This window comes from Gambusia affinis, linkage group LG01 (genome assembly GCF_019740435.1).
Source record: "Gambusia affinis linkage group LG01, SWU_Gaff_1.0, whole genome shotgun sequence".
NCBI lineage: Eukaryota > Metazoa > Chordata > Actinopteri > Cyprinodontiformes > Poeciliidae > Gambusia > Gambusia affinis.
Window position 1 is genome coordinate 8,155,390 of NC_057868.1, and position 248,817 is coordinate 8,404,206.

At 41.5% G+C, this 248,817-nt stretch overlaps 5 protein-coding genes across 14 annotated transcripts; 3 read left to right on the forward strand and 2 right to left on the reverse strand.

Moving 5' to 3' along the window:
• The first annotated feature begins 788 nt into the window (after positions 1-788).
• On the forward strand, positions 789-12,428 carry slc2a1a (solute carrier family 2 member 1a). Of its 3 annotated transcripts, none has more exons than XM_044122412.1 (14): positions 789-891; positions 4,893-4,991; positions 5,099-5,197; positions 5,289-5,449; positions 5,532-5,656; positions 7,096-7,248; positions 7,335-7,460; positions 7,550-7,737; positions 7,856-7,966; positions 8,077-8,178; positions 10,048-10,123; positions 10,357-10,484; positions 12,028-12,189; positions 12,356-12,428. In XM_044122412.1, exons 2-14 carry the CDS (start codon positions 4,935-4,937, stop codon positions 12,410-12,412), a joined length of 1,545 nt encoding a protein of 514 aa, XP_043978347.1. In that variant the 5' UTR covers positions 789-891; positions 4,893-4,934; the 3' UTR covers positions 12,413-12,428. The 3 variants fall into 3 exon arrangements, with proteins under 3 accessions (XP_043978347.1, XP_043978365.1, XP_043978356.1); XM_044122430.1 differs by lacking the exon at positions 789-891 and adding an exon at positions 1,183-1,249; XM_044122421.1 differs by lacking the exon at positions 789-891 and adding an exon at positions 1,407-1,503.
• A 271-nt stretch (positions 12,429-12,699) lies between these two features.
• ca6 (carbonic anhydrase VI) lies at positions 12,700-18,484 on the reverse strand. Its single transcript, XM_044122400.1, has 10 exons — positions 18,327-18,484; positions 17,516-17,695; positions 17,103-17,251; positions 16,908-17,003; positions 15,563-15,629; positions 15,337-15,494; positions 15,097-15,223; positions 14,892-14,975; positions 14,780-14,809; positions 12,700-13,787 (listed from the first exon to the last, which is right to left on the reverse strand). The coding sequence occupies exons 1-10, from the start codon at positions 18,412-18,414 to the stop codon at positions 13,156-13,158; spliced, it is 1,611 nt and encodes a 536-aa protein (XP_043978335.1). The 5' UTR covers positions 18,415-18,484; the 3' UTR covers positions 12,700-13,155.
• Positions 18,485-28,581: 10,097 nt separating this feature from the next.
• Positions 28,582-38,247, forward strand: eno1a (enolase 1a, (alpha)). 2 transcript variants are annotated; one of them, XM_044122450.1, is made up of 12 exons: positions 28,582-28,724; positions 31,047-31,141; positions 34,078-34,173; positions 34,676-34,734; positions 35,009-35,078; positions 35,175-35,308; positions 35,399-35,621; positions 36,307-36,504; positions 36,618-36,819; positions 36,910-37,018; positions 37,618-37,676; positions 37,760-38,247. In XM_044122450.1, the coding sequence occupies exons 2-12, from the start codon at positions 31,057-31,059 to the stop codon at positions 37,821-37,823; spliced, it is 1,299 nt and encodes a 432-aa protein (XP_043978385.1). In that variant the 5' UTR covers positions 28,582-28,724; positions 31,047-31,056; the 3' UTR covers positions 37,824-38,247. The 2 variants fall into 2 exon arrangements, with proteins under 2 accessions (XP_043978385.1, XP_043978377.1); XM_044122442.1 differs by lacking the exon at positions 34,676-34,734 and adding an exon at positions 34,324-34,382 and having other exon boundaries at positions 28,592-28,724.
• A 3,811-nt stretch (positions 38,248-42,058) lies between these two features.
• rerea (arginine-glutamic acid dipeptide (RE) repeats a) lies at positions 42,059-237,838 on the forward strand. Of its 7 annotated transcripts, none has more exons than XM_044122336.1 (22): positions 42,059-42,370; positions 135,732-136,236; positions 148,243-148,313; positions 179,946-180,051; positions 181,275-181,371; positions 182,816-182,920; positions 191,873-191,921; positions 200,047-200,171; positions 200,708-200,807; positions 202,331-202,429; positions 212,251-212,331; positions 223,925-224,087; positions 225,475-225,567; positions 226,056-226,255; positions 227,255-227,416; positions 227,502-227,609; positions 228,007-229,376; positions 231,069-231,291; positions 232,288-233,008; positions 235,121-235,294; positions 235,395-235,587; positions 235,659-237,838. In XM_044122336.1, the coding sequence occupies exons 2-22, from the start codon at positions 135,876-135,878 to the stop codon at positions 235,690-235,692; spliced, it is 4,635 nt and encodes a 1,544-aa protein (XP_043978271.1). In that variant the 5' UTR covers positions 42,059-42,370; positions 135,732-135,875; the 3' UTR covers positions 235,693-237,838. The 7 variants fall into 7 exon arrangements, with proteins under 7 accessions (XP_043978271.1, XP_043978263.1, XP_043978278.1 ...); XM_044122328.1 differs by lacking the exon at positions 42,059-42,370 and adding an exon at positions 108,998-109,541; XM_044122343.1 differs by lacking the exon at positions 42,059-42,370 and adding an exon at positions 109,003-109,541 and having other exon boundaries at positions 235,151-235,294.
• Positions 81,382-88,190, reverse strand: LOC122834196. Its single transcript, XM_044122388.1, has 15 exons — positions 88,154-88,190; positions 87,103-87,206; positions 86,959-87,006; positions 86,347-86,563; positions 85,752-85,827; positions 84,885-85,190; positions 84,715-84,796; positions 84,557-84,636; positions 84,094-84,291; positions 83,926-84,012; positions 83,416-83,669; positions 83,185-83,313; positions 82,503-82,640; positions 82,259-82,376; positions 81,382-81,962 (listed from the first exon to the last, which is right to left on the reverse strand). Exons 1-15 carry the CDS (start codon positions 88,175-88,177, stop codon positions 81,745-81,747), a joined length of 2,079 nt encoding a protein of 692 aa, XP_043978323.1. The 5' UTR covers positions 88,178-88,190; the 3' UTR covers positions 81,382-81,744.
• Positions 237,839-248,817: the final 10,979 nt, after the last annotated feature.

Genomic DNA, 248,817 nt, shown 5'->3' on the forward strand with positions numbered 1-248,817 from the left:
AAGTCGGGTTAAAATAGGGTGACCAAACGTCCGTATTTCACGTCCCGTCCCGGGCGTCCCGGGATATTTTCAGAAAGTGAGGAAATGTCCTGTTTTTTGCAGGACCCGGTCCAACGTGTCGTGGTGTCGCCTCCCCACCCCCCGCTCAAAGGTGTCCCGGTTTTCCCAAATGAAAATATGGTCACCCTAGTTAAAATTCCCACAGCAACATTGGTACTCGATAGATAAATCTAAAGCATGAGTGGGATAAGCAAGAGAAGAAGCCGGAAAAACTATGAAAAGCAAGACAGAACCGAAAAGCTGCCCGTAACGGAAGAAATCTCCGAACACGAAGCTAGCGAACACGAAAAAGCCCCAGCAGAGAGCATGGAAGAACACGATAACACGGAGACGCTGCAAAATGAGCTCGCAGCTATTAACACGGTGTAGCAAAAGCATTATATTTGATATTAAAAATATACAAAACTCACTCCAAGCATGAATATACTTGGTTACATTTTTTAATTTCTCCACAATAGCTAAACTGGCTCCCCTCGATTTTAAGAAGCAGCGGTTCTAGTCTGAGTTTCTCACCCTATCTCTAATGGAGACCACCATGTTCGGCTCAATATAGATTTCATATCGGAGTTAGACCAAAGATAAAGTGTTAACAAAATAAACACCTCTGAAGAAAAGAAGAAAGGCATATAAACTTAAGAATCATTTGCAAGATGATTCATGTTCGGCTCCTCCACATATCATCGTAACAAGATAGTTCGTCCACGGAGACGTCACTTAGCAACAGCCGCCACCTCGGCAACAAGAATTCTGATTTTCAGCGCTGCTTCGTAGCTCCGTGCTAGCAGCTGGAGGATCGGGTACATACAATAGAAGATCTTCATTGATGTAAAGGCAAGTAACTGTATTTTATTCTTTAGCAAAGGAAAACAGAAAGATAGCCATGTACCTTGCTAATTCTTCAAATTACGCCGCTCAAAGTGGCAGCAAGTTGGAGTTGCTCTGTTGCTTTTTCTTCCCCTTTTTTTGTTAAACTTTCATTCCTGCGTTTCTGGCGGGAAAATTGTTTTTTTTTTTAGGACAGTCTTTCTGGTTTAGGATGCTGTTCTCCTGGATTGATTTCTACTAATTTTTGACCATTTGTTATTATGCGTAACCATAGCAACGATGCAAAAGCTTAAATAATACAGCTGGAACCAGAAAACCCTGGAGGAGAGAAAAAGCCTGAAAAAAGGAGAGAGAGAAACAGAGAGAGTGAGAGACAGAGATTCAAATGAAGAATGTATTTGTTCGTTTTCATAAAACCTATTAAATAATAATAAATAATTGGAAGTCTTAAACTTCGATAGGCGCTGTAAAGCAAACTTAAGAGTGAATTAACATGAACCGGAAGTGTTCTGGCTTGATCGAAGTGGCGGATGTTGATGCAAAAACGGATTCTATGAAGGCATAAGTAAACGTCTCTCCAGCCATTAAAACGACATGTCCTACGCTTTCAACAAACAGGTTGGACATGAGAATTTATTGCATTGTTTCTCTATGACTGACTACATTGCTGAGAACACGTCACCCCAATGCATTTGTGACTAAATCTGGTGATTTTAATAACACCTCTTTCATTCTCTGGTACACTGCCAGCGCTTCAACAGTTTATAAACTCTTCTACCAGATATAACAAGAGATTGGATTTGTTTTATACAAATGTCACGGACTCATAGTTATTAAATCCTCAGTAAACCTAGTTTTTTGTTCTGTTACAAAGACAATCTTCAACAGATTTTATTAGCATCTTATTTGATAGACCAATTCAAAGTACCACAAACAGACCATGTTTGCCTGTCTCTTATAGGGTTTAGGAGGTTTGTGAGCCTTCCTATATAAGCAAGGAGTAATCTATTAAACCAACAATAAAACTTGTCTTTGGGCTGCTGTGATATCTTTAAACCTTTTTACAGTGACAGATTGTAAATGATAGTTAAAGTTTCACTCTTTCAATGCCACAGTTGAAATAGTGCTGCTCAAAATGTTATGTGGGTAGCCTCATGTTTCTGTCCATTTTAAACTGGGCTTCCAGTGAAACACCTTGCCAGATTTAATCAGGAAACTATTTATTAAATTTTTGATAAGATTCCTAACACACAATCCCCCATGTTGGTTTATCATTTTAAAGTCTCACCCGACTCATCTTGCAAATGATTCTTAAGATTCTATGCCTTTCTTCTTTCCTTCACAGGTGTTTGTGTTAACAAAACAAACGTGATTGTATCACGTTTTTGTTTGAAACATGAAATTATTTAGTTAAAAGTACATGATATTCTTTTGTTAATCTGATAACCCCCTAAATTCATTTTTTACAGTGCAAAAGCAATCATCCCAAATCTAGATTTCATATCGGAGTTATCTTTGGTTTAACTTTTAATCATGTTGAGATAACACGATTCATTATAGTCAGACTGATATAGTGCTGAAGCCGAGTGAGATCACGGGATGTCACGTGAGTTCACGCGAGACAATTGTTTTTGTCTCAAGTTGAGATAACGTGATTCAATTTAGTCAGATTCAGTTCCCTCCGAAGAGGGTCTAGCGAGGTCAGGGGATCACGAGAGATTATGCGACATAACTGTTTTGCGCCTGGGAAGACTTCAGAGTGGTTTTAGTTACACATTAAACTATAGATATTTGTTTTTCTCTGCAGGGCACTATTGGATTAACATTTAAGAACTGCACTGTAACAGTTCTTAAATTTCTTTCAGCATTTAAGAACTGTAAAAAAAGTCTTTTTCTAAAAAAAGACTTTTTTTAAGAAAAGTCTTTGAATTAACGTAATCAAATCATGAAAAGGATTTCCACACCATTAGATAGCTTTCTTTCAGCATGAAGCATGTTTGTTGAGCCAACTTAATTTCCATGAGTCGGATCAACTTAATAAGTAGTGTGAAGGTATCACTGTAACATAAGATGGTTTCTCCAGCGCAGGGGTTTAGCACACTGCACATTTGGAGGACTTGGTCCTCGACGCAGATGTTGCTGGTTCGACTCCCGGTCCTGGCAACCTTTGCCACATGTCCTCACCCTGTCTGCCTACTGTCTCAAAAAAAAAATACGAGCCACTAGAGCTGCAAAAACTCTTCGGAGGAAAAAAAGTTGGTTTCAACTAAATTGCCATTAATCTTAGTCAACTAAGTTATTTGGTCCAAAGCGTTGCAAATTAGTTGGGCTGGCTCTTTTAAATTACATTGGGTCCAACTATAGTAAATGAGTTGAATCAACCTTAATAAATTAAATTGAGCCAAAACATTTGATTTAAATTGGAATAACCATAATAACACAAGTTGAGCCAACACAACTGCTTTACATTGGAATAACCTTAATACATTAAGTTGACCTAACACATTTGCTTTAAATAGGAGTAACAGAATTACATGGTGCTGAAATAAAGCAAAGTAATCAGGTGGAAAACCTTTCCATGATTTTTTTAATGTTCATCCAAAGAGGTATTTTTTTCAGTGTGCACCGAGACGTCCTGGACCTGGACTTGTGTTGTCCTGAGCAAACAACACAAGCAATCTTCTATAGGCAAATGGACTTAACTTTGGAGATAAGAACCATATAACATATTGTAAATAGCGCAAGCACAAGAAGAAACATACAACTGTATTGATCCTGCAGAAGTTTCTTCTTTCATGTAGCTTTAGTGTGCCATAAAAGCAGACAGATCCAATAAACTGTAGAGGGATGAAGAGTGACAGTTTTGGCAGCTGTTTGTCACTTTAGTGTCCGGTTGTAATTCTTTTAAAAGCAGTAAAGGTGCCTTATCATTGTTTATCTTTTAGTGGCAGTAATTGCCCTAATATAATAGCTGTTTATATCAATTTTTCTAGATTGATAAAAATAGCTATCATGTCACAAAGCTGTGGGGTGATACAAACGCAATGCCTTTGTCACACTTCAGCAACAATATTTTGTATATTTCATTAGAATGTAATTGGATAATGCAAACACTGCGGATGGGTTTCAGGTTTTTATGGCTAAAAGTCAGGTGATTCCTGAATGAAATTGAATGAAATTGCATACTTTAATAACAATTCTGACTGAAATTGCAAACTTTAATCTCAGTATAAATGCAGCTGTTCTCTAAAGGCCTCAAATGTTCCTTTGGCTCCATGATGACCAGAGAGCACAGCAGACAAGTCAGGAAGGAAACTGTAGAGAGATTTGATTGGTTAAAAAAAAGAAAAGAGAAACCTACAACCTCAAACATGCAAGCAGAGCTTTAGTAGGAGGGTTTAGATCAGGGGTCTCAAACTCCAGTCCTCAAGGGCCACAGTCCTGCAACTTTTAGATGTGCCTCTGCTGCACCACACCTGAATAGAATAATTAGGTCATTAAGGCTCTGGAGAACTGATCTACACAAGGAGGAGGTAATTAAGCCATTTCATTCCAGTGTTTTTTACCTAAGGCACATTTAAAAACTGCCGGACAGCGGCCCTCGAGGACTGGAGTTTGAGACCCCTGGTTTAGATCAATGTATATTCCCATGCAAAGTCCAAACTGAGACTGTGGAAAGTCGTAAAAAAAAAGTTGTTCACAGTGATCCATTTCTAACCCATGCATCTTTTTCCTATCACTTCACATTTATGGACTATTTAATCACGTTAAAAAGTCAAACATTACAACGTTTTTAGTTGTAATGCTACATAATGTGAGATGGTCACTTTTGCAAGGCACTGCATGTGTATCTGCGCTAATTTCGGCCTGTCATTTAATATATCTCAAGTTCATTACATGAAGGTAAATTAACTTTCTAGACCTGAAAGCAAAGTCAGCAGCATGAGAATAATAATCGCAGGTTGAATCATAAACCTTTAACACGTTCTCTAATCTTATGTCCAAAGGGCACGCCAGCGGGAGCGCTGCGATAAAAACAAACCGCAGCTATGTTTGGAGATATTCTCGCCATGGCCATGGAAACGGAATCGCAGATGCTGCAGGGGGTGAGTACCAGCGTTTGTTTTGTCTGATCTGTCCTTGTGTCTAAATAATCATTATGGATGACATTTGTGTTTGTGAAAGATTTTCCTCATGTCCCCCCTCCCATTAGGAGCTATCAATAGTTTTGGTACTAGCCAGTCTTGTCGCCTCGTTTGGTTCATCCTTCCAGTATGGATACAACGTTGCTTCAGTCAACTCTCCAGCACCAGTAACTATTTTCTTGTTTTGTTTTTTTTAAACAATCATTCATAGTAAGATTTGGATCAGAGACGCTTTCAGCCTTGTTCTGTTCTCTGCAGTTCATGCGAGACTTTTACAACAAAACCTACATTGAACGTTATAATGAGCCCATACCAGAGAGCTTCCTGACTATGTTGTGGTCAGTGACCGTATCCATGTTCCCACTCGGAGGCTTCCTTGGAGCTCTGATGGTGGCGCCTCTGGTTAACAATCTCGGCAGGTAAAAAGCCTCTCACAGCCAGCTTTGCAGTTCTGCATCTAGAAGCAGGTTGTGTCTTTAATTGGTTTCAATCCTGCAACAGGAAGGGCACCCTCCTCTTCAACAACATCTTCTCCATCGTCCCGGCAATCATGATGGGATGCAGTGAGATGGCCAAGTCCTATGAGCTCATAATTGTGGCCAGGATTATAGTGGGAATATGTGCAGGTTGGACATTTCATTTGAAAACATTTGTTGAGCAAAAGTATTCAACTCAATCGTTTTTTTATGGTCTGTCACCTGGATGCGGTTGCCCCCCCCCCACCCCCCCGAATTCCTTCAACTCTTAAAAAAGAATCGTCAAATGTTTGTGCTGCCATCCTCTTTACGATATTAAAAAATGTTTCTAAAGGCAGTCAAAGATCAACCAGCACCCCAACATCACAGAAATCAAAATTGCTACCTTTGTTCTGTGTCGTGCAGCAAAAAACGTTTTGTTTCTGCTTGGCGGCTTCAGTTTAAAGGTTTATGTAGGCGAAAGGTCCACTAGCACTCACAGTTGTACCAGAATCAAACAAAACGGGTGACAAACGTTTGTGCTGCTCAAGATTTTGTTTGTGTTGTTTGAGTAGTTAGTTCTTAAAAGAAACATCTTATTGTTTAAAATAATTTGGACGTTCCCAATTATTATATAATAATTTGAGAAAAATAATATATATTTTTTTACTTCTGTGTGGATGCTTGGGAGCCGAAGCAACCCACTGTTCATTTTACGCAAAGTTAGTCAGCTAATTATAACAGAAGAGCTGAAACTTGCTGTAAAGACTGTGATGAAATATTCCACAATTATGATTGGTCAGTTTAATTAACTGACTCTACATTTGGCCAAATTTGCACAAAATATAAAGAAACATAATTTTTTATCGTTTATCACTTTGAAGATAAATGTTTTTGACCATTTCCTTAAGTTTTTTTTCTTTGCGTTCCCTCCATTGACCTCTTTTGGTTCGCACCTTAACAACGCTCACCGCCAGTCAGTTTAGGATCAAGTAAAATTCACTGACTGAAAAATTGACAAAGTTATTAGGTTTAAAAGTTGTTGATGACCGCTTTGTTATATGGTACGAGTTATATAATAACCTCTTGTGGATGATAAAGAACATGTCACTATATTTGTTCAACATCGGTTCATCTTCAACAAGAACTAGTTTCAAATTCAGTCTTTTTGTTCACACAAGTTGTACTTTAAAGTCACTGACTTAATAAAAGAATTTAAAAAAAACTCCTCTCATTCACACATTTCAATGCTTTTATCACTTGGATGTAATAATGAAACCTGGCACATCAATCCATGAAGATTAGTTTTTAATTGCAGTCGCATTTAACCAGATAGGATTTGCCGGGAGTTTGTTGCTTTGCCCTTTGAACTTCCACAGTTAGAAGCACAGATTAATTCTGAATAACTGTCAAGATAATAATCGTTTCCCATCTTGAATCAAACATCTTGAAGCTGTTTGAGCACATTATGTTACAAAATCAGTCAGAAAAATGTTCTTGGTTGTAGCATGGTGAAATGGGAAAATGTTACAGAGGTTGAAATACTTTTGCAAAGCATTATAGTTCAGGCTGGTGTATATATTTTCATTTTTCCCCATCCATGTTTGCAGGTCTGTCGTCCAACGTAGTGCCAATGTATCTGGGCGAAATCACACCCAGAAACTTGCGAGGAGCCATTGGAATCATCCCACAGGTCTTCATCACTTTTGGCATCCTCGCTGCACAAGTGTTTGGCATCAGGAGCTGCCTCGGCAACAAAACAGGTGCCCATAAATCCAAGTTGATGTTCGCTGCTGCTTTATTCCTCACGCTCAGCCTTCAAATGAAACCTGACCGTGTTCCGATCCAGGCTGGACCCTCCTGCTCGGCTTGACAGCCGTTCCCGCTGTGTTCCAGTTGATTTTCCTGCCGTTCTTCCCAGAGAGTCCCAGGTACCTCATCTTCCAGAAGGACGACGAGAAGGCCGGCATAAAAGGTAAGAAGCCAGGACAGAAAACAAACCACTTCACATGGCCGCGTCTAAACTAAACGCAATTGAGTTTTGGTGTCTCTTGCCCCTCTCAGCGTTGCAGTTTCTGCGTGGCCGTCGCGATGTGGAGGCCGAGGTAGAGGACCTTGTTGTCGAGGTGATAGTGGAGCAACTACAATGTCGCATGTCGGTGTTGTCCCTGCTGGCCCAGAGCTTTCTCCGCTGGCAGATCGTCATCATCGTCGTTTTGAACCTGGGCCAGCAGCTGTCCGGGGTCAATGCGGTGAGGCACCATTCGTTCTGACCTTCAACACACTCATATCTGTTTTACTTTAAACATTTTCTTTTACAAAGCGCCACCATTTATCCTCATCTCTTTCAACAATGCATTTCTTTTACAGATCTACTACTACGCGGATAGTATTTATAGATCTGCCGGAGTGAATGAGGAGGACGTCCAGTACGTTACAGTGGGAACAGGTGCAGTGAATGTCTTCATGACCATAGCAGCTGTACGTATCTTGAAACAATAAATACAAAAATAAAGTAGAAGAGCTAAAATCTGCAGTCTTATTGTGGCAGCTGGAAGCTTCAGCTCTGAACAGGAAGCTTCTTCTCACAGGTCTGCATCGTGGAGTTCTCAGGTCGAAGGCTTCTTCTTCTTCTGGGATTCGGGATCTGCTGCGGGTCTTGTGTGGTGCTGACTGTGGCACTCATCTTCCAGGTAAACTGTGAAAGCTGCAGCGTGACTCAGATTTAACGCGACCCTCTGGTGCCCTCTACTGGCCTTTTTTTTATAGCGTTCTCTGGTTTTATGTTTTTTTTGTTAGTTTTTTGGCCACTCTTTGACATTTTAAAGCATCAGACATTTTTATTTATGGACAATGGATCTCATTCTTGTTCCCTGGAGTCTCAAACCTGAAGTGACCTTGTAACCATTTCCAGACTGATACATGTCAATCACATTAGGGAAATGAATCTGGCATAGCAGACTGGGGAACAACAAGTTAAAGTCACACCCTGTGATAAAGCAGCTTTAGGGAAATGAGGATGTGTAAAAACATCTTTACACACCCAAGGAAACAGAAAGTAATCAATTACTATTACAAGTCCATAGTCACTCTGATCAATTGACAAAAGTGTAGCAGAAATATTTTAGCTGTATTGTCTTACTATAATTTATAGTGTTGTAGAACATTGTGTTACAGTTGTTCAATTCTTGAAAAGAAGTGTTTCTGATCGTTCTGTCTCTTTTGTTTTTGGTATGGAAACATAAGGCTTTGTAAATGTGTGAAGATCCCACATAAATAATAAAAAAAAAAAGTGCATTACACTCTGAAGACTATAAAAATGTTTTAAGCAATAAAGTTTAACCTTTACTTTCTGTAGTTCAATAAGAGAATGCCCAGACCTTGCAGCGATGCGTATATTTAATGCACACACACTCTCCCTGCTTGGCTGTTTTCACTGCCTCTATTTCAATAAAGGTTATGAAAACATCCTGCTGTTATTATGAGAAATATCAACTGTCTGGATAAAGCAGTTTGAAATGCTCCGAAACAGTCTGAAGAAGCACAGACGATCGCAAAAAGTGAAGAAAAATAACAAAGCATTACGTTTTTACGATGCATAATGTCAGAGAATGTCAGGTTGCAATTATAACAACCCGCTAAGTAACATGGACAAGATTCAGTACTGCAGAAAAAAGTAAATGGAAGAAATAAATCTTCCAGCAATGGGACAATCGCGCAAATAATCCATTTAATTTAGACGTTTTAATCAGGCAAACAACTGAAGTACGAGGCCCAAATAGCAAAAACTGCTCTGTGGTGTTTGATAGTTTACACCTGCGGTTTGCACCTGCTCCAAGGAATAAAACGATGATCCCGCATCTCTGTTTGCTGAGGTTGTTAAAAATCCGAGACACTAAAAACCAAAATGCCAGCAAGAACCTCTCAGTAATAGAGAGACGTAGCCCAGAGCACAGTCTGTCCTTGAAAGCGTTGGATTCAGACTGATAGCGGTGACATCGCACAATGATGATGAATGAACGTACACGCAGTGGGCTACTGTGAAAAAAAAAAAATGCTAATTCATATTGTATGTATTTATTGCTTTGCTTCCTGATAGACTTTATGGCATTTACGCTGTGTGGGCAGAGTTATCAGGCAAGTCTTATCTTTGAGGATCATTTTTGTTAATCACCAACTGCAGTGCCCTCTTCGATCAAGCCCTAATATCTTTTTAATCTCAAGAGTTCTGCATCTCTCTGAGAGACATGACTTTTTGCTTTTCAGAGTCAGCTCAATCCCGTTTTACCTAAAGAAAAGAATCCGACTAATTATTTTCAGCGTCTTGTTATATAGTGTTGACCTCCTTAGGTCACTCCCTCCGTCATTACACAGATGCACATCACCAACAGCGATTAAACCCATAAGCATTCAAGTTTGTTGAGCTTGGAGTTAGAAAATATGCCTGAAAATGATGATAAGATCAAAATACTCTCTTGCCAAAGTGTATTTTGTAGGTTGTTGAACATTTCTGCTGCCAACAAATGAGGGGATTGATGAAAACATTGCCTGTTTGTTGATAGGAGAGCGTGCCATGGCTATCTTACATCAGCATCATTTGTGTCATCCTCTACGTTATGGGACATGCCATCGGACCCAGTAAGTCTGACTCACCTGTGGTTATTCCCTCACACACTGCTTACAACAGAGCGCTCCATTATCTGAAGTGGTGCTTGAACCAGACATGCAATCACAGATTCTGTAAATTCAGCGCTCTGCCATGGCAGCCTCCTTTCTTTGGCTTGAGAGGACTGGTGTGTGTTGCAGTGTTTCGGTTGTGGTTAGCCCTGTGTGTGTGTGTGTGTGTGTGTGTGTGTGTATGTGTTCGGCAGGCCCCGTTCCAAACGTGTTGACCACTGAGATATTCATGCATTCGGCTCGGCCAGCGGCCTTCATGCTTGGTGGCTCCATCCACTGGATTTCCAACTTTATTGTGGGCATCATTTTCCCCTACATGGAGGTTTGTTAAACAAGAGACACCAAAGCTTATTTTGTCAGTATGTTTTTATTAAGTGCAAATGTATTTATTTATTTTGTTCAAAGTGAAATCAGCAAGGCAAGTCGCCGTCATAGTATTTACATCTAATAAAAAGTTAGTTTCCTCCACTTACTATATGTATTTACTTTTCTGCTATGAAGGGAATTTTACTTAATAGACAAACCAAAGTATTTACCCCTTGAACTTTTTCGTGTTTTGTTTTATTGGGATTTTGTGTCATAGACCAACACAAAGTGGCACAAGTAAAGCAAAAGGATGCATGGCTTTCATTCATTTTCTTGACTAATCACCATTTCTTTGGTTAATGGGGTTCATCTGATTTTATTAGATGTATGCGATATTACATATTTTGGTTTTTCTCTGGTGCCAAGTAAGTACAGAGATTTTACCTCTGCTACGTAAAATGATGCCAATGCTCATTGTTTATGTTTGATACATCATCAGTCGTCTCATCTTAAGTCTTTATGTAGGTGTGAATTATTCTGTTCAAACCTACGACACAATTTGGACGTAGTTTATAAGTATCTGCAAAATACTTTAATAGCATTAGCACAATTTACTTGCACTTTTTCCTAAGTAATCAACGTGCAAAATATTACAATTTGAGAGCAACTCAAAGCAAAATGCCTGTTATTTTTATGGTAGAGTTGAGAAACTGCAGTACAAAAATAGAATAAAATTTCAAGCAGGAATCTGGATCTAAAGTATCAATCTTACCTTGCAAGTATCAATCCGATGCTGATATCGACTTGGTACCGATGCTACAGATATTTTGAATCCATCCTCTCAACTTCAGCTGGAAAAGAAACCCATTAAACGTTTGCATTTGGCCTCAAGTCATGAAGGAGACGCAGCAAACATGTGGAAGAAGTTGCTTCGGTTAAATGAGACCATTTGGACATTTTTCATCATATTTCATAATTATGCGTAACTTTATGTTGGTCTGTCGCACATACAGTAAAATCTCAATAACATAAGGTATCTCAAAAAGTAAAAGTCTGGTGTCCATGAAGAGTTTTTGCCAAAATATTTTACGGCTCAAGATTTTTGAGTTGATCCACGCTGAATCTGAGACTCCTCAGAAACCGCCATGATGGTGTTGTGTTAAACTTTTAGAAGATATGGCCAAAGTTTGTAGCTAGAAGTCTGTTCATGTTCATTTGCCAAAAGAAAAAAAAAAAAAAAAGGTTTATATCCAGCGGTTCTGGACGTGTGACAGGTTTGCAAACCAGTACTGGGCCTTTCCAGTAAGAAAACATCATGCACCCATTAGCTTTGACTCAAGCCGTTCTCTTTCGATAAACATGGTGGTGAAAGCTTACAAGATGAAGAAAAACACTACAAATGAAAAAGAAGACAAGTGTGGAACATGTTTAGGTTGAAGAAACCAGAAAAACTAGAAGAGCATTTCCATAAAATCAACCAACTTCTGTCTTCCTGACATATTTACAACGTCTCCTCCTGAGGAGAAGCAGATCATTTTCCCTGTCCCTCTCTCTTTCAGAGAGACCTAGGTCCCTTCAGCTTCCTTCTTTTTGCCGGCGTCTGCTTTGTGACGCTGATCTTCATCTTCATCGCGGTGTTCGAAACCAAGCAGAAGAGCTTCCTGGAGATTGCCAGGTTGTTTGACTATATGAACAATATGAACAAAGAGGACTCGAGAAAGGTACTAATGGAACATGATACCCTTTTAAGGAAATAAATGAAAGCATGAAGCATGAATATTAGCTGCATGATGGAGCGAAAGACTTAGGTGGTTTTATTTAGGCTCTAGTCTTTGTCTTTGCAGCGATTCAGACTCAGACTGTTTGTCTTTGAACATTCTTTTGCAGAATACAAGCAAAGAGGACTCCTCTGAAGAAGATGACTATGGGTGCTTGAGTCAATAAAGAAACCCAAACCGTTCATGTAGGTCTTTATTTATGAAGCAAAGACATGAATGCATGGCTGAAGCTGTGACACACATTTTAAATATTGATCTGCAAGAGCCTGACGGGCATTTTATCCTTCATGACCATGAACATTTGAAAAGCTCACACCATCAGCCGTGATGTTGTGGGGGGTTCGCAGCGCAGTAGGCTCGTTTTAAAACCAACAGAGGAGGTGATTTCAGGAGTACGGTGGCATATTTCAATGGGAATTAACTGGAATTCAAAGAAGCAAATGGGAATACATCTCAAGTTTACAGCTTGTAAAAATAATTTATTGCATTATTGGGAGTAAAACAACCAGATTTTATGCATGTACACTTTTTTTTACTGTTCCTCACAATCAAGCAGCATACTGCTTACTGCCAGGGTATTGAGGGCAACACCTCCCCCCCTCCCCCACATGCACTCTGCATTCTTCCACAGATGATTTCCACAACACCCCCCCCCCACCCCCCCACATGCACTTTGCATTCCTCCACAGATGATTTCCACAACCCCAGGCTATTGAAGCCACACATTCGAACCCACAGATCACCGAAGGTCAAGCACGAGTTGATTATTGTTTTGCAAATATTTCTCTTTATGATAAAAGCACGTTTTAATACTCATGTTTCGCGTATGATGTTTAAATCCAAATGCCAGTTAATTCACACGGAAAGCGTCAAATTTGGAATATTTTACTTGGAATCTATTGAGCCACCTCAGGAGCACCTGTACTGGTTGTCCAGCTGCACGCCGCCGTACATCTTGAATCTGCTGCTGCCCCAGCTCAACACGTTCCCCACCACGGTGCTGTTCCTCCCGCACACAAACTGGTCTCGGATCTCCGCGGTGGTCAGCACGTAGTCCCACACGTTCACGTCCGTCATCTTACCCACGAAGGCGTCCGAGTCGGAGATCCCCAGCACCCCGTCCTGGTCTTTGCCCAACACGAACGCGCCGGCGAGGTTGATGCTGTGGCCGCTCTGCAGGTGCCTCTGCTCCCCCACCCTGCCGTTGATCCACAGGTCCACCCCACCCGAGTGGGACGACCAGGTGACGCAGTAGTTGGTCCAGTCCTGGGTCGTGAAGCTGTGCGGCATGTTGACAAACTCGTCGCCGATCCAGAGGCCCACCTCCCTCGCATTCGTGTCCTCGCTGATGGAGACCATCAGCTCGTTGTCGCGGCCGCCGCTGGAGTAGGAGATGACGGTGTGGACCCCCGGGGCCCCGAGGAGAACGTGCATGCAGACCGTGAAGGCGTCCAGATCCATGCGGTGGAGGGGAGCCAGAGCATAGCTGACAGAGTTTCTGTCTTCAAAGTTGAGCACCAGAGGAAAGAGTTCCCCGTGCTCTGGAGAAGAAAGACAAGGAAAAACATCTTTAAAGCGTGGTGTGGTTTTAAAAGCTAATGGGCAGACGGTACGGTGAAATAATTTGGATTCTCTTTAGACAAAGAGTCGGGTTTTCTGTTTGTTTTGCTATGAAATGTTACACTCAAGTCTACCCCAGCCCCTAGAAAAAACACCTTTTCTTTTTTTTGGGGAAATTTAATTAGCTTTTTTCTTAGTTTTTGTCCTCGAAAAGCTTTACCTTGACTGAGAATAAAAGGTTTTTGGTTGATTTTTTTCTTCACTTACATGGTTTTATTTTTGTTTTAAACAGATTCCTCTCATTTGAACCATATAAGAGAGGATTTAAGGGAAACACATCAGCAATATAAAACACACGACAGCAGCTTGCAAAGAGGACAATGTCAGACTGTTACAGCCAGATCTCAATATTAAAGATCTTCAGTGAGTAACTTTCAACCTTAATGCTTTTGAAAACTAATATACATGTCTTCTTTGACAAAGTCCATCAAGATGGTTTTTAAGTCATAAAAAAGGATGTTTCTTGCAGAACTGCTTCATCAGATTACTTCTGCTAAAGCTGATCACGAGACAGACTGAAACTCGCCATCTTTTTTATTTATTAAAGATACTTATTAAGGCATATAATAAATTCAGCAGGTCCAGTCTGGCACTCATCAGGTGTTCCTAATCATGACTGGTCAACATTGAGCTCAGTTCAACCCAATAGCTCCACAATCCATCAAAATGGGGGGGGGTTCTACCCAGATAATCAGATTGAATCTTGAGCCTCAAGATTTGTGTGTTGTCATCAACCCAAACACACACAAAGCAGAAGTGGCCAGTGTTGTGTGTGTTGTGTGTATGTCATCCATTGATTTTTAAAGTCCAAACTCTGATATTCAGCTGTGTGTTTATTGTGAGTGTATTTTTTATTATTATTATTGAAAAAAAAATGCTATTGTTGGGTGATATGTGCAAAAAAAGACTGTACCATATTTGGAAGGCCTTGATCTGGAGATTCCTAGAGAGGAATAAATAAAAATGGTTACAGAGGTCAAAGGGAGATCTTCCATCATGCGCTCAGATCCAACAGTTTCAAGCACCTGAATACATATTCTTTCCAAGAGACGTGATCATATCCTCGATCTTCAGGAGCTTAGATTCGATTTCATCTTGCTGACAAAACGCTGCGGAGGCAAATAAAAGCAGAAAAGAAAATGACTGAAATGAAAAAAAAACAAAAAAAAAACAAGATCTGCAGATTCACTGGGTTTCTGAGGAATCGGTGATTGGCGCGTCACCACGCACTTCCTTTCCCAAAGCGTGGCAGGAAGGAAGACTCCACGACGCGGTCATTGAGCGGCTGAGCGATGCGGTAATCATTCCACAGGGTCTTGTTTTCCAGGTCCATCAGAGTGCCCTCCAGCTTCCTGATCTGGGTGCAGCACAAAGAGGGCAAGGGTAATGAAACCAGTAAGACCACTTCCAGTTAGGGCTTGCTGTCTCCACGTGTTTTTTGTTTCCCTCTCCCCACCCCTCCCGTCATACCTGGTTGTGTGACAGAGTGATGGGCGTGTCGAACACGGTCCAGATGATGCTCTCGAAGCAGGGGGGCGTGGTGAGGGAGCCCTCGTACCTGAAGAAGTGGCTGAGGTTCTCCGGGAGCATGGAGCGCACGTCGATGCTGGATATGTTCATGCTCTGACCTGACGGGGACGCAACGTCAGAGTCAAAGGAGCTCTGAGGAGGTCGAGCTGCGAAGAGGAGAACTCACCTGCGTACTTGATTTTCTCCAGGTTGGATATGAAGTCGCTGTAATAGGTGTTCTCAAAGTGACCATACTGGAAATGAAGCAGAAAGTCTTGGCTTACTTTACTCGTGTCAAGTGAAAAACCACCTTGTTACTCCCGCAGTTTTGCTTCGTACAGTCACGCGCTGTGACGACTTTACGTCTGGGTGCTTAAAAATCCTGCTTGGCGAGACTATAAAATCAAAACAAATGTCTCTTACAAATGTCAATCGTTTGTTTAACAAAACAACTGTTCAAACGGGCTCAAGTCATGTTCTGAATTGTACAGAGATTTGGGCTCCAAACCAGGTCATGGAAAATGGATAATTAGAGGTTCTGATGTCACTTCAGGATCCAGGATTCACGTGGATAGATTATTTGCACGCGATTAATTGATCTGTTGCAATAAACCGCTGATCAATTAATCGCCTGTTAAATAAAAATGAGGATGATCCTTTTCATTCTGACAGGTAATATTTGTTTGAAGGACTTCATAATCCATTTTATTTCTGTCTTATTTATTGCTTTTGGTGCTTTTTTTTGTTTTAGCTTGGATTATTTAAAAATACACCCCAGTTCCAGGACTAGAGAGGTTTGGTCAAGAGGTTGAAAGCAGTTAAAATATTACCTAAAATAGAGACTTGTAATCTTAATCTAGTTTACCTGGTCCAGGAGGTTTAAATTGGATCAAATTCAAAGACACTTCACTAATCTTAAAGGTAAATTGAATGTGGTTGTAAGATGTTATTCAAGGTCTGAGTTAATACTAAATCAGGACAAGGTGAGGTTTATCTCCACCTGGGAAGATATTTACCGCTTTAACCTTTCACCATAAAAACCTAGCATTTCACGGAGGGATGTTTTGCCAAATTGAAATTTAATTTGCCCCCAAAGCAGCATTTCTCCTTTCAGAATCAAATTGTCCAACAGAGACGGACAGACTGCTCTGCGCTGCTGTCAGCGTGGATGCCGGCTGAGGCGTTGCCGCAGCAACGACCTCAAAGGACGGGGGAGGAAGTGTCTCAGAGGTCAGACTTGTCGCAGACTGCTGGATAAAACTCTCTTTCAACGAGTCGGTGCTCAGCCAAATACTCAATAAAGCCTTCGATACATTATGGCAAAAACAATCAACTTCAAAGACCACCGGATTACTATTTATATGTATTTCTCTTTTTAGCACAAAGACGTCTTTGAAACCTCCTCCAACAGAACAAAAGCTCATTTTTCTTCTCATGCTTTTTAAAAATATTATTATTATTTTCTTTTCTGAGGTGAATAAGGTGCCGAACTGAACAGACAAGCAGAGGAAGAAGTGTTTGTGCTCACGTACATCATAGACAAAGGCGAGCACTGCCAAGCCGTCCGACTTATCTTTGGCCTCAGAGAAGCTCTTGTACTTGTCAGAATTATAATGAACAACGTGGAGCTGCAGGGGGAAGGAGAAAACAAAGAACACATTAAGTTTGAACTGAAAAAACAAAAACAAAAAAAAACTGCTTTACTGTTGCTTTCATCGTCCACCCACCTCCGCCATGTAGCGGCTGCCGTCTATGGTGTGCTCCGCCCCGCTCTCCTCCAGGTCCAGGCCGCCCCAGTGCAGGTGCATCTGGACAGCTGTGAACTTACCCGGGAGGCCGTTGGTGATTGTCATGGAGGGAGGCAGGTCGATTTGAACTGAAGCCAGCATAAAGATTTCATCACCGATCATGAATACTTTACAGTACAGCTGTTGAGTTTCAGACGTTTACAGATGGCATGAAACAAACGAGAAGACAGACTTTGTACTGTGTCTCATTTATATATATATATATATATATATATATATATATATATATATGTGCATCGTATATGGCTCACTATCAGGGCAAAAATTAAGCTAAACATGAGCCAAAACTTTCAGCTCAATTTTCAGTCATTTCTGCTCTTTATCACTCTTACCTGTGTGCCCGTTGTTGGTCATGCGGAAGTTTCCCTTCTGAGGGCCATACCCGCTCAGCTCCAGCTGCAGCATGTTTTGGTTGAACTTGACGTTGCGCCGCTGGATGTCAATCGGCGACTGCTTCTTGCCTCCACATGCTGGGTATTTGGTTGCCCAGTGCCTCTGATCCAAGGCTCCCTCTGCGTTGAAAACAGGCAGACATTTATCCACCGTCAGAAATAATAATAATATTTAAAGAAAAAAAAAAGGTACACACCACTGGAATACCATGCACGATTCCAAATATTAGCATGGATCATGTTACGACTGTTTGTGGAAAGATAAATAAAAAAAAGAGCGCATAGAACTTGTTCAACTGGATGTTGCCGGTGCGGGATATTGGATATTCTGTGGCGAATAAACCAATAATATTGGGTTGTTCGCCACAGAAATGTTAACAGCAGCTGCTCTGTCCAACTACCAGTATAATTTGTTCCGATGGATGTGTCCTAACAAGCTCCAAATGCCGCAGCGGTAGTTTTCCAAAATGTACTTGGCAGATGTAAGGCGCATGGAAATTCAACACCCAGGATTCACGTAAAAATGTAAAAAATCGTAATAAACTCACTCGAGTTACAAAAAAACAAACAAACAAACAAACAAACAAAAAACATCAACAACAAAAGTTTTTTTTCACCTACTCTGTGTCCTACGTAAAGTCTAATCCGCGCGGCGCTACTTTACGCGTGTTTTGCGCACCAGGACAGCCAGCTTCAATCATGTAAAACAGGACTTTAATGATTATATTCAAAAAGCGGAAAGGAAGCCCACCTTGGTATGTCCAGTGTATATCAGTATGGGCTCCGGCATTAACCAGGCACACAAGAGCGGCTGAGATAAACGCGGAGAGGATCTCCATCACTGCGCCCCGGATCCGTCACGCAGGACACTGACAGCCCGCGGAGGGCTGCTCTCTGCATTTAACCCACATGTGGTGAGGGGAGGTGTTGCGCTCTGCTGAAACCGCCCAGGGCGCTCCTCAGCAATGCCAAAGTGACTGGAAAAGGCAGCAATCTGACGTAGTCAGACTCTGAAATGTGTTCCTAATTTAGTTCAGGATTTGAAAGAAAATGCAAGTGGCTGTTGTAGTCAGAACATTTGCAATTTGTGCAGAGAACAAATTTGGTCTCTATAGTTGTTTTTTGTTTGTTTGTTTTAAAGAATCGTGTATTGGATGAACATATCTCTACATTTATTACCCTTTCTCTTCTGGAAAAGTCTCTTTTGTAACTCTCCAGTTGTTGACAGGTGTGACAAAAATGTGCTCAGACTAACATAAGTATGCTATAGGACTTCAAAGGAAGCTGAACAAGCGGAGTCATGCCAATGTCACTGTTGGTGCAAACCTAAAACATTCTGAGAAAAAAAAAAAAAAAAAAAAAGAGGACAGATCCAGGTTGATAAAGCCATCCCATTATCATGTGATCTGTAACACTGAATTACAGACCACCACCTTGCGCATCAGTTGCAACATGCGTTACCTGAGATGCCCGACCTGTTGACAACTTGATTTCCTTCTCGAGTGTGTGAGGACGCAGCCCTCGGATGTTGTAATAGGAAAAATTAATAAGCAATTTTCATTGGATTTCTCAATGATATATTTTTACCTGGAGACCAACCAAAAGGTGAACGTGTGTTTGACAAATGCTTTTCAACCGCTGCATGTTAAAAAATAACCCTGGGTTGCTTTGTTCCTTATTTCGATTGTAGCATATATGTATCATTCCTCCATTTTATTTCCCCCAGTATCTTAGTTTACTCCATTCTCTTGCAAAAGAGGTTTTTAATCTCAATGGAATTTTCCTGGTGAAATAAAAGTTAAGTAAAACCACCTAATTAATCTCATGTGATTCACTCCATTTTCTTCAGCTAACATTTCCTTTTCAGTCTGGTCCATAGTCCTCTCTTGTTCTCAGGTTCGGCTGATGGCCTTGGCTCAATGTTTCCTTTTCAGTGTCGGGTTATATAGATGAAACCTCCTCAAAGGTCTTGGCATGTGTTCTTCTCTCTTCAGGTTGTGACTTCTTCCTCCTTTCCAGTCTGCGGCTGCCAGGACGACAACGTGTGTGTCCAAATGATAAACGATGTTTAGTTTTCAGGCCCAGTGTGTCTGACTCAGAGTATCCAAACAACGGTTCTTTAGTCTTGGAGAGTCCAGTTTATAGCTGCTTCTTTACTCTGAGTGTCCCACCGACACCTTTTCAGTCTCTGCGTGTCGGTTTAGTCAGTTTTCCTTGAGGCCTCAGTTTTATTGTCCTTTTCACAACGTTTACGGCTCAGTTAGTCCCACCTGCCTTGTCTCCTTTTCCATAATCACCGCTCCCATTAGAGTTTCAGGAGCTCTTTGTCAGTTTACAACAACAAACGTAGGTTTACCACCTGTTGGACAGCTTTTGTTACCACCACTGTTGAAATGTATTCACCCTCTGGTGTTGCTGCCAGTTTTTTTTAATTGTTTGAAGTTTTGGATATGGAGTTTTATTTCATATCTTTCTACCAACCTGGAAACCTTATCTAAAGAATCACTTGGCTCACTTCAACACAAAAAATAGAGAAAATATTGAGAAGATACTCAAAAGCATAAGATAAAAACATTGAAACATCCCGAATGTATTCTAATATGAAGCTGGAAGTGAGGGTGAGATTTCTTTTAGCAGCGATGCCTTTGGTCCTTTATATTTGGTTTCACCACTACTGGCCCCCTGGTAATGGCTTTTTCCAAAGGACACTTGTACCTTGAACACAACATTGTCACAGACAAAAACTGTGAGCCAAACAAAGCTCCCACACTGCAGGGAGTTATTGATGTTTCATGCTGCTTTAGTGGGTTTTATTGGCAAGTAAATCTACCAAATGGCATAGTGGGAACCTGAAATATGAACCTCTGATGGTACAACTGAATGCTTCTTGAAGATCACCAGAGAGAAAAAAAAAATACTTTGCTGAGTCTGGTGACACACACACGACATTTTAAACAACAACAACAAAAAAACCATTTTGGATTCTCTCTGCAGATGCTTCCTGGTCTCTTCTTCTTTCCATGAGCTCCGTCATGCAAGATTGCTACCTAAAGCCATCCTGGCACAGCTGATGCACTTGAATGAATGAGTGCAGTTAACTGGAGGAACAGTAAAGCTTTTGTCACAGAGACTAGATAAATAAGGAACCTAATCCGCTGCAGGGTAAGACACCCTGAGTTTGCTTTGTGTCAGCTCAAAGTCTGCCTCAGTGAAGTGAGGAAGAGCGAAGGCCATCGTTACTTCACCATTGTTATGTTTTACATTTTTCTTGACCCTGTCGTTATGGTTATAGGTGCTGTCATGGCGAGAAGTACGTTTCTATGACTCTCGGTGAGTCATGGAAAAACTTTTATCTGTTCCTTCAATAAGGTTTAAATGAGAAAGTAGCAGCTTGAAGCTGCTGATCAAATGTGAGTTTATACAATGACAAGAAGAGGAAGGGAGGAGAAAAGCTTTGACCTTCAGGGAGCAATTCTTGCTGGCTGCTCATCAATCTAAGAAGGGTTAAAAGGCCATTTCCAAACTGGTAAACATTTTAAGCAGCTACCGATCTTCACTTCAATGCAACCTTCACGGAAATGTGAAAAACAAACAAAATAATCTCTATATGTCAGACAACAGGCCACGGTTATAGTTTTCTGCATGGCTTCTTGGACAGTATTGCAAAAGCAAGCCAGAACCTCTCAAAGAAAGAAAAAAAACCTCAAGATTTCTGCAACGGTCCTCTTTGGGCAGATAAGAGAAAGATGTTATCATGTCTTAATGCACCGCACCGTGTTTGCAACCCAAAAACAGGAAAGCAACTATCAGGCATGATGGGAGATTGAAGATATTGGCTTGTTTTGCAGCCACGTGACCTACCGGCCTTCCAGTTACTAAATTATCCATAAACTCATCTTCGTACCAAAGTATTATAGAGTCATGAAGTTTTCAGTCCTTCAGCTGGAGGTTTACCCAGCATGAGTACTGCAGCAAGACAATGCAGCAAACCTTAAGAAAAAGATGAAGAAAAAAAGGATTAGATATGAATAATAATGATTGCTTCATGTTATTGCTGATCCAGTTGTTTTTACAGCCTCTTCCTTCATGGAGTTTACACGGAGTTATCGACACGTTTTTCCCACCACCGTAAATATCGTCTCGCAACAAAAACGTCCGTCCCTGCAAAGAACTCGATTGATTTATTAATGTTTGAAATGTTCTTACGGTCTGGAAAACAAACATCGTCGGATGATTTGTGGAGTCCCTGTAAATGAATTGTTTTTGAAAAGCTGTAACCCTCTCCAACGCATACATTATTGCTCTTAGACACAAAAAGATGCAAAACAAGCAAGAAAACAAATCCAGTTGAAGGAATCTTGATTTTTTTCTTTATTTTTTTTCTTTAAAGTTGCTTAGACAAAAGCTCAAAAGCTTAGACAAAAAGCTGTGGTGCAAATTCCTCAACAGTAAGCAAGAAGTCTTAAAAAAAAATTAAAAAATCTGTTAAATCATCCAATAGACTAATTGGATTAAAAACGTTCCTTTCTCATGTGCTATCTGTGGTTCATTAACAGCAGTTGCTTTAATATTGGGTCAAAAACAACTAAAAGCTAAATTATAAGGGAACCAGTATACCAGATCATTTTGGGCAAAGGAGACATGAAAGACTGTCCTACGCACAAAGAGTGAGATCATTAAGAAGCCACAGACATGATGCCCCTCAGTGTCTAACTAAACAAGAACCCTGGCTGTCATCTTCCCCAGTAAATTACCAGGTTCATCTCCACCATGACCACAATTATGGTTTTTAACATCTTAAGGACATTATCAGGATCACAGTAAGAAGCCAGGACCAAACTGCCCATTTAAAGCCAACATGTTTCAGCAAAGAAGAAGAGATGCACACACACAAAAAAACAAGCTTAGTTCTCTTGTCAGATGGTTTTATTTAAAAGTATCCTGAAATGGAGAATGAGCTTCTTACCAAAACATAAAGTTACAGTGAGTGATCTGTCCTGCAGGTTTTAAAGAAATTGTCCTGAAAACTACCCAACCGTTTCATTTTCAACCAGTTCTTGTTCTAATGTTACCTTTTTTTGTTGTTGTTGTTGTTGTTTTTGCAAGATCACTGCACTGTAGTTTTCCACAGCGATTGAACACATCTGGCTTTGTCCTCGTTTTGTTCACCCATGTTGTAAAATATTTTCTCCCCTGCTTAGGGTGCAGATTTGCCAGTATGAATTTCTTTCTTTCAGGATAAATATTCTATAGTCAACATATCAGCCTTATGCTCTAAATGCTAAAATCCAACAAATGGCATGCAGACTTAACGGTGTGACTGCGATCAGGTATGTCAGGCTGTGAATGAATATTTGTACCACGTGACTGAAAAGTTAAAACCTTACAAAGAAACTGCAACCATTGAAAAAGAGATTTATAGCCACAGGGTGCATTTATTGCTTTGGACCAAGCGTAAGCTTTGATTTAACCATCATTGTATAAAATGCAATGATGACAAAAGTTTTTTAATTTACTTGTAGTTTCCTTTATAGTGACAAACGCAGCATCCATCGCAAGACACAGCTTAAAAATTCTTCCCCAGAGTCACTCCATTGTTCTATTTGCAAAGAAAATTAGGCAAATATTTCTCTCCAGATGAGGAAAGCTGGTTGAGACAAACTGAAAATGACTCAAGCTGAGGGACTTTCATTTGTAAAACGATTTGGAAGCCATGAATACTTCTCCTTCCTCCTTTAGTCACGCACTACTTGTGTTGTGTGTTCACATAAAATCTGAATAAAGTACATTAAAGCTGTTTACAGGGAAAATAAACCCCGGCACATTTTTTTTTTAAATGGCTTTTATACTGTTTCAGTTCAAATATTCCTTCCAGAAATTACAGCAAAAATCATCCAAGCGAAGCAGGTCAACAGTCTTTCCCCGAGCTTACACCACCTTGTCAAATACATCAGCTGGTTGTTGGGGAACCAGAGTCACGTTGTTTGTACAAAATGCATTGTTGATCCAGCAACCTGGATCGAGGGAAGGAGCTGACGAGTCGAGAAGTTCAGCTTTGTTTACCATAACTAAAAGAAGTCCGCTGAGCGTGAAGATCCATTGCTCTTTCCCAGCAACGCCCTGCTCTCAAAGCAACACATGTTCACGCCTGAAAGTTGCCCAGTGCAGCCAGTCTGTCAGCAATTCAGCTCCTCTCCTCTGGAAAACACGTCTTTTGTTGTTAGTGCCGCAAGGAAGCCGGTGCTTTATGAAGCATTCCTCAAAAGAATCCCATTAATGCATTATTTCAATTGTTTATTCTATTTAAAAGCTTAAGCTTCTCAACTCTTGAGTCACAAGAGCCTTTAATGATTTCAACACTTGCCGTAACACCGTACATTTTGGCCGATACATCTCGGTAGGTTGTTTTTATAAAAGTGGAAAGATCAAGGAATGTGTCACTTGCAACCGTCGTTTAACCAAACATCCTCTTTTGTGTTTCATTTATTGACCGACCAATAAATTTACATAACTGTGAAGAAGATTGTCTATCTGAATGATGTTTACTCTTTCTGCAATGCAAAAGTAGTTAGTTTAAGAGTTGCTTTTCGTGTTGTGGTTTTGCAGAAAATTGTCTTTGCTCTACAGCTCAGCTGCATGCATCCAACGCAGCCCTGTTGCTCTTTTCATCTAAGACCAGACAAGACTCTGAATAAGCAAAGTTCACACTTTACCACTTTTTCACACTTAAGCACTTTTCACACCCATTTTGCGTCAAAATGTCACAAGTTCCCTTCCAGGCAGAAACTGTGACCACAGCTGACTACAGCAAACCTCGCTGGGTTTTTTTTTTGCAAACACTTTTTGTGAAGGATCAATGCTACAACCAAATGATTGATACGAGCAGCATAGATTAATGCCATGTCACATATGTTAACATATCTCAAGTTCTCTCAACTCACTCAAAGTTAATATCAATCGACATTAATAAAAACCATCAATCCATTTAGTATAAATTTAGAAAGAGTAGGCAAAGTCTGTTTGTTAGCACTGTCTACATCCAAAGTATAAAATTGTCCTCTAAGGTATTATAAGAAAACTCATCAGGTGTGTTGAAGTAGAGATACATCTAAAAGTTGCAGGAGACCGGCCCTCGAGGGCCCCTGAGTATGAAGACTGCTCTAGATTGGCATTCGGAAAGAGAAGTGTCCATTTCAACTACACATGATGTGTTCATTCAAACAGATTGAAAACCATATTAAACTTGATTTCTCCACTTTAATTACATTTTTGTGTCACCTGGATTAACCTGGCTTGTCTGTTGCTTACAAGTTTTTCCCAGATTCTTTGCAGTCTTTCCCAGGGGGTTATTGTTACAGGAAGAGCTAAACAGCCATGTCTTGTTTCCTGGTGATGATGCCTTAACTTCGCAACTGATCTTGAAAGCGTTGATGAATTATGCAAAACCCATAAGCTAATTATTCTTCGGTTAGTGGTCAGCTTACTGGCAAGTTCCAGCGCAAGTGCTGCTACTTCTGCATGACAGCCATAGACTCGTATTTCGCATAAGAGGGTTGATTTTGCTTGAGTTCTGTATAAAACCTACAACTTTCAGGCTGTTGTCTTAATGCATGTTGCGTTACTGTTCTTACATTATCATTATTAACTATAAAAGTTCACATCTTTACATTCTTCATGTTGGTTTTGTGGTTCAAGTTGTTGTAATAGTTAATGAGTGTGTTGAGGTACACATACTAGGTACGTTAGTTACTCTATTTGGATGTGTTTGTTTGTGATCATCAGTATAGGAACATCAGCAGACTGGGCTGTGTGGTTGTGCTAAAAGTCTACCGCAGGTCCGCTGCAACAAAGTGGCGTGAGATGTTCTGTGAGTGTGTGTGTGAGCGGTGGTGTTGCTGGGGAAGTGGTATGTGTTTGGGTTGTTTGGGTAGAGAAGGCCCAGCTGTGAGAGGCATCCTTTGCTGCCATTATGCTGCAAGTCCAGAGATGTTATTGCGCAAGCTAAGGGACTTTCTAGGCTGCAGCCTCCCTTAGTGGTGACTGGTGGCACTTACATTTACACAAGCAGCAGCAAAAACATTGTTTTTTAAAATATGGAGAAAACTCCACACAGAATGTTGTTAGACATGAGGCTATTATAGAGTAACACTAGTGTCTCTTAAAAGTACCAGCTTTTTCTGTTGAATAAAAAAAAAGACACCATAACTAATAATTTCAAAACTTTTTCCACATTCGATTTGACATTTATTCTGTGCATATCACCTAAAAATAGAAACGTGTTAGGAAGGAAAAAGTACAAAAGACACCTGATTGCACACATTAATTCTTATTGTTAGATGACGTAGTAGTGGTACACTGTCATGTTTTGCGGTTGTAGAGTGGTGAGGTAGACGGTGGTTTAATGAAGAATAACGCACAAAATCCAGGCAGCACAGGTGAGCAGAAGGCTGGGAGCTCAGAACTGGTAGCAACAGGAAACCCAGCTAGAGACGACGGCATTAGACAAAGACCCGCCAAGGAAACAAGAGACATGGGTGGATTTAAATACACAGAGGGTGATCAGGAGAGCGAGACACAGCTGGGATCATTCAAGGGTAGATGGGATGACACGGAAACTCAACAGAACACATAAACCTAAATAAACACACAGAAAAACAGCAAAACCTATCATATCTCATATTGACTTTGTAATATTTGTCTGCTCTCCTTTGCTAAGCTTGTCCAAATCTATCAGATTGTGACGACCTGTCCTGTACACATTCTTCTCCAGTGTGTCACCAAATTTTGAGCTCTGGCTCAAGACTTTCCAAACTGGAATTTTCCACTTTTGTTTTTTACAAAATTGGAAAACAAAAGTGCTTCCTGTTGAAAACTAAAATTCCTCTTCATTTTCAACATTCTCACCAACAACTGAAGGTCCTATGTAAAAAGCTTTTTAGGACTAGGTGGAAATAACTTTCATCCCATCTTTCCATATGTGAGGATCAAGTCATAGAATATTATATTATATGCTCATATTATATTCTCATATGAATATTGCATGACGTCCAAATTCTTATATCTGTTGCACATTTTTAGTTTACCTACCAGGGCCAAGAGCAAAGAATACAGCAGCACAAAAATATTCTAAGAACCTTCTGGGTTTTATCTGTCATGTCTTCAATGATCCACCAGGGGTCTCTAGAGTTTAAGTCTCCAGTCAGCAACCTGCTGCTCATTTGTTTCTTTCGATTCAACACGTCTAATTATATTATCTGATTACCCTCTCTTTCCTCCATACCAGGCTTATTGTGGCAACTTAGTTATTTTCCAGGTTGAAATTATGTATTTTAATCTAAGTGTTTGGTTAATCTGGACTTTTCAAACGCCAGACGTCCTAATTTAGACAAGAAATTTCTGAATTAATCTACAAATAACTCTTGAGGGAATACTCACATCTAACTATGTGTGTGAAATTAGTTTGGTGTGTGACTTTTGTGAGCACCAGGGGGCGCATCTGACTTTAAAACATTGCAGTCTCAAGGTCATTGCAGCAGTCATTCCTCTCTGTTGTTCCTGCTATTGATGCCGCACGCTGTGGACTGCGCAGCTGCAGAGTCATTGTGTCATAAAGAGACTAGACTGCAGCTTGGCAGAGGGGGAAACCCGCAAATTATTCATTATGACTAATTAAAATAATTTCCTGAGTGCAGTTTGTGAAAAAGAAAAATCAAAGCTTGGTGATTGAATCTGAAGGTTAAGAACTTTATTTTTATACTCACCCGTTGTCAGTACGTTTTAAATCAACAGAAAACGTGTTACTTGAAGTGCACGTCTCACGCTGGGTGAAGTGATTCATTTCCGCATTTCCATTCATTTCGTGGGTTTTTTTTAATGAGCAGGGGTGGGGGGCACTGCCAGGAAACGAGACCACAACTAACATGTGACCAACAACGAAACACTGAGTGGGGAGATCCCTGCCTGCTCCTCTGCACGTACTCACTTCTGCGTCATCTTTCTTTCCGCATTCTCCATCATTGAATTTATATGACTTAAAACAAGTAAAACCATGCATTTCTCAGCATTCGTTTTATTTAACACAGTAGAGTAAAGCCAACCTGTACTGTGTTTGTTTGTGTTGTTCTTTTAGATGATGCTTCAATTAAGAAAATCCGCATCTTCGTCTCGTTCAAGTAGGATGTACGGCAAGCTATTGCACCATATAATACACTGACGTCAGCCAAACACGTTTGCCACATGTTAACCATTCTTATTCCAAACTAGAATATACAGTTTTATTTTTGTGAGTCTTTGGCTTTCGGATAGCAGATGTAGTTTTAAAAAAGAATAAAAAAAATTAAAAGGAAAGAAACTTGTATTCTAGATATCCACGTTCAATTGTTAATCATGCTTTTCATATTAGATTGCTGAGCCACTGCTGCCAACACATGGCCCTGTCTTTCAGTGTTAAACCCTGTCTTTCTCCTAGACAAGGCTATTACCTGAGCTTTTGCTGTGACTAACTGTATGTGCTCTATTTAATCATGTAGCATTTAAAACCGACACAAAGCTCATGATGTGTTTCTCTACTAGATGAACCACTAATTGAGCAACTACTTCCATTAACTTCTTATTTTAAACAGTGCTTCTGTTTATTTTTCACCAATTTAAAAAATAAACTACACTTTACTAAGTTGTTTGATTGATATAATGAACTGGAATGTATTTGACTTTAAATACATTTCTCTGACTGGATGGAATGTAGGTGTTTTTTTTGTTAAGTGCCTCGAGGCAGCGTATTATGGATTGATACAATACAAATAAATGTAACCGAATATAAATGTCATACTATGTAATACAATGATTCTATGCCCCTTTTTCGTGGTGGTTTCATAACTTTTCTCAGTACCAATATGGCATTTTCCTTAAAATACTTACCAACCAAAGTGCGGTTTGATTATATGTTATAACGGCCTGCCCTAAACTCCTGACGGTGAACGTGCTTTCTCACTCCTGCTCCTCTGCGTGGTGACTCAGTTTCAGCCAATCAGGTCGCGTTATTCCTGATTCCGTCCACTTATCATCCGGCACTCGGCGTCACGAGCGCCTTCTCTGCCTGCCCGCACGAGAGAGAGACAGCACCGTCCTTGCACACAGTTAGGCCGGAAAGGTAACTTTAACTGCGTTTTGCCGCTTTTTCTTTCTACTTTGACCAAGCTCTTATTACTTATTAACTCTTATGCATGGCTACTACGTGTCATATGTTAATATTATCACTTTATTCTCTTCTCAAAATCTACATTATGGTTTTTGTCGTCGACCGCATCCTCGGACGCTTGTCCTTGGGTTAGCCGACGCCTAAACGGTTAGCTGATGATTTCCCAGCTCGGACAGCTTTCCTCCTCTTCTGCTCAGGGTTTGGTATCTTCAGGATGCAGCAGCCTGTAGCACATCGTCTATTTTTAAACCAGGCCGTCAGCTGTATGGATGTCTCGCTCCATTTAGAGCCGCAGTGTGCGGAGGGGAACAGGAGGTGTCAGGTTGCGGGTCCACCTTGCAGTGGACGCGCCTCTCCATTTTGTTTGAAAAACGTTATCAAGAGGCTGTTGTTCGGCGGTGTTTGGAGAACACGGTGGTGCCACACTAGTTGGACTACTAGTTGAATGCAGCAGGGGCGGAGGCGTGTCTCCTACACGAAAAAGAAAATTACTTTGCAGCAAGTCGGTACAGGCTCCAGTGTCTGTTTCAGGCAGTGTTAGTTTCCATCGAATGGACAGCTATAGGGTTCTAACATTACTATTGACTCATCCGGTTCAGTAATTAACTTTATTTGGTCTTTCATGATTTTCATTACTCTATTTCAACCCTTTAGTTCTTCAGAAAGTATAAGGTGTCTTCATTTCTCAATGGATGCCATTTTGTTATCCTCAGGTAGCTCTCCTGCTTATTCCGTAAAGTGTTTAAAGGCGTGGATGACTTCAATATCACATATGTCAATTATGGAAAGTGGAGGTGGTAGTTATTTAAATTTGAAACACTGTTTCCCAACAGATGGACTGATGAGGCTTTTCCAGGCTGATGCTGATTAAAGGTTTTGTTTTCTTATGCTATCTGTAACCAATCCTAACTTGGCTTCATTATAAACCTGGTGAAATGGATTCCAGCTTTCTTAATTGGGGTAGTTTGAATCAAACAGACAATCTAAATTGTACAATTATCTCAGTTTTTTTGAGTGTAGCTAACCCTATGTGAAAGCTAAACACAGACACTCTTAGTCTGAGCAATTTGTTGCTTTGCTTGACTTTTCAGATTTTTATCCCCTTTTTTTTCAAACTGGTATTAAATCCAGCAACTTTCCTTTTGTCATTGGAGACTTTATTGGCGACAACGCTCTGGGCCTCTGCCACATCCTGAAAGCACTGCAGTCAGTCTGACGGCCGTTCAACACCATACCATCACCAGCAGTCAGAGCAGAGGAGACTCCTCCCACTCCATGTCTACATTGCAAATAAATCGCCTGTTTGATCCGTGTTCCTGGTTCAGATGCATTTAAGAAATAAGGAAAAAAATAATCTTTTTCCAACCTTTGCCTGATTGACTGCATCTCTATTTTCAGTACCTAAATGCAGTTTACTTGCTCAAATCTAGGAACCCTTCATGTCCAGTCTAATAGATAATTGATGGATCTGCAACTCAATCTACACTCAGACCACAGTAAAATCAGATTTGATCACAATGGTCAGATTTGGTTCATTTTATGGTAGCTGGCTAAAAGTAATTAAAAGAATCAATGGTGGTGTTTAGCCTCAGGTTACTTTAGCCTTTCTGTTTGAGTGTGCACTGTTGGCAAATTTCCAATCAGGCTTTTATTTGCAGCGCTTTCAATTGGTTCTGATCCGGCTGCAGAGCCTGGATTTGGAGCGGTTTACATGGACAGAGTGCTAATCAATAAACCGCTCCAGGCGTCATGGCCAGACATCCCGACTGAAAACCCTCTCTGACCTCTCCTACTGCAACGGCCAGAGATTAGGGCACCACTCAGCTCTCCAGTCCATATCATTTTAATAAAAAAAAAGGACCAAACATTTCCTTTCTGCCTGGTCACGCTCCCATTGTCTGCTACGTTTGCTATTAAATACTGCAGTTTAAAACGGTTGCGTAATTATTGGCAGTAGAGGACGCTTGTGCAAGAATGTTGAAGCTGTGTGCGATACAGCACGTCAAATAAACTGAATGAACATGCAGAGATTATTCTGTTGCAGGAAGCCACACCTCTCTGACTCCAACAGAACCTCCGTGCTGGTCAGACTGCATCAGTCTGGTGGCGTGTGCAGCTCAAGACATAATAAGAACATTGATCCGGAGTGCATTCTCTGATTACTTTTTGCCAAGTCATTGTTTACTCTGCTGTGAGACTGCAGTGTGGCTGCCCACTCTCCTGCAGAGCTGCATTAAATTAACAAGCATTTACTTTTTTTTTGCTCCCAAACAGATAAAGAACGATGTCTATCCTCAAGATCCACGCTCGTGAGATTTTTGACTCCCGTGGTAATCCCACTGTGGAAGTTGACCTGTACACCAAGAAAGGTATTCCTGTCTGTCTTACTGTAAGGCTCATCTATAATCCCTACATATTGCTGATGTTTGCCGCCTAAGATAATTTACATTCTAACATTTCAGTCTTGATGGTTAGAAATTTGGGGTTTTACCGTTTACCAAGCCTGGAAATGTCTGCAAAATTTTAATCCAGCTCTTTATTCCATATTCCTATGTCTTAGAGATGTTTTGGAAGTTTCTCATTTCTGGGGCGTGTAGATCTAAATGCCCACTCATTAACACTTTTCTTTAAATCACACATGGTATTCTTTTAATGATCTCTAACCAGGCACACGATAATCCAGTCCATGTTTGACGAGATTAAAGTCTCCAAGGCTCTGAAATAGAAGTGGACCAATACAACTAAATCTTAAATGACTGTATTTCAGAATCGATACCAGATTTATTCTGTTTTCCCACAAAAACAGGGAATTTGATTTCAGTTCTGCTTTGCTCTCAGATAATGCAACAAAAAGGAAATAAAAACTGTTGTAAATATATCAAACTATTTTCACGAAAGAGACAAATTTGAATGTGACTGTCTGGGGAAGGAAACTGTAGTAGCTTGTTTTTTTTTTTTTTTTTTTTGTTTGTTTTTTTTTTTTACAAATGGCGCTCTGTACCACCAACCTGAAGGTAAATGTTTAAATGATTTATGTTCAGGATGTGTGGGGTCTGCAGAGAGTTTAGTTTTTTTTTTTCCCTCGATGTAGAGAAAGTGAGCCCTGATGATCTAAACCTTATTGTTTTTAGCTATGGACTCAATTAGAATCTTAATTGCCAGGTCTGTCATTTATTAATCTCAGTTAATATATTCATTGTTAGAGTTGAGGGTGTCTGTGCTTTCTGCAATATATTTTGTGTTGAGATTCTTGCTTAGCTTCAGTGGTGGCCCAACTCCTTTTTTCTCAGAACAATAGTCTTTTCCAGAGTCATCAGTTTATGTTTTTTGAAGCAAAAAATATCGTCCATTACAGTTTGCGAATGTCTGTTATGCATCAGATTTATGGTTGGATTTATGGAAATGCACTCGAAACATTAAAATGCTGAAAACTAGAAGTTAAGATTTTTTTTTTTTTTTCCCCCTGAAAGTTTGTATTCGATAAAGTTTTGGGACCTTATTCTTTGTTTCATAAATGGAAATAATTTAGTAATTCTTCACTTTTCATTTAATTCAAAACCACTTCCATCAACGAACCTGCTGCAGATTTCTGTCTGCAGGAACACGACTAGCTACCAGCCAGGTGTAGAAGAAAACTGAAGTTCAGTACTGGCCTGAAAACCTTAAAATAGTTTTTTAATTCTTTATCCTGCAATGAAGATGTCTTCCTGGAAAGTATGTCATAAGCCGAGGACAGTTCAGCTGGTTGTTGACCTGGTGCAGCTGCAGAGTAGATCAGGTAAACCGAATGTTTGAAAATAGCTCCTGTAACTTCACAGGGCATCCGCAGCGCACTGTTACTGTAACGGCTCTGGATCATAACACAATGCAGCATTTTTACCAAGACTCTGAATTTATTTGGGATTAAAGGTGGGACAATCTGTCAAAAATGATGTTTCATCTTTTCTCTTTGATTGGCATGAAGAAAACATGTCTATAAATGCATCAACAAGATGTTCTTTGCAGCTTTCGTAGTTTAATGAAAATCAAAATTCAATAGCATATGTTTTACCCCATAAATTAGGGTAACTTTTTTGTTAGTTTCTTTCTCTTTACCCTCTAAAGTTGAACTGGGAAGTCAAACATCAAATAAAATGATAAACCTGTTTTGGCCTAGAAAAGTAATCTGTTTAAAGTCTTTGAATTAAATTGCTTTGCTCAGTTGAGCTGTAAATTATTCAACCTTTGGCTGAGGTTTAGATTTGTTAATTTAATCAATGGCCTGCCCACCATTTATTATTATTATTTTGTATCGGATTGAGGTCATTTCTGTTCTTTGGGTTGAAACAAAGGAAGTTGCTCAACTTCCTGAAATGTCCTGAGAATGTTAATGAAGCAACCTGAATGACCACTGACATGGAAGAGTTGGACTGGCCTGAAAAACCCTGCAGAGCTACTCTACAGCCATCTTTTCCTCAGCTTAGGGTGGCTGTCATGTTCTGTGAACTGTGAAACTTGTCTATTTTTACTTTTCTTTTTTTTTTTTTTATTAGATAAAGACGGCCTTTTAAGTCCAGCAGCTGTGTTTTGACAGCAGCCAAACCCCAGAGAGCGTCTGCTGCATCCAGTCAGGCCGTTGTTAGTGTGCCTTTTCATGTCCTCCTGGACATTTCCACCATCTTTTTGCTAACCTGTAGAACTGTATGTAAACAGCCTGCGTTTTATTCAGCCAGCTTTTACTCTTACTGCGTTTGGCAGATGAAGAGGCAAAGCCCCTGATTTATGGCCTGATTGGCTGCAGCTTCCTGCTGCTGCCTGCCGATTTCTAGCTGCAGATGATTTGTTGAGCATTAGCTTAGGGCCTCGACAGCGACTGTGCCCCCCTTGGCCTAAGCACTAAATCCCCTCAGACTACAATCTCTGCTGCTCCACTGAGTAAAACGAATAATTCTTCTTTTTTTTTTTAAGGTTTTCATTCACTTGACTGAAGTGGGTTTGAGTTTGTGTTGGCAGTACTTGATATCCTGCCACAAATTTTCTGCACATGCTCAGTTGGTGGGTTTTTTTTTGTTTTTTTTATTCACTTATTACATCACCGCCATCTGCAGTACGACTCCCTCCCTGCGTGTTTTATTCCCCTCTGACTGGAGGGGACAAATATTTGTGCTTTTTCCTCACTGTGGTGTTGACCACAGGGTTCAGGTGTTTCAGATTGTGCACCAGAGAATTACAATTTAGGAAGCAGGCTGCCTTGGTGAAATTGTATTTAAATGCTGCTTTCTTTATCCAGGAGGCAGCATTTGTAAACCCAAATGTCTTGTTTAAGGTCTCTTCAGGGCTGCAGTCCCCAGCGGTGCTTCCACAGGTATCTATGAAGCTCTAGAGCTCCGCGACAATGACAAAACACGCTACATGGGCAAAGGTAACTTATCTCTGTTTGTTCTCTCTCTAAACTCTGGTCACTTCTGTCCTTTTGCAACCTTTCAGCTCATTTCAACACTCCTATAAACTCTTGCGCTCTTTCTTCATCATGTTTTCTTTTCAATTTCCCCATTTCTGTTCCTCCTGTTAGGAGTCAAAAGAGCTGTTAAATATATAAATGAGTTCTTGGCGCCTGCGTTATGTAACCAGGTAAATAAAGTGGAAAATAAGGGTGACTCTCTGCACTGCACAGCAGCATGGAGAATGAGTTTGCTTCTGGAGACTAATGTCTGTCAGGCACTAACAGATGTTCACAGCAGATGTTCACAGATTAAAAAAAAAACAAACAAAGTAAATGGTGGAATAAACTGCTGAATTAGTGGATAATATTTTAATAATTTACTCATACATTGATATAAATCGGATGCTCTGTGTTCATCTGTGTGGCCTGAGTTGCATGGTCTTCTCCTGTCTGTCAGTCATGGTCTGCTTGTCCCTTGCAGGTGTCTCTAAAGCTGTTGAGCATATCAATAAAACTATTGCACCTGCACTGGTCAGCAAGGTAGGACCATTCATTGTTTGGATAATTTGTTTGAAAACCAGTTTAACTGAACATATTTTAACCAGATGACTAACTTTACAGTTTAGCCATGTAAAATTATCCTTTATTACCAATAACTTTCACCTCTTGTGTCTAAAAATAACGTGCATTAGTAAAGTTAGAGCAGTAACGTTCTCAGATGGTGAACTTGACTGTGTGTGCTCCTAACCAACAAGTCAAACCAGTTTAATTTTAATTGCTCTAGTTGAACTTGTCCTGTTGTGTCTGAATCCAGGATGTGAGCGTTGTGGAGCAGGAGAAGATCGACAAGCTGATGTTGGACATGGATGGCACAGAAAACAAGTGTAAGATGCTTACAAATCTTGTCACTACACTCTTGTGAGTTTTAAAAGTCTTGATGCTTTTACATCACATTAAAATGGTTCCCTTCCTTCCCTCAGCCAAGTTTGGTGCTAATGCCATCCTGGGCGTCTCCCTGGCTGTGTGCAAGGCTGGTGCAGCAGAGAAAGGCGTTCCGCTCTACCGCCACATTGCTGACCTGGCTGGCAACCCCGATGTCATCCTCCCTGTGCCCGTCAGTATCCAGAGAGGATTCATCCCCAAACATCGTCCGATCCAAAAAGCCATTGCACTCGAAAGCTGATCCATTTCTGCTTCGCTTTAGGCCTTCAATGTCATCAACGGCGGCTCCCATGCAGGCAACAAGCTGGCCATGCAGGAGTTCATGATCTTGCCTGTCGGCGCCAGCAACTTCAAGGACGCCATGCGCATCGGTGCCGAGGTCTACCACAACCTGAAGAACGTCATCAAGGAGAAATACGGCAAGGACGCCACCAACGTGGGGGATGAGGGCGGCTTCGCCCCCAACATCCTGGAAAACAAAGAAGGTGTGAAAAACGCAGGAGGTTGCATAATCCTGAACAGAAATTAATACTAGGGCTGAAAGGATTAATCAGATTAATTACAATGACGAATCAATAATTGAATGATCGACTAATTTAGTAGCCACTTTATCAACTGAACTACATGGACTCCATAAAACAGAGTCAGCTGTAATTAAGCCAGAACTGTTCATAAACGTACGTTTTGGATTTGAGTGTCTGTAAATAAGCCCTACCTAAACTCACTTGGTGTAGATGTTTTTAATGATCCATTATTAAGCACCATTTGCTTTCTACTTAATTGGTTAATTAAAAAGAATTGCCACATTAGCCTTGTACTGTACTGGTAAGTCGAGCAGAAAGAGCTCAGCATTTCACGTTTCATTTTGTTGCATACAATAACTGAAGAAGTGCTGTATTAGATTTTGTAATTGCTTTTATTTGTGCTCTTCTAATATTTTATAGAATAATCCTAAGATCAGTATAATGTTTCAATTTTTTAAATTAACTTAATTGTCAAAAATGATTACTAAAATAGTCATTATCTGCAATCCTACTTAAGTTTGCATATTTCAAAATAAAAGCATTAATTTGACTTATGCGTTGCTAGTTTCTGACTTCAGCTGTGAGCTTCTGTGGCAAATCTCTCAATTAGAGGTTAAAATCCTGAAATGTTTTTGCTCGTCTGTAGCTCTGGAGCTGCTGAAGAACGCCATCGCCAAGGCCGGCTACACCGACAAGATCGTCATCGGCATGGATGTGGCTGCCTCCGAATTCTTCAAGGGTGGCAAGTATGACCTGGACTTCAAGTCTCCAGATGACCCCAGCCGCTACATCACCCCTGACAAGCTGGCTGACCTCTACAAGAGCTTCGTTAAGGATTACCCAGGTGAGTTTTTTTTTTTTTTTTTTTAACACCCGCTCCTTTTTTATTGGGGAACAAAAAATGGCAGCAGCAGCGACTTTACGTCAAAATACCAAACATCTAACGTTCTGTCTCAGTCGTTTCCATCGAGGACCCATTTGACCAGGACGACTGGGAGGCATGGACCAAATTCACAGCCAGCACCAGCATCCAGGTGGTGGGAGACGACCTCACAGTCACCAACCCCAAACGTATCGCCAAGGGCGTCGCCGACAAAGCCTGCAACTGCCTGCTGCTCAAGGTCAACCAGATCGGCTCTGTCACAGAGTCCCTGCAGGCGTGAGTGCCCACAACACGGCGGTCCTGTTGACGAAATTCAAAGCAGTAAATGCACTTTGAGCAGTTTGAAACATTCACCCTTTGTTTTAGCTGCAAGATGGCCCAGAGCAATGGCTGGGGGGTGATGGTGAGCCACCGCTCCGGAGAGACCGAGGACACCTTCATCGCTGACCTCGTAGTGGGCCTCTGCACTGGACAGGTAATCGATTTAACTCTGACGATGCAAATAAAACTGTCATTGTTCACGTCGAAATCCAATCAGGGTTTGTGATAAAGTGCAATGTGTGATTAAAAACCTAAATTTGGAAAATGTTGCATACTGTTGAAACCAGATGTTTTCATACACGTAGCAAAGCTGTATTAGGACTGAGATTTAACTTTTCAGGTTGAAGTTAAATTGGACTAATTGTTCTTGTTTTAGACCAGAAAAATCTCTAAAGTAAAGTTTGAGCAGAAAGTTAATTTACCCTAACATGATTTGTTTGGATTGTTTTAATGTGACAAATTTTTATTCCTAGTGGCTCAATGACTTGCTGATCAGTGTAACTGAAATAAAAGTTCTTGTATTCAATACTTTATACATTATTGAAACTACGGGCATTTTTTTGTTAGTGACATCTCAAAACATAAAATTGAGATGTCTGATTTTGCTATATTATAGTTTACTTTGTCCCACAACGAACCAACACTAATAAACTATATTGAACTGTCGTTTCTAAAAAATTATTTTTATCTAAATGCTTGAATTTTACTGTGTGAAGTGTATGAACTCTGGGTAATGTATTGCTAAACTTGCAGATCAAGACTGGCGCTCCTTGCCGATCCGAGCGTTTGGCCAAGTACAACCAGCTCCTGAGGTGAGGCTTTCCCACAAACCTCCACAAATCCTAAATGAATTCCTCGATTTCCCGAGTCTGAAACGGTCGTTACTTTCTCTCAGGATTGAGGAGGAGCTTGGTGACAAGGCCCGTTTTGCCGGCAAGAACTTCAGGCGCCCCATCTGAACCGGGTCAGCTTCCTCGGGCCACTGCGTGTTCATTGCTCATAAATAATCCCCCAAACATATTCGCCACACTAGGTTTACCTGCCCTATATGGAGTGAAGATGGAAAAGACGCCTCTATTATCCAAGGTCCAAGACTGCGGCGTGGAAAAGCGGTGCTGTGTTCCAGTACAGCCATGTGGCTCAGCTCATCTGCAAAATATGCTTTAGTGTTGGTCCTTGTTGGTGTCCGTTATGTGATTTCTTTAAGCCTCATGTGAGTTGTAGTGATTGTGGTTCTCTGATTATTTGAGCAAAGGTAACTCTAGCAGGGATCTGCCTGAAGCAGTGGCAAGAGCTCTGTATGTTCAATGTTCCGCCTCTGACAAGGTCTTGTGTTGCTATAAGCCCCTACAGAAATATGTAATAAATAATATAGTTTCAAAAGTGTCTGGTTCTTATTCCTTTCCTCCTGTGCACAAACATTCTGCATCATGATTAAAATATTATTCACTGGAGGAGCATTTACCCAAAAACTAAAGCTTTCCTGTATAAACCATTTCCTCAGTGCTGCAAGTCTGTGAGCTGGTTGAAACTTGAGCTGAGGCCTGTGAGACTCCATTTCTGTCCGTCCCCTGGGTGCAGGAATCTGAATGCTCGGTGTGAGTTCTTTCTACTGAGAATTGCAAAGATAAATGAGGCTCTATTAACTAGTGGCATCGGTCTGCTGGGTTTGTGCCACACCAATTTAATTTGAGGCCTTCCTGAACTTGTCTACATTGTTTAACCATCGAGGAGATATTTTTTTTTTCTTTCTTGCCCTAAATGTTATCAAAACAAAACGGGTAGTCTGAGTTTATTTTGTTTTGTCTTTTTACATTGAAATAAAAGGCAACGCTTATGGATTTAAAACCAACTGTAATGCTAAATTTATTCAACGAGCCAGGGTGCAGGAGCAATTTCACAAAGGAGTTAAAACTTCAACGTCCTTTAAGTTTTTGGTGCCATCTTGTGGTCATAGTGTTAAAATGCAGCTACCATTCACAGACGGTCTAACGTCAGAAAACTGCGGGACGTAGCAGATGTAGCGTAAATGAAACGTGAATCGGACAGGGGGGTTGCCTTCTAAAAAATGTCTAGAGATGGCGTGTACTGACGTTTGGTAATAAAGTTTATCAATTTGAATCGAGAAATCGTTAATTTAGAGTACCGCTCGTCATGCCTTAATCAATAGACTAAAAGTTTTTTTTTTTTTTTTTTTTTTTACTGACGTAGCCTACTTCAAGAATTTACTCTAATAAAAATACCACCAAATAAAGCTAAAGTAGAATGACATTTGATATATTAGAAATTACGTAATCAGGCAATGCGCTGCAACTTTAGATAATTTAAAACTAAAACATGACAATTACAAAATAACATTGATGGCAGATTAATCACTTATTCCAAATTTGTTTTAACATACACCTACAGTAAGTACTGTATAAATATCAAAGTGCTTGCAGGGTCTTTGTGTACTGTCTACTGTTTAAGAAAACTAAAGACAAACCAGAAGTTTCATTTGGTGTTTAAATTAAACAATAGTTTGTGTTTAAATGAAACTTAAACACCAATAGGTTCCATTGGTGTTTAAGAGAAAGTAAAAAAACAACAAAAAAACAACTTGATCCACTAGATAAAGTAAAACAAGTTTGACCATCATTCAGTGAAGTTACTAGGGAGAGAATTACTACATCCTCTTTGTGGAGAGAAGAAATATTGTTCCTGCTTCCCAGGATTTAAGCAAATCATCAATAGCAGTTCCTGATATACTGACTGCAGCCAAACAACCTCATTTGTTGTGCAGGCATGAAAGGCCTTTTATACTCTGGAAGTAATGTAACTTTTTGGACAGACTGTGTCTGTAGGCGAGAGCTGCCTTTCTGTTTTCCCTCGTTTATGTGATTGTTAAGAAGGTTACTTTAAAAAGGGTTTTTCCCCACTTGCAATTAGGTAAGGTAATTTAATTTTCTTTTAGGGTTGTTTTGTTTATGTTGGCTTATGTGAGCTTTTTTTGAAGGTAAATGGCAGCCTCAGCATCAGAAACTAGACAGCGTAGATGCCATCTTAGTCCCTTACAAACTCCAGAGCAGCCAGGGGACGCAACAGGAAACAAGCATCGAGAAACGGTACTCAAGTAATAGAAGCAATAATTAATGTTACTCAAATAGAAGTAAAAAGTATAGTGGCGTAAAACTACTCCTAATAGCACAAAAAGTTACTAAAGTAAGTGTTGCTAGTTGCTACCAACCTCTGCTAATTGGTACACGACTTAGCCAGGGTGGGTCCTGATAATACATCTCACAATTTCAGCAAGGAAATGTGTTAAATAAGGGTAGATTTCCTCTAAATTGTGTTAAAGCTGCACATCTACACTCTACAATCCCACATTTGGGTGAACGTACCTTACAACATACATGCTATGAATCTCTTTGGGAACCTATCAACAAGCTAATAGTGACACTTGTTAAATGTTTCAGTACTTTCCAGAAACGGCAGAGCTCCTTTCTAGCACCAACCGTACTTTTAAGAAGTTTTCAAATTTTGTGGGAGCAGTAAAAAGAAGTTTCAAGAAAGTCTATATTTCTACAGTCTAATTGTTGCTGCAAGTTGAAAAGTTTGGAGAGACTCCTCATTCTACATCATTCCACTCGGGTTGTGGACCACACCAGCAGAACAGGCCCTCAGCATGATGCTACTTCTGCCTCGTCTAGAATTTGTACAGTGATTTTAGGTTTGAAAGCCTTATTTTGTCCGCTCTGACCATGTTTACGATAGATTGGAGCCTCAGTGGTTGTTCCTGAAAATCTTAATACGTTTAGTTTCTTGTGAGCGTGATGGCTTGGGTTTGGGTTTCAGTGGTTGAAACGTGGATACAACTGGTCAGTTATGTCAAACACAAGAAAGTAGACTGATGAGAAAAAGGCAAATACTAAACTTCTGGAATGTACTGTATGCTTTCGGAGTTATATGATATTGACTGTGTATATGGATTGAAGATATTCAGCTATAAAACAAACATTAGGGTTTGTTTGGGTTTTTTTAAAAAGTGTTTTATATTCATGTAACCATGAAAAACCCTACTGAATGTTCAACTTCGCTGTATTGAAGAGCTTAAAGATTAAAGGAATCTTGTTCCTTCAACCAGATTGTGGATGGATTTTCAGACCACCAAGGCACCAGCAAAAACCCAAACTGGGTTATTATCATGTTTCTGTTTTACAGAATGTTTGATGTCCTCTACCTGAATCTTAAAGAAAAAGTGTTAGGTAAACGTGCAAATGACCAAACACTACTTTCTATTGTTATATTGCCTAATATCCACAATTAAATATAATGAAGCTAGAACTTGAAAGTCAAAAAATTGTCAGGTTTCGGTTATGTCATGCTCTTAAATTGTATACCAATGCTATACTGTTACTGTAATATGTACAATGTACTTAATCTAACCTAAATTACCCTGTGCCAACCACATAGGTTTATATTTCCATTTTTGTTTGTGTTTGTTCTCTTCATAAGTGGAAAATCAATAAAAAAAATTAAAAATGATAGTAAAAAAATAAATAATTATAGAAAGTGTCTAAAAACCATGACCATTTTTGCAAGGAAAAGTGCTTAAAAATAATAATAATAATAAAAACATTGCTTACAAAAAACATAAAAAAAAACACAAAAACAGCATGGTTATGGATATTTTTAACCACCATTAAAATGCACAGGGTAATAAATATTTAAATAAAAACTACATAATATAAAATAAATAGAACAGATATATGCATATATTTTTGCACTTATCACACAAAGTTAAACACGAGTGTTTTGTATGTTACATATATATATATATATATATATATATGATATTTTTTGTAATTATTTTTTCTTTCTTGCCACTATGTAAAATAAAAATCTGTTTATTCTCTAATCTCTTTTACGTGACCTTTGTGCCTTTACCATACCAAATAATAATTGCCATACTGCATTCTCATGATTCTATTCTATTCTATTCTATTCTATTCTATTCTATTCTATTCTATTCTATTCTATTCTATTCTATTCTACTGTGAGTCACAGTGCTGGTTTTCTTCAAGATGAAGAAGATAGCCTCAACGCCTCCAGGACTCCCACTTGAGCGTGGTGTTCCCAGTTTTGACCAGTGGGTGGCGGTATTTCACCGGTTGAACTTTGAGAACTTCCCCCCTCCTCTAACTGCTTTCACCCCAAGATGAAGAAGGATGCTGTCATGCTGAGTACCTCTCATACACACCAGTCTGAGCATCCCGGCAACGATTACTCCCTCTGTATTCTCATAGTCCATCATTTATGACAGTATTATACCAAAAGCCGCTCGCTTAGTTCCAGCTACATAAGAAAAAGACACACAGGTGGCATTGCAGCTGTTGTACTACTACTGTTGTAGTGGCGACACTTGGCTAACTAACGTTGGCTAATTGCCCCTGCTGCTGCTGCTATTGTTTGTTGTGGCAGTCTCTCATCAAACAAATCACAGATGTTGTAGAGCAAGCTCTTTAAGGTAAGTGCGGTGAGCTGCAATCAGCTTCTTCTTTTCACCTTTGATATACGGCAGTAAATAATAATAAAATGACAAGCGTGAGGAAGTAGTTTGGGAACGCTGTGCTGTTAACGCACATCCTTGTTTGGTAGCTGCTGTTTGCCCCTCACTGTTGCTGGTTACGGTGAACCAAATGTTAGCGGCTAGTGACTAGCACTGATTGGGAATGCCAGAGAGGTGCAGTCTAATGCCTGGAAACAAACGGCTCGTTTACACCGGTTAGCTTAAAGTACGTGCAAAGCACGCAACTTTGCATTGCGTTATCTATTGCTTTTTTATATAATGCTGTAGTGCTATTCACATACAGCATAAAATGTGTTTTCATAATTTAAACTCACCCAGTGTAGCGCCTTTATTCCAGGAAGTAGACGGAGCCCAAGGAGCTATTGTCATTAGCTCCAGGAAACGTTAGCTTGCGAAGCTAACTTGCAGGCTTTGTGTGTTTACATTAATTGTTGTTGTGCTGCTCGTAGTTTGTGGCTACTTGAGATGACAACATGGCCTGGTTTTAGACCATGCTAAAGCTGAGGTGACTGCACAATCTTGCTGAGTTGTGGAAACATAAAGGAGAAACTTGCAGAATGTCTATGTGGCTGAAATTTGACAACAAATGCAGAATTAACTCTAAACAGTTAAACACAATAACTGCAAAACTAAAGATGCATTGTCCAGTAGTTATGTTTGCAAGATTAGCATTTTTATCTGACAAAGATTTGCATAACTAAAGGATAAGTGATGTAATGCAAGTTTAATAATAGTAAACAAACATCTTTTTTTTGCTGCATTGGATAACAAAGATCTCAGTTGAACTCTTCTGGGAAAATCTGCACATTTTTATTGTAAAATATAAAGTGTGTTGTGCTTTTGTGGCAATGTTTTGGTATTTTTTCCAGCCGTTTTGCCTGATAAACTGAATTTCACTGCAGCTAATGCATATGCAAGCAGATCAAAGGAGAGAGAAACATTTGTTTTCCTTCCAATGTGGCGAAAGAAACAGATTTCAATGTTGACGGCATCTGCCTTTTCTCACTTGTAACCGTTAGGCTGGATGCAGGGAAATCCTTCGTAGATATCCTGACAACATTTGGCTTAAGAACAAACTCACCGCTACATCTTATTGAGTAGCTTAGAAAGGAAAGGTTTTGTACTGCGCCGCTGCACCTCTCTAAGCATCTAAATAATCCCTGGCAACTGCTCAGATCTGTGAGTAATGGCTTGCTGGATAGAGGAGACACGGTGCAGAAAATGAAACTTCATACAGACGTGTGGTTTGTAATGTGTTGTTGTTTGGTCGCTCGGTTTGTCACAGTTGTTACATAATCATCTGAAGGGATGCAGTTGTGCTGACTCCAGCTGAATCATGTCCAGTAACTTTGATAAACTGGATAAAAGCCACATCAAACAGACAAAAAGTCATGTTTGTTTTTATTTTGAATCTTATTTTAAGGCTTGACTTTTCATGACGCTTGTGTGTTACGCTTGTTCCCATGCCCTTTTAATTGAGGTAGTAAAAATAATACATTTTCATGCTTCTGTCAAAGGTATGCGTTTAGTAGCATAGAATTTTTTCTTAACGAAAAGTCAAACTAAAAAAGGAAGTGCCAACAACATGAACTTATCAAAGGTGGTACGTTAAAGTAAGAATACAAGTATTTGTATCCTCAGCTTGGCCTGTGCAAGGTTAAACCAGGATGATTTTTTTTTAATTTAAAGTAGAAAATCAAAAATGATTCCCATTGAAGAAAAAAAATAAAGTAACATTAATTATTATAGATATAATAATGCCACCTCTAACAGCTGTTAATTTTGGATTTTGATGCCTAGTATTGAAGCAGAATTGCATATTAAAGCCCCGTTTAATTTAGTAGTAATTTTCAGGTACTATTTCAGGTATTTTGCACAGAAATAAAATAAAATAAGTATTTATATTACAGGCTAGCATTAACGGGTTATTAAGTTTGACTCAGCTTGGATAGAGCAAACAGTCAAACAGACATGTAGAGAACTAGCTGTAGTTTAAAAAAAACAACAATATCTTAGTTTCCTAATAATAACTATGCATTTCTTGTGACCAGACATATTCCAGAATTTGTCTTTCTTGTTGGGAGGAGAAAGAAAAGCGTTCTTTGACTATAAGTGCACTACAACAGGTGAAGCAGGGGCACTGATGCAGTTGACGCTCCACACAGATGGAGAACATTCAGGTTTCTCTGCCCATTTTCCTGAGGTTAAATTAAAATAACTTTAAACTGTCAGAACAGCTGGGGCTGCGCAACATCTGGAACAAACCTGGTTGTGGGTTTTGTTGCCGAGTTTTGCAGTGACGGTATCGATTAGGATATTTCTTTTTTCCGTAATCACAGCGTTCTCACGATTGTTTGTGAGCGTTAACCTGCCAAAAATATACGTCTAGTGTGGACCTATTGATCTTGTTGGATCGATATGATAAAAAAAACAAAAACTGAGCAGTATAATCATGTGTAATTAGAAGATTAATACCTGAACACCAACTATAAAGTCTTTAAAAAAATGCAGGCATTTTAAAAAGACTTGAATAAATAAGTAATGCTTAGCCTGGTGGGGCACAAGTAAAGCCTGGAGGCCCACCAGGCTTTTCATACCCTGGGGGAAACCCTGTTTTTAACCCCTCTGTTTACCATGATTCTGGTAACATGGCTCGTGGTTATCAACAACCAATCCCACTATATTCTTTCTACTGCTAGCTGATAATGATTGGACTATGCGAGTGGTGTAAAACGACGAGTTAATATTTGCATAAAGTAGGAGATTAGCTTCACATTATTATCTCTCTTTGGCTTTAATGATCCACTTTTCATTGCTAAGCTCCATAATCATCATATTTCAGATGCCTGGTGGTTTGTATTTCATTCTGGCAATCTCCAGTGTCTGTGACTTGGGTTTTCTTTACTCACCATTTAAAATATAGACTTGCCGTGTTGTGGCACAGCGATCTGCCATTACCGGCTGTACGTTGATTACTGCTTCACCACCGCTCTGACTGAAAACCACCTCAATGGGTGGTTCTTGTTCAGCTGAAATTCCTCGGGGTTTGTGTGGAGGATAATTTAGAACGGCTCAAAGCAAAACTTTTGCGGCCTTTTGTTTTGCCTCCGCCGTGGCAAAACAACGCGGTTCTGTCCGGTGGCACGTGTTGCTTTTTTTTTTCTTTTTTTTTTTTTGAGCGGTCTGGAAAATCGCACATCCGACGACACACCCTGCCTACGGGAGGGTAATCCGTTGGGGTTGCTGTAGCAGTGGAGTCATGATAAGTGAAGTGTAATAAACCTGCTATTTCCCTTTAATCACTAGTATGTGTTTGAGTAATGGCAGCTGGCTGTGAGTAATATGTGGCAAAGGCCAGACAATGATGAGGAAAATCCTTTTTCCCCTGTGTGCTCCGACACCTCTTTGTTGGATGACGTGTCAATGCACACGGTCTGGTGTTCATTATTACCATGTTGCACACAAATGGCAGCTTGCTGTTTTTTCACCTTTTGTTATGAGAAATGGTTTCACCTTAAAAATCCTCCTGTTCTCTCTGACTGCCTGGTCCTGTACCATTCCAGGCTTGCGGCATTGTTTTATGGCGAGATAAGCTTGAACCTTAGAGGCTACTGTTTCGTTTCAAAGAGGACGTGATTAGAGCTGATTTGTTGTTTTATTCAACACTGTTTGGTTGCTGAGAGATGTAGGTAAGCAGGGAAACGGATGTTGTCAAGCGCCTTCTAAGAAATAGAGCTCGAATGATTAGGCGTACTTGTAGCAAATGCAAGGCAACGGGCAAAAAAACAAACAAAAAAAAAAGGGGGGAGGCAAGTAGGCTTTCCTTTATAGTGTTCAGTATCTGTTTCATTGCGAGATATCTGGCGGTTACACAGAAAATTAATGCCCTTAACAAAGGAGCAATGTTCGCTCAAAGACCTCTTGATGGGCAATTCAAGTGCTGTATATTCATTAAAAATAACAATCTGTCAGCACTTACTGACAGCACGCACAACAAGCCAAGCTCTCTTTATTGTTCTCCGAAGATGTTTTTCAGTTCCCGTGCCAAGAGCAGGGTAATTGGCTGTAGCAAAGCCGTGCATGTGTTGTTTTAAGATATTGGACTGACACGCACAGGGCACACTGGCAGAAATGAGGCGAGCAGCCCCCTCCCCTGCCTCTTTCTCGCCTTTCTTTCTCCCCCCCCCTTCAGTCCCTCAGCATGTCAGAGAAAGGAAAGACTAGATGTGTTTTGTGTTGTGTGACAGCTTCCCTTCACCTCTCATAAGGGGAGATCCAAGCACGCCGCATCTTCTCTCATCTTTGTTTGATTCAGGCCTAGCTCTGCAGCTCCAACAATTGTGCCAAGGAGATGGTATCGGCAAGCGCCGCTCGTGTTAACAATTGTGAACTGTCTTGCCGCATGCCGCCGGTGGTGTTTGATGTACTAGATGTGATCAAATCTGTTTTCTGCGCGAGTCGGCCTCGTCTTCATCTCACAAATGCCGCCCGGATCGTCTTGGCTGGCGTGGCACGCATGCATGTATCGTAACTAATAAGGCACAGCACGTTTTACCGTTGCCGCGGCTGTCTGCATGTTTTCTGCGTTGGATTTAGGATGTTGAAACTGGCTACATTCTGATGTCCTTTCTGCTCTGTGTACCAGAGAGTGGTTGTGGAATGGAGAGTGTGGAAACTGGAAGTGGAGGCTTGGCTAACATTCAAGATGTGACGCAACAGCAAAACAAACACATTAAGAAGAGGGTGTCACCCCCAGATAGCTTAGAAACTTTGGTGTCTCCCTCCCTTCATGCTGCTTTCACACCAGCCCCGTTTAGTCCACTTTGATCAAACTCTAGTTCATTTGTCTGGAAGGTCAGGTTCGTTTGGGGAGGTGTGAATGCGTAATCTAACTCCGGTCTGCCATCAAACCCAGGCCTCGGTTTGATTAACGCGAACTCTGGTTCGAGTGGAAAAATGACCGGAGAGCGCTCCGAAAACAGGAAGTGGGCTGTGGCGCAGGGAATTCTGGGCCATACAACCAAAACAAACGCAAGAGTCTAACTCTTTTACTAAAGACAGAAAATAAATCCTGCAACCGCTGAAGTGTGACACTACTCCATTTTTGTTTACGTTTTGTGAAGAAGGAAGTAAGAATTAAAAGTAGTGCTTCAATAATCTGCTAAAATAATTTGGAGAAAAAAAAAACAATATCTTGGTGGGCGATAACACTGTAAACTGTAAAAACACTTTCTAATATAAGGGTTGGACAGTCACTCTGCTCAGATGAATATCATTGGCTGCCATAATATGTCAGAAATGATCAGGAAATACCTGATTATGATAAATGTATTTGGAATTATCAAGAAACACGGGTAGAGATCTGAAAATATTCTGAAATATTAAAGTATTCTTGCCTCGCGTTTGAAAGAGACAAATGGCTTCCTTAACGCTTCTGGTGCCTCGACCAATCAAAATGAAGGTAGTAACACTTCAAACACTCTTCATGACCTGTTAGCATCTTGGGAACTAATGCGTGTGTCACATGTGAGTATCCACACCGCCATGAAACTGCATCCAGCAGGAGGAATATCCTGTTGACTTCCAAAATAGGAATTTGAGACACACAACAATAGTAATATTGCAACATATTTGTGATATGTCACAAATAGTAATTAGTAATTTAATAATTATGGACAAACAATTAGATTTTTGTTTTGTCAGAGCATAGGTGTGCGTTACCGTCTATCTGGATAAAAAAAAAAAAGATAAATTAAAAATGAAAGGTTTTGTCTCTAAATGGACTATTGAGCATCACTTTACTCCTTGCTGAATGACCACTCTGCCTCTATTGTTGTGTCAAAACTGTTTATAGGCCTAATCTTAATGGGAACCCCTAAATTTAAAGAAAGACGTAAACAATCATGTCGCTCAATATATTTGCATTTAACCAAATCACTTTGAAAATCTCAGCTGAACTAAAACGGTAACAGTTTATTACAGATAGATTTCAGGCAGTGACTGAAACGTTCACTATGTTTTTCTTTCTTTCTTTCTTTCTTTTTTTCTCAAATGCTGAAAGTTTAAAAAGGCTGCATAAGATTCAGGTCACAACCCCGTTTTTCAGTGCAAGGGAACCTATTAATAGCTCTTTGTCACTGACATGGCAAAAAAAAAAGAAAAAAAAAAAGCATTAATTGTAAGTCAAAACTAACAGCCAGCCTTTCGCCATCTCAGTAAGAGAGAAAAATGAAATGAAATCAGCTGGCTGGCCCCCGAGGAGAAGGAGAGAAGAGTTGTGGGGTGGGCGACTGTGAGGAGGAAGAGGAGGAGGAGGACTGTGCTGTGTGTGTGTGTCAGTACTGATTAGGTAAGAGATTGCCTCATGTAATGACACTGCATGGTGCTCGTGGTGCAGAAACACAAACAATGCATACCAGTGTTGCACTGCACACACCCTGCAGCTGTGGGCCTCGAGATGTTTATATAGACATGTACACTATCCCTGGAATATTTCAACATGCCGAAGTTTTCCAGGGGACACACAGATACACACTTATTCTGCCAGAAGCCCTTTTCTGTGCTCTCTCTCTTCCTGTGTAGCACAGATAAAAGGTGGAGGTGATTAAAGGGAAGGAGCACAATAGACGGGGTACTTTTCTATCAGCACTCATTGTTACTATTTTTCAGCAAATATATGTGGCTGAATGGACTACATAACCTCCCGCTGTTAGTTTAACCTTAAGCTTTCAGCAGGAACATGTGATATTTTGTTCCTATTTGGACCTGTTTTTTATTCTAGTTTCTGACCTGCGGCACACAGAAATCTTCTTTGACTTGCTAACTAGAACCACAATTTTGCTGCAACAGTTGCAAGTATTTAGGTGTAGACTTTGACTGGACCAATTGAACAACATGAATGTGCTTTGAGCTAAACCTCCAGGGCTGAACTCATTTTCATTTTGGGACCATATCAAGATCATGAATGTCCTAAAAGGCCCAGTTGTGCCAGAATGTTATTTAGAAAACCTGTTAAAATTAAACAATATTCACCATCTTTTCACGTTGATGTAATTCACAGCATACGGATGAAAACTGCTTTGATTTCATTGATAATGTAAAATGTAAGCACACAACTGTTTTTTTAGGGTTATTTTTATGTGGCCCTCTACAGACCTAGAGCTCTAAGTTGTTTTTGACATAACAAAACTGAAGGTAACATAGTCCCTTGATTGTGCTATAAAGTGACACTATGTGCCTAGAAAATACGCAACCCCTCCAGCCCTCTTTAAAACATTTGACTTCTGTCGTGGTGATGAAAGTTAACCTTCATTAACGAGTCTAAACTATGCCGTTGATGCAATTGATTATTTTATGGAGTGGTTTATCAATAGCAGCAGTCTATTGTTTTGACCAGCGTGGCTCGGTCATTAATTAAAGTGTCCGTTAGGGCTCCCATTGTGGTGCGTTTGTGTTTCCTGGATGCTAAATATTATGTAGATCCTTTGATAAGGGGCTGGTAGAGCTTTGTCGTCTCTGTGACGAGTACGGGCGTCGTACCGATGTTGTGACTTTATACACCAGGCTCTGTTTTGAGTCGGACGTTTTGGTGGAGGTGTCGGGGAAAGACGGCGAGGGCTCAGTGTTTATGTAGGCAGAGGAAAAAGACCTGGTCATAAGGCACTTCCGGTGAAGCGCGTCCTTGATCGTCCTTGGAGGCGAGACGACCCTATCGAGTGCTGCGGCTTCAGGTTGGGGCGCTAGGTTGTTGCGTCGGATCGACCGGGTTTAAAGATGGACGTCTTGTCTTTTGCACCTCTGTGCCAGGAGTCGGCGCAGAGAAAATGAGTTCTGAGGATTGGGTTTAGATTTGCCACTGTAGCACTTCCTCTCTGATACACTCCAGCTACCATCAGGGAAAGGTTGTCAGAGACAAAGAGAGAGAGGAGGAGGAGGAGGAGAGAGAGAGAGAAAACAGTGAAGCACAGCAGTGCTATCTAATAGATCAATTTGTAATAAATCTGTTGCCTCAAGCTGTTGTTGTTCGCTTCTACTCTCTAAAAGGTGTCTGCGTTTCTCAGGCAAGAAAATGCTTGTCAGGCTGGGCATACAGACCTATCAGTGAATGAGACGTGCCTAAAGCACAGTAAATCGTTTACTCTGAGCTCGGTTTACATAGGTCGAACACATCGCTCTCTTATCAGCACATTCCATTGGTCAAAAGCGAGGGCTGCGGACCAATCGATACGACTGAACGCTGAAATCAGGAAGTAGTGCTCCCCTCACATTAAATTTCCTCCATTATCCAATATGAACCATTAATCTTGATGAAACGGCAATTGATTGAGCGATCAGTCAAGGTTGGTGAATTTATTTCACCAAGAATCCTCCTGCTTCGCGGTAATCCGTTGAAGTGGTGCTGCTTTTCTTTTCCAAGGCAAGTGGCAGAATTCAAATGGTCCAATTATTATGACAGCAGTTTGATCTCTGAGGTAGCAGAGAAGCAGCCTTCAATCAAAACCACAAGGGAGCCCTCTTGCTCCTCCTCCACTAGCAGCCATATGGACCGTACTAATTGTGTTTTACGCCAACCATTTTCACTGATCCATCTGGGACTTGTGCGAGCGCTGTAGCTATAATGTCACCAGCAGTGGGCTGGCTCATGAAAGAAACATTAGTAAGCAAGATGAGATGACAGGAAGGCAATATACTGCAAGGCAACACAATTATTGATTTTATTCAAATGAAAACTCTGGCTCTCTGCGCTGAAGCTGTTAACTGTTGTCTTTAAAGTGTGATTTTTTTTGCACCTATTGTCTGGGATCGGTTTGTTCTCATACATGCAGCATTAGCCTTACATTACCATTACAGTAAAGGGTAATCCCAAATACGTTGCCTCTAGTGATGAGGATTATTTACCCAGTGGGTGACGTGGTGTTTTTGCAAAAAAGTATGAGAAGCACAGATGATGGCCTGTGCACATTGTCTTTTTCTATATCTATATCTATATCTATATCTATCTATATATATATATATATATATATAGTTTGTTGTGTTTTCTTTTTATTTGTAAGTACTGTAGAAGATAAAAGGAAGATAAAGGAAAAATTTACCTTTTTATAACGGTAATAGGTTTGAATGAAGCAAAACAAGTCATTTTTTTCCCCCCAATTTTCCAGCTACTATTCTAGTTAATTCATAATTGTTAATAGTCCTATTTATGTAGTTTCTTGTATTTATATTTAGAATAAATAAAGGACAGAAAAAGAGGGGAAAAAGTTTACTCTCAAAATGATTTCATTTTCTATTTATCCGTTGGCAGACGTCTCTAACCTCTATTTGATTCTCTCAAACCAAAGTAGATGCTTTTGGTTGATTCATTTATTTTGAGCTTATTGTCAAGATGCATTGATTGAATAGGAGAAAGTAGTGCTGGTTTTTATTTTTATTATTGGACCCGATTGTGACCGATCAAGAGGAAAGAAAATGCAGATCCTGCTTGTTTGTTTCTGGCTGTTTGACTGACACCTCTAGCATAATGTGTAGTGCATAAAACCAGCCTCCCCCCCCCTTGCATCTGTTTGGTTTGGTGACAGCAGAAATGCTCAGGTTTGGATGTTGAATGTAAATGTGGCATTCACCATTTGCTCCCGCCTCCTGACCGGGAAACGGTTGTAAAATATTTGAAGTGCTAAAGTGTGACTGAGGCAAATCAGTGTGTGTTTATTTTATTCAGTCCTGAAAAGGGCACATCTATGGAAATTAGATCGTGCAAAGGAGGAGTTGCGGGGGGCGGGGGGCGTGTGGATATATTTTTTGAATGGCGACCGAATCGAGGGAAGGGAAGAAAAAGGGAGCGTGTGTTTTTATTGTGTACTTGCCAACAGTTTTCTTGTAATTATTGAAATTGATGTTTGCTGCAAAGCTGTAAATCTGCAAGATCTTCTGTTAATAAAGCGGCAGCAGCGGCAGCCGAGCCGTTAGGCTGAGAAATAAAAAGCAATCAAGCCTCCAACATCCTGTCCCTCGCCCTAAAATGAAGCAGCAGAAATCCTAATTAACTGAGAGGATGAGGAGCTCTTACCACAGTGCTTGGCTAGCTTCTCTTCTCTAATGAAGACACTGCGCTAGTCTCTCCCAAACCCTATTTTTCTCCCGCTGCCTTTAGTTTCGGCTCTGACTTGCCTAAGGATTTTTTTTTTGTCTCCCCTCACTTTCTGCTTCCTCCTTCGTCTTTCCTGGCGTGTGAAGTTGTGCTAGTGACCTCTGAACCGATGGGGCAAAAAGAGCTGTGTAGACGTCTGCACACCCCGCACAGAAAATCGGTGAGCTGGACGGCGGCCTCTGTGATGGTTATTATATTTTATGTAAAGTGCTGTGAAAAAGACGGAGAGACGGCATTGATCTCGTCCCATTGATTTCATAGATCCTCTTTAGGATGACAATACAGTTGTCTTTCTGTGTCATCTTCAAGGGCTCCTTTTCAAATCAGCGATGTGGCAAATTACTCCTGTCATCTGCTGCCCATACTCAAACAACATTGTGTCATCCTTTGTGCACTTGAAAGTCAGGTTAAATCTTGCTGTGCACATCTGATGTCTGCTTGCCTGTGCGGCGCCGTCTTTGAACTCGACTGTAAAGTTTTGATGTGCTGCTGATGAATTTTTCTTTTGCCTTTCATTTTTATAGATGAATCTTGCTGAGAACTGGCTTTCGCGATTGTCTTAGAATGTGTTTAAATCGTCACACAACTTCAGGTTCTGCTGTGCCTAGTTCCTAGTGGAAGATGTATTGCCTGTTTCCCTAATCCTGGACTTACTGAAGGGATATTAAATCTTGTAACAGACTGTGAGTGGAGGCTGTAGTTATGCAGCTTTAGTCTATGAGATTCAGTGATAGTACACTAGTAAAATAATGGTTGGTCGATTATTTGATTACATTTTGCCGATGTACTAATAGGTACTAATAAGTTATTTTCCCTCTCTACAAAGAAAAAATAATTTAAGGCATATTTTTCTAAAACTTGATGTTGATATTATCGGCCAATACTGACGTTGATGTTGATCTATTTTTCATTCCTTGTGTTTATCCACACAGAAATGCAGAGAAATGTCCAAAACGCTGTTTTTACTCCCCCAGTCCTGAAGTGGCGCTAATCATGGAGTATGGGACATTAGCATAAAGCCTGCACACAAGATTAGCTGTGAACACAACAAGAAGTCAAGAATGCTGAAAAACATTTGCGGAGTCTTAAGGAGAACGTTTTATTTTGCAGCTGTAACCTTCTGTAGCAGTTTTGGCACGACCACAAACATTTAATCTGTTGTTGTTGTTAAGTATGATGCCTTTGGGGTTACAGTTAGGGATGCAGGATTTTGGATTTTTAGTCGATATCCGAAATGCCAATATACTAAAACTCATTTGGCCGATAACCGATACCAATACCAATATTTTTTTTCCTATACCTAGTCTTTCTCTACTGTGGCATTAAAATACCTCATTATCTTTGTCAATTTAGCATGCTACCAAATGCAAGTGCCAAAAAGGAGGCTGAAAATTATGTTACACTTTCAACTTGCATTATGTTTAATGTAAAATTTATCGGCTCTCTCTAAGCCAATGACAACAGTCAAACAGTGCAAATTTTTAAATCTTCACAAAACTAAACTCAACGTGTTCACAAGCAGCAAGTGAAAAGCACATCAGTCGCACGTCAATATTCAACAGTTTCTTGTGACGTCTTCTGTGCTGCAGGCATCATTGTCTCTGGTTTGTCACATAAAAACAACGGCTTTTATATCGGTGAATTATTTTGACTGACCATGCCGACAATATTGTGCATCCCTAGATACAGCTCAAATTAGAGGTGGGGCCAATGCATTCAGTGTTTTTGCTATCCGCATTACTTTTCACTCTGGAAATTGCTTTGTGTCCCCCAAAAAAAGACTGTTTTCGTGATCACACGAAAACAGTCTTTTTTTCGTGATTGCCCCCCACATTTTGCAGGGGGCAAAAATGTTTAAGAAATTTCTGGTTTAACAAAAACCAATTGTTTCGGTGTGGACGGGGACCTAAAAAAATGTTAAATTCAGCCTGCAGACAATAGTTAATTATTAAGCAATTGGCATAAAGGTAGAGATACATCAGTAACTTTCTGTCTTATTAAATTATTAAAGATATTGGCCTGATTACAGAACTTTCAGGGACATCTTTTGTGATATTCAACTAACAGGGAGAAAGACCTCTGATTTAAATAAATAGGTACACAGAGGCATTTAAATCTTCCCTGTCTTCCTTAAGACAAGGAAGAAACTAGCAAGCAACTGTAGTGGGATTAAAAGCCTTTAAAGAAGCTTGAGCACTAAAACCAAAACAAGGCTCTTAAGTTATTCAGATGTGTGCTATAATCTGTTGTTTGAAACAGAACCTGCCTCTGCTCTCGGTTTCTTCCCCTTGTTTACCTGTAAACTTGTCCATTTTTTCCTCTGCTGTCTGTGGAGCGCTTTCCCTCTGCCCACCCTCCCCACAAGTCCCTCTTTGTTGTAGCGAGCAGCTCAAAAGCCTCCAGGGAGGCTCAGACAAATAGAGGACAGCGACAGGTGAGGCTCTGTCCCTCCATCCTTCCATCTCCGCGTCTCCCCTGTGAGCACTCGACCAGACAAGTTTCCAGGCTCTCAAAAGCAGCAAATCGACTCACTGTAGGATTCATTGTCACTTAGCCGACCCGGGGCCTAGCGGCTCTCTCTTAAAGGCCATATCCTCCTCCTCCTCCTCCTCATTTCACCATCTTCTCAAATAAAGTCACAGCTATGTGGCGTGGTGGCGCTAAAAGCCTTGTTCCACGTTATACATATCCTCGGCAGGAATCGACGCCTCCTTTTTAAAAAAACCTAAACATTTCAACATTAGCATGGTGCTACCGATGACAGCTAAATTAAGTGCTTGTCACATCTCAGGAGATTCCCGCTGGGTGCGTCCAGTCAGCTTGCGCTCCCATCTTGATTTGCCGCGGTTAATTTTATCGAGAGCGTCAGGCAGGACGCTTCGGCAAGCTCTATCGTGCAAATCTCTCACCAAGGTGGTGGATGTTCTATTTGCTCGCACGCATTTCTCGAGGATGATGGAGGGCGAGCAGAGCTCTGTCAGACTTGCTGTCTCTCTCTTTATTTTTTGCATAAAGCAAATGGTTGTGCTCGGCACAAAGCCACAGAGCTCGCTGCACAACATCAGCTGAAGAAGGTGGCATCGTGCGCAGAGACGCATATTTGTAGTGAAAGCTTAAAGAAATGTGCACCAATAAGAGGCTAAATTTCACTCCTAAGTGCGACAACTTTGTCACAGGGGAGAGATTCACTACCGTCCCTAGAAGAACCTTCCTTGGAGAACCTGCAGTGTTCACCTCCTCCTCTTATGTTTCCTCTAATCAGTGACATGAAGAAGAAAAGAAAAAAAACTACAGCCTTGCTTTGTTTCCTTATTTCCCTTTCTGCTGCCAGGAGTTTGATTTGTCTTCCTCATGTTGCTGCAGCTAGGCCTGTCGCGATAAACGATAAATCAATTAATTGTACGATGTCATTTTAATTATCGTCTCTTCCGTCCTTTTTCTCTTTCTGTTGATGACATTGAATGAAAAAAGGCTCAACTCCGCTGCTCTCCACTGACCCTCTCTTCCTCATATCCTTAGTTTAATGCCCAGCGCACACTACACGTTCCTAGAGCTGTCGGCCTATTTTCAAAACCTGAGAAGACCAAACATTAGCCGACAGAAATCCTAGGTATAACAGTTTGATCGGGTTCCATCGGGCCGTGTGATGTCCAACAATGCGCACAAAATAATGGCTACAAGTCCAGTGAAATCATTTTAAAACCAGGCATTAATCAATATTTTACTACAATCTACCTGCAGTGCATGTGGCTCTAGTATCAGCGTAACGTCCTGACTGAATGAAAATCCTTATAATCTATCTATGTCACGTTAACGAAGAACAGCTGAAAAGTTACCGGGTTCATCAACTGCGTAGCAATTTCGCTCCAACTCCTCCCCTCGTCATTTCTATATTCTTTGCGCAAAATGTTTTCTAAACATTCATGTCGTGTCCACATATCATCATGAAGCATGAAGGAGAATCTGCGCTTTCTGATTGGCTACCTGTCGCATTCAACAGGCTGCGTTAACGCTCCCAGTCTGGGAAAACCCCTGATTTAGATCCAGTGGCCATGACGATCTACCGTAACACACCACACACTACAGGATTATCGGTTATGAAATCACAAGCGACAATCTTGGTACTAACAACGTTCTAAGATTGTCGTAAGGGGAAAATGTAGGTGTGAACTAACGTGTAGTGTGAACTATTGCATCAGGTAGTCGATGTGCCCATCTTTAAATCTAATGATTACTGAAGGGCAATATGGTACACAGACTTCATAATCTGGACTCTTTTGGTTAAATCCAGTATTTATTTACACTTTGGTGTTTTTATTCAAGTACATTTTTGTTAATGGAGACTGAGAATCCATTTTATTTTTGTTTTTGGTTGTTTTGTTTATTTTATCAGTTCCAGTGTTAAGTGTTCTTTTGAAAATAAAGTGTATCTATCTTTGGCAGTAAATCACATGCATTATTACGTCATTTCCATTAAATCAGTGTACAAAGGTCTTCAAACAATACTATCGTCTATCGCAATAGTTTTTGAGACAATCAATCGTTCAGCAAAATTTGCTATCGTGACGGGACTAGCTGCAGCTATGAAGATGTTGACAGCAGGCTCTGGAAACTAAAAGGACACTTTCTCTTCTCTTCACCCACCTTCCCCCACTCCCCAACTATCTCTTTTTGCCTTTCTCTTCCATCACGTAGCCGCTCACGTTACCCAGGGCTCGTCCACCTTGTAGCTACTGTTGCCATGAGATAAAGACGATGAAAGTGAGAAATGCGTGTGACATTTCCTAGAAATTCAGCTTTGGAAGATGTGGATGTGCATGCAGAAGGTTTCTTGTCTTTTCTTATTCTCCAAATGGAGCTCGTGGGGCAGAGGAGTCTGGTGGCTGGTTTTAATTGTTTGTGACACATGAAATGAGAAACAATAATGTGCGACTTCTAGGGAGCCCAGGAGATTACAGTCTGGTGGGCTGCTTAAAGGAGAGTCAGTGAGATGCAATTGCACGTCTCTTTTTTCCCCTCGCTGCCCTTTGAGCCATAAACCACTCAAACACATTTAGCAAGCAGTGATTTTTTTATATTTATTTCTCGCTCTCTGTCTGTTCACCTCCTCGCCCTGTTTGTTATCCAGCAGTGCTGCTGGCGGAAAACCTCCCAGGCTTCTTGAGTGAATCCTCTAATGTCTGTGTCGCGCCTTGCAGCCTTGGTTCTCGGCAAATATCTGCAGCACCACCTGATTTGACTTGGTAATGGGGCATTGATGAGTCTTGGGGGAAATCGGAAAAGGAGCACGAAACCGTGCAGGCAACGAAGCTGCCACTGTGAGGCGGTAATAGAGGGATGTGTGTTGATTCTAAAGCGCAGTTTGACAAAAAAAAAAACAACAACCCACATTTGGACATTTTTCACATTTTGTCATATTAAATCCTTAAAATTTTGTGTATTTTATGTGAAAGATACAATACAGAGTGGAAAGAAAAGCTATTCATGGTTATCTAAATCATTTGTAGGGCTGAGTGATATGGCTAAAAAGTCAGATTTTTTATTTTCTTTTCACACTAGATGGGATTTCCAACTTTAATCAAATTGTTTTTTCCTTCCTTTCTTTTCTGAAAAAGAAATTACAAACGACAGAAAAAAAATTCCAAAAAGTGGCTTAGACTAACTATTAGGGACAGGATACAAAATGTTTTGTTTAATTCCAAGATTACAGTAACAATATTAGCAGGATAACATAGTAAACAGAGTCTTACCAGAACGACTGAAAATTAGGAGAGAGAAGTTGTAAAAGCTTTGTCATAGTTCTCTGACATGAAATAGACTCAGTCATTTCAAAGCTCTGCTGAGTTGATGCTGATGTGTTAAAGGATTATTTGCTTATTTGCTTTTTCATCAGAAGTTGCCCAATATGTGCAACAATCTATCCTGCATGTTGCTTTGTATAAATGAAATAAAGTGCAGCAGCCTTGAAAGAAAACTCTACTAGGTTTCTCTTGTGAGTGAAGCGATACAGACATCTTCTGGCTTGCCGTAGTTTGGAAGAGCTTTCGCTCCTACCTAAATGGAGTGGGCTACATATCTGAGAAATATAACTCTGGTCCCTTCACACAGCCCCAAAACCTGACCGATCGAAAACAATCTTTGATAGATGGACAGAGCGAATAATGATCCTGGGAGAAAACCTGGTAGAAGATCCAAGGTTGTGAAACTTTGGACTTTCTCCTTCCAGCAGCGGCCCGAAGCATGCAGTCAGAACTGCGAGGAAATGTTATCATATAACATTATATTGATGTGTCAAGAATGGCTTAATCAAAGTGCGGGCCAAAATACAACTGAGAATGGGGGGAAAGACTGATGTTCTTTATTTGGCCTGACTGAGCATGAGCTGCTTTTCCAAGTACAAAAGGCAAAACAGTCAAGTCTCAGGAATTGTAAAACTGGTAGAGATGTACTTCAAAAAAGACTTAAAGTTTTTTTTTTTTTAATCTTTGTATTCTTTACTTACCAATTCACAGCTAAGCACTACGTTGTTTTGGTCGCGTAAAATCCCACTATACGGCATTCTAGGGTATCAATATTTCTGCAACACAACGTAAGTGTTAAAGGCTTCTGGAAAATGTAGAACTACAGGACCCACAGCATCTGTCATCTGTTGATACCTGCAGCGTCTTGCTGTTTCTACATGAGGGGAGGAAAATAAGCCAGGAGGTGGAAATAGCCTTCGACATCCAGCCTTCAACTCAATTTCTGTTTTTCCTCCTTACCAGAACAGTAGATTTACTTCTTTTTTTTCTTTTCTTTTTTTTTTAAACATCTAAAACTGAGCTCACTGTTCGGTGAATCAAGAGTTCAACGTCAAGGACATAAAAGGTAGCCCTGCCAGGAGTTGTATGCGAGATAAAAGCAGAATCACTTAAGCACTCTGTTATTTGAAGCACATTTCAATGGCCGCTGATGTCAGTAGTCTAATAATTCATCTTGCTGGTTTTTATCGCTGCGCGCGCACGCACACACGCACGCCCACACGCACGCCCACACACACACAGCGTGGCTATATCTGCAAACACAAATTTCCCCTTCTCCGGTGAGGGTGGACCCCCTTCTAATATAATACAAGCAATTTGAAGATGAAATACTCGTCAGGCGATCGTCTGTCTGTGCCCGTCCTACAGATGAGTAGGGCTGCGAACAAAAAGCAGGAGCTGACTGCGCCTGTCTCCCTCACAGGGGCATCTTGTCTGTGTTATCATTCCAGCTACTGCTGCAATTAATATTAATGCGCTTTAAAGCACGCTCCAGCACCAACGCCTCCCTTTTTTGTTTTTTCTTTCCTTTTTGCTCCTCTCAATTTGTGTGTGTGCGTGTGTGTGTATGTGTGTGTGTGAGACTCAGAAGGAAGAGGGCAATAAAGCCAGCGGGTGGATAAGAATCTAGCCAGGATATGACAGTCCTCATGTCAGCTGTCGTTGAGCTTGAGGGATATGTGGATAAAGACAAGGGATGAAGCTGAATCCCAGCCGGACAGGCAGGCAGGTAGTACAGCTTGTAGTTGGAGGCTTCCTGCATCCACAGCGGCTGGACTGTGCCGATGTGCACAGGCTGTTTATTTAGTCATGTTGTAATAATGCTTGACCTTTTCTTTCAAGTGCACGGCCTGACCTTTAGCACCTTACTGCTCCTGCAAATCGGCGTTTGTGTGTCTGTGTGTGTGCGTCTCGCGTGAACACACACAGGGAGAAAGAGACAAGCTCCTCCTTTGCAGGGAGCTTCATGGTCTGCTAACTCGGGGAGTGGATTGTTCCAAATTAGTATGCATTAGATGGTTAGTGCAAAGCATTTAATTATGCAAGATGGCACTAAACTGTCTATGTTATGATTAGCCCAACACGTAACAACCTTAATCTCTTCATTTTTTTTTATTTTTATTTTTTTTCACCAGATTTGGCTCGGAGAAGAGGAGGTCCAAAAGTAGGGGGTGGGAAGGGCGGAGGCTGTGATGATATGTTCAGAATATTTTTTTGTCTCCCCCCCCAAATCTATTTTTAAAACTGTAATGTCAATAAAAAAAGGGTCTAATTTTCTGCAACATTCCTATTTTTCACTCTGATCCTGAGTTCCTCTGCTATCTTATTATGTAATAAGATGTGCACTGCAAAGCACACATTCAGTGTTAAAATTCACATCATGCTATAGTTTGCAACTGAGGCTAAACCTAGTCAGTAGGTTTTACTGATTAAAAAAACCCCAACAACAAGCAATTTGAAGCTGAAACATTCATCAGGCGATCGTGTCTCCATGCCTCCCCTCCAGGTGATTAGGGCTGCAGCTGTCACACTTTCTACTCTATCTTTGCTATCTTGTCATGCTATGTTTGCATATTAAGCAGCATATGTTAACGTAGCTCCAAATGTGAGCACATAAAGGGAACTATGTGGAAGGACTCCTGTTCTAGGTACTGCATGTTATCTTTGCTGTGATTAATCTTCTGGCTTTAATTTTTTTTTTCATGTAGAGGTGGTCAGATGATTGTTAGCCAAATTAGTCAGAAGGTAGGTCATGCTATCAGTTTTACTTACAGTTTTAAGCATTTGAGATGCTGAGGTGAGTGAACCATCGTGGTGTAGAATTAGAGTAAATATTATTATGTGGGTACCATTGCTATATGCAGGTTTAGGTCTGTAAAAGTGGCACATGTCCGATGTAAATCTAACCTGAGAGAAATTTGTGACGCCCTGGATTTGGTTTTGTTCTGTCGAAATAAAAGGCAGATATGCAATATTTTGAAAAATGTAGTCCTCAAATAACAAAGGATATGATTTGCATTTGTTTGCTTGTTTTATCCTTTGTATTTGGCTTGCCAATAAATTTACATTTATACTTTTATCACAATTGTTAGAGGAATAAATGAAATTCTGAGCTTGTTGATTGCATAACATCTTAAATTTACCCTTTCAAGGGCTCCTCATTTGCAGTTTTGACACAGAAAATGTTACATGCTTTGAGTGGAATGAGATTGTTAAATCCCGGATAATGACACTGAAGTCAATACCTGATTTGAAGCTTTCCTGTCGCTGTAATATTTTAATATTTTGTTTACTGGTTAAAAGTGAGCTGAATTATTATCCACTGCTTAAGGACGGTTGATGATTTTTTGAACACTTATTTTTATTTGTTAAAATGCCGTATTTTGGCTTTGGAAACCCTGTTATCTTTAGGTTTAGGACCACTTTAGATCTTATTTCCTGCCATCTTCTGTTGGGGTTCTTTATCAGGGTTCAACAACCTGAAAAAGAACAACCTGCTCTGGGGACAACACTGAAACCACTGGAGAGAAGGTTGATTCTTTATCAAATCAAGCAAATTATGGACAACCCTGATCATCCTCTTTGAGTGTAATACAACAACAGTGTGTTTAGTCAGAGGCTTCTTCAATTAGCTGTAACACAGACCTCTACAGGAGATCCTTCCTCCCTACAACCATCAGCATTGACACTAACATTTGGATGATTAATATAAGTTACAACAACATGTAATTTCCTTTTAGGATCAATAAAGTATTTTTGAGTTGAATTTAATTCAAGTGAATTGAAGTAGGAGGCTGAGAGTTAAATTTCTTATAAATATTGTGTGCATATTGAATAAATATCAGGGGAATTATTAGGACGTGTGTAAACAAAATAGCTCAAAAATACGAGTGTATTATCACTTGTTGAACAGACAGATTCAAAAGATGTTAATAATACAAAATCACATTAAAATAAGAAATATATATTGCTAAATAAATAGCCCAAAGAATGTTTGTTTGCATGAGCTTTGTACATATAATTTAAATATACCTCTAAGCATTGCTCTTCTGAGACATCTTATGTTGATGGTTGGGAAAAAAAATATTTTGTTTTATTTGAAAAGTTGATTTTGATGTTTAAAATGAATCAAAGTGCAATCTTTGCAACTAAAGCATAGTCTTGAATTAAATCTGTTTTAGCTTGTCCTCCTGGATCTGCTGGAGCCTCCTAGGAAACTTTTTTTCCTTCTCTCAGGATGTAAGGCCTCTGCTTTTTGTCGCCCTCCTCTTAACACTTGTTCTGTCGGAAAAGAAGTGTTGGTGCTGGGACGAAGAGCATGACGGTGTCTTCATCTTTCAAGAAACGTTACCGTATTCCCACTAGATGTGACATATATCCCCAGTATTTTTGCAGCAAATGTGTTTCCCTCTAGAATAAGCTTTTTCATTCCTTCACTCTCCCTGTTTGTGCTCAGATTCTTTGCCGTGCAATATTGAATCGAGCCGGCTCCTTTTATGCGCGCGTGTTCATGTTTCTGCTTTCTGTTTTCAGCGAGCAGCTCTTCATGGTTCAGGCAGTGCTTTTTTTCTTTTCTTTTAATCTTGAGGAGCAGACAGTGGCAGCAGAAGCAGCCTGGGCAGAGCTGAATCGAGCCGGGCCGGGTCGGGCCGGGCCGGCAGGCCAGCAGTCGCTGCAGTGAAGCCCCAGCAGCTCCCCGGAGGAGCCCATTATACAGGAGAGATATCAAACCATGAATCATTTACGCCAGCCCTCCTCTCCCCCTCCCTCCTCCTACAATCGCACGCAGCAGTGACGCCCGGCTAGGCCGCCTGCCTGCCTCTGTCTGCATCTTTAATGAATGATTATTGCATTTCATAAACATGGGCTAGAGTAATTAAAGTATTATTGATCCTTTCCATGTTTGCTCTCAGCCATTCGATAACGTATTTGCTCCCCCCCCCCTTTGCACTTTGCACAGTTGTTTCTGCTTCAGTCTTGGAGTGAAGCAGAGAAAAACCTTCTGGAGCAGATCGTTGATGTTTTCTGGTTCAGCTTGCCAGTATTCAGATCTGGGTGTGATACTTACAGCTAAGGCAGGACTTTGTGGTTTTTGTTCTCATTGTGTAGTTTTCCTTGAGGATTTTGTCAAAAGCGTTTCCTTATGTTGGTGTTTTGGGATTCACTTAAAAGGGGGTTGTTATGTTACATTGACTTTTTTGAGCTTTTTATCACTTTATAATGTTGTTCCCTCATCAAAAACATACTGAAGTGTTTCTCAAGCCTGTTTGAGAAATCCTTGAATCTCAAATTATTTCTCAATCCTGGAATAACAGAGGAGCACTATTGTGATGACTTTGTGTGTCTAGCTAATTTTAAAGCACTAAATTTCAAAGTCAAGTTTCTTTGAATACATCATGTTTGATATATTCGGCCTCTTTTTAACAACTGAAGGTAACATAGTTACTTGATAGTGCTATAAAATGGCACTATGTGCCTGGAGAATATCTAATACCGCCCCTTTAAAAGGAGGAGGGACACAGAGGTTAATGTGCTGGAAAAGAGTGATTTAGGTCAGTGGTTGTTTCTGCATCTGTCACTCTGACAAGCTGACGTTTAAGGAGCACAAGCGGTGTTGAGTAAAAGAGAGACAAGTGAGAAGAGAGGTCGTTTAAAAAACCCCAAAAAACAACCTGACTTGACTGTGATTTCCACTCTGTGTTGCATGCAGCCGTTTGATATAAACTTAATCAGTTTCACCTCTTCAGTGAGGATCAAGACTGTTAAATCTGCAAATAACTCTATTTCTCCCACCATCTGCTTGTTCCCCCCCCTCTTCTCTCTACCTTGCTGTCATTTCTCTTTTCTGGTCTTGTTTTCACTAGTCTAGTCTGCCCCCACCCGCTGTCAAAGTATCTTCCTCATCAACACGCTTCTCAATTTTGATCAGTAGTGCACTTCAGTTTTAATATCTGAATAACTGATGGAGGAAAAAGTGCTCCATAAGTGGGCTCCAGAAGCCATTTTCTATGTCAGTGATTAATATGGTGAAATTGCTGGGTTTTCCTGATTAACAGTCAGACACAGTTCGTCTCATGGAGGTTACCTCTATAATTTTGTCTGAATGCACCAATGCTTATACTCTTATTTCCTCCATCAATTTTGTTGATCACAAAAGTGTTCATTTCTCTTGCACTATTTCACATTTGGTCAGGAGAATCTGTTGACATTTCTGCTAATAGTTGGCCACTCAAACAATCTAAAAACACTAAAAAGGCGGTCTTTTCTTATCGAGGGCGAAGCAAACACATGAGATGTGACAAAAGAAATTATTTCTTGGTGTTGATTTGAAATGGATTGAGGTTTTACACATTGCTCCATCTCTACAGTGTGACTGTAGCTTTTCATCGTTGGCGAACGGTCCAATAACGATTTGTTCACTCCAAAAAAAAAAAAAATCTTGTTTGTGCCACTTCCATTAAGGTTACTAAATCTGATATGATGTCAACCTTCTTCCTCTGCGATTACAAGCCGCTTTTGGATCGTTCACACACAATTCTGATTGCGGGGTCGCGTTTAATTTGTATGAACGCAACCACGTGCAAAAAATTGTAGCATCAAGACCTGGAGTGTGAACGTAGATTATAGCTTTGGTGAGACGTGACCACGAGGATCTTTTCAACCTAGAAAGCAAAAAATGTGTGTCTGAAAGTTTGGTAGCATCGTGCAGAGGTAAAAAGAGAGTAATGCTAAAGGAAAACAGGTTCGAGGCTGATGTGAAGGTTTAAATTCATATTTTGCTAAGAACAGGCAAACATTTCAGTCAGTAGACCTGTAGCTGGTTCTAGAAAATATTGAGTGAGGATGGCTGATGCAAAGTTTACCCCACATTTTTCAGATGTTTGTCAAATATTCACACAATCATGTTATTTTTCCTTTACATTATAATTATGTGCTACTTTTCGTTGGTCCACGTCCTAAAATCCTCAAAAACACGCATTAACGTCTGTATTTGTAAGTCCACTACATGTTGGAAATCACAAATACTTAAGGAAAGCGCTGTATGTCACAGATCCTTATTGGTTACAAGTAATCCTGTTGATTCACAGCTACTTTTCTAGATAACATTACCACAGAGTATCACTATCTGTAACTTAAAAATGTAAATATGCGATTGAGCCATTAATTGTGAGATAGCCGAGTTCAGCGAGCCTCTGCTGATTAGTAGCCTTTTCTCCCTGCCCTCTGGCTTGTCCCTTTTGTTAGCGAGCCACATGGCTCTGTGAAGGCTTTACCCTAATCAGTGCTAAATATTCAGCAATAGACCATAGCCTAATCAGCCAAGGCATAATCATTGTCAACCAATTGCTTTCCTCTTGACCTCTCGGATGGAGGTAAAACTGCGCAGCCTCTCCACAGCGCCGCCTCAATTACTGCAGCGGTAACGGTGATAAAGAACACCTCGAGCTCAAATGAAAACGGCTGATTTATGTGGACACACATGGCTCGTAATTGGATTATAAGAAAGCGCATTAATGCCGTTTACGTGCGCCGTGATTTACCAACATTGGGCCAGGTATTTTGTGGTTTTTACTCGTCCGTCCTCCTAAAACAGTTCAGCAGAATACGCTTCAGAGGGTTTTTGGCTCCTTAAAGCCCTTACATTCTTGTCCCTGCTCTGCTGCACAAAGGTGTGTTTGTGCGTATAAGGAAAATGCCTGTGTGTGCTGCCAGTGACTGACCCTCTTGTGCTAGTGACAGCTGTGAGGTCGGAACAAAAAGCTGCCTATTTCCCAAGCAACAGCTCTCTTTATCCTCTCTTCTTCAATAAGCACAAATGCTTTAAAAGACAAGGAGTTACTAGGATCATTTGGAGAGAACTTGTATTGCTATGATTTATTTTTCAGTTATTTATTGATTTGGGCAATGTGAACGTAAAGATTTATCACGATACTTTGTGATTCCGATGTAACAACGTTAAAAGTGACTAATAACTACTTATCACTTTACTGTGCGGCTGTGACTGCATGACGCAGCATTAATAGCCCCACAAGCCCAAATGCTGCTCTTGAAAAGCATACTGTTTTTAATATTTTTCTGTAGGATGACAGTCACATAAAGAAGTGTGATTTCATGTTCCCCCCAGAAAACCAGCTAAGCCTGCTATGTTGGCTGTCAAGGGAATCATTCATCCGGCGGCCCGTCGTGTTTTTGAGTTCAATTTTTTTTTAAAGCTGACAGGAAGTTTGAAAATATCACTTGATGATAATGTGTTATTGAAAGATCGAAAATTAATACCTGAACACCTACTTTAAAGTCTTAAAAAAAATGCAAACATTTTAATAAGACTTGAATAAATAAGCAGTGCTTGTCCTGGTGGGGTCACAAGTACAGCCTGGAGGCCCGCCAGGCTTATAATACACTGGAAGAAACCCTGGATTTTTATTACTGAAACACACACAATGACTGTATTTAATCATAATTTGAAATTTATTTATATTTACTGACACACCTTTATTGAACAAACAGTGGATAAAAGTAGTAAAAATGATCTGTACAATATGGACAGTTTTATAGTTTTTCAACATTAACTGGAATTTGTTACTGTGATAAGAAACGTATCACGATAAATGATCATTTATACGATAAATGCCCAGCCTTTTGGGTTATTGTGCTTCAATACTCACGTTTCAGAAACTGCAATTTTTGATGGGAAAGTCAAAGTTTTGCTTTGTGAGAAAAATCAAAACTCTTTCCCTAACTAACTACTGACTTTTATTTATTTTTTTTGCACATTAATGGGAGCTAATCTTTTGTCGTGATGGGACAGAGCTCTGCTTATTGTCAGACTGCCCTTCGCTTACTTCTGTTTATCCTGATGGAGAGCATTAAGGGAGGGACGTAATTAATTGACCCTGGCAGCTCAAAGGGGCTGTAGCAGAGCTGGGGAGCAGGTGCTGAGTGGGCGCCGTCCCCCCCCTCCCTGTCCTCCGTCTCTTACTCCAGTCCTCATCTCAGTGTGCATATCACCGCGAGTACCCAACACTCCCCGCTGACCGATTGGCTCAGACGGTTCTTGGTAAGTGCAATGATGCTGGATGCCTGAGCCGGCGTGAGCAGCATAATACCTCCTAAAGCCTGAAGGAGCGCTCGCTCTCTTCATTTCTATTTCAACACTTCCCTCAGCTGCTGCTTCCTAGCCAAGCCTGGCCGGTGGAGAACAGAGCTGAGTGCCTCCTTTTCTACTCTGCTTTGCCTGGCAGTTTATTAAAGGGAATACTAGCCTTTTTTTTTTTTTCCCCCTCTCCTTCTCACACCCGGCTGTTTGATTTTGACAGCAGCAGAGGCTGTCATGGCAGATAAAAGACAGTGGGCCCCAGAATTATGGTTCACACTGCATCTGTATTTACTGCGTCATCCCCCTCACCCCCCGCCTCCTCATCCACAGTCTCTGACAAGGGAGGAGGAGGAGGGGAAAATGGAGGACGGGCTGCTGCATTCATGTGTCTTTACATTGACGTGTCTCATAAGGACGAGGAGGGGACAGCTTGAAGTCATCAGTCAGCCCCTTTCGATGCACGTCTTCTGCTGTGTAATATAGCAGAGGGCTCGCAGAGAGAGGGGATGATTGGTTCTGTTTAAAACATTTATATGGCAGGCTCGGAGATGGCTTCCTGTCAGAGTAAAATGTTTTATGAATTTTACAAAAAGTGTAGAAGAAACGTGGATCAGTGTCACAGTATAAATTCTTATCGTCATATCACAAAACAGGTTCACAGTACTTTAGTGTTTACGTCAAATTTAAAAACAAAGATGTATAGTACGATCATTAAAATCTTGTAATTTTGTTTCTAGACTTAAGCTAGTAAATAGCCAAAGGTGATTGGAGGGGCTGTTCTTCAGGCTATCCACTCAGGGACAGCTTGGAGCCTTGGGTTTGTGCAATTTCTGCTTTTTGCGACCCAAAATATTCTAAATAACCATTCATTTTTAAAGTCTTAAGTCCCTTAAGTCTTAAAATATATGTCTTGGTTTGCGTATACTTACTGCGGCAGAGATAAGTATCGAACATCTCCAGGTTTTCCTTTGAGAATTTATCAATACAGGAACTGCTGAGAAGAACTTTAAGCTAAGTAATCCACCTGTGCAAATAGATTCAAACATTTAAGTCCAGAAATAAAGGAATGCATTGTACAGTGGAATGACAGAGAAAGATTGGATATACTTACTCACATTTATTTGAATCCAAGTATAAAAGCATTCTTTTGGTAATGAGGGCTTCAAGATATCTCCTTATTTGGTGAAAATAGTCCCAAACATTGATTTAGTTGGGGGGTTTTTTGTCCAGTCCTTTGCAAACAGTCTACAAATCCTGAAGCTGTACTGGTGGGGCATCTATACTCTCTGATCTTCAGGTGTTTCTATAGATTTTAAAAAAGGATGGAAGTCTGGAGATTGACTGGGACATGTGGGCCTTTCTTGTTGGTTTAGTGTTGTAGTTTGGTTTAATCTGAACTGACTTTACTCTGTTCTACAGCAACACATTGAACAAGCTTCCTTATGTATTTTTCTTCAGCGGTGGAGTCTTGTGCATTGAGGCTATTGCAGCGGAGCTCGTTACTTACAAGGTTTCCCCCAGAAAACTTGCTAAGCCCAGTGGTTGGGGGGCTTGGCAGTCATTCATCCAGTGGCCCATTTTTTGAGTTAAAAAATGTTTAAAGTTGACAAGAAATTTGAAAATATCACTTGATAATTATGTGTTACTGGAAGATTCATATCTGAAGACCAACTATACGTAAAGTCTTAAAAAATGCATATATATATATACATATATATATATATATATAAAACTTAAATAAATAAGCAATGCTAAGCCTGGTGGCCAGGCTTATAATACACGGAAATCCTGTACTTGTTAGTTTCCTGGAAACAACAGTGCCTTCTAATGTCAGGTCTTTCTAAAGCTGTCTGTGAGTGATCCCTTCGTCTCAGACAACTCTTCTGATTATTGTTTTTAATTCTCTACCAGAAGTCTTGTGAGGAACACCTGGGCGTGGCTCCGAATGCTTCGGTCCGGTGTCATAGGACCTTGATTAGGGCTAAACCAGCTGATATGTATGTTCAATGATAGGGAGCAGAACTGGTCACCTTCTATTATGTGTTCAGACTTTATTTCTTGTGTCCTTTCCCCATAACTTACAGCCTTATTTGTTCTGATATGTCAGTATGTGTGGATTACCAGGTTATTACCAAGATGTGGTGTGAATTTCTTGTCAGTAGCGCCTTTGGAGATATATTTACTGAGAAAAACATTGAGGAGTTGGTTTATTTTAGTATTTTTCCACTTGAGGTAAAGGGTTTTAAATAACCTCCTTGAGGCTATCATATATCCATGGTAGTAGAGTATTACTTTGAAATGTTCCAGTGCTTGCAGCAGTTTGCATAATCTACAGCTGTCTGTCGTCTCCACACATCTCCGTGCTGCAGCTTTTGGTGACAGCTAGACTAATGTATTCATGGCGCTGCCACAGTGAGAGGCATTACTTTACCTCTGCCTAATTGAGGGGAAACTCCCCTGACACCTGCTTAGTGCGGCACAGGGTAAGGAGAGCAGCCAGACTCAACCCTAGGAGCTGAGCCTGCTGAACCCTGACTGAAGAATAACAGAACCTGGGACCACCCTGGGACCGCCGAGGGAGGAAATTATTTAATAATGTTGAAGGCATATTACACCAGCCCTTCCTGCGTTCTCTCCCCCTTGCTTTTTCCTTTCTTTTTTTATTTTTATCGCCTCCTACCTGACTCAGGAGACAACTCCGATTCTGTGCCTGAAGGTGTAGCTAGATAGGTTTCCTTAATATTTCACACCCTAAAGACAGATATTCAGAGTAAAAGAAGAAGAGGTAAAGAAGGGAGCAAGGAGGGCAAAAAAAAGAGTGTACTGAAGGGTTGACATGGATTGTGGAGCGAGGCTGGGGAGAGTAGTCAAGGGCAGTGAGGGCAGGCCTGTAATTGGCTGACACTGGGATATAGCAGTGGATTTGTGGATGCGTGCGTTGGTGCACTTGGTCATTGTCTGAATGCAGTGAGACCAAATATATCGCTCCAACCGGGCTGCATAGCATTCGGGATGTTGATGTGCTGCCATCACCTTGCACTTCAGCGAATGCTGATCTCGAGTACAACCGACACTGCACATTATTATTTTGGGAGGGAAGAAGGACGCGCAAGACCCAATTCAGTCACATCTGCAGCCAAACAGGCAAGGTCCCATCTGAGACTCGAGACTCGACAGATCGACTGAGAACTTGCCCCGCTTTAATTGTCCCGCGCCCCAGGGGGCGCTGGGAGCTAGCAGGGCGGGGCTGAGGGTTTCTCCTCAGGGGGAACCGAGGGGAGGTGGGTGACAGAACAGTCGAAGTGTCATTCTCAGGTGTAGAGGGAAGAGATGGAGAGGGGGGCTGACAAGCTAACAGCGGGGAGCCAAATAGTGGGAAGGCGTGCAGTAAGAGGGGAGTGGAAATGGCTTTATATAAGAGGGACGCCCCAGGAGGCATCCATCTTCCTCCTGCAGCACTGGTACAGATTACCCACCTGTTATCAGCTGGTCTATTAACGGTCACCACCGCTAGAATAGAAAGTTAGGAAGGGAGCACTGAGTGATGTGAACGTAGGATGATTTGTGATGGCTTGTTGTTAAACAGTTCCCTTCTCTTTACGTGTGAAAATATCAACAGAAATCATCAGCTACACTGATGCAGAAAATAATCGGCTCAAGTCAGTTTTATTCTGCAGAGCAAACACATGGAGGAGTGAAAGAAATTGATTTATCCAAAGCATACTCTGGAATATTTGTCAGTATTTTTCCTAAATAATCAGCAAATTCAAAAAAAAAAAAAAAAAATTATTATCATTATCATTATCTAATGCCATTGCTTGTGAGCAGGGTTGGCTTTAACTCAGTATTGCTTTCATCCTTGTACAATCTATAATCTTTTACGAAGGCGGGATAAAAATGATAGATTTTGTGCATCATCGATTAATTATGTATTTATACAATACAGATGACTAATATAGGTGTATCTATTAGTGTTTTCACACCTGATAATCCTGGCACATTCAATTCAATTGGGGACCAAAACTGACAATTATTTTGAAAAGTACAGGAAGTGATTTTGGTTGCTTTCCTGTTGGGATGACAGAATCAACTGTTAAAGGTAGCTTTTCCAGCTTGTTGTTTGACCACCAAAGCATTGAAGAGGCTCCTGCAGCTTTCAAATTGTCTATTTGGCAGCATTTTGAGCAGTTGTTAGAAAAAAAGACAAATTGAAGAGAGTGACGGAAAAGATCCAGATGATCTGAATAACCTTAAGAATACCACAACAAGCTGGTCTGAACTTGTTGAATCCTTTTTTTTTGTTTTTGTTCCACAGTAGAATGAGAACTTCATAAAATCTGAGGCATGTGAAGCAGTCGAACCTGGACTGTATTGTTCTGCTCTGATTACGCCCTCAGTTTTCCCAAAATACTGCCAAACCCTTCCCTTGCTCTGGTGTACTGTACAGTTTCATCTCGTGTGATAGATGAATATTATATATAAATATAAATGAATCATTAAACCCCTAATACTGATGCATAATGCTGAGATTATTACAATATGTTGGATCATTTTTACATCCTCGAGGGACTTTGTTGTATAACTTTGTTATTTTGGGATAAGAACTTGATTTGTGTTTTTCATCTTGCAGCTGCATGGAAACTGAGACTTAATCTATGATTTAGTCTCTCTTGTAGTTTCATTACTGCCACTTTCAGCTGTGAGTCGTCATTTCATTAAAGTCCACGTCCAAAGCGCCGCCGAAAGAGACTTGAAACACACCTTGTAACGCTTCCTGTGACTATGCCCAGTTGGATTGAGGTAATTGAATCCAGTGTTTACATGGCAGTTTATTACTCAGAGAATTATCTGTGTTGGATAAATTATCAAAAACAAAAAAAAAAAGACATGTTCAGTTATTGATTGAGCCCTTTTTAATGAAAGAGCTCCAGAATGGCGCGGCCGTTTGGGGGTGCTGGAATGAAACACGGCTGTGAGGAAGTTTTTTTTGTTTTTGTTTTTTTTCTTCCTGTTGCTGGCACGGAGGTGTCATCCAACCAGTCATGCTGGGGTCAGAGGCTCTGAAAGTAACCCAAAGGTGATTGGGGGGTTGTGCTGTTAGCATACCTGCTGTGTTACCCTGAGACGTTACCCAACCCAGGCTTCGTCCCAGCTGCTGCTGTGCTCTGCTCTGGATTGTTCTGCAATACCTCACACAAAGATGGAGTGGGGCCATTATACCTCTGGCTCTATAACACTCCCTGCAGACACAAACACACACGCTTGCTTACACCTGCACCAACAGACGCACTCCACATTGTGGCTGATTTTATTTTATTTTTTTAAATAAAAAAAAAGCCCTGTGTGTGTTTGACTATGCACGCACCGATCGTCACACACGCCCGTGGCCACACACACACACACACACACACACACACACACACACACACACCTGAAGCCAGATTGTGCTGTCACCACAAAAAGCTCTGCAGAGGCAATGCTGGCTTTTTGCAACGGGTCAGAGTTGAGTACAAATTACAGCTGTTGGCCGACCGGGGCCCGTGATGGATCTCAATGCACTCTGTGTTTACCCACACACCTGCACCCCCCACCAAGGGGAGACGGCGCTGCCGTGCCGCTGAGAGCACACAGCCATTTTGTAGCACCTCAAGAAACTCTCCCTCTCTGTCTGCTCTCTCTGTATGATGAGGTGGTGCCATTAAGTGAATTTGCTGTTATTTCCCCAGGCTCTTTGCTGAAGATGTCAAACCTCAGCCAGTGAGGCAGCCAAGGATGACTGCCTACTCAGGCAGAGGCAAACACACACACACACACACACGCGCGCGCATGCAGGCACCACCACTCTGCTACGCTTATGATCAGCTTTCATGCTTCTGTGTAATTTATCAAATTGCTTGGGCATGTGATGAATGGGCTCAGATCTCAAAAGGGTATAAAAAAAAAGGCATTAGGTTTGCATTAGGGTGCTGTTCCTCCCATGTAACAGCTCCGAATTTAATTACAGTCAACGGTAAACATCGCATTCACGTTTTCTTTAACAATATTTTAGTGGGCCTAATTGCCGAGTACTTTCGCGGACTTACACTTGAGCGATTACACAAGTGGAATCAGGTTGTTAAACAGAATCTGCTCAATCCTATTACTTCTTCTGCAGGCTACTATATTCTTAGTGCGTGGAATGAACAAGTAGGCTTAATGCGCTCTACATTTTCTCACCAATGTCCACACTCGCACATCCTTGCTGTTGAAGAGGCTGGTTCTCTCTTGGTGATTTGTCACAGTTCCCTATTGTATTACACACCACCTCTCCTTCACACTCCAGATCCCCTCCTCTTTTTTTCTCTCTCTCTCTCTCTCCCTCTCTCTCTCCTCCTTCGTCTCCTTCTCTCCTTTCACCCCCCTCTCCCTCCCTCCCTAAATCATTTCTTTACATGCGTGTGGGTGCCCCCTCTTGCTGTGATTCTGATACTTCATAACGGCAGGAGGAAATTGAGCTGACCTTGAGGCTGCCGAGCTCCTTTATAATGCTGATGTATGGGGCTGTGAGCGCAGGCAGCCAGTAAGTGAGAGGCATGTTTTTATTTGCCGGGGAGCAGGGCCCGGTGTCAGGACACATAACAAGGTTCATTTCTCGCCCACTCGAGCCGGCTAGTATGCCGGGAAGCTTAGTGTCAAGCGTTCGGAGTCCGCTCGGCGCCATTTACCTGCATTAGACTTTGTGTACTGAAATAAGTCGCATCGTGTCGGCCATCCCAAGAATGGAGTTAACCCTGTAGATAGATTTGATTTGTCAAACGGTGGTTTACTTGTTGTGGCCTTGCACATCTTTCATAGTTGATTTGTTGTCCATTTCTCGTGACGCTAACCTTAAGCAGATCAGATCATGTCACTTTGATCGGCTCTGATCGGAAATTTTGCAGATAAAATGCTGACAAACTTTCTCCACTCCTGCAAATTAAATGCATCATTTAGCAGGACCATTCGCTTTGTTGCACTCTTCAAAATGCATAAACGATCTAGAGTCCTTATGTTGCTAGATTTTTGGGATTTGAATTGGATTTGAATTGGATTTCAATGAATCGTAAAATGCATCATACATCCTTTACAATTGAAATGGAAATACAGGCAATAAAATGTTGCATTAGCTTTGATGCTTAAATGTTCACATTCTTGTAAAACTTTGCTGAAGAACATTTTCGCTCAAGTTGCAGTGTTTGTTCTTCTTGATTTCTCCTTTGCCATCAATCACAAAGACGCCGAAACTGTAAATACGTTTCATATGGAAGTAAATATGTGCCATCAGAATTTGAATAAAAAATACCTCTGAAATTTGAATGTTGTATATTAGTGCTTACTTTTTCAGTATTAAAATAAATTCAGAATATATTTTTAACCTAAAAAAAAATTCAATGTCATTATTTTTGCAGTAAAAAAAAATTCGGTGTAATTTTTTTTACATGGTTGCAATTTTCAGTTATTAAAAAAATTCACATTCCTATTTCAAAGTGATCAAATTTTCAATATACATATTTTTCACAGTTTAAATTTTCAGTGTTAAAAAATTCAGCATATAAAAAATTCAACTTTTCAAAATTCGTTGTGTTCAAATTCGCCGTCTCAAATTCACCGTCTAAAAATTCGCTGTCTCAAATTCAGCGTCTAAAAATTCGCTGTAAAAATGGCCAAGGTTACTTCAGGTCACAGACATTAGCAATGGATGTCCGATTCCAACATCCACCTAATCACGTGACACAACCGTCATATTGAAGAAGTACCAGTATCACCCAGGCTGGCGACCATGGAGGCGAACTCAAACCCAACGGTGAGTTTAATACTTTCATATTTCTGTAGTATATTTTATTTTGCGCATGAAGTTTGATACATTGTCTTAAAGCCTGATTTAAAATACTGGTTTGGGCCGTTGTTAATCTTACACCGTGTAGAACCGGCATATTACTTCTCGCTACCTCCTAGCACCCCCCCCTCCCCCACCCAATTTCCCCCGTTTTATTTCAAAAAGAAATACCACTTGCGCCAAGTCTAGAATCTTTAAAGAGAACTGATGGGTGGTGACTTTCTGGGTTGTTTGTATGTTGTCTTAGGTGAGACTGAGACAGGCAGTCTTAGTAAAGTCGTAATTTTTCAGGAGATGCTAACGCTAATGTAGTAAGCTAATATGGCTGCCTTGTGTGTGCTTCAAAGAGGGCTGTGAACACTTCCGACCCCACTCTGATCAGCTACTGTATTGTTAGGTGACTTCATTTATGAATTAATTAAGAAATTTATTGTCATTACAACATCATTCAAAATACCAGTTACCTACCAAATTGTAGATTTATTTGCGCTTGATATAGTTTCTACAATTTTAATGGGAGAAGAGCACAGTAGGATTGCCATCCTTTTCGTAAAATACGGAATCGCCCCGTTACGAGACGCGATTTGTTCGTTATTTCTGTATGTCCGACAGTAACGCCTATCACACGCATATAGTGTAACACTAATTACGAAAATAAAACACAAGACATGTTAAGGTAAGCTAAATTGTGGCGGGAGCTAGTAAGGACCCCAGAACGCGTTGGACCAATGATGATGTCACGGTTGCCTAGAGACGGACACAAAGCCCCTTTTGCACCCCTGGGCCCGGGTCGACCCCGTACCAAAAGGGGCTTAGCAGTCGTGGTGAGCCGCTCTCAACCTGCGTCTTTTTAAAATGTCCTCAGCCGATACTCTACCATGTCCTAGCAAAGATACAGACGTGAGAAGGAAGACACACATCCCAGGCTGAACAGTGTCAGTGAGGATGAATGCTAGCAATTTTTTTAAAAATTAAGAGGGAAACTGAAGAAATTATACTGTCTCTTTATTCTTTAAAACTTATGTTGCTGTAGTTTTAGCTTATCTAGTGAAATAGAATGACACTTTCCATCTGCTAGATCAGGGATCTGCAACCTGTAGTTCTGGACTACAGGTTCCCACGGGGGCCATGGACTACTGGCCCCCGTGGTAAATTTGATCTGGAACCAGCATTCACATACATATTTGCACATAACTTTATTTCTTGCTGTCTGAGAAATTTTGAACATTATATCAGGTGTAATGATCAGTTAATCAGTATTTGAGTAGACTTTTTACCAAATACTTTCTATCACTACACCGGCCATCCCACCATTATGAAAGAAGGGTGACATGGGCCGTAGCATGCGTCCATATTTTAATTTCTGAAAGGTGGCAACCCAACCCACAGAGTTTTCCCAAGTAAAAGTGATCATTCTCATGAAGTGTAAATTTCTTTTTAACTAATCGTTTTTCAACTGCTACTTTGTCTTTCATATATTTTTCATATATATTCTGCTTCTCTTATCTGACAAATGTTGATATACAATATTATTTTACATTCTTTTTACTTTGCGGTATAAAACCTCGTTCTGTTACCTAGCAACACTATAAACAAACCCCTTTGTTTATTTCAGTTGATTTTAACTTATTTTCAAGAAAATATATGCTTGTAAGTACATCTGTTAACTTATTTTAGATTAAATGTAATAATTTAATTTATATTACTGTGATTTCTCAATACTGACCAACTGATATCAAAATACTTTTTTATTTTACGGACATTTTTTTTGACATGTTTTTTTCTTTTTTCTCTATTCAAGGAACTTTTGCTGGATCATATTTTTGATAGGCTCCGTGATCGTTTGGAGCATGTTCTGGAACGGATGCCCCTGGATCTGGATTTCCTAGACTTTATCTGCACTCAAGAATTAGTTTTTTTAAATGCCATGTCTTGTCAGATAGATGTTCCTTCAATTATTTTGGATGCGCTGGCTCATTTGCACAGACTAATTAATTTAGAAAAACAAAGTGAAGAACAACAAACAACTGTTGTGCATATGGAGCAAGGACCAGCTGGGCGACAACGGATGGTCATATCCTCAGACTACCTTTGCAGTCTTTTAGAACTCCATCTCCCTGTCCCATGCATCGCCAAACTCTTGGGTGTATCCAGACGGACTGTATATCGACGGATGGCAGAGTCTGGTCTTTCAGTGAGGGCATTATACACCACCATGTCAGATGATGACTTAGACCAATGTGTGAGAGACATTAAATCCAGGCAGCCTCACTCTGGGTACCGAATGGTAAAGGCCCTTCTGCAAGCCAGAGGACTGAGGGTGCAGTATGACAGAGTCAGAGCATCCATGCATCGTGTAGACACCATTGGAATGGCATCACGTATGGTCCAGCTAGGATGCATAGCTCGACGGACGATTTCAGTTCCTGGCCCTCAGTCTTTGATGCACATTGATACCAACCACAAATTAATACGGTAAATCATTTATCTTTTTCAGTGAGGGGCTTCTAACTTTGAAGTATGCTTGTTAAATAGATTCAACTAATGTAGCATTTTTGTTCTTTCATAGCATGTCATATACTTTTAGAAATTAAAAGCGCAGCTTTTTTCAGCATTATATACAGTGGAGTATAAAATATGTCCACAACAGCCAGAGTTCTGTATGTTGTGCTTCAACATAGCCAAACATAAGCAGTACCTGATCTGCCTCTGCAGACCTTGCTTCAAATTAAATAAAAAAAAAACTTTCCTTATTCCAAAGGGAAATTAAATGTTGTAACTCATTAATTTAGCTTATTCAAAAAGTTATTGCAGATGGTGATGGCAGGAAAGATCTCTTGTAGTGTTCTGTATCACAGTCAACCTAAAGAAGCCTTTGACTGTAAATACTATTTTTCTCAGGATACTCTCATGAGTAGATGTTGTCAGGGTCAGGGTTGTCCAGCATTTTCTATTGAAGAAGAATCCTTCTTTGCGCAAGTATCTCCAGAGGTTCCACATTTGTCCCCAGAACAGAACCAGACTTTTTTATCAGGCTGTTGAGCCTTTTTAGGTCTCTGGTTCTGATGCTGCTACCCCAACAGATGACGGCTGAAGAGATGAAGCTCTCAACACAAACTGATAGAAGATCTACAGCATCTTCCTGCAAACTTTGAAGGAACTTAGCTTCCTCAATAAGTCTAATTTGCTCTGCCCCTTCTTACAGAAATTCATAATGCAAGAGAAGCAAGCCTTTTTAGTGACAGTATTTAATCATAATGATGATATATTTTCTGTTATTTTTAGGTACAACATTGTTATCTTTGGTGGCATTGATGGTTTTTCTCGAAAGGTGCAGTATCTTCTATCAATGCATAAATGCAGAATTTCATAAGCTATGAAATTGACTGTTACATTTTTGTGTTGTGCAGATAATGTATCTTGGTACAGCTCCCAACAACCTGGCATCTACCACACTGGCTTTCTTTCAGGGCTCAGTGGAGGAGTTTGGTTTCCCCCTCAGGTAAAGGTTTACAGTCCATCTTAATCCTTTTGAGTCAAGGAAGAAAGATTAAAAGTCAGCATCAACTAACTTTTCTCCAAAATATAGGAGCTTGTTATATATCATTAGGTTTTGAGTAATGATGGAAAAAGTGAAACCTTACAAGAACAAGACATTTTCCAATGTTATAACTTAGAATTTTGGAGTAATATATAGTTCCACTGTCAGATTATATCGCTTATAGCTATTACTTTTTCATCAATATTAAGAACTTTTAGACTTAAAAGGAGCTTGCTGAAAAGTTACTTGTAAGTTAGTTTTGTCTTGTCACAAATGTCCTAAGACATTTGTGCAAAAACTATTCCAGGTTCTCGTTAAGATTTTTCACTTTTTGCAGTGAGAGTCCCTGTAGCTGCAGTTGGTTCTCACACTTAAGATTAGTACACTGGCTTGCTTTCTGTTATAGAGCCAATTTTGAAATGTTGCTGTTCGATTATAAATCTCTAAGATGTATAGGGCAAAAATACATTTCTGAATCCACTAGGACTCTGTAATCAAGAGTTAGAACCAAAAGGGAACAGCTTTTATCCATTATGCTTGTAATCTGTGGAATATATTCCATGAATTTAAACTTTAAGTAATAATTAAAACCCTATGTACTGTTGTATTGTATTTCAGTAACTTACCACTAGGTACTGCATTGTAATGCATCTGTTTTGTCAAAGCACATTAAAATGAAATGTGCTACACAAAAAAAGATTGTCCCTGTCTAAGGAGAAATATTTTCAAAATTTACATGGAAAGTGATCAAAGTTTTTGTTTTATTATATGCAATATTGGGTTCAATGTTCATCTTCTGAAAACTCAGGTACAATGAAAATCCCCCGCTATTGTGTATATTTTTGGTTACAAAGACTGTTTGAGCTATGCCAAAATTTGTCATAAATGTTGTAATTATAAGCAACTTATAAATACGTTACACACTTATTTTAGGGTACGTGCCGATCAAGGGGTGGAAAATGTGGACGTGTACGACTTATGTTTATGATTCGTGGAACAGGAAGAAGCAGTTTCATCTCTGGGAAGAGTGTGCACAATCAAAGGTTTGTACAAATGACAAGTTTCAATATGTGATGCTTTGCAATGTTTATAGTAACATTAGCTTTGTGTGGTCTTCAATATGACAAGATTTGAACCGTTTATTACTCCATAATTGAAGGATTGAGCGACTGTGGAGAGATCTGTGGACGGCTGTGACGTGCATCTATTATGATGTGCTGCACTACCTAGAAGAAGAGGGATACCTGGACATTTCCAATGAAGCCCAACTCTTCTGTTGCCACTATGTCTTCCTGCCACGTCTGCAGGAAGATTTGGATACTTTCCGCAGTGGCTGGGACAATCACCCACTTCGAACAGAAAGCAACATGACACCTAACCAGCTCTGGGTTCTTGGTCATACACATAATCCAATTCCTGAACCCCACGGTGCCTTGACAGAGGTACGTTTTAATTGGACAATTTAATGTGTAGCATGTCTACTACCATTCACCTAATTTGTAATATCTTAAGTAAATTTTGAGTTGTCTTGATCCCTTCTTTGTGTTTTCCAGGGTGTACAGATTCCCGAAATCGAATGGGAGGACAGCGGGCTTCCTCTTCACGAGGAGTCAAATGTCACAGTACCAAACTCTAATTTGCAACTGACTGACGAACAAATGGCAGCTTTAAGAAATGCAGTAAACCCAAAAGCCACATCACTGTCTTTTGGATGTGACATTTATATTGCTGCAGTTCAGTTTTGTGAGCAGTTTTTTACTGTGTGAAAGTTATCTTACGGGAAAAACACATCACGGTTATGATTAGTTACTTATATACAATCATATGTTAGATATGGTAAGCATAATTTACTTGGTTATTATTATTCACTGAATTTAACTTGTACATAATTGCAAAAAATGACATAAAAAATAAATGCAAAGCATGATTTATTTTGAAGAATACTTAACAGGATCTAGTTTTGTCTTTTTGCCACTATCTTGGCTTCTGTTGATTTTGATTGCTCGGTTCTAAACAGCCCTTTGCCGTTATTCAGCTATTGTATTGTTCAATAAAAATCTGAAAATAAAATGTTCAGCAAATACATCTGAGCCTCCGTTATAATCGCCTTTTAGCCATTTCCCGAATCAGAAGCTACAATCGTAGGCCAACTTCAGCTTCGATCCAGAGAGTTAGGATCGCCGCCACAGCTACAGGATCAGACTGACGTCTTCTTCTGTGCAGTCCTGTTCAGGTTAGGATCCTGCTCAGAGTGTGCACGCTATTAATCGCTTCCGTACCAGTTTAAAAATTCACCATTTATGAAATGTAAAGCAAAATGCTGATCATGTTACCACAGAGGTGAATTTTAGTGCTCTTATGGTAAACATGTTAGAGAACTAAAATGTTCTAAATTTGTTTTTTTTTTTTTGTTACTCTATAGAAACCCATTAGCTACATTGTTGTAGGACTTCACATTTCTTGCATTAAAAGAATCAGAAAAAGGTTTGTCTTATATAATTTATTTTCTCATACTTGAAGCATATATGAACATTCAAGTACATTCAATAAATGACATTCAATTTTGCATAAAAACAATTTCACTTTAATATTTAAAACTGCCTGTACAAACAGTATTGACTTAGACTTAAATTAAATATCTACTCTGAACATTTGAATTTGAACTTGACATAACTACAGGAAGTGGAGTAACAGCAATGTTGTCACTCTGAGTTTAAATTATTACATTAAAACATATGTATTGAACTTGTGATCTGACGAAAACTGAATTGAGTAAATATTTCAACAGAACTGTTCTGTTTAAACAAAGCTGCTTCACAAAGAACTACTACAGCTTAAGTGTAGATTTTTTTTTTTTTTAACAAGTCGATCACTCAGATCAAGCCAAATCCAGATTGTGTAGAGGAAATGCAGGCTAAGAAGTCCTCACTGAATGACTTGTAATTCTTGTAATGACAGGGAAGTTTTAGTGTTTCGTAGCATGTGGCAGCTGTTGGGTAGTTCCCATGAACAATCTCCACCGACAGACTTGATGGAAGATTTTCCCAACCGGTCCAGAATTTCATCAACTCTTTCAGTTCAGGTGGTGTGGCTTTGGAAGAGAGCAAAGCCACAATCACACTTTCAAATCAATTTACCATATATCTGCAACATATGGATAACTTTGTATGTTCCAAAGACAAAAGTAACTGGAGCCACATGTTGGGATAGAGCTAGACTACACAGAGAGAACACACAAACATGCATGCAATTCAACTGTTAGAATTTTGAGCTAAGATTAATACTGAATTGTGAGGTACCACTGCAAGCAACTAAGAAAAAAATTCTACAGGGATGCTTCATTGAAAAGTAATCTGAAAATCTCTAATCAGACACTGGTAACATTACCATTTGCAATGAACTGTTTCAGATATCCTGAAATGCGGCATCTGGTTTCCTTTGAGCAGTCATCATCTTCATCACTTTCAGCATCCATTTCTGGCCAAGTGATATGCTGAAGTACCACCTAAGTATAGTAGAAAAAACTAATTGTTTTGTGTTTAACAGAAGTTTGTAAAGAAAATGTGTTATATAAAAGGAATTACATTAAAATAACAGATGCAACACCATAATTCCAGTTATTTAAATATACCTCTGGACACAGGGACGCTTCCTCCCTTGGAAAAAGCAGGGGTACAGCATCAGGTCGCCGAGTTACCAGGGACCATATTGGGGTTTCTTTCAAACCTCGTCTAAGTTGCTTTATTTGTCTTGCAATGCGTCCAAGAACCTGTTTTAGAAAATGGTAATAGTTTATTTCTAAACAACTAATTTCAAAACAGTCATTATGCTGCTCTGGTAATTGAAACTAATAACAGGGATCAAAGCGGTATACAGTAAAACAAAATGTATACAAAAATTGTAATTCATGTGACACTGAAGATATGACAATCTTTACAATTAACAACTAATGTAAAAAGATTAATCTTTTAAAGTGAATAACTTGAGTTTTGCAAGACATCTGAGAAAGTATGAGACTGTTCCTCAGGATAGGAGCTTAAACTTAAAAAGTTGTCATTTGTCTGTTAGGCAATCTAAAGAAATTGATATAAAACAATTTGTTTGAAAGATTCTACCTCTTACCTTTGATTATGTTTATAGAAAACACTTTAGATAAATTGGTGCCAGACTATTTAAAAATGTAAAAACAATGGTAAATCTGAACAATTCTTTATCCTTCTGTGTATCAAAATTGGATTTTAAATAAAATGTCATTTAAAACATAAGTTGAAGAAAAAAAAAAATACATGCAGTAGAAATGAATGCTGACTCACTGCATGGAGTAACAGCTTCTCAAAAAGCCACTTCCTATTGTTCTCTGATGGGCAAGGAAGGTCCCATGAATATGCCAAGCTCTGTACTCTTTCCATTTGAGTATCAGAGAGCCTGGATTCTCCCTCGAGCTGCAAAAGACATCGCAAAGAACTCAGAGGGGAAAAAAGCAAGAAAGAACTAGGATAGTGTAATACACATAAAATTCTATTTTTGTGAATTGGGGGGCATACAGTACTGATGGTTTCCCTGATGTCTAGGTCTGGGCAGTCCTCCAGGGTGATAGTTGCTGTTTCTGGACTGCCGCCAAGTAGAACATGAATAACAGCAGGACTAAGTCCTGACAGGCGTGGTCCTCCATGAAGGAAAGAGTGGCCTATCATTCTGCCAGCCACTAAAAACATGTCACTTTCAACAAGAAAGTGAGAGGCTGATGGGACCCAGTGGCCAGGTTCTCCTTCGAAAAGTCGTGTAACAATGGAGTTTCCTGTTCAATAAATCAACAATATAAGAAAATAAGTAATACAGAAGCATAAAGACCTATGTTTAACCCTATACTGCCTCACCTATATTTTGGCTACACAGTAATGATTTCATTAATTTTTAGAAATATTGTACCTTCTTCATATCAAAATGTACAACAATACATGAAACTTGAAGTTTGAGTTATCATAATTAACTAACAATGAGCTTTTACACATGACAGATGTTTGTGTAATATAAAGTGAACACAAATGACATACCAAAGTTTATAGAAAAACCTGACTTCAATTTTTCCAGTACGGTTGAAAAGAAAAAGCGGTTTACACCTAGTCCCACAGCCACATCTCCTGCAAGGTAAATGGTTTGACAGGTCAAACATAATTTGAAATGCAAACATGTGTAAAACTTGTAACTTTTAATTACTTTACCTTCAAGCCTACAATTAAGGGGGCATGCCCATTGCACATTTGGCCGCTTATAGAAAGAAATCAGAGCCATGTCTTTTTCTGCAGGGCTGTCTCTTAAGTCCATCTTCAACAGCAAGGGGTTCTCCATTGCATGTATTTGGAGGAAATGGTCTGCACAGCGAGAAATGGCCTTTGAAGCATCGCTTATGGTATACCAGTCTAAGAGGGGAAAAAAATAAATTAATATAGTTATAGGAAAAAGTTTAAATTAGACATGGGCATCAAAAACCAAAGTAAGGTCATAGTAAAAAAATAAAATCATAAAATGTAGCTTATTTTTTCAAAAGTGGTCAATACCAAATAAGCTTTAGAACACATGCCAAATTGGAAGACAATTTCTGTTTAGCTGAAGTCAATGCTTGTGACTACCATTATTTGTGTCTTAAACAGATCTACATAAGCACTAGCTTTCAACCACACTCACCATCACTGCCTGAAGAATATGATGTAGATGGCCCAGGCATTGTTTCATTCACTTCTTCTGTGGAATGAGGTCCTGTACTACTGAGATAATATTTATTACACTTGCTTTAGACAAAGGAAACTATGTTGATAAAATTATTATATAAGGTAAATACCTACATTTCTCCACAAGAAGAAGCATGTACTTCTATGTCCTCAGTAGGAAACATTTTTGCACACACCGGACACTCTTGCATTGCTGCTGTCACAAAGTAATTGGGACATTGTTGTAGTGAAGCAGACATCTAAAATCCCACTGTATGATATGCAAACATTTAAACATTTCTTACATATGTCCTTTGCAGGGTTACAAACATCAACACCAGCCACATCAGAGGGCAAGTCTGTTTCCACACAAGACTTTATGTGGTCAGTCAAAAAATGCAAGGGAACATCTACTCGGCATTTCTGACACATGGCCTTTGGCATGTTTGCAAATGCCTCGTCATTCAGCTCAAGAGGATCCGTGCAAAGTTGTTCCTGAATAGGGACTATGAACAGGGTTTTTCCGCCGCGACTCGCACCCTTCAACATTGTCCCGGTATAGCCATCATCTTCAGGACTTATCAAGGTCAAATTGCGTCTTCCCCATCCACCTACAAGAAACTGTGCATTATGACTTTGCTTCAAATCAAAGCACAATATCAATTTACTTGACAACCACATTCAGAACAACATTTGCTGATGAAAGAGGTATTACTATAATTACAAACATTTAATTTACAATGTTCCATGTTTTGTATAGTAAATATATCATCTGCCCACTTGCTCTTTCATGGATGCCTTTCTTAATGAGCTGTTCTACTGCAGCAGAGAGTCTATAGATGGCATGTAAAAGAGTCGCCTTTTAGTCCTCCAACGTTGTGTGCATACGCGAAATTTAAGGATATATGCAATAACATACAGGGGATCCGTAGATATGGGTTAAATACAGCCATTGATGGGACCAGGAGAGCATTTTGGATGGGGTGAGGGAGCCTCGGATTGTTGCTCTGAGACAAAAAGTGGTGTAGCTCTATTTGAACAGCAGAATTTGTCTGCCAGTTGTATTTCTTTAGAAGGAAGAAATATTTTAAAATCTCACACTAACAAAAATAATGAAAAGAACATTTATAATAATATTACCGTAACCTGATATCAGCCACTTCATCACCCACCTGCAGATTTGTAAAGCAGCCAACCCCCTGTAATAGTTCCCAGCTTTGGAAAAAGAACTTTAAGCGTTTCACCCAGCTGTAAAAGAAATATGTCAAATTAAGACTCATCAAAAATGTAAATATACAGTGATAGTTCCTAATACAATATTAATACATGTAATGACAGCCCACTTCATCAGATCAACTTGAAGTGTTCAAAAATGCAATATGACATAGCCAATTAGAGAGCAGCATTATTGGAGAATAAATATTATTGAGGTGAATGTAATATGTTTTGCATTCAAAACATATTTTAGAAATTGCAGGTCTCCAGTGATTTTCACCAACATACATCTCCAAGATTTCAGGCTGGTTGAAGACAGACCTGATATTAAATGAGTGGAATTTCTGAGAGGAAATATCTTGTTGATGCCAGAGCCCCATGCAGAATTGATTGACAAGCATCAGACAATAGAAAGGGAACATGAACTCAAAGAAGAAGTGGTCCCAACCAATGTTCTGCTAAGACGAAGAGCAGATCTATTTTTAGGGCTGACACAGTAGATTTATCAGTCTAGTCCACTGTTTAAATAATTGTGGCATTATGAGGAATTACCTCATTGTGCGTTATGCTCTCATCGATGTGAGCCGTTTTCCGGCCCAATCCCGCTTTCATGTGTATCAGTTGATCATCTTCTTTTGGTGTTTTTTCATAATGTTTTGGCAGTAAATAAAAAACCACATCTAAAGGTTTCATCTTTTTCGCTGGGACCAGGTTTGTTGGAGGAAATCTTCGTTTTCCTCTTCCCCTGTTGTAAAGTCCAGGAAAAGATCTGTTGTACAGAAATTTGAAGATAACCAAATTATACTGATTATTTCATTTCAAAGATCACTTTGAAGACATGACCTATGACAAATTAGACAGTAGATTCAAAGAACCACAGAGTGATTTAGACATATATTGTATAATACAAAATAATAAAATACAAGGATTATTCATATGACTCAGTTCAAAATTATAATAGTCAATTTTGCTAGAAAGACCCAAGTCCCAAATATGTAATATCTTTTATGAGAGATTTACATTGTGATGATTAGCTGCCGCAACAAAAGGTAATAGTATTTTAAGCCATATTAAGAAATACAAGTGGAATTTTGGAAAACAATTAAAGGTCTTTATAAAAAATGCTTCAAAATTGAATTTACAATAAATAAAGTTGTCATTTACCTGCTCATTTCCATTTGGACAGATGGTTCAGTTTGAGGTACCCTATGACTGTTGGATAACAGAATTTATTAGTATACTGCTATGATCAACATATTCAAAATATACATATTCATTAGGCATTAGGGCAACAGTTTATCATTGAACCTGGCATTCTGGTTGGTGAGCTCTCCTCTTCCTCCACTCCGTGGTCTTTCAGTTAATAAATTCAGTAAATGCCTTGCAGATTCAACTATTGCATCCCGACTACTCTGTAGTCACAAAATATATGAAAGACAAAGTAGCAGAAACTATTTAAATTACGACTTTACTAAGACTGCCTGTCTCAGTCTCACCTAAGACAACATACAAACAACCCAGAAAGTCACCACCCATCAGTTTTCTTTAAAGATTCTAGACTTGGCGCAAGTGGTATTCAGTGATGTCAGTAACGCGTTAATTTGTAACGCGTTACTGACGTCGGACCACTTTTTTCAGTAACGAGTAATCTAACGCGTTGCTATTTCAAATCGAGTAGTCAGACTACAGTTACTTATCAAAATCACGGTGCGTTACTATCTTCTTTAGTTATTTAATCGTATTTCCTCTACGTGTCTGGTCGAAAGGATCGACGCCTCTATGCGATAGAAATGTAAATAATAATTTAAAATCCTACTTAGAGTTTTCCAGACAACAGTGGACCACACAAATTATTCAAGTTTTTTATATATTTTTTTGCAATCTCCTCTTCAGTTCAACCTTATCAGTAGAGACACATTGTTGATGTTGCCATTATAAAATAGCTTACAATTAAGTATTGGCAAAGATCAATGTGATTTTCACAGGAGGCGGAGCGTTGTTGTTAGCTGCTGAAAGTAACTAAAAAGTTACTTTTAGTGTGACTTTGTTACTTTCCAAATCAAGTAGTCAGTAATCTAACTAAGTTACTTTTTCAAGGAGTAATAAGTAGTCCGATTAAAGTTACATTTTCAAAGTAACTATGCCATCACTGGTGGTATTTCTTTTTGAAATAAAACGGGGGAAATTGGGTGGGGGAGGGGGGGGTGCTAGGAGGTAGCGAGAAGTAATATGCCGGTTCTACACGGTGTAAGATTAACAACGGCCCAAACCAGTATTTTAAATCAGGCTTTAAGACAATGTATCAAACTTCATGCGCAAAATAAAATATACTACAGAAATATGAAAGTATTAAACTCACCGTTGGGTTTGAGTTCGCCTCCATGGTCGCCAGCCTGGGTGATACTGGTACTTCTTCAATATGACGGTTGTGTCACGTGATTAGGTGGATGTTGGAATCGGACATCCATTGCTAATGTCTGTGACCTGAAGTAACCTTGGCCATTTTTACAGCGAATTTTTAGACGCTGAATTTGAGACAGCGAATTTTTAGACGGTGAATTTGAGACGGCGAATTTGAACACAACGAATTTTGAAAAGTTGAATTTTTTATATGCTGAATTTTTTAACACTGAAAATTTAAACTGTGAAAAATATGTATATTGAAAATTTGATCACTTTGAAATAGGAATGTGAATTTTTTTAATAACTGAAAATTGCAACCATGTAAAAAAAATTACACCGAATTTTTTTTTACTGCAAAAATAATGACATTGAATTTTTTTTTAGGTTAAAAATATATTCTGAATTTATTTTAATACTGAAAAAGTAAGCACTAATATACAACATTCAAATTTCAGAGGTATTTTTTATTCAAATTCTGATGGCACATATTTACTTCCATAGTTTCAGCTGACCTGATAGGCTCCACCTAGCTTGGTTATTGCCTCCATATGCAATTCCCCATGATTCTCATCTGCCTACAGCGATTTGCCTGAAACTCCTCCCAATGAGCTCAATTTCTCTGGTTGAATTTCAATAAGACCCATCAGCAAACAGAAGGCGGAGTTGTGAATGTGCTGTTTTTAAATTGCATTATGCTTATGGTTATTGTGTGGCGACAGCAGCAGAGGAAGTAAGCAAAGCCATCTAGTCTGTGTTGATCACACTTCTACGTACGGAGCAGTGAAAGTCGGAACACGACAAATGTTTAAGACATTTTATAGTTGGCAAAGATCTCATGGAGTTGTATTCAGTTCATGCAATTTCCCTTAAGTTTCATAATGTAGCTGGCGCATTATATACATCATGACCAAACCTGAGCGACTGCGTAAAATTAGATTCAGTCATTTAAAACTTCAACAGAGTCCCAATTGTTTTATGATTGTTTCCAAAGTGTAAAATGAGGCACTGGTTTTTACCAGGCTGGGATTTACCCTATATCTGGTATTTATTTAGAGAAAAGTTGCAAAAGAATTTCACTGTACAGAGGTGACTGTCAGGAGAAAGGTACAAAAATAAAACCCACAGAAGAAGCTGCAGGAATGTCTCATTAGGACTGATTTTCAGAATATGACCACGATCGTCTTAATCCTTCATTATGTCTGGACCGAGGAATTCATTTGCCAGACAGAATCTCCCAAAGAAAGCATCTTAAGAAGATCTTAGAACTTAGTGGGCGAATGAATTATGGTCTAGCGAAACCAAACTGCAACTTTTGGGCCGCAGTTTTAGAGGCATGTTTAGCGAAGAAAGTCCTCTGTCTTTCACCAAAAGAGCAACACACTCGGAGAAAAAGAAGGCGGTGGCACCATCATGGTCTGAGTTCTTCTTTTTGCATGAAGCTGAGGTTTGTGTTAAGTTGGATCAAGTTATGCCCTCAGGTAGTTTTGATCCAAAACCTTCAGGCATCTGAAGATGAATTATTCGTCATAGTGAGTTTTAAATATTCATCCACACAGACTTGATAAGGAAAAGCACAGAAAGAGTACAAAGCTAAATTTAACAGAAACATACCTGACCCGGGCTGTACACAGTAAACAGATTTCCTCTCTGTTAGATTTGGAAAATAGTTTAAAGGTAGAGAACAACCAGACTATCATCTGGCTTTAATGGTTTTTCTTCAACATATTTAGTCTCCAACTGAATGTCACTCTATGGGAATAATGTAGCTCTGTTATTTACTGATGGAGGCCAAACTATGACCTTCATCAATGAACCTGAAATGATTTTTTTTTTCTCTTTCCCATGTATTATGATCCTTGGGGACAAACAAAAATCAGAATCTAGAGGTCAGACCTCGATGAAACATGGAAATCGGTACCGACCAGGAAAAGCCTGACGGGTGCATCTTTTTCCTTTACTTCTTGTTTGACAACAGAAGAGTCCTTCAGCGCCGATGCACTCTGTTTGGCAACCTTATGTCGCTCTCACATGGCTGCTGGTGTCAGGTTATTAATCAGTATTTGTTCATCGTACATGTCCCACTTTTCTTTTCTGCAGTGCCTCTTGCACATCAGTGCAATCAGACGCATCCTGACAAAATCAGGCAGCTCTCAAATTACAGTCAGGACTGAGGGCAAGTCAGCAGCAGGAATATGGGAGTGGTTTATGAATCACTTGAGAGCACTGTTTAGAAGAGGGACCCGGTGATTAAATGTTTTTAGACGATGAAGCAATCGAATAGCTCTGATATAAATGGTACTTTTTGATGCTCGAGAGATGGATTTACAAACAGTAGTGAAAGTCGGGTACATATTTCTTTTTCTGTTATTTGTGTCGTTTTATATTCTGTTGCGTCGCCTTGATGCTTGGACCGTGTTTCTTTTTTCTTTCTTTTTAAATAAATGGGTTTTCTAAAACAATTAGTCTTACTAATTGTGTTCTTGATTCGTTCAGCGAGTCATAAAGTTGAAAAATGATCAGCAAACAAAAAAAAAAACAAAAAACATTAGCGGTCCTGAGGAGATGTTGCCTTAAGCGTTAGTGTTGAAGCTTCACAGTTGAAATATGTCCTACCAATAACTGCATCGAACTTTATGAAATTACAACAATTGCAATTAAACACATTGTGCGGCTGCGGTTATGTTTTATTTAACAGTCATTTGCTGTCATTAGCTTTCCTCAATCTAATAAAATCAAGTGATATCAATCATGATAGACCCCCATTTTCCTCACTCCTCCTTCAAAAGGTCTCTGCGACCTTTTGACACCTTGGACACAGTAATCTGTGATGGATGTGGTCATCTTCGGCTGAATGAATTCATCCACCGGGCTGAACGTCTTATTGGCTGAGTGCAGAATGCGTAATTGTGACTCTTGGAATGGTTTAGCCAATAAATATTGAAATCCAGTAGCTCTTTGAATATTATGTTGTGCTGGTTTTGTGAAAGTGACTAAAACAAAACACATAATTTCTTGTGAAATTTATAAAGTTTTTTTTTTACAGAATGTTTTGCACAAAAATCGTTTTTGTCCAATTCAGTTTCTATAGTTTCCATTAACCACAAATGTCCTCTTTAGACGCATTACGAGGAAGAGCAGCAACAATTTATAACAAATTATAAAGAAATGCTGTATAAAATCAGTCTGCTCATTATACACTAAAGAGAATAAGAAGCTGTCATCGTTTTATTTAAATCAGTTATTCAAGATAAAAAATACCAGTGCAGGCTGGTGGTTTTTCCACCAGCTGACTGAGACTACAGATGTTTTATACTCCATAGAGCTGCAAACGCTCTGGTCTCCTGTCATGTTCTCCTTAACTTTATCCAAATGAACCTAGATTTTGAAAACCACGGGAGGGGAAATTTGAGTGGTTTTGTATCTGTAATGTTTTAGAATAAAGCCAGGTTGTTCAGAGCTTTAAGATTCTAAATTTACCTTAATTTTTAAGAGCAAAAGTAGCTTCTTCTTTTTTTTTCCTCGGTTTTGTTCATGTGATATTTAACATAACAGGATCTGTCACGGACAGAATCATGGATTCTGTCTCGGTTTATGGGTCACATAAATCGAGACCCGGTTTTCTAGCCTTGTTGCATTTAATTTGCCATCAACAACTGTGGCTTAGTCATGTCGAATAGTAAAATGTTCAGCCTAGATAATAATTTTTTTTATGCGACTGTGTAATTGTTTACCATTTGTTGCTGTGGTTGACAGCATGAGGAATTGGGGAAGCGCGCCGGCCCCAGCCAAGTCGGTTGACTTGCCTAACCCCATGTCTGCCTGCTGCAGTCTGTAAACAGGCAGGGAACCAATTCATTCACAGCCCATCCAACAACACATCGACTGTGTGCAAAATATGTTTTAGCAGCTTAACAGCGGCAGACTAATCAATGAAATCAGATTTTGCCATCCATTGATCTTGGCTCTCTGTGGCTCCAGATAATTACGCTGCATGTATGATAATGATATCATCAGCGGCTCACGGTCAATTTATCATAGGAGGGTAAATGCCAGTAAAACCCACCCAAACCATGCATAGAAACATTTGCGACTGCCAAATGCTGTGGAGAACGGTTCAAATATGCTCTGCAAATGCCTCCCAGTCATTCTCCACTTCGCTTTCTCTCTCGCACACGAATAGTAGTGGAGTAGGAAAAGGCAGGCGAGCCTTCTGGTGCTGCTGACTGGCGTTCTGCATGTTGATGAATGCGCCGGCCTGACGGCTCAATGTGCTTACCTAATTGGAGCAGCTCTACTGTCACGCCGAGTTTCCTCGCCTCTCTCTCGCTCTCACCTAACTCTCGCTCCTGCGTTTTTCCTCATCTGTTCCCCTTAACCACACATCTTTTTAAAGGTTAATGGAGTTATCTCGTAAGACACTGTAATCATTAGCCAGTTGCTTTTGTTGGGCTCAATATGACTGGGGCAGCCATTTTGAAAAGTGGCTGCTTGTGTGTAAATACACAATGCCAGGTTGAAGCGAGAAGTGAAGTGCACCGCTAGACGTATTTTGTTGACAAAACACGACGGAGCTCACAAGTTTACACACCCCTCATAAAATGCCAGCTGTGATGTGTCAAAACGAGACGATGGTACGTCGTTTCAAAAAACATGCACACCTTTTATTGTGGCGTGTTCTGTACAATTAAACTAAAGATATGCATATCTGTTTCTAGATAAATGTAAAAAAAAGCAACTCCTCACATTTCAGCTTTTGATCGAAGTTCACCCTTGCCATAGGTTCTACTCAATCTGATTAAGTTGATAGCAGTGATAACAGTATATAGTGATATACAGTATATATAACAGTATAAACTTTCTTTAATGACTTATTGAATCAAAAGCTGCATCATATAAAACATCCGTTTAGGGGTGTGCACTAGCTTTTTGTCATGTATCTACGTTTTTCTCCGTAATCGTTTTTTCAGTTTTGCTTGTACAGGAAATATCACATTAAGGGACGGTGGAAAAAGGTTGTAAAGACTTTATAATGGCCTATTTTATCAGGGGTGTGTGCAGTGTCATAGCCAATGTTTAGTCTAACTATGTTCTCTGTGGAAAAACTCGTATGAATCATATTCAAACACGCCTTGTATCTTCTAATGCGAGCGTACTTGGAACCAGATCTAATTCTGTTTCTTTCCTTGTCTGGCTGCAGAGGGCTTGCACATTGTTAGCCTTGTGTTTCAAATAGCAGCATTAGCACCACACATGTGGCAGCCAACCAGAGACACTAAGGGGTTGGACTGACGTCACGACAGCAATACGCTTCCCCTTTGATGTCGGCCAGCGTCGAGGGGCTGGGGCGGTCAAAGTGAATTAGGGTTGGAGCGAAAGGATTTGGACGATTGCCGTGCCAAAAAAGGTCACAGTGGGGAAATGAGTAAACTACAGTCGGGAGGGGCCGGGAGGGCATATTCATCTGTTTAGGCAGAGATGAGGCAGCTAAAGAAGGAAAGGCCAGTTTGTCTGTGTCATCATCCACATCTGCCCAAACCGTTCGCAAATAATAAACTTCAACTTACGGAGCACAACAGTAATATCTCCCTCTCACATGAGCACCCATACCATGAGATTGGAGCAGACGTTTCTAGGCCTCTTGAGTTTGCTTTAGTGGCTCTTGTTGTGACTTGTGGGAGAAGCTGGGTGGGCATTACCTAAAGCAACGATGTTGTATGTCTCGTGTTGTTTGGATACAGTCAGTAGACTGAGACGTGAGCAGATTATAGCAGAGATGGTTAGGTTTAAAAAAAAAAAAAAAAAAAAAAAAACTGGAAGAAAGATGACACCTATCTTGTTGTTGCTGAGTTTTCCTTTCTGGCCACATTGTCCATCACTGTGGAAATCCCAGAGTTGCTGAAGAGATCGGAAAATCGATGTTGGCTATTCATGCATGGATCTAATCCTCAGATTTGCTGCCATTTAATCTGTGGTTATGGCTGGGCTCTTATGGCGCTAATGCTGTCAAACAGACGACCCTGCTCAGTCACCCAGGTTAGGCCGCACCTGGTGACTCCATTCAGCCCTGACAGTAGGTGGCCCACAGGAGGTTACATTTTGCACTCAGATGGCCACTTTTATGTAAAAAAACCCTTGAAAGAGAAAACCTAAATCTAAAGACATTAGTTGGATAAGGTGTTCATGGTGTATCCGGGCGGTTCTATTTATTTCCTTTAAATGTTAGACAACAGTATTGTATAACATCACTTGCGCAGCGAAGCACTTTGTTGACTGCTTGAAAGTTGGCATAAGATCCTCGGGGTATGACGGCCTTGAGCAAAATGCAGCAGCTTCACATTGTTTTAAAAAAAAATTACAAGAATTTAAAACAGGATCAAATGTTTTTGTTTTTGGAAAAGAATAGCAACAATTATTTCCACCAATGCCGGGATAAAGACGTGTTATCTATAGCAATGATGCTTTTGTTTGTTGTTTTGACTAAATGTGTGCAAGACCGACGCTTACACACATTTAGTAACTTTTAATTGTTTAATTTGTAATTAAAATTGCCTTTTGAAAGCCATTCTATACCGTTGTCAACAACGAATGGAAATCTCCTTGGTGTTACAACAATCCATGTTTACTTGCTGCCACTCAATCTTTGCACGAACTTGGAAGGCCTCATTGTCATCACCCTAATCTTCAGCTCCTTGCACAGATTCTGGAACATTAATGTTGTGACAGGTTATTTTTACTTTTAAGATTTTTCGCCGGTTAATTATCAGAAAGGTTGTCTACTCATACGGCTAACCAGTTTGATTAGACCTTGATCAGCTGGATGGATACAAAGAGTTAACTAAGCAGTTTAAAAAAAAAAAGCAGAAGAGGAGCCTTACTAACTGCTGACCCTACAAATCCAAAGCCAGCCACTGCGTTGTCTTGTCCACGCTCCAGAGAAAAAATGTGAAGAGAAGTAAGAAGTATCTGCCAGCAAAAAGGCAAGGTTTGCAAAAAAAAAGAAAAAAAAAAAAAGGGGGTGAATGAATATATTGTTGTAGATGACTAGACTATTTCTTTAAATCACAGTATGAGCTTTATTTGATTTTTGGAGCTTTTAAAGACTCAGCAATCCACTTTCTCTCTGCAGGACTGGTCCACATTTCCTGCAGTCATTGGGTGACCTAAAGACCTTCAGTCTTCAGGGATTTTCCTCTCAAACATTTATTTATGTTTGTGTCCTGTGGAAAAGAAAACAAAACACTTAGTGAAAGGGTGCACATTATGTTTTTCAAGCATGCCAAAAGACAACCTGACCTGTCCATTACAGAAATAAAGGACTCTTTAGTTGTGGTTTATTGGTGTACTGTCCTCTCATAACCTGGAGGATTTTTCTGTATTTGAAGATTTTCAATTTTGCAGGGAAACACGGCTCTAACTTTAGGCTGTTCTTGAGAGTTCAATGTTTTATTGGACTGTAAACAAACAAAAAAAATGATCTTGAAAGTAGGACAGTAGGACAATTTCTCATTTTTAAGAGAAATTTGGCTAGTGTTGCTGTCTGTCTTTTTGATAATGTGGGAAAACAGTACAGGAAGATATTGATGCGTGGCGGTGATACAGATGAAACTGAACCTCTCTGCTGCTGTTTGGAAATGCATTTCTGGGACTTCATATTATGACCAACGAAGCTGACTTGTAAATATTTGCTAAAATCAAGCTTTGAGTTTTTGTCCAATCCAATTATTGCATTGTTACATGATTACAGGCTCACATTCAGGGACGAATTGCACAAACATTGACATCCTCATCTTTGCCGTGTCTGAAATGGCTTACAGTAACACAAACCGGTTGTGTGTGTGTGTGTGTGTGTGTGCGTGTGTGCGTGCGTGTTCATGCGTGAGCGTGTGCTCTTTGTTTCTGCCAGTTAAAGAGAGTAAATGCAGGGAATCTCTCTGTGTGCGGATGCTGAATGTGAAATGTGAAATGTCAATGTTATTGAACAAGTGCTCCGAGGCAGAGCTGTGATGTTTTTATTTCCAAGCTCTTGTAGAGCGAGGCAGAGAAGAGAGAGCTCATGGGATAATGGGGGAGGTATAGAGATGGGGGGAAGTGAGTGTGTGTGTGTTACAGTGTGTGTTGCAGGTGCCTCTATCTGTGTGTATCCAGACGTTTATTGAGAACAGGTAGAAGAGTTCAGGCTCCGAATAGAAGCTCGCAGTTTCCTTATTGAAAATGACACTGTGAATGTGGCAGTGTTGTGATATATGTATTTTTTTTGGTTCATCTTAGTGACGTTCCGCTGCTACAGTCTTTGCAGAATATGCCAGTCGTCTTCACCCAGCCGTACACCTCTACTGTCAATCTGTTCTCACCTTGTTTGTTCCATTTGCACATCGTTCATGGTTCTTTTTTTTTTTTTTCCCCTGTCCTTCCGATGCGTCTGAGGTTTTTTTTTTTTTTTTCTGCTCGATTATTTCTCTCGCAGACTGTCATTGTGTCAATAGTCGTTTGGATGCAGCCTGACAGAGAGGTAGGACCTGAATGCAGTCAGGATTGGTGAACAATGGCTCTGGATGCAGAGGCAATGACTGATGTGAGGCTTTTTGCTCTGTCCAAACCAGGGCTGCACAATAACAGGACAGCCTGCCACTTACAATATTATTGTTGAATGCTGCATATTTATTCCCAAACACTCCTTTGGAATGCAAAAATTGCACATGCTAATTTTTCAGTCATGGAAAAATTAGCATGTGCAATTTTTCATGTCCATGCTAATTTGTGTTTTCCCTTTTTTTTTTTTTTTTTTTTTTTATCTGGTCCTCTTTATGTTTATGCATATATTAATGATGATACCTTGTAAAAGTATTTGCACTGTTTGAACATTTTGTCATGGTACAACTACCATGTTGTCTGTTTTATTCATTTAACATTTTTGTTATGAATCTTTTTTTTTTTTTTTTTTACCTGCTCAGCAACAAATTAGCATGCAATATTTAATTGACACAAAGAAGAAAAGAAAAATGTTCTCCAACCTTAGGCTTAATAAAAGAAAGTTGTATAGTGTCCTAATATTTTGGAATATTTTCTATTATGTTCAGGTAGATGCTATTTTTGTTTGTCTGCTCCTAGCAACAAAATAGAGAACTATCTTTGAAAACTTTTTAGCCTACCTTAGTTGTTGGGTGTGCCTATGTCTGTTTTTAGTAAAAAGTCACTTTAGGTTGTTGCCCTACTTACTGTGTCTTTAAAATAAAAGCAAAAAAAAACCCCAAAAAACTGGTTAATAGAAGAAAAACACTTTGTCTTGTACATAACATTTTCCATTTACGAAACTGTAAATTTGTGATTGAAAATCTCAGACAAAAAGTTACAAAATGTTTCCATCTGAATCAGCTCCATTTGCTGGAGTACTATTTGTACCATTCCTAAACTGCGTCCAGGGACCACAGAAAACCATTCCAAAAGCCGCAAATGGCCCCCGAGCTGCACTTTGGACCCCCCGGGGCTCGACAAACACAGAGCAGTGCATTGTGTGGTGGAAAAAAATAAAAAAAATAAAGGCCATAAGCAGACCCATTTGGAGTTTGCCACAAGTCATGTACTGGACATGGTGAACATGTGGAGGAAGATCAGACGAGTTTAAGACAGACCGTTCTGATATACGTCCGACTTAATGTGAAGAGGGAGGCAGCTGTTCGATCCACAAATCTGGTGTTGATGGAATAGTGGCGTAAAAAAAACAAAAAAAAAAAAAAAAACAGTCGACACTGGAATAAATCCATGAGAAGTACTCTTTACCCAGTCAGATGAGACCAAAATCAAAGTTTTTATCCAACACTCATAATCCTCCACTGGCATACAGAGTTCACCATCCCTAATGTGTAACACGGTGTTGGCAGCACCATGCTTTGGGGATGCTTTTCTTTAGGGAAGCTTGTCAGAGTTGCTGGAAAGATGGAGGAAGCTAAATACAAGGCGCACATTCAGTTTGCTTTATAGAGTGGCCCAGTTAAAGTCTGACGTAGTTCAGACTTTGGAGATGCTCTCCATCCAATTCGATTGGTATTGCTAAAGATTGTTTGTCTGAAAGCCTTATAGTATTTTGCTTCCGCTTCAACACACGATATGGTCCTACTCTGTGTCGGCGAGTCACAAAATCTGAATGAAATGCACACTCTCCCACACCGGCCTCTTTTTGCTACAGTTTTATTTATTACTTCCTGGTTTGTATTTTAAAGGCAGGAAAGTGCTTTAATAACACCAGCACATATCTGAAATTTCCTCAGCAGCAGCAGCTGAGGATACAGTCACAATGCAGATGAGGCTGAGTTTCAAAGCCGGCTAGCAGCTTACTTAATGAGTTCGGTAATTGGCTCGCTGTGGCCTCCGCGCATCCCTGCCCTCCTGCTGCTGATGTGTGCAGGAACAGAGAGACATTCATTCCTTTTCTTTCCATTTCCTTCCTCAACCCATCCGTTCGTCCCCCCAATCCGTGGTTCATGAGCAGGAGCTAATGCCGCACTGTTTATGTTCTAGAGGCGGCTATCATGCAGCTTTTCCCACACAATATGTAAAATAAACGCCGCTCTTCTGTTTCTCACCCACTCTCTTCACCGGGCTGCTTTCCCTTTAAAAAAAACAAAAACACTCCCTCTGCAAACACCGGCCGTCTTTCACGTTGAATACTTGGTATGGACTTCACAGAAAGCTGCCCTTCAGTTACTCTTGAGTAGTACGTCTGTGTGGTCATAGTAGATTTTTCTCTTAGTTTATTTCTGCCTAGACAATAAAAGGCGAGAGCTAGCAGCCGTGTGGGCGTCAGTTTGCCTTGTCATCATTATCTAATACAAAAAACCCCCACAAAAAACTATTCCTTTGATTTCAAGATTCTCTTTTTCAGTCATATCCAAGTGTCTGGGTGGCCTTATTTGCAAAATCCATTTAATCTCATAATAACTTAATGTGCTAATTAATGAGGCGGTCAGGAGTTGGATTGGTTGTGGCTCAAATAAGGTTGCCTCTTAAGTCTGGCAGGGTTTTTTTTTTTTTTTTAAGAGTATATTTAACTGGGATCAGTGCCAGTGCGGCTCACTAATATAAGGAAGATTCTGGCTAAAGAGTGATCTTACCACCTTCCTACTGATCCCATTAGTGCTGCTTTGAAGTCTGCAAAGTTGTAAGTAAAGCCATCATGAATTACAAAATGTAGTTGCCTCCTGCTGCCATACGGCTGCCAAGCTTTCCCCCCCACCCCCACCCTCGGCCCCCATCTACTCCCTCAGTGTAATAGTTGATTCTGAACGCTGTCGGGGTTGGAAGGCCAAAGCACAGCTAAGTGGCTCCTCTTGACCCCAGCACTGATCTCCAAACTGTCTGCTCTGACTGCACACAGACTTGCAGTTTAGCCATTCGGACCTGCAAAAAAAACAAAACAAAAAACAAAAAAAAAACAGTCTAATCTTCTGATGCAGCCTCAGCAGTGTGACTGTCTGCTGCCTCCACATCCTTTTTCTCAGTTTCTCGCTGCATCCAGTGCTGACACGCTGAGCCGTACGTCTGCCTTTCAGATTCCTCCGCTCTTATTCACCAGGGTTCAAATGCAGCCTGCAAAACTCTGGAAATCGACTCCCTAGCTGATTGTTTAAGAGCTGTGCCTTCCTTCCCTGCTTCGTTCCTTCTTTCCTCTACATACTTCTGTTGTGTAGTATTTATTGTGGTGACGAGTAAAGTGGGGATTTTCAGAGCTTTCTGTTCATTTTTAGGCAGCTGGGTTGGCTATGACCGCACGGCACTTTAACATAGCCACACAAACACAAAGACTGATCCCTTACCTGCTTTGTTATGGGATTCTTCAGGACACCAAGTACATAAAAAAAGAGTCATTTCACGCATTTAATTTTATTGATGACAATAATCTACTTCCTCATCCTTGTTTTAATAACGTTCCTTGGCTTCCTCTTTTTTTTTTTTCCTCAAACTTTTCCTTTCGGCCTTGTTTTAATCCTCCCTTTGCTCCTTTCTTCTTTTATTACGCGTTTACTTCATTAGTTCATTTCTTTATTCCTTTCATTTGTCTTTAGTTTCTTCCTTTCACCCTTCCTTTATTACTTCTGGCCTCACTTCATTCTTTATTTCACTGCTTCCAGCCTTCAAAATTTCCTTTTTTCTGTCCTTTGCTCCTTCTTTTATGCTCCAGTTGGGCCCGTTTCTTTCTTTCCTTCCTCACTTACTTCCCTCTTTCCTTGCTAAGTTACTTCCTTTTTTCCTTCCTGTTTTTTTTTTATTTCTTCAGGTTTTTAAAAAAAAATCTAAACTACTGTAAAAATATTTACCATAAATCCATGCCAGTTTTTGTATTCAGCCTCTGGCTGTAGCGAGTGAAGCGCTCTGGAGAGCCTGAAAACGTCCAGAGCAGCGGTCTCCAACTCCAGTCCTCTAGTGCTGCCGTCCTGCAGCTTTCGGATTCATCCCTGCTTTTCAACACACCTGAACCAAAAGCCTGAATTACCTCCTTGGCACGTCAGCAGGTTTTGCAAAGGGCCTGGTAATTAACCATTCATTGGATTCAGGTGCGTTGGAGCAGGGATGCAACCAAAAGCTGCAGGACAGCGGCACTGGACAGTTGGAGTTGAAGACCGCTGGAAAAAAAAATTGTCGAAAGGACGAAGGGTGAATAATGTGAGGTGGCAAATATCTCAAGATGTAAAAATTTGTCTTGAGTCACTCATGACTCGTTCATTATCACCGTCTGTCTGTGAATTATTTTTCTACTTTGTTTGCAGTGTAAGCAGAGAGAAAGTGATTGCTGGATAAAAAATCAGCGGTAGAACTGAAAAAGGACACAAAACGCTGAACCCACACATGTCAAGGGTCGTTGTGTGTGGAGGTGATGTTGTGTCTTCCAGCCTCAGTTCTCCCCCCAAATTGAGCAAAGCTGCACTCCCGCTCACTGTCCACAGGGTGGCAGCGTGTGGAGGTGAGGCCACTATGTGCCTTGTGTGAAATGGAGTAGTCAGTGGTTATCTGAGTGCATTAGCCCGGAGACAGTAACCACACAATACTTACACACCCCAACTGCCACTCTGCCTCATGCTTTCAGGCCCTCATATGCTTAGATAACGCCTGACCACGCTTAAACACTGTGCTTCTGTACAAGCAGAGGATTTTTTGTTTTTTTTTCTTCTTCTTCTTCCTTCGCCGGACTCAGACACATGTACTGTTTGTTTATCCTGCTCGTGTCTTTGTTCACAAAAAGGACTTGCCCGAAATGTAAACTTCCTCCTCTGCACCGCAGCGCCCCGTCTGTCTCTCTTCGTTTGGGCCTCCTGGAAGTACATACAGTCTCATTCCTCAGAGCCTGTTCTCTCTGTGCAGCTACAGCAAGCTGAACTGCTCTTTTATTCTGATGAATGAGGCCCTGTTTGGCCCGGAGAATCAGACACAGACAGTCCATGTGAGAGAATGTCTGTGGAAAATCAGGGGCTTTAGGGAAACACTATCTGAAGTAATCCATGTGTGCATTTGTTTGCAACTCATTCTGCTCATTTCTTTTAAGCTTTTTAGAGCTCCTATCTCGCAGGCCAGATCTTTTTAAAACTGTAGGGCTTTAGGAAAATGGTGTTCCCTATATAGGTATCACAGTCTCATTATATTCCATTAAGGCTTTGTTGTGTTTTGGAAGAAAATGGTTTTGATCAATTTATCTCCCGGTGGCAGCTGCATCCATCTGGAGTAAGGTTTACTTTAAAAAAATCTAGATGACAAAATGGCAGCTGCGTTTGAGTTTTACTTTCCGGAGTAGCTTGTGTAGCTTGGCAAAGAGATTAGACATATGTAGCCTACAAGTGTCTTGATTTTCAGCGTTGTGAAGCTGCCAAATGTGACTGTGAATAGCTATGTAAACAAGATAGCTATGTGACGGTAGACCTTGCACTGATTGCTTAAAGTGAAACACTATTCCTCAGCTTCGCTTGCATTTTTACTGCTGTGTTAATGACGGCAAATAAAGGCTTGCTCGGTAGCAGCTCGCTCAGATCATGTTTGGATAGCATGTCTTTGTTCTCATAGGTTAGGTCTTTGATGAGACAATATTCCTATGCTTTCTTTAAATTTGTGTTTAAGTGATAAGGTATTGCAAATGTATTTCTACCTTTCGAACTGTTTCACATTTTCATGTTACAACCAGAGACTTCATTGTATGTTGTTGGGATTTTGTTTGGTAAACTAACACAATGTTTAATCCATAATAGCTAAATGCTAGGAATTAGTTTCTTTTTCTTTAACAAATAAAAATCTAAAAAAAAACAACAAAAAAAAACATGACAAACATGTTGAACTCCTGTTAATCTGATAGACAGATTATGACACCACAAGAGGTTTATGCTGACTTTGGTGAAGCTACAGAAAAACACAATTCAGGAGGAAGAGTCTGTTTAAAGTATACCTGTTAGTCATTCAGTCCATAAATCTGGGTTTGTATGGAAGAAGGGCAAGAAGACAGGCATGGACTCAAGGCTGGTATTTCTGAAAACCAAGACCGAATGTTTAGGGTTCATCTAATATTTCAGAACATTGGGGTTTGTTTGTTTTTTGTACACCAATAAATGCAAACATTAATTGACAAAACCTTTAATTACTCAGCCAGAACTTTGTTTTGCCAATAAGTAAGTCATTTTTATAATAAACTACTATTTAAGTTATTAAATGCAGCCACCACATCGATACACAATCTCTACATCAAATTCATCAAGTTGCATTGCGCGATAGTTGCCTGATAATTTTAAGAGTAATCAAGATTTGTCCCAACTGGTTTTTTTTGAGACCAAGACCAGGACAAAGCGACTTGAGACCGATCTTGAGCCCTCCATTACTGCTAGAAGAAAGTGTTTAAGAAGTCCAATGTGAAGTTTGCAAAATGCATGAGCAAACAGGTGAAGGAAGGTGAGTTGGTAAGATGAGAATGAGCCAAACACAACTTGTGCATGACGACACATAATGTTGGCTGAATCTTGCTGTGGGGATGGTTCTGTTACCAGGGATTTGGAAACACTTCATCTTCCAATTTGACTGAGTTTCAAATATTTTGAAGAAAAAAATAATAAAAAAATGTTTGAAAAATTTCACTGTCTAGATGTGTAAAGCTGGTAGAAATATCAGGGTTTCCTGGGTATTGTAAGCCTGGCGGGCCACCAGGCTTTACTTGTGCCCCCACCAGGCTAAGCATTGCTTATTTATTTAAGTCTTTTTAAAATGTTAGCATTTTTTTAAGACGTTATAGTTGGTGTTCAGGTGTTAATTTTCCAATATTTCAACAACTCATAATTATCAAGTGATATTTTCAATTTTCTTGTCGACTTTAAACATTTTTTGACTCAAAAACACGACGGGCTGCTGGATTAATGTCTGCCCTAGCACCCAACCACAGGACCTAGCAAGTTGTCTGAGGGAAACCTTGAATATGTATCCCTCACAGCTGCAATTACAGTAAAATGTGATCCGTACAGACTCATAGGGGATTTAACCCACATGCAGACAAACATCCTTTAGATGTTTATCTGAATAAACCCCCCCAAAAAAACCTTTGGACAGCATGTGCTTTTGTCATTCCACTTCACAATTATGTGCTCATTCTTTGCATGAATCTTATCAAATAAAACCCCAGTGTACTTAAGGTTCGTGTTTGCGAATCGTGAAAAACATTTCGACAGATTTCTGAAAAGACCTTAACGAATAAATTAAGCAAACACTTCCTTGAGTGTTTGCCTTGAGTAACTTTCTGAGGAATTGAATAGGATTGTTTTATAGTTTCCACTTTCTCCCGACCCCCTCCAGGCAAACTGTCTTGTTTTAATTAGTCGTGTTGAGGCCTATTTTTCCCCTCAGATTTCCCCTAACTTGTAAAGTGCTCCCTTTAAGGTTCTGTGAAGGCTAAAAAGGGCAACGAATGATTTGAAGTCAGTCTTGCCTGCCAGCAAGAGAAAGGGGAGGGACGGCGTATGAGGAACAGTAACTTCTAACAGTGCTCACACAGAGTCTTTGTTCTTTATGGATATAGTACGTGTGGCTGCTTTAAAGCCCCCATCTGGAAAACCACTGTTCCTGCTCCTAATACAAGAAGAGAGGCTGCGTCAGATAATGCCTGCATGAAGTCCAATCTAGCACAGTCATTTTTTCCCACTTTTTATGATATTTCTGCACCAGGGAGGTGAGCGTGTTAGTCTTTAGAGATTTAGTCATGTGTTAAACTTGAGCTACTGACTTACAATCTCCCTCACCTAATACCAGCACCACCATCAAACCTAAGCCTCCGCTTTTTGGTTTGCAAGTCTGTTTTCCTCTCCCAAACCCCTCTTCACATTAACTTGTCCACTCGCGCTGGTGAATGTATTAAATTAACTTACTAGATACGAGTGCTTAAGAGGCCGAGGCCTCCGAGGCTTGCCAAGTCTCTCTCCTCTCAGCTTTGGCTCAGTCATCCGTGTCACTTTTTTCCCCCCCTGTTGTTGTTTCAGCTACTGGCTGACTTATTTGTATTGCTGAGCACTTTTACTGTTAGCTCCCATGCTTGCTCCATTTGCCTCCTCTAAGTGGCCTGTGTGGGTTTTTTTTGTTTGTTTGTTTTGTTTTCCTTCTTCCTCCACTGTAGAGCAATCAGACTAAAGCAAATTGTTTGTGTCAACCAAGTATCCATTTTTAATGTGTTTACATGTCTACAAAGGGCATATAAGGTGTGGAAAGATTAGACAGGCAAGGAATGGGGATAGTTGGGGTTTTATTTTGTTGTTTTATTTGCCTTGATTACATTTTTCATTGTGATAACTGAGTAAATTCAACAAGTGATTTTCCAAATGATTATTTCACTTATGAAAGGGAAAAAGCTATTTTCCAACCAACTTGTTCCTATGTGACAAGTAGTTCCTCCCTAAACCTAAAAACTGAATTACAGCAATTCATCCACGTCTCGAAGAAGCAAACTAGCTTCCTCAAGAAAATCATCGCACTGCCATCATTATGTTTGACTGTCAACCAATTTGCAGATTATTTCCCCAAAAGTCTTGGCTATCAATATGTTTTTCAGTAAATTTAAGATGAGCCTATATGTTCAGCTGTAGTTTTTGACCTTTGAACTCTTTCACAGAGGACATTTTTGCCTCATCTCTTTGCCTTATTAAACTTTATCTGAGACAATTTAGGCCCGCAGTCGCTAATTTACTCTTAAAATTATTTTGTCTACTCTTTGTGAGGATCCATGTTTTCTTTGAGTGGATAATGACTCTCCATGTGGTTCTTTGGACTTGTAACCATTTCCAGACTAATGGATCCCAATGACTGTGTTTCTCATCATGTCTTTGTTTAGATCGATCCATGGTGTGCTTCTTTGTGAGTCTTTTGTTTTTTTTAAAACATCATTTGGTCAGACAAGGTTTGGTTTCTCAATTCTACAGGTCAGGTCTAAAAATTACAGTTTTGTGTACATGAACTTTCCCTGACATTGAAACGCATTTCATGAGCTGAACTGAAACAAATAGTAAAATACATATGTAAATGAGCAAATACTTTTTGACAGAACTGTGGATTAATTTACCTGTGCTTTTCATGATGCATCTACCCGTGCGGTTACTTCCTCTTAAAGGGAAGCGTTCTTTTAAATTGATGGGAAAAGTATTTTTTATTTCTCCAAAGAGCTCACAGCCCTGTTGGATTTAATTTCCCTTGAATTCAGAACAGAGAGCAGGTTAGTAGCATTTTTTTTTATTCTGTCAGGATCTGAAGCACAATAGCTGTAGAAGAAGGTGCTCAGGGGGGGAAAAAAAAAAAAAGGTATTGTGATGGCCTGTTTGAATGCAGAGCAGAATTGAATAGACACAGTCAGCTTCCCAGATACATGCTTAGGCCTGTAGAATGTGGAGTGCTTTGCTTGTAACTGCACCGGTTGTCTTCTTTCATTATCGGTTAATGGTGCCCAACTTGACAGAGCCATGTGATAAACAGAGGAGCTGTGAAATCCTGGAGGTGGAGTTCTCGTCTGCCTGATAATGGGATCTCATCTGCCAGGGAAGGGAAGCCTCCCCCTCCAGCCAATCCAGCTTTGCCGTGCACAGCCCTCAGAGAGGATTCACAGCACTCGGCGCGCTTCGCTGCTGCCCTGAGCCCGGCCGAGTGTCTCGCGTTGTCCTGTAAATGCTGGCGTTTGACTCTTCTTCTTTAAACATTCGGTGGTAAACTGTCAAATTGTGCATTAGAAATCGAAATGGATGTGCATTTGCACCTCCTTATCAGCCTCGAGGCCTTTGAATAGTTGTGTAGCCGAGGAACGGTGTCCAAACTGTGTGTGGGTGGGAGTAAATATCATAAACGTTGACCTTGTGAAATGTATACATACTGTGATAAGGGAGGTGCAACGGCTGCTGTGGTGTTGGGTTACTGTGTGAAGGGGGGCGGGGAAGTACGACTTCTCTGGACAATTTGCCCGTAGAGCTAGAGGGAGGTTTTAGCAGCACACAGCAGAAGCCTTACCACCCCCAGCGCTGCTAAAGCAAAGACGACCAACGTGGTTTGTAGCACAATGAAGCCCACCCTCCTCCCTCAACTCAATTTCTATTGATCCTCACTGCCCATCTCTCCTGCTGCCCCTGTTTGGCTTACTGCAAAAAAGAGCCCACAGCACCAGACTATTTGCTTTAGTTAATTGGATTCTGACAGCGATCCAATATCACGTTTAAGACGATGAAAATGTGTCAAGCTACTAGCTTGGTTTAATGAAAATCATCCTTTTAATTTCTAAGTTAAGAGAGGCCATCTTTGTTTTTCTGCGCTCACTTCTACATGTGTGGCGAGAGTTCTTATTATCTTTGTAGACAAAGACGAAACAATCCGGAGTTGTTGACAGTCTGCCGTTCTGATGTTTTTGCCCCTTCAGCATTTAATATTTTTGCAGCGGACTTCTTTAAATGGAGCTGCCCACCTTGGGATCATTGGTACAAGATATGACACTTGATGACTTAAAAGCAATTCCAACATTCAACAATATCAGAAAATATTGTTGAATGGCTCCAACAAATAACACCTACCATAACAAGGTTGCTTAGAGTTGCTAATGGTGCGAGCAGGTGTCCTAATCTTTCATTTCAATACAGGTGTCTGACCCAAACGAAATAAGTAGATTGCAACAGTTTTCACACAACCATCAACAGTTAAAATCTGTTAAGTTACCGAAGTTATGTTTTTCGATTAAATCATTAATATCATGGTGTAGTAAGTAATCAAGAGGAAAGTTGAGCCGATCCTGGTAATTTTGCCCCCTTAAACTCATTCCATTTGGCTTTTGATAGCTTTAGATTTTATGTTTAGCATGTGTTGCTTCATACCCAGTTTGACAACCTATGAGCTAAACATAGCATAATAACATTTCGTACTTTACTGTAAGAAAATTATATGTGAATCTAATAACTACTCGATATCTCTCCCCCCAAATTATTACAGTTTGATGATTTGCCATAATCCTGTACATTTCATTAGTCAACTGTACCAAACGGAGATCAGACCTAAAATAACTGCTTGTTGGGCCTAATCCAAGTTTTCAGAAAATAATACAGATATATTGAATATTATGTGAGATTTGAACAGTTTTATCTCTTTATGTAGGACGACATAGCTCACTTCCCAGGGTGCCATGGCCTGGGGGGGCGGCACCGACATACAGCAGCAACAACAACCAAAAAAAAAAAACGGTCACTTCCTTTTATGGCTTGTCCAATCAATTTAGAGTGGCTGCTCCCCTCTATTTCACACACTGTAAATATTGTCATAACTGTAAGAAAAGATAATATACCTTGACTTGCTGTTGACACAACAGATGGAATCTAAAGTGGGAGACTAATCTAGCTACCTGTATCGTAAAGCACAACACCTAATGTCTAACAGGTTATTATTTTTAGGGCGTGGTAGAAGGTTCTCACCCAGAACCGGCGCTGGCTGGCTGCCGTAAAACAAAAGCAGCACAAAGACTGGAAAATAAGTGTGATCAAAATCCGACGTGAAGTGCAGGCTGTTAAAATCAGCCTCCCAAATATGGCTAATGAACTATAGTCACATCATCATCCCTGCTTGTTCCTGCCTTTTTAATGGGTGGGGTGACTAATTAATTCATTGTACAAAAATGCAAATGAGATGCACAAGCCTGATCCACTCGCCTCCTTCTCAGTGTGTTTCCCCCAGAGGTGCATATAATAATGTTTTCAGATTTAAACCAGCGACCTGCTCTGATATGCAGTTATTTATACATTAAAACGCGTCATTTCCGTGCAGGGGGGGGGGACATATTAAAGTCTATTAAGGCTTTCACGGCTCTCTTTGTCTAGCCCTTGTGTTTCAGTCACATTCCCATAAGCGTTATCATTGATCCGCTGATGAGGATGATGATGATGGTCGACCAGGCCACTTTGCCTCATGCAGTTGCACACAACCCTTCTTCCCCAACAATCACCACCCCCATTGGCGTCCCCCCCCCCCGCCCCCCCCCCCTCCACCTCCAGCCCCTTTTGTCCCCGACGATTATTTTAAATCCACTCCATGTTTTTGTTTCACTCTGCTTCTTTTCCGCTTTTTCTCCATTTTTTTTAAAACAAAAGTACGTTCGGTGTAATTCTCCTTCACTAGTGTGTGGATAAAGAAAGACTAGGTCAGCCATGTGGATGCGTCTGTTGAACAGCTGAAGAGGAGGTGGTGGTGGCGAAGGAGGAGAAGGAGGAGGAGGAGGAGGGCATACAGAGACGAAGGGAGCGATAGGGAGAGAGTGTGTGTGTGTAGGAAAGAGGGAGAACAGACGGGGGGGAGCAGTGTGTGTGCGTGTGTGTGTGGTGTGAGTGTGAGTGTGTGTGTGTGGAAAAAGGAAGCAGAGCCTGTTAACGGAGAACTCGCTGGTTTCCTACCGCTCGGAACAAGCGCCGTGCTACTTTTCATGTGGACGCTATCATCGACGGCGACAACAGCGCGGCCGAAGGCGGCAGGAGCGGCTCCGAGGGCGGCCGAGCTAGCGTTGCAGCGCCCGTTTCCTCGGTCATTTCGGACGTGAGCAGTCTACCCGTGAAGTGAAACCGTCTTTTGTTGAAGCAAGTAGTACTACTCGCCTGCGTGAGCCCCCCTTGTCCCCCGTGCGGGCTGCGTTTTTATTTTTTATTTTTTTGAAACGGGATTTTAAAAACACACAAACTGTCCAGCTTCCCCTCGTCTCTCGCCGGTTCTTGGATTTTTTACCATATTCCGCGGGTCAAGGATCGTGTTTGTTTTGTTGTTTTGTGTTTTTTTTTTTTTTTCAACTTGTTTGCAGCGGTCTTTGGGACTCCCAAGAATCAGCAGACTGGCGGGTGAGTAAAAAAAAAAAATAGAAAAGAAAAAGAAAAGATTGCAGGATAGTTTTGTTTGAGGAAGGTGGAGCAGTGTGTGGGTGATAGCCGGGTTAACACTTGTCTTTTCAGTCAGAAGTTTCCTAAATTTGTTTATACCCGGAGGAGGAAGCGTGAGTGACCTGGAGTCAAATGTTTTGAGTGCTCTGGGGAGCTGAAAGTTAGCCGCATTGTTGTAAAACTTGGCTGTAGACTGTGGAGCTCCCTCACTGACCTGGCTGCTCTGTAATAGCATCTTAATAACTGATAGGTTGTGCTGTGTGGAGAATGAGGTAAGCATGACGACCTCTCTGCCCTGAGGACTACTTTAAAGGGCGTTAAAGGAGGCATGTTTGCAGAAAGTGTTGTCAAAACAGTCTCACCAAAGTATTAAAAGTCTGTTAAATTAAACGTGTGGTCACGCATTCAAGTTAAAAAGACAAATTGAATTAGTCCCACTCTGCCAGATTTAAGTTTAGTCGTTTTTTTGTTTTTTTTTACTTAACCAAAATGTTTGTTCTGACTGGGTGTAATGTTTTTTGAGCCACTGAGACAGAGTCCTGACTTGAATCAAAGAGAATCTGTGGGGAGCTAAAGATTAGGGTGATGGCGAGGAGACATTCCAACCTCAAAGACTTGGAGCTCTTTGCTAAGGCTAAATATTTAAAACACCAGTGGGAACAGTGCACAACCCTGGGCTTAAGTGGCACTAAAAGTTTTCCTTTTCTAACTGAGAAGGGTATAAATATGACTTTTTTATTGGAATGTCCATAAAAACAAAACTGACACTTTAAATTCAACTATTATTTTTTGATGATATGTGAATCTGCGTCATTTCTAATCAGAAACAACGTATTTTATTTCATAAAAATCATTTTATGGAGATCTGGAATGAATAATTTTGGACTCCAAATCATCCTCCTCAAAACAAACAAACAAACAAAACATTGCCACAAAACGTCCAAATATAAATGCTGCTCATTTTTATCTATGCATAGTCATATAATCCCTTCTGACTCTACTTTTGTAACTATAAAGAAACCATTAAATCACCATTAAAGTGATTGTGCTAGTAAATAGTTGTTAGTCATATAACCACATTTCTTTACAGTGAACTAAAAGTCACTCGTCTCTCATTCCCTTTGAAATAAAACTTTTCAATCAGATCCTGAAATTTAATTGGGCATGCATGTTCTCACATATTGAATGAATTGTTTTCTTGTTTTGTTTTTTGTTTGCCTGCATGTGGTTGATTTAAGAAAGTCCCTGAGTTACATTCAGGTAAATACAACAGGAATGGAAGAAAATAAGGAGGGTAGCAGCAATAGTGCTGTCTGTTCCTCCCCCACCCGGGGTGAGGCCCCTCTTAACGAATGGGACTATCAATTTGAGTTTTCTGGTGTCATAACACTGTAAAGACGGAAAATAGCTCAGCTTTTTTTTATTTTTAATGTGGCTAGGGAAGTGTGGGTGTGAGATCAGCTTCAAAAAGATCCAAACTGTTGAAGAGCCAAATTAACTTGAACCCCCCCTCCTCCCTTTCTGAACCCCAGAGGCTATGAACTCTGGCAGAAGCACATGCAGCTCTCGTTCTGTTTGTGTGTGCTTGGTGATGGTGGGGGTCCTAGTCTGTTGTTGAACAGAGCAGGAGGGAGGAAGGGACGGTTGGCTGGAGGGATATAGATGTATGTATGTGTTTGGGTGTGTGTTTTAGGAGCTTAGGATTTAGGCGCAGTCTACAGTTATTTGTCTAAAAGGCGGCTTATGTGGTGTTTTCGAGTCGCCGGGAAGAGGGAGGTGGGCTTGTTTACCTACATAACTGTAAACAGATCCGTGTTGCGTATGGAGTCATAAGCACAAAGACAGCTTTCCACCTGACAGAGATTCAAATGAAGACAAGAGGAAGTGGTTAACTCTTTCAAATAAAACAGCTGCTTCCTAAAATCTTGCCTCACTATTAAATAGTCTAGAATATTGCTCTGCTAATTGCTGCGAGCTAATCTCCTCTATTCCCACTTTATTGTCTCTCTCTCTTTCTCTCTCATTTTTTTTTAATGCTCCTTTATTAGCCGAGAGGTGACCTCTGCTTTTGATGATTCAGATGTGAGTAATCCATGTTGAGTGGGATGAATGTTGCAATAAAGACAATGAGAGGCTGGGATTCTCTGCCTTTCCTCTTCTTCATAGTTTGCACACCTTATCGGAGTCATGTGGATGAGAACACGTCACACGGTGTTGTTGAGCTGAGCTTCCAAGTAGGAAAAGGCATTGTTTGCTTTTCTCGGTGTGCCTGTGGTGGCTCCAGATCAATTTGCACCTGTGCTACTGCGTACTCAGGCTTTACCGTTTCAACCTCGGCCTTCTTCAGTTTCCATAAAAAAACTGTTTCGTACCCATTTACTGGAACCATTGTGTATCATTTTACTCCCCTCTGTAGTTCAGTATTCCGACTCTTATGAACTATGACAGATTGTGACTTTTGATCAAACCAAAATAACTCCAAATTCATCTCCTGCTGGTATTAATTATGTATTGGAGTCTTGACGACGGGTGGATTACAGGAAATGACTAAATCCTTGGTTGACAAAAACGGCGTCAACCTAATTTATTATATTGAAACGTTTATTGAAAAAGAAAGAAACCATTATAAATGTAAGAAAAATAACAGATGAAAATGATCATCACCCACTAAATCCACAGGGTGTGTGGACAGTGGGGCAGATAAAAAATAATCCCTGCTGTTTGATGAACTTAGATGTTGCTTTACCAACAGGGGGAACTAACATCTCCCTCCCATCTGCAGTATATGTTGGTTTTATTTGCTTCTGATTGGACGATGCCTCGGTTTCCGGGGGGGATACCTCTTCATTAATAAACGTTACATTACAGGCTATGAAAGGTTAATAGAAGATCATCTGCTTCTCTCACAGTTTAAACGTGCGAGCGCTCACGCGGCGTTAAACTTCATTTAGATGTGAATTTGTCTGGCGGGTTCTGTAAAGGAATTTTTCAGGCACAGAATGGAGGAGCTCAGCACCATATAATATGGGGACGTTTATATAATGTCTTTTAGGTTTGACAATTTTGAAGTTATTTTAAGTCCTACTCATAATTTGGTGTAAGGAAAAGCTATAGCACTCCAATTGATGTTATCTGTTTGCTAGTGTTCGACTATATTTGTGTTGGTGTGATGAGTGATACTTATCAGTCATCTATCATAGGAGTGGACGGGCCCAAGCGAGAAAAGCCAAAATAAATGGAAATTGTGTGTAATGAATGATGCGTTCAGCTGGTTTTAATATTTGGAGCAGGCATGATTCTCATTGGATGACGAGCTTGAGTGAAAAGATCCCGATTACTCATAATGGTCTTTAAAACACAAAAAGTAAACATGATCTTATCGCTTTTATATACAACCGAAAAGCACCTGCCTGTAATATGAAATAACACTGATCAATCACTGTAACAATAGCGTTATATATTACATTTATTTAGCCAGCTTGGTTTGGATTACAGATTATTTGACACACATGCTGCTAGCCACTTTCCAGATGTAGTTTTGAATGGTGTTTGCTGAATTACTGTGAAAGCAGCACAATGATGACTTTTTTTTGTTTTGTTTTTTCGAAAGTTTCCACATCAACATTGGGTGTTTTTTCTGGATTCAGGGGGGCACTTCTAAAGTTTTTTCTTTTTTTTCTTTTCTTTTTTTATAAAAGTGAAATAAAAATGTATTTTCTGCCGTTATTGTCAGCTCTTGGCTTCTGCATGAATGTTTCTTTTTTTTTGAAGACTTAATTTCTGCTATCTTTAAACACTTTAAACAGTGCGACAGAAATCATTCCAGCTGCAGCTTCATCTGGATAACATGTAATCATAATCTCGGGCTGCCCTGCCACATGGGAAAACTTGCATAGCTCATCCTTCTGAACTCATTTTAGAAATGGCATCCTCTTCCTCCGCACCCCCCCTCCCCCAGAGGTTAGGATATCCACTTAGTTTCACTACTTGTGGACTGAATGAAAGCGGAAGTGGTCAGCCCTCTTAATGGAGTTGCATACAGGAGTTTTGAGTTGTTTTGCACCGTGGGATTTGTTGGGCTTGAGAGTGCCGAGCGTTTCGCAGTGGAGCGGTTTTCAGAGGAGAATACGGCGGCCTAAATCTTAATTTACACGCACACATCTCTTTCCCCCCCCCCCACGTCTGTATCATTTCAATCATCTCTATTTGCAGCGCTTCGCTCCAGCGTTTTGTGGGAAATTAAATCCAGTGTGGAATTTGATCGGTGGGGTCCAAGTCCGCAGTCGGCGTTGTTGATTCATGTAAACCAATGGGGGGGGGGAACATAGCAGCGGCGTGAGTCACCCCTGCTTCACAAACACGAGCCTCGCCGCCGACAAGGTACGGAGGCGCTAGTAAACATGCAGCTCACATACGGGGCGCACGTACGAGTGTCACCTCTGAGAAATCAGAGCGAAGATATCAGGATCAAAGAGGCTGTTTCTGACCATGCGGAGGGGAAGAGACGCTTCATAGTGTGACGCCGTGCAACGGCTGTCTGGCTCCGCAGAGGTTGGCTCGATGTTTGACAGGGCATTGGAAAAACATTATTTAATCTGCTCGCATGATGGCCCTCACTGGGATTGCACCATTCTCCCTTTCTCTCTCCCCCATGTCAGGATGAAGGCAGTGGCTGGGTGGCAGAGTAACACTTCAAGGTTGTTGTTGTTGTTGTTGTTTTAAACAGAAGGATCTAACGTGTGAGGAATTGCAGAACGCTGAGTTGCATTTGATGCAGCATCGCCAGGCTTCTTCTCATTTTCTCCCTAATGAGAAAGTCTGCCGGAGTCTTTATCGTTTCCATTTGGGGTAATAGACTGGATGTCTCTGTTGTCGTCCGTCGTAATTACTACGGCTCGCCGCTGTTGTTTTTGTAATATCCAACATGAATGAAAGCATATAGACTCATTAAAAATCTATTTTTAGATCATAAACAAAAACCAGATTGATCGGTTTTTGTCACAAAGCCAGGTGGGGAATCATTGAGGAGACTCTATACTGTTATCTCCACCACTTCCATCCATCCCGCATTTCTAGAAACTCACCCCTGGTTTTGAAAACTCTTCAGTTTTTTTTTTTTTTTTTTGAGACTGTAGACGGGTTTCATTTCTAAATGGAACAAGCTCTCTCTGCACTTCGTGACCTATTGTCCTTGCAAATAGTCCATCGAGGCATTTAGAGCACTTTAGCCACAGATGGACATGGTAACAATGGTATCAACTGCTAAGGAGGCAGTACCCTCTGGTGGGTGACTACAGAAATGGAGCTTTCGGTGTTCATAGAAAAATCCGACCATTTTGCAGGAGGGGGACGATATCTTTAATTAAAATAAACCTCAGGAACAAGCGGAGAGTAAGGAATTGGGGTAATTGAAAACCACCTCTCCAATCATCTGTGTCTGTACACGTTTAAAGCAGCTGAGCCCATCAGAGGGCCGTTTTCTCACATGTTAGGCTGGGGGTTGGGTGAGGGGTGTCTGTCCTTGTTAATTCAGTCATAAATAGTGTTCTCTGTGGATCCGCCCTGCTCTAAGCACCATCAGACCCCTGGATGGTTTCTTTTTTTTTTTTTCTTATAGACAGTCAGTCCCTTAATCTGACCTGAGCAGTGATTGACATTTGAAATACTGAAAAATCTGATGTTTTTTCTTGTTCATTAAATGCAACATGACTTATTTTTGTCTTCTTTCGACCTGTTCTTCATCTTGATACTTTAATCTTAATAACAGCAGGTATGCTTCATAGTAGGGTATGGGATCTTCCCCTTACTCAAAACGTGTGGGAAACCAGGAAAATGACAGCAAGACTAAGAGACTAAAAGACTAAACAAACCTAACAAAATATATATATATATATATATATATATATATATATATACATGTATATATATATATATACATAGATATATATATATATATATATATATATATATATATATATATATATATACATATATATATTTCTCTAGTTTTTCTCTAGCATGAAAAACTAGAGAAATACCAGGGCCTAAGGGAGGAACTGGAGAGGGCCTGGAAGGTGAAGACCACAGTGGTGCCTGTGGTCATCGGGACCCTCGGGGCAGTCACCCCCAAACTGGAACAGTGGCTACAACAGATCCCAGGAACAACATCAGACATCTCAGTCCAGAAATGTGCAGTCCTAGGCACAGCCAAGATACTGCGCAGAACCCTCAAGCTCCCAGGCCTCTGGTAGAGGACCCGAGCTAAGAGGAAGAAGAATCAGAATTTTAATATATATATATGTATATATATGTTCTTGGTTTAAAAATAAAAGGAAAAGGTATCTATAAAATCCTAATTGGTGCTTCTCTACTTTTTCTCCTCCCCATTGACTCTCCTTTCAGCCCCGCGTTCTCGATATGAGGGTTAAACACTGCTGATGTCTGAGGGAGATTGTGACAGAACATAAATCATCATGCGCCAGAAAATTAAATTACTGCATGGCCGTCGTATTTAGTTTTATTCGCCAATCCTGATCTTTACTTACTTAAAACCACGCAGGGGTGGGCTATATTTTTTCCCCCTCCCTCTGTGAGCCCCACCCAGATGTCAGTTTTGGTTCAGATCACACATTCTGTCTCCATAACCTGTATTCAGGTGTCAACCTTTCAGCCCCGCATCCACGGGAGAGTGGCAATCAAACGACATCACCGGGGGAAGTATCCACGCTGCGCGTTCACATCCTATTTTATCAAGTAAACATTTAATGTGTTTAAATGTACCACCGCTTTATTTATGCATAGAATCTGCTGTTAAGTCTGAATTAAACATTAGCCGATGAATAATTCATCAGTGCCATTCCTTAATGATTACTTGCCAGGCGGCGAATGGTAATATTTGCTGATAAATTTGCCCATTGATCTCACTTGTGTGTAACCAGGCTTGCAGAGATGATGTGTGCTCCATTTTGTTTCAAGTATTTCTCCCCCCCCACACACACACACCTCTCTCGTCTTTGTTTTACAAGATGTACTGCATAGCAAAGCTAATTGTCAGGTTTCCTTATTTAAAAAGAAAAAAAGGAAAAGAACTCCTTTAAAGATGAGAAGTGAGCCCAAAGGAATTGGCTCAAAATGGATCCAGCCTGGATTTCTTGAGCGGATGGCATTTGGTGCTTCTCTAATTTCTCCTAATAACTCAAGTTTCTCTGTTAATACACTCCTCTCGCTGCTCTCGGAGCGAGTTGTTTATCCTCGAACCTCAACAGATCAAGGTGCAATTACATTTTTGTCTTTGACGACCCGGAGCTGTTTCACAACAAGCGGCGCATGCTCTTCGAGACGCAGTCAGTTTGAGCTGGTAAATGAGACCCTGCCTGATGGAGGCTCTCCCTTTAATGCAGCATCTTCATTCGGTCCCAAGAGCCCCACGAAGATTGGCACATTGTGACGCACCCGAGTCGAAGCCTTGAAGCGCCGGTTGTAACCATCCACAAGTATTGCTTGTCCCCACAATGAGACAATATTGACTTGTCACCCTGTCATTTGATTAGTTGTGTGGGTGATTCTGCGTTTTGTCGCCCTGGCAACCTAAATGGAAGGAGAGAAAAAAACACAGCACCCAGCTCGTCTTGTTCTGTAATGAAGCAACGCAGAGGCAAACATCTGGAAAAATGTTCTCCAAGCAGAATGAATGCCTTTTTTTTTTTCTTTTTTTTTTAATCACTTACGCTATACGGTCGGCACTCGTCTACTCAGTTAGCATCCACAAAAAGCTTGACAGCTTTTTCTCACAGCAAGAATGTACAGCAGTGTGGGAGTGATGTACTCCAGTTATTTCACTTTGATTTTCTCAGCTCAGCTGAGTGTGATTTATCTATATATTTATTGTGCTGGCGAGTTGCTTCGTTTTCTTTTGTCTGCCGAGGAGAGCAGGCTTACAGGAGTCGGCGGCTGCTGCTGCTGCTGCATGTAAGGCAGGTCATAATAAGACAACCTTTCATTTAATCCAACAGGATTCATCAGTGCCCTTGTTCTTCTGAAAAATAATGAGGTAGACAGCAAAAGCTGCCCCGGGCTCCATGTAGGGAGATGATCTCTCTGAACCGGCAAATCATTCCTGTTTTTTTATGCTAAAAAGACAGCCTAATGACTATTCTTGATTTGTGTCAGTGCTTTAAGTTAACCAGCATTAATTCTCAGAAAGATCTAATGGGCTTGATTGTCAAGCTGAGGCGAAGCAGTCAGCGAGAGGCTTGTGCTTGTAAAAGAGAAGGGGGCAGGGGGAGGAGGAGGTGTAATTGTATTTGCTGGCGGTGATTCTCTCTGGAAGGGATGACTGCACAATCCAGATATGTAAACAAGCAGAAACTGTAAGGCGGTATGCTGATACTGAAATTTCTAAGCGCTGCCCAATCGTTTTTTGACTACGCCTTGGATGTAAGCGTGTTGTCTCGCGTACCCGCTCCACGGCGCGCTCCACGCATGCAAATGCTACGCGGTAAATGGAAATCTTGAGGAAATCATTAACTGTGACAGCATACGCTAAAACAAAGAGGGGGTGAGGTAAAAGACAACAGATGCTCAAAGGGCTTGATTCCGCTTACTGGAGCGCAGCAGAAGATCTCATTGTGTTCATGGACGACTGTCGTACCATTTCCATGCCAGTCATCTGCTCTTAAGGGGTAATTGCAGAATTGATCTAATACTTAATCAGAGTTGCCTTTCATTTTGTGTCACGCCTGGTGTAATTTTTTTTTTTTTTTGCCCCCGTAAAGTCTGGCTAATATTTCCACTAGATTGCTTCTGGCAACAGAGCTATTTTCCACTTTTTTTCCTCATAAAAATGAAAGCTTCATACTCTGGATCATGTAAAAATGTATTTACCTACCCATTGTGTATAATTCCAAGATTAAACAATATTGTTCATCAAAATAGATTTTCCCTTTTGAAGCGCCATCTTGTTGTGGTTACCATGAAATTTTGTCTGGTCTAGTGACTGTAAAGAATAATTATCGATCTTGAATATTAAGGTAGAGAAGACCTTCAGTATTGGAGAGGATGAGGGACCACCCCCCTATTTTAATGGTTTAAACACTAATTATATATTAATATGCACATTAGAAACCATCTTCACGTTACCGTCTTTCCACTGTCTTTCTTATTTCTGCTCTTGATGGTACAATCAGTGCCAAAGAAAATGAATGCTGGCCAGTGCTTTGCAAACGCCAGCCAATAGTTTGTTGAATTGCATTGCAGCTAGGAATTTCAGCTTCCCAAGCTGCATTTTCTTTGGAATATTTTAGATATGCTCTATAAAATAAACCTGAGAATAGGCAAATTTGGAGCCACATTCCACATAAAAATTCTTGAATAGTTGAATTTACAAATACTGCACCACAACTCAACAGGGGTCCACTGTACATCCTTTTAAACTTGAAAGAATATATCGGTGTTGGAGTAAAACTCTTATTTTGAAGTAAGCAGTTTTTAGGTTGCCCTGTCTTGTTGACAGTGTCTGCTAAACGCTGCTGGTCAAACTGACTAACAACGTAACATGTGGCAGCATTTTGGTCAAGACATGATTTCTAAAAACGCACAATACCACTGCAGGGTAATTGTTGGCTGCTGGATTGAGTTTATTATTGTTTAATATTGCTTTTGATTCTGAAACTATGAAAAACCCAAAATGTTAAATTTGTTCCATCGATACCCACAATTACATTTTTGCAATTGTGGGTGCATTGTCATATTGTGCATTGTCTTTTATAGCTGGATGTTACGTTGCTTTCCTGCTGGTATCATAAATTTTGAGAAACACAAATCTATTAGAAAGCTATCCACTTTATCCTATTGAGGGTTAGTGCTAGTAATCTCATCCTGGCAGAGATTAAAATCAGTAAATGCACCAGCGAAACTCTTTGTACATTGATGCAGTTTTTTAGAGTTTAACAAATATGTAATATTCGCTGTTCTTGCATTTTCTTCTGAATTCACAACTACTACCTCCATGAAAGGACCTGCAGTATATTTTTTTTCTTGTTTATTAAATTGGGGTCAGTAGGTCTGACGGAAACTGGGTGTCGCTATTGGCTCGGAATGATTTGGTCCTTGCGTCTCTACTTGACTAGCACCCCTTCACTGAGTCATAAATAACCACGCTGCTCAGTCATTTGCTGATAAGATTGGCTTGTATGCTGAAGTCTGAGAAAAAGCTCATCCCAACAGAAAGCAGTCCAGTCTGCAAACGTCCAGATATTAGTGCTTGAGTCAGCTTTGGGGCAAAACTGGACATCTGTCTCCTAGTGATCCACAACGCCCACAATCCCTCCCACAGACTGTCGGCTTTGGCACCAGAGCTGCACACCGGCTGCTGTAGTAAACCCAACCACCCACAGCCGTGACTTATCTCACGAGCATAACAAGCAGCCGGCCTACAAGAAAGAATTGAAACCAATAGGACACACAGCAACAGAAGACCTTAAGAGCCCCCATGCCATCATAACTCCACTTCAAAATTCAGGCCTTTGTTCTGAGATTGCTGGAGAAGACATCATAGCGAGGTAGCAGCACATCTTTTCATCCTCAAACACACTCACTCCCACTCAGACAGTCTGCTGTCGGTGAAGGAGATCCTCCTCTTGATAGGGCTTCAGAGGAAGGTGTTCCTCTGGGACTGTTGTTCAGGGATTTCTTGGGTTCTGCTTTGCATTGATTAAAGGAACACTTGTAGATAATCCTTTTCAAAAAACAGGTTTATGTTACAACGGTGTTGGAGAGAGCTATGGGTTGTAAAAGGTGGTTTTACAAAAAGAACTATATTTGTTTTTTTTAATGGTTATCACCTTGATATCCGCCACTCTGCTAAGATAAATATTTAATGACAGGGTGGCTGAAATAGAGCCGTTACAGAGTGCTGGTGAGAAATTGAGCTTCTATTTAGAGCCCATACACTTTCATAAAGTCATTGGTAGACAGCCCAAGGTTATTAGTGTGGTATGAGAGGAGAGCGTGTTCGTGGTGTGTCTGGGGGCTGCTCAGGAGCCTTCACTGCTTTTCCTTGCTGCAGCGATACGAAGGAGAGAGAAATGCACTCTCTCAGTCTGTTGAGCATTCGCTCATGAATCCTTGATGTATCACGGCCGTGCGTCCATGCATGTGTGAGAAACCACACTGTTGTAGTTGCAGCATTACACTTAATGCACAACAGCATTAGCGTCGAGGCGGAGGGAAACGGCACTACGAGTTGCCCTTTTGCTTTGTTTCATGTCATGGGATCTCTGCCCTCTGGCTGCTTGTTGCATGTCACTCACATCATGCAAAATTGATTGCTAAGGTTAGTGTCTGTCCCGGCTGCAGAGAAGCCATTGCAGTGTAAAGACAGATGTTCCCTCAATGATTCTCCCCACATTGCACTTTGTGTTCTGTAGCCATAGGCAGGTTGGTGCGAACATCTCATTTTATTGTAACTTGGAGTGAAAACACAATTTTATGGTAGGTAGACAAAAATGTAAACACACAATTTAATTGCTGTTAACAGAAAATCAAGTATTTCTGGTTCTGCTTAAGACATATAATTATAATAATCATAATAATTGAAGCTCTGAAAGATGCCAGATGAATATACATTTGGGAAACAAAGAAGCCAGTTCTTTTATGTTCACAAATCTTTGAAAAAAAGACAGTCCTCCCCTTACTAGCATGTAGGGTACCAACTGTAATTTAAAATGCTGCGACCTTACCAAGACAATACGACGTGCTCCTTTAGTTTCTATCCCATGACTTTTAGTGTTTTTTGCCACTGAATTGTCATCTATATTTAACTAAGCAGATAACTCCATCCTCCAATTGCACAGGTACTTCTTGGGTGATAACCTTTCAGATGGCAACAAATTATTTAATCCCCAACTATTCAATGATTAGCTTATCATTTTTTTTTAAACAGTCATGAAGAAAGTTGCGTCCTGTGGTCATGGAAAAGATGTCGGTTTGTTTAAGAATGGTCAAATAATTGGTATCAAGCAGAGAAAACATCTAAAAATATTGCAGAAAGTACTAAAATCAGTTTGAGAACTGTCAATCGCATTGTTAAAAACCAACTTTGGGATGAAATGTGGTTAGATAGAGATCCTGAAAGATCATAGCTGCCGATCACTTTGAAATCAAATTGAAGTAAAACAACCATAACGTTTACTTTGTTTATTGTTGAAAGTAAGAGCATTTCTATATCAACAATGCAAAGGGACGTCAAAGGATTTGGACTCGATATCTGGAAAGGACCAATACAAGGTCTTGGTGAAAATTAATGCAACACTGGATGGAAGTAAATCTTGTGACATTGTGGAAACTTATTGAAACAAAGCTACAGAAAATGTGTGCTATAATCAAATCCAAAGGCAGCCCAATAAAATATTATACTTTAATAAAATATGTTTTTCATCTAACAGGGCATTTCCAGTTTGCCAAATTCAGTCTGTATTGCAAGCCTAAGACCTAGCCTTATTTTAGGTAGTTTACTTGGGCTGTGCAGCTACACGTGGGGGAGGGGCACTCACGTGTCCAATGATCTCTGTCCAGCCTGGAAAAAACTCCCCGACTACTCAAGCACTTCCTCTGTCATCTGGTGAGAATAATTTGAAACTGCAGGAAGAGCATATTGGAAGATGACGCCGTTTTGAAGTGCTAACACTCAGCATTGAGAGACCAGATCCTTTAAATTGATAGTCATTATTTTGCGGTAGAGTTTACATGTGGATTAAGAAGTGAAGCCTCCATTAGGGCGCCAGTGTTACTGCTCAGTACATTGAAGCGCTCTGTAAGACTCTGCTTGAATCATCCTGTTTACTCATTACATGATAGCTGCGGTGAAAGCAATTACTTTCGCCTTTCAAGTACCTTGGTTTCAGTCACACTGCGGCTCTTATTCATTTCACCGTCGCTCCCAAGGCCCCGAGGCTTCCAATCAGTCCGGAGAGTGCCGTTCGCTGACTTGTCGGCCAGTCTGTGCGGGGGAATAGGTTGGTAAACACACCGGAGTCCTTGAAGCACTTCCCCGTCCCTGCTATTGGATTACCAGCTGCCTTTCCAGGACTCATCCGCACAGATGAGCTGCGAGATCAATGAAGCTCTTAGTGCAAAGCTAATTTGATCACAAATGGCTTTGTTACTGTCAGTTGGGTGGGTATTTTTTGAAAAACTCTTCTGTTAAACAAGGACATTTACGCCGGCTCCCACTCCCGACGACAACAATTTATTTATATATATATATTTTTTTGTCTTCATTATTGAAATGTCGGGGGGGAGGGGGGAGATGTGGAGATAGAGAGAAGTGAAATGCTGCGTAAAGTGGCCTGGACAGTTTTTGCTGAGTGCAGCACGAATGCCGCTTTTTTTCCCTGCCGAGCGTCATAAATAAGCTAAGAGTGTGTTTTCAGAGCGATGAGGTGTCTCCTGCTTGACAGTGAGGATGGGGGGGAAGGGGTTGAGGGGCATATTGACCCCCTTGTTCCAGAAAACGGAAAGCAGACTTTCCATTGCCCCTTGTTCCCTGTTAATTATTGTTTGATGCTAATAAAGGAGGGGTGGGGCGTGTTATGAAAGACAATTCTTCATTGTATCATTTCCCCCTCTGTGAGCCTTGTCCCCCCCCCCTCCTCTCCCTCCCTTCATGTGAGGGAGCTGCCACGGCTGTCAATTGAGTACAGCAGAGGCAAAGATGTCCCCTCAGCCTTTAAGGGAGGGGACAGGAGGCAGCGGGGTGAAGGACGCCATTTGCCCAAGTGATATATGAGGAGAGACAGCAATATACGTAAAGAGCTGCTGAAAGAAAGCTAGAAGGTCAAGGCACATTACACTCCAGCCATTTATTGGTGGGGAACGCAGTCTGACCAGCACTGCTAATACAGTTGCTCAGCTGCAGCAGTGAGTTGTGTATACAAACAAACCCACATTTGGTTATCGCCATTGTTTTGGCAATAATCTAAGCATTTCCGATAGATGTGTGCGCACCGACTGAAGTGAGAGGTCTGAAGTTTGACAGTTTTTTTTTTTTAAGTTAGATGATGTTTAATAGAAGGTTTGAGCTCGTTGCTTGGTTTGGTCGTTTAACACAACATGAAGCACGAGACGCACACAGGACAAACATCCATGCAAACACACCCACTGCTAACGACAACATAGAGAGACAGATTAATGTAACTGGACTGTGGGAGGAAACTGGGGTACCTGGAGAAAACACACACACACACACACACATGCAGAAAGACTGCTTCCCGATTCAAACTGAGGACCTTGTGGTTGTACAGAATTTGCTTATCATCATTCTTTTATCTAATAATCTAAGTTTTTGTGAGAAATAAATGCTATCTATTTATTTTATGTTTAGATGACCACCCTTATTCTTAATTTTGCCTGGTCACAGCAAGAGTTTTTCTCCAACTCTGTGATCACAATTTTCAGCCAATAATGAATAAAACAGAGACACTCCTTCTAAAAGCAAAAAGAGAAATTTCACTGTTTGGGGGGCGGGGGGCTCTATATCCATTTACACCGCCGGGGTTTAAAACCGAAGCCAAGCCCAGCGAATATGGTTTTATAGTCACACTCTGTGATGTCATGAAAAAAAGAGTAATAAAAATATCTTAGGAGCCCTGACTTTGTCCATGAGTGGTCAGGCTTAATACAGCCAACCACATTTAACTGTGTAGATAATGCTACTATCTTAATGAATGACACTTAGACCAAGAAAACTGATAAATAATACTCACAGTTAAGAAATACAGTTGATATACATATTGAATATTCATGTTATGTCTTTTAAAATAGTAACAGTGTTGTGCTCATCTCTGTAACGAGTCGTTTTTTGTTCATTTTCACATTTTCGGGTTGATCAATATGATCAAATATGATTGTTTTTTTTAGATAGACCATTAGGGATTTGGTGCTTTCTTCGTATTCATTGGCTGGTTTAAAAAATAATATAAAAATAAAATTGGTCATTTAGATTGGACCCGCAGTATTTTTTAATATGCTTTAATAAGCACAGTGGAAACCGTTCTGGCACTTCTACAGAATCTTAATTGTACAATTTTCCTTATTTCCGTTCCTGGTGGTACAGCCAATCAGATCCAAGCAGAATGCTTGGCGCTCCGGGATTGGTTGCTTTGCAAACACCAGCCAATAGGTTGTCAAGTTGCATTGCAGATAGGTATTTCAGCTACCAAAGCTGCATTTTTATTTTGAATTTTATAGATATACTCTGTGAAAAATAATCCACAAAGAGGAGACAACACACTTTATTCAGTTACAAAAATAAATCAAATAAAGAAATGTTTTTTAGTGACAGCGCTACCAATAGCAGACGTATTTGAGGCTGATTCTCTGTGCATGAACGCAGCATATGGCGTGCTTAAACACAACGCAAGCACAAGATTAGCTCACAGTTATGTCTCATAACACAGTGGCAGTTTAACAGTTACTCTACTAGCACCATCAGAAAATCACACTGCACAGGCAGAGCAGAGCAGTGCTCTCCTTGTCATTAATGGAGTTGTAACAAGAGGAGAAGTCAGTGAGACTGCCATGGTCAAAGCCTAACATTAACATTCCAAGAATATCTGAGGCTTACTCAGCAGCTCAGATACACAGCCAGCTTTGTTCACCTCCTGTATCAAGGAGACAATCAAACTGAAGGCAGTGTGAGTTATGTAGGTGTCGGGCTGCGTTTTTAACATGCCTGTTGTTGTTTTATTGCTAAGGGTGCAACTTCTAAATCAGTGTTTTGCAGTTTTAAGGTGTGGGGGGGGGAGGAGATGAATATAATGCAGCTTGTGTTTGCAGGAGCCATAGGACGCTATCAGTCGGGGATCAAGTCTCCATTTCACACATGAACAGACAGAGTTAATCTCCGGATCACCACAGTACACTGTATAATACTCAATGCTCTGTTCTTAAATTCCTTCCCCAAAAGCCCTTTATTCTACCAGCAATCCCCTGCTGTTAATATTTCCAGAAAATAGTTCCCTTTGTCGTCGACGTCTAAACATAGAAGAGGATCTAAACATTCACTTCTAGTCAAAGCACTAAGCCACACAGGTCTGGCCCCTTCGCGCTTTTAGAAATTAATTGTGTGTATTTGTGGTCGAACCGTGTGTTTGTGCAGAACCTAAAAACCTCGACTGCTGTAAGAGGCTTAAATCCCAGGTACTCTGTTTTTATGAGCTGAGCTCTGAGATGCTGCTCGCCCTAGCAGCATTTTCGTCACATCTGCCCCCTTGACTGAAAGCAAACTCATCCAGAATGTGGTAATATTTACAATGCCGCCCTGGATTTGATTGCAGTTTTAGCAGCATGCAAGCTTAACCCTAAGGGTATTTTCATTATTTGAAGCACTTGTTCATCACGATAACCATGTGTGAGGCATCAACATGTTCAGCACACTCTCAACTTCGTGTAAACAGAGATGAATTTTTAGGCTTCAGCAAAGGAATATGATGCTTAGCAGATTTTTTTTTTTTTTAAATTTCTCACTTAAAAGAGACCTTTAGTTAGAACAAACATGCTAACAGATGGAGATCAACCAATCAATCAACAAATCAACCACAGTTTAGAATTAGTCAATTTTCCCTTAACTGGGTCTGATCTCTGATTGGCAAGTCAATTATACACCTGTCTCTGTCCGGCAAAGGTCTCGGGACTATAACCCTCATCATTTACACATCATTCATAATTATATGTTTTCTAATAGAAATCAAATTAAATGCGAAGAACCTGTTTGTTGCATAAATGGATGTGATCTTGTGATTTAAAATTTAAAACCTCTACCTCTAATGAGGAACACAAAGCAAATTTTTCGACGTGGTCAAACTCTAAAGAAAACTGGAAATTGCTATTGGCTAGTAAAACCATCTCTAGTCTCTCCCACAGTCATTTCAGTCCATTTCCAGTGTTGACGGTACATTGATGTGCAGCACATCTTCTGTATACAGCAAGAACAGAAAAGTATTACTTATTTCATAGCCTTATTGCAGCAGCTCCTGCCTGACTGTACTTTAAATGCTTGTTTTTCTGTCTCCGTCATTTACTAAAGTAAGGCACCTTGAAGTAAAGGCTACAGTCTGGTGAGTTTCACACTGCCTTCATTAGCTCATAACTTCTACTCCAGGAAATTAAAAAAAGAAATGCACAGAGCTTAGACGGTGGTTTTTTTAGACAATGTCAGCTTGATGTCTTTTTTCGGAGATATCAATGTAATTGTCCAGAAATATTATGTGTGCTGTATCACAAGCTGTGTTTCCATCAATGTTTTTCTTATCTGCATTTTTGAAGTGTCGCATGAGAAAAGACTGGTAAAAACTGCAAAATTCGAAATAATTTCCTCAATTCTACGAAAAAAAATGTTATGCTTGCTTGGGCTGGTTTTTGGTTTTTCTGAAAAATACGGAATGCTCTAAAGGCGAGATGGGAACACATTTGCCGATTAAGTTCTGAAGTAGCAAACTTTTCCATCTGCTAGTGAGTCTGTGCCGTACTAGAGACACAAAAGTTGGAATAGTTTCAAATTTCAAGCCTCCAGCATGGAGGGGGAAACTCTTCATTTTTCTGAGCTGTTATGTCCATGTTAGTTTGCAACCTTTACATCTTGTTTATTACGGCATCAACAACTGACGAAATCACGCTCTGCGTATCCTGGTAGATTTGCTCCAAGCCAGTGTATAGAAAACATGCCTAATTCACATTTTTCTTTTATGCAACATTTTAAAAAGTTTGCTCAAAATTCACATGAGAATTGGATAGAAAAATAGCTGCTTTTGCAAAGGACTGCTTTGATGCGATATTTGGTATACAATAGCATTGCAGATGAATTTCGTGCCTGATGTGGATCTTTGTGACCAGCCTGCTTTATGAGAATGGAGTAGTAGCCTTAACCAGTATAATCAGTACAGTATTCAAGATCATCTCAACACTTTGTATTCCTAACATTATACCCTCCATTAGTCCTCTCACAGATTTTGCATACTGTTGAGTGTTTTCTCTTCAACAACCACCAACTTTGAAACAGACTTAGGCCCAGCCCACACATAGCTAGATATCTAGGAGAACAAATACATTTTTTATGCTTGTAGGCCTTTCCATATGAAGTCTCGGTTTAATACCACTAAGACGATTATTTATGAATACTCAGACCAGCATGGAGTTGTGAGAAAACTGGAAAAACTTAAATTTGGTGTCCTATGTATTACAGTCTACGACAAATAATGCACCAGTACATCCACCCACCTTTAAATCATAATACGCTAGTTAAGAGTAGTTAAACTTGTCTATATATCTGTCCATGTGTACGATATTATTTTCTTAAATGATGTGCTGGAGAGATTAGTTTTATTAAGACCCGGCTACCTGTGTACGAGGCTTTAGAGGTGATGAGGTTGAATCTTGCTCTACACCCGGTCACCGCCCTGCTCACGGCCTTTTCCTTTAACAAAAGCACTCGAAATGCAGATTTTTAACTCGCAGCCTGTAGTTGCGATGTTCGTACATCACCCTGATAGAAAGCACTGAGTTGCTCATTAAAACTACGCCATGGTGGAAAACTACAGAGAAATAAGGAACGCTTTGTTTAACTCGTCTCCCTCTAGAAATCAGTGTAGATGGCTGTGTCGTGGCGGTTGGTGGTTAGAGCAGAGGTGTTTGCATATGAAATAAAATACCTACTTAATTAGTGGTAATATCATCCTGTGGCATATTGAGGTGGAGGTTCCTCCCCCTCCCCCGTTCTTCTTTACCCCCGATCAGTAAAAGGCATTGAAAGGAGGGGACTGTCCTCCACCGCCCCGACCATCTGCTCGAGGATTGAGCAGAATTTGCCGTTACGTGGCTTAATAATTTAGGCGGAGAAATCGTTCCGTGTGCTGACCTCGGTGGCTTTGTTTTTGCTTTCACCGCATCACTGTTCTTGACGCCATCCTTCATGGCTCCTGCTGCCCCGCGCCGTCACTCTGAAACCTCTGAGCTGTCTTATCTGTCACTCTAATCTATTTTTGTTTTTGTTTTTTTGTTTTTTGTAAGTTTTTTTCCTCCTTTGCGTTGGCACGTCTCTGTGTGGAATAGTGATCAGTGTAGCTGGAGGATGTAGGGCAGCTGTATGAATACATTTCCTCCCCTCTCGCGCTCATTTAGACTACCGGTTGAAGTTGAACTGATGGATAGGCTTGTTAAGCTGATAGGCAGATTGCAGAGGAAGAGTGGGGACATTTGATTGCAGAATATCAGTGGAAGTGCTACATGATTGAGTGCTCAGATATTAAAATCTCAAGAGTCTTTTCAACAGCAGGCAAAAATCACTGTTGATGTTTTCTTCTATCTCTACTTTATACTAGTAAATCTTTTTCCTGCATGCATCTGATTGAGAAAATGTCGCGTAAGCCCCCCCACTTCTTCCCTCTGCTCTGTTTCATGATGATAAACGTTTGGAGACACAAACATGATACAAATCTTCTCTGGTACAAATCAGAGTTGGACGTCTCCCCGGTGGGTATTTATACTCCTCCTGACCCCAGCTTCACCAGAGGCTAAATTTCCGTTTCAACAGCATAATATACCAAAAGATTGAATTGTCAGAGGCTTGGTGAATGTGTGAGACACTAGAAATCCTCTCTTTTTCCACACAGCCTCTCACAAAGCTACAGGGTAACTCAATTATGAGCCACGTTCATGATAGCTCTGTCTGCCAGCGCATACCTCACATTCTCCAGCCTCTGTTATCAATGGCACATTGGGAGAGGTCCTTCACTGGCTCGCTCGCCATTGCATTCTTAAAAGTGCCTCATTTAGCGGAAAGGCAAAAAGGCTGAAGGTGGACAGCCCTGGCATTTCCCCTCCTCAGAGTTATGTCAAAATGTGACGATGAAATAGCAGCTTTGCTCGGGCTGCAGAAACTAGTGGGGTGCCGTGTGTCTCCAAGCAGCCGGTATTAGGCCGCAAAGTGAAGCACTAGCTCACAAACGTTGGAGGTATTGGACGTGTTGGATTGCGGCGCGGCCGCCTCAGGTTCAATTCAGGCTCTCGTGGAGAAGCCCACAAATGGAGAGGAGGGGGATTTAGTCTTCTTCTGGAGATGGAGTACAGGTTTAGAGGAGCAATACAAGCTGTTTCTGTTTGACTGTGAGAAATATGTTTGATTGCAGGATCTCTGGAAAAGTCTGGAATTTGATTTAAGTCGATTGCTATGCTGGAGGAATGTAGAACGAAGAAATTGATGTAGAAAAATAAACATTTTTCCAGATTTATTCATTGTCCTGCTCTCTGAAAGTTGCATCCGTCCATTCATTCATCACCTACACATCCATCTATTGTTCTGTTCTTAGTCATTCTGTCCATATCCATCTTCCAACCTTCTGTACATTCAACAGTCCTCCTTTCATCCGTACAGTCAGTACATCTATCCTTTCATCCATCTACACATTCATCCATTGATGCATCCTTTCGTCGAACCTTCAATTAAACTATGTATTCATCTATTCTTCACCCATTCATACATCCATCTGTCCCTCTACCTTTTCCACAGTCTGTCTACCAATTTGTACATCCATCCATCCTTGTTGCCCCGAGGAAAAGATTGTACTGCTGAAAGAAAGCATCTGGTTTTATTGTGATCTATAGTATCTATAGTTTGTTCATGATTTCTGTCTGCGATATTTACTATTATCTGTCTTTTGCTTTAAAATCTGACCTGGTGCAGCATTGATTTGCTTTAAACCATTTCAGTTCCAAGTCAGGCTTGAGTGTTTTCATCGGAAACCCCCATCCTGTCCTTTTTTTCTCTCTCTCTTTCTCTCTCTCTCTCTCTCTCAAGCGTGGTTTTTACCTGCTAAAGTAACCCCGGATGTTGACTAAAAATAGTCTTTGCAAAAGCAAGTTTAGCGGAAAGAGGGGAAAAAAAAAAAAAAAAGTGGTTATCATCTGTAAATTGAAAAACAAGTCTCGTGTGCACTAAAACAGAGCAGGCCTTGGAGAGCAAAGCGAGGCGTGATTGCAGCAGGTAAGACAAAGCAGGAAGGGTGCAGAGACCACAAAGAATCCCTTATGAAGTGGCCTACCCCAGCCTCCAGCTGAGCCTTTCATTGTGCTGTTGTTTCTAGGGAGCCTGGATGGCAGCTTAGATTAGATCACTCTGAGTAATGGATTGGAGCTGACGAAAACCCGCTGCAGCTCCACACCGCCATGGCCAGGATCCTCGCTCTACCGAGAATCTGGCTGGTTTATTCGGATCAATTTGAGGCGCCCTCATTGTTAATAACCCTGTGTATATTCATGCTAACATTGTTCGCCTCTAATCTGTATTCATGCGAGTATTTCATTCAATCCCCAAGCAAAGCCGGCCCTAAATCCTTGCCAATCACATTTTGCTACTCCATAATTCTGCGATTGAATATGCCATGAATGACTTTTCAGGCTCTCTCCCTAATCTGAGTGAATCAGTGTGCTGGTCATATTGTGCCTTCATTATAGTTTCCCACTTAAATTTCTATTATCGGCGTGTTTAGTGGATTATTGAAGGAGAAGGATGTGCAACTTGAGCAATATTTGTTATCAAATACTTAGATTTAGCACGATAAAACATTGACCCTACTGATTTATCACACTCCTAGATGATTTCATTGTTTATTCTTCGACAGATCTTGGATTTAGTTAAACGTGGGAGTGACTGGAATGAATAAAACATACCTTCTTTTGAGAGTGAAGGAAAAAGCTGCGTTTAGTAACACAAACCTGCTGTGCGGCCGCCGGTGGGGGAATGATGTGTTAATCGAGCCTCAAACTATGTGGGGGTTTTTTCAGGCCAGAGGTCTCATTGTGAAAGGCACGCAAAAGAAAAATGTATTTCAGCTGAGGCCCCCCTGGCTGTTAGCCCTCGACTTCATTGCAGTAATGTAAATGGTGGATTAGGTGTCGTTAACTGGGACCTCCTCAACCCCTCTTCAGCCACTTCCCCCTCCTCTGCTTTTCCATTAAGACAGCTGGTATCTTTCAAAGGGTCCTGGCCCAGTGATTGATGTGTAATAGCTCCTGGCCTCACCTGCCCCCTCACAGTATTATTCATCGGCCCGCGCCGCTTTCCACTGAGCACTTTGTGTTTCTTTTTTGAGTACTGGTTCTTTCTCTCTACATATATCTTACTTTCTCATTTCTGTTCTCCCTGCTGGTACAGAATCACTGACTTCTACATTTCCCTGCTTGTTCATCTTCCATTGCTTGTGTAAAATTACCTCACCGAAGCTTCTAAGATTTTCCCTTCTGTCTTTTTACCCTTCTAGGGTTAACAAACACAAGCGTGTGCGTGTGTGTATTTCTGGTGAAGTAGTCAAAGTTAAAGAATTTGTAGCAAAGCAGCTGCATAAAGCGTCTCCAGATGCAAACTAATCGTACCTAGGTTGTAAAGATCCGTGCAGGGGCTTACATCTGCCTCTGACATCAAAGGAGAGGGGGTCAGCTCTCCATTTGCAACAGTTTAGAGTCCTTGTTGGTTTCATTGGAAGAGGCTTATGTTACTGATTAGAGGAGCAAGGAGGTGCTTAGCGTATACACAGATTCTGGCAGCCTTCGGGATTTGAGCCCAGCTATCAAATGGTGCCGTTGTGAAGGTCTTCGTGTTCCTAGCACCTTCTAGACTTGCCGGTAGAGCCAAACGTTTGGAATAAACAGCTGTAAAATGCAAGTGGATATTTACTTTTGCTGGGAAAACAGTATGTAGAGAGGCACCGATAGGCGTGTTGTGGATGGATTTTTGGTACCTGGAAAGCTTTGAACTGCTAATACCCCGTTTTAGCTAATTGCTTTGCTCTTTAAGAACTACAAAGGCCTTCGTTCTCTGCTGAAAGACTTGCTCTCGCTCGCTCTCATGCAGCTGGAAGGAGCTGTAGAAATGTTTCCATATGTTGTTTTTACACCTCTGTGTTTACTCTGCTGTTTTTAAAACCCTCACTGACACTGAAAATGGCAAATTTAGCAGCTGAGCAAAAAATGTCTGCATATGCTGGATCTCTATAAAATGTTCAACCTGATTGATGTCGTCTCGCTGCAGGAGATTTCTTCACCTATCACAGTTTTAAGAATATATTACCAACATACAGGCACGGAGATGCTATAATTACAGCTTTAGAATAAACAGTACAGAATGCCACTTCTACAAGTTGCTGCCGCTTAGTGTTTTTTGCTGTCTTAAACTTTTTATGTAAAGGTCAGTTTCTTCATTTTCTTGATGTATTTAAACATGTTTTCACCAGTATTTACTTCTGCTTTAACATTGTTAGTTTTTCACCTCAAAATCTGCTGGTAAGCTGCTTCTTCTCTATGAAATAAGAAGCAGTAGCTACAATAGGCTATTTATTTCCTCTTTTGTTGGATTGTATTCCAATAAATCAAATCAGCAGCACTGCCTCTGTCAGGCAATATGTAGCTGCTGTTGTTGCATGCATTTAAATGCTGGAGAAAACAAAATCAATTTATATTGGCTTGTATAGCTAATAGTGGTCATTCTGGTTACTGAGCACAACAATTACCAAATCTAACTGGATTTCAGATTGCAGGTTTTAGCATGCTTGGGTTTGGCAACGTCACTTCCCGATCCGAGTTCCAGCTTCCAGGAATAAATGTGAATGCTCTGATTGGATTAAATGCCCACATTTAGGTAAACCATTTAAATATCAGTGGTTTAAATGTAACTGCAGACAGCACGAGCAGTCAGGCGTCAGATTCCTCTAATTAAGCATGTGATGCATTTACAAACAGTTTTCATGTCTCGTGTCACGTGGATTTAATGTGAAACACATTTTAACACTTAAAGATGATTTTTGACTTTATTTCTAGATGAGGCAAAATTTACTAGATGAGGCAAAATTTGCCGCTCAAACTCTTAGATGAAGCTGATATTGAACTCCATAAAATGCTTATCCATCAAGTGTTTTCCCCTTGAACCCTTAGCTATAGTGTCCGAAAGTTAATTTTGGACCCAACAAACAGCAGGAGGACACGCAGTGTCTCTTCACACTATCTGTATGTGTTGGTTTTGGCTGCGTATCCTTGCACGAACATGCCCGTCAGAAAGCTCCAGAGCCCTTTCATCTTCCCTCAGTTCGCTAATGTGTGTGTGTGCCAGCAGCCCAGTGGTCGCCTGGTAACTCATCATTAGGTGATTAATGGGGCTGTGACGAGGCTGCGGTTTAATCAGACTCTGTGTTTGTGTTGAAACCGACGACAAGAGCAGCTGCCCTGTCAGTTGGTGTCTGCTCACGAGATGACAGCGCCCGCTGCTAAGGAGTGCCGTTGTCAAATAGGCTTCAGTGTGTATCACTGTGTGTTAGTTTGAGCCAAAAGCATTTTTCTCCTCCCCTCCCTCTCACCTTCCACCATCTCCCCACTCCTCACCTTTCCGTCTTTGTGGCTCTTCAAATAAACGCTCGCTGGCCCGAAGATCCGCTCTTTAATTTTCCCTCAGCGGTGGTTTTGTCTCTTTCAGCCTCCCCGCTTCCTCTCTGCCACCATGGCCATGGTAACACCAGTACCGACTGCCCGGCCTATAGCCCTCCAGGGGATATAATAACCATTTCTAGTTAAATTGTTGCCGTGGGGGGCGTAGGTGGAGGTGAACATTGGCAGTAAATGAGTAGCCTCCTTTGTGGGTGCTGTGTGTAGGAGCAGTGTGGCGCAGACAGTGCGCTGCTTCAGCTTTGCCGTGCTCCAGTGTTTATGGAGGGTTTTATGAAAAAAAAAAAGTGGCGACTCGGTGAAGATAGCTGTAAGTGGCAGCGAGCTAAGCATGGCAAATGACTGACTCTGGCTCTTTCCCTCTCCTCTCCCTCACCCTTTGCCGTATCCACCCCCCCTCGGAGCTGTCACTTCACATTATCACAGCAGTGACTGTCAGCTAAGCGCTGGATTGGGTTGGGGTGGGGAGCAGTCTAGGAGTATAAGCACACATGGATGGATGGGCAGAAATGTCACCAGTGGCCTGCGAAGACGGTAGTCTGCTAACTTTGTCATTGAGGGTTGAGCTCCATATAAACCAAGTAGATTACTGCTTTTACTGCTGAAACAAAACAAAAAAAACAGCGTTACACCTCCGATCATGTTACCACCACAAACTTCAGTGTGTTTTATTGTGGTAGACCAACACAAAATAGTGCATAATTGTGATGCTGAGTGAAAAGCTACTATGCTAACTTGACTTTTGTTTTCTTCTTTAGAGGTCAGTGACTTGGTAACGAGATCTCCTTGTGTGTAATTTAAACTCGGTATAAATCCAGCTTGTTCAGGGAAGCACACAAAGGGTTTTTTTTTTAGAGAACATTAGTGAACAATCAGCATGAAGAACTGATCAATATATTAAATGGAAATTTGACTCAGTCATGGTGACTCAGGAAGAGTGAAAGAGTTGAGAAATCCACAGCTCATGTTTGAGACTCTGTCTACAGGCAAACTATTACCTGGTAAGATTTAAAAAAAAAAATAATAATAATAAACTTTTACATGCAAAATAGTATGTGTTTCAGAAAACATGAGATAAGGCGTGGGAAGTTGATTATAGTTGATGAGAAGATGGATGCTGCTAAAAACAAGACACTTTTCAGATTCCAATTTGTGAAAAGTCTGAAAAATTATTATTATTTTTTTAAACTTCACCATTAATGGTTTAATTGCATTAATCACATATAATTACGGCAAAATAATAGTTGCCCTCCTGCACGCCGGAGGGCGGGGCCAGAAGCTTGTGGTGGTAATTTGTCATTATGTGACAAAGTTCAACACTAAAATCTTTCTAAGACTCTGTTTAAGCTTCTTGTAGCTACAAAAAGGTTTGACTTTCCTCCAGGTTCTTGCCTTTCTTCTTCTCCATTGCACACTTAAATAAATCTACTTCTGTATCTTTTATCAAGACGAAACTATTAAAACTGAAACTGTTAACACTGCTTGCGTTTCTCTGGCGCATACATTGTTTTTAAAGAAATTTCCAAAATAAAATTACGTCCATTAAGAATAACCGACCTTGCTCCTGGTGGAGGTTGTTGTATTTCACCACCAAAGATGCAAATGGTGCATGTACCAGCTAACAGTTGTACAGGAACAAACCTGTGTTAATTGTTGTTGTTTCATCCGCAGGTTTCCTGAAACTCTGGGGTTGTTGGTGTGGCCAAATTTTCCCTGGATTTGACTGGTAAATTCAGAATTCTGAAGCCCAGGCTCACAGTCTACCTTTCACGGAGGCCCAGCCGTGAGAGGACTGAGGAAGGCACGTGGCGGATCATGACGGCCGACAAAGAGAAGGAACGGGAGAAAGAGAGGGACAGAGACAGAGACAGGGACCGGGACAAAAGAGAGGCCGGGAAATCTCGCCGGCAGGACGGAGACCGGGGCGAGAGCGAGAGCTCCAGGCCGCGCCGCAGCTGCACGCTGGAGGGCGGGGCCAAGAACTATGCAGAAAGCGAGCACAGCGAAGACGAGGACAACGACAACGGCAGCACCGGCGGAGGCAGCGGCACGGCCGAGGAGGCCGGCAAGAAGGGCAAGAAGAAGATGCCCAAGAAGAAGTCGCGCTACGAGCGCACAGAAAATGGAGAGATTACGTCCTTCATTACAGAAGACGATGTTGTTTACAGACCCGGAGGTGAGTTCCTTCAGTGGTGTTGACCTGTGGTTTGTGTTGGTTCACCGTCACTGGGTTCAGTTCATGAACTTCTGCCATCTGCGTCGCACAGGCAAAAGTCAAACAATCACCACTTTGTTGTTCATAAGACAGAACCCTGTCAGGTGGAGTCTGGAATTTCATGTCGATGTTTTTCACGTCTGTGAAAGCAATGAATACGATTTTCTAATGTCCTTCCATTCTTCCTTTTTTCTTTACTTCTGTCCTTTATAAAAGGTGTACCTCTACCTGGCTTTTAGTCTTCCATTTCTTTCCTTCCTGTATTGTGTCTTATCTTGTTTCCTAACTCTTTTGGTGTTTTATACGCATCTCCAAAACTCGTATTTTTCATTTTTTCCCTTCTTTTTTTTTTGTTCTTTCTGTTGTCCTCATATTGCTCTTTCTGTTCATTGTATTTTTTGTGCAACCTGTCTTTTTCTCTTACCTGATATCCTACTTGTTTTTTCTTCCCTCCTTGTTTTCTACTCTTCTTTGGTTATTCACATGTGTCCTAAATGTCTTTCTTCCCTTCCTTGTGTCCTACCTATTTGTCCTTCCTTTCATTTTTGTCTCACATTCTTTAGGTCCTTCCTGGTGTCTTCAGTATCTTTCTTTTTTAATTTTTTCTGGTTTTTCTTTTTCTTTATGCAAAAGGTAGCGCCTCGGCTCCTTCTTTCTTTCTTTCACTCATTTCATGGTGTGTGTACCAGCTAACATCATTCCTAAAGTGAACATGTATTCTATACAAGGCTTCGTATTTCTGTTCAAAGTGAAGGTTAAAAAAACCCAAAAAAAACCCCACGAAGAAGTCTGAAAAGTTCAGTTTGGAAAAGTATTTAATTTCTTATAAAACTGCGCCTGTACTCTGAAGAGACTAGCTTTAGGAGATGCGAGGAAACAAAACCTAATTGATCAATAATTGATTTCCCTTAAAGAAGCAGTCATCTCAGTTCTCAGTTGCGATGAGCTGCGGAGGGATTGCGGATTCTTCAAAGAATCAGCTCTCCAACAGCGGAAACACTCCCTAAGGCTAAAGGCCGATGCATCATGCAATCAATCCTGTGACCCGCTCTGAGCTTTGTCTTGAGCTGAGTCAATAAAGCAAAGTGGTGCTCCACTAGATGATGTGATTGTGACGACAGCCGTGATAACGATTTCTTCCTACCACCATCTGACTCTCTGAAAGTCTGCCATCATTTCTGGGGCCAAAGGGTTCTCCAGTTTCCTGGAGAGATGTTTGAGCTGCAGCTCTTCGTCGAGTCGGACATAAGGATATGGAAAACGAGCCAAGCTCATCCCGAGCTGTAATTTTGGCTTCTTTTTCACGTGTTGTTTGCAAAACCGTTGGTATTGCAGGTGAGCAGGTCAGCAGTCTGAGATGGAGGCCACGCTGGCTGCTCTCTGCTCTCCTGCTGCTCAGTGCTGTGCGCCTTACAACTAAATCATTGTTGCGTCTCTTCGTTTATGAAGGAGCTGGTGAAAGGTCAGGTAGTGAAGGGGACGCTCATGTGGCACAAGTGTTTCATTAGGAAACATTGAAGGTTCCCTTTAACCACCTTGTTTAATACGTTGTTTGATCATTTTTTTCCACTCGGGCTGGCTAATTACTTGGAAAAACTATTATTTGGACTTGATGTGTTGGATCAAATTGTTGTTTGAAAATCACCAAAAAATTTTTAACATTTATGTTTGAGATTGTTACTCTTGCTGTTGACAATGTTTTTAATCATTCTTTGTTCAGAGTTATTGTGTGCTGATTTCCCAACATCTCTGGGCTACTTACTGTAACTGAAGTAGCCTGAGTGACGTTCTGATGGAGTGAAGATGTGTTGTCTATTCTGTCCAGTAATAAATAGTTTGCTTTCTTAAAAGCGTAGCATTATTTTTAATCTCTAATGTTATGCTAGGGCTACGTAATGTATTGTAAATATGCAGTGTCTTGTGTGATGTATTAATAATAAACGTTTCTGGCTGTTATATACATATTGTTTATGATAATGTCAGAAATTGTCACTTTGCGGGGAATATAATATGTTCATCCTGTTGGGTGGATGCTAAAGACCACAGATTGTTGGCAATGAAAGAGAAGAGCTTGGAAAAAAGATTTATTATGACTGATATCATAGCTGAAATATTAACAAACGATGTCCCACTTACAGGGTTTTACAATATTAACGCTGTGCAGCTCAGCTGAATGTGGTGGGAGACTTGTAGCTAAAAGGCCGGGTTATAAATGTGATTGTCACTTTTATCCCCCATTCATACCCCGACACCAAGGGTTAACCAATAAAAGTGCAGTCAGTCTGCGCTGCATAGACTCTGCGTAGAGCTTGAAGTAAAAAGAAGGGGGGGTAGAATAATGTAAACAGCCAATCACATCAATGAAGCATTCAAAAGGCGTATAAACACAACCAACCATCTCAGAGGGCTAGCTCTATCCAATATTTATATTTCCACATCCGAGTGCGCAGCGTAGCCAGTGTGGGGGGAATATTTATGTTTCCTGTCTTCTCCTCCAGTTAGATTGACAGGACAGGTTTAGAGGGGCTGAAATGTCACAGCCCACCCCCACGTTGACGATGAGGGTTGTTAGATTGGTTATATTAAGAACGGCTCTCGACTTGGTACTACAGCCTCAGCACCTACATGCTCGTTTGTAATTTACCTCCCGGTGTCATCATGGAAGGTCCTCCACCTCCCCGGCAGACTTCCTGCTGTCTCCTATCCTCATTGTTCGAGTGACAAACCATGCGTGTGTGTGTCTATTTGTGTGTGTGTGTGTGTGTGTGTGTGTGTGTTCTCTTCCCCCCTCCCAGCTAGCCGTTGGTAGCAGCCTTCTTGCAATCAGATTTGATGCGTGCAGCTTAGGCAGGCACAAAGCCTGCGATGGATTATGCTTTACTAAATGTTAAATCCCTTTATAGCCGTCTAGTGACATACAATATGTAAAACTGACCACCCTCAGAGGGGGATTTGCGCCACCCCAGATGTATGGAGAGTGACGGGACTGTGATGGAGAGCGGTCGCCAAAGCAGGACAGAATCTGCACCGGTTGTGGGTTTTGATTGCTTTTTGTCACATGGAGCTTTAGGAGCTTGCAGGCCCTGTGTCATCACATACAAAATAACAGGTAATCTAGTATTGAACCCTCCCGGTCTCCAACCACTCTCCAATCTCTCTGCTTAGCCTTTCAATCCCTTGAAGATGGTTTCAGGCAGCTTAGTGCACATCGATTGGACGGGGACTTGCTGCAAAGGGAAGTGTGAGCAGCCAGTAGGTGGGCCTGCAGCTAACTAAAGCCCTGCTGCTGCTTAAAACGCAGAGAGGAGAGTGTCTGCGGTGGCGGCCTGGGGACTGTGTCCCAGGCCATTTGTGTTGGGGCAAGCTGCCCTACACAGGGCGAGCAGACATGCCAGATCGATGTGAGCCCCGTGGCTGAGTTCGCACCACTTCTCCGGGCCCAGATAGACTCCTCCAAGCCTGTTCTCTCTTCTCATCCACCCCCACTCCATATTGAAGATCCTCTCCTCAGAGAGTATGCACATCGCCAGGAGGGGATCAATAGGAGACGGACACAAGAGTTGCCTGTACCCATGCATGCAAAGCACTCTGATAGCTACTACTTATGCAAAACGACATCTGCAACTGTTATACAAGTGCAGCCACGTTAAAAAACACGCATTTAAAACGTGATTTTTCTCATCCACACACCAGTATCCTAAAATCCTATTGGCTCTCGCCGCTGCATGTCTCCTTATTTCCCTTCTATCCATCAAAATGCAACCTCAGCGTGTGTCCCACAGCCTGGTTGCCTCATCAGCTGCAGAGACGTGATTTAGGTAATTTTAGTTGTGAGGCGGTAATGATTTGTTTGTTGCAGCATATAGAAACAAATTACAGACTTACAGTCCTTCTGCGTTTCGCCGTTGATGGGGACAGCCAGTGATTCTTGCTCCAGTCTTCTCTGCTCTTGCAGGTTCTGATTTTGTGCCTCTAAAACAAGCTGCAGAGCAGTAAGATATATATAACACAGAAACACACACGAAGCTCAATAACCAGGCTTCCCAATTCCCCTCAACTTTCAGCCTCACTGATTGCAGTCGTATAAACATTTCATTTTCTCAGTGATTATCAGAACTTCAAGTTTCCACATTGTGTTCAGTAGGAACATGATGTTCCTACTGAACATTAAACGTCGTCTTTCAAGACTTTTTCACATTACGTTGACATGCATCAATATATTTTATTAGGCAGTCCCTCCTTATTTTTGCAAGTGTGGAAATTCACACAAAATCTTTTTTTTTTCTTACAAATTTGCATAATTCTGAGATTTTTGTTTCGACAGAAGCAGGGCCTTTTGGGGTTATTTCAGGATTACCTGTAATTAGCTCCGCCCTTCTCCCCACCTTTTTTCCTGCTGAAGAAGAGCATGACAAAGCGTGATGCTTTCACTGTCATATTTTATAGTTGCGATGTGTGTTAGGAGGAGTTATGTATAGTTTTTTTTCTCCACATATGTGTTTTTATTCTCACATGACCTGTTAAGTGAAAACATGACAGCTTGTGGCTAAATTTAATTTAGCTGTGTGAACCTATTGGGATGGCTCTTGATAGCAGTGCATCATTTTAAATGGATTTTTTTAATATATATTTTGAACAATGTGACCTTTGTGTAAAGTCTCATTAAACATAATGCCCCTCAAAAAGCTCCAGTGTAATTGCAACAAAATCTGAGTTTAAGAAGTAGCTTGTATGCATTTCTTTATTTGGGAATTTTTTTTAAAATCATTATTTTGTACAAAAAGGATTTAGATTTGATGAGTATTTTTGTTAGGCAATTTGTTCATTTTATTCAACTAAACCACATTTTAACACGATTTTAAAGAAGTAGAATTGACCCTTTTATAAAAACAGAGTGGAGGAAAAGTGTGGAAACTTTCCTTACTTACTGATTGCTACATTTGAGCCTTTAAAAAAAAATAAAAATCTTATTATTATTTATTTGACAAAAATATTAGCTTCTGCAATTTCACATTCCAAGATCATTTCCGTCTCATGAAGCTTTGAAGAGGTTGGTTTGTTGTGAGAAAGTAGATGTTAAAAAAAAAAGCCAGTAAAATGTTTCGCGTTCAGCGTTGGACAACTGCCACTGCACATTAGCAAAACATATCCTCTGAGCTGCAAAGGCTAGCCGTCAATCACTTAGCTGCTTCTAGTCAGGCAAACATAAGGGACAAGCCCTGGGAATCGTTTCCTGTTGAAACACGGCAGTGTGAATCTGTAGCCCGCCGTTAACTGAGCAGATCTATTTTTAAAAGAGCCTCTCTCTCTGCTCGGCTCTCTCTTCCTTTACGCTAGAGACTCTGGGAAAAGAGCTTTTTAGTGAAATCCAACCACCTGCCGACTGCTAAATGAGAAAGCGTGGGCTAGGCGAGAAGGAGAGGAGCGGGGTCGACGGAGGGGGGGGGTTACTGTCAAAGAGCCTCTGTTTTCCCCCGAGGAGCTAAGTCAGCTGTAGACCTGCCCCTATTGTAGAGAGCTGATGGTATCGCTTGCCAGGTATTTCCCTTTGCTTTTCTAGCGAGAAGTAGGACTTGTTGGGTCGGCGGAGGGGGAAAACAGGAAGGAAAGCTGTGGAGGAATCGGGTGCCCTTGCACCTCCAGGCCTTGTCTACATGTAACACCACCCTAGTGGGAGCGAGCCAGCAGGAAGCAGCAGACAGACAGCCTTGGACATCAGCTGGTGTGTCTCTACAAGCTGCTGGAGTCTGTGTTGGATCAGATGAAACACCTTTATTATTCTTCCCTTGTCTGTATCAGCTCTTCCGTGTCGTCACACCCTCTGTACTTTAATTATTGCATCCATTGTGCTGCTGATAAACTGTAAGCTGTAGAAATGAAGGGAATTTGACACTTTGTGTAAACTTTGATCTGCAGTGTTTGGTTAAGCGAAATGCCTCTCTGTGGTGTTTAAACTTTTCAACGTTTTCTATTGCTTCAACACAGAGGAAATGCATTTCAGTGGGTTTATTAGTTACAGCTACTGTGTCCACTAGGCCCCGTCCACACAGTAATGTTTTTTTTCTTTTTCTCTAAGACAGAAGAGTTATTCCCCCGTCCACACAGAAACACAGTCTGTTTTGTTTTTTGAATCTGTCCCCCACTCATACTTTAACTCTTGTTGAAGTTTTGATGTATTAGCACAAAGTATAACCCGACCTCTGACCCCAAACACATCATATGTCATAACAACAATAGTGGATTACTTGTTCATGTAGTTTTAGTTTTACAATGCAACGTGATACGGACAAGAAGGTCGACTTTTATTGTCCAATATTTCATGTTTTAACGCCACTTTTAGGTCTGTGGCAGTAAAAACATTATTTTGGGCCTTTTCATGAAAACGGTGCTATGTTTTTGAAACTTACAACCCTTTTTAAAAAAACAAAAGAACATTCCAGTGTGGCCAGGGTCTAAATAGCTCAAAAATCTTGAAGTACTGAATGTTGTTTTTGGAGGTAAATATTATAAAATTAAACATAGTTCTACTTGTTTTTCCTTAGTGTGTATGTGTGTTTTTTTTTTGTGCTTTCTGCAACAAATTCCCACTACAGAATGACTCCAGTTATTTTTTTAGGTCGCAAGAGACCTTTTCTCATCTTTTGTAACCTTCTAGCCTATTTTATATAAAGATTTGGCGGTGTAAGTTTTGCTGGTGTAGACGCATTGACTATAACACGCCAGGGTAAAAATCGTGAAGATCACTGATAAGCCATCAGAAAGATGGACGTACTTCTCAAAATAAATCTACAAATTACAATCTGAGCCTGTTGACCGTCTGCGTTTACATCATTGTAAATGTGCAGATCAATTGTAGGGCCATTATAACAGAGAAGCTTTGTTGCATGCCTGCATGTTGAAGCATGTGTGTTTTGTTTCTTTTTTTCTTTTTTTTCAGTTTGAGCCCAGCTCCACTTTTAACAATGCAGGTGCATCCTGCCTCATGCCCAACTCTCACCACCTGCTAGTACGACTTAAACAAACACTCCCTTTGATTTTAATAAGCCTGTCTCTCATCCTAAAATATTCATCTCCCCCCTCGCCGCCCTCCACTGCTGTGTTTACAAAACACTGTCTGTATACGTCTGTGTTCACGGTGCGACTCGCTCATTGTTTTTGGCTCAGAGAAGTAAAAGCCTGGCTGATGTTCTCAGGAACTCGCCCCTCCCCTCCCCGCTGCTGGGATGCAGCAGCAAATTAACCGGCGTCATATTTGTTTCGAGGTAATGCGCGACTCTTCCCGCTGCGGTGTGTTTTAGATCAGACATGCTTGGCAGCCTTAAGAGAACAGCAGCCTGAACAAGGAGTCTGAGCGAGTGTGTGTGTAGGTCGTAATATTCAACATGGCGTTGCTCTTTGGAGTCAGCGGTGACAGTGTGACCTCTGTTCCTTTGTTCTTTCCTTCCCACCTTGTCTCCTGCCTCCATTCCTCCTGTCCTTCCTTCTTTCTTCCATCATGTTCCTTCCTTGTCCTCCCTCTCTTTTTGTGCCTCAGTTCTCTCCCTCTTCAATGGTTCCTATTCGTTTCCCTTCCTTTATTCTACTTTCTTATGTTTTCTCCTTCTTTCTTATTGTTTTTGGTTTCCAGCCTCCTTGTGTTCTAGCTTTGTTTTTTACATCCTTCCTTTATTCCTAGTCTCCAACATTGTCCCCTTGTGTCTTTCTTTTCTTGTTTCCATTCTTCCTTGTGCCCTATTCATATTTATTTTTTTTACTTGACTCCTGCTCTCTTCCTTCCTTATGTGAGATCTTCCATATTTTTCCTTTTCTGTCCCCATTTCATCATTTTGCTAATTTAAGTCCCTTTTTCCTTTATTTACTTCCTTTTACCCTTGTCCCTTCTTTACCTCCCTCCCTTATTTCTTTCTTCCTTTTACCTTTTTTCATTCCTTCACTTGTTCTTTCTTTCCTTCCTATTCTCTTTTTTCTTTCTTCATTTGTTCTTTCATTCATTCTTTTCTTTTACAATTTTCCTCTTTTTTTATACTTTTTACTCTCCTTCCTTCTCCCCTTTAACTTTTTTCCTTCCTTTTTTTTTTTTTTTTTACTTCATTTTACGTTTTTTCCCCCTTTGTTTTCACTATGTATCCTGCTGTAGGACTACATAATGGTAAGGATTAAAAGATTAGGTTCTGTAAAAGTTTGTAAGTTGTGCATTAAAACGCTCCGGGGCCCAGTTAGTGTGAGTATGGAGCCTTTGCTCCGTGTCTGGTTTGGTGCGATGGAAGCTGAACTTATTGCTGCTGAAGGAATGGGAGCACTCCTCTTGCTACGGTCCTGCTGTGGTCTCCCTCCTCCTATGGTGAAAGCTACATCTACACACCCAGCATGCACTTCAGTCTTTAAAAAAAAAAAAGAACCCCATCCCCCACATGTACACCCACTCCACAGCTAAACCTCTTTCCTCCCTTCCCTCCTCACCTCTCCACTTGAGCGAGGAGACCCACTTCCAAAAGCACAAAATGGCAGGAATGTTTAACAATCTCCGACGACCGTTGAGGAGCCAGGAGGGCCGTTTCCACCATGTTTCCTCCTCGTAGTGTCTCCCATGGCGCCAATTCCTTCCCCTCTTTCATTCTAAAGGCAAATTTTAAGGTGCTAACTTTGCTTTAACTTTTGAAATTCATCGAGTTTTGCCTTGTAGTCGCTTTCAGAGAAATGCCCCAAAGGGCAGCATACTCCTCACTGTCCAAAATTGAATTCAAACTGTGCTTTTGACGTTAGAAGAATGGACTGCCACGCTGTCTGTAAGTGATTAAAGTAGATCCCTGTCCCCCACCACTGCCGCCCCCACTATCTTTCTCCATTCTCGCTCTCTCTCCTTTGTGCCTGTTGATGTGCTCATGGGCACAGACACGGAGATTTGGCTCCTCTAAATGAATTTGCCGCCAAGGTGAGGGGACACTAAACCCTAATTCCCCTGATTTGACTCCTCCGAAACATGTCATCTCCTTCAGATTAGTCTCTTTTGTTCTCCGACCCCCTTCCGTCCCTACGCTCCCTCGCCAACTTCTCTCCGTCTCTCACGCTGCCTGTGTTGCTCACACAATAGGACTGATGGACGTTTTCATTCATGTTATCTTGTAAATGACTTCCAGGGATGCTGTAAAAGGGGGACAGGAAGAGGCTAGTAGTAAGAAAGAGATATAATGCGCTACTCAGACCGAGCGTGGGCGATAACCGCTCCCCCCTCCTCCTTCTCATCCCTCCCTCCGTTAGAACAGCTCATTCAGCTCACAGCAGATAACAAGCCCACCCTGGGGTCTCACACACATGCAGACACACTTAGAATAGAAAAAAACCCCAACAAAACAAAGCAAATGATGTCAGGGATGCTCTCGTACACACCAGCACCTCTACAAAACGGTATCTTGGGTGTCAGGGCCATTTAATATCTCCCCCTGCCTCCTTCTCCTCTGCCAGCGGTAAGATAAACCACAGCCGGATCGATAGCTGTGTTGACACAAACAAATAAATAACAGATGATGGCAGTGTCAGTCACTGAGAGAAGTGTGTGTGTGTGTGGGGGGGGGTTAGAAAAAGGTAGCTGCATATCTTTTGTTAATTCTTCAGCATCAGACCCGCTCAGCGTGTGTTTTTTGGCGAGATGAGCACCAGCAGTTTGTGTTTGTCAGTGTAAATCTTACCTCTGTTGGCTTTCTTTGAGGCAGAGAGCTCACAAAAATGTGAGCTGTCGTAGCAAAAACCGGGAGCTTGTTTGGTTGTTTTTAAATCAATAGAAAGCAATATAGAGCTGTGTTTTATATCTGTGTATCAGATGCAGCAGGGAGATTTGTCTTCTCTTTACAGTTTGGTTTCACACACTATAGTGCATGTGACATTAGCGGTTTGAAGTCGTCCTTTTACAGTTTTAAGGATACGCCGTTGTGTCTGGAGAGTGCCGCGTCGGGGCCTAGTTGTTTCCTCTTGCTCTTATTTTCTTCTCAGCAGAGGTGGCCGTGTGTTTCCGTCCTCGGCAGCGTGAATGTTTTTGTTAAGGAGATGAGGGTTCACGACCCGACCGTACCACCAGTCACATTTCATTCAACAACACGGCCAGCTCCTCTCACTCGGTGCTGCAGGACTGACATCACTAACCACCGTTTTAAAAATGGATAAGAGACAGAGGGTGGATTGCTTTTTTTTTTCTTTTTTTCTCAATTTAATCCAAAGCTAGTTAGACATATAGTGTGTTTGGGGATTTCATATCCTCTAATTTAAACGTGTTGCGCTATAGCATAATTTGAGTGGGACGTCTCTGGTGGTTACTGTGCGATTAATGCATCACATTTTATGTGATCATGGGAGAGAATCAAGAGAGCAAGAGAGTCTGAAAGACAAAACAGTGTTGTAAAAATTGACAAAAAGAAGTTCATATTTAATTGCAGGAACATGATCTGACATTGAAAACTGCATTGAACCCAAATCCTTTGAGCAGAGAAAAAAACTCACTAGGTGTCAAATACGTTTTTAACAAAAATGATGCAATTAAAATGCCTTTAATATCAATAAAATAAAAAACAGAGTGTGTATCTCACTGTTTTGAGTTGAGCAGCAATTATTTTCTTGCTGGTATCTGTAGCAACATGGACTTTTTAAATATGATGGGATTAAACTAAAATCTGGAGGCAGAAACACTCCATGTGGATCTGGGGTGAAACAAAGGTTGCACATAAGGAAAAGTACATCATAGTCTTTGATAATGTGAGTTAGGGTCTTTGAAGCTGTGGAAGCGTGGAGAGCTCGTTGGGGTTATAAACTTGTTGAAAATAGCAGGAGACATCAAACATAACTCTGGTGGCCTCTGCTAGGAAACTGCAGATGTTATCAGTGGGCCTTTTAGCAGGATAACGATGCAAAACAGATGACCAAAACAACACAGAAATGGTTCACCAGACACCAACTCAGCCTAATTTAGTCTCCACCATGATCCACTGACCTATAGCAAACCTGCGGGTGAGTATAAGAGAGGACCAAAACCAGTGAGGGGTGTCCAAAGTTTTGCCTGCCTGGATGCAAATGGTTGAAAGAAACAGAAACATTTTATATTTTTCGTTCTGAAAAACAATGAGTACTGGAGATAGGCACCAGTCTCCCTTGCGACCCTGCAAGGAGGAATGGGTATAGCGTGACGTTTTTGGCCCATGTGGAAAAAGTTTTGACACCACTGATGCAGAACGTTTGGGCTCTGAGAAACAGTCAAAGATCCTTGTGTTTGTCTGCTTCAACCTTGTCAAATGGTGCAGAAGGAAACTTGATGCTGTCCTGTCACGGTTGTTGTAAATATTGATCACAGGATCTCCAATGATTGTCACTGGTGATTTTCTTAAGCAATTACTTTATAATGGGATTATTACAGTGAAAGCTGGATTTGTATAGCTATTAATATAACTACATCATGGGGTAAAAGATGATTTTTAAGACCTTTGACACATCTTTGCTAGGATTCCCAGTAAATGTGGGTGGCACTTTGAAAATTATCCCAGGAAATGCACTCAAACGTTGATTTAAAATGCGAGGAAAACTGTCAAATGTCAGACAATGAGTTGCAGGTTTGGTCCCATCCAAGGTTGCCTCCATGGTTACGGCCATGTGGCGGTGACTCGGTGGGGGTGATGGGGGTTGGGTGGGATGAGGTTAAAGTCAGTGTTGCTCACTGGTGTATAAACGGAGTGGAACAATAACATAATTCCCCTTGAGCGTAATGTTTGCTTTGGAAAGGCAACCTTGTAGCGCTCCAAAAGTCTTTAATCCTATTACTCGCATTCCAATTGAATTTGACTGGAGGAGAAAAATGTCTTTTCAGCAGAGGTAACGGCACAAGAAATAATGTATTGCCGAGTCTGACTGCTTAACATCATGAAAGCTGTGATAAGTATGAAAAATCATCTCTGAATCCCCTTTTTTCTTTCCATTTCTCACTTGCAGATTGTGTGTACATCGAGAGTCGGCGACCCAATACTCCATACTTTATTTGTAGCATTCAGGATTTCAAGCTGGTGAGTAGATTTTTATGTCTATTCTTTTCTTTTTTTTTTTTTGTCTTCTCCTAACCTGAGAGGCAGCACAAACCAATCAAGCTGATGTTTAGTGCTGGAAAATTGCTTCGCGTTGCTAATGCGTGCGGCTTACGTCCGCGCTGGTTTCAAAAATGACTTTTTCGCGTCGGGTTTTGTTGCCCGGACAAGTAGGAAGGCCTTCTGGGAGTCTGCTTTGAATATTTACCACATTTGCACTCCACTGCATGTAGTGTGTAATAATGCTCGTAATGAGAATATAGATGTTTGCAGATGCACTTACTTGATTTAATGGAGGAAACCCTCACTGGTTTTAAATTGATTTTTTTTTTTCCTACAACCTCGGGACCAAATTACCTCTCTCCCTGCATAAAGAAAGAAATTAGTTTTTAATTTGCTGCAAGAATGGCTGATTCATCAAGCTCAGTCAGTTTAGCAAAGAGGGGCTTGTTTTCTAAGCAATAGGACATTTGTACACAGACACACTCACACATGCACACACTTGTAGTTTGTTGTCTCGCACTGCATTCTCCGTCTTCTGAAAGGAACGCTGCATGTTAGTTCGCCACAACAGATTGGTCTTTGTTGTTGCAGATGAAAGACGGTGCATTATTTTTGGAGAGATTCACATACTTTGCTTCACTGACACACATGAATCATGAATATTTCAGGGCCACATGCCGATCATGCTGAAACTCTTTCAAGTAGCGCGCAGCATGATCTCAGTTAGCTTTCCTGTCCCCCTGTGTTTTATCGCCATCTGTAATAAAGGATTTCTTGATGCCAACTGCTTGTTTCTTCTTGACAGATGAAAATTGCATAAAATGTATGTTTGACTGCACCTGAAACCACACATGCGGTTTTGTTAGTTTTTTTATTTTTTCTCTCTGTCTTGTGGTTTTGCTGTGGTCACGTTTTGTGGCTATCAAACTGTATTTTTAAGGCCAAAGATATCAGTGCTGTTTGCATTTTCATCCCACTGAAATGCAGTGTCATGTCTGAGCACCACAGGAAGAACCCTCAATATAAAACGTGGTGGTGTTAGCACCATGCTGTGGGAATAAGCGTTATTAATTGAGCTAAAAAAAACGTAGCAGCCAAAGCATACTTTGAGATGGTGTCCATCTCATGAAGTACCAATAAAATACAGAAATATTTTTGGTTGTATCTTGACCAAAATGTTAAAAAGTCCAGAGGATCTTTCTGGATAAAGCATGTTTTAAATGAATGAAGGTCAGTTGTTGTGCGGACAGGAGGCTCTAAGGTGAGCCGTAGGACTTGCAGCCAGCTCCCCACAGCAGTGCGACTTTAATCGGATTGTATCTGTAAAGTGCTGAGTACCGCAAGTTCCCCTTTCTCTTGCACGCAGAGTTTAGCATGAAAAAGCTCCAAACCTGCTCCTTGATTAACAGGGTCCGGGGAAGTACGGGGGCAGTTAGAGGTAATTGTCCAGGGAGAGAGAGAGACAGAAAACTGGCTGCTTTAGCTGACCTCTCCCTTCAACTCTCTGTATCCGTCTCTCTGTGACTCCCTCCCCTAGTCCATCTGTAATTAATGACCAGCCATCTGCAGGCTTGAATGTGTACGAGCAGACTACACTCTTGTTCTCCTATGTTAAAACAACAAGCCCTGCTGGCTTTTCAAACAACTACAGTGTTTTTCAGTAACTTCACTTTGTCACACGGTGACAAATCACAAGAAAGGGCCGGCTGCTGCTGCTGCTGCTGCTAGTGCAGCGAAACACTCCCAGCTTGTTTTATATGGGCCTTGTTGGAATAAAAGAAATGTTTGACCACTGTACTGTTTAGTGCAGCATAATGAGCACTGTCATCGCACTCGTCCTTGTAATGATGCATTAAAAAAGGAGCAACAGCAGCAACCATTATTCTCCCTTTCCCTCGTCTCCCCCTTCCTCTTCTTCTCCGTCCTTCCCCCACCGTTTATTTCTTGCCTCACAAATTATTGATTAACCCCCTGCCATTCATGGTGTAACTGGGCTTCAGAGGCACAGCGCAGGGAAAGAACATTTTATTGGTCCTGTACCAAACAACCCCATCAATATTCTTGCAGCCATCTCCATTTTCTTGCCCATCTGATCCATTCTTTAAGCTGAGAGAGTGTCACTTGTGTTCTCTGTCTAATGACCTGTGAATCCAATTATTGCTGTGTATAAACCATCACTGTGTTGTGTGGGGACGGGAGCAATGAACTGGCTGACTCTTTTTCTCTTCACATGTTGTGTGAAAATCCGCAGACTTCTCTTCGTACCCAGACTTGATCTTCTGTACAGAAACTTGGACTGTCGGCAGTAACGCATGCAAAAAGAAAAAAGAAATAAGAGGGGAGGAACAGAATCAATTCTTAGATCATGATTGGGGTCATTCTTGACTTGGAGGACAATCATTTTCCTCCGCTTGTTTACTCAACAGTGGCAGCTGCGGTGACCACTGCGACCTCTGTGACTTATTGATCCAGTTATATAGATTTCAGCCTCCTGCCTTCCTCCTAACATGCCTGGCCGGCTACAAAGATGACCACTGGGAAGCCATTATAGACGTTTCAACAAAATGTTTAACCTTCTACTAAATCTCAGCTTATACTTAAGTTTTAATGACAACAGCCAAACATTTATTATTATTAACATACCAAATATCAGTTGTTTGGATTGTTTTCTTTTTGTTTTCTTTGGACATCATAACATTTGATGACTGGTGTTTCAGCAGCTCTCTATTCTGAAAGTTGGCTGGAAATCACACAGACGCATATGGATAGATGCAGCATCCAACACAGTCTCCCCTTCTCTCTGAAACATTGTAAAGACTGAAAAACATAGTGATTGAAAGGAAAACCCAATACTAGAGCAACAAAACCGGGTGCATGGTTTAAATATAATTTTGCTAACTGTGGATGTAAAAACAAAGCTGCTGTTTTCAAACAAGTCACTGAGCGGATTGGCTGACTAAATCACAGACAGCACAACAACAGCAAGGTCTGAATCAGGACTTCCCTACCTAGTATATGAATGATTTGTATATGGAAACTGTAAAGTAGGAAATTTTTATAATAAGCACTTGATTTGTAGCGTTTTTTGCTTCCTTAAACACACCCAGACTCATTGTGATGATTTTATTCTCTCGCTCTCGTTGTGCTTGAGGTTAATTGGGGCCCTTCAGTCCTCGATGCCTGGTTTTGATTACTGTTGTGATTTTGTAATTAGTTTACCTTCTCTGCTTAACAGAGGAACATTATTGAGGTGAATGTTTGTGTCACGACTGTCTGATAGATCTCCATCCCAGTTGTGAAACTTCAGCTTGTTGCTCGACTATCTGGTTCACTGCAACACGGTCACACATAGCAACGTGCGAACCGCTTGTAGTGAGCGCCGAGTCTTTAGACAATGAGGCAGCGACACCATCAGCACATCTTTCCTCCAACCCTGACGTCACAGATCAATCTTCCTTCCCTTGCCTTAACCATCTCCTCCGTCTCCATTCCTCTCTCTTTCATCCATCTGTCTCTACAACTCATCCCCTCTCCCCTCCTCCTCATCTGTTGTCACTCACTCCCACCTCCTCTTCCTCCTCCTCTTCTCATCCCACGTTGGAGTCATTGTGTCCATGTCCTCGACGCTCATTGACCCTCCTACCTCTCCCTCTGCTTGTTTCTAACCTCATTTGCTGTTATTGGCCAAGTCAGCTGTGTCCTGTCCTCCCTCCCCCCTTTTTCTTCCCCACATCTTTCTCTCTCTGTTTCCTCCCAGCTTCTCTGTTCCCCCTTCCTCTTTCACTAATGGAGTGATTGCAGCATTTCTCCCTCTGGGAACGAGGGGATTGAGGAGACTAGTACACCATCTCACACACAAACACACACACACACGTTCGCTCTCCCACTGTTAGCCTCGCACACACAAATCTCCACCCAAGGATCTTCCTGCTTCTGGACATTTAATTAGAGCCACGCACAATGCAATTATCTTGCCACAAGTCCATCTTGCATGTTGTAGGTCTGAGCAGCTTAAGGAGGCAGAGGATTTTTCCCAGTCAAATCACCAATGAGGAACATTTGTGCACGTTGTATTTGCACATTCTTTTCCCGTTTAATCAGGCGGTATGTCTATAATTATCAGAAATATGCTCGGGCTTTCTCTCCTCCATCAAATATGTTTAAGCGAATGTGTGAAATGCACTGCCTTTTTTTTTCTTTCTTTCTTTTTTTTTTTTTTTAGCTCTTTGCGGAAACTAACTCGTCTATGGTTTTAGCTAATTTATTGGTGTCCGTCTAATCTATCAGATGTGTCAAAACAAAAATGGTGCTTATAAATAACAATTCATGCTGATAGTTTGGCCGTTTATCTGACAGACAAGATTTTGTGGAAGTGGATTTGTCTATCTTCTAAATGTCTAGTCTGTATTTTTTTTATTGATTTTAACATGCACCAGCTTTTGTTTCTGATGCTTTGATTTGTTACTTTATTTACTAGCAACCCAACAGGAACGTTTTTTTCTGACCACTAGCTATTGTTTTGATTTTCTTTTTTTCCTTTTTACTTTTTTGTCTAAGGAGTAAAGCGCTTAAGATGCTAAATGTTCTGCAGGTTTTTTAATAGAAATAGTACTTTTGAGTTAGCCCAGGTTGTGTATCACTTGGTTGCTTTCTGACCACTTGCGTTTGCCTGAGACTATTTCTTATGGCCAAATAAGATGAATAATAATAATTAAACCAACCTTTGAAAAGTTAGTTGCTGACAACTGGAGCCACTTGGGGGGAAAAGTCGTCCTTTATATGATATTTACTTTTACTAAAACCTTAAAACATTCCAATAAATCTGCTATTCTGAGGGTCTCCTTAAATGTAAAACACAGAACTTTTGTAATTTGTGCGAAGCTTTTTTCCCCTGTAGATTTACTATAATATATATAAATTTAAAAATAAAAAGTTTTTCTTTTCTTGACCTGGACTGGTAGCTTGCTGTTTTGCAAATATGTGAGAGCTGAATAAAGATATCAGGCCGCGATGCTTTTAAACATTTTTCATCTGTCGCTGCACACTTCCTGTCAGATGACCACTGACATCACGTCAGTCCACTCATCACTCCTTTTAAGCTAATGTTGTTTTGTACGTCCATGGTTGATAAGCTGCAGGCAGTGTGTGTGTTAGCAGCTGAATGCACACTGGCTTCCACGGCAGATATCCCCAGTAGTTTGCCAGCTAATTCCTGCTTGTTATCCTTATGTAACTCTATAAGAATTAATAAACACATATCATATTTTTACTCAAATTTATCAATCAGTGAGAATGTCATACTAGTCAATGCCTCATCAGGACATATATTCACTGTCTGCAGGGATCCTAAATGTTTTTGCATGTTGACATGGGACAAGTTGTGTTTTGTTTTGTTTTGCGCGTCAACTGGATGTTTATCCCGCTTTTCACCACTGATGGTGATGAGCCGAAAGCTCATCATACCGCCTTGGAAAAAAGCCACCTATTCAAACCCCATAATTAAAAATGTTTGATAGAGATGCAAATATATGTGCATAAATATGCATTTTTAACATGAGCAGCTATTAGTTTTTCTGCAGACCTTGACTTCCAGGAATCCAAATGGAATCCAAAGTGCTCTGAATTAGCTTAACAATGAAATCCACAGGCTAATTAACTTCTGTCCATCACACATTCAGATCAATGAAAACATTCCACTCGTTGTACATTTGCTGTCAAAAAAAAAAGAAGAAAAACCTACTTTCCTTCCATCTTTCTGTGCTCTGATTTCTCCCTTTATTCACAGTAGCGGTGTCAGTGGTCTGTGATGATGCATGTTGCGGGAAGTCAGTGAATGACAATCCTGGACTGTAACGCTCAGCTTCTGTACAGGCTAAAAAAGTCTCTGGTTGGTGCCGAGGCGCTGAGATGATGGGCGCTGGATGACTAGACAGTTGTTGGCTTCGCTCTTGTCACTGCCTCGAAGCTGGAGTTTCCCCCTCTTTATCTCCCCATTTCTCCCCCTCCTGACCGCCCCCCCACCCAAGCCCCCGCTGAACATTTGAAATGCAATTATGGATCAGTGAGCACCACCATCAGTCGCACTTCTTGTTAATATTTATCAAGTAGAGCAGCAGCCGCTGCCATCTCCTGAGAGAGGGGCGCTACAGTCATTAGAGGCTATTTTCTCTCTCTCTCTGTGTGTGTGTGTGTATTTGTGTTCGCTCCATTCCACAGTCCACTCAGCTGCTGTGAGCGAGCTAGTACATTTCGCAAGCATTAACATGTGGGGATTTACAGTGTGTGTTGCTGTCTTAAGTGTGCGCTTGTCTTTGTGCTCTGTGTGAGGAAGCGGCTTTGACAAGGGCATCTAGCTGTCTGTAGACGGGGCCGGCCAGGCAAGCTGGCTGCAAACTGCTTGATTGAAGCATTCTTCCTGTCATGTTTACCTCTGAATAGCAGCCTTAAAGCAACAGGAACCAAAGCACAGCAGCTGCTAAAACCTGAACCTCCTTTCACTGTCGCCTATATTCAAATTGAGTTGAGGACAGAAAACTGATGCCATGTTTTTGTCTCCTATCTGACAAATGGATACAAACCTATTTATGGCTTGAAGAACAGATTTAAGGTGTACATAGCCTTCTGAAATCATTAATAGTTCTTTAAGGATGCATTCACACATACCTGTTTAGTGCATTTAGTCTCGGTTCGGTTGAAGTGAATTCTGGCTCAGTTCAAATGCATATGTGAATACAAGTGGACCAAATAAAGCTACAAAACTAGAAAGTGGACTTTCCGAAGATAAGTCCTACAGTCACTAAAATCTAACCCCACTCTATTTTTGTTTACATTTGTTGAAGAAGGAAGTTGCGTTCACTTTCTTCTTCAGAGATCTTCATGTTGTTTCGATCTTGGTGCAGCGCCCCCCACAGGGACGGAGGTAAACAGTTCAAAGGGTTTGGTTGGTTTGACACGTTGCATTGAAAGCAAACGGCTCCAGCTGAAAATTTAACAGTTTTGGTCCCCAATTGGACCAAATCTATTTGACTATTATGTAAAAGCACCCTTTTATCTTGCACATCATGTCATTTTAAAATAAAAAACGCTACATAGCGTATAACTGTAAGGTGAGAGAAGCTTTACTCCAATACTCCCGAAGTCAAATTAAGATCAACCAGTTGACTTTAGAAGTCACCTGTAAGTAATAATCTTATTCTCGGTATAAACCCAGCTGACATGTTGATAAAAACTACAGAAAAAATAAGACATGACCATGAAGACAAAGGAACACGGCTTATTCTCTCTGGCATATTAAAATGAACCAGTATTTGAGACGTGACTGTGTGAAGAAGCACAAAGTGGATGGAATACTTTCTTGAGGCACTCCATTTGACTAATAATTAACTTTGAGTCTACTGGTGAGGCTTTTTTATCTTAAGGTGACGTCGCTTACAATGTTACATTTGATTATTACTCGTCTATGAGGCATGACACTCTACTAATCCTGCCTTTTTTTCCATTCTCTCCTCTTCTGTCTCTGCACACTTGAATTTTCACCGAGGTGAAGCCTTTAATCCATTCTTTGTAATAACATTAGGTCATTTAGCCGAGGTGGCGGGGTCACCGGCTGCAGCAGCTGCTGTTTCTGTGCAAACACTCTCTTAGGCGGTCACGGCCTGCGACGCCGTAAAGTATTAGTCCTACTCTGGTGTCAGTTTGCACGCTTGGATCGTCGCTCAGTTTAAACTGAGACAGGCATGCATCTCTCGGACAGCGCCAGAACTTGGTGTCTTTAGGGAGGCAGGTGAGATTGATTGTCCACATGTGCACGGCGATAAATTAACGCAGCAGCCAAAGCTAAGCTAGCCCAGCTCAGTCCTGGATAGAGCTGCATCCAGCCCTCCTGGTGGGCTTGAGCACTACACTCAGTCCTCACTGTGGTTTCCTGCCGCCTCTTTTTATCTTCTTGGGCCAAAAGCTCTCTTCTTTCTCCCCCATTTTAGCTTTACCTAAATGCTGCTATGGAAACCGGCTGTTCAGTCTCTTTCTCTCTCTCACACAGACTACCGGAGGAGAAATCAGAACAGAGTTTTAGGTGTTGGTGTGATGATTACTTCCCCAGATGGGGAGTGGGTGCAACCTGCAGACAATGGGGAGGGGGGGGTTGCCTTGCTGGAGGGGCCAGTGGTCAGAGGCTATTTGAAAGCTCAATCAATGGCCACCTCCTTGTTGGTTACTAAATCATTCATCACTCCTTCTTTTACTTTCATTCGATTAGCTGTTGCAAGCTTCACAACGATTCATTCGTGTTACGCAGAAGACACTACATAAGAGTTTTTCTTCGGGGGAAAAATATTCATCAAAGTTTCACTCCTAAAGTAAATTCACCAAGCACTCTTAATGCAATGTGAGGCATCGTTGCTTTTTATCTTACAGGGCTTTATACAGCAAGATATCAACCTCTCAGTCATCGAGGAGTGTCTGAATTTCAATTTCTCTTATCTTGTGAGTGCAACTCCATCTCGTCTGTGTTCTTTTTTATTTTTTGTTCATTATTTTAAGCGACCAGAGAAATGTTCAGCAGAACTAAACCGCATCCTGGATTGCCTGAAATCACCAGAAACGCAAAACAAAACTCGCTTTTCTTTCTTTCCTTGATCCTCCACAACAAAGACGCCTCTGAGGTTGTAAATCATGCCCACCTCTCAGACACTGATCACGCGTCCCAGCTCCGTTTTGTGAAGTGCGGTTTGGTTTTATTTATCTTTGCAAAGATTCAGCCTAGAAGTGGGAGACGCAGCACTGAGATCGTCATTTTGTGTTACTTTAAGCAGCAAAACGATCACACAGACGCTCTGATCTTGTAAAATTGATGTTGTCTTGTTAAATTGGCTGTCTTGCGCCGGTTTTCCTGCAGAAATGTAAACTGTGGATGGATAAAAGATTTTATGTGTTTTATTAAAGTCGTAGAGATGATTTCAGTTTTTATTTGTACTTGCTCAACGTTGAACTAAACACACAGTATTTTAAAGGAGTTTGATTTCTGCAGAAAAGCAAAATCACTGTAGATCCAAAACATGAATGGATCTTCTTTTTTTTTCGGGTTGGTAATTTTTTTCTAGAATTTGTTTCTTTTTAGCAACAAAAATATGAGATGGAGCTTTTTTGCCTGCTTTATTTCGCTCAAGTTTTTTTAGTAAAGACCACTTGGTGTTCGTCGTAGTAATTCATATTAAAATTAAAAGCAATAAAAAATGCTAAATTACAACCAAAAATGTTCTTTCCTAAAAATATTAACATTGGTAGGAGGCAAAGATTACATGGCTTTCAAACATTTGTTTTTTATGAATTAAAATCTTAAAACTATAAAATCCACAGAGTAAAAGGAGGAGGAGCTTTTCCCTGAATGTGTTGCTAAACATCAAGTTGTTTCACTGGGTTGCATTTGAAGGTATCAGAGTGAAGGAGGTTAAACACAAATACAAGCCACACATTGGTAAAGATGTTTGAAAATCATGAATCATTTTTCTTTTCTCTTCACATTTATGAGCCGCTTGTTGTTTTATCTCCCAGAATCCCAATAAAAACCTGTTTGTAAGGGGCTGTAGATGGGACTGGGGCTTGAATTGTAGACAAATCCTCTTCCCCCCGCCTCGCCTCACTTTGTTCTTTCAGCGTTTTTGTTTTCAGTGTCTCAGTAGCTGCATTGAACATTGCTCCTGTCTCTTTCTTGGTCACCCAGCACTGAGTAAGCAGACACTAAACACATTTGTGTGGACCGGTGAAGCTTTAATTGGATTGCCCTCTGCTCTGGAAATGGAAGGCTAATTTTATCCCTCCTCCCAGTCTTCTTCCACATTACCGCTTTCTTCTGTCCCCCTCATTTTTACCTCCTCCTTTTTCTGCGTCTACACCTTTTCCTCTCCCCACCCCCTTTCTTCCCCTCTCTCTCTCTCTCTCTCTCTCGGTTGAAGTAGATATCTGGCGTGCTTCGCCGCTGGTTCTCAGCTCAGCTCGGTGTAATTTCCAGCTTGTCCAATGTGTGACATGCCAATAAAATACGAATGAGAGAGAACAGGAGAGGAGAGGAGAAAGGGAAGGAGGGGCGGAGGCTGCAACGCTGTGGAAGTGGAGATTTACAGTGGTATCGAGTTCACACGCTTCCACTAGGGTCCTATTTTTTCCCCCCCTTCTCTTTCTCCATTAAGGAACACATGGTGCAAATTAACTCTTGCCAGCAGGGAGGGTAAAGGGAAGGAAAGAGGGAGGAAGGGCATCGGTCAAAGAGAGGAGCAGACGGGAGAAGAGGAAATTTCAAGGATTGCTGTGAGGTCTCAGGAATGTCCAGGCTCTGTACCTTGAACCCGCAGCCTTTAAAACAACAGCAACATCCCCACAGGCTGCGATCCGCCGCGGCTCCCCTGCAATCTCACACAGACCCGCTGACATTTTGTACATGTGTTGCAGCTTGACTCCCAGCTCACCCCATCCATCCTCCATCTCTGGGATGCTTGTTGATCTAATGCAATACAACTGGCGCACATGTGCTCGAGCTTTGATCGCGAAAAGAAGGATCCCTGTGTGTCCAAGGTTCACTCGTATACGGTTTCTCAAAGCAAAGGCAGCCAGGACGCACACTACTGTGCAAAAAAGCTGTGAAGCCACTTCCAATCTCTTTCTGCTCGTCTCTGTTCAACCATCTGCTGGATGTCGACTTCTCTCCTTTCCTTTTTTTGTGTGTTTTCAAAACGCTTTTGCAAAGATGATATAAAAACGCTGGTAGCTGTGTCTGTATTGGGTTTCTTGCGGTGCTCTTTTTTTTTTTTCCTTTTTTTTTTTTTCAGATAATGGGTTTTCAGAAGTTTAGAGCTTGAGATATTGTTTTATAACCCGCTTCAATCTTCTCCACACATCTCTGTTCCTGACCTTTCTGCAGAGTTTCTTGGCTTTCACGATGCTGTTTATTTCCTAATGCTACCTAACAAACCTCTGGCCTTCGCAGAACAGCTGGATTTATACCGAGACTAAATCACACACAGACTCTTTCTGAAGGCCGGTAGTTTCACTGGAATTTATTTAGAGGTATCGCAGTAAAGTGGGGCTGTGCACAACAAACAGAACGCAGTGTGTAGCGCTTAATTATGAAGCGGAGTGAAATTAATTCATTGTTTCTTAGTTCTGTTCCAAAAAAAAAAGAAAGTAAGCTTTACTGAAACTTCACTGAAAAATCTACTTCAAATTTTAAATTGCCATATCGTTTGCTTTTTTTCCAGCTAATAATTTTGGTCATAAAACCACTATTAAATATGTTTAAGTTGACTTAAAATGCGTCCCTGCCTAAGTTATATATGTGCAAAAACATCATGACTAATCCCTTGATTTTAGAGATCTATTTGTTTTTTTGTGGGGTTTTTTATTGACTCCAGAATTGTGTACGTACCTTTAAAAAAAAAAAAAAAAGAGCAAAACAACAAGAAACTAAGTCGGTTCTTTTCAGAGATGGTCATGTCCTGGACTGAGAATAAAAGAATAACTCTTATGAATGTGGCTTGTGGTTTCCGACTGATTTAAAAAATAAAAAGTACAAGGAAAAAAAAGAAAAAAAATCCTGTCCGTTGCTTTTTAACACTCCACACAAAACGGCTTCAACGGTTTTCATTTATTCGGCTACTTCAAAAGAAAGTAGAAAATCACAGCCAAATATATGTTTTCCAGTTTTTGTGAAAAGCAAAAATGTACACAGTTTTTTTATTTTTTTTTTTTCCCACCGCTAGACACACAGGAGGAGGATCATGTATTTTCCATGCGGTGCGTCACGTTTCCGCCCGCTGTGGTTGGCGTAGCATGCGCTTTGATGGGCGAGTCTAAATTGTTTTTGCCTGTCTGTCACTGCCAGTGGATCGACAGAGTGAACCACAGCTGCCAGTGCTGGAGGGGGGCGCTTCACCACACTTGTGCACACTCTTTATTTAGTCTGCGGATAGGTGTTTTGTTTTTTTTTCTTCCCAGACAGAAGAGATTGCACACTTTATTATTCCTTCATCGTCGCTCTGAACCACCCTAACCTCTAAATTCTCCTCCATCGCGCTCTGCTCTTTGCGAGAACACACCTCCGACTGACTCGCTCTTCTCTTTTGAATCTTAATCTCTTCCAAGCACGATTCCTACTGAGATTCCCCAGCAAAGCCTGTTTGTTTTATTTTTTATTTTTTTGCCTCAGTCCTAAAAGTGTGCTACAAAGCAGCATAAACACATCCGTGATGGTAAAGACATTTCCTGCCATCAAAGGGCCGAGCTGCGCTCTCCCCCTCAGTAGCTGTATTCATTTCTGCTCCCGCCACGCTCAAATGCTCTTTGTTCCTCTCTTTGTAGGAATGTACTTAACAGTTCGACTGTGTTGTGTTTGTGAACAGAGCCGCCTTTGTTCCAGCAGGCGGTTAACACTTGTATACAGAGCAAAAGGGGGGAAAGTCTGCATTATTAAGCTCAGTTAAATTAGCTGAACCACTGTTTTAATGAAAAGATTTAAAATATGCAGACCTCCCTTAAGACTCTTTCTCTCTCTGCTCAAATCTCTTGTCTTTAGAAGAATGTAAAGGCTTCTTTCTCTCCCTGAGCAGTTGTAAAGACAAGCTGCTGCATTTCACTCTGTTTGGAGCTCAATTTTTTCTTTTTTTCTTCTTTTTTTTTAATGTTTTGATCCATTTAGCTACTAAAACAAACTGAGTGGGTTTTAAATTCTTTTTGAAGCAGCAGCAAAACAAGTTTGTTGTGTCAGATGCGCTTTGTGGAAAAGTAATTCATCAAGCGCTACATTAAAACGCATTATTTATTGTTATGCTCGACCTCCATGGCCTCACTTTGAAGAGCATTAGCAGGACGCGGTGCATTCTGATCTGACTGTAAATTTGCGCTTGTTGAGCTTAAAATTCGTTCTTATATGTCCATGTGGTTGGAAACCCGTGTCTGACATTTTTCCGATCACTGACATGAACACTCTTGATGTGTGGAAATTGTTACTGAGTGAAGAAAACTCAGTCAGCTATTTTCAGGACAGGCAGGGTGCAGAGTTTCCCCCAGTGTTTTATAAGCCTGGCAGGCCACCAGTTTTTACTTGTCCCCCCACCAGGCTAAGCATTGCTTATCTATTTAATTTCTTTTTTGAAATGTTTGCATTTTTAGGGCTTTATAGTTGGTTTTCAAGTATTAATTTTTTAATAACGCATAATTCTCAAGTGACATTTTCAAGTCTACTGTCAACTTTAAAAAAATGTTTAACTCAAAAACACGGCGGGCCGCAGGATGGATGACTGCCGAGCCACCCAACCACTGGGGTTAGCACATAGTGTAAAAATAAAGTCAGAAGAAGATGTAATGATAAAAAAATGGTGAGATATGTTTGCATTTCCTCCAGGCTGCTAGAGAGTGAGAGAGAGCAAGACTTGTAACAGGGAGCAGGAAGGCTGAATGGAGTACAAGACAGTGTCTCTGCTTAGTTGTTTTGAGGAATTGGGAATGTTGGTAGCTTTTTGGAAATGTCAGAGAATGGATCATCTACATTCTCTGCAGAATGTAGATGATCCATTTTATAAACATATATTTTGCACTTGCTTTTACTAAATAAAATGTGGTATTTAAGTTTTTGAAATATTCACCGCAAATTATGTTCAGATAAACATCTTTACAAAAAGACAGTCATTGCATTCCCTACAATAAAGCATTCCTTTAGGAGCCTGTTGAACATTCTGCCTTGTTTCATTTCAATATTAACTGAATTATAGCTGCAGATCTAAGCTTTACAAAACAGAGTTGAGAAACCTGTTTGATCTGGCTTCTCCGATTGTTCTTGTGAGATCTCTATCATTCTCTCTCTCGTAATATCGCTCTGCTTTTATGTCTCTTCCTTGCTGTGGGCACCACAAAATATTTTTACTCTGGCAACAGAGGGCTACGCGAAAAAAAAAAAGAAAAGAAAATAACATTCACACTTCTGGTCCTTTCTTCACACTCCTTGTCAGGTGAAATGGGATGATTTAATGTGCAACCCCGTCAGAGCGGCTAATGGAGTTGGCGTACAAGTGCAGAGACTCTCTCCATCAAGAGGCGGAGAGTGAGGAGGAGCGACGAAGGTGATCGAGACCCTCGTCTTTCCGGGTTCTCTTCGTGGAGAGACGGCAACCTCTTGTCCTCTCCTTCCTGTATAGCCGAGTTGTGCAAATATTTACTCAAAACGCTTACTTCATTTCGTGAAGAGGGGCTTGTATTTAGACTTTTCTATCGGCCGGCTGGTGACAGGGTTTAGAGGGGGACGGAAGAAGGTTTCCATTTAAAGAAGGCTGACTGGTTCCCAGAGTATCGCGCTGAAAATAGTCTCCTTCCAGTCACCAGCTGATTTCTCTTGGCTTTTATGGTAGCATCTTACTTACCCCAGCTCTTATCGGGACTTTTAAAAAATTTAAACCAACTTAATTAGCTTTGGACCTGTTGACGACGTTTACAGGACTAGTGCCGGCAATCGAAACAGAGAGAAATATGAAAGAGAAAGTACACACTGCCCATACTCCCACCTTTATTTGCACCTGTTAACATTTTACACGCTGTGGACCCTCCATCCTGACCATCATCTTCCATCCAGATCCTGTAATACATATAAAAGTGGCAGCGGCGGTTATTCTGGTGAGAGCATGTCTTAACAACCTTGCTCATGCGAGGATCGCCTTTGCACAGCAGCAACTGACCATAATTAGGTGCAAACAGTTTGTCGCCATGCGAAAATGCCATCTAAATGCCAAATGGCAGCGAGGGCGTGTACAATATATGAGACCTGTGGCCCGGTTGCTTTAGACTCCCAGCTGGGTTGTTGCTGGTGCCAGAGAGAGGTTACAATAAGATAAGTGCCCGCACTCGCTGAATCAGCCCACACTGGCCTTTGTTCGCTTAACAGACTTCTCCTCCAAAACCTTTCATGCTTTGTAGGCTATTGTTAGCTGTGCTGGCATATGGTAAACAGCAGCAGAGGGGCTGGTCTGCTAATTATTAGCCCGGTCTGGACAGATGAGGCAACAGCTCCTGATGTTTGCACGGTTGAGACCAGCCATACTTTGGCTGTGGACATGCAGAGAGTGTTTTCAAGATTTACAAGGGAAACCTGTAAGCTTACAGGGTCTTATTTCATTTTGAGGATTGGTGGTTAGGATATTTCACAGTGAAATGGTAGATCTCTTTAAGAGGTGCTGGCAGTTCCTTCTGCAAAAAGACACCTTGTAAATTGGACCATTCTTGTTGTTTGAAGCTAACAATGTGAATGAACCAGATCTTTGCTGTTATATTTCATGCTTATGAATAAAGTTCAGCTGATTCCAGTTTTATTACATGGTAATGCACCCAACTCTGTTTACTCTGCTCAGAAAGCATTATTCCTCCCACGGTCTTTTATCGTGTTTGTTGTGTTAAACCTTAAATGGTGTCCCAGTGTGATTCGATCCCCTCAATAAACTAAACTGTATGCAGCGTTTGTCACACTGGTCACTAAGTAGTTGATTAAATATTCCATATTGATAATGGCAAACGTTGAAATAACAGTATGTCTTGAGATAAATCATTTAAAAATGTATTAATTGGTTTCATATCAAAATGAAAAGTAGTCTAAAAAACTACTGGAAAATAAAAACATCACCAAACTTTATGGAAAAGGTTCCCTTTGGTTATTTTTTGGCAGTGAAACAATTTATTTAGTTTGTAAATTACTTTTCCAACTCTTAACCTTTCAAACTTTTTTGAGGCTATATCAAACAACAAGTGTCACAGCATATATTCCTGGCATACAGCGCCTGCATGCATAGCATCTAAATTATTAGCCTAGATTTATTGCAGTTCCTTGTGAATTGCACACAATTACTGACACTCAGTTTCACTTTTTTTTTCACTGCATTGTTTTTGTAGTCATTCAGAGCTGAGAACGAAATACCAATTTGATTACTAGTGCGCCCCTAGTGGCACAGAGATGAAATAACATTTAACCTCCCGGTTCTGCAGCCGTACCTGGTTGATGTTTGCTCTTTTAAAGTATTTGTATAGTTTCGACACTCATTCCTAGCTGTTTAAATGAACCATGTTGACTCAAGCGGACAGGCTTATAGTCTCTATCTGGTGGGCGCCGCACCACAGCTCCTTATAAGGAGGTTGTATTAGCGCTGTGTGCCTCTGCACAGAATCACCAGGTGTCTGGAGTCCACCTGTCAACCTCTACCACAGCCCTCTTTAACATGAGCCATGGGGAGGAAAAAAAAAGAAAAAGATAAACCACCATAGCAGAATCAGCTTGATGCCAGATGGCTTATGTGTTATGCTAACATGCTGTAACAGCCGTATTTATTGTGGTAATATGTCACGCTAAGCTCGCTTTTTTTTTTTTCCTCTTTAAAGAATGAAAAGAAGCAGTGTTTTCACAAGGCTGGTGCTGCAGCCGCTGAACTTTATAGCCTTTTAAAGTACAGCCCGGCTACATTTCCCCGCATCCCCTTCCAAAAGGCTCTAATGCTTGTGTTTGCTGCACTGTATGTGAGCAGCCTGTGTAATCACTCCTAGCTGGCGGGCTCTGGGGGGGAGGGGGGGAGACGGAGAATCAATGCAGTGGCCTGTGAAGAGTGGAGAGAAAGGAGAAGAAGGTGGAGGAGAAGGCTGATCAATATCTCACCAACAGGGTGGGGTAATATCCACTTCACGCAGAGACGCCAAAAACAGCGAGGACTGTGGCAGTAAGGCTTTGTGGAGGTGGGGTGGAGGGCGGAAGAGGAGAAAGAAATGAGAAAGAGAGGGTAGAGGAAGGAGGGGCAGCTGTAAAAAGATGCAAATCTCCCAGGCGCCGGTAAACAAGAGGCTCCGTGTCAATCAAGTCGCACATTCAGCATTCTCCTCTTTCCCTCAACCACCTCGACGCCTGCCCATTGGTTCAAGACGTTGGTGGGGGGGGCGTGGCTTTCCGATGGTAATGTATGGGCTGCCATGGCAATGATACCCACCGTGCCAGAGAGTCATCAATAACCACGCCCCGTTGGGTTCCACACACTGTTGATCCGTGTCTGCCGGATCATTCAGTCATCAGCCGATCATATCGCTCTTCACATGCAATCCATAATGCTCATCCACTCTTCCAGAGAGCCGGCTGTAAGGGGGCCCCACGCAGCCCTCCACATAAGGACAGGTGGACGTCAATCACGGCGACACCAAACGATGAGATTCAGAAAAGAGAAAGAACAGCAAAAAAACCCAAAAAAAAACAGTTTTAGCATGAAGCATCTTCATTCACAAACCCCGGGTTGCGTGCCCTTCAACAGATCTCCTGCCCATGCTGATTGCACGGCATAGCGAACTGTGTCTCCCTTCTGCTTGATTTCACTTCAAAGCCAAGGCTGGGCTGCGCCTGAGCGGGGCTGTTTAGAGCTGGGAGACAGGATGTAATGGCGGACAACTGAGCTGTGCGTTGTAAACGGACACTTCCTCTGTGGTGGGTAGGAAGTCCCCGCCAAACCATATGGTCACACTGGGATGTGCAGATTATATAAGTGTGTGTGCGTGTGTGTGTGTGTGTGCATTCCTCTGAATATACTGATGCTTTTTTTTTTTTTTCTCATCTGATCTTAATTACAAACTGACTTCTCATCTCCTATTGGAGCTTTTTAAAGAAAGCACTAAATGTCTTTGTCTGCAGGAAAATCTTTACCTCACCTACCCCATCCTGGACAATGCTGCTGCTGCTGCTGCTGCTGCTGCACAAAGCAAATGCAGTCAGTTTGCAAGTGTGTGTGCGTGTGTTTGCATGTTGAAAGAACGCTTTTTGATTTACAGGCAGGCACGGATAAATGGGCGGAGAAGGCTTTGATGTGCACGGGTTGCACCGAGTCGAGATGTTTGTGTGCTGTTCAACCTCTTTGTCTCGCTCTCTCGTCTCTGTGGGTGCTCCATGCCTTGTGTGTGTGTGTGCGTGTGTGTGTGTGTGTGAGCGATAACCACCGTGTTTTACACACACTGTTCATCACTGCTCCACTGTTTTCCTCTTGTTCACAATTACTGAGGAATTGTTTACTTAACCATTTGTGTTTTTATGGTTTTACAGTTAGGGAAGTTTGCTGCGTTTAGATTGGCCCGGCTAAAAACACTGTTTCAATGCAACATTTTGACTTTTTTTTTTTTTTTTTTACAAAATACACAACCTTATCTGCCTGAATATACTACAAAAGCATTGAGCTCAACAGATGCATTTTTAATGCAATACAGCAAGAATGTCTGCAGCTTCTTCTGTAGTATTCACAGCGTGTCTGCTCAATAAATACAGAAGGATTTGTCTGTTGCTTCGCCTGCGCTAATTTTAATAATTTATACATTGGTACGCCCTTCCTCTTATCCCACCAGTTTTTACCCTGATTAAAGACATCAGCTTATCTTGAAATGATTTTTATCTAAGCTTTTTATTGTAATATTTTTGTATTCTTATAGCTATTCACATACTTGTTTATAATAAACAAATGACGTTTCTCCATTTTGTCATGTCAGAGCCACAAACTCTAATGTACTTTATTGGGATGTTATGTGATAAACCAACACAAAGTTCCTGAGTGTAACATGGAAGGAAATCAGCTCATAGTTTGAGTTAATACTTGGCAGAACCAGCTTTTCCCACAATTGCACCATATTTTCTCTTGGGATAACGAAACTAAAGGGGGCTGCAGGATGAAGAGGTGCCCAATGAGATGTTTAAGTGAAACACGGCTGTGGTTAAAACAAATCTGTAACTGTATTCGCTGATTAGGCGACTTCTGGAACATGGATTTTATTCATGGGTGTCAGTGTAAAGAGGGCTGATGGGATGAAATCTTGAAAACTATTAAATGCCTGCACTTTTACAGATTATTCGGGGAAACATTTTCCCTCCACTTACTTACTACTTTGTATGCCTACCACATAAAATAGTGGTTATAATATAACAAAACGTGAAAAGATTCAAGGGGCATGAATACTTTCAGGGCACTGTATCTCTTGATTTATTTTCTCTTTTAAAATAAACGACGTTGAGTCTTTTGTACATATGGCTACTCAGCTACACCTGTTTGAAAAAAACCTGGACACCTCTTCTCCCCTCGTGTTTTTTTTAATTTATTTTTTTAAGCTTTCATCTTAAAGATTTCTATGGTTTTAATCACCCATTAGCTGCATTGTTAACGTGTCCTGTCAATAACTCTCACTCCATAATTCGAACCGGAGAGGCCTTTCGATGAAGGGATAAAAGATTTCTGAGAAACGAGGACGGGAGTCCATTTTCTTTTATTGACGCACTTAGAAATACCATGACCTTGCAGAGTGAGAATTTACACCGGTTTTATACTTGCTCCACATTTAGGGAAGTAAAATGTTTTATCACTGTGACTTAAAATTTATTATCAGTTTACACATTTTATAAACGTGGTTTCCTAACACACGCTTAACCTCGTCCTTAATCATCGGCGCTGTAGTCTGAGGGTCGCGCAGCCCATCTCGCTCCAGAACTGAGCCAGCCTTGTTGTTGCAGCTGTGTCGTCTACAATACACCTCTTGTTGCTGCACAGCAGGAGGGCTGCTCTAAGCTTCTGGCCTCTGTGTGTGTGTCTGTGTGCGCAGTCCAGTTCTTCTCCAGAGTTCATACCGCAGCTTCTCTGAGTGCCATTTTAACTGTTTAGTTTTAAAAGCCTCTTTAAATCTTCAGACGAGCATCGACTAGCGTGTTTCATTTGTATCTTTTGCTGATATACTGTCACACACTGAGACAGGTAATTTGCATGTGATTGTTTGCATATTGTAGGATCCGAGCGTGCTTGACAGACCACCCACTGCTCAGCTCAAGCAGCATCTGGCTGATACACAGCTTACATGATGTATTACTGATACAGCCAGTGTCATCACTGGAGACTGACAGACAGGCGAGGTCACCTTCAGACGCGGACTGAGAGATGGATATCTTTAGAAGCAGATAAAAACAGTACAATCACAAATGTTCAAACTGGCGTTTCCTTCAAGGCTGCGTGTAATGTCGTCTGTCCAGTTTCACACGTGCTGTTAAGATCTGCGTTTGCATGCGTGCACTACCCATTCTCCTTTTTATTTTTCTCTATCTGAAGCTGGTTATCTCCACTCCTCTTCCTCCTGGGTGTCCATGTTTGTATTTGCGTGATGTTTGCGGAAATTAGCTTTGACATCTGTGTTGTTGGGGGGATCATAAATATTCTCCAAAAAGCTGTGTGCCCTTTTTCTGGCTGATTTCCAGTTTTCCTTTAGGTTTGGGTTGTTGACTTTGACTGTGAATAATTTTTTTAAAGGTAAATAACACAAAAAGAGAAACATAGGAGACCGATGCTAGATGTAGTTTTGAATCTAACAGAAAATGGCAGAATTAGAAGATCTCTATTTCTGTGTCAAGTATTTTGCCCTAACAAACTCAAGAAAGTGCATCAGATGTGTTTTTTTTAGATGAGTTTATTGAGTGACAAAGATGATTTTGATGCGTTGAATGAATTGGGATGACAGAGAACAAATTTGTTACTATTATTTGTCAATGTTGAGCAATAAATCACTTACATATTGCAATAGCAATAATAAGTTACCTAGCAACAGTTTGTTGAGTAACATATGCATCAGTTTCAGTTTCACCATGTTGTGTTGAGTGAAAGTAGAAAATAAGTACAACAACCTGAAAGAAAACTGGAGAATACATGAAATATCAGGTCACTTATATGGCATTATTTCAGATGTTTAAAATAAGAAAATACTCAATAATTGTGGATATCAACTGATATCCACAATTCTTCTATATTGCGATATGTTTTGCAGTGATATCATCCAGCCCTATCAACCGTCAATCATGCAGATCGACAGAAAATCTGCTGTTTCTGATCTCTCTTTGATCGGTGCAGCTCTAACACCAGGTCTTATCAGGGACATTCCTGAAAGTTTTAGAGGTTTTGAAACTGTAACTGTTTCAGACCTTGAGATAACATGTTACCAGTAACCATGCTCCCTGCATACAGTCCTCCGATGGCCTCACACCTGCACTAAGATAATGCATACCAATGCTTTCCTGCTCACATAAACATGCACACACACTCCTTTGCCACTGGGTCTTATCATCTCTCTCAAACCACGAAAACCTTTTCTGACTCATTCCTTTGCACACTCAACCTTTCCGCCCTTCGCACGCATCGCTCCGAAAACCTACCCTTAAGCCCGTCAGTTAAAAAGGTGTGTGTGTATGTGTGTGTTCGTGTCAATTACACTAAGGTGAGACATTGATTAGCATTGCCTAAAGCAAACCTTCTCATTTCCAGCCATTCTTCACAGCACTCAATCAGCACACAGCTCTATCTTTGCTTCAGCTTTCTCGGGACTGCCACTGGTGGTCGTACACACAAGAGGGTTTTGGATTATCTGCCTGGGCAGACATCCAATATGGTAAATCCACACAGACTCACACACACACACACACACAAGTTGATATCCTTCCTGCACACCCTTCCCTGTGAGCTTTGCTTTTCTGCAGTGGACCAGATAGTGCTCAAAGGAATTCTCATTACCTTCTCACTCTATGATCATAAAACGCCAAGTGGTTAAACAGCTGAGCAACACAAAGAACATCAGTATTTTAATGTTAGCATTAAACCACATTTTAGGCTGCAGTTCTGACTCATCAGTATTATCCTTGGACCGGACTAGTCTTCCGTCATACACATAGACAGCTACACTAACGAATGCACTATGGCTTAAGAAAGCCTTAATCTTTCCAGTTTTTGTCATATTAAAACCACAAACTTCTTACTTGTTTTCTTGGGAATTTAAGGGAAAGACCAACACAATAATTGTGAAGACAATGGAAACTCCGACATAACTTGAATATCATTCCGGCTTTTATCATAAGTGCAAATCTACCAACACATGCTGGGTGGGGAGATCCAGGAAGAGGCTACTTTATAGTAACTCTGAACAAGCTGAGATGATTCGCAGCTTGGATGAGAGATTAAGTTAATCTGCAAATAGTAGTTATACCCTCCACAAATCTGACCTTTTATAGAAGACTTACAGAAAGAAAGCCATTGTTGAACAAAAGGCATAATAAAATGTCTTTGAAGTTTGAAATAATCCAATTGAACTCTTGCCAAAATGGTTTGTTTGAGACAGCTGACAGTGCACGCCATTTCATGCCGACTGTGAAACAAGGTGGTGGGACTGTTCAGTAGGGACGTGTGGAAGTTGATCAGAGATTATAGAAGGATAGATTAAGCTGAACGGAGGATCATTTTTACAGAAAAACCAGTCGGTCGCAAAAAATGTGAGGTTCAATTTCCGACAGGACAGTGACCCTAAATAGACCGCCAGGAATATAATGACATGGCATCAAGAATGTCAAAGTCCAGACCGAAATCCAACTGAGAGTCTGTGGCAAAACTTTTAAATTCATCTGAACATTTGCTCTCCATCTAATCTGACCTGTTTTGGGAAAATAAATGGATAAAATTCTCAGTCTCTACATGCGCAAAGCTGATGCAGGCACTGCAAAAGACTGGATGCGGTTCATACAGTGAAAATTAGCCCTGCATGTTAAACAAACTTGACTATTATATGCTATTTGGTGTTGGTCTATTACATAAAATCCCAGTTAAAAGACATTAAAGTTTGTAGCTGTAGCACAAACCTTTGTAAGTACTGCATTCAAATATTGTCTAAATCACCACAAATGTTTCGTCAGGTCCCCGATGGCCCTATAATTGTCCTTCAGGTAATAACTCTAGAGTATATTCTTCATAAGACTTCTCCTTCTGCCTGAAACAGTGCTGCGCTCTTTACCACCACTTAGCTCTTCTTGAGTTTCTTGGCTAAAAACTGCCCTGCGGCAGAAGTGTGTTGGAGGCAAAGACAAATATTTGAGTTGGACGCGGCGTAGCTTTTTCATGAAGCAAGTAGTCAACATTAGTGTTCTCAATTCTCACTGCTGTTCACAGTGTCTGGAAGGGAGATCACCATGGTCAGCTTGATGGATTCGTCATGCTGCCTCTGCCTTTGGGAAGCATTTATATAAAAGGGGAGATTAAACAAATACGGCTCCAATTAGCCCTCTCTGTTCCTAAAATGGAGTGGAGCAATGTGTTAGACCTCAGATGGCGTTGTCATGTGCTGTGCTTGTGACCCTCCACTGTGTAAAGGGGGCCTGTTGTTGCATGTATGATCCACCATTAGTGGCCCTCAGCCCTGAAGTCTTAATTAGTGTCATCTGTGAATTTCATGTGACTCAACCCCCCTCATCTTTTTCCCCTCTACTCCTCTCCTCTATCTGTCTTTTGTCTGGATGAGACCAGGACCTGTTAATGTTCTCAGATGTGTTGCTGCCTGTCATTAATTTGCACAGTAGAGCAGCTAGTGAGTCAGTCAGAGTATTTTATGTTTGTCTTCTGGGGTCCAGGCCTGGGGGAGGTTGGATTTAAGTCAGGGATGGGCGCTCACGCCTAAAAAGCACTCACCCAACATACACAAAGAGAAATGAGTAAATCTGCTCGGTTTGACTCAGCTAATGCTCATCCAATCCAATATGGACCTGGGCTGACAGATGGGCTCAGTGTGTTCAAAGCAGAGGGTGCCGATTTAATATCCAAACAGGTCAAGCCAAAAAAAAAAAAAAGAAGAGAGAGAGAGAGAGAGACCCCTGTGTAGACGCGGCGCAGAGGTCCTGCCAGCAGCGCCACCACAGCTGGGTCTCACCTCTCCTCCTCACTGCCTCTTCCTCCCACACTCTCTCCATTTGTTCTTGCTGCCAGGCAGGGAAGCAGTTTGTGCACAGTCCTCCCTCTCAAACATTGTAATCAGCATTTGTTTAGTGTTATTATACATGCCTCAAAGAAGGAGGCCCAGGAGACAATAGGTAGCAAAGAGTGTAGATTGAAACCCAGTAAGTATAGGAGTCAGATTATGCTGCCGCTGGCACTGACAGACTGATCCTGCCATGGTTTAGTTTACCGCTTACACCCAACCGGCACCACTCCACTGCAGAGTCAGGAAATGAATAATACTTTCTCTGGTGTTCTTGGTTTGCATGTATGCACATTCCATACAAACAATGTTTTTACAGATTTATTTTGAATTCTCATTTTGTCAACTGTAGATTAACTTAAATAGAACCTGCCTGACAAAACGTAGGCTTAAGAAAAACTTAAGAAAACACATCATGTTTTGATCTGAAGAAATTCATGAACAGTTGAGAATAAAATCACTCACAACTACCAGTCTGGAAAGGGTTAGAAACCATTTCTAAGGCTTTGGGACTCCAGCAAACCACAATGAGAACCATAGAACAGTAGTGAACCTTCCCAGGAGTGGTTAGCCTCCCAGAATTACCGCAAGAGTGAGTTTGGTGACTGATGCAGGATGTTACAGAAGAATCATCTAAAGCACTCCAAGCCTCGGTTTTGGTCAGTATTTGTATTTCAGCAATAAGAAAGAAAGACTGGGCAAAAACTGTGTCTGTGGAGAGTCCAAGGCAAGGCCAAAAATTGTCCTGATGATCCCCAAGACTTTTGAGAAGATAGTCTGTACCTAGATGAGACAAAAGTGAAACAATTTAAACCTAGAGTCAAACAGGGTGGTGGTGAGATGGTCTGGGGTTGCTTTGCTGCTTCAGGATCTAGATGACTTAAATTTTTCTCTCTAGCAAACAGTTCTGACGGAAAATCTCTGCTCATTAAGTCATGACCTAAAGCTCAAGTAAACTTGGGTCATTGAGCAGGACAAACATGTAAATCCACGGATGGGTCCTCTAAAACGACTTAACAACCAGAAACTTAAATTCAGCAAATGCTGAGAACCCCCCCCCACTGTAGCTGAATTACGGTAAAAAAAAAATCTGCAAAGATTTGTTCAATATTAGGGTTAGCTGGATCTAAAACAACTAAAAGTGACAAGAAAACAAAACCTGAAGAAATCTTTAAGGACGTCTTCACACTGTTAGTTTGTGATTTGTCCTTAAAAACGATCTCCCTTGTCAGTCACTGAGATGTTGGAGATTGTATGACCGCAGCAGATCTTTTGTATCCTGCCAGTATACATTACCACACATACACAGGTTTTTGGAGCACGTGCTGGTGTTCTGTCGTCCAGATGGAAGTGCTTATTGAGTGCTGGTGTGCTGGCACATCGCTCCGTCTCGGTGAGAGCAGGAGAAAATGAGGGAGGGGTGAAAAACCTTTCCAAGCAGATCTATCATCTTACTGTGTGCGTGTTTATACAAGTATATGTGTGATCTTCCCAGCCAGCTTTTCCTGCCCTCCCTTCTCTAATCTTATCATGTCGGAGCAGCAGATTAGTCCTCCCAGATCTCATCTCTGCCTCCAAATGCCTCAATCAGCCTTTTGTTCTTCGGTCGTGCCTGCTCTTCTCTAGCGACAGGCAAGGTGAACATTCCCCCACGCCGCCCTCCCAGCCATTTTGAGCCCTGTGTCGGTGTCACACAGCCACCAGCCCTGATCTAACATACCAAATGCTCCCCTACCTCTGAGGCATTAGCTAACTTAGCTGTTAGCTCTGCAGCCTCCTAGCAGAGAGCCGAACTGCTTGGCATTCCTTCCTAACATCGAGTCTCTGCTGCTGCTCTTGTCTGTTTGACCTCCTCCCCCTTCTTTCCTCCCGCCTCGCCTCGCTCTGCGCCATCTCATTTGTCTGCAAGTTTGAGATCTATCTCGACTTCCTCACTCCTGGTTGCCACCTCTTGAAGGAAGCCATAGATCCTGGCTGCCGATGTCACCAATGTTACGGGAAGTGTGCGCGCTGACGGTGGAGGTGGTGGGTCACTAAAAGACTTGGCAGAGGAAGAGCAGAGTGTTTGGAAAGCGCAGAAAATAAACAGAGGTTTCCTGTTAACAAGGTGCACTGCTGAGGCTGTCGTGTGGAAGCAGGGGGATCTGGTTTTGTTTAAAGCAAAGCCCCATTAGTAAGGTGCTGAGAGCAGGAGGAATCTGGCATTAGAGTTTAAGCTTATGGCTTGTAATTGACAGGATGGCAGTAAATTGAATGCCAGTTCCAGCAAACTTGCTGGAATTTAGACTTGGCACAATATTATGACGGCAACCAGCATGACAGATACCAACACAACCTTCGATTCCTCCGCTTCACCCAGAGAATGTCATGAGTTAAGGGGATCCTCAATATGTGATCCATCCCAGAATTTGGGTAATAACTGTCCACATTGAACCTGAACTCGGTAACCTTTTAGTTGCTACTTCTGGTTTACATGTGGCCAACTCTGGATTCCACTGTTTTTCATTGTCTCCATGTTAAAACCAGAATGTAAAAAAAAAAAAAGGGATGCATGTTACATTTTACACAACTGCACTGTGGTACATATCTGCATTTTCTTAAGTTGCATTTTATATTTTACAGGACTTTACAATTTTACAATTTATAGCATTTTATATTTTATTTTATTTTATCTACAACTACTACTCAGTGGTAGTTGTTACTGTGTCTTGTCTCTATGCTGCAACTGTGAAGTAATTTCCCTGCTGGGATGAATAAAGTCCTTCTATTCTATTAGCAGTGACATTGGTAGTCATATTTTAACATGTTGGTTATGGCCCGATGCATAAAACTGGGCTGACCTTAACAATCAATGTTTAACAAACTGTGTGTGTTTTTCAAGAGGGGGAGAAGGTTGATCATTTGTTAGTGTGATAGTGATGCAGTGTGTGATTGTAGGGAAAATCTCAGCTATGTGACTGTTTTTAATGGTGTTGAAAGGGTAGTTAAATATATTTGATAATATTGGTAAATATCGGTTTTCAGCCATAGCAGCAATATAAATATCGGGCATCGGTGCATCCCTAAAAATAATCAATCACAAAACAGGAATGCAGAGTTGTGTTTTGACCACATTTGCCGGTGAATAGCCAAAATCACAGATCTGTGAATGCAACATTCTTAGTTTGGTCTTATGGATGTTGCTGTTGGTGATTGAAGAACACTTAAGGTTAGCAGTATCAGTTCAGTGTTTACAGAAGACAAAGGTTGAGACACTCTTTAGTGTGAATGCTTGGAGTTAGCCATCTCCAGCATCATTTGGTATTTAGAAATAAAGTCAGAGGAAGCTCACAGATATAGAAACCACTTTTAAAGGAATCAGTATTTTCTACATAGGCTGTTGAATCAAGCTGCCACTCTTGAGCTCAGTTTTTCAGCAGACAGCAGGTAAGCTGAACCTATTAAAGCAAACTTGCTGTGTTGTAATTCTTGTTTGAGTTTTAAGCTGTCATGGAGCTTCCAGGATTTGCAAATGTTTGAAGCTATTTCAGAATCTCAGAGCTGAGGGAAGGATCTACATTTTCTAAGAGACATGGCATAATACTTGTACTTCCAAACTGCATTATGAGTTGTACAAGATTTACATCCAACCATAAAATCATCAATGTAACCACTATACACTCAATTCATCCATCTGCACAGTCATATTCAGTCTTAATTTAGCTTTTAAAAACCTAAATACAGCTTTATTTTGATGAAGAAAGGTGCAGAAATTCAATGGATGATTAAATGAAATTTCCACTGGAATAAACAATTTAGTTTCACCAACAGTGTTAATAATTTTGCCTATAAATCTGTACCTCCAGCTGCTTTGTTGGCTCTGTAAAAATAAAAACACTAACTGGAATGTGTTTGTCTATGAAAAAGAAAACACCATCATTCAGTTGTTCTTTAAGCCTGAATCCATCCTTCTCTCAGTCCGTCTTTTTAAGTGTATACATCTGTAGCTCCCCCCCATCGAATGACCTAGCTGGTTCTTTTCACATTTAGAGACAGCACTTATAAAGGCTGACCCCTGCACAGCCCCTTTTACTCCCTATCTTTGTAGCATTGTGGCTGCATTCAGGGGCCCCGGCTCCAGAGTTGACTGCACACACTTGCGGCCACACAAAGAACACTGCACAGCCATTATGGACCTAAGGGGCCAGCCACCTTTAGCCAGTCAGAGGCAGAATTAACTGGCTCACACACGTCTCGGGTTTGTCTTGGCTGCTGGGAACACCGAGGTGAATGCATTGTTTGTTTGTTTGTCTATAGAAGAAATTTTGACAGACTGAGTATATATTTAAACCTCATCATGTTTACCCTCTGAGGAATGGCTCTCCTGTGCTGTAATCCCTGTCTGATGAGTAAGCCGAAGAACGCCACAGGCCAGTCTGAGCCACTGGAGGGAGGGGTTGCCATTGTATTCATCCCCCAAAGCATGACTGTCAGATTTATATCACCTCAGTGAATAAAGGGGTAGCTTTGTACCCTGGGGGGTTTCAGTAAAGCAGTAGGAGGACGGCTTTCATTTAACATCTGAAGGAAATGAGATGGTCATACTACTCCTATCCTAATCCAGCTACTTTGTCTCTCCTTACTTTGCCCCCTTTTTTTTTTATCACCTCCAGTTGTTTCCACATTCTCTCTTTTTGTTTTATTTCTTCCTCTTGATAGTGAGCTAGGAAGGTTTCTGGCCCTTGTGCAGAAGCATTCCCAGGGTTTATGGCCTGTGTGGAGGGAGGGCAGCGCTGTGTTTAGCCTCTGGCAGGACAGACAAAGATGTCTGACATTGTGCGAGGCTCAGCCATCCTCAACTCTCTACGGGGCAGCGTGGAATGTCTCTAATCAATTCAGCATTGTGGTTCTCGTATGTTCTCGCTCTGTCATTTTCCGTGGCAGGCTCAGCGAAAACCCAGACAATGCAACTAGTAGTTCTGTTCGCCGGGCCCTGAGCTGTCTGTCATCTCGCTTCATTTTCTCCTTGCATTATCTACTCATTTTTTCCAACCAGTGTGTTTATAGAATTGCGATAATTGAACACTGTGCTCGACTCCCACTACGTGCTCCATATGTTGCCCACTATCTGCCTTTCTCTCTGCCTTCATCCCCTCCCTCTTTTTTTTTTTTTGCCAGAGAGGGCTTAACGCTGCTTCATAGCAGCAATCTGCTCTGGTGAGTGGCAGCTACTCTGCAGTGACAAAGACGCTGATTATAGTGGAAGTAACATTTGGTATCTGCTTTTTGTAAGTTTAGATTAACCCTGTGAATGTGCTTGCATGTTTCTACTTGTTGTACAGTGGCACGAAAAAGGGTGTTCTCATGGTTTTTTGGGTTTTTTGTTTTGTTTTTTGTTTTTTTTGTCACACTCAGATGTCAAACAAATTCAACATCAAAGATAATCTCGTTTTTTTTTTTTAAGGGGAAAACCCCTAGCCAACCTGACCCTATGTGAAAATATAATTACCTCCCTTGTAAAATGATGGATTGAGTGTAATTAATCATAACTTCACTGCCTACACCCAGACCTGATTACTGACTGACATGCATAATGGAGAAATCCCTTAAATAGAACCTTTTTGAGAACAAATTAGGGTTAAAAAAAAACAACTCAAAAAGCAACACATCATGTCCAGATCCAAAGAAATATCCCCTTTTGCTCAGAAAAGCTATAACAGGTTATAAAACTATTTCTAATACTTCAAGACTCTGGTGAGCAACAATGAGAGCCAATTTCCACAACAGAAAAAACATGAAACAGTGGTGAATCTTGCTACCAAAATTACTCCAAGATAACATAGACGACTCATCCAGGAGGGCGCAAAAGGCCTCACTGACCTCAATGAAGGTCACAATTCATGCTTAGACAAGATAAAAGTATCCAGATTAAAATGGCAGCTAAATTAGAGGTACAGGGCTAGAACAACAAAGACTGGGACTGCTTGCCGAGTCTCAAAGTGTAGACATTAAATCATCCACTCGTTCTCAAAGTCCTCTTATATGGCTCAGCTCAAACAACTCTGCAAAGGAGAGCGCGTCACATTTCCTCAAAAATAAAAAAAGACTTCTTGCCGTTTAGTCCAAACGCTTAATGGAAGTTGTTAGTTATTACGTTTAATGGGCTGCTACGTTTTCAGTTTGGATCAGATTGGTTTGCATAGTCTGAGAAGCGCAGTTCTTTATAAATGAATTCACCACTGGGAAGCTGTTTTTGTTTTTTCACCCTAGGTTGTCTTTAGTCAGATTGTTGTTTTTTTTTTATGTGTTCTTGGATGATCTGTCTTTGCGCTTTGATTTCCGTAGCAGAGAACGTCGCTCAGGTAGCATTTACAGTCATTAAATATGCATAAGCTCCAGATAACGACTCGTTCTGCTGTTGGTCCTAGAAGGCGAAAACCGTGTGGATAAGACGAGGCTGGCTGACTGCTGGGAGATGACGTCACTGCACAGATTTCTTCACACACAGTGTGCCTCTGTGCTTCGGGGGGGGGGAGCTTCTTGTCTCACTCCATCAGTTTGGGTCTCTGTTGAATCACAAGAAGAGTCTGTGTGTGGCTGCACAATGTGGCGTGCATGCTCCTGTAATCATCCAGAGCAGTAAATGCAGCTGACTGACTGCATGCCAGCTGCTGTTTAACACGTCCAGGCTCACTTATTCGCTCCCCTCCCCGCTCAAGAACTGCAGAGAGCGGGAGAAAAACAGGAGGAAATAAAATGAAGATGTGCTGGAGGTTGTAGTGAGAAGTAAAGGAGAGGACGGATGAAGCAGAGGTGGGCTCGGGGTTTCAGGGAGGTGATGATTTGCTTGGCTGCGTGTGCGCTCCATCTCCTCCCTCGGTGACAGAGCATAACAATGTAAGCTTTAAATATCTTTGCTCTGACCTCACACTCACATATTCGGACGTGGAGAGGGCGGATGTTAAGCATCTGGCTTTGATTACCGTAACCTTTTACCCCGCTGCATATTTCCCTCCTCTGTCTGCAGGTAGTGCAGGTGTCTCGGTGTGTTTGCTCGACGCGCCTCAGTCGAATCTGTAATAAAGATGGTTCGGGCCAAGAGGACTGTGTCGCATTCCTGCACCCAGTCGAGAGCGGCCGCTCCTGGTGCTCTCTTAAGCAACTGTGATGCTCTTTTAGGCTTAATATGAAGGCACAATAAATGTTTCATTACATCAAATGAAAACAGTGTTTTGCCCTTTTCATCCTTCACCTCAGCATGGGCCTCGGATTTTATGATTTCTGTGGAAACTCTTCCCCCCTCCCTTCCAGTTCCTTCACCATGTCTGTTCTTTTTATTCCCTTTGGCTTGAAAAGGCTCTTTATTGCCTTAGTGCTGCCACTTGCTGGCCAAATAATAGATTACAATAACTTTCTGACTTGCACTTAATGAAGTGCCCAGTTGGTGGCAGCAAAAAGAAAATGGAGTGGAGACTATAGAAAGCATGTGCTATAAGAATAAGCTCTAAAGATTGTTAAAAAAAAATATTATTTTATCATAAGGTGATAGAAAAAAAGAAAATTAGTGATCCGCCCTTTTCCTCCCTCCACCACTGTTTACCTAATTAAATCTCTAAATGCCCTGCAATCCCCTTTTAATTGACTCTGTGTCTCTGCAGGCTTCTTGGCGTCTCTCTGTTAGTCATGAACAATGCATCTGCACAGAGTCGCCGCTTGCCAAAAAGGCCAGCCTGTGACGTTGTAATCAAACAAAATGATGTCTGTTTATCTTGCTGTGGAAGCTTTCCGTGTCTCCTGCTCACTCCCTCTCTCTCTCTCTGTGTGTTTCAGAGTAAACGGGACCATCTGCTGATGAATGTGAAATGGTACTACCGCCAGTCGGAGGTGCCCGACTCCGTGTACCAGCACCTGGTGCAGGATCGCAACAATGAGAACGGTGAGAGCGGGTCGCAGGCTCTTCGACACATCCACACCATGCGCAAAAAATAGATACCCTTATCTCCGTGCATCGCCAGCCTCGCGCACACACATGCTTGTCTGTGCTCCCCCCGGTCTGTTGGGTGATATGAGAGCTGGCTGTGAATTGCATCTCAAACAGAAACCAGATGACACTATCCCAGGCAGCCAAGCCGATGCCGTGGATCCGTGCTGTTCCCCGGGTAACACTCCCTCAGGCCAGACAGCGGCACTGTCAAGTGTTAATAACCCGCGGTGTCATGTGGCCCTTGAGCACACGCACTCTCGACACTGTCAGCGCCAGAGGACTCATCATGCTCTCACACATACACATCCACAGGAACACGGGCCGTGTCAAGGACAGTTTGCTGCTCGGTATCAAATCTGAGGACTGAAAGGAGACTTGGTTATGTGCATAAACCTTAACAACACATTTACATTGCTAAACAGTGTTTAAAGGTATCACAACTAAGTTAATCTTTATTAGCTGTAACTGTAAACCATTCCCATTTTATTGTCACTGCCCCAAAATGATAATACATTGCAAGTATGACACTGTAATATATTTTTTGTTGTTAAACTTTCTTTAGGATGAAATAAATTACAAAATAACTCATTTTAAAACTTGGCGAAGCAGTAATACACGGTAAAACACTAACAATGTGTATTAACTTAAAATTGCAATAAACTAGAAAATAACCATTAATAAGAACGGAATAAAAAGTGTTACTATCAAAGAACCAATAATATGACCATGTAATCGGCAGTTAGTCCTTAGAAAGAAAATAGAGCTTGACTAAGAGTCCAACCTTAAAGAAAACCTGAAATCAACATTGACCGTTAAAAGGCCTCAAGGCTTTTGCTTCAGCTCAGCATGCTGCTGTTATCAGTCTGTCCCTGCAGCCAGGAACGCTGGATTTTCAGAGTTGTGGTCACAAGGCCGGAGCGGGGTGGCCCCAGCAAGCCACGGCTCTTGACCAGATCTGTGTCAACTTGCGCCAAGGTCACCTCAGCAAGCATGAAGGTTGACTCTATAGAGGCAGTGAAATGCGGAGCTACTGCCACGAAACCTGTGCCTCATGACCTCACGTATGAGACGAAAGAGATGGAAGTAGTCGGTGTTTGTTGCTTCTTTGTGGTAAAACGACGGGTTTACAGAAGATAAACGCGCCCTGGAGCTTATTCATGTCTCCTTTCCTGCAGATTCTGGTCGCGAGCTGGTCATCACAGACCCGGTGGTCAGGAGTCGAGAGCTCTTCATCTCCGACTACGTGGACACATATCATGCTGCTGCTCTCAGGTACGAAACAGTGCAGTGCTTTGTAATCACAGCTCTCTGGATTTGTTTAAACTGTATGAGATGTGTTTAATCTCAGCCGTCTGCCTGACTTTTAAATAACAGATGTCGGATACTCTAAATGTATAATCTTAAATGTTGGATAATTTAGCTCCCTTGTTTTGTCTTGTGTCAGTTTTACAGAAACATTTGAGGCACTTTTTAATGGCGCCCTCTGGTGTCCATTAGGTTGACATGCTTTCCTTCTTTTTGTCAATATACTGTGATTCTTAAACATTTGGTAGATTTTCACACACATGTATTATAATCTTGGGAGAAAAACTACTTGCATCAAAACAATTAAAAAAGCACTTTATGAATAGAGCTAAACTACCTGGGCCTCTCCAGTTCACAGTCCTGTAATAAATACCCAGATTTCTATTTTGCAAGCAGTAAAATGATGATGCTGCTGGTTTGCAACACTGAGCAGGTAAAATCCATGTAATTACCGCTTAACGGGTTATTAAATTCACAAGATGTGTAAAGATAGACACAATAACTCCTCCTTTTAATGTGCCTCAGCATCATACTCACAGAGAGAGACCTGTCTGCTGCTCTGTGGCGCAGCATTGGCCATCTCTCCTTAACGTCAGCAGCAACTCGTGCAGACGCAGTCAAAAAAAACAAAAAAAAACACTCTTTGCCTCCGCCTCCGTCTCTTCACCCCTCCTTTCCTGTACCCGCTCCTCCCCCCCTTTTTCTCTCCAACCAGAACCATGTGTGAGCAGTAAAGCCATGTCTTCCAGAAACCACTGATTTCAGGGAAAATTAGCTGCAACCTCTCCTACACAGAGCTCCCTTTGATTTGACTTATTCTCCAGGCTTTAGATAAACGGGAGGGAATTCCAGCGGGATGCCGTAATGCCGCAGCTCTCCGGAGTCGGCTCGCCTTAGCGCCCTTTAATCTTTTCGGGGAGAGGAAGATGCTGTTTCTGTGCTTGGCAGCAGAGCCCCACATGCGTGTGATGTCTGTTATTTTGATAGAGTCAGACACCAGGGTGCTGGAAACGGGAAATGGTATCAAGATGTGGTCGGAGCCTCACCCCCTCCTGCTCCTCCTCCTGCTCATTGTGGAGGGTGGGGGCAGTGATGGTGGGGGGGGTGATGCAGGCAGGTTGAAAATCTCTCTAGATCTCTGTGGCGTCTGTCTCCAACACCTCAGCAGCAGGCGCTGAGTTAAAGCAGACATGTTGAGCTGACGTTTACGGCTTCAGCGCGCATCCTGATGCCTCATCACAAGTCAGCAGTCACTGACTGAGAATAGAAACCTGCTTCCAGGATTTTTAAAAAAAAAATTCCCCTCAAATAAATAGACACCCAAAAAGCTTTTAATTCCAGGTTCCTCTGCTCTGGCTTGTTGTTGTCATGTCATTGTTTGTGTCTTAAGAGTCTGTCTTCTGTCCTGCAGGGGGAAATGCAACATTTCCCATTTCTCTGACATTTTTGCTGCCCGGGAGTTCAAAGCCCGGATCGACTCCTTTTTCTACATCCTGGGATACAACCCAGAGACCAGGTGAGCTGCTGCTGGTGCTCTCTGTTTACCCCGACTGATAAGCTGGAATCGATTCCTCGTCCAGTACCTTGAAAAGCCCTTTGAACCTTTTCAAATGCTGTCATGTAACTTTCAAGCTCTTTAATGAGATTTTTCTGAACAGATGGACAAAAAGTAGCATGTAAGGTTATGAATCTGTAACTCTGGAGGGTTTCGACAAATCTGATCAATTTTTAAAAGTGGCAAGAAGAAACCCCTTGGTGGCAGAAAATAATATTAAGTCCTGTTTGCAGTGTAGGAGACACGGCAATCGTGGGGGGGGGAGGAAAGCGTCCTGGTTCAGAACTGAACTTTTTTTGGCCAACCTGTAAAAACATGCGACTGTAAACCAACACTACACGTTCTTCCGAACACACTGTCTTCACAATGACGTATGGTGGTGGCTGCATCATGCTTTGCGGGATGCTTTTTCTTCAGAAGGGACAGAGAAGCTGCTGAGTTTTAGTGAAGATTGATGTAGCTAAATTACACAGCGGTGCTGGAAGAAAAACCTCTTAGAGGCCACAACAGACTTTAGACTGAGGCAGACTTTCACCCTCCGGCGGCTACAATAAAAATAGATCCATAACTGGAACAGAACGCTGTGGATCAAAGCATGTTCTTGTTAGAATGAGCCACTCAAAGCTCAGACCCAAATCCATTTGAAAATGCGTGGCTGAACTGGAAAAGTCACTCTGTGTCTACGCTGACTGAGTTTGGGTTATTTTTGCAAAGAGGAATGAACAAGACTTTAAGACTCCAGATCTGCAGAGAGCGCTTTTTTAAACATTTGTTTTATTTGTAAAACATCTTTGATACCACTTGTGCTTTTCTTTCTACTTTAGATGTATGCGTCGCTTTGTGTTGGTTTAATTCCATGCGGAGGTTTGTAGTAATGATGTGACAAAATGTGGGAAAAAGTTTAAGAGGTATAAGGACTTTTGTAAGGCGCTGGGCAGATTTCACTCTGTCTTAAAAATAACCAAATAAATCAGGACAACATCAGCTGAAAGTTTTTCTTCTCAACTGTTTTATGTTTCTTCTTAAGATAAATAAAACAATAAAGAAATGTAAAATAATGAGTTTATTTTTACATTGTCTCAAATAATGTTCTCATACGCAATCATCCAATGGTTCTACTTGGCCAACTGAGGTATTTTATACTATTTTTAAACTAAAATGGTAAAAAATGAAACTCGAAAGTCTTTATAAGATAATAAGAGAAAGTAAATCAAGAACAATGAGATTTTGTTTAATTAACATAAAAATCTGATTTCAGAAATTACGTTTGAATTTTTATTTTTATTTTTTAAACTTTGAGGCTTTTGCTAAACTATGTCTTTAGTTTTCCATTTGTGTAAATAACTTCCTATATGCTAATAGTTGATGGACTTCAGCTAAAATAAAAGCAGAGTTGCTGATGTTTCCAGTACTTATTAAAAAACCAGGTTGTGTACTGTTGGACAAGTTGTTTGTCTGCTACTAATCCTCCAACACATTCAGGGCATTAAAAGTCGTTTATGTTTTGCATCCTTCCTCTTTATTCGTCTGTGGTTACGTACTCCAACAATACCCTCTGCTCATTACGTTGATAATCTTATCAGTAAACAAAGACTGATCCTCATGCAGTGTAATTATGGGAAATGATCTGGGGAAACCCCCGTGGCTTTGAAATTGTTTTGGCATTGATTAGATTAGTTAAATTATGCACCAGGTTTTAATCGCCAGTCTTTTTCTTCCGTTTTCAAAGCACATTATGTCACATTACAGTAAGAAAATATAAAAAAAAGAAAAAATGTGCAAATAGATAAAATGCTAATGGATTGTCTTTTTTATTGTTGGGATCTTTGTTTTTTGCATATTCGTTCCCTACGTCAGGTTTCGTGTGGTGAAAACACAGATTTTTTTGGGATTTTCTTAAGTGTTTCCTCTGATTTGTCTTCTCTTTTTAGTTAAAGTGGGGTCATATTTTATTTTATTTTATTTTTTTCCCCCACCAGGGGGTCTTTTTGTGGGTTCTAGTGTCCCTTATGCAACAGTGGGCGGACAGGAAAGGGGGAAGGACAGGGGGGGAAGACATGCGGCAAATGTCGTCGGGTCTGGGAATCGAACCCGCGACGGCTGCGTCGAGGACTGAAGGCCTCCAAGCGTGGGGTGCGCTACCCTCTACGCCACCGGAGCACGCCCCCATATTTTTTAAATATAGAAATTAACTTAACTACTTCCAACATGCTGCTTGCTGGGACTGGAAAAAGGAGCTCGTTTGATGTTGAATCCAAGTTCCGTCTCCCAAATTTACTCTAAAAGCTCATCAGCAATTCATCCAGGATGTCATAAAGCAACCTGGTAAAAATCTGCTTCCATAGGAGAAAGTCATGGGAAAAAAAAAAATCAAAACGTTGGATAAAAGGTCCATCTCACATTTGCCAAAAAGAAAAAAAAGGGGGGAAACATGTAGATGATTCCCAAGACTTTTTGAAAAACAATCTGTGATGTGATGAGGGGGAAAAAAGCCTTTGGTTTAAAATAATTTTTTTTTTGAAAATTCATCTTCAGAGAGATGATCTAGGGCTGCTTTGGGCCCTGAATGCCCCACTGTAATTGACTGAACCCTGAATTCTGCTTTATAACAAAAAACAAATCTGAAAGAGAGTGATTGACCCCTCAGTTTGTGACCTTAAGCTCAGGCGCAGTTGGTTTATACAGCAGGACGATAATCCAAACCACACCAGCAAATCCATCTCTGAAAGCCTTAAGAAACAAAAAGGTTTGGAGTGGTCTAGTCAAAGCCTGGACTTAACCACAATCGAGGTACTGTAGCACGGCATTCGGGGCTCAAAAACCCTTCTGTGTGACCGAGTTGAAACGATTCAAGAGTGGGCAACAAAAAAAATCATCCGCAGTAATTATCTTTGTCTGATATTAAGAATTTGTTTGATCTGAAACATTTCAGTGAATCATAAAAAGCAATTAGTAGTGGAACAGATACGTTTCCATGGCACAATATTCTTAATATATTATACAGTCTTGTTGCCAAACATGTGGTGTCTAGCTGCAGATCAAATTTACGGAGTGGTTTGAATAGCAGCCCAACCTTTTCAGACATGGGTGGTGAAATCCAGGCTTTTGCTACGTATGCTGCTCTCTTTTGAATTTGCAGCTGATGTGTATCAGATGGTGCACGAGGAAAATCTGAGACCATCTGTAAATAAATTGGAAGTTAAACTGGAACTGGACCCCTTCAACATGACAATGACCCAAAACGCACTAGTAAAATCCACAGAGAAACTGGCTGAGAATTATGACACGGAAAGTCGTCAGGTGAATCACAGCCCGAAATCTCAATCTGTTTGAGATGCTGTGGGTGGCTTGAAAAGGGCTGAAGATGGAAGAAACTGCTCATATGTCTCGCAGCTAAAGTTAAGGACTGAAGCAAACTTTTCTGAGATTGACGTCAGAGATGAGAAGTGTTCCACCTGAAGAGTTTGACCTGAAGAACTAACAGGTTCTGTTAGTTGTATGGAGCAGGTCGCTGCAGACGTAAGATTTAGCATACTTTAAGATAGTACACCATCTCATTCAGGACAGCGTCTCCACTTGGATTTTCTCTGGGCAGGTGTGGTTAACCCTCGAGGGCCAGTGTCCTGCAACTCTTAGAAGTCTCCCTGGTCCGACACACCTGAATCCAACAGCTGAATCACCTCCTCTAAGTGCAGTCGGGTTCTCCAGAGTCCTTCTAATGACCTCATTGTTTGACTCAGGTGTGTCGAAGTAGAGATGCATCTAAAAGTTGCAGGAGACCGGCCCTTGAGGATCAGGAGCTACCCACCCTTGGGTTAACCCAGTGTTTCTCAATTCCGGTCCTCACGCCCCCCCACCCTGCATGTTTTAGTTGTTTCCCTTCTGCTACACACCTGGATTGAATCTGTAGGTGATTAACAGGCTTCTGCAGCACTTGATGATCATGCAATCATTTGAATCAGCTGTTCTGGAATAGAGGCACATCTAAAACATGCAGAACAGGAGGGCCTGAGGACTGGAATTGAGAAGCACTGGGTTAACCCAAACACCTAATGCATTAATTCAGTGGTACCCAAAGTGGGTCCTGGAGGGCCGGCATCCTGCATGTTTTAGTTCTCTCCCTGGTTTAACGCACCTGGATCCAACGATGGCTTGTTAGAAGAACGTTGACTTGCTGAAAAGGTTGTTATCACCATCAGGGAGAGAACTGAAACGTGTAGGATGTCGGACCTGGAGGACCGACTTTGGGCACCACTGCATTAATTGGTCTCATTTTTCTGTCCCCCAATTCAATGGATTATGCTGCACAATTAGTGATGTTCTACAGGTGGGTTTTAATCCTAGATTTAAAGATAGTTTCGGCTGTTTTCCAGTGTTTTGGAAGTTTGTTCCAGATTATTGGAGATGCTGCTTCTCCATGTTTGGTTCTGGAGATGCAGAGCAGACTTGGTCTGGAATGATACAAAAACAGTTTCTTAATGTGCTTTGGCACAAATGTCAGTTCATTTGGTGATTTATGAAGTAGCAAAAGTGTTTTAAAGTCTATTCTTTGAGCTACAGGAAATGAGTGTATAGGGACTTTAACCATTTATCTGGTTTTAATGAGAACGTGGGCTTTCTGGATTTAGTTGTCTGTTTGGCAAACTTGTGAAGACTATGTTGTGATCAATTCGGCTCATTGAGTTTCTCTAAATCCTGTTTGGACATTAACTCTTTAATCCTGGAAATGTTCTTTATGTAAACATTCTTTGACTCGTGCAACTAAAAATTTTTGCTTGTGTGTATATATATATATAATTTTTTTTTACAATTTAGCTGTATTTTGGAACAGTCTGTGTTAAGGTCCTGCGGTTAGAGGCTTTATAGTTGTGTGTCCATACAGTATCTACTCGGTAGAAGTCGTGTGGCTGTAAAGGAATTCACTTTAGATGATCAGGTGTATTTGTGCACAATGGGAGAACCACTGGCAGCCGTCTGGTGCTGGTGGGAGCATCTTTCATGTTGCCATGACAGCAGTCCTTGTTATTGCCACCGGGTTGCCTGTGACTGTAAAGACCCCCCTCGTCTTCATCATTATCATCATCCTTCCTCCCTCTCCTCTCCTCGTTGGGTATTCAGAGCGCGGTGTCTGCAGCATGATCACGGCGCAGAGATGAATCCCACATCCCACATGTGGCTCCGTCTGTGTGGGTGTGTGTGTGTGTTTACGTGCTTTGTGTGTGTGAGGTCGCGGCACATGCTCAGTAGAGCCCACGGAGGAGCGAGTGGAGAGCTCTTGACGCTGTGCGTGCAGGCTGAGGTCACAGCACAAGCTCAGTGAGCACCTCTCCGTGGCAGGCAGGCGAATGCGTGCTTCTCCATTTTGAGCGCCTAGGAATAGGTGTGAGAAGGGGGGGGGGAGTTCAATCCGGCGAGCACACACACACCGTGTCACCACCCAGCCTCGGGGCTCCATGTCAGAAATGGACGACCTGTTCAGCCCCCGGAGGTAGGTCTGCGCTCCTCTTCTCCGCTCCGCCAGGGTAATAGCTGCAGCGTCAGGGTCGGCTCGGCATATTTTCACGGGGCTGTCTGATTTGAGCCGGGATGTTTGCGAGCTGCCCGCATCGCTGTCATTGCGTCGGAGCTGCTGTGTTTGTGTCGAGGAGAAGAAAAGAGTGTCACCGCAGCTTTGCATTCCGTCTGCGCTGCCAGTGGCGGGGAAAATGCACCGCTGCACCTTAAATCCATGTCCAATACCGTCCCGATGAATGCGCGGTGTGTTTGCAGCGGGGCTTGCCTCGACAACCAAGCCGATAAATGTGCTCCCAGCTGGGTTATTGCAAAGGAATGAGACGGGCTCCATTTTGCAGCTCCTGTTTACTACCCGGCTGACATGGCGTGTTAAAGCGCCGCTGAGGAGCAGTCAAAACTCAGCCGACTCTGCTTACTAATACTAATACCTTGAAGTTGGTCTGTCTTAGCTGGACTGCAATTATGTCAGTGTGCCACAAGTCTGGCGCTCTGATTGGCTGAAATTGATGGAGTGGGAGGGGTTTTCCTTGATTACACACACGCTAAGTTGCCCTGACTGTCACGTTGTTTGGGTTTTATAAGTAAGCCGATAATTATTCGATAAGATTCTGTGCTAATGGTAACTTTAAGCTGAACTTGTGAGGAATAAAGGGATAGGTTTAACATTGTTTATTGCACTCGGCAACAGGCTTTTAGGGGATTATTGGAGTGAAACGTACATAAACACCATTAGTTGGTGCAGAAAATTAATTACAACTTTCCCTATATATTATATGTCTTATTAACTTACAAAGTTCTAATTGTATTACATTAATCAAACTGCCTATTTTATGGTTTAGAGATGCTACAATCACGTTTCTACTTTTGCTGATTTTCTTTGAGATCTTTTTTTTTTTTTTTTTTTTTTTTTTTCTTTTGCCCTGAGCATTGTAATGCGCATTCTGGATAGAGGTATTTGTTTTGAACGCAGCATAAAATTAAATTTAAACATTATCTCTATTAAATTTCATAGCTTATGTCCCTTACCTTTATATGATTGGCTGAAAATTGTTGCTTTCAGTGCATCAGAAGGATTAGGAGACTTATTGAGTGTTTCTCTTTGTGTGCTGAATCCCTTATGTCTTATATCCCTTATATCTGACCTGCAGATCAAATAAATAATTAGGTGCATCTCTACCTTTAAGGAAACTCCTCAGATCTTACTGCTGCAGTCTGCAGCATTAAAGCACGGTTTTTCTCAGACATGCTAAGGAAAACCATACCGTTTTTGTCCTGGAACATGGATCCTCATTTGTCATCCTTACAACTTCCTGCCAAACGTACTGTTGACCTGTCCAACTGCACATCGTCAGAAACGCATTTGTACAACTTTGGTTGTCAAGAACACAGGCTGTATTGGTCTAGAATATGCTTAGTTTATAGTTTTACTCTGCAAACCCCAAACAGATATAATTTAATGCTTGTATGTATTGTTCTCTTAAATAAGTCCAAGCAAACGGTGTTTTAAAACATTCAGATGGGAATCGGCCAATTTTATCCTTTTTTTTTTTTTTTTTTTTGCCCCAAACGGTTAAATACTGTTAGGAAACTGATTTTATTTCTATTTATTCAATCCATAAAAATAAATAACTGCCACTATTTTAATTTATAAGTTAATTAACCACCTCCATGCTGTACTTAAAAAAAAAAAAAAAAACACAGATAAAGATCTGGAGCATTTGCTCTGCATAAGTAGGAGTAATTTTGTAATTTATTAATTTTCTGATGGATTCAAATATACCACCTTTACAAAAGAAGTTGCCGTTTTCTGTTTTATGTGTTGTAGTCTCTAAAAAATGACAGAAGTCAAAAGGATTAGGACAGATGTCAGAGAAACACAATAAGTGGGATAGTCTACGAAAAGCCTGAAGACTGCATACAGGAAATAAGTGTAAAAAATTCTAACACTCATTTTTCTTTTAGATTAGTGAGAGTTAAAAAAAAATATTCTGACTGTAATTTAGAGGGTCATTAATTCACAGAAAACCTAAAAACATCTGTCAACCAGAAAAAACCCCTGATTAGTTCTTCTCTTTTGAATCTTACAAAACGTGAACAGATCAGCCCAATTTGTGCATCAAAGCATATGCGCTTCTCCTTTATCAAAGTTGCACTAAAAATTAAAATACTTCCTTTAGGTGTGTTTTATCAATGGGAGGGGGTTTAGGTAAAAGAGTTTCTTTGACTTAATCGATTTAATAAATAGGAAAATAAAATGATTTGTTTTGACCAATTGATCAGCGATTAGAGGCGACCAAACTTAATGATCGCATATCGAATAATTGGTGCACCTAAGGTAGTTTTATCTGCAAGGTTCATCCTTATTTTGCTTTAATGCTAATTTAATTGCATTACATTTGTTTTTTCATAACTGCTGCTAACGTTTCTTGTAAAATGAAACGGATCATTGCAACATTCTCTGGAGCGGCAGACTGTTAAGGCGAGGGTCACTCACTGCAGCTGAACGTATTTCAGTTCTTATTTTTTGTGCTGCGCTTGTGTCTACGTCTGTGCCAGCACTCCTGTCAGCCATAGCTCACATTACACCCTTAATCACCCGGTCCTGACATAGAAACTGTGTAGGAGGTGACGTGTCAGGAAGGGGGAAAGCGAGCCCGAGTTCCACGGGGTTTTGTGTTGGATGCGAGGATCGTAAAGAGAACCAGAGGGTTTCGGCCTCTTGAGTTTCCTCCAGGTCCGGGTGATGGAGTGCAAGCTTCTCCGGGTGCAAATCACGCTGACAGATTCTGGGCCGCCTCGCATGCGCTTGTATGAAAATCAGAGCCGTTGCCTTGGCAACAGGAGGGGGGGAGGCTTTTCAAAAGGAACATCTTGTCATTTTCTTTAATCCACTGCAGCTGGAGAATCCGAACACTATTATTAAACAGCAGTTTCTATGGCTACCAGCGTTTGTACCGGCAGCCGCTTCCAGAGGCTCCTCGCTCTGCACATCCACAGCCAGCTACTCCACATCCTCCCCTCCTCCTCCTGCTTTTTTTTTATTTTTTATTGCTGCATCCATAATACGAGGCCTGCACATTTTCTCTGAGCAGCAGAGTCGAGAATATTCTCCTGAAATCTGTGTTTGCTCCCCAGAATAAAACACGGTGTACTAGTTGCACTTTTGACGCACTTATCTTTATCTTCTTTGTTGTAATCTTCTTCCTTGTCATACATTCATATTACCACTTTTTATCCTCCCCTTTAGCTTTAGGTATTTATAATTTCTACCTCAGTTTTTTTTTTTTTGTATTTTTGTTGGGTTGTCCCAGCCTCATTTAATTAGCAAAACTTTTTACATGACATAAATGTCAGTGGATAAATATTTAGCGTCTATCTCCTCCGCTTGTCTCTTCCCAGGCGACTGAACAGCACACAGGGGGAAATCCGAGTGGGACCGAGTCACCAGGTAAGTCGTTGCACAGCACACATCAGCATGGAAATAAGACGCTGCCGCTCACTGCACAGTTATCACGCTGAGAGTAGACCACTCTTATCATTCGTATGGAAAATTCAGATCCAAGCTGAATGTGACATGTGTGGTTGTTTGGGTTTTTTACCTTTTCGGAGGATGTGTAACAAATTTACTAATTAAATTGAAACAGCTCTGTCCTCTCTGCAAAGCTGCTCTGTAGTAGAAATATTCTCACAGGGTTTCCGTCTTAGCCTGGAAAAGTTTGGAGTTTGATCTCAAAAATATTAATTCATTTTACTTTATTCTCCATCTTTCTGTCTACAGTTTGTCTGTCCTTTTTGTCTCTCCTTTTTTCTGTCCTTTCTCGCCTCCTCTCTGTTTTAAGTTCTTCCTCGCATCCTTTCTTCTGTCCTTCCTTTCTCCTGTCTTTCTTCCTCGTGTCTCTCAGTCTTTATTCTGTCTTCTCTTCCTTTTTTCATATGCTCTTACTTCTTTTTCTCCTTTCCTCCTCCCTTCTATTCTTTTTTTGTCCTGCTTTACTTCTTTCTGTCCTTTCTTGCTTTTTCTTTTATTTTTCTTCATTTCTTTCCGTCTTTGAGTCCTTCCTTTTTTCTTTCCATGTATCCTACTTCCTTTCCTCCTTGTGTCCTACATGTCTTCTTTCCTTCTCTTTGATGTCCCTTCCCCTCCTGTTCCCTTCCTTACTTCCTTATTTCGTATCATTTAATCCCTCCTCCCTTTCTTCCAAGGCAACTTTATTTTTTTAGATTATGAAATGAAAGTAAAGGCCTGAGTGCTCTGGAAAGTGGAGTCTCAATTTATCCATGAGACCCTAATTGTATAAATGTAAGGCTCCCATAATAATTATTGTATAATTTTTAGGTAATGGGTGGGAAAAAATGCATTGTTTCCTGACCATAGTATTTTTCTAATTTAGTTTTATTAATTAAATGTACAAGTATCTCATAGTGCTGTGAGACTTTCTTTATTTCACCTCTTTCAGCATTTCTGAACATCACGCAGTAAAAAATTGAATTCATGCTTTGGCCACTTATGAGTATCAAGGTACAGCAAACTCTCCGTTGTGTTGTTGCTACGATTCAAAGTCCTTTTAATTTGTTGCTGGAGATTTTCTGGCCCTATGGAGCATTTTGGTGTAACCCCCACCTGTTGCTGCTCACTTTAAGTCAGCTGCCTGAAAAGAGATTGGCACACCTTTTCCCTGCTTTAAGTATTGGTGCCAAAGCTCGAACAGCGTCTCTCATTTCTGTTGTTAAGCTAATGTTATTTTAAGACGGGCATGTCTGTTTCTTCATCCAAGAGTAAACGCACCTGCCAGTTAATACCAGTATGAAATGCTTTTGTTGTTCTATAAAACTCAGAACAGCAAAAGGTTATAATATCCTCTCTAACAACCATTGGGGAAATTGCCACCATTCTAAACTTTTGCTGAAGTTGATCAAAATCATCACAATAAATAAGCACCATTGGTAACATCATTATAACTGCAATGATCAAAATACAATTTTGACAAGAAGAGTAGTTTCTGATCTTTTAAGTAAAAACAGTTTGACAATGATAAATATTTTTGTATTGATGCCATGATTGACATAATGGCTGCTTCTTTTACTCAAACCATTTGTTGCCAAATGTTTACCAATAAGAATATTAGAGCTTGTTTATTAACAGTATTACTACAAACTGTTGCTGTGTAGTTGTAATTTAGTTTCATTTATATTCACGCGTATATGCAAATCAATACAAGTTCAATTACAGAAGCATTGTAAAAAGAACTAGAAAATTCCTGAAGAAATTTAACTGGGGCCTGCCAAAGTGTGCCCGTCGGTTTGGACCCAGCGTTCTGATGCTAAGAATTACCATCGATGCTAAAGAAAGCTGCAATGTAATCAATAGCATGTGGAGAATCACAAGAATGTTAAGTAAGCTGGACATGCAACATTCAGTATGATAAAGCAAGTGCATTAGCTAAAATGAGCAAATATGCTAATGTAAGCATAAATACTTTCAGTAGCATGTGGGGTATCATTAGAATGTTTACTGTCATTTACTTACTCCATTAAGTATACTAAACATGGCTAATAAGTCTGAAAAATAGAAAATAGCTTATTTAAGCTAAAAGGCTAATGCTAATGAACTGCCTTGCTGCGCAAGGCAGTTCCCTAACCTTCGATAAACAGATAATGCAGAATGATATCACTGTGATATCCCATGTGTAACAGTCATTGGATTAAATCAGTCATATAACGCTCAAAAAAGCAATGACCTGATGTAAAAAATTTCAAGGGCTTTTATTTTGAAATTTTCAGTAAGCTTCATTTCAAAGGGCTAGACTCATCCCATGTGTAACAGTGACAGGGTTAAATTAGTTATATACAGCCCATAGCAGCAAGTAGTTCTAAAGGCCAGCTCAGTCCTCCTCTGATTTAACTGAACTAGTAGTTCGAACTACAGTGATGCGTATTTGTAGTCCTCAGCAGCTCTCCCTGCTCTGGGTTCCGTTGCCATGGTAAATAATCCTCTCTGCCAGCTGTGAGTGAGACATCCAGGGGGAGACAATTCTCTGTTTGAGCCAGCCAGTTTGACTAAAAAAAGCATTGCAAAAAACAGTTTCCGTGCTCGGGAACCGTAATACATATTCGAAAACCGTTTGAAGCATATGAGAGGGCTATTTGTCGCCTCACATAGTCCCGCCATTCAGATCTCTACCTCACTCACAGTATTAACAGCGATGAGATAAAAAAGTGTGTGCCACGGTCTGAAATTTTTCAGAAATACATGGAAGTGAATCAGTGAGATCTGTCTGCTACCCTGGCGCATGACTTTGCTCTGAAGCACCTGGAGAGAAAACTGTAAGCGCTTAGATAATTTTTGAAAACATTTGACCGGAGCAGGCACGCGATCAATGTCATGACCAAGTTTGATACCAATCATGCAATATTTGTGAGCGTGAGGGCGAAGTTAAAATGATTTGGGGTCAAAATCGCTCTGACTCTCACTCTAGTGGAGCGGCCTTCACACTCTGATTTTTCCAAAAATCAAAACTTTGGGTCGCTTAGAAAGAAGTTGTGGACAAACCATAATACATATTGACGGTTGTCTTCACTTTAAAAGAGATCACGGACGATCTACAAAATGAAGTTTGAATGGCGTTTCTACATAAAGTTATGACGACACAGAAAATCCTCAAAAATAGGGTATTTTCAGGATTTACTGGTTGCCTCGTCCCCTTGACGACGAGACTTGCACCTGGTGAGCTCGTTAGTGATTTTGGGGTCGTTTTTTGCTCTTTACGTCGCCATGGTAACTCCAAATCCCACCAAAAGTAATAGCTCCAATGCCGGGTTCGAGCCGCACGCTTTGATACCACTTTTGTGGGTGGGCTCAAGAGCGATGCGAGCCGCATTAACGGAGACGGAAGAAAATAAATAATAAAGAGGCATTCTATTGGGTGTAGAACAATAGGTGCCTGCCATGCAATGCATGGAGGCAGTGACTGACTTGCTTCGAAGTCAGCCACTGCTCTCCTTATGCATTATATGGGCAAACCCCAACTAGAAAATTCCTGAAGAAATTTAACTGGGGCCTGCCAAAGTGTGCCCGTCGGTTTGGACCCAGCGTTCTGATGCTAAGAATTAGCATCAATGCTAAAGAAAGCTGCAATGTAATCAATAGCATGTGGAGAATCACAAGAATGTTAAGTAAGCTGGACATGCAACATTCAGTATGATAAAGTAAGTGCATTAGCTAAAATGAGCAAATATGCTAATGTGAGCATAAATACTTTCAGTAGCATGTGGGGTATCATTAGAATGTTTACTGTCATTTACTTACTCCATTAAGTATACTAAACATGGCTAATAAGTCTGAAAAATAGAAAATAGCTTATTTAAGCTAAAAGGCTAATGCTAATGAACTGCCTTGCTGTGCAAGGCTGTTCCCTAACCTCGGATAAACAGATAATGCAGAATGATATCATTGCACCGCCTCTGGCGGTGCACTGTCCAGAGGGGCATATTGAGGCTTTTATTTTGAAATTTGCAGTACGCTTCATATTAAATGCCCACACTAATCCAATGTGTAAGAGTACTTTGGATAAACCAGTCACATAAAGCCAAAAAGAGCAATTACATAATGTAAAAATTGCCAAGGCTTTTATTTTGAAATTTTTGTTAAGCTTCATTTGAAAGGGTCCTAAGCAGCTCTCCCTGCTCTGGGTTCCGTTGCCATGGTAAATAATCCTCTCTGCCAGCTGTGAGTGAGACATCCAGGGGGAGACAATTCTCTGTTTGAGCCAGCCAGTTTGACCAAAAAAAGCATTGCAAACAAGTCTTTCCCGTTCGGGAACCGTAATACATATTCAAAAACCGTTTGAAGCATATGAGAGGGCTATTTGTCGTCTCACATAGTCCCGCCATTCATATCTCTACCTCACTCACAGTATTAACAGCGATGAGATTAAAAAAAGTGTGTGCCAAGGTCAGAAATTTTTTAGAAATACATGGAAGTAAATCAGTGAGATCTGTCTGCTACCCTGGCGCATGACTTTGCTCTGAAGCACCTGGAGAGAAAACCGTAAGCGCTAGATAATTTTTGAAAACATTTGACCGGAGCAGGCATGCGTATCAATGTCATGACCGAGTTTCACACCAATCATGCAATATTTGTGAGCGTGAGGGCGAGTTAAAAAATGATTTGGGGTCAAAATGTCGCTCTGACTCTCACTCTAGCGGAGCGGCCTTCACACTCTGATTTTTCCAAAAATCAAAATCTTTGGGTCGCTTAAATAGAAGTTATGGACAAACCATAATACATATTGACGGTTGTCTTCACTTTAAAAGAGATCACGGACGTATCTACAAAATGAAGTTTGAATGGCGTTTCTACATAAAGTTATGACAACAGAGAAAATCCTCAAAAATAGGGTATTTTCAGGATTTACTGGTTGCCTCGTCCCCTTGATGACGAGAGTTGCACCTGGTGAGCTCGTTAGTGATTTTGGGGTCGTTTTTTGCTTTTTACATCGCCATGGTAACTCCAAATCCCACCAAAAATAATAGCACACCTCCCGGGATCGAGCACGCTTTGATGATACCACTTTTGTGGGTGGGCTGCAGTGCAGAGCCGCATTCCGGGTGACGGAAGAATAATAAATAATACTTAAAGAGACATTCTATTGGGTGTAGAACAATAGGTGCCTGCCATGCAATGCATGGAGGCAGTGACTGACTTGCTTCGCAAGTCAGTCACTGCTCTCCTTATGCATTGCTATGGGCAGGCCCCAATAAAGAAACATTCTATTGGGTGTAGAACAATAGGTGCCTGCCATGCAATGCATGGAGGCAGTGACTGACTTGCTTCGCAAGTCAGTCACTGCTCTCCTTATGCATTGCTATGGGCAGGCCCCAATAAACTAGAAAATTCCTGAAGAAATTTAACTGGGGCCTGCCAAAGTGTGCCCGTCGGTTTGGACCCAGCATTCTGATGCTAAGAATTAGCATCGATGCTAAAGAAAGCTGCAATGTAATCAATAGCATGTGGAGAATCACAAGAATGTTAAGTAAGCTGGACATGCAACATTCAGTATGATAAAGCAAGTGTATTAGCTAAAATGAACAAATATGCTAATGTAAGCATAAATACTTTCAGTAGCATGTGGGGTATCATTAGAATGTTTACTGTCATTTACTTACTCCATTAAGTATACTAAACATGGCTAATATGTCTGAAAATTAGAAAATAGCTTTTTTAAGCTAAAAGGCTAATGCTAATGAACTGCCTTGCTGCGCAAGGCAGTTCCCTAACCTCGGATAAACAGATAATGCAGAATGATATCATTGCACCGCCTCTGGCGGTGCACTGTCCAGAGGGGCATATTGAGGCTTTTATTTTGAAATTTGCAGTAAGCTTCATATTATATGCCCACACTAATCCAATGTGTAAGAGTGCTTTGGATAAACCAGTCACATAAGCAAAAATGAGCAAATATATGATGTAAAAATTGCCAAAGCTTTTATTTTGAAATTTTTGTTAAGCTTCATTTGAAAGGGTCAAAGTCATCCCATGTGTAACAGTCATTGGATTAAATCAGTCATATAACGCTCAAAAAAGCAATGACCTGATGTAAAAATTTTCAAGGGCTTTTATTTTGAAATTTTCAGTAAGCTTCATTTCAAAGGGCTAGACTCATCCCATGTGTAACAGTGACAGGGTTAAATTAGTTATATACAGCCCATAGCAGCAAGTTTTTCTAAAGGCCAGCTCAGTCCTCCTCTGTTTTAACTGAACTAGTAGTTCAACTACAGTGATGCGATTTGTAGTCCTCAGCAGCTCTCCTGCTCTGGGTTCCGTTGCCATGGTAAATAATCCTCTCTGCCAGCTGTGAGTGAGACATCCAGGGGAGACAATTCTCTGTTTGAGCCAGCCAGTTTGACCAAAAAAGCATTGCAAACAACTGTTTCCGTCGGGAACCGTAATACATATTCGAAAACCGTTGAAGCATATGAGAGGGCTATTTGTCGCCTCACATAGTCCCGCCATTCATATCTCTACCTCACTCACAGTATTAACAGCGATGAGATAAAAAAGTGTGTGCCATGGTCTGAAATTTATCAGAAATACATGGAAGTGAATCAGTGAGATCTGTCTGCTACCCTGGCGCATGACTTTGCTCTGAAGCACCTGGAGAGAAAACTGTAAGCTTAGATAATTTTTGAAAACATTTGACCGGAGCAGGCACGTGATCAATGTCATGACCAAGTTTGATACCAATCATGCAATATTTGTGAGCGTGAGGGCGAAGTTAAAAATGATTTGGGGTCAAAATGTCGCTCTGACTCTCACTCTAGCGGAGCGGCCTTCACACTCTGATTTTTCCAAAAATCAAAAACTTTGGGTCGCTTAGAAAGAAGTTGTGGACAAACCATAATACATATTGACGTGCTGTCTTCACTTTAAAAGAGATCACGGATCTACAAAATGAAGTTTGAATGGCGTTTCTACATGAAGTTATGACACAGAAAATCCTCAAAATAGGGTATTTTCAGGATTTACTGGTTGCCTCCCTTGACCCAGAGACTTGCACCTGGTGAGCTCGTTAGTGATTTTGGGGTCGTTTTTTTGCTTTTTACGCCGCCATGGTAACTCCAAATCCCACCAAAAGTAATAGCACCGCACGAGCCGCACGCTTTGATACCACTTTTGTGGGTGGGCTCAAGGTCGAGCCGCATTCCGGTAGGCGGATGAATAAGTTAAGAATAAAGAAACATTCTATTGGGTGTAGAACAATAGGTGCCTGCCATGCAATGAGCAGTGACTGACTTGCGAAGCAAGTCAGTCACTGCTCTCCTTATGCATTGCTATGGGCAGGCCCCAATAATAATAATAAAGAGGCGTTCTATTGGGTGTAGAACAATAGGTGCCTGCCATGCAATGCATGGAGGCAGTGACTGACGTGCTTCGCAAGTCAGTCACTGCTCTCCTTATGCATTGCTATGGGCAGGCCCCAATAAAGAGGCATTCTATTGTAGAACAATAGGTGCCATGTAATGCATGGAGGCAGTGACTGACTTGCTTCGCAAGTCAGTCACTGCTCTCCTTATGCATTGCTATGGGCAGGCCCCAATTATTCTGTAGATGGATTTCCAGACTCCTCATTCATTCATTCATTACTTCCCGATTAAAACGCTGTAGACAGGAACTAAAAATTAATTTTGCCTTGTTTCCATAGTTTCAAGAAGCGTGTGGTGCTTCGATGAAGCCAGTGTTTTCATGTAAAAGAAAGGGTTAAATATCCCTTTTGAAATATCAGCAAGTTTTTAACACCGCTGCCTTATTTGGAGGTTTCATGCAAACATCTTTGTTTTCACAACAGAAGTTCAGAGTTGTTGTCTTTCGGTAATGACTTTCTCTGTTGTGGTGTTGAATCGTTGTGACTCTAACTCGTCCCCACTGCCACCACTCAGGCTCAAAGTGAAAAGTTGATGACAAGGGGTTGTAAGCTGATATTTCTTTTCTTTTTTTTTTTTTCTTTTCCAAGCCTGTGTGTGCTATTTGTAGTGTGATACCATCTGTCTCTCTCCTTCTCTGTGGACCTAATTAGGCCAAGCTCCCAGAGCTGCAGCCTTTCCCCTCCCCTGGTGGCCAGGCCGTGACCGAGAATGAGGAGCTGGTCTGGATGCCAGGGGTCAACGACTGTGACCTTCTTATGTACCTCAGAGCTGCAAGGTGAGCCCGCAGAAACCGAAATCCATTCTAATGCACAAGTCTGGAGCATCTAAACTTCTAGGTCTAGCTCACGAAAGGCATCTGCTGCGGGGTTTTAAGATGGATTAAAAGTGTCATTTCAAGCCATCCTGTCATCGCAAAGCTGACATCTGAGAGCATTTGCATAATTTTATGTTAAAACATGTCTGCCTGACTTCAATATCCGTGAAAGTACAACAGCTGTGATTTGTTATAGTTCATAATTGACAATGTAATGCTACTTATTGATGTTGGAGTTCATTAGTTCGTCGTCATGGGGGTGATGTAGCTTCACATGTTTCTGGTGTTGAACTGCAGTATATTCAGTCTGCCATCAAGACAAAGCTGTGAAGATGTCACTTACTACTTACATTTTTTTTATTCGGTTCATCAAGTCTTCACAATATTAGGGAAGCGTTCACTAACAGTATTTCAGTCATGATGAACTCAACCTAATTTTGTTTCATTATGTTTTGCTTTTTTAATGTTAAAACTATGTGTTGTGTGTTTGTCTGCAGGAGCATGGCTGCCTTTGCAGGGATGTGTGACGGAGGATCGACAGAAGATGGCTGTCTAGCCGCCTCTCGAGATGACACTACCTTAAACGCACTTAACACTGTAAGTCGTCATGCAGCAGCAACTAAGTGGTTACACAATAGAAATCCCTTAGTTGCTGAAGGTGTTCTAGCAGTTTTAGCTACAGTTTTATCTGTGCAGTGATGAGGCCTCTGAGACAGCGGACACGCTCCCCGTTTTTCTGTCTGCGAACCCAACCTCAGAACCTCACAATACATCGCGCATAATGAGAGATTTGTCCGTCACATTGACAATGAATGCAGGGGAATCAAGCACAACAAAGAGATTAGAATCATCATAAACAGGGGATTTATATGCCGACTCTATAAACTAGAAAATTAGCATAGCGAACAGGTCATTGTCTCTTGACCTTCTGCTCTATTTGCAATTCCAATGAGTAATGCTTGTTTGTTCTCAGAGGGAGAGCTCCGGCGCTGCCTGTTTCACCCAATTGAATGTGACAGAGTGCTTAAAGCTCCACAGCCATTGCCTGTTTTCACTGTTGCTCCTCATCCCCAGACTGGTTTTCAGGTCTTGGCAGGCATTTCCTCTGATGCTGGAGGATTTGTACTGACAAGTCCAGTCACACCTAGATGTGGAATATTTTTTTTTTTTCTTATTTATTTATTTTTTTTTTCTTATTTTGCACATCAAGTTCACATGGGATTTGGTTACAGCTCAAATATCCATCTGCAGGTTTCCTGGAACCTTGACACATTTTAGAGCCCTGCAATTACCATGTATTAGCCGGGTTTCCGTGACTAACAAAGTAGCGAATGCTTGTGAAGAAACACGATACACACTTTTTAATTTTATTATTATATTTTACAAATAAATCTCTGAAAAGTATTGCGTACATTTGTAATCGGTTCTCCTTCACCCTGAAATCCAGTGCAAATGATGTCGTCAGGAGAACCCGTCTGTTTCTTTTAATCTCACTATGAATCCAGCTGCTCTGAGATTTGTTGGAGAATATTGGTGGATAAACAGACATAAAAAAAAAAACACAGCAGAATAACTGCAATGGTCATGAAGAAAGTAACTCATAGTAACTCTGGAGGAGCTGCAGAGATCCACAGCTCACTATAGGAAGACAACCGTCAAGTCCTGCTTGCATTTTGCCATAAGCCATGTAGGAGATGCAAGGGTGTTTTGATCAAATGAAAACAGAATTGAACCATTTGTTCTACGTGCAAAACTGCATATTTTGTGCTAAAATAGCCTAGTCAAAGTCTAGGCGCACAACCAGTCGAGAGGGACTAAAATGTTTGCAGAAAGTTTCCATCCAATCTGACTTGTTGTGTGAAGAAGAAAGGGCAAAAATGTCCATGTGGTTCTACAAAGTTTCCACTCACAGAGGCTGATTGTTTTCAGATTTAGTCAAAAGACAACAATGTACCCTTTTGCTTCCACTTCAGTTATGCACTATTTGAAACATTAATTGTATTGTGACAACGAATAAAAGTATTTTTCTTTATTTTTGTGTGTTTTGTTGCCTTGTTGATATAATTGTATGCTGCTTTTTTTTGTGTGTGTGTGTGTGTGTGTGTGGTATTTGTTTCCAGCTTCATGAGAGCAGCTACGATGCAGGCAAGGCTCTGCAGCGTCTGGTGAAGAAGCCGGTACCTAAACTGATAGAGAAGTGCTGGTCTGAGGATGAAGTGGTAAGAGAAGCTGTTTTTGTATTTTTTTTTTTTAATTGCAGATTCATCAAATGCCACTGTTTTCTTTATCTATCCACTAGTAGGACCTTCAGCTCAGTGCATCGTTTGTCTTTAGAGGGAGCTGTTGAGAGGTAGCGCAGCTCTTGGTCCGGCCTCACGCGGCTTCAGTAAAAACGCTCTTTAGTTTTCCAGCCCCTCCGCGGCTTATGAGCAGCTGCGTCCTGTTTATCACCCACAAAATAAATCTTTTTGCACGGAAGTCTGGAAAGGGAAAAGATTGGGGGCTGGTAATGTTAGCCTCCATTTGTATTTAGAAGCGAGTTTCACCGCAGCTGCCGGAGGGCTGGAATCAGAAAATGGCTGATCAAACGCCACTTCATGGGTGGGAAGGAGGGAAGTGAAAGCTCTGAATTACAGCATGTCAAACCGAATGAGCACTGCGGCTATGGCTTTCATGCGTTTTGACACACTGGGCTGCGTGTTTGTATACCCACTGCTTTTTAAAGATAACACGGCTGCCTGATCTGACTGTAGATCTCAGACGGCTCAGTCTCTTAAGTTTATTCTTCTTTTAGGCAGTTCGTTCATTTTCCAGTTTGGGGTGTATTTTTTTTTTTTTTTTGTTGAATTCAGATGTTTTCTTGTTGCATTTGTGTTCTCCCTCGCGTGCTCACAAATACCGGTAATGAGCCCATGCGTCTCAATCACACATGACTGCAACATTTTAGTTAAGCAGGAGCTTTTTGTTGGACCACAATGGGATTATTATTAAATCACCTCTGCTATTCTTTTGCGTGTTACTTATGAGTAACACTTGACACCTGGCTTTAAAAGCTGCATGAAGGTGATCTGAGCAGGAGGGCCTGGCCTCTATTCAACATGGGAAAGACAGGGGAACAAGCCATTCAAGTAAAGCAGATATGTCTATATTTATAACATGAGAAGAGATAAAAACAGCAGGTTTAAAAAGTCTGATCCGTCCTGCCGTCACATGTAACAGCGTTGCATGTGATTGGTTGGCCCTGATTTCTTTGATTTTTTTGTGATCGGTCGATGCAGTCTTATCCACAGATCTTATCTACCTACTGCGAAGGTCTGAAGATCAGCCACTGTCCTATTTTGCTCTTCTGTGACATAGGGCTGACTGGCAGATCAAGTTAAAATTTCTCATTTATATTTGAGAGCACTGGCTTGTGCAGTTAAAATAAGTTTGCAGTATTATTCAGTGTTTCTTTTTAAATAAATTAAGATTGGAACGTTGAAGGTGTATCGTGACCTCATAACACCCGAGTGTGTCAGCTGAAAAGAAAAAGAATCGGCAGGTCGGGCTTTTTAAAGATCGGTGATCCACCAGAAAACTGCAATCAGTGCACCCCTAGGATGGAGTTTTCAATTTACCCCTAAGATGTTTAACAAAACCTTAGGCTTTCGTCAGATACGACTAAGATGGCACTTTCTGAGTTTAGCATTTATAATAAAAGGGTCAGTACGTCACATTTAAAGTACGGTGAAAACCTGTAGCTCCTTGGAGTGCTGCCTGGCATCATTACCTCTTTTTGCAAAATCTTCACTGGAGATTCTTATAATAATCATGGTGCTGTAATAACCTTTACAAAGTTGCCTGTAAGAAAAAAAAGAATTCCTGATCCAATTTAAAATGCAGTGAACTTTTTTTCCACTCTCTGTTAATTATTCAGTGGAAGTAAGCCAGGAAACTTTTTTTTTCCCCTACTAAAAGATCAAACGGAGACGCACTGGAATAATAACGCTCCATTTCTGTGTGGATACACGTCGAATCACGCCTGCCGAGACTCATCTATTAATTTCTGCTTACGTATTCGTGTGTCTGCTCTGTTACGTAAGGGTAGCCGAGGAGCCGTCGGTGTGTCGAGAGTATTTTGGTTCCCGTTCAGAGTGTGTTTGCATCTGTTTCTGGAGGCACTCGGCCTGTTGTTGGCGCTCCACCTGCCTGCGGACGCAGTATCTCGACACCGACCCGTTGAGGACGAGGCTCGCAGCGATCTGATCACCACTTGAGCCTTTTCAGCACCGCAGCCTTGAAGGACAGGTGTAAATGTAGCCCCAACCTTGACGCACCGACAGAAGCCAAGCCCTGCTGCTCTTCATTTATTTATCAATCCTCGCTCTGCCTCTCCTCTGCTCCTATTCCCCCTCCTCTCTGTCCTCCAGGACTGGCGTAATTATTTCTGCCTGCGCTGTTCATCCGGTGGTTTCAGATGTGAATAAAAGTGACAGCGGGGCCACTGAAATGACAGAATCAGCCTGTCTGCAGGGCCACTTGTCACCCTCCCTTCTTATGTCTTTTCCTTCTCCTAACCTACGTCTGCGAGCTTCCCTTCCCTTTCCTGCAATCTAGCGTTTAAACCTGGTCTAAACTCTGAATTCACCGTTACTGTATTTAATCTCACCAAACACATAAATATAGCTCATTTAAAAGTCCTTTTCAGACCACTCCGCAGAAGCAAACATCGCTAGGAAGCACTTTATTGGTATCCTCATTGGGAAGGAAACATTTTAGACAGTTGTCCCCTCAGCAGTTTGTTATTCTGATGTTATTGGAGCACCTTTTGACAAGCCGGAAACCCGTCGCGTTGCCTTTTCGCTGGTTCAGCGACGACTTGTAGATTACACCAGACAAAACTCTCATGCATTTTAAAATAGACAACATATAAAACTATGAATAATTCATCAGAAATATCAAGTGTGTAGCCTAACCCTCCATGTTGCGTTTCTGCAGTGGGTTGTTAAAGCCAGAGTGCCGTTTCATTTAGCCACAGTGAAAGAGCAGACGATGTCGGTTTCAGACAAAATCTGTTGTTGTGGTTGGATGGAAGCTGCTTCCGACGGTCAGACATGAAGCCAGTCGTCTGTTTTTAAGACGTTACCTCAGACCTCGACCTGTTTATTATAGCCTGGGTTCATCTGCAGAACCCAACAAGTCCAACCCAGGAACAGAGAGCACATTGAATAAAAGACAAACAGGTTTTCTCTGGTTATATGTTGCTATTACATCCTTGCAGCGATGTTGCGAAAAGGAAATGATGTTTTACCTCCAAACGAAGTCCTACCTGCTCAGCTGTGCTCATGAAATCACAGCTGGTTACCATGTCGCTCTCCACGACTTCTGATTTTGGTTTTAGTCTTTAAAAGGAAAAGAACTGTAATGAAATCCATTTCAGTCCCAGTTTATAGTTAGCCTCAACCCAAATTAGAGTAAAATACAGTTTATTTTGTGATTAATAAAAACTTTAATCCTTAACAAATATCACTTTGAAAGGGATCTGTATATATATACATATACACACACTTAAAGGAGATTTTTCTCTAAAATTATACATAAAGATGTAGAAGTTCTTTGTTTTGTCCAAGATGCCCTACTTTTTTTTAATTGGTATAAAACATAAAAGGTTTTCACACCTTTTTCATATATATATTTACAGAATCAGTAATTGCCAGGCCCTTCGCATGTTTCATCTTTTAGTGAGAATAGGAACAACTGTTGAAAGAAGAACCATGAACGTATCCTTTAAGGCTTCCTAGAACCAGCTGCTCTGGTCCAGATGAGACCAAATGAAACTTTTTGACCTATATGCAAAGCAGGGAATGTGTTACAAAAAACTAACGATGCATTCGGCCCTGAACACATCATCCTCATATTTAATGATGGTGGTAACTACATCATGCTGTGGGAATGTTTGTGTAGAATATGGATTATTTGTCTTTATATTATTTTTTTCAAAAACATTCATCCCATTCTCGCTCCCTTGTTCTTAAATCCCACTAAAACACTTTGAAAATTGTGATCAAAACTTGACACTAACACTGTCTGCAAGGCACAAAGTATTTTCAAACCGAATCTTTTTGCTCCTGGAAACCAATACGAGGCTCGTCACCTGTGGCAGCCGTCTCTAGCACTTGTTACCAAGCGGTGCTAACCTTGCGTCGGCCAACAGGAGGTGCCATACAAACAATCAGAAGCAAGCGGCAGCAGCCGCAGTCTCGCTGTGTGCCACCACGTCGGAGACGCAGGCTGATCTATGACTGCTGCAGGGCGGGAGGTCTATTTCTCAGCCAGCTGCACTGTGCCGCGGCTTATCTCCGGCTGTGTCCGTGGTTGATGGATGACTGCACTGAGGTGCAGAGGTGGAGGGAAGAGGGTTAAAAAGAAACATGGAAAAAAAAAAAAATGGACCAGCGGCCCCCCAGTGGTAGAAAACGAGCATTCACACAGCAGCAAAAACACAGCAAAAAACCTGTCTGGCGTCTCTGTTCAGATCAGTGTATTCTATTGCATTCACAGTACAGTGCCAGCAAATTTTCTTTTCTTTTTTTTTGGGTGTTTTGTAACTAAGTAGCGGGCAGGATGGGTGTGTACTGGAATTTCCTGTCACCTTTTGTGTCAGTACATGCTAGAGAAAAGCAGAGGTTGTTACTTCGCTTTCCAAAGGTCGTGTTGTGAGAGCTGCCACATTTGTTATGGGGTAAATATAAACCGTTTACACTTGGTGTGCTGGACGAACCTTGGGTCTACAGAGAGCCATCTTTCTTTTAGACTCGTACTAAAAGGCCATGCCTCCCTAAACATCTGCACAGCTTTTTACAGATCTAAACATAGATCTTTTTGTGTGTCTATGCAAAGAGGATGTGGGTAGTAAAGTGTCTGTCAGTGTGGTTATTCCTATTCAAGCGTGTTGTGATTTCCTCCCTTTTTACACCGTGGCTAATCTTACTACAAGCTTGACACTTGATGGAAGAAAGTGTTTTTTCTCTCTATCTTTATTTTTGGTTCTTTTACCGAGTGTCAGCCCTTTGGGTTTGCACTCTCAGCAGGCTCAGTAAAGGTCATCTTTTAACAACAAGTCAAGTATAATGACTCCATATTGAGTGAATGTAGCTTTGTTTTTCGTCCGACGGCCCCGCGTCGTCACTGTTTTCGGGGAATGACATTTAGTGGGAATTATGTTCCATGTGTGAGCCTGCCCTCTGTTTGTCATCGCGATACCATCTGTGTGCCTGTGTCTACATTATCTTAACCAGTTTTACAACTCCAAACAATCGGCCTTCGAGCAGGACGTACGCTTACACAATGGGCCATTGAAATATTCCCCTTTTTTTTTTCTTTTTTTCTGCTTCTCGTCCTCCTTTCATACGTCTCCTCTCAAGCCTCACAATGGTGCACTGTTCGGCTCTGAGGGGAAATTCGGGGAGGGTAAAAAGCGCCAGCTCTCTGGAACACGCTCAGAGAGAGGAGCCTGTTGTTTCTGCACAGCGGATGGCCATTTGGTAGCACTTCCACCCAGCTAAAATGCCCTCTCGCCTCCCACCCTCGTTTCTCCGTCTCTCGGAGCCCCTCCTCTGCCTTTGTTCCCTAGCAACCAAGGGCTGGAGCAGTCGGAGCAGGGGCAGAACGATTCAGGGAGCAGATTGGCGGATGATTTATTAGCTGGGCTGGAGAGCAGTGAGCCTAGGCAGCTGAAATGGAGCCTTAAACTGGAGCCGACATGTAGAGAGGAGGGAGGGAGCCAACAAGAAAAAGAAAACTGAAGGGAGGCGGGAGGGGGAGCACGCATGAAGCCCAGCTATTAAGATATGATTGGTTCGACTGGGTAAAAAGTACAGTTATGGGACATAATTAAGATGACCTGATTAGGTCAGACTACACGAGCAGGTCTAATTGATTTTCAGTATAAAATCTTCACTGGCTTGTATAAAGATGTATTGAAAGAGACATGGAAATGTCTAATCCTTGCAAAAAAATAAAAAAATCCAATAATATTTTGAGGTTTTGTGTCATCTCCACTCATGACCTGAATGTTTCGCTTAACACCAAATCGGATTAACTAGAAGGAAACAAGAGATTTTAGCAATATCTTTTAAAAATTTTACAAATCAAGTTAAGGTTTTTTGTAATATTTGTAGAATAATCCAGTGCAGCATGGGCGGTTCTAGACAGGGATAACAGGGCCTAGGGCCCCCGAAGAATTGGTCCCATTACCTGTACTGAAGAAATAAAGCTAAATTAAATTCTTATGGTTTCTTACGGGACATAAATTGTAACTATTTGGTCCCTTGGTACAGTTAAATTTTTACAGTCACAGTTTTACTGTTGCACTTTTTGCTTCAGCCATTTTAAGGTAAAGTCACAGATTTTTGTTGGCTAGATCAGGTATTTGTAACCTGCAGTTCTGGAGTCAGTAGTAGCTCTTAAACTTGATATGTTAAATAATGAACTATTACACTGGTTTTGTTTCATTTGGGAAATTTGGTTTTAAAACTGACACTGTAGTTACAGTTAAATTAGTCCAAATATTGCATTTTTCATTCCTATCTGATTCTTAAGGCACAAATGTCAGAAACGCATTAGAACCATGTGTTTTTTTTGTGTTTTTTGAAAAAAATTAGAAGTGTTTTTTGTGTCGACAAAAGCAGTTCATATTTTTTTTTCCAACGCAAACTAAATGTTGGCATAGAAGTGATCAAATGCAGTCCTGGCTTATTAAAAATATATCTCAAACAGCTCTTTCCATTTGGGCTTGTCAGAAGCTATAAACCAGGTGTTAAATTCACTTGGTTAGTAACTAGTGGTTTAGTAGTCAACGTACTCTCGCTATCACTGGTTTAGATTTGTAGCTACAGATTATAATTTGCAATCTAGGCTCATAAGAGAAATAGTAAAGTGACCCCTTATTTTATCATTGATGGAAGGCTATAAATTAGATGTGAAATTTAATATTTCTAACTAAAACCAGTCAGTGTATTCTCAGGGCTTGAACAGTCGGAAGTATTTTACATTGTGAAGTAGAGATGATGAATTGCAACATAGACTAAATAAAAGCAGAAGCCCTTCATTTAAGTACTGAAAAGAAGTGACAAAATGGATGCCAGCTTTAGTGTGGTTAGTGACTAACATTTAGTAATGTATAGTGTTTTTAGTATGTAATTTTGTGTGCAGTTTAGGTTTTAAGTTGCACATAAGCAATTAGAGTATAGACCAAATAAATAAGAAATGACCCTTTAGTGATGCAGACGGGAATCTTTCAAGCAGATGTCAATGTTAGCATTGTTAGCAGCAACAGAAGGCCTATAAGCAATAGTCTCACATTGTTTGATCACTTTAAGTATTTTACATTTTGATATACAGGTACATACTATCTAGATGTATTTTTAAGGTATGTGAAATGGCATTGTATTTTATCACCAGTAGAAAGCTATTAAGCAGATGCTAACGTTAGCATCAGTAGTGGCTAGCTCTTAGCAAGTTGTAGTTTATGTCCTTGTGTTGACATCAGGTGTGTCCAAATTCAGAGCCTTCATCCTTTGAGGAACTCAGCAGCTGGTCAGCATCAGTGTTACAGCCGCTGCATAGTTGTGACATAATTGACTTTAGAACGCCCTAATAGGATCAAAAGTTTTCTATGCTCACTAAAAAGCAGTGAATTTAACCCTTTAGTTTGCAATGAAACAAATGCTAACATATTCATCATTAGCGGCTAACACCTAACCAGTCACAGTTTTCCAGTGTTTGTTGATTTTCACGTTGAGATGATTAAGATGGTTCGTTAGCTTTGGGAAGCTACAAACAGATCCTAACTTTGGTGTCGCTAGAGGCTAACGGTTAGCTTGTTGAGGTATTCCTGACGTACTTGCAGTCGATTGGTTCATCCTGTTCCTTTTTAACTTGTGTTTAGTGTTTTTAGTCAACCTGATTGTTTTTTTTATTAGTTTTGTTATTGAATTCAATAGGTCTGTCTATTAGCAGTTAGGGGAACTTCTCTCTATCTTAATTGTAGATAAAACTTTGTAAGGTGGTGTGGTCAGAAAATGCTGTGGCATTTTAATCTCATTTATGAAGTGAATGTTTAAATCTTTTAGGCTTTATTATCACAAATTCTTTAATGTGGATTTCTGTTTGTTGTGACTGGGTGAAGTTAGTGACTGTCCAAATGGTAATCTGGACTTTGACCTCTTAAGTGGCTGGAGACGCTTTGTTACAGATTGCTCCATCTACTGGATGATCAACTCCTCTGTCATCAAGGTGATGAATGGAAATTACCTGATGTCCCAAGAGACTGATGTGACAGGCCTTTTTTGTTTTAGATGTCAGCAGAACACGTGTTGCTTCTAATCGGTCTTTTTAGCGTTTGATTGTTTAGACTGGTGTAGTTTTTGTTGAGTAGCAATTTAGTTACACCCTAAAACTGAGAGCGTGTTTGTGTTAATATCTGACTTCAAATGCAAGTGTTTTGCACCTCCTGGTTACACTGAGCTCTTCTCCTGTGCGTGTCTGTATTTCTACCCCCCCTGGGAAACGGTTGTGTTTTGCAGCTGGTTGTTTTTACTTCAGTAAATTTGGCCTTTGTTCCACACCAAAGCTGGATATGTAAACAATCTGCGGTTACATAACTCACTGTGCTGGAAAGTGAACTTCATTAGAGGCTCCGTGTCTGGTTTTACTTCCCACTCATTTTCCCTTCCATCATGTCCAGAAGCTTTTTCCTCACAAATTGTCAGCCTTGCCTGCTTTTCCTTCTCTCTCAGGCTCGCAGCTAGTTTTACCTCCGTGTATGTTCACCCTAAGCTGTAAATCCATTTAAAGGAGCGGCGTAGGTTCCAGTTAAAGAGGCAGTTTTATTGATTTGTTGTTAGCAGACAGTTGTCTGTGTTTTCTCTGGTGGGTAAAGATCATGCGCCTGCTGATTTAGATGGGGCAGAAACGAGCTGAAATGAGCGCTGCGCCCACCAGGAGTCCACTTCAGGTTTTCCAGCCTGCCGCAAACCAGAGGCTCTCTTGCAGAAAGATCACATGTAAAGCCTTCCCCTTTGTAGTGGAGGAGCACAGAGTGACAAGCTATTTCTTTCTTGTTCAGAAAAAGAATCGCCGTGCTGTCGGAGACCTTGTGGATTTGTCCCCTGATTTATTTGTTTTCCCCTCCTTTTACCTGCGACTGGACGTGGAGGTTCGTGCGGCGCTCCCTGTGGACTTTTCCCCGCTTTTTGCCGGAGTTACGTGGTTGGAAACGGTTGGCTGAGATCACCGAAGAACGGGGCTTGCCTCTGGAGCAAGAAAGTAAATCTGTTGGTCGTCCGCTTCGCTGGTTGTGAATGTTTTCGGCCACGGCTTTTTATGGCTCGCAGTCTGTGGCTCTTAAAGGAGAACGGATGCGTTTTAGGTAGTTTGGATTTCTGGTTTTGTTTCTGCTCTCGGTGAAGTGAGGCGGCATGTTCACGTTTGCTTTTTTATTATTATTATTATTATTTCATATTAGAGCCGATGTCATGAAGTGGCAACCGCTGTGTTGGTGTACTTGATTTCTTCTGACTCCTGCCAGATTATTTGCGTTGATTCTAAAGATTTTAAAATTAGTGACATTTTCTTGATTTGTCAACTCCCAAGTTCAGGTTTTGACATTGAACTTTCCCTTTTGAGATTAACAGCCACGCACATTGTGAATGTTTCTATATCCAGCAGTGTTTGGATAACTGTGTTTTCACAGCACATGAAACGACTAGGTTAATCTCGGAGTCTCTCCCTGCCTTACTAGTCATTTCCTCTCTCGTTTTTGCCCTGACATGGCTGTGTTTGCTCCGGAGTTTAAACGGAGCTACGGAGGTTTCTCAAACACACATCAAACCTCTGCAACCACAGACTAGAGAAACGAAAAATCTTTTTTTTTTTCCTTGTTGTTGTGGTACTCAGCAGTAACTTCTTGCAGCCACAATTTAGCTGACTTCACATATACTAACTTGTCTTTTTTTCTCTCTCTCTCTCTCTTTCTTTCTTCCTCTGTGAAAAATTGCAGAAGCGCTTCATTAAAGGGCTGAGACAGTTTGGCAAAAACTTCTTCAGGATCCGAAAAGAGCTGCTGCCCAACAAAGAAACGGTAAGATGTTTTTTTTATTTTTTTGTGCAGCTTGAACTTTTCCAGAGTTTGCTGGTTTTAAAAACGGATGCACAGAAAACAAGGTGCGTTCTTGGGGAACATCTTCAGGGGGATATTTTGAGCACTGCTGCTTCCCAACTACAGGCCTTGTTTTGTAATTACTGAGACCTGCATTAACAGACTCCGTGGAACAGGAAACATAAAATTTAAAATCTGCTTCAAAGACTAGACATGATTGCTGCTTGTAAAGTTGCAGCACACCATAGCCCGATTGTCCTGCATGTGTGCTGTAAACTGTAACAGTTTAGTGTCGACCTTTACAGTGGTTATCAGTTGTCTAATGCGTCCATTGTTTTATGGAATACTTGTGTGTGTCAAAGTTGCAAAACAGGGCAACAAAACCCTGAAACATGAATAAATGAGATTTGTTTTTAACTTTCCGAACACTGGAGGCTCAGTGGAGGCGGCCGTTTTATCCTGTAGCTGAGCGTTTTTCCATGTCACTGCCAGCGCTTTTGATTTGTAGAGGCAGTTATTTAATCCTTCTCACACTCTGTAATTGTGTTATTTGCATGCACTGGCAGCGTGGGGTGTTGCTGTTGCAATATTTCCCTCCGCTGCATGTGAGTGAACGCAAACGTCTCTGTGGTAATCGTCGTTGAACAACTGTGTATGACCTCTGTCAAAGTGCCAAAAAAAAAAAAAAGCTCAAATCCCGGCCCAGATAATGATTAAAGACTGCAAACTTTTATTGGCTGGAAATTGTAACAAAAGCAAAACATTGTTCTGACTTTGCTCCTTTTTGCTGAAATTTAATATTGATTACAAAGCAACCCACCACCAACAAAGTGCAAAGTTTTCGCTCTACTTCAGGGGAAATTTAGAGCAGCATTCTCCATTTTCCTACAACAGAAAGCTTCACACCTTTTGAGTTGGCTGCTGGATTACTCTCTCTGAGAAGCCCTCGATTCAGAGAACCTTGCAGACCTTGTTGTTTAGTGCGGCTGCTCCCGCTGGAAGTGTGCCGGCACAATGCTGACACAGACATCAAAGCGAAAAGACCTAAATTGTTTGTCATGCTTCTCATCTGCTTCATTTCCTCGTCTGCTGCAGGGTGGGGGTACAGCAGACCTCTCTGTCAAACACACAGACTTTCACACTCTCAGGAGCTCCTCGGTGCTTCTGTGTCACAGTTTCTTTGTATTTCTGAAAACCGATTCAGACCTTTTGAAAAGATGACGTCTGATCTGTCGATGGGCCAGTTTCTAGTAAGAAGTTGTGCTTTACATTCATGAGAATTTTTCTTTATATCGAAAATGTTTCCAATCAGATTTGTATTTTTTTTTGGTAGCAAGTGTATAAGCCTCCTTTCAGCCAGTTGACTGGCAGTGAGCAGCAACAGGTGGGGGAGGGGCAGCACTGTGTTGCAAAGAAAGCTCCAGTCATAATGGCTTTTTTTTTTTTTTTTTTTTTTTTTGTTTTAACAACAGTTTTTCGTTGAAGAATATTTAGCAGCTGTGTGAGAAATGCTGGAGTGACGAGTTTGATCTAGCTGGCTGAAAGAGGCATCCTAGATCTTTTCAGGAGTTTACGAGGAAGATTTTGTTGTTTAAAAATACATCTAGGAGAGAAACTCCAACAGACGGAGCTTCTTTCCAGAGAAAATTACAGTCACTTGGCTGATTGCAGGTTTGCTACCTGAGCAGATTGCCTGCCTAGCTCACCAGCTAATATCAGCTTGTTGTACTTGGGTTCCTTTATAAAACCAGAACGGCAAAAAGGAAGAGTATTCTGCACAATAGACACTTAAATGTCACTAACTTTTTGGTCAAAATCTATGTAGCTTTTTAAAATCTCTAGTAATTTATGTAATATTACTCTGTAAGTAGTTTGATAACTTGTGTTAACATGAAATATATTGGTGATATTTTCACTTGGTTGTTCTGGGATAAAAATCTTAAGCTGAATCCTTTTATTCTTTAATAGCCATTCCAGTTATTTTTAGTTTTATTTTTTAGTATGGGGCCGGCTGACTGGCTATAAAGGCGGTATTAACGCAGTCGAACCTGGAGGGGGAGTTGGCAGGTAATAGGCCTTACCTCTTGACTGCCACCACAAATCAGAGAAAAAGATTAATTTTCCTCCTGCATACGAAAAATAAACTGGCCTGTAAACACTTGAAGGGATGGCTGTCGTAACATGTGAAGAATGGATATGGTTTGTCTTAGATGCTAAAAATGCATCTACATGGAGGATTTAAAACATTACATGATTCCAGTTATTGTGCGCCAATTCCTCAAGGAACGCTGCGTTTAATATCTGCCTGTCACTGCAGAGGGATGATATGGATTTCTGTTGGGCTGCTCTCGTGTTTTTACTCGTATTTTTGTTTCGTAAATAGAGCAGTATGTCTCACATGCCTGCTTACTCCTGCTCTAAATCCTGGCGCGTAGTGCGGAGCTTAAAGCCCTCGGGCTGATATCCAGGGCTACAGAGGTCCGGTACAGAGTGTCTGCCCCTCGCTGCTCCTCCTCGCTCGTATTAGACGCTCTGCCCCTGAAGCAGCACAGCTCAAAACAGCCAGTGCCAGGGGTGAGCGCCCAGCTCTGTGTAAACACACCAGGCCTGACTTGCAGTGAGGAATGCCTTATATAAAGTCACAGCAAGGCCCAGCGGGGGGAAGTGGGTGTGCCGTCTGACCGTCTACAGCTAGCTGTGCTGCCACCATTTGCTTCACTCCTGAGAGGACGTCATGGAGCACGCGCTCGCTGAGTCCACTGTTTGAACAGCTCAAATATGCTAAAATGGCAGATTAGAGATAAACTCTGCGGCTGATATTTTTTATTTTTTTTACTGGAGAGGTTTTCAGGAAAAATGTTGTTTGGGGAGGGAGGGTGGTCAACAGACTGTATTTGCTAAGCAGAGCTGTATCAGCTTTGTTTGCAGTGCAGCTCAACACAGAAATGGACAGGCCAAAACTTCCAGAGATTATGGAGGGAAAGAAAAAAAAAACATCCTATAAAAATATATAAATTAATTATTTAGACTTTTAGGACACAAAAACGCATCTCTAACCTTACTATTTTATGACGGATAAAACAATTTTCAGTGCTCAGTCACTGGTTTCTTTTCATCTCTGAGAAATTGGGAAGTTAAACACGCTTCACTGAACGAAAATACTATTGCAATAACGTCTCATGCTTGAAACTGTGCTCAGTTTTTCTTTGTGTCCTGAGAGATTTTAAACGGCATGAAAGCGCAAGTAATTTATTAACTTGATAGACGCATAAGTGTATTATAATGTTTATTTATAGGCCGTAAACCTGATGAGCGAGAGAACAGAGAGCAACTATAATCTAATAAACCCAGCGAAGTAACATAAAACGTTTACAAGCTTAGAGCAAAAGCTGTATGTTTGTATTTTTATCAACTAGTTCTTTTACTGCTGAGGAAAGAAGACTCAACGTTGAAGTTGACCAATGGTTGGAAAATATTTTCAACCCTGTTTATATATTCTATATTTTCTATATTTTGGTTCTCAAAGGTAATTCAGAACCAAGAGAAGGAGAGCCAAGCTTTACAAGAAACTAAAATCAGGAGTCGAACACAAACATTTGGATTAGTCCATTTGTTCGGAGTGTCACCCAGTGGCAGCAGGAGATGAACATTAGCCCCCCACCCCACAAATTGAATCAACAAGACCTATCAAAACCGAGAGATGCAAGTTAGCGCTAGCTTGTTACTTAAATAAAATGCTTCCAACACAAAGATCCACAGCAGAAACAAATAAAATGTCCTCCAACTTAAAAGTTTTTGTTGGATGTGTCTTGTTAGTGTTTATTTGATATAAACCACAAACCCACACATATATTTTAAGTAACGTGATACTGAATGTTGAATCTGAAAGTTTAATATTTTCAAACCAACGCGTTTTCTTACTCTTACCATTGTTTTGTTTTGTTTTTTCTCTCTAGTTTTACAAACATGAAAAATTATTAACCTAACATAATTATTTTTATTTTAAAGGGAGTAAAACTATAATAAATCTGTTAATTTTACGATAAAGGATTGTGTTTCTTGCTTTATCACCTACCAGGTTAAAAGAACCCATAAAGCTGTGCAAACCGACAACTGGTAAAACCACAATCGGATTAAAAGCAACTAAAAAGCCCTTTTTGTGCCTACAGCACAGGAAAGGGCTTGAATTAGCATCCGCTAATTTACCTTTACGTCTTTCTTTCAGCGTGGATTATTAGCATTCAGAAACTTTGGCATTAAGCTCTTGGTTTTCAAGGCCTCGTTTGTGCTTGTGATCTTTATTTTATTCTTTTTTACCTCATCCTGATTTTTAGCGCTCAGATCAACCAGACGGTGACGTGCCGAGCCTCTCTCGTTTCCTCTCGTTTCTGTGTGTAAAAGCGGCGCTCTGTCCCCTCCAGCTGCTGTCATCTGCAAGACGGCCAACAGGAGAGCACTGCTCTCAACACAACCTCACAGCAGATGTTTGCCCTGGTACAATCTGTACAAACGTCAAATTGATTAAATTGCCTTGTCCTTAGCCCAGCAGTCCCAGCCTCGAGGGGGGGATAGGTGTGATTATAAATATTTAGGTTAAAACATTAATTAAAGCTGCTGCCAAATTACGGTGGCCTGGTGTGTTTGACAGCAGATGAGGGAACAGGATCGGTGTTTGGTAAATGGGTTCGCGTGTTTAGGTAGTAATATTGCTGTCAGCTGAAATAAACCCAACCAGCACATATCGATGCGCTTTTAAAAAGGCGGCCCGGCACGCCTGAATGTAGGCAGATTAATAGATGACGCTCGCTGTGTAATTGAGTCTTTGGTAGGGCTACGTGTTGTGTGGGTTTTGCAGACTGGCTTATCAGCAGAACACGCCGGGCCGAGCTGCCAGTGCAAAGGCGCTGTTGCCTTCCACTCTGCTTTCACTGGGAAAAGCGCTTACAGCAGGAAAAAACACGAGTGCTGATTCTTCATCCTGTGCATCCCTGACCTGTGAAAGCCGAGCTCATTCAGTCGCCCCGTTTACAGAAAGGCGGCGCGCGGCATGGCGGTCGCAGGGCTGAATGTGGAAACTGGTCAACCAGTTTCCACATGCAGAGATCCTCCTCCTTGCTCGACCTAATCGCTTTGCTTTATTTAGGCATTTTAATGACCAAACGCTTTTTGTATCCGTTTCTACCGATAATTAGCCTCTAAATATTAAGTATTTCTTGAAAAATAATTCTTTATTGCCAAGAAATAGACAATTTAAAGAGCAGTTAAATAATTTTGCAAAAGTTAACCCAGAGCCACCACATTTTATAAGGTGTTTATCATTTTTTGTTGACTCAACAAGTTTGTGTGCTAAGTTAAATTATTAAAATTGAAAATCCCAATCCAAATTGTAAGAGTTAAATTAACATTTATAGGTCATCTGTACAGTGAGGTTCCTTTTGCAAATGGCTGAAAAATAGCTTAGATACTTTGAGAAAGAGAAAACTGACCAGGTGAGTCTGTATACATATTTCATATAGATAAATATAAGTGAGCATATTCCAGTAAGTCTATAATGTTAATGTTTTTCTGCTTTGTTTAAAATCTAGAGCCTCAAATGGCAACTAGTTTATCCTGATACCGAGTGCCTGACCTCCTTGTTGTATTCAAAACTCAGAAAACCTGTTGCACATCTTTTTCTTTTTTTGTGCGTATTTCTAAGAATAAACAAAAACCAGAATCGACAGGTTAGACTTTTAGAGAACCAGACATCGGTGTAAGTAAGCCATGAAAAGGCTGATCGGTTTCTCTCCACTAAAATGTTTCTGTAATCGCCTCCGAGTTAAATTCTTGCCTCCTCGACTCTGTAAGCACGCAGCACGGTTCCTCCTACATTAGCAGTCAGCTCGAAGGTGATGGAAGTCAACGCGCCCCCCAAACGAAACGCTGTACGGCTGCCGTAGCTGTTGAGGAATTCAAGGTCCATGGGTCAAACGCATGTATAATAAACCGCGGTTTGATTTAGTTTAGAAATACTTCCCCCTAACCTGCCTGAAATGAATCAGGAAGCAATCTGCCCTCCTCCGTGTGAAGGCTGAGGAGGAAACGGGAGGAGCTCTACTTCACGCTGCTCTAATGGATGTTTACACAACTCACCGTCATCCAGCAGAGCCCAGAAACGACATCCCAGTGCTCTCCGTTCCCTCATACTGCCTGAAATATTTATCACGCGTTTTTTACTTGCTGAATTATCCTCGGTAAGTAAAACCGCTCGGTTTCGGCCTTGATCGTCTATTGTAATCCACTGCTGGCTCGTTCCTCCTCCTTGTCTCTTCCCGGCTTCGGACTCGGCCCTCCCCCTCGTCGCCTCTTCCCCCTGAGCACTTTTCCTTTCCCCCGCCAGCAACAGCCTTAACCGTTTGGCTTCATGTCAAAGCAGGGGCCTTTTGTGGCTCTGTCACAAATCTGCCAGGAAAAACAGAAACCATCTGTCCGAGCCTGGGCCTGAGAGAGGATGAGGGTGTAAACACATGAGTTTAGCCCTCGCCCTCTGCCCTGCCAATGCACACTGGACCACCTAGACCAGCGCAGGATCACGGACTCCATCTCCGCAAGTCCTACCAGCAATTAGGCTGCAGCTGAAATTACTGCAATAGTTAATTACATTTTGTTTAAATCGTGTCAGGGTGATGAATCGTCCATTATAACTTGTTGACCTCAGTTTCTGCATCACAAAACGTATTGTAATGCTAGTTGTTAAAAGCTGTTTTGTGTATATATAATAAACTTTGTCTGTATGTTTTATCCATAAAATATTGTCATTAAGGACAGATATTTGACATGGGGAAAAAAAAATCCTAATGTTTAATCAAGGAAGGTAGTTTTGGCTCATGCGGTTCACTGGCGACAGCTCGTGATCCGTTTTATATCGGTTATAGCCGCAGCACATGGCTAATTAGCATGTCAGTACATCTGCGCATTGCTGAAGCCATTTCAGAGACGCTGCGTCTAGATTAATTGTGTCAGCTGTGATAGATGGCAGCACATGAATTCAACATGTGTTAACTCATCAGGAATATATGGTCCGACTGGTGGAGACTGCGACACAACGGCAGGTTTTTCTTTTACTGCTAATCCCAAGGTTGAAATCTGTGTTTTATGGAACAAAACGGCGCCATTTAATGCCTGTACACAACAATTATTCAGAGTTGCTGCTTGAATACGTAATTAGAGCCGTTTGTCGTCCTCTTTTGCCTGTTACTCTGACCAATGACTTGAATTTTTTTTTTATAGACAACAAAGAAAAATCCATATCTGGAAATCCCTGATTTGAAGAATGTGTGGAGAAATATATTACGGGTAGTCATAAATTGATTCCTGGTAGAACCTGAAAGAAAATCTCTGCATTATAATACAAATACTGAAATATCAGATGTTTTGTGCATCTCTGTTCTGTTACATACTATTAAACTTTCAGCCTCTACCGCTCATGGAACGTGCTAAAGCTCTTATGGAAATCTGCGCCGTTGCCACTTAGAGGGACCGGAAATGTCCGAGTCGACATGTTGAGAGATAGCAGCTGACCGAGTGCAACAAGTGAGGCGTGTGAGCTGCAGAGTTTCACTTTAAGCCAGCTGGTCCATTAGTGAGAATGAATAATTGTTCCAAAGTTTTAAATGAAAAGTAGTTCATGTTAAAAATGTTTTAGAAGAAGTCATAGATGGCCATTCCTGAATTCAGGAAAACATTTTCCTCGCTAATATCGGAGAAATTTAATCATTTGAAAGCCCAGACCTGCTTCCTCGCCATCCCAGAACTTTGATAAAATGTTTTAGCACATGGTCTCCAACTTTAAATCTATTTCACACTCTTTTATTTGTGTGCAGCTTCGTATTTTAAGTGGCAATAACTGCCCTGGAAGCTCTGAGTGTCGTGATAAGAGGGGTAAGCCCTTTGCTTGTCGGATAATCCAGCAGCCAGAAAGCTCCTGCCGATGGAAGCGGTCTAAAAGGCCTTATAATGCTGAGCTTATGTTGTCACTATCTCATGTTCTGCAGAGCAGCAACAGCAAGGTCTGTGCTGTTGCACAGCAACTCGGCAGAGTCTGAGAAAATTATTAAGCGAAAGCCACGACCTGTCGAGGTTTTGCTTAAATACTTTCATAATTTTGGTAACTGGATTCACGGGAAAGTAGTTTATGGAGTTTTCAGCTTTTCTGGTATTAATTTCACTTTTAAGCGCCTAACTGGCAGCCCAGACGTCCAATCACGGGGGTAGAAACAGAAGGTAATGAAAGTTAAATTCCCGCTGGGGGCCTACGGCAGCATGACAAAGTGTCTTTGATGGAGAAAAGCAAACAGTCGGAGTGAGAGACGCGACTGATGTGGCTTCAGAGGGCCTAAATTTGACATGCAGGCAGCCTGAGAGGTAATCTGTCTGTCTCCCTTTGACACTAATTTACAGCGCAAAGCTTCCCTCAGCCGCAGTAATGCCGTGTTCATCTTCAGCCGCTTTTATCTCGCATATTGTAGAACTTTGCTGCATGTTGAACCTGTTATGTCTCACGATCAATATCCTTTGTTTACAATGACTCATTGAAAGTGGTCGTTTTTGAACCGCAGAGAGGATTATCTTTCTGGCTTTTACTCCACTTTAGCCGTCCTTCCTCATCAAAAACAGTTGCTTAAATTCATCAAGGCGTTATTAATCCGCCTCCTTTGTAGCTCGGTTTTCATTTCCATCCGGCTGCAGCGGCTCATCAGTGCACCTGTTAATTCTCGTTCAAAAGCCTGAGTTAATGTTTTCATTAGGCTCGCCCTAATGTAATGGTACTTGACACTGTGCAAGTGATGGAGAGGCAGGGTGACCTTTCTGCGTGTCTGCCAAGCTGGTGCCGATGCCGTGTGGTTGTCGGCCCGCAGCGAGGAGGCAGCGGAGCGCCGCTGAGAACAGTCATTAAGCACAGAGCAAAGCCAGCGCGCGGCAGCGCTCCACACTTTTGATCTGCACATTTCAATTAGATTTCACATCAGGATGCCTGCTTTCCCTCAGTTCGCACCTGCGGCCTGCCTTTCCAGCTGGCCCTGGCCAGGTTGAGGAGGGAGGCGCACAGGAAACGACCCGCGCGCCCCGTAACTGCCTGAAATGGATGCACAAACAGCACGGCTTTCAGGGAACGGACAGGGATTATCTTTAGCTTCCTGCTTTTATGGAGTGAGAGAAGGAAATCCATTTTTGTTTTGAGTTGGCTGTTCATTTTATTTATCCAAGACAGCTTATTTTTATTCATGCAAATTTTGCGAGTGGAATTGGCCCAGCTTTTCAAGATGGTCTCCCCTTCAGCTGGTTTCGTACACAAGCTAATGCGGATTTTGATCCAACTGTGGAGACAGAACCTCGAAGATGGACAAATATTTGTGTTTCCAGGCCTTATTCCTTATCCGATTTTCTGAAAGTTTAATCCGTTTCTCCAGCCGCTTGTCCGTCCATCTGTCAATGTCAGTCTGTCCATCCATCTGTCCATTCATTTATTTGTTATCCATGCATTTGTCCGCAACCGTCCCTCCATCTGTCCATTATTCAGCAATACGTACATCATTTTGTTCATCATGTGTCCATGCATTCAACCATTCAAGTTATTTATTAAAACATGCGGTTGTCCATCCGTCCATTCATCCATCCAGTGGCATTTTTGTAGATTTCAAATTCACAGTCCTTCTTAGGCCTGTCAAGATATTAAATTTTGCTGAACAATAAATAGCCCCAGAGGTTATTTTAATGTAGTGGTAGTGGCCTCAGAATGCAAACACACACTCTCAAAGATTAATAATTTCACATTGGAACCGGAAGACATTTTAAATATCCAAAATAAATAAACAAAACACCCCAAAATGCAAATAAAACAGATACTAAAGAGTCTGGAAACAAAATTGCTTTTCACAAAAGGAGCTAGTAGAGACCAGTGCACTACACTGAAGCCTTTTTTTTCATCAAATCTTTGGTAGAAAAGGAGAGAAATGAGAAAAACAATCTTTCAAATGGAAATTATCAACCTCGTTTTAATTGATCATGCAATTAATTGATTTATTGCTTATTGCACCAGCCTTAGTCCTGCCACTGTTAAAATATCTGCTAGAGCATCTTTATTTGTCATCAGCATAGAGAACCAGACTGTAGTTTGGTGAAGATGCGAAGGAAACTCTTGCATGTGTTTTGCAGCACCTTGGTATCCTCTGAAGTTGGAGCAGGTTCCTCTAGACCCCAACACTCTTTAGTAAATACGTTCCAGTGCTGCTTTGCCTGATAAAATGGGAGTCCCTACTGTTTCTGGTTGATATGAATTTCCCCGAAGAACCACATGAAGAGAGATTTCATTAACTGGCCTAAATCCCACTGAGTTGAACATCAACTACCAATCAAAGCAGCAATCCAGTAAAACCAAGCTTGCTCTTTAATGTTGAACCTAAATGACTTGTTGAAATAAAAAAAAATAAAGCTGCTTTCTTGTATCTTCACAGCCAACAGCTACAAGCCTCAAGCAGACTTTTTTGACGATAAGAAATTAAAGCAACTGCAGACCTTTTGTTTCCTTTTAGTCCAACATGCAATGCTTTTGAACAGCTGGCTTTGTGTCGGTTAAATACTTTTATAGACATAAATTGTTACCAAATTGGTTTTCCCACCTCTTTGTTTTTGGCAAATTTTTTACAGACGACATGGCGCTATTGCTGAAAAGTCGTTAATGCGTTTCAGAGAGCAAAGGGCTGACTAATTTATGTCAAGTTTTGCAGCTGAAGCGGGAAGGAAAACAGTCAATAGCCATTAAACCCGGGGAGCTTTGTCAAACAGCAGTTCAACAGACCGCCGCCTGTAGATGGCCGCCCTCTGGGCTTTAAAGATTACAGGTGACTTACTGCTCCCTAAACAACCACATAGCATGACTTCATGAATTTGTCATCCAGATATTCCACTAGTTTATGGTTGGTAAGAAAGGTTGTTTTAACTACTTCACTTTCCAAAGCTTATGTGTTGTTGCGATATTGCAAAACAGATGTTAATATGCAGCAAAGTGCTTTCTGATCCATGATTGCATGTGTAAATGTTTCAGTAGGGTATTGATTTCCTGGCGGCCTTTTGTGTGTGGGATTTATCCGCCCGGCTCGCTGGCAAGTGCACCCCACCGAATGTTTGATTAAAGTTCAATTGACTCTTCCAGCGAAGGGGCGAGGAGCCATTTCACTCCCTATTTGTAGCGCCAAAGCGCTGCCTGACATGTTCTTTTGTTCCCATTCAACCTCCTGCCACCCAGGCAGCCACCAAAGCACTGATCCTAATATCCCCACATTCAGCGAGCCTCCTTGCTTAATCCAGGGACAGACAGGGCTGCAGCACAAACATTCCTCAGGCACCTACAAATCCCGACATGGACTGACCTGCGCCGCGGCCCTTCGCTCCAAAACGCTGTATTTACTCCAGTTTTAGCTAACGCAGATTCTTTAGCAAGTCGACGCAAAACGTTTTTGATCCAGACACCTTTTATGCAGCCAAAACACACGATGCCTGAGCGACTCTTTTGATGGTATTAACTGCTCTCTTTCAGGGGGAGTTGATTACTTTCTACTATTATTGGAAGAAGACACCGGAGGCAGCCAGCTGCCGAGCCCACAGGAGACACCGCCGCCAGCCCGTCTTCCGCCGCATCAAAACACGAACTGCTTCAACTCCTGTCAACACCCCCTCACGCCCACCCTCAAGCGAGTTCTGTGCGTATACACACCCCAGTTACTCTCCCTTTCAAAAGAATTCACACCCCCTTGAAATCTTGTTCGTTTGTCAGGTCACTGCCACAATCTTCAAGATATTTCAATAGGATTTTATGTGCAAAACCAAAGTGGAAGGAAGAAAATTATTTTCCACAAATAAGAATCTGAGTTTATGATCAGATTATTATTTTACTCCTTATTTACTCTTAACCCTTTACTAACGCGTATATAAAATTTTCAGCCAATTGCCTTCATGAGTCACCAATTACTAAACGGAGCCAACCTGTGCAATTTATTATCAGTATAAATCATAACTCTTTTATCATAATAAAAAAAATGAAAATGGTATGAAGCGACTGCAAACCTGCCAAGACATGGCTGCCCACCTAAAGTGACAAGTCAGGAGGTGGAGAAATAATCAGAGTAGCAGTCAAGAGGCACTTTATTAAATTTTTTATTTATTTTTTTTAATTGCTTATTTGGTATGGACAAGAAATGGATATCAACACGACCTTATACCTTCATCATAGTTTTTATAGCCAAGGCTAATAAACAGCAGCCGTCCGTAGAAGAACTTTTAATAGGTGATTTAAATGAAAGATTGATGTCAACGGTAAATACAATAAAATGATCAAAAAGAGATATAGAACAGTGCATTTAAAACTACTAAATCGAAACAATTGCTACTTTAATCAACTTGTAAACTCTGGAGCAAGAGCACAGATTCACAGCTTGGGTGAAGAAATATTTTGAGACTATTAGTAAAGATAACTAAGCAGAGTATATATAATCCCAAAAGTATTTTTTCCCCAAAAAAAGTTACCCAAATAGATGTTGCTGTGTAAATGTAACAAGTTAATACCCAACTCTGATGGTGGCACAGTCCAGCTGTGGGGAAGCTGTTGGTTTAGCAGCAACAGGCGTGTTGTGGTTTTTATATCCAACCATAATCCTGTGTTGTGATTAGTTTAGACCTAAACTTATCACTAAATTCAACTGAGAATCTTTGGAAAGCATCTATAAAAATGACTATTCTCTGATGCCTCCAAGCAATCTGGAACTCTTACAAGGAAGAACGGGGAAATATTCCAGTCTGTAAACATGCAAAGCTTGTAGAGACGTACCCCAAACGACTCGCAGCTGAAATGGCAACTAGAGGTGGATCTACATGGTAAATGCAAACGTAGACCACAGCATCCTCTTCCTTCCACTTCACAATTATGCCCTACTTGTTGTTTGTGCGTTGCATAAACCAACAGTTGTGTACGCCGAAGCATTGTGGTTGTCGAGGCGTGTGAATACTTTTGAATGTGGCAGGCTGCGTTGAGACGAACGTGCATCCTGGATCTTCCGGTGTGAAAATGTGATGCATTTGTCTCTCTTCCAGTGGACCTGAGCTCCGCCAGCGAAGATGACTTTGACAGTGAAGACAGTGAACAGGAGCTGAAGGGCTACGCCTGCCGCCACTGCTTCACCACCAGTAAGCAAACCACATGAAACCACTTCAGCAACACTGCTCATCATTTGGACTCGGTTTGCTATTCCTGGTCTGTCCCGGGATCCGTGTGATCCCACCCCAACACAGAGCCGTGTGACAGATGGGCATCAGAGGATGTCAGGACTAATTTGATCAAATCAGACATGAGCCCACAGCTCGTTCACTCTCTCCACCTCATTATCCTTCCCTCTCTTTTTTTCCACACAGCTGGCTCCCAGAACCGGGCTGCCAGCGGAACAGTCTAAGGTTGCCATCACACGGGTGGCTAATACGTCTCGCCTCACCTTGTTAACACAGAATAATAAATCACTGACAATTTAGGTGCAGGCTATAGCACTGGAAATGTAAAGTCAGACGTTGCTCGAGGCGCTTCTTTGTGTTCTGTAGTTGACTGTTTATTGCGGTGTGTTGTTTATTTCCCCACCTCCATGAGAGTGTCTTATTTCACAACTGTAAATGGCTTTCCTCAGCCTCCAAGGACTGGCACCACGGGGGCCGGGAGAACATCTTGCTGTGCACCGACTGCCGCATCCACTTCAAGAAGTACGGGGAGCTGCCCCCCATCGAGAAGCCCGTGGACCCGCCACCATTTATGTTCAAACCCGTCAAAGAGGAAGAGGATGGCCTCGGCGGGAAGCATAGCATGAGGACTCGACGGAACCGAGGCTCGGTGCGCCAGCACTCGCTCCCCACACCCACCCACCTATTCTCACCTTCACAAAACAAATCTTCTGACTGTTCCCCCCGGAGAAATGAGCAGCTAGACTACAGGGCCTGTTGACAATAAATAAATAGTACAAGAAGCTAGCTTTTTATTATATTCAGAGTTCTGTGCAGTCTGGAAATGTATGGACATTCATTCACAGGGGGCTTATTATGCAAAATTCACTTTTTGCCGATTTATGTACTTTAGCTGATTGTAAAAGCAGCCCAAGTGCTTAAAAAACAATCCATCTGATTTTGACAATAAGTTGATGCTTTTTTTAGTGTCTGGAAAATGAGGTGTTATAGAAACCTCTGTGTGGTTGAATCACCAACGGCAGGCACTGTGCTGTTACCTAGCAACACCTGCCGAGCCCCGCCCATCACCTAGCAACCACTTTTACCATTGTTTTCTCTGTACAATGACTGCTAGAAAAGAACAGTTTTGATGATGGCTTACCATCCAGAAACCACTTGCTGCATTCTTGTTGGTTGTGCAGCAGGCTCCACTTCTGCTTTTCAAAGATGTAGAGTTGTATAACTGCCTATCTGTTTGCAGCCATTTTCACGTGTGGGTGTAAAAGGCCAACAGCATTTTAATTTGAAGTGAAAATGTAATGAACATGTTTTGTATAGCCCATAGCCAAACCTGTTCAAGGAATTATAATAGGTAAATTAGAAAAAATAATGCAAGCTTGGGCTATTTTTTTTTTATATTTTCAGACTTTATTCCATTTTCCACTGTCTGAGAGTTGTATTTTTCTACCCATCCATGTGTCCATCAATTCTTTTATTCATTCAGCCATACAGTCTTGGGGTTTTACAGGTTCATTCTATGTAGAAATTTACACAAATCTGTATGTTCCTAGTGAACTATAATGTTTATCTTTGCTAATCTGAAGGAAGTCAACTTTTAATGTCGTTTTACGTGGAGGCCTAACAACCTTTGTCTCGACTCTGATGACAGATGTCAACGCTACGCAGTGGTCGTAAGAAGCAGACAGTCAGTCCTGATGGCCGAGCCTCGCCTACCAACGAGGATCTGCGCTCCAGCGGCCGCACTTCGCCGAGCGCAGCAAGTACTGACAGCACCGACAGCAAGACGGACTCCATGAAAAAGACAAGCAAGGTAAACGTCACATAAATGCATCAGAAAGCCTTTTTGCTCTGCAACTACTTGCACTGTGTCCTCTAATGGCGCCGCTGCTTTGCAGAAGATTAAAGAGGAAGCGCCGTCACCTATAAAGAGCGCCAAACGGCAACGAGAGAAGGGAGCTTCGGACACAGAGGAACCTGAAAGGGCCAAAAAGTCCAAGACACAGGTGAGTCTGGGTTTGTGTTGTTTTAAGTCTGGTGCTGTAGCGATTAGCTTGTTTTTTTGGGGGGGTTTTTTATTTGGTCTTAATTGATTCCTATTTTACAAAACCTTTAGTCACAACACATGTGCATCATGATAAATAAGAATTAAATAGTAAGAAATACAATGAAATAAGTAAAAATACACTAAATTAAAACTTGATCTCAAATAATAAAGTGTATCTATTACAGGAGTGGATTTATCAAGTCTGTTCTCTAAAAATAAAATGGGATCTTCTGAGTTTCACATCAGAGCTTTGCCGCCATAAACTCTGGTGTTTGATCTTCCATATTTGTTTCTTTTTGAAGCTTCTTGAGGTTTCTTATGATGAGCTCCATCCGATGCTCCTCTGTGTCTCACAGGAACTCACCCGGCCGGATTCGCCCTCTGAATGTGACGGGGAGGGAGAAGGGGAGGGCGAGAGCTCCGATGGGCGGAGCATCAACGAGGAGCTCAGCAGCGATCCGAAAGACATTGACCAGGACAACCGGAGCTCCTCCCCCAGCATCCCCAGTCCCCGTGACAACGAGAGCGACTCGGACTCCTCGGCCCAGCAGCAGCAGCTCCTGCAGAGCCAGCATCCGCCGGTCATCCAGTGTCAGCCGGGCTCCTCAGTCGCCTCCTCAGCACCTGTTCCTCCCACCACCTCAGCCCCCTCTCTGCCTCTGCAGGTGGCGCCCACTGCCGCCTCCACCTCTCTACCTCCTCAGCCGCTGCCCCAGACCAGCCCAATGTCTCTCATCCAGGCCGGGGCGTCGCTTCACCCTCAGAGGCTACCGTCTCCTCATTCGCCTCTGACTCAGGCTCTGCCCCCTGGCCCGCCTCCGTCGTTACCCAGCCCCCATCATGGCCCCATGCCCCCCATGCCACATCCACTACAACCAGGACCTCCGCTTCTGCCACATCCTCACGCCATGACCCCTCAGGGATTCCCTGTGGCTGCCTCTCAGGTCCCGCCCCCGCCCATTTCTGGCCAATCACAGCAGAGGTCTCACAGTCCTCAGCCTCAGCTTTCCTCTCAGAGCGGAGGCCAGCCTCCCAGAGAGCAACCTCTGCCCCCTGCACCCATGCCCATGCCTCACATCAAGCCCCCTCCCACGACCCCCATCCCCCAGATGCCCACCCCACAGTCTCACAAACACCCCCCTCACGGCTCTGTCCCTCCGTTCCCTCAGATGCCTTCAAACCTGCCCCCTCCTCCTGCCCTGAAGCCCCTCAGCTCTTTATCCAACCACCACCCTCCATCAGCACACCCCCCACCCCTCCAGTTGATGTCTGGGGGGCAGCAGCTCCAGCCTCCACCAGCCCAGCCTCCGGTTCTCACCCAGTCCCAGAGTCTACCGCCATCAGCCAACCACCAGCCTCCCCCGCCGCCGCCCCTGCCCCCTCCGTCAGCGACCTCACAGCCCGGCGGGGCGCCACAACAGCCCCCGTTCTCCTCACATCCCTTCAGCACAGCTCTACCTCCAAGCGGCCCACCACCTTCCTCATCGAACTCTATGCCTGGCTTACAGCCGCCCTCTTCTTCTTCCGCCCCGTCCTCTTCCATCTCCATGCCACTCCCTGCCTCGGTCAGCTGCGCTCCGCCCACCCAGGCGGTCCCGCCTGTACACATCAAAGAGGAGCCGCCGGATGAGTCTGAGGAGCCAGAGAGCCCGCCTCCCCCGCAGAGGAGCCCCTCCCCGGAGCCCACTGTTGTCAATACGCCCAGCCACGCCAGCCAGTCAGCACGGTACGTTTGGAGGAATGAGAATGGTGTTCATTTCAGACCTCTGCAGTTATTGTTGTTTCATATCGGCAGTGATTCGTTTGATACCGCTTCCACAACCAAAAATTTGCCTCAAGCTTGTATGATAAAGGGAGGTATTATGTAAAATCAACTTTTTGTGATTTATCACCTGTTATAACATTATTCTCACACCTAAAACTTACATGGAGTGTTTGTTTGATTCATTCATGCATGTTTGAGAAATCCTTGAGTCTCCCATAGCAACCATTGGGGTGCCTCACAAAGCGCCGCCTATTTATCTAAAGCTCCTGCAGACTAGTGGCAGCAGCAATTAGCAAACTCCTGGAGGAGCATTGTTGTAATTAAATGCTGAAGGCAGAGTATCTGAAAGAGCTGGAGCGTCTTAAAGAGACAGGCGCTCAATTTCAAGGCGTCAAATTACAAAGTCAAAATTTCTATTGTTATGTTTGGTATATAAAACATTTTTAAAACAACTGAAGGTAATGCAATTACTTTGTTGAGCTATAAAATGGCACTATGTGCTTAGAAAATGTATGTGTGGGAGCAGAGATGCATCTGTGGTCTCTGCTGGAATACTTTAGCTGTTTTAAAATCCTAAACTAATGAACACTCGCGTGCCTTGACACCAGTAGCCAACACGTGCATGCTAACTAGCATAACTGGAGGTTTCTCAGAGTGATCTAATGAAACTCAACCGGCTCAAATGAAAGTAAATTAAGATCTAATGTAATCATCAGAAAAAATTGCACATTTATATGAAATTATACTGGGAATTTTTATGACTATTTTCCTCTCATTATTCTTGAAAATACTTTAGTATTAAAGAAAATTTTAATTGTTTAGGGAATTCATGGCTCTATGAAATGAAGTGGTTAATTGACCCGGAGCTGCAGAAGAAGAAAACAACCTACAAACCTGAGCTCCACAATGGAATCACAATCAAAATGTACAATATCAGAACTGCAGAGACTGCCAGTCACTTTAAATCCCATTTATGCTTTGCTTGTCCGCCGTATATTTGACTTGTCAGATGAAGTTTAACTGCCCTTGATTCCTAAAGCTGACAGATTATAGTGACCCAAATCCTAAAACCGATGCAGAGCTTTGGAGACGTCACGATGATGCGAGAGCAGTGTGAGGAAATGTGGGTTAATCTTTACAGTTAAAATACAGCAGATGTGAGTTTAGTCAATATGGTGCTGCTAGTACATAAGCTAATATTTACCTGTGTGGTTACAGATTTGCTTTGCTCCAAAAATCAAAAATGCTTGCTCCGCGTTTTGAGGCAGCAGATTAAATGCGGTCAGCAGAACGTCAGTCCAAGGCCGCAATTAGCCCCGAGGTGGCAGATAGTTTAGAATTACAGAGGATGGAGCTGGGGCAGATTAATTACAGAGAGACGTGAGCAAACCCCGGGCTTCTGAATATGACTATCTGTGGTTGTCTTGCGCTTAAGTGACTCTCAGGCTGCCAATGAATAGCAATGAGGATTTTAATTCAGAGTCAGCGTAGCAGCAAAAGTGGCCGCAGTGGGAGTTTATTTCCTCGGTGAATAACGGTCTGTTGTAATGCACGACAGGGCATTGGAGTCACATTCAGAGTGTAAAATTGAGATGTAGCTCACCTCTGATTGGTCCGAATTAACGAACTGGAAATGTCCTGTGTTTCCGACAGGTTCTACAAGTACCTGGACCGAGGTTATAACTCGTGCGCTCGGACAGATTTCTACTTCACTCCGCTGGCCTCGTCTAAGCTGGCCAAGAAGAGAGAGGAAGCTCTGGAGAAAGTGAAGCGAGAAGCGGAGCAGAAAGCGAGGGAAGAGAAGGAGCGGGAAAGGGAAAAGGAAAAAGAACGAGAGAGAGAGCGTGAGCGGGAGAAGGAGGTGGAGCGTGCAGCGGTGAGTACTTAATCTTATTTGTCAATGTCAATTTATTGAGAAAGTATGTAAAGACATCAGATGTTGACCAAAGTGCTGCACAACCCAATAAAACGAAGCAAGAAATAGAAAAAAGTCAGATTATTTTAACCCAAAAATAATCCGTAAATGTTATAAAAGAAACTCGAACTCTTTTTGAATCAAATGCCAAAGAATAAAAATCGATACTGAGCAGAGTTTAAAAGTCTCAACAGTTTTGACCCTTCTGAAGTCCAGGAGTACAAATTGCAAAGTCACCTCTGAATTTCAACCAGGATTTATGAACATTTAAGAGAAACTTGTTGGTCGACCAAAGATGTGGAGGGCTTTTTACATTTTAAAAATATCATGATGGTCTTAAAATCAGTCGGAAAATAAACAGGAAGTGAAGGAAGAGAAGCCAGAACCGATGACCTGCTGCATTGCGGACGTTTGTAGGCGATGCAGACATGGTTTATGTAGCCCAACATAGAAAGTGTTTCAATAATCATATTTTCAAGGTCTTTGGCTGGGAGGCAGACAACATTTATCTCTTAGTCTAGTTTGAAAACACTATCAAAGATTAAACACAAATTTCTGACTGCAGGAATGAAGCAAAGGAGGATTATACATTTTCCAAAGCTGAAAACATCCATCTTATTTTTATTTAAATTCAAGAAACTGTCAACCAGATTTTAATGGCAGTCAGGCAGTTTGAAGAGTGGTTTAAGACAACTCACACTATCTTACTTAATTGGCAGATAAATTTGAATATAACCTCCAAAAACAAAGGAAAGGAATATTATGTTTTCTAAAAAAAAAAAAAAAGGAACCCAGAGGCAAAATGTAAAGGTTAAAAAGTAGCGGACCTAGACTGGAGCCTGGAGGGACGCTGCAAGTCAAAGTAGAAGAAGAGCTTTCTCCTCAATGAACAGAAGAAGCTCCTATTCGTCAGGTTTGACAAAACATTTAGCCTAAATGTTTTGTTTCTCCCCACAGAAAGCTTCCAGTTCTGCTCATGAGAGCAGAATGGGGGAGCCCCCGATGGCCGGCCCCACCCACATGCGGCCCCCGTTCGACGGCCCCCCGACTACGATCGCAGCCGTGCCTCCATACATCGGCCCCGACACTCCCGCGCTGCGCACCCTCAGCGAGTACGCCAGACCCCACGTCATGTCGCCCACCAACAGGAACCACCCGTTCTTCGTCTCGCTCAACCCCGCCGACCCGCTGCTGGCCTATCACATGCCCGGCCTGTACAACGCCGACCCCGCCATGCGGGAGCGGGAGCTGCGGGAGCGGGAAATGCGGGAGAGGGAGATCCGCGAGCGCGAGCTGAGGGAAAGAATGAAACCGGGCTTCGAAGTCAAACCCCCAGAAATGGACTCGCTCCACCCTTCCACAAACCCCATGGAGCACTTCGCCCGGCACGGGGCGCTCACCCTGCCCCCCATGGCCGGCCCTCACCCGTTCGCCTCCTTCCACCCGGGCCTGAACCCGTTGGAGCGTGAGCGGCTCGCCCTCCCGGGGCCCCAGCTGCGGCCGGACATGACCTACCCAGAGAGGCTGGCAGCAGAGAGGCTCCATGCGGAGCGGATGGCCACGGTGGCCAACGACCCCATCGCCCGCCTGCAGATGTTCAACGTCACGCCGCACCACCACCAACACTCGCACATCCACTCCCACCTCCACCTCCACCAGCAGGACCCTCTCCACCAAGGTAAACGAAAGCCCTGCTTATATTTAACAATGTTACTGTAATAGTTTGCAGCACGTTACCAGGAAGGCTTAGGTAACTTGATATTTTAACATGCTGTGGTAGCTTAAAGCTACAGCATGTAGCTTTAATAAAAATAATGTTATTCGTTAAAACTGTCAGCATGTTGTGACAGTTTGCTATGAGACAGATAATCTGTGGAAAGACCGATCTCCTCCCTGTCAAAAACTACCAATCAGAGCCAGGAGGTGGATCAATCAACACTCTGCTCAGTGTGCTAACGATGAAGAAACAACTTACCATTACAGGAAAACTTTTTATCCGCTATCAGTCATGGTCATAGCTTGAGTAGTTCGTGTCTGTTGTGGTGGACCAGCTGTAGCATAGCAGAGAGCAAGCAGCAGCGGATACACAAGAATGATTGACAGCACTAAGACCCTCCCCCTGGCTCTGATTGGTTGTTTCTGACAGCAGTGTATTTTTGTAAATGCCAGTAGAACTATAGGGAAAAGGCAGAATAACTCAAGTTTTCCACAGATTGTTTCTCATACCGTACTCTTACGATGCAGTGACAGTTTTAACAAATATGGATAATTTATTTTTTTTTTTTAATAAACGTTGCAGACTGTAGTTTTAACTCAAAGATTTTTTGATTTGACATGAAGTTAAAACTGTTTGATCTATAAGATTTATTAAAATAATTAGATAAAATATAATATGTTTTATAAGATGTTTTGTATTTGTAGTTATTGAACTTGTCAGTGTTATTTGGTCAATTTATATTCAGTGATAAGTTTACAGTGCCTTGCAAAAGTACAACATACTCCTTAAACCTCTTGTAACATCACAACCACGAGCTTTAATTTATTTTAGGCTTTTTTTACTGTGAAGCAGAAGAAAAATAAATGTAGTTAACAAAATATTTCACAATTAAAAATCTGAAAATATATTGTACATTCTTTGCCCTAATTGGTAATTATAGTTTACCAGCTGTTTTGGCCGAGGTTTACATTCAAGGAAGATAAACTATAGAGATGATATGATGGAGAAGCAGCCAAGCTGCTGTATTTGCAGTAAAATGTGATTTTATGTGTTTATTATATATTCATGAAAAGGTTTGAAAATCAATCCTCTAAAACCCCAAATGAAATCTATTGGAGCTTGTGGTTGTCTAATGTGACAAAATGTGAAGAAGATTCAGGGGAGGCAATACTTTTGCAAGGCTCTGAAGACGTGAATCTGCAACTCCAGGCCACCATCCATCTCTGCTCCAACACCTGAACCAAATGAAGTGCTGTAAATTCAGCCTTTTGATTCAGGCGTGTTGGAGCTGCATGTAAAAGCTGCAGGCCTGGAGTTACAGGCCTTGTTAGTAGATAATTAATATGTCATGTTTTCTGCGTTGAAGTTGTGATGTTTTGTGAATTCTTGTTTTGCTTCTCCTCTCATCGTAGTAAGCAGTCACTAAGCGGAAAATTTCACTGTTCAACCTTTAACAATTTACCCCAAACTGGGCGGGCGTTTCTCATATCATTTACCGTCTACCGTAACAAATTTCATACCGCGATTAGAATTTTTCGATTTATTGTCCCGATAAAGTCCAATTAATGTTTAAACCCCCAAAACTGTCAGTATCGTTTTGTTAGTTTTACTATTTTCTCCAGTTTGTTCAATGAGAGTATCAATAAATACAAATAAGTTTGAAAGTGTAATTATATGCGGTTGGTGACAGAAATCACACTTCTAATTTTTCTGTGTAAGTCTCTTACAGATAGTATTTTTCTTGAGAGCGGCGTTTGTGTTTGTGGGGACGTGACTGCTGTCATGCAGTCACAGCCACAGTTACCTAAAAAGAAGTGACGAAGAGTCATCGTCACTTCTGTCGTGATCACGATAGTACCAGAAAATACCGCGATAAACTTTTAAGTCCGTAGCGCCAAAATGTTCAAGTAGCCGCACTAACCTAAACGATTGCAAGCGAGAGCAGCAGCTGCTTTGCTCCATGAGAGGAGAGCCACTGTATGAAACCGTGCATCAGCAGCAGAGCATGACCTGCTGCTGATGCACTATGATGTGATGAGTGTACCTTGACCCTAAGACTCTGACACCCAGAAGGTGGTGGTGAATGTCTTGTCTGTCCTCCAGGCTCGGGGGCCCACCCGCTGGCCGTCGACCCGCTGGCAGCCGGACCTCACCTGGCGCGCTTCCCCTACCCGCCCGGCGCCATCCCCAACCCTCTCCTGGGCCAGCCGCCGCACGAACACGAGATGCTGCGCCACCCGGTCTTCGGTAAGCGGCCCCTCCCTGTCAACGCCGGCTACCCATAATCCATCACCCCCTCTGTTCCGGCACAACATGCGCTCTTCCTGACCGCATGTTGTCCCTCCAGGTGCTCCGTACCCACGGGACCTACCAGGGGGTCTTCCGCCGCAGATGTCCGCAGCCCACCAGCTGCAGGCCATGCACGCCATGCAGAGTAGTGGCCATGCAGAGCTGCAGCGGCTGGCGATGGAGCAGCAGTGGCTCCACGGCCACCACCACATGCACGGCGGGCCACTTCCCGGTCAGGAGGACTACTACAGGTCAGATGAGTGCCAAACGCCTGGGACGTAAATCCGGCGTTCCACGTTTTTAAAACTCCTCTCTGTTTCAGCCGACTGAAGAAGGAGAGCGACAAGCAGCTGTAACCAACCGGAGGGAGGCGGCGACTGACGAGTGCAGGACACAGGAAGTTGTCACAAAAGCAGCGGTCTTGGAGGCTCCTCGCCAACCTCGGAACACCTTCAGTCTTGAAGAACAGGAACGGGCCGAGCTGATCTTCTGAGTTTCTTCAGTTTGTGTTCCCGGTCGAGGACCTTTGATTTTCTTTTTTTTTCTTTTTATTATTATTATTATTATTATTATTATTATTATTATTATTATTATTATTATTATTATTTTATTTTTCAAGACATTGACTTTCTTTGGTATATAACCAGTAGTGACAACATCCTCAAGACTCCTGCATGACAAGCTTCCCTGATGTTTTGTAGGTGCTAGAACAAGACACTGTGCTTATCAAGAAAAAAAAGAACGGAGAAAAAAAATTAAAATAAAGACCTGTCAGACCATTTATGGAAAAATAACAAGTGCTATCTTAAATTCAACCTTTATTTTAATACATTGTTGGAGGTTTTTCATAATTTTAAGAAAAGCTACAGCATGGTGTTTTTCAGTCTGTAAATAGTATATATAAACATATAATTATAATTATTATTATTATTATTACTAGGTGTGGACTCCAAGTCGTTTCAGCCTCCAATATAACTTGTTTTGAAGCATTATCCCTTGTTTCAGAGGGGAGCACCATGGCATTATACGAGCAGTTTCTGAGAGTTCGGTTCGGTTGTGACCTCACTGTGTTAGATTTAGTCCCACATACGCTTGTTGTATGTAAACCATGATCCCCCATCACCCCCGTTACTCACGCCTCCGCATCCATCCGCTCACCCATCCATCCATCCATCCATCCATCCATCGGCTGTGACGCGCAGCGGGGTTGTCAGAGTTGCCGTGTTGTTACTGATCTGAAACACTTGAAGAGGCGACGGATGGGAAAAGGAGAACTTTGCACTGAGTGAGCATCCTGGAGCTCGGCTAAGATGGTCTCATCCTTTTTTAATTTGTGTCCAAGTCATCGGCAGGAGGGAGCGGTACGCCATCGCTGTGTGTAGTGCAACGGTTTTAATTTCAACCACATGGACCAATTCCAGGCCAAATAAAGAGGCGCCTCCTTCTCTGTTGGTTTGTTTTTTTTTTTTTTGTTTCAAATCGAGCAGGATTTGAATTTTGCTCAATCTTGGAGCCTAAGAGGACTTTTTCAGCCTTCAAATATGAGGAAACCACTCGCATAGGATCTGTCTGACAACATGAAGTAGGCCAAAAAAGACGTCAAAAAGCAACACATGAGCTGAGGAAGTTCAGGACCTGCCTGGAGTCCCTTTGTGGCGCCTCCTGGGTTTCTGCTGACCAGCAGGAGACCAAGGGACCGTTCTGTTCACATTCTCATTGTATGCCTTGTTTTTATGTTGGGTTTTTTTTGTTTGTTTTTTTAAAAGACACGCCCAGCTTCCTGCAGCTCGGGACTCATGTGTGTTTGTGCCACTGACTGTTACCTGTCGAATCGGTGCACAAGCCCACGTTTTCATTCGTTCTGCTATTTTCCAGTGCACTACGACTGTTTGTCATCGACATATTAACAAAAAAAAAAACATCTGTGGCTTTTTCTTATGTTTTTTTTTTTGTTTGTTTTGTTTTTTTTGTCTAGGCAGTTGAAGAGACTGCACCACATTTTCCCATGGAGCACTATATTTTTATCTAAACAGCGGCAAAATCCAAACTTATCAAAAAAAAGGACTTTGAAACGCTGACAACTGCCTGTCGCTTCATCTCACCGTTTCCCATCGCTCCTCCTCGTCTCTCTTTTTCTCTCTCTCTCTCTCTCTCTCTCTCTCTCCTCATCATCATCGTCGTCATCCTCTCGCCTCGCCTTTTGAATTCCCTCTTTTTTGTGTCTCCGAAGCCTTTGATGTTAAGTGTTGTCAATGGTTTAGCTTCTTGTTTCAAAGCGGCAATAGCAGAATGTAAATTCTGACTGCTAAGATTTATATATATACTGGTATCTTGAAGCTTATTGTATATACGAGTAGTCGCCATGGGATGACACAATGTAAAACAAAAAGTAGAAATAATAAGAAAAATTGTGAGTCCTGTGTTCTCTCTCTCCATTTGAGTATTTTGTAATTTTTTTGGAAAAATTTGTGGAATTAAAATAAACGAATGAGTTACACCACAGATCACGCCGTCATCCTGCTTCAGTCGCCGACGTGGATTTGTTTTTACCCATTTGTCGGGATTTTATAAGGCGAATCGGGGACAAAGTGGCGGCTTCCAGCATTTTCCGTAGGTGAAAATCTGAAAAGTGTGGCATGGGTTTGGATTCTGCCTCTCTAAAACCACCTCTATAGTTGCAACTATGTGATTTCTGGTAGGCTACGCTTCAATCAGTCTCCCATCTAAAAATGTTGTTTCACTAATTTTTCTGTGCACAGCATCTCAATCTAGGTGGGATTTGATGGAGAGCATAGATTCTCTCCTCTGATTTATGTAGTCAAAACAGAAAGCGGTCAATAGTCTGCTTGCTTGTTTTTGCAAGTTCAAACTGACCTAAAACGGATATTTGCTCTGATTTAAACTCTGACAGTGAGTGAGTGGGGAGGAAAAAGAGGTGTGTGTGTGTGTCGGTTCGTCCCATAAAATCCCAATAAAACACACTGGAGCCGCTTGTCGAAACATGAGAAACTGTTAAAAACAACTGGTGTGATTACTTCTGGAATGCGCCCTCTTATTGTGTTCGTCTCAAATAATAGCTCTTCTATCCTTTTCCGTTTTATTGGGTTCAGTGGGTCTGATTAGTTTAAAAAGAAGCTCATAATTCCTTGTTTTTATAGGTAATTCTGGAGGACCAGCCCTTCATTCCGGCTTGTTTCCTTGCAGCCTTCGATTTTCTCCTGCTGCACAACCACAGCAGCCAGCAGCAGGTTGCTTGTGAATCTTTGAGCCGAATTTATTTATTTTATTTTTTTTATTTTTTCTCCGCTGCGCTTTAAAAACATGAAAGCCGGGCTAAGCCAAGAGGAACACCTCCTCTCGGGTTGGAGATGCCTCCGCTATCAGCGAGCCGCGGCTGTCATTTCGCCTCGCCGTGTGGGGAGTGATAGACCTGCAATCTGTGACGCTGCGCCGCCGCGATGGCTGTCATTTTGAGAGGGAGCTATTATTCCACTGCTGCTGCTCTGAAATGATGCCCCTGTCCTCTGGTGGTGGGGGAGAGGCGGGGGTAAAATTGAGCTTCCTTTCGGCAATTTTTATTTTTTTTAAAGCTGTGGATGTGAGGTAACGGCGCTCTGAGAGGAGGAGCGGCTTGTTGCTGGCTGCTTGTTTCACCTCACCAATAAAACAACAAGACGTCAGAGCCCTTCAAATCCGGCTGCCTGAATAATTCATCCCCTCCTCCTCTTCTTCTTCTTCCTCCTTCACACCAGCGATGGAGCGGCTGTGACTTGTGTCAGCTCAAATCCTTCTCATAATACTGTGTGTACCCCTCCGGCAGGCACACGGGGATTCATGGCCTTAAAAAAAGAGAGAGGAAATCATCTCTCTCCGTCTGAATAGCAATATGTCTTGTGCTGTTTACTGTGTGCAGCAGCAGCAGGTCTCGGACCACAGGGCCTCCTGTCTCTCCTTTCGCTCCAGCGGGCCTGGCTGCTGCTGCAGAGACGAGCCTGAGCTTTTAGTGCGTTCAGTCGGAAGGCAGCTTTATTTTGTTTATCTCTAAATAAAAGCCGCGCTCGGATACAGAAGCAAACCTGTATCCGAGGCGACGGCGAGATTTATATACGTCCGTTATTGGACTGAAACCCGCTCGTCCAACATCTGGGCCAACATTCAGTCCATTTACAAACCAAACAAACCTGTATTTATGTAAAAAAAAAAAAAAAAAAAAAAAACTCGATAAATGGAGCGCAGCTGTCAGAATTTGATGCATGTGATTAAAGTAATTAAACGCCTCCAAGATGCAAATGAGCCAAACATTCATTCGTTTGCGTGTGATTTATTTAAAACGGGCTCCGTCTCCACGTTTCTGCAGCCTGAATATTTGTCTGTCAAAACGGCGTCATATAAAAGAAAAAAACAAAAACTGAAATCCCAACTACATCTGGGCGCAGTCGCGTCCATCGGGGGCTCCAGGTTACTGACCTCTGACCTCTCGCTCATCCCGCTCTAATCACCACTTCCTCTTCCGCGAACAGGCTGCATACTTCCTGGTCTTCAGCACATGGAAAAACACAGGAAAGAAATGCCCCTGCTGGCTAAAACACGGTGGTGGCAGCATCATGTTCCTGTCGGGGTCGTCAGATGGACCGGGAGTGGAGTCAGTTATGAATTGTTGCACATTTAGTTTTGACCCATTATGGCCGAGGACAACACACGAATTTTAAGGAATTCATATTGGGTCAAATATGGCCGAAACAAGAAGAGAGGCGTCCCCTGAACTCCCTTTGTGAGACGAGCAGAACTACGTATTTATATTTATCCATAGATATACTCAGTTTGTTCTAAATATAACACAATCAGTTTGGTAAAAAGAAGTTTGGTATCAGAAGAGGTTTAACGTTCTCGTGCAGACGGGTTGCTGAATCTTTTGTCATTTTTATAGTTCACCTCTTACTCTGTTGAAGGTTTGTTGTTAGTTTTTTTATCATTAGTTTTATTAGTTTTAAAACTATAGCCTAAAAGATAGTCCTGGCATTTGAACTTATTACAATTTGGGAACTGCTTTCTTGCTCTGGGAAAGAAAATTTCTGCCTTTTTTTTTTTTCTTCATCAAAACTTAGATCCTTAATGTCTACGCTGGAGAACAACAAGACTTGTATTACTTCCTTTTTATATCAGGTTAGATCAAGTCTTGATTAGTTTTGTTGTGCCTTATACATTGTTTCTAATTCTCTTATATTTGTAGACTAAGAGCGACTCTTGGTCAATTGGTTGCACTGGATTTTATCTTCTGGAATCGGAGAAAAGTCTGATTCCATATTTACGCCGCCCTCAACATTTTTGACAGTGATGTATCGTTTCCCTTTAGAATTGTAAAGTGCCGATTTTGCTCTATGAAACGGTGTTTGTTACTTGACAAAATGAGGAAAGAAGTTAAACCGGAGTGATGCTTCAAGCAGCTTCTCTGCAGCTGTTGTTGGATTAAACACGCACACTGTGCTCTTTTACAGCGAGCCTCACACAAGAACTGTGGGGGAAAAACATGAAGGAAGTTTTGTGTTTTAAAGTTTCAGAACGTTTTAAAGGAGGATCTGTTTTCGAACCGGCGGATCCCTCCGCATGCGGATCACATCCCAGCGCCTCTTGTCAGGATCTGGCCATCTTAAACGCACCTTCTGAGCTGCTTTGAGTGTGTGTGTGTGAGAGAGAGAGAGAGAGAGAGAGAGAGTCATATTATCTGTTTGTATTGCTGCCTGCTGTGAGTTTGAGGCTCCTGCACGTCTAATGATATCTGCTCTCACATTCCTGTCATAGCTGATCTGGATTTTCCCCTTCTCCGCACCAGTGGATCAACCCAGCGCGGCCACTGGCACGGCCGGCGCATTCCTCACCCACCCCGACACACACACACACACACGCCAGCAACCTCAGGAGACCTCTGCTGTCGCTCACCACAACCCTCACCCTCACCCTCACACACACTCCTTCCCCGTTTCTGCCTCTTTGTCCTGAGTTTTATTTCGCAGGAGCGGCCTGGAGTCGCAGGAACTCTTTGTCCAATAAAGCGTGCCAGGTTTGGGTCCTTGCTGGCAGAGCAGAGACAATGCAAAGCTCGCTCCCCAGACTTCCTGGCTCCTCTTTAATGTGTTGTCATAAAGCACTGAGCTGGCAGAGACTTCACTTCTGCTCAGTGAGGCCCGGGCGCTGGTCCCCCTCTCACTGTCCTCGTACATGTCTCTTACGCCGCCGTGTCTGCGCACCGTCAGAGTCAAAGAGGCCTGACGTTTCAGCTTCCTCGCAGCCTCTCATTTCTATCAGTCAGCCAGTGGAAAATCTGGAAAAGTAAGGGCATACAAAAAAAAGAAGGAAAAAAAGAAGAATCAAACATCCTCTGCTGTCATTTTAAAATATTGGGACAGTGGAGGAAAATTGGTTCTTTTGGCAGCACTCTCTGTCATGAATTTATTTTCTTAGTGGGGAAATAAGACTCCAGGCTGGGTTCTGATTTACTTCCCCTCTTCCTAATAGGCAGAGAAACCCAGAACCGGTCTGCACGCTGCCATGTGGCCAGCCCTATCCCTTTTAACATGCCGTCATGTGGCTTTCATAACCCTGTCCGACTCAAAAACAGATTTGTTTTACTCCAAGCTTTTTGCAAACAAATTCCTTCATTACCCAGGGAGCTCAGCGCGCTGCTTTGCAGAGCTGCAGCTGCTGGAGCAAAAAAGTTTATTACTTTTTTTTAGCGTTGTTTTCCTGTCGTAATGTTTACATGCATTACGAGAGCCAAGTTGGTACCGTTCGTCACAGAACACCAACTGGACCGGCTCCTCGGCGTGTTACACAAGCTCTCTGCTTTGCTCATGGGGGGGGGAATCTGTTGACATTATGCTTCCTGACAGCGGATGGAGAAGCTCAAAGAAAGGCAAAAATTAAAGAACAGAGGAATCCAAAACGTAACGATGAAACGTTTCTCTCCAAATCTGTTCTGAAAAGGCGACGTCTCTCCAACACCAGGTCATCCTGCACTCCTCGCTGCAAGGCTTGGATGCTTCAAAATGATTCATACGCCAGTCTAAAGTCATCTTTTAGTTGTGTTTTTCTTTTGACTGGAAGTCTGTCTCGGCCATCGTCCTGAGCTGAATTTGATGGAAAACCTGCGGAGGGAGCTGACGATGAGGGTGATGGTAGGGAGGCCTTCGAAGGGAGCGATTTGATTCGGTGCGGCATGCTGACCTGCTAAGAAAGCCCAGGTTTTGTTGATCATAATTTCTCTGTATTCTTATCCGAGAACCCTGTGCTGGGGCTGTGCATTTCGAGAAGGACAGCGCGTCCAAAAACAGCCAAACACGGCAGTGGAAGCAACAAAGAAGAGAAAGAGAGAGGTTTCACTAGAAGAAGATGGAGGTGCGCTTAGAGCAAAACTAAATGCTGTGTAAAATCTACAGGGCGGCTAAGCTGGTAGCTCTGAACAACAGAAACGTCCTGACGGACTGAGACATTTGGAGATCTTTTCCAAAGCAGATTGGACAAACATTACCAAGTCAACATGAGGGCTGGACGCCTACCAAAGACACGATGCTGAAATGAGCTCAACAGGTCCTTTGAGTTTTAGTGTAGGAGCGTCTAGTTTGAAATTTTCCTCTTTAACAGCTTCATTTTATACTTAAGAAGGGAAAAAAAAAACACTGAAAAGATTTATTGCGACTCAGATTTAATTTTTACATCACAAAAATCAACTGCTGAAGAATTTTTTACTTAAAGTGGGGTTGGATGGAGTAGCAGTCACACACAGGGTGCAACAGGAGTCACAGGAGTAACAGCTAATCCGCTAAACATTTTATGGTTTCGTTTATGCCTCTTTAAAGCCTGAGAATATATTTCAGCTCTGAACCATTGCTTATAGGCTGTTACTGCTTTTACAGCCGCATGCCTCACAGTTCTGCTGCGAGTCTCAAAGCATCAACCTCAGACTGTTAAAGTGTGACATGAAGACAACATGATGTCCGTTTATAGTGATGAAGAACTGCGAGGTCCCCGTCTCTGATCTCAAGAAGGATTCAGAAAACGAGAGTGTGTGTCTTTTTCTGCGGTGTTTTCCTGCAGCACTCTGCTCTGTTTTCTTCTTCTGGTTTTGAATAACAATTTTCCCTCCTCTTATGTAAATAGTTGCCACTTTAGTGGCATGAAGGACAGACGGGGAACACAGTGACAGCACAACCCTGAAATTACATCTGTGTTAAATTACATCTGATGAAATAGCGCAGCATCGCTAATACTTGGAGTCATTGTCCATTTGGAGGAGCCATTTAAAACGTATTTTAATCGAGCACCGCTGAGTGAACCACTTTCTCCGTGCGTGGACGTTTGAACTTTCTAATGAGATCAAGGAGAAGGGAGGAGGAGCTGATCAGATGTCAGCATGGCCTCTAACCAAGCAGGAATGATCCACCGCTCCTTTCATTCCTGCAACTTCCTGAACCTTTATTATTATTATTATTATTTTTTATTTTTTTTTCCTGTTCTCCTGCTGCTAAAGAAGGAAACTCACAGCTCATTAATAGTTTCTCTCCACCGTAGCCTAATTTTTCCTCTGCTGTGACTGTGATCACGCCACCGGTGAAGATCCCAGTGTTGACTTTCCGCAACAAGAAACCATAAAAAAAACTCTGGCTGCGCGCCACCCCAGGACCTTAGAAACCGGGTTCCTTCCGCTGCAGCCGGGGGTCCGCCGGAAGGCGCAGCGCCCTGACCTTGTGATGCTGTAATGGCCGCTCCTGTGATAGATGGCGCTGCCAGAGCGTTCACCTGCTGCGCCACAGGCCTGTCCACTTGCCCTGACACAGATGGATCGACCTTTTGTTTCTTGCCCTCCTCCCCTCCCCGAACTCCTTCCATTCACTGTGAAATTAATCATCAATGCAACTTCATGGAAGAAGGAAGGTGCTCGGCGACTATATGGCCGCTGGCAGATAAAACTCACCGGCAGGGCGAGCAGGACCAGCTCAAGACGATGGCAAAAGAAGATGTTTAAATGCGTGCCGCCTCCGCCCTCACCTTGGTTATCAAAAGGAGGAGACTGTGAGGCACAATATTTGTCCCTGCTCAGGAGCACAATTTATCTCGGATGGAAAAAGCTTCTGCGGGAAGATTTAGCAGTAATAGAGCGTCTCAAGAGCCGCTGCCGTCACATTTTTATTTATTTTTTTAGATATATATATATATTTATTTTTTTTTACTCGGAGGCCTGCTTTCTGTCTGCCTATAGCCTCAGCTGCAGCGCACGTTTTCTGCTCCATTTCACAGGATAATAAGGCTGTGGGCTAAAATGGCTTTAAGGCAAACGGATATTTCTGGGCTTTCGCAGTTTTATGTTCTGTGTCAACGTGGTGTGAGGATGGAAACCCAAAACCTGGCCACATCACACAGAACGGCTTCGGGATTCGGAAAGACCCGAAAGAGCAGCCGGATTTTTTTAATTTATTTATTTTAGTTTTGGTCATATTGATCATAATCCGGATCGTGCGTTTTCCTAAAAGAAAACATTTAAAATCTTCTCTATAGGAGCTCAAATAGTGGGCCGTTACTGAAATAACTTTGTTTGCAATATGATATTAATAAAAATCAAGGGTTAGGGTTGAAATTCTGACTTTTAAATTGTTGTGTTTTTTTTTGCCTAATTTTTTTTTCTTTTTATCTCTCCAATAACAAATTCTATACAATATATTTTAAACAAAGTAGTCAGATTGTTTTGTAGGAAAGAGTTGTGTAAAATGTTTTTTTTTTTTTGTTTTTTTTGCACTCCTGCCTACTTTTCCAGCTTGAAGTAGTTCCAGCTTGAAGTAGTAGGTATTCCCCTGGATAAGGACAGAGTTTGGATGACTCTTTCTGTGAAAATGCTTGACATGTTCAGCAAAGTTTAACAGATCACATTAAAGCAGATTTGTGCGCACTGTTGGAGTAACAGTCGACTACTTGGTGTGGTTTTGTTGTAAGAAGGATTTGATTTGTTGGTAAAAACTTCATAATCAAAAGTCTCCATGTTCTGCATCAACTGTCCTCGAGAGCCAAATGTCTGTTACTCCTGAATCAGACAAAGGGTCACAAATAGCCTGCTTTTTATTGCGGTTGTGTTCATTTTATCCTTCCTATTTAGAGTAATCTTAATGTCTTCCCATTGACTTTATTTCCTGCTTTATTTTGTAAATTTGTTTTCCTTCAGGCACCAAGTTCCACGGTCGTCTTGTCGGGTTTGTGAGGAACATCTTTCTGCTTCCTGCGTTTGTTTTTGCTCAGGACTTCCCTCAGTAGACTCAGTCTCCTGGTTTCTCTCTCAGCAGAGAGAAGGTAATTATTCACACCTCTTTCTCTTTTCAGTTATCACTCTGCCCACCTTCCTCCACGCCTCAGTCGCTCATTGCTGCATCTTCTCTTGTTTTCAAGCCGTTATCCTTGGCTTCTCCATGTTCCCTTCTTTTTTGGTGGAGTTTTTATTTACTTATTTTTTGCCAGTCGTGTTTTCCATGAGCAATATCCGCTATGCTTTCTCCTTCTTTATCAAACTTAGGCGTCCTTTTAAACCTGCACTTTCGGATCTTACATTGTGACGATCTCAAGCTTTGATTGTCTCACTACTGTAAGCGCGGCTCAACCTTTCACCTGAGAATGAAGGGAGTGTGGCACAAGCCATGGCTGTCTGTTTGAATTAAGAGGAAGGGCAAATAAAGGAAACATTGTTTGGTGAAGATGACAGAAAGCTCAACGTGTCTCTGGAGGAGCTGCAGAGAAAAGCAGCTCAGGTAAGAGGACAACTAATATTTGTGCAATAAACAAATCTGTCCTTTATGGAAGCCAGCAGAGCAGCAACCCTAACCCTACACCCAGAGCTCTAACGGGAAGGTTTAACTGATGAGTTAGAATGGTCCAGTCAAAGTCCAGGTCTAAATCTAATTGGGAATCTGCGGCAAGATTTGGAAATCATTGTCCGCAGACACTCCTCGTCCAGTTGACTGAGCTTGAGCTCCGTGATGAATGTCTTTGCCCATCGTGTAGATTCTCACTACAACAAGTTGGAGTTTGTTGTTGTAACGTGAAACATCCAAAGGGGGCTGAAATAATTACGCCACGCACTGAATGTTCACGCTTTGATCAGGAAAGTGTTTCCATTTCCTGTATACATTTCTGCTTTAGGTGAATAATAATCAGAAGATGTTCCTAATCCCTGCATTGTGGAGCTGTGTGGGTCCAGACCGGCTGAAGAACCCGCAGAACAAACACCGAGCCTCGAAATAAACAAATATTCAAGCACACTAATTTTCTCCTTCCCACTTCCCTCCCTCTTTTTTTTTTTGAGAAAGTAAAGTCCACATAAAGCAGTTTTTAATAGCGTGCAGGGGGACAGGTCAGTTTAATGAGGTGATGTGAAGCCTGGAAATGAGCAGCGCCGTGATTTCCTGCAGCCACAGCAAAGAGAAGCTCTGGGAATCATTGGGCTTCAAAGCCTGGAGGCACAAAGCTGCACCGCAGAGCAAACAGCCGGAGTGTTGGTTCATGTAATGATGCAGAATGGATGTTGGATTATTACCACACCGCTCAACGAGGCTCCTTTAAACACTCGCCTTGTGGAGCAGCAAGGCTCAACAACGCGTTTCCTCTACAGCGCCTCACTTTGCAGGCGAGCGCCACTTGGAGCGAATTACATTAGACGAGCAATAATAAGGACCTAAAGTGAATTTGACAATATCGCCTCGCATTAACAGCTTCACAATCACATCCTTGCAAACACACGTCAAAACGGGACGCACGGCGCTCTCCTCCTGGTGATCTACGTCCATGTTGGACCCGTTTCCGCGGCTCCCCTCCCTCCACTCCGGTGGCTGGCTGCAGATTTAATGGGTTTAGCAGCTGCTGAGGAAAAGCAGCGAGGGCTTGTGGCATATGCTCTGGTTAGAACAAAGAGCAGCGAACACCACGGCACAAGCTGCGACTGCCTGAGCCCGAACTGGGTGCAGCCACAGGGCCCTGCAGTCTGCCATTAAAACTGTTTTACAGCTTGTGCTCGTTCCGTTTATTAGATAACCCTTTTCTTTTCTTTTTCTTTTTTCTTTACTCCCCGCTCTGGGTTTGCTGTGCTATTATGAGAGTTTATCTCAGCCGCCGAGCAGAAAGAAATGAGCTGGATTTGCTTTTTGACAGCGTTGTGCCAGTATTTACTTTCTATTCCCCCATGTGTCAGTGTGCTTGGTGTTGGTTGTTAAATTATGAAGCAGCAGCAGATATAACAGTATATTTAAAGGCACTTTAACAAGGCTGCCCTCTTCAGGTTACGCCATAATCCTCCAAACACATCTGCTCTTCAATGTGCTTTAAATTTGGACTGAAAGTGGTGTGCAGAGCCCTCTAGTGGAGCACGCAGAAAGTACTGCGTTTGCTTTTGCTTATAAAGGTTTACCTGTAATTACTTTTTTTTAAAGTATCCCACCCCAGAACTATAATTTCCTCATCTTTATTGAGATATTTGGAGTTTTTTTAATTATCTGGCTCTCATAAGCGTAGCTTTAATAAATATTCGCAAACCACTGTATTCAGAACATTTTGTCACGTTTGATCAAATTGCAACCAAAAACATCCCAAATCTTTTTAGAGCTCAATATAAGTTAGAGCACGTTTTGCAGATAAAAGTCTAAAACTTTCAACCTACTTTTGAGACTTTGTCATTTCTTGCTTTACTCATTTAAAAACTGTGTTTTTTGAGTTTGTCATGCCTTGCAAAATAGTCAGATTGTCTGTGAAAACTGGCTTTCATGCCTTGTCAGAGATTCTCAGTGGACTTCAGGTCTGTATACTTTGATTTGAGGTTTTCTGACTTTTGTGTCATTGTTCTGCTGGAAGACAAATCTTTGCCAAAGTCTCTAGACTATATTTTCCATCTATGTAATGCCGAATATCAACTCTGGCCAGTTTTTTTCTAGCCCTGTTAAAGAAAAGTATCCCATGGTGGGGGGATGTGTTCAAGGGAATTTGCAGTGTTGGTTTTCTGATACAGATAGTATTTTACATGAAGGACAAAAACCTCAGTTTGGGTCTCATCTGAGCTTCTTCCTCATGTTTGGTTTGTCTTTTTCATGGCTTATGGCAAAGTCTAAACCAGGGGTCCCCAACTTCAGTCCTCAAGGGCTACCATCCTGCAACTTTTAGATGCATCTCTGTTGAAACACACCTGGCTCAAATAAACTGCTCATTACCAGCCTATTGCAGAGCTGATTGGATGCAGGTGAGGGAATTCAGACATTTTGGAGCAGAGATGCATCTAAAAGTTGCAGGACGGTAGCCCTTGAGGACTGGAGTTGGGGACCCCTGGTCTAAGCTTTCTAAGTCTAAGTTTAGACTTTCTAAAGTCTAAACTTTCTCATGGCTTCTTGTTCTTGGCACTCTTATGTAAATAAATGTACAGTCAATGGTTGTCCTGTTCACATATTTTCCCACCTGAGCTGTGG

Bases quoted from the DNA above. Each gene is read 5' to 3' on its own strand.
- LOC122834196 (XM_044122388.1), bottom strand. From the start codon at position 88,177: ATGGAGGCGAACTCAAACCCAACG. The intron at 85,191-85,751 runs GTGGGTGATGAA...AGTTTCTTGTAG, and splicing joins GCTGCTTTACAAATCTGCAG to GTGGATGGGGAAGACGCAAT. The intron at 83,314-83,415 runs GTATGCCCCCCA...TGTCTTTTGCAG, and splicing joins TCAGGGAAACCATCAGTACT to CTCGAGGGAGAATCCAGGCT.
- ca6 (XM_044122400.1), bottom strand. From the start codon at position 18,414: ATGGAGATCCTCTCCGCGTTTATCTCAGCCGCTCTTGTGTGCCTGGTT. The intron at 17,252-17,515 runs GTAAGAGTGATA...TGCTGGCTTCAG, and splicing joins GACCAACAACGGGCACACAG to TTCAAATCGACCTGCCTCCC. The intron at 15,224-15,336 runs GTATGACGGGAG...TGCTGCACCCAG, and splicing joins TCACTCTGTCACACAACCAG to ATCAGGAAGCTGGAGGGCAC.
- eno1a (XM_044122450.1), top strand. From the start codon at position 31,057: ATGTCTATCCTCAAGATCCACGCTCGTGAGATTTTTGACTCCCGTGGT. The intron at 34,735-35,008 runs GTAGGACCATTC...GTCTGAATCCAG, and splicing joins CACCTGCACTGGTCAGCAAG to GATGTGAGCGTTGTGGAGCA. The intron at 37,677-37,759 runs GTGAGGCTTTCC...ACTTTCTCTCAG, and splicing joins AAGTACAACCAGCTCCTGAG to GATTGAGGAGGAGCTTGGTG.
- slc2a1a (XM_044122412.1), top strand. From the start codon at position 4,935: ATGTTTGGAGATATTCTCGCCATGGCCATGGAAACGGAATCGCAGATG. The intron at 5,450-5,531 runs GTAAAAAGCCTC...ATCCTGCAACAG, and splicing joins CTGGTTAACAATCTCGGCAG to GAAGGGCACCCTCCTCTTCA. The intron at 10,485-12,027 runs GTTTGTTAAACA...TCTCTCTTTCAG, and splicing joins TCATTTTCCCCTACATGGAG to AGAGACCTAGGTCCCTTCAG.
- rerea (XM_044122336.1), top strand. From the start codon at position 135,876: ATGACGGCCGACAAAGAGAAGGAACGGGAGAAAGAGAGGGACAGAGAC. The intron at 136,237-148,242 runs GTGAGTTCCTTC...TCTCACTTGCAG, and splicing joins TGTTGTTTACAGACCCGGAG to ATTGTGTGTACATCGAGAGT. The intron at 202,430-212,250 runs GTAAGAGAAGCT...GAAAAATTGCAG, and splicing joins GCTGGTCTGAGGATGAAGTG to AAGCGCTTCATTAAAGGGCT.